The 288358-nt window shown below is 42.6% G+C and overlaps 1 protein-coding gene across 9 annotated transcripts; it reads right to left on the reverse strand.

Annotated features, from left to right (window-relative positions):
• Window positions 1-7177: 7177 nt before the first annotated feature.
• GLI2 (GLI family zinc finger 2) lies at window positions 7178-201976 on the reverse strand. 9 transcript variants are annotated; one of them, XM_065070602.1, is made up of 14 exons: window positions 201752-201976; window positions 152217-152379; window positions 76294-76399; window positions 48812-49014; window positions 46823-47017; window positions 36429-36630; window positions 33925-34138; window positions 32200-32313; window positions 28578-28709; window positions 24831-24980; window positions 21325-21489; window positions 16654-16935; window positions 13270-13606; window positions 7178-12235 (listed from the first exon to the last, which is right to left on the reverse strand). In XM_065070602.1, the coding sequence occupies exons 2-14, from the start codon at window positions 152347-152349 to the stop codon at window positions 9879-9881; spliced, it is 4590 nt and encodes a 1529-aa protein (XP_064926674.1). In that variant the 5' UTR covers window positions 152350-152379; window positions 201752-201976; the 3' UTR covers window positions 7178-9878. The 9 variants fall into 9 exon arrangements, with proteins under 9 accessions (XP_064926674.1, XP_064926675.1, XP_064926676.1 ...); XM_065070603.1 differs by lacking the exon at window positions 201752-201976 and adding an exon at window positions 201589-201705; XM_065070604.1 differs by lacking the exon at window positions 201752-201976 and adding an exon at window positions 199842-199942.
• Between the last annotated feature and the right edge of the window lie 86382 nt (window positions 201977-288358).

A 288358-nucleotide genomic window follows, 5' to 3' on the forward strand; every position in this document is an offset into this window, starting at 1 on the left:
AAGGGTGTCCACAACTTATTTAATTTGTAATAAATATAATTATAGAAATGAATGAGCTATCAAGATTTTTAAAGTATGATCCATCAATGTTGGCATGACTTGTAATCCTGGTCATTATAAATAAAATGGGTCTTTTGCAATATGGAATGCAATTTTCCCTGTAGTTTGTCTCATTATTTTCTGACATGTGGGTTAATATTAAATTACAATGCCTTAATTTTCAAATCAGGGCTCAATTTGTAAATAAGAGGTTAATAAATAACCTTTCCAGCTGGAGGCCTTATTGTGACTTCATTAAAATAAACTTTTAAATGAGGTATTTGCCTCTTGGTTGAAGAAATGGTGGTACCAGCATTGTCTCATCCTGTACATTGAAAAAAAAAAGCTTGCATGACTGCCAGAAAACACTATGCAAAGAGTCATTGTGCATTCAGTGTTTTCTTATGCTCTTTTAGATGTCCATCGCAACTGGGTTATATCCTGACTTGCTCCCTCTTCTGCTTCCTGAGACACGGAGCACATACCGAGCTGTCCTTCGCTGTGTGACATCTTGAACACACTGTGAAGGCTGCAGGTGGATGGAACTTGCTGTCACGTATTGTGTCGTATGTCTTAGTGGTCTTTCAGTTGTCTGTCCTACCCAGCTGATAAAGCATGACATTTCTGAGCCACTAAGCTCAGACCTACCCTTGCTTCTTTGTCTACTTTCTGCTATGCTTCATGCCATGCTCATGTTTGTTTCTCTCCCAAAATCTTTCAGTGAAAAAATAAAATACTTTTCTTAATAGTTGCCACACTGTTCACAGGAACTTCATGTTCTGAGCTGTAGAGCTGAATTTTCTCAGTTTGCACAGAGGTAAGGAAAGCTATAACTTCTCCACTGGAGGTACCTCTGGCTGGCCTTGGTTAGGCCCTGAACCTAAAAACTAAATTGGTCTGGCCTTTTCCCATTGCTGGTTGACTAGCTTGGACAAAGGCAATTTCCCTCATAGCTGATTTTGTGCAGTTATATATATATATATATATATATATATATATATATACGCACACATATATATATATATATAAACCTACCCTAAGGCAACAACCTCAAGATACAGTAGTAAAACTCAAAAAACCATCAACCTACTCCTCAGTGAAGCAGGAGGTTGCCCTATGAGATAAAAGTTGAACTAAGGCAGCTTGTAAAAGCAAATGGGTCATTTGAAACAGCAAGTTTTCATGTCTGAGCATTGAATAAACTATTTTCAAAGAGTCTGGCATGCTCTTGTTGCTTTGACCCACATCTTTTAGCACAACAAGCAGCCTCACTCCTGCCTTGCAGCTGAGAGTTGCAAATATCGACAGCAGCCTACCAGGACAGCAAAAGTGGCCCATGCCACTGGCAGTGGCAAGGTTCCTTTAAAAAGGAAGGCCCAGGAATGTGGGGGAATTTGGCTCAGCATCTCCATGCCATCCCACATCCTTGTACTCAACTTCCTCCTTCATAATTCTGTTAAAATATGGTCTTTCAACATTTCACCTGTTTTCCCAGTCTTCACATCGTCAAAGTGCTCTCCACGTGACAGGACAGCCCTGTGATCATGCAGCTGACGAAATAAATTACACTGCCTCACTTGCACTATCCATGCTAGAGGAGCATCTTCTTCAGGTTTTTTTTTACATGATACCCAGTTGGTTCATTTGAGGATTTTTTTTTCTAATTTGAGTAGTTTTCACTCAGTCCAATAGAGCACTGATGCATGTGCACAAGAGCAAGTTTGCAACTGCAGTGCCCTAATGGTTCTGCAGTTATTTTTATTCAAGAAACAGCAGTCTTTTTTAGTAGTACTGAAGGTGTTTGAGAGGTCTTAAAATAAATAAACCTCCTCCATTCCATCTACATGGTTTATTCTGAAAGGAAAAAAGACCCCCTTTGTTCACCCTAAGTTTCGGAGCTGTGCTCCCAAATGAACCATTTCTGAGCCCTGCTGAATCTGCTGGAACATCTGTGGACCAGCACTTTGCCTGAAGTACTGTGTGTTAGCACTGAAATGAGGGCTGGGAAAGATATTTTACCCTAGCTAATATAATTGTAACCCAGTACAATATTTTGTGTGTTAGTTGGGATAATTTTAAACAGAAACAATGTGGATTTTCCTGTTATAAGGAGGGACTATGGTAATGTAAAAGGTCCTCAGCCCCTGCCTTTATTTTACATATTCATCTTTTGTGAAATCTGCCTGATCTCAACTTCTCCCAAGTGGAAGAACTTCATAGGAAGAGTAGGGGTGGAAATCAGCTCCTTATGAACCCCTGGGGGATGTGACATTTTCTGGTACTGATTCAGCCATGATGAAACCAGCCTAGCTCTCTACATAGTATTTTTTTAAAATGTAAATGACAGCTAAAACATTAATGGAAAAATGTAGTGATAATATTTTAGCTGAAAATACTTTTGATGTCACATTTACAAGACTACTTGGGAAGTCATGTCTCAGCTCCATGCACTTCTAAATTCAGGGTTTGGAAGGTTTTTAGGCTAAGCTTGCTAATGCACTATTAATATGTGTTAAATTTTGGCAATGCTTTTTGAATGGGATCAGATTTTAAATTTCCCTTGTAATCTGGGCAATTACAGGCCCCTTTTTTTTTTAAGTGTTCAGCGGCTAAAAAGCTTGCTCTTGTCTCTAATAAAAGCCTTCTCAACTACTTTAGTGTCATTGGTGTTTTCAACACCTAGACCGCTGCTGTTCAAAATGCTCCCACTTACTTCCAGTTAGCAATGAAAATAGTGGAATCTATTTTTTTTTCCCCAATTAAATAGAAACCTTCACCTGGCTCAGCCCCAGTTTCTATTCCCTGAAAACATTTTTCATATTCACTGACAAATCTCCTGACATTGCTAAGACAAGCAATCATTTCCTGAGAGCTCCTCAAGCAAGGCGAGACCTGTTCAGTTCTTGGATGGCTGCTAATGAGGGAAATTCACTGGCCTGCAGGAAGTGATTAGGATCATCATTTGGAGCACCCTCCTCAGTCAGTACTGACGTTACATGGGTGCAGCCTTTTCGGCTGTAGAGCAAAACCCATTTTCTCACCCCTCCTTAAGATCTCCAAGATACAGTAACACCGCCCACTTTCAGTGTGCCTAGAGTGATGTTTAATCCTCCGTACATTTTATGTAGCACTATCGACTTCCACTTATTGTCATTATTGATGAGTGACACAGAGGTTAAATGATTCGCATCAAGACATTTTGCTCAAAAAAAAAAAAAAAAAAGAAATTAATACATCACTTTTCAGTCAGTTAAGACACTTTGCTCAGATGTCATTCAGATGGGTAAATGCAGCAGGCAGGTGCCTTCTCAGAGGGCTGCTTTGCCAGCTGGGAAATGAGGCCAACACAACCACCTGGAGATTACCAGGTTCTTGCTACAAGCTAAGAGTGAGCAGAAAAGAAGCAGCACGTTTTCTTCCTGCAGCTTGGCTGAGACCCAGAGGCTGGGAGCGCCTTTGCTCCAAGGTCCACAGCCAAGGGCAGGATGCTGGTGTTGCCAAGGGTGGGGCAGGCCACCTACAGACTCCTGGCCCGGGGCTGCTTCTCCTCGCCAAGCTTACTGCACATCAATCCCAGCTGTGTTCCTCGGTTGCTGTCACTGTCACAGTCATTTCCACCCAAACGGGTGGCTGAAGCCCTCCAAGCACTGTATGGTCACTGTGCCACCAGTCACACCACCCTTTCAGGTGATGACTGTTTGCACAGTTGGTGAACCAAGTAGCGGGTAAAAGAGGTAACCGAGCTAAAAATGAAATTTTTGTTTCCAAAAGCCCTTTATGTGAAGCTCTATAGATTTAAACTCTTCAAAAATAAACCTCTTGTACCTACATAAGCATCACTTCTTTGTTTTGCTTTTGTCATGGCCAGTAACTTCTCATAGCCCCTGAAATTTTGCGGGTGGTTGACATAAAGCCATGACGAAAATTAGCCCTGCTTTGACCAGAGTTTTCCTCCCTTCCTTCCCTGCTGCTCTCCTCATTTTATGTGATCTCTTTTAAACACCAGCATCGCACTGTAGCACGAACCTTGGTGCTCTGGCCAACTTCCAGCTGTGAAATGTGCGCTCTTCTTCTGCATGATTCCCTCTGCAGGTGTTAGGAAAGCTGTTCCTCATGTTCCTGAGTAAAAAAATGCAATCGTCTGTCAAACCCTGGCAGAGGGGATGTTGGTATGGGCAGAGCACTCTGGGATCCTTCCCAAACAGGAACAGAAAAGGCAGGGAATGAGGGGACACTTGTGAAGGTTATCTTTACCTGTAGACTTTCTGTATAGTTAATGGAGAGAGAAAGGGAAAAACAGAGTGAAAAGGAGAATAGAAAAAGACTCTTTTAGAAGATGTTCAGACCATCAGACTAAGCTTCTGCTTTGAGTACTTCCTTAAATGTCCTTTCTCTATGGAGGCTAGTCTGGGCTGTACTTAATAAGAGGTTAAGAGCAGCAAGAGCAACCTAGACATAAGATTTACATCATCCCATGACCTGTTTCATGGTGAAGAAGCTGACTTTTGGGGTGTGTTGCCATGCCTGCTGCTCCGTGCTGATACCACCCTACAAATGATGTTATGGGTGTGATGGCAAAATAGCAGCCACAGAGTTTACTTTTCGGTAAACCATTGATACTTACAGAGACATTTCCAGCAAGTGCACTGTAGTTGAGTGCAACAGCTCTTTCAAAGCTGACAGCAGGCAGGGCACTGTGCCCCCTACATATCTGCCTGACAGGTCAGTGTGGGGAAAATGGAAATAGGGGGGGAAGAAATCTGTGTGATAAATCAGAGGCGCTAGTGCAATTGAAGGATCTACAGTAGTCGCAAACCTTCACCATGTGTGAAAGCATCACTTGATTCTTTTTTTTTAATTTTATTTTTATTTTTACAGCAAACATATTTAATATAGCCATTTCAAGTTTTACATGAAGCATAAATCAAGGAGAAATCAGTATACTGGCCACAACATAGGTTGTTTTGTAGCTTCTACATTTCTTAAGTGTTAGGTCATTTTACTTACAAGTTAAATAGCTGTCTGCAAGAGGTTTTAGTTGGTCATAAATTGTCCTTCCAATAATATAAAACACACCATTTATTTACAACACATATGCTCTTCCAAGTAGATCCAACAGCTCGTAAAGAACAAGAGCTCCTATGTCATCCCTACTGAGACCACTGCAATAAAGAGCCCTTGGAATGGCTCTGTACTCAGTTAGTGCAATCAGATCCAGCAACAGTAGCTTTTATGGGCTTTTTCTCCCCTCCAGGAAAACCTGAAGATATTAGTGCAATATTAAAGAGCTGTGATGGTTTTACCCAGAGTAGGATCTTGCTCCTCCTATGCCCCCACTGGTTTTGGGAGTGGAGTGAGGTAACGCTCTCCAAAGAGGGTCGGAATAGGCTCTGTTAGGACAGTTCATTTTCATAAGGGATATGATTAATTAATAAGAAGGTTAATTGCACATTATGAATGTGTCATAGTAATATAAACTCTGCATTCTGCCTTATAAAAAACATTTGTTGCAGAAGGCTCATTACTTGCTTACAGTTGGAGCAATGGGCCTTTCGATCCCTGTTTATTCCAGGATGGCCGAGAAGTAAAAATGCACATTCTGGTACATGACCTTGGGCGGGCTTCTAGGAAGTGTTAGCCCAGCTTAAGCAATAAATGTGTTCTTACACAGGCAGAGGTGTGTCCTGATTGAACTCTAACGTGAAATAACAGCTAAAAGCAGCATTTGATCTAGATTTGAAACCTACTTTAAGTGTTCAAAGTAGAAAAGCAGGAGCTGATCAGAGTCTCCAAAGCCTTTTGTCAATAGAAAAGTTCTGAACAATTTCCTTTTGATAATATTATTGAATTTTTTTAATGTGATTTCTGTAGTTCTTGGACAGTGCAGAGAGGTGTGATATTTATCTAATGGATTTGCGGACTAACAGGATCATTAGCACATTAATCAATATCTTGTTCACTGGCACAACCTCAGAGTGTTGTGAGGGTGACCAAATTGGTGCAAGGGATTCACATGAAGACGGGATTCATTTTACCCTATTGGAGAAGGTATCTAATTTAAGATGGCTAAATGGTGTCTCTCTATAATCAATGAGGAGAGTGACAGCTGTCTTTCAGAGGGAAATCCACCCCATCCTATGTGTCTAGAACAGGAAAGATTAATTCTGTCTTGGAATATGCCAATTTCCTGCCACAGGCTACAAGGTAACACGGGTAATAGGGTGAGGACACGTCCCAGACTTACCTGATTCTACCAATAAAGTCAGCAGGGATCCTGCATGGAGGAAAATGAGACCATCCCCTTCAGTTGCTTCTAAGTGAAACTGCTGGCTCATTTGTACCAAGTGCCATGGCTGATTCACTGGCCAGCTGCTTTGATCAACAGCTGACTTCCAAACTCATTATTGTACCCATAAGGATCACCTGTGAACATCTTCCCCACCCTCTCTTAAAGCTCTAGCTCTGCCTACACCAATCCACCTCTATGAAATCAAGTTGAGAATCAGCCTCTTGAGTGGATGAGCTAACTCTTGCTGCAGTCAAGTGAAATCTTTCTTATCAATGGGCAGGACCAACTTCTAACTGGATCACTACTGATGTATCTGTTGCTCACCATATTGTTGTTTCCCATCACATACATAGTGGATGGATTCATTTTTCCTTCCTTCGAATGCAATATTCGGCTTGTCACTGTTTTGGTGCATCACAGCTCTGCCGATCTGTCCTATTTCTGTCTCCTTTTGGACACTGACAAAGATGGTCAACAAGCCATTTTACCGTGAATCTTCTGGTTCTCAAGTATGTCCAACGCTTCCTTTGAGGCCTTCTCCTGGGCTGTCGCTGCTGCACTGTCATCCTCCTTCAAATCACCTCTGCCAAGAGGCCAGGCCAATGAAAGCCACCTGGTCATCATGGCTGTGCTTGCAGCAGTACCCTGGTCTCGCTGTCTCTCCTGCTGTCACCGCTGTCCCATAGCTGACTGGAAGCTCTTCAAAGCAAGACCACTGCACATCCAGCAGTGACTGTCACATCCAGCTGTTCCTAAGCACCACCAGGGTAAGATTGTGTTGACATGGCAATGACAGACCAAGACCAGCCACCATTACCAAAAAAAAGCACTAGCAACAGGCACAAGGAATTATGAAAAAAATTACTTTTTAATGTACAAAAGGTTTATATACAGGTTCAGCGTGTTACGTCTGTTCTTATGATGTAGAAAACAGCTAAAAATGTTCTTGAGATATAAATTTGACAGAACAATTCACCTACAGTACTTTTAGTAATGATGTCTTCTATACATAATATATACAGTGCTGGAATGGTTATTATAATACTTTTTCAGTAAATGAAGGAAGACCACCACTGGAAAGTCTGAGAAATCTCAAGTCATTGGAGATTTGGTTTTGCTTTTTTATTTGATCCTTTCCTAATGAGATATCTCTGAAGAGGGACTCAATATCCATCATTGCCCTATGCAGCTGTTGAAAAAATCAGATTAGCAGTTGAAGGAGACACAAAAGCCTGATCCATCTCAGCACATAGAATGCCCAGTTGTATTCTAAGCGTCCAGGACGACATACAATGTCCTAAAGTATGTACTGCCCTCTTTTCATAAATACAAAGGCAAGGGCAAGGTCAGTAACTGCAGGAGAATATATACAGTGGACTAGAAAACAATCCCTTTAAACAAAACTTTCGTGAGAGACACAAATAAACAGCCAGGCACCTTGCTTGCTTTCCTGTCCTCATGCATCCTGGACATCAGAAGGAGTCATGGGGGCCTGGAGGGGTGAAAAGCGTCCTGTGCACACCCTGTGCATTTGGGATGAGGATGGGTGAGATGGCAGGAGGCTGAGCAGCACCTCCCTGCACCAGCTGTACCCAGGGCTACCTGGAAGCAGGGTCACCCCAACCCACCGCTGCCAAGCATGGCTGCTGGCAAATCTGATATCACAAAGCTGGCCTGAAGATAATGTGGCATTTTTATGCCAGCCCCTGGTCATGCCAGCAACCATAAGTCTGACACCAGTTTGTGTAAATGAAAGCAGGAAGATCAGAAAGCACCTTTATAGAGCTGTTCTGTCCTGCACAGGGGAGGGAGTTGGCCTCCAGTGAGAACATCATATTGATATGGGGGAGAGAGGAGAGATGGGAAAGAGAGAGTAAAGCTCTTGCAGACGCTTGTCCAGTCAAACTGTGCGAACCTGGAGGGATGTCACGCTTATCCCCTGCCCTCCAACGTACTGGGTACAAAGTATCTGATGCTATAAGAGCAGGATGAGGAAAGTTGTCCTTATCCAACATAGTCAGAAGTTAAACAAGGCCTCCGGCCCAAGCACATGCAACCCACCACTTCTACCCTTTTGTCTCATGACAGTAAAAATAAATAACGCAACTAAAACTGAGTTCAGTGCCAGGTGAGAGCGGCCTGGAAACAGCTGATCGTTGTTACTAGCAGTTATATTTTGGTGGAGGATTTGGCTTTAGGAGGCCCTGCTCCTCCTATCTCTTCCCCAAGGATGTTTCAAAGAGGTTCTCACTGACCAAGTGATTACTTTCACGCTGACCAAGACTGTGGGACGTGTTAATGCAACACTGGGTAGATGCCAACAAGCCTCCTTGAAGGACAGGCTGTATCAGCTCATGCTTGGCCTTGCACCTGTGCAACCACGTGCCTGTTGTGTGCACAGAGCCCAGGCAGAACCCTGCATGGAGTATATCACCCAGATGAACCCTTGACAGATAAACGAGCTCCCACCACACTGCCACAGTGCAGACTGGTCTGGAATGATCATCAGACTCTCTCCATCACCATCACTTTTGTGTGTGAGCACCCTAGCATGGAAAACCCAACAGAAAGTGAAATCGTTGCAAAGCCACACAGGGGTATGGTAATGTGTGCTTCAGAAACCTGACATCAAAGATGCACATGGGGCCACTGCAGAAAGTCGTTGCGCTCAGAGGGCGCAAAGTTATGCATGTGTGTCAGTCTGCACAGTGGAGCTGTCCTGCCATAGGGGATTATTTCCCAGTGATTGCTGTTCCCAGGCCTCTGCTCCACTCCGCACATGATATAAACCACATTGTAAACACATCTGATCAAAGAGTGCATTCACCTTTTATGTGTCTCATCACTATGTTTTTCCAATGTTTTCTCAGAAACACCACTATGTTTTTATAAATGTACATTTTATATACGCTTCTGGCAATACACTGTATTTGATTTTTAAAGGAAGAGAGGCCTTGGCTACTTAACACGAAAGCTTGGTAAGGCACTTTGCTGAGAAGCCATTTGGAATCAATGCTCTTTCAAGGTATAAAGGTATTTATGGTATAAAACAATACTGCTGGCAGAGGGCTTGTTTGGAGATGTAACTAAACCCTACTCTCATCAGAGCAGAATGCATAGTATGGCTTTTATTCTGATCAAAACCACATCCTCCCATTTCTTTCTGGAGTGGGTTGAAAATGGAATTATTTGTGAATGAAGCTAACGGAAAATGATGGGGAGTGCTATTTACAGGGCTGATGGGGAGGGAGGGTTTCGTGTCTAACCACGCTCATGCAGTCTTCTAGGATGGTGGTGATAGTTCAGTGCGCTGGGACACCAAGCCAAAAAATAACACTAGAGGTGCACCCTTGCAGTGCTGAACTGCCTGGATATAGTTTACATAATTCTGTACAAAGACTTTTTAAAATTTTCATTTTCAATCCCTTTAATGTATTTAATAGTTATAAAAAAATCTACTCTATTGAAACGGATTATTTTTGAAAAGCACATCCATAAAACTGCTTCACGCAGAGCCCCTTAGACAGCACTAAGGCTTTGTGCTTTACTGTTATGACATCATGTTTAGAAATTTACTTTCTTCCGCCAGCGTGGTTAGCATGGAGCTCATGTCGCCTATTGCCATATTGCTTATTCCCGCCGGTATGGTGGGCAGTGTCAGAGAGTTTCGTGGAGTCGTCAGGCGAGAGGAGTTCTGGGAGAGGTTCTGCAGGATGCTGGGGCTCAAGGTTCCCGACATCAGGCTCGAATGGTCCCCATCATCCATGATGGCATCAAAATCAATCTGGGGAGGCTCAAGACCTTGTGAGTCCACTGTGCTGGACACCTGGTTCACGCCTGGGGAGGGCAGAGCAGCTGGCTTGCTATTCAGCGCGCACTGCTGCTGTCTGACCTGGCAGTCCCCGTGATTATCAAAGCTGCTGTTCTGTTCGTACATGTGGATTTGACCATAATAGTACATCAAATTATTTTCCCTCGTGCCATCTGCACACTGCTGGGTTGGTGCTGGCAACATGTCACTGGTTCTTTTATGCATGGCCTCCACCGTCTCCTGGCCTGGGCTGACGGTGTTTGTGGGGTGGGGAGTTCTCATGTAGCCCAGCTGCTGGACGGTGCGGAGGCCCCGGGATCTGTTGGCTGGGCTTGGCTCGGGTGGAGGTCGAGGCTGGACCATGCCGGGTGGATATGCCTGTGTGGCTGAGGCCATCATGCTCTGTTGAGGATCAAAGCTGGGCTGGTTGGAGGTCATGATGGGCTGATGAAAGGCCTCCTGAGCCATGGGGTAATTCAGGTGGGTTGGCTGAGATGAATAATTCTGCTGACTCGGTTCGTGCATGACCTGGCCCGGCATTGTGCGCTCACTGTTGCTGCCAACCATTAAAGAAGGGTCGGTCGCCATGTCCATTTGCTGAGGGTGAAGGTGGGGTCCAGACTTTGCTGCCATGCTGCTGCAGGAAGGAGAGATCTGATTTGGGTTGCCACTGATTGCACTGGGGCTCAGCATCTGATGAGGTTGATTATACCCTGTGTGCAAGCCCAGATCGGAGTTCATACCAGGGCCTAGGCTCACCGGCTGCTGCCGCAGCTGCATACAGTTTAGCCTCTGCCCATCCATGCCCACGTTTCTTTGTGCAAAGCTCTGTTGTGTTATGTTCATATTGTTCTCTGGCAGCTGCATCTGCTGCTGGTTGTAGTTCTGGTACTGACCAAAGTTCTGCTTCTGCTGGACCACTGCTAAGTTCTCTTGTGAAAACTGCTGCTTTGATTGATTGGACATGATATCAACTGTACCCGAGCTGACCTCATTCCACTGGACAGGCATGTTATTTTTATTCATATCTGAGGAAGTGTCAAAGCTCATGGGACATTCTGCCATCATGGGTCCCAAGTGGCTCATGTTTGCCTCAGCCACTGCCATCCTGCGCTGGCTAGGTAAGGTTGGAGGCTGCAGCTTCCCGCTTCCCTGGAAGCTCTGCGTCTCGTTGCTGTACCCCATGGAAGTGCTCTCAGCTGCTGTCCCATTGCTCTGGGATTTGATGTACTGCACCACATCATCTGGCAGCATAATGTCATCATCTCCGATGGCCGCCTCTGTGTCCCCAGCCATGGCTTCCATGGCGATGTTTTCGCTGATGCTCAGTGGCCGGGGTGAGTAGGTATGCCGGGGGAGGCTTCCATCCGAGCGCCCATAGCCCTGGGGGCCAAAATTCCTCCTGTCTGTGGGGTGCAGAGGATGGAAGGGGTTCATGCTGTTGGTGCTGTTGAAACGGTGAACTCGTGGGAGGGCCTGGGGGTCTCCAGCAGGTCTTCTCACCGGGTCACTTGCCCGCCTTGTGCAGTTGCCTGGCACCTCGTGGGGAAACGCTGCAGCTGACGGGTAGCCATAGGTGTTACCATCGCTGCATCTCCTGGGGCCTGGTGGGAGACGAATGGAGGGCAAAGTGGGGTCTGGTCCATCCATTAGTGAGATCCTGTTCTTCAGGGTCATCCTCTCCATGTTGGGCAGGGGAGTCGGAGGAGGGCCCCCCGTGGCAGCAGCATACTTGGCTTTCAGCCTGTAGTGCTGAGCTGGTGTGAGGTTCAGCAGACCTGGCATCCCGCTGCACTGGCTTGCCTCGCTTGACCGACGGGAGGCATCTGTTGAAATTGGGTCGTAGGAGTCGGCAGAGCTCGTGTTATTGGGACGGTGCCCAAGCTGTGAAGCCTCGCTGGAACGGCGGCTGGAGAAGTATGGGGAGATCCCTGATGATCTGCGGCTGACGGTGTAGGCGGAGCTGATGGTGCTTGTTGTACTATCACGGCGCTCGTTGAGTTGGTTCAGCATCGTAACCTCATTGACAGACAGCTCCATTATTCTGGGATTAGGCAGCGTAACAGAAGAACCACCACTATTTTCTAGAATAGAGCCTGAAAGAAAGGTTGCAGGGAAGGAAAAGGTTTAGTTAGCTGAGAAATTTCACCTGGTAGAGTTCTTCATGCCAGAATACAGACGTGCAGACCCAGCCCCGAATATTTTACAGGAATGATAGTAAATTTCTTTTGCTACCAGTGAATTCCAAGCTTCATCTCCAGCTGTGTGTCCACGCACAAAGAGCAAGAAGGCTGAAGAGAGAAGACAAGTCCCTGCTGCAGAGTCTTTGCGATGTGTACTCTGCTGATGCTCAGCTGCTGAGGAAGTGCCTCCACATGGGCTTCTCTTAGTAGGAAAAAAGGAGGGCTGGTGTGAACAGTGCTATAGGGACAGCATGTAGCTACAACCGCAGCTGCTCACTGGGAGAGATGTACAGCAGTCAGGGATAGGAGACTGAGAGTCCAAAAGCTGACACTCAAAGGCTCCTCCCAGAGTAAACTAGGAAGCTCCAATACACCAAACCCTGAGGTTTAGTATAAGCCAGGCGCTAAGCCTTGCGACTTCTTGGTGAGGTTAGGGGAGCACCGAAGGGATCATAAAGATGCCTCCATCAGGAATCCCCAGCCGGTGGGAAGCTAGCATATGAAGTTGTAGGCAATAGTCAAGAGCCCTCAAAGCGACAAAAGGCCTGTCAGTGCAAGCTCAGCAATGGAGGGCTTGTCTGGATGGTTGCTGTGCTCCAGCAATCTCCCAGGAAGCACATTAGCCCTTAGGGAATTGTTACTGCTAGAACAAACCCAAGCAGTCTTGTGGATGCTACTGGGACAGTGAGGACAGCTCAGAAACAAGGACATCAACATCTCTGCCTTCCTTCATAGCTCTGGAGCACTGAGCATCTGGGTTTCTGTTGCACATCACCAGACATCTGTGTTTACACCCAAGCTTTCCATTTTACCTGGCATCCCTATCCAGCAAGGGCTGACTCAGAGGGAATAAGAAATGATCCTCCTCCAGGGCAGACTCTTGGTTTTGGAACCAGAGTCAAACCCTTTAGGGTTCCTACAGGACATGGCCCAGGCCCAGGGCTTACCTTTTCCTGAGATGGGAGGCAGCTTGGTGTTTCTGGCTTGTGGAGCTGGGTTCACCCATGAGCAGGAGTCCTTAACTGTCTTGAGTTTCTCTTTCTTGAGCTGTTCAAGTCGTTGCATTGTCGTCATGTGTTTCCTTAGCTGCAGGCTGACTGTTGAATTACCAGATGAGACTGTTGAGTCCACAACAGGAGTGTTGTCATCCAACGCTGTCAGATCTCCCAGACTTCCCCCGCTGTGCATGTTCATTTCTACTCCACTGTCATTGTTGTTGGTGCTGCCAAGGGGTGACGGCTCACTGCTGCATGACGACTGGCCACCAGGACTGGACTGACACATCTTGAGGAAGGAAAAAAAGAGGAGTTGGACCGATGGAAACATGGATGGAAAGAAACCAAGAACCCAACCTCCCCAGCAGGTTTCACCTATCCCAGGCCCTCTCCTCTCTTGTTATTCTTGCCTGCTGCAGGATCTCAGCTCTACCAGAGGGCAGGGGCACCTTCCCCAGGGAAGGAGTGCTGGGCAGCACCCCACATCTGGAAAAACTATGGTGAGTTTAACTGGAGGATGGAGAGAAACCAACTGCTCTTCCTCCGGATGCTTCTTGAAAAAAAGCAGCACATTACATCATTGTGCAAGGTATAAACTGCAGCAAGCACTGGCTTATCTAACATAGGATCAAGGCCTAAGTATTGCAGACACAAGGTTTTTCTGTCTTTAAAATACCCTCATGTATAATTAAGCTAGCTGACAAACTTCCCAGCCAGATAAAAACTTGGTTTACTGTTTGCAAACTCCCACTTGCAGTTAAGCACCGTAAATATTTATTTTATTTACATTAGGAATTGTATTTCTTGTTGAATAGTTTATTTGCAGCAGACACTAAAAAGTCTGAACTTGCTCTGAGGTGGCTGTGGCTGCTACCAGACAGGGTGCTTGGCTTCTCCGCTCAGCTCCAGCAAGAAATGGGAGGGTTGAAAAGGCAACAACGTACTTTGCCCCAGGCAAAGGTGGGAATGCAGGATGATTTGGTGTTTTCCTTTGTTTCTTAGTAGCCCTCATGGGCAGAACTGACTCGATCTGTTGGCCTCATAGCCTCTCAATTGGGTTGCAATCCCAGGATTTAATGGCAAATTGTGATGCTGGGAGAAAGGCATCAAGGGAATCCTTGGGCACTGAGTCCTCCCCCTTTCTGCACTGAATGAAATATCCCCAGTCCCTCCCCACCACTCCCCATGCCTCACCCCACAGAGGTTAGCTGGAGACAGGAGGTCTGCAGGAGACCATGCTTTATACAGGTATTTTAATACAAAGGATGTATTTGCTCACCTTAGTACCGACTGTCCTTAGGAAGGTAGAGTAAGGAAGGGTAAGTGGGAATAAAGAACAGGTTGTTAGAACAAAGACAGAATTAACAGAAAGGACCATGTTAGTAAAAGGAGTGAGAAGGGCGTGTAGAATACAACACATATTGCCAGCATCACCCCTCTCCTGTACCCCACCTTCCCCGCCATGCCTCTTCTGAGGCCCAGATAAAAACCCCTAGGAGAGACTTCCTGCTGGTGTCTGTGAGTTTTGGGTTTAGGCCCAAAGCTGGGTCAAAACAAGGGGCCTTGGAGTGATGGGAACAAGTGAAGATCTCACCTTTCCCACCACCCTGATCTAAACCAGAAAACAGGAGTTGGACGTAGGTCTGCCAGGTCAGATGCTGTGCATTAGATGTGCACAAGTCAAGTACACGCAGTGCTGGATGGGGAGAACAGAGAGGAACATCCAACCCATGGCTCTGACGCCAGCGAGACGGCTTGCTTGCAACCCTGGGAGCACAGAGCCCTAGCAAAACAAGCACACACCTTTGGGAGACATGGGGTGGAGCTGTGATCGTGTCCGTGTTTTCACAGAAAAAAACACCAACAACAAAACACACAGAGGAAGAGTATTGGAGAGAGGTCATTCTGTCCAGTGGTTCTCACACTCAGTTTTTGTAACTCAATACAGAGCCTCATTGCAGTAAAACTGTTCCTTTAGTCAATTAGAGACACTTTGGATGTGAAAATACTCAGTTCCTTCCTAACTGAAACATGCTGCTCATCAGTAATTTGTCCAGCAACACATCACTTAACCTTTTTTAGAAAATCTTTGTAGCTCCAGGGCACGTTATTTCATAGGAATAACAATCTTTTAGCCTGGATTCAAATCAAGAAAATATATACTTTGGAGCTCTAAGTCCTTTCAGCTCTAGTGAGAAGTTTGGGGACTATGGGAACACTCTCCTTTGCAGGTGAAGGTCTTCTGTGTGCAGCCCATGCCCTGCCCCACTCTGAGCTGGTACAGCAGATCAGAACTTTGGGTAAGAAGGAGAAGAGAAACATCAAAAGGTAAAAGTGACGCATGTGTTGCAATGCTCCATCTCCTCTACCAGCAGTGGTGTGCTGAGGAGCAGATGTGCTCCCTGGGTGAGGTGGAAGAGGCTTGAGTGAGTTTGGACTCATCATCATAAACACCTTGTTAGCATCATTGATCACACTACTGTCTACTGTAGAGCTGCTGTAATGGCCAGAAGGATGATAAATGGTCTTTGCTTCAGCTGGTGGCCACTCATGGGGGTGTAAAGCATGATCATGGTTGACTGCAAACATGTACTCTGTGGGCCATGGCATTGCTCCCATGTTTATTCCTGTGGCATCTGGGAGCTGTGTATTGAACTTCTGTACTCCTGATCAACCTGCTTTAGTCAGGCTTGCTTGAGGAGGGAGGTTGGACTAGACGATCTCAAGAAGTCCCTGCCAATCCCAACAAATCTGTGCTTCTGCATATTGTACACAGGACCAGGGAACTGAATCTGCTTTAAGATACCCAACAAAAATAAACCAGTTACTTTTATCCCCATTGGATTAATCAGACAGCACTCAGAGATGTGCCAGCAAAACTGCTGTGCAGGCCTGGAAAGAAAAACAGTGAAGAGTGCAGGGAGAAGAAGAAAAGGGACTGCTTAAGCCAGGACTTCTGCTTCAAGAAGCATTCATCAATCTATGCTCTGTGGTCATTGCTCTATTGTTTAAATTGAGGTGAGGTAGGTAAACTCATTTGACCACAACACTCAGGGTTTTACCCACTTTCGCAGCATGTAGAGGACAAGCTCAACACTGGACATCACGTGGCCCCCATGACTATGAGGGTGGGAATTTGTGATGCTGGGTAGGAAAGTGCAAAATGTACTGGCCTGTGCCCTGACCTGCAGTTTCATCTCTGGGCTTGAACTTTAGGGAGTTGCCAGGTGAAGGGCAACTGCCCGGAGAGGTAAATGGCATGCAAATGCTTCACACCCCCACTGTGTCAGAGAAATTAGGGACCACATAACTTCTACCAAGAGCAACTGCTCTTACCACAGAATTCTCCGTTTTTATTGTTTTGACTTGTAAGCAATCCTCCATGCTCCTCGTGGTGCTGTTGGCCTCGGGGCTCTCATCTGAAACCTTGCTGCTCTGCTTGGCGCTTGCCTCATTGTCCCCATTTTCCTTGAGTGGAGGTGGTCTGGGGTGAATATCGTTGCGCTGCTTCTTCGTGACGTGGGCATCAGGCCCGTGCACGGTCTTGACGTGTTTCCTGAGGGAACTGGGGTCTGTGTACCGCTTCGTGCAGCCAGGGATTTTACAGACATAGGGTTTCTGTCAATACAAGCAAATCTTGGGTTATATTTAGAACAAATCCAAATATTCCAGGTGCAGTGTATGAGCCAAGAAAATACAATGAGCATAGCATCTGGCAGCAGCAAAATGTGAAGCATCTGTTCCACAGGATTCTGTAAGACTGTGATCTCTAGGATGTGATATATGGGCTGCTGCTGATCCACATAGAGCTGGCCTATCATTTGATGTTGGCTAAACTCCTTGTTTTCAGTTTCTGGATTAAAAGACAGCTAAGAATTCATTAAATACTTTCCTAATACTACTTTCCCATGTATGTATTTGCTTGGGTGGCCACAGGAATGTTTCCTGATTACAGTTAGAGAGGGAGGTGATGTAGGGGACTGGCCATAACACATTTTCCCTGCTAAGGTGGAAGTCTACACTGAGGAAATGTCTGAGACCTTCTGGCTGATGGAATTCCAGTGAAACCAAGATGACTGGATTCACCCTACCCAATCTATCACACTACTCCAGCACCTGTCACCTTGAAATCTGTTATTGTGCAAAACAAACCACAGGCATGCAATGTTTTTTTCAGAAGATAGCACTCCAGTCCCGAATTCATGAATCATTGATTGCCACAGGAAAACAAGACTGAAGCCATGCTTCTGAAAACAGAAGTCAGCAAACAGATACTTTTCTTCTTTCAACTTTTTTTTTAATAGAGTTTCCAATTCCAAAGTGTGTTAGTGCTGCAGTTGTTTGAGCTGGTGCTGCTGTGTTGGAAGCTCTGAATTCATCACAAGTTCCGCTTTCAGTCTCACAGCTACTCTAAGTATTTTTCTGCCAATGCACTAGGATAGATCCATGAAAAAAAAACAGATAGATGTTGTTTGAACGCTACCCAAAATGACCATTCCTATTATTTTTTTTAACTGTTTTGTAATTTCGTCCAGAAGCTTAAGTGAAAAAATACAAAGGACTACATATTCTTTGCAGAAATCCAGCATCATCACAGGAAAAACACTGAAAGCCTGTTTTTCATTCAAAAGCATGCTTCCTGACTGATCTTGGCACATCACTTGAACAAACTAAATCCTCATAACACTCTCCTGAGGTAAATATTTAGTGTATTTTAAAGCTGGGTAAACCAAAATGCAAAATGTAAAATAGCTGGTTTATAAATCTCGTGCAACCTTTTGGACAAGGCATAATAGAAATATTATTGCTGCTGTTAAAAACTAAAGAACAGAACGCCCACCACACATGCTAAAACCCCTCCATTAAGCTGTTCAAAGATTTTTTTATAAAGATCCTTTAAGCCCAATAGGTCTGATTTTTCAGACTCTAGTAATTAGAATAACACAATTGCTGTTGCTTGGACAACAGACAGTCCACCTGACAGGGTACAACCATCTTGTTCATCAGGCCATACTCCTGCATCTGAACTGAGCACAGCTGCTGTTTTGTTGGCATAACTCATTCAACAATTTAGATATCTCAGATGCATCCCTCCTGCTCCCATGCACATACAGCATGATACTCCTTAGAGCAGGGAAACTGGAGAACTCTCCATGCACTCAGTAGAACTGATTTTCTGCAGTTTACCCTTGTATCACTTGAATTAGAGAAAATGTCTCTCTGAGCCTTTGGCTGGCCATGAATTCATGCCAGACTTTTGTGTATGCCCTGGAGAATGGTGACAGGATGAAAGCCCTTTTCTCAGGAGTAACTTTGAAGGTATTCCCTGAAAGGATTCAAATTGTCACTGAAAGTTTAAAATTAAATAGTGCATGTGACATTTCAACAATTAAAGAAAAGCCAGTGTGGCTTGAACTTTAGCATGTTTGGACCAAACACCCACGTCCTGTCACACAATGACAGAGACTAATACAGGGAACCTGGAATTTCCCCCTTAGAGGGGACGTGGGTGACTAACTCTGAAACTGTGGTGCATTCCAAGTAAACACTGCAAGCAGAGGAAAATATTTAGTAGGTAGCTAGGAACCACAATAGAGTTACCAAGGGGTAATGGGAAATATTCACAGCCACAAACTCCTGCTTTGCATCCATGTGGTTTTGTGAACCAAGGTCTCTGTGCAGTTTGTTCACTCACTGGTCGTGGCCACAGCTGGCTGCAGGACCCTCATCTGGGCTTGCTGCCCAATGCAATGAGCTTTGCCATGAGGGATGTCATCTGTTGCAAAGGATCATGTCATAGGTTCCTCAAAAAGAGGATGTCAAATATGTGGCCCATTATATGCAGCATGCGGATCTCCCACAGGTCTTAGGACTTGCCTGTGTTGCATCAAGGAGGGTTGAACATCAGTTCAGGAGTGAGCATGATCACAAAATGTAAGATCATACAGTGCCATGTAGTTCCCATGGTAAGGCACAGCTGGCCTAGTACAGATCTTCCACTAGTGGCTAGTCTGTTTCTGCACCAGAGAAGGCTTTGGCATCTTCCAGTAGAGGCAACAGCAGAGAATAAAATCCCTATCTGTTATCTTAGTCTTTATTTTGTGTTGTTTGGTACAGTTTGTGCCAAGTGTCAGCACATTAGATCAGGGTCCACCATAGAAAAGGAGGTAGATGCTACTCCCCAACAGCCCCACCTTCTTGCACGATGGGAACCCAAAGAAGCAGCCTTTCAAGTGTGTCCAAGTTCTGCTCAGATGATTTGAGGAGTCATCACAGATTCAGTGCAGGTCCTGATCTGAATCACTTGGGAAAATGAACCCGGCAAATAAATGACATTTAATAATATAGCCAAAGCTAAAATTCCACATGTGGGAACATGGGACACCAGCTGGCCCAACAGCAGGGAAGCTCTGGCATGCCTAGGAAGGATCCTGGAAAAGCTCTAGGGATCCAAGCTCAAGCGATGAATGGGCAAGAAGTAGCTCACATACTGCTTCAGTGTGCACAAACTGGGCAGAGTGAGTCTGTATCCAGCAATGAAAGTTATACAAGCAGCCTTGATCCAGCCACATCAGAATCCTTCAGGATAGAAGAAAAATGCAGAATTGATTTAAGGACAAGAAAATTGCTGCAGTAATGTGAATCTTCAGTGGCTTGACTGGCTTATTCAGCTTACAAGAAAAAAGATGGAGAGTGACAACACTGTAGTTTTATGAGGTGGAAATAACAACAATGAAAGGTAAATAGGATCCAGCACTGGAGGAAGGCACAGAAAGCATCCAGGGCTGGAAAACAAGAAATTTCTAACACCTGAAATGTGAGGTTAAACCATGACTGCCTGCCTTTCAGATGAAGAAGCCTTAGAAGAGAGCAAATGATGTTTTAGTCAAACACCAGTTACTGGGAATGCAGGTTGCTGAGCAGATGAGAGTTTGCATGTATTGTTGGTCCCTCCTAGCCTCAGGGTTGGTGTACCCTTAAACCACCCCCAAACTACCCAGTGCCATTGCAGATATGGATTAATTTTAACCTGTGTCCTCCTGGGGAAGTGCCTTGCTGGTGAAGGACAATCCTGATATTTGGATTTACACCCAAACCAATTCAAATAATACTGGGATCCAGGTCATTCATTGGGTCCATCTCAGTATCACACAGCACAGAAGGGCATCCTAGACTTTGAGTCCTTGTTTTTATTCCAACAGAATCTCTAAAACCTACAGAACTTTGGTTATCACTAACTGATATTATGCCAGAGATAGAAATACTCCCAACAAGCCCTTTGTAGACATAGCATCACTTTAAAAAGCTGTCATCTACAGCACTCGTGTTCCATTCTCAATAGTATATATTTAACTGTTGCAAATTAGGCTACAGGCTGAATTCTTCATGGCTGCAAACACTATTAGAACTTTGCAGTGTTGTTTTTCTTCCCTGTCAGCTAATTAGTGGTAATATAAATTTCAATCGTCGGCCGCGGTTGATTGCAACAGACCATCACATGCGTTACAATAAAGGCAATTTCCTCTGGTCCCCAACTACTAATAGTGGGTCTTAATTAGCCAAGGTTAACAAAGCATTGCATTGTGCTCTATCATTGTACATCAAACGATGGAGGGAGTATTATTTCCAGAGAGTCAGGAACCAGGGTAGCTGCTCTACTACTGCAAGTCTGTTCCACACTAATATTAAACACCACATGCACAACTGTACAATCCTATTTGTGCTATTAAAAATTATATATTTGGAAAATGCTTGCTTTAATTTCCAAAGCCGATTAAAAAGTTTGCATACTTTAACATCTGTTTATGATTTCAAACATGGCTTTCATAAATATAAAGCTAATGTGGTCTGGCTCTCCAGCAAAATAAATCCCATTAAAAAATAAGACAAACCTCTCATTACAGTAGGTTTCTTTTTACATGCATCCAGAGTGTAAAGTGTATGTTTATTGTCAGCAAAATTAAAAATAAAAAGCCCTCCATTGAACTGCGGTGAGCTCAGGTTTACCTCATTGGAATGCGTCCTGTTCTGGTGCTTGGCTCTGTCCGAGGCATTGGAAAATGCTTTATTGCAGCCTTCATGTTCACAGACATAGGGTTTTTCTCCAGTGTGGGACCTCAGGTGTGTCTTTAAGTTCTCCAGGCGGGAATAGGCTTTGGAGCAACCCTCAAACTAAAATAAAAATGCAAGAGGAGTGATTAATTAACCAGAAAAATTTGATTTCCCCCCTGCCTAAACTCTTCTCATCTGTTTCTCATTCTTTCTTTTTTTTTTTTTTTTCCTTCCCCTTAAAGGGCTTGTGTTTCAGGGAACAACATCCACTTTGTTGGGAGAATTCGCTTCCCTAGGCAGGCTGAGAGTTTCAACAGTGAATCATATTTAAGGTGCTGTTCCTTGTTGGGTACCCACCTGACATTTCAACAAGAGACTCTTTCTCCAGTGGGGCTGAACATCCTTCCAATCCTCCCAGGGCTCTCTTGGCCCCTCCTGCCATCCCTCTGCAGCTAACACACTCAGAAACGGAGGCCCTCTCCTTCCCACCCAGAGAACTGATGGCTTCTTGACAGTTTGACCAGCCTTGCAACTTCACTAGCATCAACACTGGAAAGACCAGACCGTTTCCCTAACACACAAGCAGTAATCTAGCAAGCTTTGAAGTTTCCCAAATTACAGCTTGGGTCTACTCTCAGAGGATGCTGTGGTCAGGCCGTCTGACATTAGCAGTTTAAAAAACAAGACTCTCAATCTTGAAGACAGATGGATTTTTGGATGACAAAACAGGCCAGGAACCTTCCTCCTGGAAGGAAACCAGCTGCCCACACAACGAGAGGGAGCAGCTCAGGAGACATAGTGAGGCTTTGGGTGATGTAAGTCCTGCCACCCTCCACTCTGGCTGGGCTGGAGGCTTCTCCATGCACCTGCCCTGTTTGCAGAATGGGAGGATTTCACCTCAAACCAAGGAGGGCATCTTAAAAGTTCTTTGACAGAACAAGTGGGAACTTACAAACACTGGAAGAGGTTTTAAGAAATGCAAGGCTGCCTTCCAAATTCTAGCTAAATGTTGCACTTGCTGTTCTGCTGGGAGTGTTGAAAAATATACACTGCACTTCCTATGCAAACACTTTGAAACATACTTTAAATTTCTAGAAGCTGTCCCTCTTGATGCAATGCATGCAAGCCATAAGGTCGTGCATTTTAGTCAGATCACTCAAACATGTCTACAAGTTTGATCCAGATGTGACAAGACTTCACACTGCTATATTCGAGTTTTGGCCAGTGAAGAAACTGGCATCAGAGCAAGACAGGTCATGCCACAGCTCAGTGTCTGATTTCCCTGTTGGCAGTTGAGTTGCCCTACATATCCAGAGGTCTGGCCCTTTTGAGCAGAGGCCAAAAGCAGCTACATGCAATAGCAATGGTCCCTGTCTCCTTGTGCTTCACAGGCACGGGACTTGCACTGCTAAGGAGTGAGGCAAACATGCAGTCCATGAAACTCATGAAGCACGTAGGCACAGGTTTACCCCTCATAACTTTGTTTTGCTGGAAAAGACTTCCAGGGTTACTGAAGCTTCCTTTTAAGGTCTAGGATGTGGATGGTGGACATAATGCAAACTTGCTCTGCCCTCTTGAGATACCCAGATTTCTTCAAGGACAGTAGGAGCATCCTGCAAGAGCTGATTCCTTCCACAGCTGGTTGGGGTGGGATTAATCCAGTTTCCCTTCCCCAGATGACTTTCATTAGTCCATTTGGCCCATAGAGGAAGGCGCAACTTTGAGGTAGCACAGTATATCCTTTTCTTCTCCTGTCCTGTGCAAATAGTCCTTTACAACTCAAGTCACTTATGGTTATTGAAATACATAATTCCATTTGCTGGAAAACAAAGGGAACTCAGCACGAGGCAACTCATGTGTCCATTCTGGTTTTGCTGGATACTGACACAAAAATGCAGTCATTAAGAGGCCACATTTTCAAATAAGAACTTCTCAGCAAAGCAGCCTGTGCATGTTCAAAGCAGTTGTTCCCTCTCTTACGCATGGATTTGATTATGTCAGTGGGAGTTCTGGCTGTCATCTGTTGAAATAATCCTTGATCAAATCCAAGGCTGAGATTAGGTTCATCTGTAGCTTTATGTACACCACAAACTTCTCATCTGAAACAAATGGCGCTTTGAAAAATCACTCAAAGGCTTGGACAAGAAATGCTCTGCCAAAGAAGGGCACTGCTTCCAGAGCTGCTGTGTATCCCGGGCAGTTGGAAACCAGTGATACCCCACTTCAGGGAGAGTTGCGGCAACATATCTCACATGGAGAGACTGCAGTTCTCCAGCGGGCAGAGGATGACTTGAGAGTTGAACTCGTGCAACCTTGCCATTGCTCCAGTATGACACAACCGAGGCTTGAAAGAGAGGCGCGTGCAGCAGTGCATTTTTCTTCTCCATTATAGCATTGAAGAGGATGCAATCCCTGCTTCTTTTTGTTTTCTGAGTACCTTTACCTGCAAGGGCAGGGCCTGCCTTTCCCTTGTTGCTTTCTTTGTAGCACACTGGTGATGAATATTCCTTGATACTTTTAAGGAAGATTAGTAAAGTGCTAGAACTGGGCAAAGTACTTTAGAAGATTTAAACAAAGGACGTGGCCCGATGCCCCAGGGAGCTTACGCTCTAAATTAAATGATTTCAGGGCTAGAAGATTGATAAAGCAGCTGTACAGCAAGCAAATCATACATATCCTAATATTTGTAAGCAGGAGCTGAGGCAGAGCCAGGGAGGAACAGGTCTGGACTAATGGAGCAGAAGAGGAGGAATATATGGGAGGAGGGAACAGACATCTGCCAAGCAGAAAAAAAAAACTCATCCCCAACACTCTGGGGAGAGGAAAGACATAATGCTGACAGTGGAGGAGGTATGAAAAACTGGCAGGAGGAGAAGTCAGGGAGCAGAAGGTATCAAAAGACGGGTGGACCTTGGGGAGGAAAAGGGGCTGAAGCCTGTGTGGAAATAGATGGCTTCTCAGGCTGGAAGGAGGCTTTTGTGCAGTCGGGTATGTGGGTGAGGGAAACTTGCAGCCCACAGCGGTGGTACTGGGTGATGCCAACTTAGATGCAACCAGGTTTAGGTGGTTCCCCACAGTATGGGGTTTCTGGATTTCCTTCTTGGATGTAAACAACTACAGTAGCTGTTTTTCCACCTCAAGTGACTTGTCCTGGGTCACCTTGGATCTTTGTGGTAGAGCTGAACTCAGTTTCAGTTATTCAAAATAACTGAACTCAGTTATTTTGCCCAATAACACCTCAAACATGCTCCTTGACCACTTGCCCTGTCCACAGGGTGTAACCTACAAGTAGCTCTAACTCGGACACAGGGAGCTGGACTGGTCCTGAACTGGGTGCTGGCAGGTACCCTGGGAGAGCCCTTCTTGAAACCATGACTGTGTATGCACACGTTTGTGTGACCACTGAAGTCCCGTGTCTCACTTGCCAAGCCGAGATGCACCGTGCAGCCCTGCCAGCTCACCGTGCACTTGTGTGGTTTCTCTCCGGTGTGCCTTCGCATATGCACCACCAGCATGTACTGAGCCTTGAACGGCTTCTGTTCCCGTGTGCAGTCCTGCCAGCGGCAGACAAACTCCTTCTTCTCCCCGTGGATGTGATCATTGTTGATGTGCTGGTAGGAGAGAAGGGAGAATTGGGTCACTCCTGGAAGAGCTGATACCAGCAAAGCATGCACGACGCTCTGAAAGCCATCTGTTCCCTCCCCAGTGCTTGTGGCCAGGCGTTGCACCTGGGTCCCAGGTGCACAGATAACACCAGGAACGTGCAGGGACACCGGAGCCAGCGCTGTGGTCTGGTGTGTCCTGCAGGAGAAGGTGCGCAACACCCAGCGCACTCGGTGCAAACAATTAGAAATGGGACATTTGCCCTATGTGCTGCAAAAACAATGGGGACCCACAGTGCCCGGGAGAGAGGACCCCTCTCAATGTCTCCCAGGCTGCCTGATGCCACTGTTGGAGAGGATGAAAGAGTAATTTTTATCTCTGCTGAACCCTCCTGTGCTACATTTTCACAGCCAGGACCCTTTCCTGGGACACCGCTGGAGGACGGGGAGAGGAGACAAGCCTGCCTGCACTCCAGCTAGCCAAGACATCCGACTGCTGTCCAGGGCTGGCAGCTGTGGGAGGTGACAGCATCTGCCAGCTATGCGCCAAGGAAGGCTCCTCGGCCTCAATTACTGCTAATCACTTAGGTCCCTGAAATCCTGCAGCAGGTTATTGAAAAGACAGATCAGAAAGGTGCCTTCTTCCACCATGGGAGGAAGACGAGGGTTGCTTTTTCCCAGACTGGGGCAGATGAAGCCCTGCCAAAAATAAACAGAGCTGTAGACCAGCCTGTCGGCAGCGCTGTTCCTGTGGTGGCCTTGTCTCTCTGAATGGGGTCTCACTGCCAAAAAGAATGCCTGTCCTTGCTCCTGTGTTTTCAGCAGACATTCACTGACAGGAAATCCTAAAATAAACCACTTTTGGTTTGGGTTTTGTTTTTTTACGCTGAGATTTTTTTCCAGCCCCTGCCTTTGTGCTCCCGGCCAAGGCCAGACAGACATGGTGCAGCTCAGGATAAGACTTTCTAGGGGCAATGGGGCACCACAAGGACACAAAACACATGTTAAAGCAGAGTTATCAGCCTTCATGGTCCCAGCTGAATCCAGTCCTGGCATTTTATGTGCTGCGCCCAATCATGGGGACAGAGACCTGCTACTTGGTGCACCAAGTCTACCCAGGGGCAAGAGGAGGTGCCTGGAGCTCAGCTGATGCCTCAGGAACCACTGTTAAAAACTGAGAGCCAAAGCTGCATGCCAGGAGGGTCTGGGAAGGCTGGCTTTGGGAGAGTATTTGGATGGGTTTGAAGCTCAGCTGCCTACAATTCTGGTTTTATGATATGGCATCGGTGGGAGATTTTAGCTTCAGATGGTTGAAATCTGGTGAACCCCCCAGGAGACCCATAGACGTGCTAAACCACATACTGACCAGACTGGAAAGATATGTTTCCTGGTTCTGTTTTGCATGGGAGTCTGACTTGCAGCCAAGATTATGCCTGGCAGTCCTAGGAGTAGGAGAGTGCACAGGGCCACCTGTTCAGTCCTGCTTGGGCCAGAGGAAGACATTTTTGGGATGGGACTGTAGCCACTCTTCAAGCTTATTAACTCCTTGTTTGGACAACATCTGCTGCCCATCACACAGTTGAGGAGCAGTTGCACAACTCACCACACTTCAGCTACAGCTCCACAGCCCCATCAAACCCTCACCTGGCCTGAGGCTTTGCTTGGGCTTCTCTCAAATTGTGAGCATGACCTTCAAGACTGGGAGCAACAGTGGTGCTTGCAAAAATAAGTCCTCACTCCACTGCTCCCCATTATCATCCACTCCTCTCACAAGTACGTTTTCCACTATGTGTGGGGAACAGACCCTGCATGCCCAGGTACTTTGCTCTGCACACAAACTAGAGTTTTTCCACACATGGTGGGATGCCACCTTCTCAGAAGTTGGCCCAAAACATCTGTATTTCATTTAAATGTGTATTTTGGGCATCTCAAATCCACAACTCCATGTTGTTAGTAATCATAGTACAGAGGCCTGTGTTTTTGTAAGGTTCCAAATTTAGGAAAATCTTGCACATTCCATCAAATATTTTTCTTTGGGTTTTTTCTGGAAATAAATCGTGCTGAGCTGCCTGGCTCTGCCTTGCACTTTGCTTTGGGCAGAGTTGAAGAGTTTTTCTTACATCTGAGAGGGAAACACACAAATACTGCCAGACAAATGTGAGCCCAGCCCATCCAGCAGCACTCCTGTGGTTTAACCCCAGAAAAGCAATGCCCTGTGGCATGCAACGTGCAATCCATTAAGCACCTTATTGCTCATTTGGCCGTGGAAACCATTTCCAAATCTGTCTGTACTCAAGGACTTGCTGCACTGAACCAGTGACTTCTGGCAGAGGCGAGCAGGTGCTAGTCTTGGATGGAAGAAGAGGACATACCCAAAATTATCATGTAGAGTGTGGTCCCTCTGGGCTAAGATAACGTTTGCATGCAGAGCCTGGGAAATGAAGACTGACGCCTACTTGGTGGCGTCTAAACATGACTAAAATGAAGATATATGAAAAGGGTGAGAGCAGACATGAGCCCTCAGGAAGAGGGTTACATGTGAGTTGCACATGGGTGGCCCCTGGCAGGCTTGAAGCCCAGCTGAGGTAGGCAGCAAAAGGCTGGAGGGAAAGGAGAAGACAGCGGGTACTGTTGCAAAATTTGCTCAATCCAACATTTTGCTGCAAGCAGCAGGGTTGCTGGTGCTGGTGAATTCCCAGCAGCTCTTGGCTGGCTTCAAACAAATAGAGCTTACACCACAGACCCAAAATGAGGACGGGGAGGATGCTGGGCTGGGGGCAGGATGGGACTCAGACACAGATCATGTCTGATTTCACAGGCACTCACCCTGAGTTTGAGGGATTTCTTGACCCCAGAAGCCAAAGGAAACCAAATGGTGGATTCCCAGGTGAAGCAAAGCACACAAAAAGATCTTGGACTCAATTACAACTGAAAATCTGATTAATGACTTGATTTGGGGATCCTTCAGAGAACAGTTTTGACACTGGTTTGGGGACATCACTGTGACTACAGAAACCCTGTTACACAATTTTTAAAAAATCAATCCACTTTTTATATTCCGGACCCTGAAGGAGACCCTGGAGCATGTCTCCAGACTCTGGAAGTGCTCTGTTAATGTGGGAGAGACGAGCTGAGACACTCAACAGCCTCTAAGTGATGCGGCCCCACAGCTCATGTCACAGCAGCATATAAGGCTTTCACGGCCTGGACAAGGACTAAGGACAGTACGGACAATCCCTGACCCATAGCTGGTGCAGGTGTGTGGGGAGACTCAGTGAATATGGCCAGAAAAGAGGGAAGGGCTCAGGCCCCTTCCCCATTTACTGGGCAGGTCCTCTATGCAGAGCCTTCTGTCAGTGCACAAGGGAGACCAAAACTGCAGCCTCAGCAGCTAAGAATCAAATAATCTATGAGAGGCTTGTTGCAGCTAAACTCCTTGGGGAGCAGCGACCTGCTTTGGCAGTGTTTACACACTGTGTCTCTGATTTGCACCTTTAGTAGCTCCCAGAGTGAGCTCTGGCTGTACAGCAGCTAGTGATAAAAAATGAGGACAAGTGCACAGAAACTCAAATTTATTGCTGGGGTTTCCTCCCAACCATTACTCACATGGACGAGCTGCTCTTGAGTGTCATATTCCTTTGTGCACCCTTCCCAGTGACAGTTCGTCTCATAAATAACCTCAGGCTCCTGTTTGCATTCATCCTTATCTAGGTCTTCTTTCAGGTCTGTCAGATGCTCCTGCAACACACAACGGTGCATTGTATAAGGTGAACTTCTTTCGTCTGAATTCCTCCATCACTCATAGATTACAAGGCAGGCATCAACTGATCCCAAAACTGTGCTCATTGTGGCAACATAACATCCTTGATTACTGTGAAATAATGAGTTACAGAGTTTTGGTAGAAATAGATCAGAGTTAATGACAAGATACGAAACACCCTGAAGCCACGATTGCAGTGGTGCCTGGCTCCAGCCAGGTTGTGGGCAGTCCCAGGAAAGGCTGGAGAAAGGAAAATGCTGGCTTTTGACGTTTGGTTTCATCCTTTGTTGGAGTAAAACTTCTGATGTGGGGGGAGTGGGGAAAAACGAGCATGAAGAAACCACAGAGCAGTCAGAGTCTAGTGGTTACCACACTCTCCTGACACGGACTGGGGAGCTGGGTTCCTGTTTTCTGCATCTTTCCATAAATGTGAAAATTATGCCTAACGCCTACCCAAAGATTTATGTCTGCTTGGTGCTCCACAGGGACAAAGTGGTGAGCCCCCAAAGCACCCCTCTGAGATCAGCAAATTTGTGAAGCTTGAGCAAAACCCTGTGATGAGTGGGTTGCAGAGCAGGGTTCCAGCAGCTCTGGACTCATAAATGAGTTAGTTTAATGCTGGGCACACTGTGAGCTTTCTCCTTAACTTCTCTGTCTAGCCAGCTCCTCAGTGCTAAATGAAGCACGGAAGATTTTTTAATGGCTGCTATGAGGATTAAAGCATTGACACCTACACAATACTGTAACATACAACATAATTAGTATGAACCGGAGGTAAGGACAACTTTCGGATCTGTGTGCATCAGACACTTGCACTACAGGCAAGGAAATCAGCAGCCAATACTGGCTTGGGAATTTGGCAATACAAAACCCTGCAGGTTTTGACCCCCTAGGGCCTCTTCCAACCAAAATGATTAAATGATTCTATGATTCTAATATTCTATGATTCCTTTTCCTCCCAGATACTACCACTGCCCAGAACAGAGCATCCCGCCTCCAGGGCAGCTTTAGACAGAAGTGTCTGGGGTGACTGACCACATCAGACACTCTTCCTCATGATCTGGTGCTCTAGTTGGCCCCATAAGTGTATAGACACAGCCAGACTCATCTCAGACTGCCTCTGACCTGCCCAGTTGGACCTATCTGTCTGTCATCTCCTTCCTCGACAACACCTTCCCAATGCCTACTGAGGGGCTGCAGTGACTTAATGCATTACATGGCTTGGAAAGTGAGATGTACTGTACAAAAGTTCAAAAATTTTCATCAACTAGCTCATGACATATGTGCTAATGGTGACTTTGCAATTCAAAAGTTTAGATATGGAGACAAAGAGATTTGTTTTAATTAGCTCTTAATTAAAAAAAAATATTGTCAGGTGGCTCTTTGGATGAGAAACTGTAGTAATTTACAGAAAGACTTCTGGAGATTCAAACTATATCAGAACCCAGAACAATAGTCTGAGAAAGTTCAAACAGCAGCTTCTTTTTCCTGTAATTCCTATTTGGTTGAGCTGTGAACATTATTTTTGTTGAAACATTTCTCTCCATGCAAAGTGCGGTCTCTGGAAAAGTGAAATTTTCTACTAAAAATTTTATTTTGCCAAACTGTTTATACTTTTTGCTGGAAAAATGGAATTGAAACTATTTTAATTTGTTTAAGCAGATTGACTTGTTTCACTTCTGGCTAATTCAACACTAATCTGAATCTGTACTGGAGCTATTATAGTATCATAAGAGCAAAGTAACTTAGGTCTCTCATGCCTGGCGCTCCACTGTGTCCCACAAATCTTGCTTGGATTGTGTTTTTTATAGCACAAGTGATCATGGGCGATACTGTCTGGCCAAGGATTTTAAACACCCAAACCACAACTCACATGAAGTGTTTCCAGTACATCATTTCCAAAACAAAACACACACATACATGCTTTTTTTTTGTGGGGCGATGAGCTTCATACTCTACAAAAAATGTATCAGTCAATAAGTAACTGACTGTAACTCAACATTTCAGCACAGTCTCCTGCAGAACAGTATCCCCAAATTTAACAAGTTGCTGTTGCTTAGACCAGCTGGTGAGGAGACAGCTACTATGTTCAGTTGTTTAACCTGTCTCTTACAAGGTACTTTCCAGTAATATCCCAATCAATACTGAAATCCTGCAAGGCGTGAAGCCTACATTTCCATTCGAGTATTACTTCACAGATCTTCTCATTAGGAACTATTAGATGACCAGCGTGCATTTTTCTTCCCTTAATTTACCAAACCTCCTTGCACCATTCTAAACTACTGCCCCACTTCTTTCAGTGCTTATTTCACATGAGATCCAATGGATGAAACCCTGGGGCAGGGCTGCAGGGGGGAGCCAGGCTGATGCTACCCAAGCCCTCTCTGCAGTTGCGCGCACACCTCTTCATGTCGGAGCAGAGAAAAGGAAGGATGACAGCCACCGAGAAAGGAGCTGTCGGTCACACAACTCCTCTGCTACAGATGCTTTGAGAAAGCAGGTGATAGCTGTGAAATATTTTTTCATTTGCTGCAAGAAATCAACACGTGGCCCTATTAGCCTGGGTGGCGACCAGATTGGTTTTTCAGGGCATGTGCTTTTGCAGAGGCGTGTATATGTACTTCTAAACTCAAAGCTCCAGAGAGGTGCCTCTTTGCCCTAATCGTGCTGACTACAGCATGTTTATCTTTCCCTGATATGCTATCTTCATCAATTTTACCAGCCCCCTGATGACTGCACATGTTGCTGTCCCCATGCATCATGCTGAGACCTGCTCCTGAACCAGGGCAGAAGGAGAAATTTGTCATCAACTCTTCCATTCGCTTGACAATAACGCGGCCTAATATTTCATGAAAATGAAGTGCCCACAGCACTCTTGATAGTTTACAGTTGTGATAAAGGACGGTCAGATGGATACTGTCAGCCATTAAACAGTTTGCAATCACAGAGCTCTGGAAAGAAAGCAAAGGCCTTCGGGCCCTTCCTGGTGTCAAATGTTGTGTTACCAGTGTAAAGGATGTTTCTAGGAGCAACTTCTTGTTGAATCAAGAAGTCATCCTTTTTTGCAAGCTTTCTACCTACATGCAAGATTCCCTCAAAATCTATGTTTGCTCTGAGACACTAATGCTACTTGCTTTGCAGCACAGAAAGCTCAGACATCATTTTTAAATTATCACGTTTGAAACATTCCCTTCCTCCCTCCTTTTTTTTTCCTTTTCTCTGTTTTCTATCCAAACACAACAACGGCAAGCTGAATCCCAAGCACCCAACGAATGCTTCACTCACCCACTGCAGTTTTGCCCTGTACTTTTGTACCTTGCTGGGCTTCATGCCCTAGGAAACACCCGCCTGCCTGGCAGACTCTGATGCCTTGCTGCAGAAAAGGTGCCAAGAGTAATGTTCTCAAAGACAGCGAGACCCAGCAGCTCACTACCTCAGCCCCACAACGTCTCCCACCAGGAAGGTTACCTGTGTGGTTGGGGAGGCTGGGGGCAAGCCCTCGACTTCAGTCTTGACTTTGCTGCGCTTGTTAATGACTGGATTGACTGTGCTGCTGACGGCCGACTCGCTGTTCTGCTTGCTCTAGGAAAGAAAACCAGGCAATACATGGCACCGGGATTTGGGATGAAACATAGACTGTAGCCCACCTCCTCATTACAAATTAACTTAAAAATCAGTCAAAGCTGAACTTCAGGAGTGGCCAGGGACAACAGAGTATTGGCCTGCTGGTCTGGGTTTCACATGAAAATGATTAGCCCATGTGGGTTTGTGCAAGGCAGAGAGATGGAAGAGACAAGGGCAGCATTAGCTTCTGCAGGCTTGGCCTCGCAGCTGCTGCTCCATTTCAGAGCAATCCGGTCCCTGTCAAAGCCATCAAAACCTTATGCAACCAACGCCCAAGCCACGATTTTATTTCTCAATGCGATGAAATGATTTGTTGAGAAAATGAATTCCTGGGAGGAGCGGGGTGCTCTGATTACGTGCAAGGGCTCTGGCATGCTGGGTTCATGAAAGGCTATGTGTATATTTTGCTAAGCTCTTAAAAAATGAGAACAACTTCAGGAGAAAAAAACATCCCATTGTATGTGCATAAAATTGGAACATTAACATTTTAAATACACTCTTGCTAATTGCTCAAGATTGGCCTGCAAGTTATTAAACAGGGGCATAACTCCTGCCGGTCACATTATTTTGGTAGCCAGTTTGTAAGAAGAAAACAAAACTAATCAATCAAATAACCTTCAATAACAAACAGAATATGCAGCACAGCAGCCATGAGAAACCCTAAAACAATAAACCAGTCTGAAAAGTTCAGTATGATACAACTAAAACAACAATTTGAAATTGATGTGAAATGAGGTAAAATAAGTCTTTCGGGAGAAAAGCGACTGCAATTTAAACTTCCAAAGCATGAAAATGGGAAGTAAAATTGATTAAAAATGTGCTAGACGTATTCACTAACTCTGTGCCTGTGGAGGGCTTATACATACATACATGTGTCTGTGTGAACTCACAGGTATTTGCGAGGATGCATTTGAGGTGTGGGATTTCATACACCTCATAGCATTCCTAGTTTTCAAAATCTGACCCGTGCTTTTGTGAACTTTAACAGTAAAACTCAACAGCAGGGATAGCCTGAGAAAGCAAGCTACTGGAAAAGAAGGAGCAATAAGTAAAATGGCTGGAGGTCCTAGGAAACATGCACTTATTTGGTAAAGAGGAAAGGAATAAGGTGTTTTAAGACCATCAGCATGGTTCATGTCAGTAAAAAAAGGAAGGAAGGATTGGTAAAGGAACTGATGAAGCTTGGTTCACAGTGCTTGGGTGCTTATCTGGCAAAACACTGCAGCATGTGCTGAATTCCCTTGATTTCAATAGCACATAACACATGTCCAAGGAGATTGGCTGCCTGAGATGACCCTACATATCATCTTCAATGCTTTGATGGATCAAGGCCTTTGGTTCCTGCATGGGTGTGTGTCAAGGAAGGGAGGTAGGTGCCAAATTTGGCTGTGACTAATTCAGAAATGCTTTGCCAGGAGGAAGAAAAAGCAACATAAAGGGAGTATGTGAGGAAAAGGAGAGTGGGTAAAACTCCCACAGCCATCGTAAGGGCAGCGTTCATCCCACAGAGAATGTGCCTCCATTTTCCAATGTGCCATGTATGGAGAGAGCCAGGATGGCCATCCCTACCTGGCTGGAGTCAGAGATGCAGTTGCTGTTGTTGCTGATCTGTGCTGGTGATGGGTTGACAGAGATGACTGCCATGTGCTGACGTGGAGGGAAAGTTGGGGATGGCTGGATCAGGGGAGGAGTGTGTCCAAAGGCTGAGCTCAGGCCCCTCTGTTGGGTCAGGATCTGCTGGTACGTCACGGGGTTAATGGGGTGAGGGAAGCTGAATGCTGGACTGCAGCAAAAGAAGGAGGAAAAATGAGGAGGAGTTATTTTAAACAATATTTATCACATTTGCCAGAGACCGATTCAAGTTTGGCTTCCTGCATGCTCCAGGGGACAGGCTGCGATGTCCCAACTAGATGCCTTCAAAGCCGTGATAATCCCGACAGCCTGCTTTACTTCAAAGACGGGATTTGTCTTGTGTATGCCTCAGCAAACTTATGAATCATTTTGACCCATGTATCAGACTGATTGTAATTTCTTTGTTTCCTATGCTTAAAGCAGCCAAAGCCCTTGGTAGGGAGTACAGAAGAGGATGGGACTGGAACACATCTGGTTTTGCAGCCCCTGAGGCTCCTGCGTTTTCCCAGGCAGACCTGTTCTGCAGACTCGCAACCTTGGGGTTATGCTACCCTGGATTTAAAAAACAAGCATCATCTGGCTTACCTGGCACAGATCACAGCGGGGATGAATAACTATCCATTTAACATAGTCCAAAACCATGCAATTTACTCTGCATTCAGGTGAGGGGAGTGCTGGCTCAGGGGACTGCTGAAGTGTGTCACCCTTCATATGTAGGTCACTGGTCCAGCTCTGATCTAGGTCGGCAGTGACCAGAAACTGCACCAGCTCCTGGCTGCTTGTGCCCTCACTGGGGACAGCAGGTCCAAGCCAGGATTCAGCAGCTGACAGCATTAAAAAGGAAGCTTTGCTTCTAACAAGAAGGGGTGAGTCCCCTTGGCAGAGGTGGAGAAGTATAGGAGATGCTCTGCTCCCTGTACTCTAGGCGAGTGGTGTACAAACCATGGACTCTCAGCCTAAAAATCAATTATTTGCCACCTTTAAGAGGTGGCCATCCTGAACCTTTACCCTCATGGTATTTTCTCTCACATCACTAAAACTGCCCATGGTATGAGTGCTCAGAGAACTGGGCCATAATTAGCATGCTTCATTTCAAATTTTGCTTTTAGAGAAAATACTTATTGCTGGTGAGCATACAATTAATATTTCTGTTCCAAACCAGTTAATGACAACTTGTTCAAAAGAATAAAGTGCAAAAATCACTACAGTGTAAAAGAGCTCTGGCAGTTAAATACACGCTGCAGCAAATGAGGTGTGATGGCAGGCTGCTGCACAGCTTTCTTATCTTACAGCAAAGTCCAAAAATGAATTTCTGAAGGGCTACTTGGATCTGGGTTTGAGCGGGTGAGAAAGGATTTCATTCCTGCCACTAAGACATTGTTAAAATAATAACAAAAAAGTATTTTCACCTCAAATTGCTGACAGATATCCTGTTATATATGTAACCCATTTTACAGTTCCTGGCATTCAAGATACACCTTTAAAACACTGAGAAAAGTTTTAAATTCTGTATTATTACTTGATTATTCCCTTGGAGGCCAACAACTGACCATTGGGTCAGATTCTGCACTCTATGGACTTGCTGAATATACCAGATGCTACCCTGAAAAGCTTAAAATCTGAGTATGAGATGCTATATGTGTGCCCAGTTAAAGACAATAGGTGACAAGACTGGAAACATATGATTATCGGACAAGAAGTTGCTATTTGTTTAAGTTATTATTATATTTGATTCTACAGTCAATTTCTAAATGGTGCTGCCAGATAAAGTAACTGATAAAATTAATGTTACATAGCAATGTCTCTGTTTTCCCCTACAAACTTTAGGAGTGCATGATCTTTACAAACCCTTGCTTTGCAAAATCAGTGTTAATTAGAGCTAACATTTTTAACAGTTAAGTAATAAAAAGAATAATAACATTGTGAAACTTGGGTGAAGCAATCACAGCAGGAATTGACAACAGTGAGCTATTTAATGTAAGTGCTTTTTAATTAAGGTTTGAGCAAAACTTTACTCAAGGGCTTAGATTTGTTTTAAATATGTTTTTAGAATTAGGCTCTTAAATCCAGCCAGGCAACATTTTTTTTAAGGATGTAGACTAATAATTTGTAGAATACTTTGGGGCAATCTCTTAAATCAGAGGGTTTCTTAATCAGTCCAACTGCTTACAACGAGCATTTTTTAGACTAATTTATTCTCTGTTTCTGCTTGCACAGAGGCATGATCATACTGTAATTACTGGAAATCTGGTAACCGATAATCCCTACCCAGTACCCTTACACATGCAAAACCAGATGGGGTCTTTGATTTAATACACTGCGCAGCCCCAATACACAAAAGCAGAACTTGTGAGAAAGGGAAGGTCTCCCTTGCTGGAGGGTCACCCCTCCTTTTGGGGGGATGGATACACAGCTGAGCAGAGCCTGTCGCAGAGCTTTACCTGATTGTCCCTGCAGATAAATGCCCATAGGAGCCACTCGCTGCTGAACTGCTTCTGGAGTTGTTGATATATGCCACGAGAGAGTTGGGGGAAGTCCTGATCATCGTCTGGAGATCAATGCTGGCATCCGACAGCGGGGAGATAGACAGGGCTCGTTTTCGGCTTAATCTTGGAGTCACCCGCGGGCTTGAGAACCGGGACACTGTAGGAAAGAGACTTTGTCAGACAAAACCAGTGGGCTGCTCCCTGCCCGCAGGGGGGCAAGGGGTGAAGAGAACAGCTGGGGATGTTCAGAAGCTGGGAACAGCACAGGGACCAGCTGCACTTTGATGGAAGGTTTCTTCTCTGCTGGGCACTGAGTGACAAGCGTCAGGCAGCACCACAAGCACCTGCTTGCTTTGCCCTCCTCGGGGAATAAACAGAAACCTGTCCATCATACCTTTTCATCGGCACTAAATTAACTTAAAAGGGAAAAGGCCAAGCGAGGTTTCTGTGATCCCAGCCATTGCTGCTGACTCGGTGGCAGGAGCCGCAGGCCAGAGGAACTGCACGTTGAAGCTGGGGCCACCGTTGGAAATGGTGCAGGCGCTTGTGTGTGCAGAGAGTGCGGAAACCAAGGGAGCGTGAGCACAATGCTGACCATCCAATTAACGACGGAGGCAAGACTCCAGGAGCCCCAAATGTAAATTAAGAGTTTTAAGAAAACGAATTTGGCAGCTCAGGCACAAAGTTCAAGCTCTCTCCGTCCAAGGGGATCTGCCAGTGCCTGGACCCTATTAGCAATTGTCAATCATTCGGGCATGAAGTCATTTCCAACCGTGCCAGTCCTGTTTGTGGATCTGCAATATATGGCAAGTTCCTAATATACGAATTTGGCCTTCCCCAGTGTTTCGGTACTGCTGACTGGAACGACTGACTTCATCCAGAGGAAACTCTGCCCAGGCCTGGCCCACCTGCAAATCTCCTGCATGGCATGGACAGGAGCTGGGGAGGGGAAATATCACAACATTCCCTGATACCAGGGTACCAGATCCAAAGCCTGCTCAAGCCCTAGCCCTGCCTGGAATGAATCATCCTTCCAAAGCAATGAGAGCAGCCTTTACATTGCCTATTAAAAAAGCAAAAACAAAAACAAAAACCAAAAACTAAAGAAGATTTCTAATGGGAAAATGTGCTACTTGGCCGTGGGGTCCGGCTGGTAGTCTCATTATCCACCCTGGGGGTGCAGGAGGGCTCAGCTTCTCCAGCTTCTTCCCTTGATGAGTGCAGCACTGTACTACTACCTGGAATTTCCAGTGGCACTATCCCCAGAAACCTTGCTGTGGGCATATCCTATTAAACACTGAGAATGAAACAGTAACTTGCCCAGACAGTCAATATGTGCTATTTCCCTCTCGCTGGTGTAGGGACTGATTTTGGCTGTATATCACCAAATACAAGCCCGGCACTTTGCAAGAGCGTAAACTTCCCCTTCTGATGACAGTGCTGGTATGTGAGAAGGTGAATGGGATGTACAAGGAGGTAAAATATATCTTGCCAGCATGACCATATTATTCCTTGATTTGTGTTGGCTTGCAGAAGTCTGTGTCAACATTTCCCTGAGACCAGCAGCTGGATTGCAGTCTCCCAGTTTTCACATGACTCATCCGTGTACTCAAGTGGCTCTGCCATTACCACACCTGGGTGCTGTGTAATCGATGGGTTTTAGTACCACCATCCCCTTATTACCCATATCATCCCTCATTGCACAAGGTAAATGACTTGTCCAAGATCCCACTGGAAGTCTAGGGTAAGTTGGTACTTGAAGTAACTGTTACTCTTGTGACTTTTGTCCTATACCCAAGAAGTCTCGAGAGTTGTTAGATGCAACACTGACATTATTGGGAATTTCTCCTAGAAATCAGGTTGTTGCACATCTGCTAAACGTGTTCTTCTTACAGTATTTTGTATAAATACATTTTGCAGCCCCATGGGGCATGGAGGATCTTGAAAATATGACTTAAGGATCAGGTAGCGAAGAGAAAGAACACACAGGTCTGTGCCCTGGCAGAGCCCTGAACTGAGCAACATGAGACCTAGACCATAATGGTCAAAACTGAACTCTTCTCCTTCTCTTCTTTTTTTCTTCTGACTATAAGGCATCTTGATTCAATGGGCCATGACCTGGGAAGACCTGGGTGCTGTTCCCAGTCCTCTCGAGGCATATCTCCTTAAGCAAGTTGCTGCTTCTTTCTGTGTCCCTATTTCGCAGTGTCGTCTATTTAGATGAGCACCTTTAGATAGGGTTTGTGTTTCATTCTGTATGTATTGCACCTAGTGCAATGGGGCTTCATCTCAGCTGAGTTGTCAGTGTTTCTGTCCTACAAATAATATGCATCCTTCCAGATATAGATATTGTCTCTACATTTGCATTCCCACAGTCCTCCTTCTCTAACAGAAGGAAGCAGGCCAGATTTGACAGTCATATTTATCTGTTACTCCCACACCTCAAGGGAGATCTGTTTATTAATGTGCCACTTCCCTTGATAAATTGCTAAATAAAAAGAAAAGCCTTGTACTCATTTCTTGCTGTTCCTTCCCATGATTTATGTTCACAGTGCTGGTTGAGCCATTGGTTGCCATTAATTTGCAGAGGGAAGAAGTTCTGATGTCCAACAGAAACCTGGGTTTTTGCAGCGCATCCAACATGGGCTCCCCTCCCTGCTGCACACAGGTCTGTCATTTTTTCCCTGTGTAAAATTCTGCTGGAAGCTGTCAGATTTGCAAGCTGACCTGGGACTTCTCCAGCCCCAAACCAGTAATATGCAATGTGTTACTATCTGCTCTAATTTAGAACTTGCGAGTACCTTGGGCTATATGGTATGTTTGACAACAGACCCAACAGGTTGGGCTGATGGTTTATGCAAAGGACTTTAAGGCCTTGTGGGTTTCCAGGAAAAGCTGTGACCTAAAATCCTGCTATGAATGAAAAATTCCCCTCAGTAAGAGCCTGACCAAGGCGCCTGGGAAGGGAAGCATCTGGGAAAAGTCTGGGAAAAGGAGTTTAACCACATGAAGAAGCACTCACTGGTGCATTTAGGCTGAGGGAATCTTTTCAAAATTATTGTTCAAAAGCAGATCAGTAGCACAGGGATCATTCTTAATAGTAAAATTGGCCTGACCTAATACCCTGCTCTGAGGACACTGAGCATGAATGTTAATTGATACCAGGCAGCAGCAAAGATAAGCATTAGTATGACTGTACACATAGGTAAGGTGTTCAATACGGGCTGACTGACAGACACATGAATACATAAGCAAAATCCTCTGTTGCCTGGGGTCCAGTGATATTGCAATGCAAAACCATATACAACTTCTTCAGCAACGACTGCGCCCAGAGAAGTAAATGAAGGCGGGATCCATATTTCAGATCCAGAGATGAAGAGCCTCAGGAGGATTTATCACTAGCACTCCCTCTCTCAGCTCCCCTTAAAAAATGCTGACTTATCAAAATGAACTGAGTTAATTTTAAGACTTTTTCTGATATTTGGCATATTTGTTAGGGGAACAGACTCCAGACTGTCAGAGTACCCCCTTCAACATTCGTGAAAGAGAAAAATCTGGTACTTTTATGTTGTTATTCTAAAAGATGTTCTGTTGAGAAACATCAAGTCATCATAGGTTAAAATGAAACTGAAAAGGTCACAAATTGAAATAAAAATAGGAAATTATTTTAAAATTAATTCCATTCACCTGCCAGAGTTTCAGTTTTTTCAAAATAATTTCTGTGTGCCTCTTACCTTCAGTTTCATTCCCTTGAATACTTCTGAGAGATGTGAAAAATCTTTCTCACCCAGATCCAGAAAGAAGTGATGGGCTAAAGCCCACAAGCAAAACAAGAAACAAGTTAACTCCATGTGGTACTCTGAATCGTTGTAGTGTTCAGTAATACTTCCAGCCAAGTATATTTACTGTTGGTCCAAGATGGGTGTTCTTTAACGGTGGCTCTTCCTGTAACGATTTGCTCTGCTACTTCTACCTCTCATCCTGAATAAACACCTTAAAGCCAGCAGATGCTTTGCATTGACTACCATGGACTTTGGAATATGGAATAAATATGAATTTAAAAGCTGACCTAGAGACACCCTTGTTTGAGCTACCTTATCTTTACTTTCAGACTAATTCTTTCCCACTTGGAAAACACCTATGTTTATGTGCTCATTTTTTGGGACATACGAACACCTTGGCTTTTATTTATTTGGCCTATATTAAAAGAATCAGCTCTGAATGGAAGAAACTCATTTTTGTTTTTGCTTTTACAAAAACTAAAGATACCTGCTAGAATTCAAAACTCAGATTTCAAGCAACAACAAAAATATCTTTTAGCTCAAAGTAAGACACAAGAAATTTTAAGCCAAAAGACTGTCCCTGTCTCCCTACACTCTCAGAGTTAGGAGGAGATTAAAACAGACATGTGAAGTGGTGAAGGGAAGGGTGCAGTAAAGGCTGAGCCCAAAGCTGTGGGCATTAGCAGTAGTGGATGGCAGTTCCACGAAGCTCAACAAAAAATTTACCGTAGGCCTTTGCCCCTGCTGCCTCTTCTTACAGAAAGTCAATTCCAGATACATTTTATAGTGTCTTAACCGGGGCACAGTGGCCCTTCTGTACCATTTCATAGACAGATCGAGATACACTGGCTTTCAGAGACTCAGCTCTACACACTAGAGAATAGAAATAACCCACATATTTTTAAAAACATTTAAAAACTGCCTGGAATAACTTTTCAATAGAAAAAGCTTGATTTGACAACAGCATTATCTTTGCAGGGTAAATGGAAATGCCACATCTCTCAAGTGAAAGCCATTTCTCTCCTGGAGAGGTTTAAATTTCCCATTTCTAAACTAGCAAGAACTCAAGGCTGAATTTTTAAGTGACATTCGCCATGTCTGCCAGATGACCCAGCCCAGTCCTCCAGCCAGCCCAGAGCTGGGAGGAAAGTCCAAATTTCTTTGTAAAAAGGTTTAACTTTACTTGGCAATTTCCTACAGGGTCCACAAATTATCACATTCATGGGTTGCTCAGAAACTGGGGTTTTCTTCCCCAATTTAGATTTATCCACAACAGACCATCAATGAGCCACATGGTCAGCCCCTCATTTTCACAAGTGTGTCGGTTCGTGGTCTGGCTCCCGCAGCTGCTTCCAGCCCTGTTGTCCTGGATCAGGATCGGATCCCACCGGGCTCATGTGGGAGGCGGGATGTTCCTACTCCGACCAATTGCTGTGGCTGTGGTCCATCAGAGGGACATTAGAATAGATTCTTTTACTGGAGGGAAATTTCAGACCTCTGTAGTGCATTAGAAATATGACAGCAAAGCCCTCCTGAAGGGAAACACCAGGTACTCAGTGGGGGCTCTGCCAGGGCAAGGAAATCTCAGGCATCTCTTTACAGACAAGCATGTTGCTGCGATCTCAATTGCAGAGGGACATTGGGGGAATCTGCTTCCAGACAGCCGAGCCCACGAGGCACGTGGGCTGCAGATGGCTCACCCCACTCCTCACTGAAACGTGGCCAGAGCCACCACTTACCCTGCATCCCCTGGCCAAGCCCCGGGATAAACCCAGCATTGTCAAAATGGTCCCTCTTCCTGGCTGCTCATCAAAAAAACTCCACCCAAAGCATAAAGAAATATCCCCCCCTCTCCACCCACCAGATTGAATGCAAGGGCAGCGTAAAAACACAGGATGATCCCTTAATCAATAAGCAGCAGCAAAAAACTACAAACACTCTTTGCATAACAAGTTCCTTATTCACCTCTCCCCTTCTGCAGCAGCAACACGTCTTACTTAGACTGCGGCAGATGCTGGACATTTGTTCTGGCACCAGATGCTGTCCTGAGACCCTTCTTTCTTCCCTCCCTGGGGCCTGATCAACTTTACAGTTCAAGGAATAGTAATGCTTCCATCAAATCCTTGCTGAAAGACAAGGCTACATTCTTCTACTCCCAATCCACAAGGTAACTGTTTAGACGACCCAACTTGCATATGTAAATTGAATTCTTTAGAAACCAGAGTGCAGCGGGATTCCAGACAGAACATTTATGGGATGCTCTGGGACGTTTTCTCTCTTCTGCACATATTTTCCCAGGGAAGAAAACAGCATTGCTGGCTAGAAATGGGTGGGAAATTGTTTCCCATTCTCTGAACCTTTTTTTGAGATTTCAGCAAGTTTCCATTCTGTGCTGGGACAAAGAAAACAACAACAAAAAAAAGATCTTTCATTTTTTAAGGAAGCGACCACAGGGCACGCGGTCTGCCCGGACTAGCCAACAGCTGTCCTGTTTGGGAAGTCATCTGCGATCCAGCACATCCAGCCTGCAAAACCCAAGCTGCTGGTCCCCCAAGTCACAGATGAAGCACTTATTTTTAGGATGCCATGAGGCTGGGCTCTCTCTCTCCATTCATCCTGGTGAAGCAATCGCTTTGGATAAACCTGCTGGAGTAGAGTCCTGAGATCACCTCTCACAGACACACGCCTGCCAACTGCAGTAACCACTGGGCTGCACTGCCAGCCCTGCTTCTTGCCCCGATGGTTATTAAATCATTTACTTGAAGTAGAAAGGCTCCAACAACACTGACTGAAAGAGGCCAGTGAAGCTGAGTCACTGTTTGCCTTGGGGAAATAAAATCCTACTTGGTGATTTGCCTGCATCCCAGGCAACTGCGCCATCCGCTAGCTGGTTGGTTCCCCTGGGCTGAACAAAACCTTTTCCCTGTTAAACTGCTGGTCATGATCAAGACATCCATGACTGTCATGCACCAGGCAGCAAGAAACAGAGCAGGGATCTCCCCTCTAGCTCCATAGCTGGATGAAATGCCATGACAGCACTGCAGGGTCATCCCTGCTGTTAGTAACTGTAAAGTTGCATAAAGACATGTCTGCAGTTCTCATGACCTGGGTGACCACCTCTCTGCAGCGCTGCTTGGACGTATGTAGAACTCCAGAGCTTTTTCCCCCATTCCTTAACTCAGTATGGACAACCCATGCATGCTTTTGGCACTGTGCAAACAGAAATGATGAGTTTAAAGATTATCTCTGCTTTTCACCCTGACAATGAGAATCCTTATTCTGAAGATTTGGGTCCTGTTACCAGAGCTGCCATCGCTCAGCTCATCGATCATTTAATTTCCTCCATTCTCCATTGATTATACAGCTTTACTTTGCACAGTACTTTGAGATCTTCTGATGTACAGGGCTATAACAGTAGAAGCATCAAGTCAGTCTGGATACGCTCTTCTTGAGGGCAAATGGCACCTCCTGAAGGGCTGAGGGTAATCACAGGAGCCCTTGTGCTTGTGGAAAAAAAAAAAAAGTGAGATGCACTAAACATGCTCAGAAAGCTGTAGCCATCTCCAGGTTCATCTGAGCTCCCCACTAGTCTTTACTGCCCCAGAGATGCTCTTGTGCAACCACTCTGTCACTTGGAACAATCCACCATGTGGCATCCACTTCCAGAATAGAAATGCAAAAGATTTTTTTGATCTGGGGAAAAGATCCCATAAATTATTCTCAAAACACCAACAATGTTGTGACATTGGAAAGCAGTTAGCTTTGCTTTGAAATTGTAGGCTTTCCAGAAAATGGATTTAAGCCTGGATTCCAACTCCACTCTTGGATTTAGAGTCCCTGTTTGAATGAAAGCATGAAACAGGACATTTAAGTGAAGGGTCTCCACTGGCACTGGCCTGAAGACCCCAGCAGTATGGTGCATAAAACTTAAACTGGGTCTGCTTTAGTGGTTTAACCACTTGTAGCTGCACAGTGAAAACCCTGCTAAAGAGAGTCAGCTCTGGGGCAGTCTAGCTCTGTCATCATTGAAACACTCAGCAGACCTGACACGTGGTTGGTACCAACAAGCTCTAGCCAGCACTGATGCTCTAGACCCTAGACACCTGATGGGATTAAAAAGCAGTGACAAACATGGAGGCATTGAGAAATTCTCCAAGAAATGCAATTACAGTGACAAGCAGAGCCCAGGTATGTGTCTACAGACAGGTGCCAGTGTTATCACAATGTGTGAATATGTTGTGTGTGGTTTGACAAGACCTACACACATTTTCAGCAAACTAATTATTGTAAAGTTTTTATTTTCTGGTAGTCTCTGGGAAGAAAAGGGCTCTCTGAATCAAAGATGCTGTGAGGTGGTGACTCACTGGGGTTTTATACATGCTACTGTTATTCTTGTCTCAGAAAAGCACCATAAGAGGATGCTTTATTACATTATCTCTTCAACTATTTACTTAGTCCCTGCTGATTTAAATTTTTTAAATAACTTTCTAAAAAGAGAGGGAGACTGTTTCCTCAGCCACTGCTTCAATGCCATCCATTTTAGCGTCCACCTTGATAATGCACAGCTCTCTCTTCTCTCCAGCTGACAGATAAACTGGAACACACAGACCAGAGACTGGCTGCTGCTCCTTTTCACATTTTTAAAAAGTAGCCTTCCAGTGTCTCATGTTGTATCCTCATGATGTTTGAAAGTTTTCATCTCACTCACAGCATGTGAAGGCCCAGAAAAGGCTTTGCAGTTACTCATCAACAAAACTTCACTGAAAGATCAAAATACATGCTTGGCGAGCCCCAGTTTTCCAGTGAGTAATAGTTATAAGTTTGACTGCATGAAACCAGGACCTTTGATATGTGATTTATTCTAGAGCTGTTTTCAGAAGGTAAGAAGGAAGAGGGTCTTCTGCCAAGGTGACTATCTCAGATAACTTCAGATTAAGATTGATCTTCAGCAAACCAGAGGATGGGCATCTTGGTGTGCTGAGAGTCAGTCTGCACTGACTTAAAAACAGTTGTGTTTGCTTCCCTCACTGACTGTTTATCTGGCACTTCAGGGAGGCACCGCTGGTCAGAGATGGACTAATAAGGAGGCAAGGAGGCAAGGAGGAAGGAGCCTTGTTCATGAGCCTGAGGAGAACTTGGCAGGGCTGGTTTGCGCCCATCTGCTATAACCACAAACTTTAACCCTTTGGAGGGAAGACAGAGCAGTCTTACTGACCAGTTGCTTTATAGCAGAGAAGCTCAGAATACATTTTGGGTGTTAGAGGCAGGATGGCACCACGCACGTGCTCTCCTTTTCAGAGTAGGATCCAGGTTCATGATCAGTCTAGGAACTGGCAGCAGAAAATGACTATACCGGTAAAACTTCCACAGCAGCTGCAGATAAGAAATTGTTCTTTGTTTGTTTGTTTGTTTTGTTTTGTCTTTTTTTGTGTGTTTTTGTTTGTTTGTTGTTTTTTTGTTTTGTTTTTAATTTTATTTTGTTAGAAACATCTGTAAGCCCCTATCACTGAACAACCAGAGCAGCTTTTATCATTCTAAACCAGTCACTTTATGAAGCAGCAAGACTGTAAAGTCTTTCAAAGTCTTTCATCTCAAAAGCTCAACAACAGAAACTTTGAAGCGGTAATAAAACAATGCAGATCTCCACTCCAAAAATTATAATGGTCCACAGGCAAATCTGAAGGCAGCCCAGGAAACAGAAGCCAGTATCTGAAAGTCGAGCCGAGACTTCTCTTTCTTACAGCAGAAATAATCCCCAAACTGCCTTCTGTAATATCTGCACAACTCCAGTTCTTACAAGACATGGCATTAAGTGAAAGGAAAGAAATTTCTAACATCTCTAAAAATCACTTGGACCTTGGATATGTTTCCACACAGATTTTGCCCATTTCACCAAGCCAACTGTCAGGCCACGGGGGTGACTCAGCACCACGGCGCCTAACTTGATTTTATTTCTTCTTCATTTAGCCAGGAGCCAGAACCTATGGGGCTTATAATGCCTGATACTAGCATAAATACCACATTCCTACATTTTTTTTCTCCTGTGAAGTACTAACATATCTTCTCAGCCGTGGATCCCTGTTAACATATTTTATCTCCTTGGGGACCTGAGAGGTCCCAACCATGATGATTAGTCCATTGTGCCGAGCACGGCTACACATTATAACAGCCAGCCTTTGCTCCAGACACCAACCAGGCTAAACTTGGGGGCAGGCAGGGTGGGATGGGGAGCTAGAGACTGAGCTTGCCCCAGGGATGGTGTGGTCACCCATGGCCAAGGAAGCAGGGTGACAGCAATGTCCTTTCTGCTGGACCAGCCCATCTCCTTCTCATGCAGCAGCCATGCCATCCTCCCAAAGACCCTACAATGTGTACATTTCAAATTATGTATACTTTATACATATGTATGGAGTAAAGCAACCTTTTAAACCAAAAATTATAGTGCAGCACTGGTAGGTTTCAGCAGGACAGAGAGACCACGTACAGCAACGTTCACCTGGAGGATAGCCCCATCCAGCCCCACCCAAAATTTCAGGCACATCTGGGAGGACCCAGACCACTACTCACCATCAACGGGGCTGAGGTAATCGTGGAGGTGGGCTGTGCTGGCCGCTCCTCCGCTCTGCATCAGAAGGTCCCCATAGGGGTTTGGGTGGCCGGCCATCAGCGTCATTTGGTGGTAGTACTCAGCAGGGTTGGCTCCTGGTGGCGGTGGGGGCAGCCCAAAGAGACCTCGTTCCTTCAGGTGTTCGTGAGCCACAGCTGGAACCGCGGGTGAGAAGAAAAACACGGGGAGAAGGTTCCCACCACAACGTTAGACTTCAGCACTGACGTTGGCGGCCTCGTCTCCCCCCCACGCCCCCCACCAGCCCTGGCCGCACGGCTCCGTGTAGGGCTCTCGTGACGTGGGCTTGGGCGTGCTTCTGCGGACAAAAGAAACTAAGCTGGGGCCTCTGCATTCCTCCATTTCCGCAAATTTATAAACAATCTCTCGTTCCCCCTTCTAATAATCCTCCTGTTCGGACTCAGCCGGCACCCTGGGGAGGGGGAGAAGGCCCAGCCTGCCGGCAGCAGTAACCCTGTCAGCGTTAACATCCCTGACTATTACGAAGGAAAGACAAATGCAGCCCAGTTCCCGATAGCAGCGCAAGGAAATTAAAGCCAAGGTCTAATGCATAGAGCTAGGTTTAGTGTCTGGCAGCATAAAACCATTTTGGCTGCCAAAGCCAATTATGCTCACTTTCTCCCAGCTGTAATTTTTCAAACCTGCCTCCCCACCCACTTGCCCCATTAACTTATTTACCACTGCCTTAAAAAGAAAGGAAAAAAGAAGAAAAGAGAAGAAAAAGAAAAGAAAAGAAAAGAAAAGAAAAGAAAAGAAAAGAAAAGAAAAGAAAAGAAAAGAAAAGAAAAGAAAAGAAAAGAAAAGAAAAGAAAAGAAAAGAAAAGAAAAGAAAAGAAAAGAAAAGAAAAGAAACCCAAACCACAATTACTCTTCTTTTTTATAGCAAATAATGACAAAACTGGCTTTGGAAGGGGAGAATGGGGCAGGACACATGCACGTCAGCTATCAGACCTCTCTGCAGTGAGTGGCTGGGAGTCCAGATGACATTTTGGGGGAGGGAAGAAGACACATACATCTCCCCATGACCCTAGCAATGTTTTTGTTAGCGATAGAAGATGAGTTCGTGTTGCCAGACGCTAAGCCGGGGGCCTTGTCACTCTCTGGTGCACTTTGCTTTGCAGCAGAGAAGGACCGCTTGCCCCTGTAGCAGCTCAGGAGCTGAAAGATGCTGGGGTTTGCCTGATGTGCAGAGACCTGGTCCCCAAACCCCGGCTGCTTCCTGAGCCAGCTGCCTGCAATCATGTAATGTAGCATTTCTGATGAATACATCACCTCCCAAAGTGAAAGCAGAGTTAGGCTCTTTCCCCTTTTCCTGCTTAGCTGTTTTTGTCCCCAGCTCCCCAATACAGGGTCTGCCAGGGCTCTAAGAGCATCACCACGTCTGCATGTACCAAACGCCAGCAGACCCTCACCTTCTCCCAAAAGTTGTTGCAGGACCGCTCAAGAGTAAGGAGGATGAAAGTACAGCCCCTTTCCTTCACCCAGGAACCATCCTGCCTGGAGATACAATGTCGACAGGGAACAACAGCCCAGCCAGAATTGCCTCATCCCTGCAACGTCAGTCCCAGCCAGGCCAGGCAGCCGGAGCAATTGTGACCCTCTTTGGGGGAAGCAGGGCTCCCGGTAGAGACATAGGAGCAGGGAAGCTCATAAGAGAGCTGAGAGCGCTGCAGAAAGGAACGTACTTTAAGCAAAATATTTATAATATGATCCAGCAGCAATAGCTATTCTCACGCTATGCTTTCTCAGGGCAACGATGCAAAACAAATGTGCAGTATAAGTGGGGGGAGGAGGGCTGAAAAAAAGGAGGCAGCTCTCTTACTTCAGAGAGCAGCTGCAAAGACTTTAGAGCTGTAAATCCCTGGGTTTTAGGGAATTTCAATGCTGGTGAGCTACAAAATCGCTGCCTTACCAGTAGCACAGTATCTTACCGTCGGCGGGGCTGAGGCCCCTGGCAGCAGAGATGACAGAGAGCGTGGGGCTGCCGTGGACAGAGCGGAGGTAGTGCTCCATGTGGGGTGCCACGTAGGGGTGTGGTGGGCTGAAGGGTGACTCGCTGGGCCCGGCGGGGTGCGGAGACAGGCGGATGAGGGAGATGTCAGAGATTACAGGGCTGCCGCTCAGGGAAGGAGGCCTGGGAAGGAAACAGAGACATGTCGTTATTCACAGCCTTCCTGGAGCAGCCATGGCCGCCAGCTGTTCTTGTCCCTCCCTCCCTCCCTACCACCTTTGTCCATGAGGAAGGAGACTGAGGACATGGTGAGAAAAAACGTCTCTGTTGGCATATGCAGGGCCTGAAGCCAGCAGAAACTTCACACAGATCCACACCTACATTGCACTCAACACATACTTGTGCAGCGTGGCTGCCTCAAAAACGGCCGTGAACTGCTTCGGGCAGGACTTGCACATGCAGACTGCATGGAGCACATCCCATGCTAGAGATCTCACCCCATCTCCTTGCATGCGGAGGCTGGCTACATGAAGACATTTGAGGCAAACCCAGGGTTTGCGAGCTCCCTGCTGGCCCTGGTTATCCAGATGTTTAGTGCTGCCATGTGTAGACAAAGCCCTGGACAGGGCTGCCTATGAAAGGATACAAAAAATGCAAGGAATACTTATACAATCTGGAGGTGATGTGCTTTACTCGGCCTAGCATGTGCAGCTCAGCCAGCGCTGGCGGAGCAGCTCTCCCTGCCTGTGTCCATCATGGCTTGCACAAACCTCCTTGACAGGTCGGTGGAATAGTTCAGAGGGCAAAAGTTCAGGAGAGGTTTTATTGCATGCTTTCTAGGGGCCACCTCTGTTAAATCCCTCAGATCTTCTTCAGGCCAAGTGTTACCTGAGAAAGCAGTCAGTAAATGCAGAAGGGATTCAGCAGATAACAAGAAAAAACAGAAGTCACAGCCATATTTTGGGACTCAAGCGGTTTTTCTCAGGGTGAGCAAAGATGGAATGGAAAGTATACAGACATCTCCCAGACATGGCTCCTATTGTACCCTCCAGCCCCTTAGACAAACCCTAGAAAGTGCAAGGAGGGGAGAAAAGTTACACACCCTGAGCTGATAAGCAGAAAATCTGAGTTAGATGCCAAAAAGAGGCAGAACTGTCATAAAGCAAAATGAAAGAGCAAAATCTGCTTTGCATTAGCTCTCTCTGTACTCACAGAGTGTTGGAAGCAGAGCTGGTGTGGAGATGCAGGTCACGGCACAGACAATATTCGTCCCTGGCTGGGTGATTTGGCAAAGCTGAGGGAGATGGGTGTGCACCTGTGGGACTGCACCCCAGGCATGGGAGACCACAGAAATTCAGGGTCTCAGAGGTCAGGGATCTGGGACGTGGGCTGAGCTAGGAGGCAGTATTACAAAGGTCCTTCCCTAAGAATATCCAAATATGCCATTAGTGACTGTATGTAAGATGAGTCTCTCCATGCACAGACAACCACAAACATGAGGGTCTGAGCAGTTTAGGCATGCCACCGGCACCTCAGGATCTCAGTCCCACCCTGCCTTATCAACAGTTCAGGTGCATTTTAATTTATCTGTAATACTTGCATATCAACAAAACCACACAGAAATGTAATATAAGCTTTGCAGACTTATTCAGCAGTTTACGAGCATGTTTGTCTTTGTTTGATCTTCCGCATGTTTCTCTGTCTTTCTGATAAATTAGTAAACCTTGTGGCTTTTTGAACACTTTCTGCTGAGGAGTGGTAAATTAAATGCTTTTAAAATATTTATAGTTCAAATTACTTTCCTGTAGCAATGCACTCTGTGGTTCAGTGGTGTGAAATAGAAGGCAGTGAAAACCTATCAGGTATAAAGGACTTGGGCACATGCACAGCCAGTGACACACACACACTTGTCAGACCCATACCAGGGTTTCGCTACAGGAACACCCACCAGCATCAAGCCTGTTTTCTTTTACAGCACTAAAAGACAAACTTATGATGGCATGGCTGTTCCAGACCTCATCACCTCCCCACCTGCGTCACCATGGCCTTTCATTACCAAAATTATGGGGCGACAGAAGACCCTCTCCGAGTCGCTCTCCGGTGCCTCTTGCTATGACATCAGCCATGGCGGCGGCGAGCTCAGGAAAGCTACAGCTGAGGCCACCAGGGCTGGTTTCTGCCGAGGCTGCTAATAAAGGCAGCTGAGCACGGAGCCGACCAATTTATTTCTACCGGGGAGGAGGGAGAAGTGAATCAAAGTCTCTGTTCCAGATTTAGTTTCAATTCATTTCTAATAATCTCCACCGCCTCATCTGGAAAAAATGAAACAGGATTAAAAAAAATGATGTCATTAAGAAAACATCTGACTAATTTTTCTTCTGACGAAGACTTAATATAAGTGAGGGGGGGAATGTAAATTAAAAGCAGCCCCAATCTTCCCTGGGCCACAGAGCCTGCCTTAATACATAAGCCATGAAAGAAGTTTTCTTACATATACAATAAGTTGCCTCTTTCATCAGTACTCACAGCTTCTCCCAAAAGGGTTGTGAACTTCTTTGATGCAGGCTTGAAACTATGTATTACCAGGTTTACGAGCCTTTGGAGCCTCCGCTGATCAAACTGCGAGGCCAACATCTAAAATGTGTATAACAATATGGAGAGTTTGCTGTTCATTTTCTCGGTGCTAAATTGAGCAGAAATGCTAGAGTCCCTCAGAACAGGAAAACTCCACCCTGCTCAAAGAGGTAACACTGGGAAAAAGATCAAGAATTCACCCAAAATGCATGCAGCTGGAGACCAGGGTGGTGTTTCAATACGAGGCTGGCCCTGTGCGTAAAGACTGGGTTGGAGAGCAGGCTTCTCTGTGAGGCTTTGCTTAAAGCCTCTCTTTGCCTCATCTCTCCGTCTGTGGACTAGGACAGACATACTGTCAGCAGGTCTGGCTCTGAAAGGTCTCTCAGGAAAGGCTCACCTCTCACCATTGCACACCTACAGTTTTACCAAATCACCATCCCATGGCACAGCACATACCAAAATAACATGGCTTTCAGTAGCTGCCTACCAGGAACGACTCACTCAGCCAGAGATATCCTCTGCTTCTAACTCCCACAAAGCCTGATTTTTTTCCCCTTTTTCCCCCTTTTCCCGCTGTCATTATTTCTTCTATAATCCCCAGATTGTGCCATTGCATCGGCATTCTGCAAATACAAAGCGAGAGGCAGGCAAAGCCTCACAGGTCTGCTCCTAGACTGGCAAAGGGACAACAGCTGCTGCTTTTTAGAGGCAGTGGCTCCAGTGGGGGAGACGTGGAGCGATGCTGGGGGAAGGTGGCTCTGCCCCCATGACCAGCTCATCTCCTGGGCAGTCGGGACGCCCCATCACCATCGCCTGAACCGCACAGTGGGACCATCTCCAGCTTGGTGAGGTGAACCAGTCCATACAATATCACCACAGCACCCTAGGTGGGTTTCTTCGTGTGTCCGTAGAGCTCCCTGCCCAGACCTCCAGTATCCATACATCACTCCCTGCCCCCTCCCTGAATCCTGTGGATGGCACAAGGAAGACACCCCAGTGCCTAGGGGAGAGCTCCCAGCTCTGCTGAAGCCAATGCTGTAAGAATCTCACTGTCTGCTGCAGGACAAGGCATTTCACCTGGCCACGTATGTTTCTGAAGAAACTGTGATTCTGGTTTTCAAATAAGCTAAGGGAATTGGGTGTCCAAATGCCATTAAAGTTAATGGGAGCAAGGGACCTGTTTTCCCTGCAGCTCCAGCAAGAAGCCCAGGCTCTAAAATTAATGCTCAGGACTTGTAGAGTAATTTGCATCTCTGATGAAGCACACAAGCCTGGATTCATTTCTTCCACCCAGGAGGGGCTCTCCCAGTCTCTAACAGAGGGAGATATTACCTGATGCTGCTACAGGGCCTTAGGGTGATGCTGGTGGTATGCATGCTGCTGAAGGCTTTACCAAGCAGGTCTTTAGCAGTGCTGTGGATAACCGTCCTCAGAGAGCAGAAATCCTTGCACTGTTTGCCTGTCTCCAGCTGCCTGCAGAGTGGGACCATAGCACATGGGGTACATGCAGCAGCAGAGCAGCATGACCAGCACAAGGAGAGCTACCAGCACCTGAGATGTGATACCTACTATGTGACACCTACTGTCGGTGGGACACCAGGAGATATTTGATGGTTTCCCAGGGGCTGGTCACTCCTTGGCTACCCTTCACGGCTGAAAGGAGATTTGCTGAACTTTCCTGCAACATGGGTTTTACTGAAAGGAGCTCCAGCTTGTCAGAAGCTCCAGTCTCATCCCCAAGGCTGGGGGAAGGAGTTGGCAGTTTTTCTTTGGAAAGCAAGGAAAAAAAATTCAGCCTGTGGTTCTCAGTAAGCTGGACCAGCCTGTCCCTGCGAGCCTTGCAGGCACTTTCCCCCAGTGCCTCTGCTCACTGGAGATTGTGTGTGTGTGTGTGTGTGCAACACTCAGCACATCGCAGCTGGACACAGCACTGAGAAGGGATCCTGGTGGTCCCATGGCAGAGGAGCAGCAGCATCTCTGAGGAGCTGCGCTGGGCTCCTGGAAAGGAAAACTGGCTCAGAACTGGCAAAACCAGTGCTGGCTGCTATGAACAGGGCCTTGGCGTGATGTATTCTCCCCCTGCTCTCCCCCTGTGGTCATGCACCAGCAATCCCAAAATCTTGCATGGTGGAGATGCAACATGCAGGTCTGGAGCCTCTGCAAGAGGTACCCAGCAATGCATGCAACGGTTAAAGAAGTTGCACATTTCTGACATAATCTCCATCAGTTAAATAAAACCCAGAAAAATAAGGACAATTAACCAGCACTAATGTCCCATGACTAGTCTAAATTAATACTTATGTGCCAAATATATTCATTCAGTAGAAAACAAAGGGCTGAATACTTTTCCATATGCTTAATGGAATATGGACCCTTGCAGGCAATTGTTCTGCTGCACAATAAGAAAAATGCATAGCTGCTACACAGAGATGGAAGCTAGGAACAGAGCTGCTCACGGGGAGGGGTATCATAGCCTGGTAGAGTTTTGCTGTAAGAAAAAAGCTTTTAAAGCCAACAATCCTCTCTAAACCCCACATAAAAGTTTAAAAGTTCTTGCTTTTGTTACGTTTTAAATAAAATATCCTGTTCTGCTTTTTGCAACTCTTGTGTACCCAGAACACCACCCAAAGTCTGCACGAGGTGGAGGAGAGCCATATGGATGCCTGAAAAAGGACTGCACTCGTGGCAGACACTCTACATAGAGGATGCCAAAGCTGTATTCAGCAGGAAACCTAAAATGCCCCAGGATTCATGCTAAACGATCCAGTCTAAACAGCTCTTACTAGCCCCTCAACTTTACCTCTGTTTATTTCTGATTTAAAGTCCCTTACAACAGGAAGGGCAAGAGGTCGTGACACTTGTGTGGTACCCTCAGAATTAAACCCCCATGAGGTCCCTCAAAACAAGGTACCTTTCAGAGGTCAAACCTGGGCCACAACTATTGAACTCACATGGCATTTGATCATTCATATAATCCCATTTTTTCATCTCAGAGAGTGAAGGATGTGCCAGGAGGAGCGGCATGGAACCACCTTGCAGTCACCTCTCCCCACCAGCCACTGCCAGGGAGTGCAGGGCAGCTGGTAATGAGGAGACAGGGACTCACTCACACTTCCCAGCTCCCCCAGCACTGCAACAGGGTGATAATTATCCAGTAAAGTGATCTGATTCTCAAATATAGAGCTATCAAGTCAAAGATCCGACTTACGTGTCTCACTAGGAAGAGATCAGGATGTGGACCCAAGAGACATCACTGTTAACTCCCAGCTCTCCGCTGCTGGGATGCTCAACACAATTCATTTTATTTCTTTTTCCTGTATTTTCTCCAATCTAAAATGGGGTTAATAATATCTTCTTTCTTTTTCCATACACTCAAAAATGAATATTATAGAAAATCAGAGTTACCTCTTTAATTCAGCAATTAATTAACTCAGTTATAAGGTGCTGTGAAGCTGGACAAAAGTTGTTAAAGCTTCTCTGCAGAAATTTAATGGGCACACTTTGAGCAGTTCCCATTTTCTCCTTTCCCCTAAAAATGGCTTTGAGGCATGGAAATGATGAACAATAAAAAAAATGTTTTAACGGAGAGGGCTAGTTGCCATTAGGTGGATTTACAGAGGGAAGTGGTAAATTCAACACCACTGCAGGCTTTATGGCAAAACTAGATGTTTTTCTGAAAGGTGGACTCCAAGTGTACTGCAATGTTTTGAGTTTTAATAATAGAAAGGAGTAATTTCTCCCACTGTAGAAATTAAAGGGGGGAATCATATGGCTGGTGTCACAGACGTCAGACCAGATAGCTGTGGCAATTCCTTTGGGCCTTAACAGACACAAATCTCTGAATATAAAATCCCTTATTTGTAGATTTGAGGTTTGGGCACTGCTTTGAGAAGGATTTAGGTAGACACCATGAAAAATCCCACCATGCATCCATTGGCAATGGTAGTTGTCTAAATACCTTTAAAAATCATGCCTTAAAGTCTAATCTTGTACCACTGAAGTAAAAGGAAACTCTGCCACTGATGGCAGAAGAAACAAGAACAGTCTCCAATTTGTCAATTCCTCTGTTTTCCATCTGCACCATGGAAACAGTATCGTAATCTAAGGTGGGTGGCATTTCTTAGCACATTTTCTTTCCATCCCTTAGAAAAATATGCTCAGGACTTAATGCAACTTCTAGTGTATGAGGTCAATTTAATATATTTGCTCCAGGTAAGAAAAAGGATTTTTTTGTTTCCAGATTAAAAAAAGCTAAACATAGAATCAGAGAACAGTTTGGGTTGGAAGGGACCTTCAAAGCTCATCTAGTCCAACACCCTGCAGTGGGCAGGGACATCTTCAACCAGATCAGGTTGCTCAGAGCTCCGTCCAGCCTGGCCTTGAACCTTTCCAGGGATGGGGCATCAACCACCTCTCTGGGCAACCTGGGCCAGTGTTTCACCACCCTCAGTGTAAAAGATTTCTTTCTCAAGTCTAGCTTGAATCTCTCCTTCTTTAGTTTAAAACCATTACCCTTTGTCCCGTCATAACATGCGCTTTTAAAAAGTCTATCCCCATCTTTCATTTTTCCTTTCAAAAGATCATTCCATTTTCATACACACCTGACTTCAATCCTAAATTCAAAATATCTAAAATCAAGAACAAATGAAACAGAAGAATTAATTTTGCCTGTATTATTATTTTTTATCAATGAAATCAAAAGCATTTTGGTTTAGACCTTGACACTTTTCTTTTTTTTCCATCTAGGGCCCACCAGAACTTAATAACATTAATAAGCTCACAGATTGTTGGCAGCATTATTTGGAGGGAGCAAATTTGTATGCCTAAGTACAGGAATAGGCACTTAAATTAGAAACTATCCTAACTACCCATGCTTTCTTATTGCATTTATGCTGCATTTACCACAACGTAGATCTAGTTTTGGCTGACACTTGTAGGCATAACCGCAACACAAAAACAACAACAATTTCAATATTTGCTTTTAAAATGGAAGAAAAATGCAAATTTTTAATAAGTAAGGTTGCCCTCCATTATACAACATGCAAAGAAGCAAGACATCAAAGGTAGAAATTAGAGTTGATACAGGACCTTCAAACCCAAATCAAATTAGTGTCTTGAGGAGAGATCTTTGATTTAAGCTTAATAGTGGTGATTTTTTCTTGGGCTGTTTTATACTTAATCAGTCGCACAGCCCACTGTGCAGACATATGTTCCCAAGGCACATCAAAGCGAGTAAACATTCTGTTTCAGATCCTAATATCCTTTTTTATCCAATTATCTTACTTACATGATCTTTTAATTTAAGTTCTGAAAGCCCACCTTTTCACACGGGCTTTCTTTAGCGATGGAGGCAGAAGGATGACCAGCTCAGTTCTTGTGAGATACCCGCCAAAAAAAACCCCACAACCAATAAATCAAAGCACAGCAGATGAGTCTCTAAGATAGTTTCTTGAGAGATTAATGATGAAAGCCTTCAGAGAAGAAGCATATTTTAAGAAGGGGAACTTCAAGGAAGGCAGCTGAGAGGGAGAGAGGGAAGGAGAGCGAAGAAAAGGCATGAAAGAAAGCATGGATAAAAGTGCAAGAGCCAGTGAAAGTAGTTCAGCGACAGACCGAAGGAGCAATGCAAACCTGAAGGCATGTGAACTTCAGACTGAAACCACCAGACACGAGAACTTGATTCCAGCAGTCACAAAATTCGAGAGCTGGGGTGTCGAAATGCTGTGGGCTCAGGGTGGAGAGGGGATGAGGGGAGGGCAGTGACATTGCAGATGGGGGAGGGATGCAAGCAAAGTGGGAAGCAGTGGGGAATGAGATGGGAAAGGTGTGGACACCAGATCCTGATGGCAGAGCAGACTAGGAAGCTGAGGGAGATCTGAGAGCATCCCGTGCTGGTGAGGGCGTGTGGGAAATGGGTGTTGGAAAGATGTGTCGCATGCGACACAGCTGGTTTCTCTGCAGCTAGATGATTTCCCTTAAGACACATGGGTATTAGCACTTTCAAGCGAATACTTTGCTTGTAACTGTGAAGACACTTGGCTTTGGAAAACAAATGGAAAGTGCATGCATGTGGGGAGGAAATCTGAATTTTTGATCCCTGCCCAGTGTCTTCTTGCCATGTTACATTTGGGTGGGGGCTTTTCTTCCTTAAAAGAAAATAACATTCAAGTGCTGCAGACGGGTTTAACATTTAAAAGATAATTACTATAGTACTTCTGAAAAGACCCTTTCCATGTTATGCCGGCACTAACCTGTCGTGGAGAGGGCAAATCAGTAGCAGTTACACCACAGCAGTGGAGCTAGTGGGAGAGTCAGTCAAAGCACAGAAAATGCTTATTCATTCATTACACTTTAAATCTGCCTTGGCTCTGTACCCGTCATATCCCAGAAAAGCAAAAAAGGACCATTCCTCTTCATCATGACTGTAATACAATCAACTGGCTGCAGCATTACTCTACCCAATGTTAACTAACAGAGTCTATGTCTGACATCTATAATTTCATGTTAACAAATTAGGTAGACTCCTGCATTTCCTGGTACCTTGAATGCCCAAGAAGCCCATAACTTTTCTTTATATGCAAAATGTCAGAGAAAGGGCAAACAATGTTATGCCAGAAGACCATAGCCAAATCACTTGGTTGGAATGTGCCGTAAATCACGGCGTGAATGGAAAATGTATCTTTGTTCCAGGACAGCGATTTCCAGTTTTAATGTTGCTGCTAATACACTCCTTTTCTATTAGGAATGTCCTCTTCCCATAATGCAAGGTCCTTAAATCTTATAACTAAGCAAGACACCAAGGAGGGAAAACGTACACTCAAATAGTTAAAAAAACCTGAAATGTCCTACTTCTCTTTTCTGAAGTACAGGGTGTTCTGGCTTTAGAAAGGTGTGCTTGCTCTAAGCAGCAGTAAGCAGTTGTAATCAACGGGAAGCAACCAGAAAACTATAGTTAACAAAGGAGAATAAAAAGAAATGGGAACAGGGACAGAACAGATCTCTATAAAGCCTTTCTAGACACAGCAGTCAGAGCAGATTTGTATGGAGACATGGCTGTGATAGCTGCACAGAAACAGCCTCACATGCACAGGTACACACACCCCGGACATGCTGCTGGAACTCAGCATGTGTACCTGCCTCTGGGGCATCACAGAACACAGAAGTAAAAGATGTACATTCCCATAATAGCAAAGCTTTTGGTCGGGCTTCCCTGGGTTTTCTGCAGGAATTAATTCTACTGGCATCTGACACATTTTAAACAGCAACAGCACTCATGGCAACCTCCAAAGGGAAATATTCCTGAACAATATATAATAAATACATTGATTTCTAATAATAACCATCTGCCCTAAATCTTGCTGACAGGTTTAGTTGGACCAAAGGCCCTTTTCACATCTACTTCATGACAGTTCCCATCACTACATAAAGACTTTGAAGTGCCCTAACGTGCAGTAAAATGCGAGATAACCTACTAAACTGTCAATATTTCTTCACTTCTAAAAGGAAATGCTAATGACACTCAAAGAGCTAAAGATGCAATGTAAGATCTGATCCAGCAGGCTGGCTGATCTAACCGTCCTTTCCTTTGCTATGAATGTGCTGAAAAGCAAGCAATTATATGGTGAAGAGCAGAACTAGGTAAAAGTTTTTCACTTATGTGACTGCAGGGAGAAAAACCTTTTTATTACAAACAAGCTTTTCTCTTGGAAACGTCTGAAGTTTTCTGTACAAGATAAGAGAATTAACAATAAGTTAACTCTTCCATTTTAATTTCATCTTTTTAACCTATCACTTTTTTTTTCTTTTTTTTTTCTTTTTTTCTTCTTCTTTTTCTTTTCTTTTTTTAAATCATTACGAAGAAAGTTAACCAGAGCGAAACATGGATTTTTAAAAAATCTGGACAACATTCAGCTGGGAGTTAATATACACAAATAATTCAGAGAAAGCTGAATGTCTCTACAATTGACTGTGATAAACAACTGGCAGTTCTCTACCAGCTCTAGCTTGCAGTGTAAGACTGAGAAAGGTTCTATAGTAGGAGAAAATAATAAATGCAATAAACAGAACCCCAGACCTGTGGTAAAACCTCAGCACTGCTTGTTGAACTGTACAACTACAACAGACTCCAAAGGAGTCAGGATGCTCCCCTCACCCTCAAAATCATCTGTTCATGGGTGAGACATTTTATATTCTGTGATATATTTACTGCCTGAGGAGTCTTCCTTCCAAAATCCTTTTGCTCCCAGATCTGCTGGTGTCATTCGCTACAGCTGCTCGCCTATTTTTCCAGTTTTTCAATGGTGCAGGAAAGTATAACATATTTATCAAGGAAGGAATAAGCATCTGATCTTCCCCAGTTGTTTACTGCTGAAAGTTTACACTAGTGCTTTTCAACCTATGGTTTGAAAAACCCTTGGGCATCACAAAATAATCCTTTAGGTGCTGTGAAAAATAGTGAAAAAAACCAGCAAGCCTCTTGTTATTCAGGCTAAATTCACTATATCATGTTTTATAAATCTGCCGGAAAATTTTTAGGGAGGCCATAGACTCTAATAGCTTTGAAACCCCTCATTGACCTTATGCTTCCCAAAATCAGTAAAAAATATATACAAAATGTTCTCAGAGTAATCACCAACCACCGCCCTGACCCATCCAACACCCACTGACATCAGCCAGCACTGGAGCACACACACGAGATTCAAGTATCTTTGTTGCGTCGGTGCAGGGGTAACCCCATCTTCCGTGTCAGCAGCACCGTATACCTACAGTGACACCTCCCTCCCACCACCACCATGCAAACGGAGACCTGCTGGCCTCATCTTTCATTCTCTTATCTCTCGCAGCTATTCCTTATGCAGACACATTTCTGTATACAAATCCCATTATACTTGACCCTCAGTTCACCCTGTTTCCATTACAACGCTGTAGACTCAACCAGACTTGCTCCAGTGCCAACTCTGTGCTGTCATTCCCTGCGCAGAGTGGTAATAAAGAAATCACTGTTTTCAGCTGACAAAGAACAGATTTCTTACTAAGTAAACACTGATGTTTTGGTAGGGAAATTAAGTTATAAAATTGTGTCTACAAAGGGAGACCATACAGATGGAGTTTGTTAAGAGACAGCAATACAGTCAACAGTGGTTAATTCAATTGCCTGCTACTTATCATTTTTTTTTTTTTAAAAAAGGCTTATCCAATGCAAATGAAGAAAAACATTTCAAAGAGTCATTGTGGTCTTAGCTGGAGAGTGATGCACACACGCACATGGCATTTCAAGGCCGAAGAGTCCACACTTGCGCATCCACCATGGTTGTGTTGGGGTCCAGTGGGTCTGGTGCTCCCAGCCTGACAGGAGAGGAGGTCTGAGCAAGGGACAGCCCGTTGCCATGCCACTACCCTCCAGGGACATCCAACCTCACAGCTCTGGTGTGGCCTCGCTCCTCACTACTCTCACCTGCCTGTCTGCCTGCATGGTGCCTCACAACACTTATAGATGCCCCAAATCTCCCTTAAGCTCAGGTAGAAACTGGGCACTAAGTTTAGCTGGGTAAAGGCAGGAAATTCAGTATCTCCAGTCCCCAGATGGGCCTTAAATGACCCCAAACTCAACCTTAAATATCTAATTCCCAAAAGTACCAGGTTGATGCCAAGTTGCTGAAGCTATTTCTCTCCTAAACACAGCAATGGCAGAGGCACAGCCCCTCATTACCCTCCTCTTTCCAGGGAATCACAGGTTTTGTGGGGTTTTTTTGTTTGTTAGTTTTGTTGTTTGTTTGTTTGTTTGTTTGTTTGTTTTTTGAGCACCGATGATGGCAAAGGCCCCTAGACATCGTCCTTATGATAACAGTTCTGGTGACGGTTCATACTACTGGACCCAGAGCAGAAATAGGAGGCTCCTCATGACTCTACAAACCTCAAAGAACACCCTTCTTGCATCTCACCCAACACCAGCTCATGCTCCTGTTATGGTATCTAAGTGAAGAGATGGATGAGATCTCCAGCCTCATTTCTATACACTCTGCCAAGCACTTGAACTATGCAGAGCCAAGGAAAAGACAGCTGCTGTCTTTGCATGGCCAGCTGCAGGTGCTCAGCTTGCACATTACAGCCATTGCGTTCCACAACCAAAGCCAAAGTCCACCTGAGATGATACTCCAGGTAGTCTGAATATAACCTCAAGGAAAGCAGGTGTGTTTTGGGGACAGTTAAATATTATCAGAGAGGGGTTTTTTGTTTGTTTGTTCTATTTGTTGTTGTTGTTTTGGTTTGCTTCGTTTGTTTGTTAAAACATTTTATCTGGATGGATAGAGAAAATGATTTATTTTTTTGCATAGGATAAAGCTCATTATGGGATTCAGTGTGTAGCATGATGTAAAGTCTCAGGTGAGCCAAAAGGTGTTAACATTGTGTGCCCTTTAAATGGTGCACTTAGTAAAACAAGATGTGCTTAGGTTGGAACTATGTAAATACACTCATTTTATTAATATAAGGTAAAAATCTAGAAAAGAGATATTACCAGGTAATTAACTCACAAAGTATTGTTTCTGTTTAAAATTTGAGAGAAGGGATATTAAACATGCTCAAATTTTAATGAAAACATTTGCAATGGTTTTAATAATTCAGCACAAAATTTTACTTAAACATTTCTCTCTGGTTTTGGAGAAGACAAACACAAGGCCATTGTATTGTGGTCTGGGAATGAGAAAACAGAACTGCTCAGGTGCAGCGGATTTATTTTACCTGTTTAGACAACACAGCAACATCCAAAACAACCCTGGAAAGCTATGCTGAAATCCCAGCAGCAAGATTTTCCATGTGGAAGCAGCTTTTCAAAGTCCCACCAGTCATCTTTTTGCACCTTCAAGTATCTTTTGCAGTCCAAGATAATTTCAGTGCCTTTTAGGCTCCTACGCACATTCATTGTAGAAACAAGCTGCTGATGGGATTTTGATGTCTAAATATTTCTGGCTTGGACTTTTCTTTGAAAATAGGACTTAAGGTCCTGCACTTTGCATGTTTTGGGATTTTTTTAGATCCAGCAGCTGCATGATTTGTTAAAATAAAAAGATGACGTAACAGGTGAAAATAAAGTGGATTTAAAAATATTTTATGGTTTAAATAATCTATAGTGTTACTAGTAACCAAGGAAATTCAACTATCCTAAACTGAACTTCTAATATTAACAATTTCCTTTATGTGCATCATATTACAGGGCAAAGCTGTTCATAATGTAATGGCAAAATAATTACTCCTATCCAGCACTGCAGTACATATTTGGTACTCACGAATGCCGTGAGAATTAATCCAACCCTTCACGCCTGCTACAAAAGAGCTTGTAGCCAATAAAAGAAGTACGAGAATGCCCAGGCCATTTTCTAAGCTCAGTTACAGAGTATCTGGGAGACAGAAGAAGTGGTAGAAGAGTTGTAAAGACCTATGGGCAGGAGATAAATTTTAATTACCCAAGTCCTGCTGGAAAGCTCTCATTCTGCTGTTCAATGAAGCAGGAAAAAAGTTGAACGAGCCAAAAATGAACAACAAATGTAGCTCATGTTCTTGTACTCGTGGATTTTTACTGGCATATTTGTCAAGCTCTTGTGACACTCCCAACGATGCCAGATTCCCTGGCTGCACCATCTCTATGTTCTACTACCAGCCTTCAAGAACAGCTTCTAAAAGTTTCCGGTTTCATTTTAATAAACAATTTGCTCCTGGACTCCAGAGGCTTTTTCATTTGAAACTCAAATGCAATGAGGGGGAGCACAGACCATGATGCGCTGTAGGCAAGGACATTATCTTCAGCCTAGCTTTCACCCACTTAGGGTGGTAACAGAGAGAGGAGATTGGGTTGAGACCTTGCACTGCTAAGTTAGGGAGACTACACACACACAAACACATGTACACACAGATCCTTGTTGCACTGGAAGTTTATAGATCACAGCAGTTTTTCTGGTGAATGTGTGAACCACAAAATTGCCCTGCCTGAGAGAAAAGCCACCAATGAACATGAAGCCAGGAGGGTTGGGGTTAGGTTTACAAAAAGCAAAGCAGTGAAATCAATTACAGCAACTAGAGCCTGGATGAAGGACAGTTTGACAATGTAGTCAAAAAAACAAATGAAAGGATAGGAAACCACTGCATCTAATGCAAGATTTTGGGAGGTAGCATGACCTGCTCTTCAGCGCAAGGCACCTCAAGGAATTTTCTGTCCCTCAGCTTGTGCCATTTACTCACTGAGCCACCCTGGGAAAGGTCACTCACCTATGACATCCATGCACAAGCCAAGACGAAGTCTCTGCTCACCATCCCTACTTATCAGCAACTGTCACATAATTCACCAGAAATGCAAAGCCTGCTCTGCAGAGACCAAGCATGGAGAAACCAGGCTGATAGGATCCTTGAGGTCCATCAGCACATCAGGACCTCAAGGGAAAGAAGCTACAACTCACAGCGTTTCTACCATCTTCACATTTGGCAGAAGCCGGCTCTTAAGAAAACAAACAAACAAACAAACAAACAATTCTTTGAGGAGTTTTTTATTCTTGCGGTAACACTCGTCTCAGCACCTACAGGATTCAAACCAGACGCATTCGAGGGAAGTCTGGAGTCAGACCAGGTGTAGACCTCACATGCCAAGAGAGGTCAAGACCTAGCCAAGACTTGAATAGATGACTCGCAAATAAAATCCCAGGACATGGAGGAAGTGGTGTTGGTGGGGGAGAGCCTTTCCCTCCGACTCATTACGCAACACCACCTGATGATGCTCTGGTGTGGAATACGGAACAGCCATCCTTCTTATCTGCTAAAGCCCAAAAGTCCAGTGCATTTGTCCTCGGTAGAGATCCTGTGGGACTCTTAAAAAAGACCTGGGTTGTAAAATATCTAACCTGGCTCAATTTCATTTTAGTCTCTTACATTCTGGTCATCTCATAGCTGTCTGCCCCAAAGGAGGGTTTGAACTTTCCTGACCTAACATGAAAATTGGTTTTGTTATGTGCACAAGTATGATTTATTTTCCAAAGATGGCTGAAAATCTATTTGGAGTTTGGAAGTCTTCTCTTTTTTCAAGCAAATAAAGTGTTTGGGGGTCTGCTGACACTCATTTCACTATGATAATTTCTCTGTTTAGAAGCTTCTACTGGAATATAAAAACAGGTAATAACTATTAATTGTTGAAACATACTGGATAAAACTTCACAGATACCTCACTTTTCATCAGTTCCTGGCATTACTTCTTACAGAGAAACAGTTGGGCTGGAGACTAGGAAAAACAGGAAAAAGCTAGAAATCGCTTTTATACAATTCCTTCCCCAGGAACCAACTACAAAATCATTCCCACTGGTCTACAGGTTATGGAGTTACCCTCACCTGGTCTCTACCATATATGAATTCCCATGCTGTATCCTGACCCCAACAAGATGCCATCACAAAATGGGTACCCCATGATCAGGGTAAAAACATCAACAAAAATCTCATTTCAATTCCTTCCAGAGGACTGAAAACATCGTTGGCTCCTTGAAGGTCTTGTCAAACAAGCAGGATCATCACACTGTCTGACCTGAGCAGTGATCAGTTACCCGAAGTAGCACCTCAAACATCATTAATTCCTTGAAAACTTGCCCCTCCTAGGAAGCAAAAACCAGGACGTTTTGTCCACATGGTACCATTGCAGAAGGGACCTCCAGGTTGGCCTGTTTGGCACCAGTTCTGGGATCTCTGTGATGATGCTGAACTCACAGCATCATTACGTGGAAGTAACCACAGAGCTCTAGTCCCTCTTCATTAGGCCCTGACTTCTACTTTGCCAAAATTATCTAAAGAAACATAATTGAAGTGAAGCCCTTAATGAGAATATGAACAAATTACTGTAACAGGTCTGAAGACAACTGCCAAATCCATATTGACACAAGAAAAATCTCTAATACAAACTATTTTTACAGCAGGAAAGCACAAGTGGGATTTAGTAAACGTTTATATTTTATGGCATTTTCAAAAGAACACCTCTCTCCAGGACACTATGTGAACATAACATGCATATAGTTCCTCTGAAGTCAACAGACCTAAGCAGTTATTTCTAATTAAGCATGTACTTAGATGTTTTCCTGAACAGAGACTTAAAAACAACTCTGTAGTCTAGATCACATTATGTCCCTCTGCCTCATCAGCTCATCGTTTATTTTCAAATATCTTACACAAATATCTCTTCTCCTTCTCTGGTAATCCCCATTAGTTTGATCTTCCTTTCATTCACGGACTTGATGATTGAATCTTAGCTTTCTACAACCTGCTTTTTGTCACCTGCAATGCAGTTTTCTCTTGTAAAATACCATACTGTACTTGAGTTGGGATGAAAGAGAACATTTAAAATCAAGTGTTTCATCTCACAGTGAAGACAAATAGTCTCAAACAAGAATATGCATGTAAGAACATTGCCCTACTGCAGCCATAAGCTTGAAACTTTCCTATTTTTAATGTATTAACCACACTCTGGTAGCCTTTCCTCTACCAGTGGTAATTTTGAATGTGTGGTTACTCTGTGGGATCTTAAGAAGCTTTCAGATGAAGTGTTCAATTAGTAGGTACCATGTCCAGTAGTTGGTTTGCAAATCAAAAGTAATTTAAGCAGTTGCAGAACCAAGCTAGGGAAGTCTCTCATGAAGGGGCAAGAGGAAGATAAGACAAATTCTTCTCCAGGATGCGTTTACAGGATTGAAAGGAAAATATTTCAAAGGCCCTTACAGGATTTAGGAACACATTTATTTCTCAGAGAGACTTAAATTCAAAAGCTGAATGTGATTGCATTTCACACAGCTTTAACATATTTATTTGTACATACCTGACTGCACCCAGGTGTTGTTCTATGTGAATTGGGTACATATGTGCGGGGTAGGGGGAGGTGTAAGAAAGAGAAAAAAGTGAGTTGTGGCAAGAAGAAATACCTCTAGGGTGAGGAGGCCCCTCCTGTGTGAAAGAAACACTGACATACCACTGCACTTGTAGGAAGGGCAGGAGGTGGTGGTGCCGCCTAACTCTCACATTTAATCTAACAGGAGACACTCAGCAGCAGGGAGACCATGTTACAGGTCTTTCTGCTGCCCAGGGGGTGGAAAAGAACAGCTCCTACCCCTCAGGTTCCTGCCTTGCTGTAAGATAGTCCTCCCCACAAGTTTCCACTTAAAAAAATCATCCAAAGACTCACAATCTTCCGGTTTCACTATCAGCTACCATGATCAGTTCTATCAAAACCTAAACCTATACACGCCAATAAAGTGAGAGCAGAGAATGCAGGAAACTTGCCCTTGAAGTTGAGTCTGGCCACCTGAAAACAACTAAACCTTGAATATAGTTTTTCCATCATGCATCCTCCCATGGGATTTACCACATGCATGTTCCTACTACAGAGAGGACACAGGGCAGAAAACATACCCATCGGTCCTACAGGAGCTGTATGACCTGGATGGAAATGCTTGGCTCCAAGCATGCACAAAGTGCCTCATTAATGTGTTTGTGTTTCTAAGCTCCATTCCAGCCATTTTATTAATTTTTAGGTACTTAACTCCTTTACTATGGCTGGCTTTGAGATCCTGAGTTTCAACCAAGTTTGGGAGAGTTATACATAACTGGGATCCAGCATGCTCGAAAAAACCCACTGTGTCTTTGCATTACCAGTCCTTGACAAGTCAGCCCTAAGGGTCAACACTACTATGAAACCCACCACACCTACTTTCAAAATAATGTTGTTAACCAGACCCAATAAAGTGGGATTTGTGATCTGAAATCCTACAAGCACTTTTAACATCTGACTCTTGAGTAATGCACTAGATCAGGGGTGTCAAACTCATTTTCACCGGGGGCCCCAGCAGCATCAGGGTTGCCTTCAAAGGGCGGAATGTAATTTTAGGACTGTATACATGTAACTAGTCCTACTACTCCTAAAATTACATTCAGCCCTTTGAAGGCAACCGTGACGCTGATGTGGCCTCCGGTGGAAATGAGTTTAACACCCTTGTTCTAAGTTTTAGCTCTGTTATATGTCTATTTAATATCAATGGTGAGACATAAAAGAACAGGCATGAAAAACCTTCAAGACAGAAAATTGTGTAAAATCACAAATTCTCAAAATGGTGTGGAACATGGAAGAAAAACATGCATACGTGGTTTAGTGTCAAAGCCAGGGACCTAGAAAGTTCACTAAAATGCATACGTTCCCACCAGAGCGCTCTGCAGATCTGGGATTTGCCAGAGTAGCAGGACCCAGTTCTGCCCTTTGGTTTGTGCAGATGTGTGTGTGCTGCGTTAGCTGCAGGCAGGGTATCTAGAGCCACAGTTCTGCCAAATAGGGTCTTTTATTTTTTTGTTATTAATATTATTTTTTTTTTCCTTTTCCCTAGCCATCTGGGTGGTCTGAGAATCAGACTCGAAATACCTAGGATCCCTCGAACCACATGTTCTAATCCCAGCAGAGTTGACTCAGTCCTTCATCCTTCCAGGGTAAATTGACTTCTCTGCTTTTTATTGCGTGGGGGGAACTTTTGGATGAGATTTTAAAATTTCCGCTCTGTATGAACATTAAAAATCCTACATCTTTCTTCCAGTATCACAAGCCAGTGTTCCTGCCATTAGTTTTTATCTCTCAGCATCTTGTGTTATTTGCTTCCCATGGCCACTGGTAGCTGGGAACCCAGATTAACCAGCACCTGAATAGTGATGTGCTGCAGGCTTCATTTCACAAGCCAATGGGAAGGATGGGTTTTGTCCATTTATCTCCACACACACTGGAAGGATTTCAGAGAAACACAGTGCAAATGAGCAGGCTGAGCAGATTGATATTTGAGTATATGCTGCAGGCTGCAGCCTGGCCAGTTCATTAGTGCGGGGAGGAAGGATATGACAGCATGCAGCAAGTATCTGGAGGGACGCGTTACACAAGGAGGTGGGCTAGGAGCAGAAGGGTGAGATTCAGGGAGAGAAAAGGGCTAGGACTAGGACTAGGACTAGGAAGGTGAACTGCATGGAGAGATTTTTATACTAAGAAAGGATTTGATACAGCATAAAGTAAAAGTTTAACCAGGAGACACAGAACTAGAAAGGGGGAACCTGCACACCCCTGTGCTGCACAGGAGAAAGTGCTACACAGGAGCGAAACACTGTAACAGGTCCCATTGTCTCTTGTCCTCATGACTGTAAGAAGTTGGTGAGAGGTGAAACACCATCTAGAGAGGGGATTTATTTAGGATTAAGAAAAAGAAGAGGCCAGGAGGGGCAATGCTCCACATTTAGTCAAAAGAAACCTTGAGAAATGAATTCCTAACACTGGAGTTTAAAAGGGCAGGAGATTGGCACTGAACATTTATCCATTTTCACAGGATGCTGAAAGCAATGGAGAATGGGCAATACCATTGAGATAGCTTCTGAGAGAACTGAACTCTCTGTTTAGAAACTCTTTAGAAAGCAGCAGGAGAATAGAGTTCAAATAAATTTTTCCTAAAGCTCAAGCTTAACAGTGGATAAGGTGGAAGCATGAAGTCACTTTTAATCTACTATAAAGTGAGGTAAGCAAAGGGATTATCACTTAAGACTTGCTGACATGAAGCTCTGAGAATGACATTTAAAAGCAATGGTGGATTACAGAGTGACATCATATTAAACGAACACATGCCAGAGGTTTACATAAAAGACCTCAGAGATCAGGCTCTTGTTCGCAATACTAAATAAAACCTCTTAGCCTTTTTTACACTTCTGGCTAAATTAGAGATGCAGTTTTTCATTCAGTGAAGTTGTGGTGTCACAGCACCAGCAACTCGGTGGCCCAGATCTTCACAAAATGCTAATGGTCATGACTCCATCTGAGCTCACCAAGGCCCCTCTCTCCAGTGTGATACCATTGGCATTCGGCAACTGAAGATGCCATCCAAATGTTTCTAAGTCAAATCTGTGCCTTACTGCAATTTAGTGACTCTAAACCATACACCCTCAGGTCCCTCTGGACTTCAGATTTGAGTTTTGCAAAGAATTCTGAAGGCTATTTAACCAAACATACATTATGAAACTATCCTCAATTTAAGGAAGACCATAGATGTACAAATCTCGCTGTGGAAAATGCCTGGAAATTGTTAACAAAATTCAAGAGAAAGCTGTGTGGTTTTGTATTTGGTTGCTTGAGTTTTGTGGTGTTTTTTTGTTTCTTTGTTTGTGGTTTTTTTTTTTTTTTTTTTCATAGAATAGTTTATCAGACTGGAAAAACCTACAAAAACATTCTTGCCCTGATGATTGTTTTGGATTATATCTGCCCCATTTTCAGAAGACCTGATCAACCTGTCCTCCCACTGAGGTCAGAAGATGTTAAGCATGTACCTTTTCAGTTTCTGCACAGGTAGGGAGCGCTGCGCACTTCTTTCCCGATACTGAAAACATGTCACAAGCCCCTTCTGGGTAGCTGAGCAAGTCACAGACCATCTGACTTTTCTTAGCTCTCAAAACATCAGGAGGTTATTACAGCAATGGCATTTTGGAGGTGGGAAAACTAAAGTACAGATGGCATTGAAGTCATTTTTCCAGCTCCCAAATCAGGACAGCAGCAACCCAGTATTTAATCTGTGGTCTCCTGGAGATGGATCAAGTGACCATCAAGTACTAATCCCGGTAGTTTTATAGTGAAATTGGTATTGAAAGTTACCCAAATCACCTCCTGTAGGTTACCAAAGAGCGACCTAAAAGCAACACACTCCTGCTAATTACAGACCAGGGAAAAGTTTGAACCAGCATTCTAGAGGGGACCAACCTCTGCAAACCATTGCGTACTCACACATTCTTATTTTCTTAAATAAATAGAAGAAGCATGTGGGAAAGGAGGGGACAGAATAAATTGGATGTGGGAGCCCCCAAACCTGTTTCCCAAATGAGCAATGTATCTATTTGGTGAAAGTCGTAAAACTTCACAAAACACATAAGAAGGTCTCTCTGAGCAGCTGTTTGCTTTGACTCCGGAGGGAGCTCGCTCTATCTCCAAAGCAGCACAGTACCATCAATCACGGCCTGCCAAAGATTTTCTACTCCGGTAGCAAAGTAAATATGAAAACACACAGGTTTTATTGGCGCGTATGTTCTGTGGCTCAACCAAGCAGGCTCCTTGCTGCAGGATTGAATGTTACCTGGGGTCCCATGCATGGGATCAAAGCTGCAGCCTCGTGGGAGCCATGTCCCGCGGAGGTTAACCAAAGGCACTTTACACGCGCCCAATATGCACAAAGACAGCTCCACAAGACTGCGACGTAACCGGCTGCGCTTGACCATCAGCTGTGGTCATGAATCCCCTGGCAGAAAATGGGGAGCCCCGGCAGGGAAGCTCTGGCAGGGAATCTCTGGCAGGGCTCGGCAAGAGGGTGGTCAGGGCCACGGGCATGTGTGGAACATTTTGCTGCAAAACTCTGACACCCCTTCACTGAGTGCGTTGGAAGTGAGATTTTTTTCAAAGGATTTCTATCTGGCAAAATTGAGGGGTTTTTTGGTGTGTTTTTCTTAAAATAGGAGCAGCAAAAGGCACATCTGTGACAATAGCAAATTTCCACGTTAAAGCAAGAGACACTGGTCTTTCTCAAGGAACAGCTGTAAAATGATAACGATTATTTTTTGTATGTCTAAAAAACTTATTTTCCCTTAACCCCACTTGGCCTCCCTTGGCTGAATGTCATAAAAGCAACAAAGGAAAGAGAAAACCATCCTGAAACAGATATCCAACGCAGAAAATCTTGGGTTCGACATGAAATCTGGCAAATTTGTAAACACTTGAGACATAGGCCTTTTATGATGAAAAGTTTAACAGTCACCTTGCCCACCTGTGAATTACTTCGCCTAAACAGCTCCAGAACATTGGAACTGGTCCTGAAAATGTATTCTGTAATTTTTAACACAGTCAAAAGAAAACAAACTTCAACAAGGAGGGGTAACAGGATCAGATAAAGAAAAAACGTGTAGGCTGAATATCAGGGAAAATCTGTAATATATTAAGATCTCAGGGAAATGGAGAACGATCCATGATTAAACCAGATAAAATCCCTACCAGAGGGAAATTAAGGGCAACTCCACATTATAATGGAGATGGAGTCTTCTCTATGTTTAAGTCTTTGAGATAATTCAGTCTTCATGAAAGCCATGGAATTTTTAACTATCAGCTCAGGGTTTGTTTGGGTTTTTCTTTTTACTATTTTTATGTGCACACAGAAGAGCAACAACAATATTTTGTTTATAAATAATGTCAGAACTGCATCCTGCAACACCACCAGGATGTCGGTAGAAAAACAAGGCTGCTTTTGTTTGTTACACTGCGTAATGCCTGATGGGTTTTAACCACAGTTTAGGAGCTACTGTTAAAAAAGATTCTTGCTGAGTCAAGCCTAGGCATGCTGTTTACAAGGGCTAGCCCTGAAGGCTCTTGCATTGGCAGGAACTTTTAGGCTGAGCTAAGGAGTTTTTAGTTATTTTTGTTGTGTTTTTAAAATAAAAAGTTGAGAGTAGCTAAGCACACCTGAAAGTGAGGAGTGGAAGGGAACTATCCGTAATCACCTGCATATCTGGAGCAGCTCTCCTGTGAGTCAAGGGCTTGATCTTGCAAAGCTGACACTAAGAGTTCCCTTTTAAACTGCATGGAGTTATTGCAGACACCGGGCCCCAGTGGAGCAGGCTTCTGTGAAGAAGCTCGCTAAAATACGAATCACCCTCGTTGTTAGAAAATGACCTGTTCTAATCTCTGAAGTGAGTTTGATTGGTTCAACTTCGAACCTGCTCTAACACCCTAGCTGATGACTTTTGCTCCAGTAGCGCTGATCTATGTTCTGCCTAGAACCAACGGTGCAGAGTGAAATTCTGAGAAATGAATAAAAGCTGCATGCAGAAAACACATGTAACACCTGCCACTGCTCTTCCGCAGAGCCTGGGCCATCCTGTGCTGTGGAAGAGGCAGGGATCTCAGGGAAAACGGTATGTGGCTCTCTAATTTAATGCATCATCGCAGTGGTGTACAAAATGAGTCAAAATCTCCAAATTTATTTTTATGTAATTTCTTAGCTTTTCAGTGTTGTAGCTTGCAACCTTAATATTAAACAAATGTTGCTTTGTGGAAATGATGCCTCAAAAAATTTGTATGTACCGATATAATTTCATTTATTCATTCAGCTCCAATTCTACTCTCCTGGAACAGATTTCATCCCATATTCAGTTTTACTCCATTCTACATTACATCTTTTCATAGTGTTCACTGAGGTCCAGTCCTGCCTCTCCCACCATCCTCCATATGACCACAAGCTCACAAGCATCAGAATCCAGAACAATGCCTTGAATTCACAAGATTCCTGTTGGTTTGCACTGCAGAGAGATCAAGGACCATCTCAATGGGGTACTTCATTTTCTTAGACAGGCCAAGCGAGCACCATGATTCTGCCAAATTGTCGTCAATGTCAAAAAAAAAAACTAAACGAACCAAGTTTGAAAAATGTATCACCAAATAAATAAAAACAGAGTTTGTACTGAAAAGTGAGTTGTCCTAATGATTGGAGAAACAATAAAACACCCTGAAAAAAAACTCTAGAAGTACACTTCAAGGAAATTCCAACATGATCTGCTTCTGTTTCTATACATTAAATGCCGACTGATTTGGAAGAAGACTCAAGTCCTGGAAATTGTGTGCCATTTTGCTTCACAAGGAAATCACTGAGACATAAAGGCTGATAACAATGAGCAGAAATGCAGCAAATCTTTCAGGCCCCCATCTTGGCACGTGGGTCTTTTACTAACAATTTTCCATATTCCTATCCATACTCTCAAGAAAAGAGTCCCAGAGGTGGTCCTGCTCAAGACAGCCTTGCAGATGAGTTCATTCCAGTTAGGATAAAATAACGGATGTTCTCAAATGCAAGCAGCGATGAAGGGGAATGCACTTCTGTGTCACATCAAGCAATCAAGAAACAAACCTTTGACATAAGGCAGCAGGCAGATAATAAGACCGCATAGTTAGCAACAAATGAGACTACACTTAATTTGCTGTGCAATGTTAATGTAATTAGATAAATTTGGTACCAGCAAGACAGCAGACAGCTAGAATGTGGGCTTGATGAATTGGGGCCTCTCTGTCAAGCACCAATCACATTAATCATAAAGCCAAAACTCAGTCACACAATTTTCCTTCCAAATATTTGGAATAATTTTCTACAGTGAAAATATGCACTTGCCTTTTTTTTTTTTTGAGTTGTTTACTTTAAACAGAAGGATGTATTTCTGCACCATCTGGATGGAGTACAAATTTCTAGGGGTTCAGCTGTGCACACAGAGTCCACCCAGCCTATCGAACAAGAATCAAGCAACCACTAAGTACGTGCTAGCTCAGGTCCACCACTATATTCTAGATGATTTCACACTGGTCATCCTCTAGTGAGAAGGGTGACCACTATGTTATGACCTCCAGAGCAGAGACTGGAGGAGGGAAGAGGAAGACAAAAGACAGGTAGAACAAAAACTAGAGGAGGAAGGGGCAGGAGATGAGGTTAAGATGTTAGCAAATAAAACTGAAAGAGAAAAAATGGTTGAGAGACTACCTCTACAGCTAGTGAGAATTTTCCTAGTGTGGTTGTGCTGTAGGCCAGGGCACCTGGAGGAGAGTCAAAGAAGTGGTATTCCCTTGACCCTAGAAGACCCTCACAGCCAAGAAGCAGTTGGCTGCTTGGCTTTGGTACTTCACCAGCCCCACAGGCACCCTTCAGAGCAATGCCCAGGTAGTTTCAAAGAAGACTGTGTTTCCTCTTTTAAGACCAGTAACCAAGTTTTCTATCCAGTACCTCATAAATAGTTTTTGTGAGAGGTGCTGCTGGGAAGTGGAAGGGTCCCAAAGAGGGTCAATAGGAATGTGCCAACAACTCTACCCAAATACTAAGCAGGACACTCTTGGTCTGCTGACAGACAAATGGGGTCACTGCTAAGACAGTGGAGTGCCAGTATTGGCACAGTTGAACCGAAACAATCTATCAGCACTGTACACTTGGTCAGGGTTGATCAGCTGGACAACCCCAATATGATAAAATACTGGCTCCCGTCACTGGGGGATATAATTCACAGGTACATAACACCAGCTGGCGAGCCCTCGGTTGCATTTTGGAGAAGAACCTGCTTCATGATCCCACAGAAGAAATTGCTATGAGCCCCAGGGCAGATGAAGCTCACCCAGTCCTTCTCACAAGGAGTGAAGTGAAGCACTTTGCAGGACGCACAGATAACCTGTGCCAAACATCTCGGCATCTGCCACCCTCTCTTCTAACCACTGTTTTCAATATTGCCCCCTTCAGAATTCAGTATGTGCTTTATTAACCAGGGCTCTGCCTTTTTAACTATCTCCCAATATGTTCTTTTATTAATCTGTCTTTCCTTTTCCTACAATTTTTGCATGTCCTTGCATGCAAGACCAGAATTATTTCATTCTGCCTTCTTTAGCCCCCCCCAGTTCCCATGTTAGCAACATGCTCTGTCTTTTCCACTTTGCACACAGCTGCTCTGCCCCTTTAAACATCCAGTTAAACTGACTGTTAGCCAAAAAGACGACGACTTTCCTTCTGGTAGGATGAGGGGAATGCCCTATCATTGTTTTCCCACAGCATTTTGGAAGCGGAATAAAGCCCTGGTAGCTGTGGGACTCCACAGATCTCCCGGCTGCCGCCGTCTGTGTTACTTGCCTCCCGGGGACCGTTCCCCCACTCACACCTACCCACAAAAAGCACAGCTCTACGAACGGCTCCTGCAAAGCGACCTCAGTCGGACAGCAAAGCTGCAATGGGGCTCTGGGGGGTGAAATGAGAGGTTTTGCTCTTCTTGCAAAATATTTGCAGCCCTTCTGTGTTCCCCTGCACCAAGTGCTCAAGTGCCCTGGGACCAGTCTCTTGGCTGATGGCTGAGCACTGTGTTACAACCACGGGTTGAGGGATTCCAGGGTGGTCGTGGGACCATCAACCCCATCAGGCTGCTCCTCAATTCCCGTGGAGATCGTGCATTTCAGAGACAAGGAGAAACCCTCTCAGCCACCTGTTCACTCCAGCCTCTGTTCACATCCTCGCTGTCTCCTTTTTCCCTGCCCCTATCAAAGCTTACAGGAGGTGAGCCCAGATCACTCTATAAACATGTCCTCCAAGGCATCAAGGATTATTGAGCTGTCATGTCCTGGATGAGGATATTAACCATGATCCCCCCTCTCAGGGTACAAACCCCGAGCAGCGCCTGTGATTGCTGCCCATCCGCTGCCCCAGGAAAGCAAGGGCTCATGTGAGGAGGTCACCAACAAAACCCAGGGTCCTCCATAGCAGACATGGACACCCACGTGAGGACCTGCCTCTTTACCACATTTTAGAAAACAACACCCAGCCTGTCCGGATGGTCATCCAGTGTAAATGAACTGAATTACAGCATTCCCAGCAGCTTTTTGCTGACATCCCCCAACCAGCATGCAGGGAAGCACGGTACGCGAAGTCTCCAAGTGGAGGGAGCAGTGCTGGGTCTTTGCCTAAATGGTGCCAGAAATGACCCAGGCACTGCATGATGTGAAAAACACCGTGGGGGCAAAAACGCAAGTCAAGCCTGTCCCTGGGACCGCAGCGGGATAACAATATAGAAGCCCTGTACTCCCACCCCGCTGTTATATGGCACTTCTGTAGGTTTAATGGAGCTGTAGAGCAGCAGTGGGACCTTCCAGGCAGGTCTGTATTGCCACTGGATGGGAACAGCGGGGTGGGGGGCGGCCAGCAGGGTCAGCCTGCCAAGAAGGCAGCAGTTCCCTGGGACCTCAGCAGTGGGATTCAGCATACCGCGGGCAGCTGAAGTTTTAGCAAGGCGCAGGAGTGGAGATGCAAGACTTACCCGTGGATAGCGTGGATAGAGTGAGGTTCGTAATGGTATCGTCCTTCCTGGTGGCGCATGTCAATTGGCAAAGGAGCGTGGAAGGCCGGAAAAATGTGCTGCGGCACTGTTGAGGGGAATAGAAGAAGAAGAAAAAAAAAAGGGACTTCAAAAACTTTTCCTTTCCTTTTAAAACAATTTCAAAGGCACTAAATCTCCATGAATTTCAGAGCAAGAGCAGTGCAAGACAAGGGGTCTTCATGATATCAGTGCTATCATACACCAGAGAAGTGGAATGAATAAATAATCAAAGTCATGCGGAGAAATCCTACATCTTCGACATAAAAGATCTCCAACAGGGTTTTTGACAAAGACAAGCAGCTAAGCGCTCTTTGAACTTGAGGAGATTATAGGAAGCACCAAGGAAAACTAGACTCGCAACGCAAATCAGACTCAACAGAGCCTGGCGGGATCCAGACCCGCATCGTCCCTCATGCTTGGAGTGGCAGCAAACACCTTTCCTGAAGGTCTGTACGCACGGGTTGGAAATATTTACCTAAAAATGTAACAGCAAGAGCAGCGCTAATGCGGACCATCTAGGCAGTCAGAAGAGACTCAAAAGTGCCTACTGCCAGGTTCTGAGAAAGGAGCCCAAATTGCTCTCACTTGTAATCACTTGAGGCCCTATTTTTTATTCATTTGAGAAGCTTGTTTCATCTTTGATGGAAAGATAAAGTGGTCTCAAAAGACAGAGAACACCTACATTGACTTATTAAATCTACGGATTTTAATATTTATTATTGACCCCAAATGTTAACGGCGAGAATATTTGAGTGAGTTGAGTTGATGGAAAATTCATCAGGTTATTTCTCCACGCCACCCCCCGACAATGCTGCCTGGCCACCTGGGCCTTTCCTGCTAACATTGCAGAAGCTAAAGAAACACAATTAGCAGAGCCTCTATAACGATTCCACACAATTGCCCTCTGATAGGGCTCATTGCATCTGTAATGATGCTGCTTTCTAGATTTGTACCAGCAATTGGCTTAAAGATAAAAGGCTGGTCTTGCTCTGCCTTTACAAACAGTCAGAAGTTCTTAATAAATATTACTTGATACTGTTGCAGGTCTTCTCATTCCCTCTCTGGCTTCTTGGCCTTTCTGTCTAACTGGAGACTAAAAGCAAAACAAAACCAACCTCCTAAGTGAGCATTTCAAAACCCAGTCTGCACTCAATATTTCACTGTGACTTGCCTCCACAACAGGTAGCATCTCTCTGTAGAGCGGGGAAGCACCATCCAAAACCAAAGTGTCAAGGCTTGGGCCAAGTCTCTCGTTGATGCTCAGCAAACTCCAGTAAACGCCAAACTTTTTTCCTACAGAAAACTTAAAATTCAGCCTTTCGCATCTGTGACTCCAGCTGCAACATAGCTATGCCGACTCCATCTGGTGAGGCTGTGCTCCTTTTGGGTTCGTCGTGCAAAGCCTGCGTGAAATCCCCATATACGTCTTTCTCAGCATATCAGCAAGAGGATCTGAGGCTCCTACTCCCATTGCAACGTACAATCCCCAAGCACAGCGTGGCACAGGCGCGTCAGCCAGGCTGCCGGGAAAGGTGAGAGACTACACAAAAACAACCTTCCTGCCAACTCTGCTGAAAGGCGTTAAGCTAAGGTAGTCAGGGTGGAAAGTATTTAAGGCTCCGCAGCAGACTCGCTCTCCGTGCTCCAGCGAAGGGCTGGCACTGTACACTACCTGATACACTGGGAGCATTTTTGCAGCTTGCCTGATGTCAGGACACAGTAGAGTAACTGTTAACTGCCCTCCCCGCTTCTGCTCCCCTCCCCTTCTCTCCCAAAAGCAGCTCAGGGGGAGAATAAACTTGCATCCTTTAGGATTTGCTTTGGCAGAAGGAAGATTCACCCTTTAACCGTCCTGGGTAGGGACAATCTGTTACATAAGGACACTTGTAAGGATTCTTCATTTTCAGAGGCAGGCAGTGTTTTTCCAGGTCAGATATGCTGCAGAGTTCAGCCGTCACATGCCATCCCCTGCTCGCGCAGCACCATACCGCCTCTGGTCTCCCCAGGGCTGGCGGACACCTAAAGCTGCTATCCTCCTCCCCGGGGACATTGCTATCCCCTGGCCACAGCTATGGTCACAACACACAGCTGCTCTGAGGACCAGAGGCAGCAGGGCAGGCAGGTTTTACAACATCATACACCAAGCATGGTCACAAAATCAACTGTCACTGTGCAGACACAAGACAACACAAATATCTCTTCCAGCCTGAGCCCCTGGGCTGTGCTTCCTGCAGTTCTCACCGTGTATTAAGGCCAAAAAAATAAACCCAAAGGAGCAGGGACTCTTCTGCGGTCCTGGAGCCAACCCACACCACCCAGCTGGTGACACCCCTTATAGATGAAGTTTTGCAGCTTCCCAAAACAGGGTGGCCACTCTGCCTGTAATGGGCCGGTCCAGGGCTGGGTTAACCCCCAAACTGCAGGAAAGTGTGAGCTGATATGGGCTGAAACTGTGTTCGCCATGGTGCTTTAATAATATGGAGAGTCATATCCTAAATCCTTGGGCCCATTCCCTGGACCAGTTTAAACCACGAATAATGATGAAAACGTTAATAAAACCAGGGAAAACTGAATCTCTTAAAAGCCAGGCCAGTTACGTTTTATTTTGTAACTGCCTTTCTAAATGACTGATTGCTGAGGTAATATTGGAAACTTTTGTGCTACAAGAGTCTTTCCCTGTTACTCAGCAGAACTCAGAAAAAGAAATCATGGGGTGTTTGCTGCCTGGCCCCCTTTCCTAGCTATCTGTTGGTGTGACATCTGAAGAAAATTTCTCTCTCCTCACACCTCTGATTATTAATAGGAGAAAAATTTCCGTGAACTTCTCCCTCCCCCTAGCACCGTTGATTTGGTTTTGGCATTTCAACCTATTTGGATGGCAGGAGGGTCAGCAATGTCCCTGCCTTGGGCACCTGTTTCACTCTCCCACTCTCATTTCCAGCCCCTCCACGTGCTCTGTGATCTGTCACCAAGGGCAAGGGGAAGGCTTGTTTTTAGTGACATCCTTTTTCAATGTCCCGTTACAGGGCTTCCCCTCTGCTCTGCCTGGGAGCACCATCCAAGCCTATGGGCTCTGGTGGCTAATGCTGTTCTTTTTTATTCTCTTCCAGGTGCTTGGTCAGAAATAATGAATGATTTTATAGGCAATCAACTACCAATTCATAAATGTCAGCCCGGCTCTGCTTCTTCTTCCCACCCCTCCCAAAGAGGACAAGCTGCAAGCTGGCAGCAGGACAGGAACACACATCGTTAACAAAGATGGATGTTTTACACGTACGAGTTAAAAAGACAATTATATTCAATTACTTCAAGTAAGTCATGGTGATGTATTCCTGAATAGCCACGGGAAGGGCAATATGATGATTAGGGTAATGAATTTGCCAACTTTAATCTAATCAAGGAAATCTTTTGTTTAGCATTATCTGCTTTGCAGTGCCAGAGGATTTACCAAACCCAAGCAATCTTCACAGATTTAACCCCAAATCTGTCCAATTACTGCTAATGATGATTGTTTTACACAGAGGGAGCAGGAGGCCTGGGGAAAGCTTTCCCCCACGAAAAAGTTGGGCCATACCAAGCCATGCGGTACGATACATTGGGGCGTGAAGACATGACATGGCACCTCCTAAAGTCCCCTAACACTGGAACAACAGATAAACATTGTCCCCGGCGGAAGGAAGAGAAAACCAAAGAACAAATCAAAACAGCACCCAAGGGGCAGGGGTGATGGGGAAAACAGGGTGTTTTGTACAGCATTAACCCAGCTCTTCACCCAGCCCGTAGAGGGCAGGTCCTGGGGTGAAGCCCGGCGGCGGAGCAGGAGGCGAGTGGGAGCCCCACCTCCCCAGCCCCTGCTCCGGCAGGAATGCGTCTGCTCCGCCGCGCCGGCTGATAAGGGGAAAGACGCTGCTACCTGTCCCCGCTTGTTGGAGCTGATTTTCTGGCCAAGGTTTATGAGCAAGACACAGACCTCCCACTGCTATATTCTCATCCTTGTCTATTCAAAGGCAAGCCAGCCCTCTGGCTTCAAAAAGAAAAGATATGAAGCAGAAACACAGGTTTAAAGGGGACATCCATTTGCTGAAAATCCCAGGAATTGGGGAGGGAGGCACCAGAAACAGGCATTTTTCGAGGATGATGCAGGCTTTTGATTATCTCCGCAGATATACCAGTGCTTCAAGAGAAATACAAGCTGTATGTATGGTTTTGTATAGCAAGTAAAGAAGCTGTTTCGACATCACTCACAGTAACACCTCTTTTTGAGCCCAAAAAGGAGAATTAGGAAGGGTCAAAAAAGTTTTTCCTATTCCAAATACTTTGGCCTACACATGTGATCACTTGAGAAAAAAAAAAACAACACAGCAGAAGAAAAGAAATCAGACCCCACACTGCTGAATTTGGTTTCAAATGCAGTTCACTTTGACAAAAATAATTCAGAAAGCCCTTCCTCCTCCAAGAGGCTCAGACAGATGGGAAGAACTGGAAATGGGCAGTGGCCCCCATCAGCAGGAATTGACACAGATGGAAAAAGCCCAAACTACTGTGGTTTGCAGTTCCCAAACGAGCACGCACACAAAGGACATCTGTTCCCACTTCCAAAGGGGGTGCTACAGTAAGACCAGCTAGGAAGACACCCCGAGAAGCCCCCCACATCCTCTGTATCATTTGATACACACAGGGGTCCCCTTGCTTTTTCTGAAGCGTGTGTGTGCTGCACAGGCTAGCAGGTGGGCTAAAAAAATGTGTGTTTCCTATGGATGTCCAACAGTCTTCTGCAGGAGCAAGCAGTCCTGGCTGTGAGCAGGCTCCTTTGCCATCAGAAGTAGAGCACGAACCATTGCAATCAACAGCAAAAGTCATTTGTTGAGGAAAAAAAGTAAAAGATTGCTGTCTCAATAATGCAGTATTTGTAGTGCTGCTTTTTTTTTCAACAAATTAGCAAAAAAAATCCGTAAAAAATTAGCGTTTTATAAAAGAGAAAAAACAAACCCTGACTTCTTGACATCTCTTTTGGCTTAATTTCTTATGGTTTTAACAACACATGGGACACAGTTTTCACAAAAGGATCATGAGTTATCTTGCAAAGACTAACAAAGCTTCACCTTTCCTTAGGAAGAGAAGCAAACGTGCATTTGAAACACAACTATTTTACTCAAAGAGGGCTGAAATAGGACAACGTAAAATAACTTGCCCAAGTCTAAGGCAGTCAAACAAGAGCAGCTTCCCCAGTGAATCTCAGCCACAGCAGGCAGAAACTCCAGCTTTGTCTCGAAAAGGCTTCAGAGCCCCAGGGTATTGGATTAGTGGGAGAAAAACTTCTTCAGACAACAGCTCACGCACTCCTGTCACTGCGGTGTCATTAGCAGCTGTGCACAAACAACTGACACAAGAACAGACGAAAAAAAAAAAAAAGAAAAGAAAAAAGGGAAGGGGATGTCCCAGAAGGTGCTGGTGATTGTCCACCAGTGCTTTCACAGCAGCAGTGTTGAGCTGTCATTGGTCACATCCTATTACTGGGGTGGTGGGATGCTGTTCAGTGTGACACGGCAGCTTGCAAGAGCTTCTGTTTGTTTTTTTTTTTTTTTTTTTTTTTTTTTTTGTTTGTTTGTTTTTTTTTTTTTTTTTCTTTTTTTCCTAGGTCCAGCTTCTTTGAAAAGGATAATAGGAAAATTAATGCTGTCTTTATCAGACACTACATGGAAAACTCTAAGACATGAGAGGAGACACACAATAGTTTTTCCCATCTCCAGAACGCAGGCCCTTCTCACCGCCCACATTTTCTCCTGGATGTCCAAATCTCACTCTCTTCTCAAGGGCAAGGTTAAAGATACAACAAACATGAGGTGTCATTCACTCTGTCATCACCCAGAGAAGCCCACAGCATTGAGTGAGAATTAAACCATAGGTGGCATTCATTGCTTATTAGGCTTTTTAAAGTGGCAAATTTACTTATTCACAGTGTACGCTTTAAAGGGACATGTCCTGACATCCAACAGCCATGATTGCAAACATCAGATATGTTTTGAAACAGCAAACTTTGGCTCATGCTTTGCTCTCCAGCATCCTTGCAGTGATTTTCCTTATGTTAGAGATCCTCCAGGCTCGGTGGCCTCCAGAGCATCCCCAGACAGCCAGGCGTGATTGGAGTGTGAGCAGGGGAGCCAAACTAGCCCCGGGCAACTGAGTGTGTGTGTGGCTACTTGACTCCCTTTGATAGTCCCTCCTGGGCGTTTCAGTGTTGTATTTGGATGGCTGCCCCTCCAGCAAAGTGTTTCGGGGCGGTAGGTGTCGGCAAGGGAGATGTGTTTGTGTTTGTGTGACGTCCCCAGAATAATGATCTCACTGTTTAAGTGAGTTGAGCGAATGAATGAGCACAAGAGAAACATCTTCCCTGAAAGCACAGCCAAAGTTAATGCACCATTAATAATGGCCCGGGTGAATTATTGGAAGAGATAATAGGCCTGGGGTCAGCGAAGGTCTGAGACAAAGAATGGGGAAAATTGGGTCACAGAAACATGACAGAGCAGATCACGCTGGTGTGCCTGTGGGATTCTCCTCAGATGAAGTCATGTACCACCATGCAGAATATTAAGGGCTTTACAGGGAAAGGCATTCCCAGAACCACTGCTCGGATCAATACATGGAAGAGAGGGAGCAACCACACAAGTCCACTGCATCTGCCTCTTAGACCCCGGCAAGCCCCTGTTTGAGAGCTTCAGTGTAATGTTCTTTAGGTACTTTGCAAAATACACCAACTGTGCGCCTACCTCAAAAAGTGGTAATTATGCGGTTGCTAATTACAACAAACCTGCACATTTTCTAAGCAGAGAGAGACATCTGGGGGAGTATCTGCCCTCCCTGGGTGCATTTCACAAAAAGCATTTTAGGTGCTTCAGCAGCTCTGCTTTTCTGTCTCCAAAATCATGGTGGATCAGCCGTGGAGCTGCAATCTCATCTGCTGCCCTGCCAGCTGCCTGGCTTCACGACACTAAATTACCAACTAACCTCATTTTGTCAGAATTTCCCCTCTTTAAAATGGAGATAATAATACCTTCCTACACCAGAGGTTTGTTTAATGTTTATACACCACTTTAAAAATGATGTGGTAATTAAGTGCTCAGTATTACTATATCAACGTGTGTAATGATTTCAGCAGACAGCACTATAAACAGGGCTGCACCATGCGTGCTTTGCTTTTGTTTGGCTAGTTAGCATTTGGTTTGGTTTTCATTCAGCATACTCCAATGATTATTGGTTAATTATTACGTTGTTTTATTACCTACTCAGTGGCTTTGACAAAAATAAAAGAGGAACTACACAGATAAAATAACAGTAAATATTAATTCTGGCTCACTATGGACATGACAACAGCGATAAATGGGAGGCAGGCTCCCAGCAGCTCACCTACAGAAGACCCCTCTCCCACCCTGAGTATTTCAGGCCACTTTCAAACACATCCAGGCAGTTGTTTCCATCCAGAGGGACACAGAACCAGCTTTTTCTTATTCTAACATACTTAGTGAAGAAAGATGGTGATAGTCTGATTTACAAAACTGTTTTTTTCAGACAATACATGTCAGGATGCTGGAGAAGGCAACGAGCTTAGTTTAACTGTGGGGTAGGTGCGGCAAAATAAGCTTCTCATTTGGGTAAGTGATGAAGAGCACACAACTAACTTCTGTTGGACAAATGCCTCAGGTAATAGTAAATACCCTACAGGAGTGTTGGAAGGAGAAGCGACCTTGCTGGGATACAGACAATAGAATAAAATATTTAAAAATATGTTATCCTTCAGATATAAAATCACCAAAAAAAGACTTGGAACAAGGATTATTGTACTGACACCTCAAAGCATATGCAGGACAGAGTCAGCGCAACTTTACGTTTGGAGAAACTGAGGTGCAATGAGGACCAGAGGACAACACCAAGAAGGCTTGCCCCTTTTGCATGCATCCCACCACTATGGAAAGACCCAAGAGCAGTTTGTCTCCCTTGCAGACAGCAGTGAGACCATGTGGTGGTTCCTCAGCTCCCTGGGGGACACAGACTTTGCATGTGGTACTCACTTCTGCAGAATAAAGTTAATTCCTGGGTTTGTCTGCATAATAAAAGCCATTATAAAAACCATGAGATGCAGCAAACCTTTCCATCAGGCACTCAAAACGCAAAGCTGCCTCTCTCCAGCATTCCAGAGGAAACCTTCTTGGGAGCCATTACAACAACCATCCATTCTCCTGGGCAGGGGTCCAAGAAGTTTATCCTCTTACAAAGTTTATTCTACTGCTTCAGCTCAGGTAGAAGAACAAGGGAAAAGTCTTTTGAAGATGCTGAGGGCTGCCATTACATAGCTTCCATCTAGGACACAGACACTGCCAGCACGTGGCAGGCAGGAAGGTGGGAATGCCTTTCAGCCTGGCCATCGTTCTGCCTTCAGGCACGGCTGCTGAGCCACAGGCTGTGTCCAAACACGGGGCAAGCAGGCAGGTGGCTGCGGAGCGAGCTGGCTCTTGCAGCTGGGATGGGGCGAGATGAGATCAGCGAGCTCCCCCGGCGGCCCCGTGGCCAACTCGAGGCAACACCAAAGGAATTAGCCCATAAATTTCCTCCCCACCCCAAGAAAGAGGCGATGCGCGTAAATGAACTCAGGTCCAAATGGAAGTGGGATATTCTTGGTCATCCTGAAGCTCCTGGCATCTCTCTTCAGCTCACTCCTGTGCACTGCCTGGTCTTTGTTACAGGCATTAAACCTCTCAGTCTTTTCCTGGGAAAAATAGCTGAAACAATTATAGTGAAGCTAAAAATGGCCTTTCCCTCTACACAGAAAATTTAGATTAAAAATGTTAGAGTTCATTGACATTTTCTATAAAACTATAGAATTGTCTTTAAGAAATCAAACCCTGAAATTTTCTGAAGCCTGCGGACAACTCACATTAAAAGTTCTAGCCTTGCTCATGTAAAATGGGTTGTACCCAAATCTTTCAAAAACTTCAAAATGGTGTTGGGAAGGTTAATATATTCATGTCTATAGAAGTGTTTTCAGGCATTCAGGTGGGCATCTCTGAATACAGGGGTTGCTTTGTTTATTATTCTACAAGAATTCCTGGGGTCTTCAGGTTACTGATACATGGTAGCCCTAGGGGGACAAATCATTATTTTTTTTACCTCTGGGAAGGGTAAATAACATGAAAGCAGAGCTCGCCTGCAGCCAGAGGGAACCCCACAAGCATAAGGAAGTCCTGCAGCAGGGTGCCCAAACACCAAAGCTCTGATTGCTTTCCAAGGAGCAATAATTAGAAAAGTCTCTTGTTCAGCCTTGCTGCCACAAGCCATCATCTTCAGTCCTAAATAGTCTGAGCTGGGGGAAGGTTTAAGGCAGAACAGTTTTCCGTCAGAAAACATTTTACGGGAACCTGCAGCTGCTGTCAAAAGTGGCACGGAAGAGATCAAGATGGTTTATGATCTATTATACTTTAGACTACAAGAAGAACATGGAAGTGATGAACTTGAAATGCCTTGGCTTTATTACAAAAATATCTGCCAAAATGAGAAGCTTCTGAAAGAGATTGCTGAGAATTTTTGCTTCCTGGGAAATTAAAAAGAAAACAAAATTGCCTTTTTCTGTTAAGTAAGCATCGAATTCTTCTTTGGGACACAACAAAATCTGAAACATCAGCAGCAGAATGGCACATGGCAACCTGCTCCACTCACGTGCCATTGCTGGAGAAGTCACCAGGTTTTGGCCTCTGAGCTGCATCACACAGGGTTGGTGTTGAGAACCCTCTGCTCCAATGGCCAGAAGCACCCCAGGGACACGTGCTCATCGTGAGCCCCTGCATGGGCATGGCCAGCCTGCTGAAAGGTAAACTGCAGAGGCTGGGATGGAACTATCTCCATCAGGATGTGAATCTCACCTGGGACATGCCAGTCCACCTGATCAGTGGTTCCCACCTCTGTGTTGAGGGTTTCCAGAGCAAGACTTTCCCACCAGCGCTGTTTTTTTATCAGATTAATGAGGAGCTGTGACTACCAAACGGCAGAAAACAAAACCCAAAGGCCTAGTGCAGCTTATTAATTCCACAGGTCTTGAGCTGCAAATGTTCAGAGTCTTGAAAATCACTTAATTACCAGGCTGTCAGGCCAAGATGTATTTTGAGGACGCTGCCAATCTGACAGTTATTAACAAACAAAGAGGCCACAAGCCCCAATTGCACCAAGATCCTTGTTACTTCTACTCATGTGCCGCCTCCCAACAGGAAGTACTTAATAAGAATAATAATATCCCGAAAGGCCAACCTACGGCAGTGCAATTAAAAAGCTTTTCTGTCTCACTTTGAGGAGGGGGGAGGGGAATAAAAAGAGGGGGAAATTAAAATCAGACAGGAAATTCCACTAGAACAAGCTGGCTTATGTCCTAATAACACAGTTTTGTGCCAACTCCTCCAGAAAGCAGAAGAGGGAAGGGGGTGGGGGGGGGGAAGTAAAAGAAAAAAAAAAAAGAAAAGAAAAAGAGAAAAGCAGCTCTCTGGACTGACTCAGATCTGAGGCTACATTGTGGTTCGGCCGTGGCTGTAATTCTAAAGGGAGAAAGGCAGCACAAGTGAATAAAAGGCAGTTTGCTTTTCGAGCAAGTTGCTGTTATATAATGTAACTCTTGTATGAAAGCGCAGCCACTGCCGCTTTATAAAGAAAAGACACAACCCGGTAAGCTCGAAGGGCCAGATGGATCTTGGGGCTTGTTCTCCCAACAGCTGCTGCCAGAGAATGGAAAGAAGAAAAAGAACAACAACAACAAAAAATCCCAACCAGTGAGGAAGAAATCCCGGCATGCAAGAGGCAGGCAGGGAGGTGGGGGCAGACCAGATGGTGGTTCAGCTTGTGCCTGCCTGGATGGCCAGTAGGAGAAAAATCAGTATGTCAAAAACATCTATGCAAACTATGCAAATCCCTCAAGAAAGACATGTTCAAGGAAGAGGAAATGCCTACAGGTTTAAAGGGAGAAGTTTTCTCCAAATTGTTATCATCCTGCTTACTGAGAAGCCAGTAGCACTCTGGACTCAGCAACCGTCTGCACGTCCAGCTGATGCGGCAATTTCCAAAAAAAACAGGCCAAGGGGATTTGCCATTGACTGCTTTGGGACCAGGCCAACAAATGGCAACCTCTTTCATTCCCCTGTGTATTTCATGTTAAAGCTCATTTCACAGTGGGAGCCACATCCCTTGAAATGGCAGGTGGAAGGGATAGTGTGAATACTCTGTGCAGAGCGCCCAAAGTATTCCCCAATTTCCCCTGCCTTTCTTCTGTCGTCCCCAGTACCCAAGATGTTTCTTTTTCTGAGTACCCCATGGAGAGAGAAATGTATTTGCTGCACGTGCAGATGAGGTTCTGACAGAGGTCCTGCATCCTATGGCAGCGGCTCTGGGGAGCAGAGGACCAGAGCATGAGTTCATAGGCAGCTGAACATGCTACTTTATATGGCTCAGCTTCTCCTGGAGCTTGATTTTACATTTGAGCAAACTTTTCCTCGGCTATCAAAAATGTAACTGCTTCAGATCCTCTATAACAGAATGATAAATTGCAATTTTCTGTTAGATGGAGGCATTATGGGACAAAGCACTAATTGGAATTAGTGAGCAGGAGGAGCAGTGGAGGACACTGATGCCCTCAGTTGCATCCAACATGGCCAAGCCCAAGATTTCTGTTGGTGAGATGTGAAAGGATAGGGAAGTTCAACAGTCACAGACTGGAGACAAAGAGACTGCTTAAGCACCAAAGGGCAAAACTAGTGAACGAATAAGGAGATAGAGCACATCAGCTATCATGCAGTGCTGTCTGCATGACACTTGTCATTGGGCAGTGAGTCCAGCAGGGCTCTGACCAAGAGTCTTCCAGGTGTGCACTTAAAAGCTTATAGAGGAACTTTAACTCAAGCTGCATCCCTAGAAGCAGGTCTACAGATGAGGCTGTCTTTTAACACTCAAATCGACCCTGCCTCATGCCCCCAGCCACACATTCACACCCGTCTGCGGAGGTGTCACTGGCACTCATGCAATCACACACTGAGCCAGCTCAGGGAGTTCATCCAGTTGAAACCTAATCAGCTAAAATTTTATTGCATGGGGTTTTGGCTGGATTAACTCCTTGAACCAGTTTACCATGAGAACGCTGGTACATGAATGAGCAAAGAAGGCCCTTAGGCTGCGGTTCACCAATTGCTTCCAGCCCGGTCTGCCACTGGAAGCAGAAGTCCGGATCTCCCTTGGCCACTCATCCTGATGTTGTATGACTCTCCATAATGGTGGCCAGGCTGTTTTTTCCATCCTGCTGAAAGATAACTTTCCCCTTCCCAAGGTGTGGTTCTTAGCTGGGTGAGCTCCATGCTTACAGCCCAGCTTCCCAGGTGCTGGTCTTGGGAAGCGTGGCTGCTTCTAGTGCTGGCCAGACTACATGTATGGAGAAGCTGGGCTGACTGGCCTTTGCAAACTAAATACATTTCCCCAAATCCATCCCGTAACACACCATGAACTGTCTGCTCAAGGAGCCAGCACAACTTGCAGGAGCTGGAAAACTGCCTTGCATAAAAAAACCTCCCAATCAGACGCCTAAATCCCATGAAAGCTCAGGTGCCAGCCCCAACACGAAAGGGCACGCCAGCCCGCCGGGAGCACAGACCTACCTGAACGACACCCCTCACTCCCCCCGCCCCGTCTCAGGGCTGCCTAGTGCCATCGCGGGGACACCCAGACCTCCTCGCGCTACAGAGACTTTCTCAATCTTTCAGGACAAAGCTGTGCTTCAAATGAAGCGCTGGCATTTCTGACGTCTCCAATCCAAACCACAGGACTGAGTTTACTTTCTTTATGCATATGAATCTCCAGGCACTAAAACAAACTGAAATCAAACTGTTCCTATAGGCAATGGTTTGAAAGATTTCCTCCCCATATGAAAAGTCTGTTTATATTATTTGTAAAATTGAACAAATCGAGTCTGGAAAAACCCTGTGCAGGGTCTGTTGTGCATTCTGACCAAACTTCTTTCTGGAAACGTAAGCAAAGATGTCTGCTTTCTACTAGTCATGGTAAAATTACGTGGCTATGTACTTTTTTCTTGCAGTTATACCCAGCTGATAAGCACCTCAATAGCCTTCAGAGAAGAGTTTTGGGAGCTTTCATGCTTCAGGACATCAGTCCCCAAAGCACTCCTAGTCCATGAAGACTGAGAGGATACTGCAGGAGCTGGCTTTTAACCAAGCATAAGGCAGCCTGCTGCTCTTCACTGAGCAGAAGGCCTGACGAGGAGAGGGGTGAGGAAGTTATCTGTTTTACCCAGCTGTGGTTTTGCTGCAGGCTAATAACTCCCATGTATCATCCTGCCTTGGTATGAAAATTTTCTGACTGGTGTTAAAAATGGTCCCAGTGCAGTTTGCCATGGATTGTCTGGGCAGCTCATGCAAAGTGCTGCTTGTTAGCATGCTGCTTGTGTAATGAGGGTGCTTAAGACTGTGAGGGGTCTCTGGAAGGTCCTGAAGAGTGATTGCAGTTCAGGAGACTCACCCACCTGGCAACATGCTGATTTATGGCCTGCTCAGTTAATAGCCCTGCTTAACACAGGAGTTTGTCGAGATTAAGTAATTGCCTGAAACAAAAAGTTTATTATCTTTAAGTCTCTGCTGATGAATGATCGGGTGTTGGAAGAATCATGTGAAAGATCATCTGTGATTCCCTCCCACTTTAAAGGGGGAAAAAATAAAGAAAAATAATAAGGTTTTAAAAGCCAAGCTTTTCCAAAAGGAGTTTGAAAGCTCACAGTGTACATTGAAATGTGGTTGCAGAGAGCTACAAACAGGAGGTTTTACATCTTGAGTGCCATGTAATAAGTATCTCAAGTAATAACACAGTTCTGTGATTAATTTTTCCCCAAGAACTGCAAATATTCTGTAACCATTAATTAATACCACCCCTTGAAAGATAACTGATCCTGTCACACAATAACAAGATTAGAAATAAATCAAGATGCAAAGCCTGTTTTGTTTCCATAAATCACATAGTGGCCTTTCCCATCCTAGAAAAAGCTGGAAATTTTCATCTAGAAAACACTGCAGATAACTGTAAAGTTAAAAGCTGCCACATGCTAAATTCTTCTACAATTATTACTCATCTCTATTTCCAGATGCTCCAGCAAGGTTAATCAGCTTGATGCAGGTCACACACTTAATGCTGCCTCATGAAACCAAGGTCCAAAGTGCACCAGAGCACAAGGCTTTGCAACTCACCCTGGTCCACCCACACCGCGAGAAAAGACACCCGCACAACATCCCTTGCAACGGAGCTTGTGCCAGGAGATCACACAATGCAAACCTCTCCTCCTTCATTCCCTGCTTCCTTTCCACCCTGAAATTTGCTCAGAGTTGGCAGATGAGCACAAGAGTGTGGACACGAGGGAAACAGGTCTGACAAGAAACCCCCGTCTCTATTGCAGCTGCTCAGTAAGGTTCCCACAGCCCCAGATGTCAGACACGCTCTCCCTCCTCACATCACTTACAGGCCTCCCTGCAATAAAATGGGACTTGGCTCCAGCTTTTCCTAGCACTACTCATATTACCTTTTAATCCAAATACATATGGTTCAGGGAATACTGAGAGACTTGCATGAAAGGATGTACACCAAAAGAATGCAAACCCTGGAAAAAAAAAAAAAAAGAGATATCTGCAAGACTCCCTTGGCCCCAAACATGTGCCCCCTGAACTCCCCAGCATATTAATCAAAAGTCTGATGAGATTCCTTTTGAAATCCCCCAAAAGATTTCCATAGACTTCAGTGGTGTTTGGATCAGGCTACAAACTCAGAATAAATCATAAACTGGCTACATCTGCCAAGTTTATTTCTTTCTTTTCCAGATTTCAGAACAAATCCATTTTAGTGTTGGGAAAAAGCAGAATGAAATAACAACAGGAGTTCCTGTATCCTGTATCACTCCCCGTATTAATTTGGCCAATCAATCTGCCCCATAACTTCAGGAAGTAAAGCAGATCACTTTGGCTAGATCAAACCACAAAAACTGCTGTTTCATTTACGTGCATTCTATTATTTAAGACGACCTATGCAAACCTCTGTCATTTGGGTTACAAGTAGCAATTTTGGGGGACTAAAGTTAAGCAGTCTTAAGCTAAGCTATAATAAACCAAATGACATCTGCACTGAAACAATCTAATGATCAACATCCACCTCCTCTCTGCACCCTCAACCATTTTGGAGAGGGTCTCATAAAAAAATCTAATCTTAAAGGATCCACAAAAAGAAAGGACTTCAAAATGTGACACAATCAAAAGAGTTTTGCGACAACAGGAGTATTTTTAATCGCAGAATCAGAATTATTTTGGTTGTGAGAGACCCTCAGGAACATCAAGTCCAACCATAACCTAACCTAACTCTGGTACTAAACCATGTCCCTAAGAACCTTGTCTAAACACCTTTTAAATGCCTACAGGGATGGTGACTCCACCACTTCCCTGGTCAGACTGTTCCAATGCCTGACAACCCTTTCCCTGAAGAATTTTTTCTTAATATCCAATCCAAACCTCCCCTGGTGCAACTTGAGGCCATTTCCTCTTGCCCTATCGCTTGCTACTTGGGAGAAAACACCAACACCCTCTATGCTACAACCTCCTTTCAGGTAGTTGTAGACAGCAATAAGGTCTCCCCTCAGCCTCCTTTTCTCCAGGCTAAACAGCCCCAGTTCCCTCAGCTGCTCCTCATCAGACTTGTGCTACAGGCATAAGGGACTCTGTCACAAGGGACTCTGAACCAGGTCTCTGCAACCTCATATTTTACATAAATTGAGGTAGTTTTATTAATTTGTGGCTAATGCATTGCTTTTAATAAACAAACAAGAAAAACCTCTACCACTAGCTGTAAATTCCCCACCTGTAAAAGACCATGTTTAACACACAAGTTGGGCAATTCTGCAGCAAGTCCCTCTATTAGCATCAGTCCTCTATGAGCAGAAAAATGAGCTCACCTCAATTCAGAGCCTGGCTGATGTGTGATAGCTTCAAGCTAACTTGGGAGATTTGCAAGATGAGGAACTTTCTATGGCAAGAAGCTTCAGATATCATTAAGGGGATTATTTATTCATTCATAATCTACTAAAAACAATGTTAGCACTGGCTTTGAGTTGGAAAGCCACTGCACAACAGATATAGCATCGTATTGGACTTTGCTCTCGTATTCAGTGTTGGTCTGACATAAAATCAACAACTGCAATGTAGCAACACCTGCAGAGCAGCATAGGAGAGGAAAAACAACCAGATGTGCTGGCAGGAGAGGCTTGGGGAAGACCCTTGGATATGCTTTGACCCACTGCTTGAGGCTTATGATGCCATTTCAGGGTAGGATCTACACAACCACCTGTGTACTGGGGCCCTGAACTAGGGCAGCAGCAGAGACGGGCATATTAAGTTCTTCAGAAATGCAGTCCTGGCAGATCAAAACATCTGTGAGCACTGTGTTTTACTGACAACACACTTCTAACTTTGAAAAGGGTACTGCTATCAGGCTATTAGTAGAAGTGCTTTTCTTTGAAGTATGTACTGTATTTCTTGCAATTTTACTTCTGGCTCTGGTATTCGTTTGGTTCTGGTTACCTCTATAATTTATCTTCCCACTGCGAACTTAGGTCTGAAATATGCCCATCCAGAGCGATATGGGTATATGCACCCTCTTTGTGTGCTCTGCTTTTACCATGAATTATATTTTCAATAAGAAACTTAAAAAAAAAAATATACTTTCAATCACAGTGATGTTAGATCTCAGTTTTTCCCACGAGAAAAATCACTTAGCACTTCTCTGACTTGAGGTGACTCACTGCTGTTACCCTGCTGAGGCTCCTGCACTCCCCTTGTGGTGTTTAACCCAGGCATGTAGCTCGCCCTGGTGCAGTAGGCGTGTTGGCATTTGCTAACAGGCTTTCTGGGCTGTCACCTGGATGTGATATGTGAGGCAAAAGATTATGTGATGATTTCTGTTTACAGAGCAGTTATGATAAGCTGACATTTGCCTCTAGCTGTTGGGTTTGGTAACTCAAATATGGCCTACATGAGCGCTTGTCTTCTGAGTTGGTGACACTGTCATTGAGAGTTGTTTTAGAGGAACTTTTCCACACATCCTCCTGCAAATTACCAGTGAATTTGTCATGTGTGTGGATGAGGCCGTATTGACAGCTGAGGAAGCCGCAGTGCTTTAATCTCTGTACTCACGTCATCTCATGTCACATCACCTGCGTCACCTCGCTGGTCGGTGCTCTCACAAACACTTACTTTCCCAGCCCCCATTCCGAGGATGATTTCCTTCACCCAGACCCACAAGGGCAGGTATCACTATAAACTGGACATGTCCTTAGGATGGGGCACCCACTGCTGGGGAATGCCATCAGTATCCTCAGCTGAGCAGCAAAGCTGCAGCAGCAAATACCTTTGAACATGTGAATGAACTTTTTCCCATTACCAACCCTGATTTCACAACTCTTCTCTCATAGGCAAACACACCTACATGTGTTTAAGAGGAGAAAGGATCTGGGTCAGGGACCAGGCAGACAAAGAATCCACATTGCAAGAAGGGTGACTTTGTTCCTCAGGGACCAAGAGCACCAGGGAGGCACCAGCACCTTGAAACATCACTGGGGATGCTGAGGAAGAGGAAGGAAAGAAAAGGCCGAGATGAACCCATGCCAGCACCATGCTGGTTGTCAAAGCCACAACCCATCGAGGTGATGGGATATCTAACCATGTGGGTGGGTTCACAGGACACTACCACTTTTCTCCAGGAATCAGCTGGTACCACAGATCCTGCCATGTTCACTTACTAAAAGATGAGAGAGAAGAAGAGCATGAAGAAAAAGAGTGGGGGAAGCTGTGATGTGCAAACAGGAGGAGACAGTCTATTGCATATATCTAAATTATTGATTGAACTACAATGGCCACAAATGGCTATAACTTTGTTTAATTATTCACTTCCCCGTGAGATTTTCAGTTATTTGGTTGGCCAGCAAATGAGTTTATAGGTGCAATTTTCTAGATTACTGGGTTTTTTCCATTTCTCAGAGTGTGTTTTTGTGTTCTCTTGACTTTGTCTTACCTGGTATCAATGCAAGCCACATCCATAGCCCAAAAGAGTTGCCAAACACAGCTTTGCCAGTACATAAGTGATAATTATTATCAGTAAACTGTTGAGAACACGGCTCCCAGCCAAGAAGGGATCTCTGGAGTACAATCCAATTCACAGGCACCCCTGTCACCTCTCCTGGCAAACAGCATGGGGTTGACATATGACTGGGAAATGCAGGCAGACTGGTTAATACAGTTTCCTTTGACTCAAATGACTATGGGATCATACGAAAAAAATCTGTTAATAGTTGGGCAAATAAGGTGCATTCATTGCTCAGTTATCAAATAATGCTTTGTTGTCAAATATGCACTCGTCTTCAACTACATGTTTCTTTTTTTTTTTTTTTTTTTGTCAGCATCTGGTCCCAAGAAGCCCTTAATTTATTAATTGTAAGTCCAGTTTTACTACACTTACTTATGTCTGGTGATACCATAGTTTGCAAGCAATTCCAGTGAATTAACAGAGCTCCATCTGGAGCTCGATGGCAGATCTGGCCTTTGGAAAACAGCTCTCAATTCAGGAAACTGATGATGCACATCCTTGTGTCCATCACAGTGCATTTATCCCTCTCTTTTCATAGCCTGAACTCTCTCAAGTGATGCAATGCAAGTGTCTCAGCCCAGTCACACACAGGCAGTGAGAAAGGCAGGGCCAGGTCTCCATCCACCACGTCAGGCACGTCACCTACACTCCAGCCAGGGTCAGGAGGAAAGGGAAACTTGCTGCTCACATTGAGATACCTGAGACTGAACCCGTCATGGCTGGGAGTATATTTGGGCTGCCAAGGAGGGAGAAGAGCAGGGGAGTGATCTGCACTGGGAAATGTCAGGACTGCTCCCTCAGCATCCTAAGTAAAAATTCTGCAACTTTGGCTCCCAGTGGAAACAAAAAGCCAATTTTTATCACCTCACCTCCTCCTGTGTCTATAGAGAAGTGAAAGGCAAACACAGAAACTGCTAATATCTTTAGCCACATTTACTGAAACCTTTTGACACCAAGGCTATTTTTATTAGCTAAGTGCACTATGCCTATATCAGAATGCAAGTTTTATTGCTTATAGTTCAGCCTTGCAAAAAGCCTTTTCCAATCACTGTCTGTAGCAATGATAAGCCTTAATGGCACAGGGAGAGTTTACAGTACCTCCTAGCACAGCCTGGCACTCAGAGCAGCTACAGACATCCCACGCATTGCAAACCTCCCTCAGCCTCCATACCCCTGCAGGGCTGCCCGTGCATCAGGGCTGCATTTGCAAACACCCAGCTTGGGCAGTCAGCTGGACATGCTGAAAGCGTACACACAAAAGAGGAATGAAACACAGGTCTGCAGTTTTGTTTCGAGTTCCAAAACAGCGCAGTAAGATGATTTTATTACTCAGAAGTCGATGGTATGTTTTGCCGCCTTCTCCCCACCTTCTGACCAGCAGTAGCAATACTCAACAATACCCAAGAAACTCCAAGGTCAGACAATGCTCGTGATGTCCCATCTCTAGCAGTTCCAACTCCCAGAGGAGACTCCAAGACCAGAGGGCGCACACCACGATAGTCCAGAGTCCTCCCTCCAGGCAATTTCTCACCTCAGGTCCCGAGTCAGGGACATGCCTTTGTATTTAATAACCTCTGAGTGGTTTCCCTTCCAAGATGCCCCTTAGTTTCCCCAGCAGCAAAGCGGAAAAAAAACATTGCCCTTAGTTTTACAAAAACCTTTTAGCAACTATACCAGTGCTCACACATGGCTTCAAAAAAGCTTGAACAGAAATCAACACATGTGTATGTAAGCCCCTTAATTTTCAAATTTTCTTTTATTTAAATCAGATTCCCTCCCTGTCTATTCATCTCCTGGAACTGCTGTCTCTTTCAAACCAGCAAACTGCGTTCCAAGTGAGTAACAGTAGTTTGGAGTGATACAATCTCAGTGCCTAACACCCTTGGAGCATTGCACGCAACACCAATATTGAGAAACCAGGAACTTGAACAGATGCAGTCAGACCGCTCGCGGTGGGAGTTCAGAGACAAATAATTCAACCTTTCATCACTCTCTAATCCCAGGGAAGATATCAAGGTTAAACTACTGAGAAAAATATAGTGAGTGTTAAGCAACATGGATTTCACTTTGGAAAGGCATAATTAGCCTGCTAGCCATGGTCACCCAGCTCAAGAATTTGAATCTACACCAGTTTCTTTACAAGATGCATGATCCAAGTAGGTGCATTCGCCATGTGCAGCCACAGCATGGGTTTGGTGTCAGCTGCTAGCTCTATAATTGGCTCTTTATTGTGAGTTACCACGAAAGGCTCCAGGCGGTCCCCACAGACCTTGCCCTTGATCTGGGTTAAGATACTCTGACCCATGATCCTTTATAATAAATGATATCCCCCCGTTAAAGAATGCTGTCTTCAACAATATGGGCCTGCCCTCAGGAAATAGGAAAGGAATTTTCCTGTAAAGGCAGATTAAGGAAATTCCACGCAAATTTCATGCATTTTGAGTGATCTTTTGAACCGTGACGAACCAGCTTCCCCTCGCAGGGATCCTGCTCCAAATCGTTGTAGTTTGAAGACTAATTTAGCTGTCGCTTTCTTGGCAGCAAAGCACACTGTTTTTGTTGGACTTGGCATGTTGGGCTGAGTGTGGTGCTTGGTGCATCTTGTCCCTCAGGCTTGCCTGTCCATTAGACAGAAAGCAGCACTCTGGGACCAGTACACTCAGCTGCAAGAGTGGTTATATTTTAAGGTTTGCCCACAGCCCAATATTGCCTGTTGAGCTGGGATGAGTTCCTGTGCAGGGATCAAAGAGGATTTTTCCATGTGCTGATACTCCCAATCAGCCCAGCAGGTAACAAAGAGGCAATGAAACCTTCCCTCCTGGTACTGACTTTCTTCCTCTGGTTTTGATATCATAGAATGTCCTGAGTTGGAAGGGACCCACAAGGATCATTGAGTCCAACTCCTGTCCCTGCATGTGACAACCCCACAGCTCACACCATGTGTCTGAGGGTGTTGTCCAGTCTCTTCTTGAACATCATCAGGCTTGGGGCCGTGACACCTCCCTGGGGAGCCTGTTCCAGCGCTCCAGCACCCTCTGGGTGAAGAACTTTTTCCTAATGTCCAACCTAAACCTTCCCTGGCACATCTTCCTACCATTCCCTCGGGTTCCGTCATTGGTCACTAAAGAGAAGAGATCAGCACCTGCCCCTCCTCCTCTCCTTGTGAGGAAGCTGTAGGCAGCGACAAGGTCTCTCCTCAATCTCCTCCATGCTGAACAAACCAAGTGACTAGCTGCTCCTCATACGGCTTCCCCTCCAATACCTTCACCAACTTTGTAGCCGTCTTCTGGACACTCTCCAGTAGCTTTATATCCTTTTTATACTGTGGTGCCCAAAAGTGCACACAGTGGTCCAGGTGAGGCTGCACCAGTGCAGAGCAGAGCGTGATGCTCTGGTTTTGGGATGGGATCATGTTCAGCAGCTGCCTGACCCTCACTGGTGGTGCCTGGAGGGGAGAAAACCATTCACCCGATGTCCTCTCCCAGGCATCCTCCTCTGGGAAGGTCTGAATGTCCTTGCCTCCATATTCTCTTTTTGCTCAATTTCTGGCCTCTCTACCTCCCTAAACACAATGACAATGGGTCCCATTTTTCCACCTTCAGGCCTGTCTCCATCTCCTTCCATAGGGGATCCCCAGATCTGAGGGTATCAGCACTTGCCAGCCAGTTCCACCATCTAATCCCTCCTCCACCACTCAGGCACATCACACTGTTCTTGAACATGTCTCCACCACCCTCAGGCACCCCAAAACATTCTCCCTCCCGGATGCGTACCATCCCTCCCCAACACCTTTCCCTCGTGGGTCAATGCTGCACCACCCCCAGCACTTCTGAGACTCACCCCCTGGGTTTTGAACCTTCAGCCAAATCCCTCACCAAGGCATGGTCACACCGCATGCTCCTGCTGACCACAGTCAAACCAGGAAGCAGCAAAGAAATATCACTAACTTTTAAAATTTTAGTTTCCTGAAGAAAATAGTCCATTAAAATGGATGTGGTTGTGTTAGCTGGGTACAAGCATTTTTTTTCCCAGAGTAGCATGTGGTGATTGAAATTCTTATGATCTCATGGAATTGTCTAAGTATTACATGTTTTTTTAAATAGATATGTAATGCAAATAATAAAAATTTGCACTGTTCCTCCATCAATTTATATAAAAATGTTTTCCCGAGATTCATGAAAATATCAGATGAGGAAACTTTTAATTTAAAAACAAAAAAAAAGTCCTAGGAGTCTTTTACATGCAGCAATGTTAATGAGACTGTAGCCACAAGGAGTGAAAGCACAGGAGAACAGTGTTGTAGTGTGTATGTCAACCTTCCTCTATATTTTCAGCTGAGGAAGCAAATAAAATATTTTGCCAGGGTCCTGATACAGTATGATGTCAGGGCCAATTCCTGCACAGCTTTACTTACTGGAAAATAAAAAAAAAATGCAAGCAATTATCAATTGTCATTGCTAAAGCTAAACTAGGTGATGTTCGAAAGTGATGCTATTTTCCCAGAAATCAACAACACAATAGAAGATAGAGAGACAGTTATTCCAAAAAAGGATGACACTTCCTCGCTCTGAGTAAATAATTCATGATATTGAGATCTTCCCTTAAATGAAAAAGTTTTAAAAAGTGTATCACAGTTAACGGCAAAGCAACCAACAGCAGGCTGGCAATCTGATGTAAAGTCTATTGAAATCAATGTGAGTCTTTCCACCGACTTCATTGGGGTTTGGATCAAATCCTTCAGGAGAATAAGCTATTCTGCAATATCCATTATTACAGACCGCTTTGTCCTGGTAATTAGATGCCGGGAGAGAGCAGAGTGATTGTTTAAGGCACTGATCATTCACCCATGGAGACCCACGTTCAGAGCCCGGGTGGGTCAAACTCAAAGAGGGGCTGCAGGTTCCCACTGGCGCCTGCCTGCATTCCCAGCCCCGCCGCCGCCAGGTAGACAGAACAGGCAAAGGCGAGAGAAGGCAGAGGTTGGGGCTGAGCTGGTAGAGATGAGCTGGGTGCCTGCTCAAATATCCCTGGCTTCTGCCCTTCCTCTAGCTCCTCTGTTTTTCCCATGCACCATCACACACACAAAATATTTTCAGGGAAAAACCGGAGAGCCAGCAGGTCGCGGGTCTACACAAAGCACCTCTGTACAGCCCCGGGCACTTTGCACAGTGCACTGAGCGTCATCGTTGTTACAAACTACACAAGGAACACAACTCTCTGTTTGCATCTTGTTTCTAAGGGAAAACATACTGCTCCTTGGAGGATACATCTGAGACAGGGACTGCAACTCCCCTGCAACCGAAATACAAACAGACAGGGCAAGACAGGCAAAAAGGACTCTCACCATGAAGCTATATATCTGGCTGACTATGAATACAGGACTACATACCATTAGCAGCCTACAGAAAAGAGAGTATAGCCTGAATTCTCAGAGGATACCAGCAATCGCCAGTATGTAACCAGAGAAGCCTCTTTTTGAAGATGTGCACTGTATCCATTCCTTGGGAATAAAAAAAAAATAAATCCAAAAGCAGAAAATATCAAAACAAAGAAACAACCCCAAAAAGCCAAGCAGCACCCTATCTTAGCTGGTAGGAACCCACGAAAAGCCAAGCAGCACCCAGTCACTCACTCCTTTTCAAAGTCACAGATAGAAACCGTTTATCTCACAGGGTGACAATCATACCACCTGAACACCATAGGTCTCTACATAAAAGTTTTTCCCTATAAAGACAATGCAGAAAGAAAGGAAAGATGAGGGGAACAGACTTGGTGGCCCAGCTCTCCTGCTGGGAAGAGGATTTTTCTCTCCTTTGGCTATTCAGGAGGCCTGGAGAGAAACATTTCCTACTTGAGGCACTTAAAAGTGAGGAGCCTTGGGTCAGGCAGACTGAGCTCTGCTCCTGGGACAAAGCTGAATGCAGAGAGTGAGCAGATCTATGCTCACTAGTTTGCAAAAGAACAACTGAAAGATGTTCAGCAAGTTGTGGCTGGGATGAAGACAGTGCTATAGGTTGCTAGTTCACATTCTCTTCCCATGCAAGACCTGCAAGCCACCAAAGAACACTGAGGGGACACAGGCTAAGGTGATCAAAGATGTTCCCATGTGCAGTGCAATGCTAAGCTGTGGCACTCCTCACTGTTGGATGGTGCTTGCACGAGGAAGATATGGCATTTCAGAAAATGACTGCAAATTCATGGAAGAAAAATCCAATGATGCCACCTGCAATTCAGAAAGTCCTTGAACTGGAAGATTTGCAAGGCTATGAGAATTCTGCTGGGAAGCGGTGTGGCGTGCTGGCTCCCTTCTTGCACACCTGCCCTGCAACTGGGCACTTACCCTTGTTTGAAGCTGGAGCCAGGGGTAGACAGACCTTGACCTAAGTTGATGCTTCTGCTCCTGCACTGACGTTTTGTGGAGCTCCACTCCATAGCACGGCGGTGCGTGGATGCTGCTGGGAGGTTGGGGAGCAGTCAGATGGGCTGAGGCGATGCCTGCTCCAGTTAGGTCTTTCTTACCTCCAGCATCTTTTGTTCAGCTAAACATAAGAGGTACCCCATGGTTGCCTTTCTTTCCTTCAGTGGGGGACAAAAACAGGAGAGAAATATTCCCGAATGCCTGCAGCGGCCGGGGCTCCTTCTTTGCTGTTTTTCTTGCTGAAGGGTAACTCCTTGCTCTCTCAGCATGTTGCAAACTGCCAACTCTCAGCCCAAACCAGCTCTTGGTCTGGGAGCTGACTCCTTTGCACCAGCAGCGAGAGGCTCTGTCTCAACCCTGGCAAAGCCGACAACCTCAGAAACACCCCCAGCTCAGACGTAAAGCATTCAGTGTGTACCATGCTCCAGCCATGATGCCTGGTTATCTCTCTGCTGCTGCTGGGCTTCCAAAGCCCGGTATGCAAAGTCTCATCTCCACCAGTCCCCATTTGAGACGTCACAAGATTTAGGAAAAGAGGGTGGGAGCAGCCTACAAGAATAATTAAATCAACTGAATTAACTGCATGTGTTTGGATGAGCTTTGGTCTGAACAGCATGAAAATCCCCCTGTTGGCAGCAGACTAGCACAGATCTGATGTGGGGGGAAACGCAGAGGCTGGTGAGCCCCATGCAGCCAAAAATGCGGCCTCCCGCTCTACACTGCTCCGACATCTTAGAAATCTGCAAAAGCTATTTGCAGTGAGAGGTTTTCTTGTAAAACAGAAATGAATACCAGCTGCCCCAACAGACTCCGAGCGCAGGCTCCCTCCTTGGATGGGCTGCAATCCCCAGAGAAGCTGTCTGGGCTGGCAGGACGTGCCTTGTCTGTCTGTCTGTCCAGGGGAGACATGGAGAGTTACACAGTAAAAAGGCAGCAGTGTTTTCTTCCTGAGGTGTCAGTCTATAAGGAGACTAAGTGTTTTTTGCCCTCAGAGAGGAAAAATAAAAGTCACTTTTTATCATCTCTCCTTTGAAAAAATACACCTCTTTTTAACCTGAAAACAAATCCCATTTTATTTTACTCAAAAAAGGACAACTAAGTCTTCATTACTGGCCCAGGCGCCCACCTCAGATGTGTTCGTCCATCGCTTTCCTTCAAGCACAAGTGCATTCTTGCCCTGACGCCGGGCTCTGGCAGGGTCTGTCTCTTCTCCTGGCTTGCTGCACTCATTTCTTTTTTTTAAATTTACCTTGGAAATAATATTTCCTGGCAACATATTAATGCCCTTTTCAGTGTTCAAAAGAAAATCCAAACAGCAGCCCAGACCAGAAGCCAACTGCCTGAGCAATGAGAGTGGTACCTGCTTTGTACCTAAATATTTATAACTTGCTAATACTGTCATTAATACTTAGTTTTATTTTATGTATGTGTTTTATCTGTTCAAATACTTACTTGGCCTCCACAACTATAAAATGCCAGGGACTTTGGCCAGTGTTTTACTTCTCTCACACGGACAAAACAGACCTGACTTTGATTTGTGTTTATTTTTCACTGCGTATGGACAAGCACAAACACACAAGAGAAAACACTGTTTGCTGCTACTGCTGCTCTTCAGGACTTTCACAGTGACAGTATGGAGGGACAACAGGCTTTCCCAGCTTTCCACCAGGGCTGAGCAAAGTCTGTTCATGCCAAGGACAGCATCCCAGACCCCAGGGGCTCTAAGGTGACACAGCCATGCATCGTGGTGACCGTAAAAGGGCGATGCTGAGGTGCTGGTTTTAAGAATTTGCCTGCTGTGAGTTTTAACCACCAAAATTATTTGCAGGTGCAAACGGCAGCATGCAGCCCTCTACCACCCATGTTGTGAGAGAGCTGAATCCTGACGGCACCTGAAGGTTTATGCATGAGTAGAAAGCCGGTCAGGAACAAGACGGCTTTGAACGGTTGGCTGGAATCGCCAGCCACAAGCTAACCCAAGCGAGTGTTGTTCTGAGCTGAGCAGGGCAGAGTTTGGAGCCGAGCATGATCCCGAGGTGCAGCTGATGGCAGAGCTGGTGGCCCCAGGGGAGGCAGGAGGCAAACGCAGGGCTGGGAGCTGCTGCTGTCCCCTCATAGCAGAGACCTCTGCAACTCATCTCACTTGTGCCCTAAACCGTGGTGAACTTGAGGTATCAGGAATGCTAATCGCTGCTCAGCTGAACGTTTCCCTGTAATAACCTTTAATGACTCTGTAATTACTCTTTAAACCATTGACTTTGCAATCATTTTTTAATTCCCCTTTGCCACATCTCTCCCTGTGCTACCAAGCTGGAAGGCTGAACTGTAAGTGAATATTAGCCCACGAAAGCGAGGGTTGTACCATTACAGCCACGCTTAATGCAGGGGCTTTGAAAGAGCTGGGAGGGCAGGGGGAGGGGACGAAGGAACAAAAAGCACAGCAAGATTTTTCCCCAAATTGGTTTCCCTCAAAACAAAGCCCTACCACTTTGCTAAGCTGCTTTAGGGAACATTTGGAAAAAGCAGGAATCCCTCAGCGACTTGCTCCGCTAACTCTGCAAATAGAGACTCCCGTGCTGTGAGCACTGACTTTCAGCTGAAACAAATATTAGAAACTATATAGCAATAATCTGGGGAGAAGGCAAGTCCCTTGGTGAATGAACCCAGCTGAATCTGCCCACTGGAAACCAGTATTTCATAGGGAGGGAGGGCAGGGGATACAGAAGCAGTTAAAGAAACTTGAGTGTCCAAGACTCAGCGTGAAGCCAGCACAAAGCAGGCAGGGACGGGCAGTTTCTTTTCAAGCCTTCACCCCTAGGAACAATGGCCCTATTGCAACCACCCTTTGCTTTTCTTCCCGTGATTAACATGCAGCCCATGAGGGAAGAATGGGAATTTATTCTGCAGTTGAGATTCCAGAGGTGCTATCGGGTCAGGTGGCTAATCGTTAAATCAAACTGCTGTCATCTTCATTCAGGTCCTGTCACCCGGGGCCACGTTATTACTTGGGTTTATGCAAAATAAACAGCTTTGCTAAACATTCCTCTAAAAGAGGGTCAAATAAAGAAGGGAAGGAGGAGATACACCACTGGCATCAAGCAGATCCCGCGTTCCCTCCTACCCCCACTCCCACTCTGTCCTGGACTGATTAGATGGGGATGGGGGAAGGAAGGGTTTCTTCGAGTTTTTAGGCTTTTGTTTTTATCAGCAGGACATTTTTCCCTTTTCTAATTCCACTCAAGGCTCCTTAGTGAGTACTGTTAACTTATTCTTGTCTGGGTCTGGCTAATTCAGTTTCTTTCTTGAACTACATAGACTAACAATTCTGTATTTTCTATAGGTGAACTCAGCCATAAGAAATCTCTTATAACTCCTCCATAAAAGACAATCTCTCAGAAGCTTCCTTCAAGACACATATAGAGATACTTAATGCAAGGCACTCAGAAGGAATGTTAATTGTGGTACAGCACACACACATCTTTGGATCAATGGGTTATTTGGAAATCCTGGGCTTGTTGTACTGGCAGGTAGCTAAGGATGTCTGCTCAAGTATTCCCAGCCGCTAACAGGACAATTCTTTGTGGAGCGGTGGATGCACTGACTAGTACATTGTGTCAGAAGGAGCACAGGGTGGGATCTTGCAGCAAGAAGAGAAACGGCATCTCCTGCCTTCCTTGCATCACTCCCAGTGTGGTTTCAAAGAGCGCATTTCCAAAGATATCCAACTGCATGAATCCAAATACTGGCTCCTCCCAGTCCCTCCCACCACAGGCTACCACAATCAGGGACCCTTCGCAGAAACTGTCTCAGCACCACGCTTGTGTGATGCGAAGAGCCATTGATCCTGCATGGCAGCCTGAAGTCCCGAAAACAGCCAAACAAAACGTATGAAGGTGGTTACCTAAGAGCAGAAATGCTGCCTAGGTACAGGAGCAGAACGATACCCAACCAAAGCAAGGCTGACTGCTGTTGCAGTTTCTCCAGACCGGCCGCAGTCAAAAAAAGAAAAAAAAAAAAAAAGAAGTCCCACCCTCATGATTAACATTCATCTGCTTTGAAAGAAACTTTTTAAAATATGTTTTTGTTCTCTGTGGCTTGTCGATCCCAGGCAAAAAGTCAAAACTGGGATTAAAACCGAAGGGCTGTAGCCAGGAGACTGTCACTTCTGGTTTCTCTTCCCTCAAGGATTAAAAAGTTACTTTTAATTAATGTTGTTTCAAGATGTCAAGCCTGGCGCAGCTGCCCCAAGCAGTTTCCAAAAGCTGGTGAGTAAGGCGAGCACACTTGGGCTCTTCCCGCACCGTACACCAGTCATCCCTGGGGCACGGTGCTGCCTGCGCAGCTGGGACAGCAATGCCTCCGTGCACCCACAGTGGGTCTGTCTTGGGTGGGCAAACTCAGGCAAACTCCAGCGTTGAAATGCACTCGTTCAGCCCGAGACACCCGTGCACAGGTTGAGCTCCGGCATCTATTGCAAAAATATTTTCATTGCCCAAGCTCCCCCGGAGGGAGGTATTGATCCTTCCCGAGCTCTGAAAGCCTGTTTCATGTGTGAAGAAATCCCCTCCTAGCCCAAACATCAAAACATCTAAGCGTGAGTCCGGCTCTGCTGAATTATGCTGGGTTATTCCTGGACTGTACACAAATTGGATGCTAAACACACACCGGGGTGTATGACTAACACATGTCGCTTCCTTCCTGCATGCTCTGGCAGCGAGTTCAATTGAAACAGGACTGTCTGAAAAATTCTGCCCTGAAAGGTCAGACACAGAGTGTCTCGGTCCTTCTGGAGTTTCACAGAGAATCTGGTATGAGGGAAAATTACAGCAGACAAAAACTGAAGCAGAAATTTGACCACAGCCCTGACCTCTGATTGAAAATGCCCCATTGCTAGTTCAACCACAGGCAGACAGACATGATTTAATCCAACTTTTTCACTCCTCTCATTGCATGGAGCAAGCTAGCTCTTTTGGTGCTCCTTGGGGCTATAAAACATTTTTTATCCACCCACGATAGCCAAGGTACATATGCCACAACCACCAACTATGAATTTATTCAAGGTGTGCTTAGAATTTGACAGGGTTAATAAAATGCAAAACAGCTTAAGATGCCCTGGAATGTTTTTAAATTACATGTCCAAGGAATCATGTATCCGTTCAGTCATTTACGGAAGAGGATAACGCAAATGTGCTGGGGAGCTCCCTAAACAAAGACTTGTGTGAAGTGGGAAGATCAGGACAAAATTTCCCACTCCCAGAAGGATGGTGAAAACCAAATTTTGAATTGCATTTTCCACTTCTAAGACAAAACTTGGTGCATAGGTTATGGAGAGGTCCTGCTGCCTGCTCTGCCAGCAGCCGTGGAGGGAGCCGAGAGCTCTGTCCTGCCGAGCTGGGCCAGCACCTCCTTAACACTGAGGCCATGGGGCCACAAAAACTGTGCACATCTAAGCCCAGGCTGCCTCCATCCCTCCTGTCAGTGACACGAAGAGCACCGCTAGTGCTTCACAGATCAAAATGGGAATAAGTTGGTCACCTGTCACCTTTGCATAACCTCCCAGCTGAGGGATTGACAGTGAGAGCTGCCAGAGGACCCAATTTCCCATCCTCTGCCAGAGGGAAGCAAAAGGGTTGAATCTCACCAAGCACTCAGGAGGAGCAGCAATGAAAGCCAGCCAAGGAGCAGGAAGGCTGAGAGGCACCAGTGTGAGACGCCCGTGGCCCAAGAACAGAAGAGATTTGAGTGCTCCGTGAGTAAAGGCCAGTGCAAAGATTTCACCATTAAAAGGTTGCACAATGTTACATTTTTTACTCTATTTTGCAGGGCTTGTGCATCACAGGAAATAAGCTGTATAAACTGTCTCCCATATAGGCCTGTCCATTTGCAAACAACTGACAGTAAGCAGTCAGAAAGTAACTGATTACAATTAAAGCAAGCAAACCCCTTCACTGCTGTGAGGCAGGTGGCACGAGAGAACTTACCTCTGTGCATAGTATGGAAAGAAATGTTCACCAGCTTGGGATCATCTCATTATACTGAACAGGAGGATTGCAGCCATGTGAATACGTTAAAAAGAGGGGATAGAGAGAAGGGGGAAGAAAAACTAAAATGCAAACAAGAGAGAGAGTGATCCCATTCATCTATAGATTGTTGAGGGTCGACATAATGAGTTCTGCAAACTGGACCAAGCAGCTCTGCAAGGCATTATTGCTAGTAAATAAATCACTTAGCAGGAGAAGAAAATGCATGTATAAATCTTCTGCACTGGTAGAAGACATGTTTCACTAGCAGCTACCTCCTGAATAACATGCCAAGAAAGGCAATAGAGGGAGTTTGTGAATGCATGTCCAAAGCTTCTTAGCAAACTGTCATATTGATCTAGCACAGCCTAAGGAAGCCTAAGAAGACTCAAGGAGTTTGGGCAAATGCTTGTATTAGTGTTCCCTTCCTCTTAAGAGTTTGCTGAGACAGCACTTCAGTGTTTCCCGAGTAGTGCACCTCCGACCCTGGCAATCCATCAAGTGAATGCAAATTGCGGACCAGACAAAACCAGGCAAACAGCAATGCTGCTTAATAATAATGTACTCCCAAAGAGAAGGACTTCCTCTACAATGATTGCTGTGTACACATTTAAACTAAACACCCAAACTTCTTATTAGCCTCATCATGATTTGTGTTTTTGTTCCCTTTGAAATGCTCCAAAGTAAATGGTACAAGTTTACTCAAGGCTAACCTCAAACAGTAGGCTTTCTGAACTGTGCAAACGAACAAAAGTTGAGCTATATATAGATGGCCCACGTTTATTATAAGTGCCTTTTGAAAACCAACACCCAGCAAAGTAGAGCTAAGCAGTATGTTTAAAAAGAAAATAATCTCGGTAATCACCACTCTCTTCGCATTCGGCCTGACTGGCCCTAATTTGGTGGGGATTGTCCAGGACAATGCCATGGGGCAGCTTCCCTAAAGGTCCATCTCCAGCTATGTAATTAGTGGGAGTCAGCTCAAGTCAGAGGAGAGGTTTTCCTTCAGATCTGCACAAGGTGTTCCTGCTGCCAATATTGTTTCTCAGAGCCTTTCACACTCAGGGGAAGAAAATGAAAAAAAGAAGGAAAAAAAAGAAAAAGACAGAGTGCTTATTTATTCATTGCGAGTTAAACACTGAAAGTGGTCCCAAGAGCGCAGGGTAGCCCAAAATATCGCAGATCCAGGGCTCACCTTCTGCAAAAGTACTTTTGATGCAGCTCTTAAGAAATGCAGTTATCACATAGTGTTTGTTTTAAATTCTTGTTAATGGATGGGGCAGACCTACATTGAGAAACCCACTAAATTACATTTAACCTTGTTAATTTAGCTTGAGAATTAATGACTATATTCTAATGAGCTTTCCAATCACTGCTTTTCGTTTGGATTTGCAAAATCCCTTCTGTGCCATGGAAGTTTCCCTATCTGTTATAACAGGAACATTCCCAAAGTATCCAAGTGCTTAGGTTTGGCTTGCCTTGGACCATCACTACTGCATTTTTTAGCTTAGAAAAGAAAAACACTGCCACACACATGCTCAGATCTGTCATGGGTTCACAGGAAACGTGCATACGCAGACGGAGAACAGAGTGTGTGCTGGCTGACACAGACTAGCAGTCATGCCCCTTGTTGGAAGGGATCAAAATTAATTTTCCACGGAGTCAGGCCAAACCCACCTATGAATCATTGCCTTCAAAGACCCAATTGCAACATGTGTGTAGAAGTCCTCAAAGGCTACTGAGGCTGGAATTGCATTGTAAAAAAACCCACACATACCCACAAAATACATTAAAAATCAATCAGTAGATCAATTAACAAGCAAATTAGCAGAATATGGTTTCACTCCCCGTATTCCCAGCCATTTGGATCTTATTCTGGAGCACTTTGGAAATCTTCAGTGGTAAGCACAGTCCATTCACAGTTGCCTGTAAAGTGGTGCCTGTTGGCATCTGCACACATGAAGGCACAAAAATACCAGCTCTGATACAGAGCAAGGCTGATACACTGCAGCCACAGAATTGTCACACTGTGGTGTCAGACAAAACTATGGCAATGTACTTCACTGATGCCTGTGTTTAAGGACAATCTAGGTATGATTGCTCCCATCCTGATCACTTGGTCATGCAAACTCACTATAAGTATCACTGGAGCCAGACATCAAACATCACTGCAGGAACACTGCCAGAGCCAAGAAAAAACAAACAAACAAACCAGATATTTGGCTTCATAAGATGATTAGAGCTGATTCTGAAGTAGCTGGGCCAAAAGCATCAGGGCTAATTATGAAATAACAGGGCTTTGCCCAAGCATATCCTGATGGTGGGTTTCAACATAATTTCTGCTCGTCTTTCCATCATGAACAGTGAAACTGGCAACCCATTGGAGACTCTGAGGAACAAACATTATGCCAGGAATAAACTATGACCAAAATGGCCATCATACCCCAAGCACACAACAGAGCAGAAGAATGAACAGCAATGGCCTTGAAATTGGCCTGTACTTCAGTCAAACCCAACGTTATGGAGCTTCCTTGGGCTGCAGCCACCAGTCTGGACTGCTCTGGAAACCACCCCAGCACATGAGCTGGACCTGCAGTAGTGAGCAAGTCAGTGGGAATGAGCCAACATTTTTCTGGCCTTGACTTAATGGGTGTAAACGTGTTTACGCGTCTTTGCTGCTGGTGCTGCTAATGTGTCTGAATACCACAGTTCCCAAGCAGGAAGCCATTGATGACTGTGTGTGTGTAAAACATCAAATAGCCTGTCTATGGCACACCATTCAGTATTACTAGGAACACAGCATCCAAATTGTCTGGGAGAGTGCCTTTGAGGCAAGCCACACTCCAAATCTGTACCTTCGTCATAGAACCGTAGGATCATTTTGGTTGGAAAACACCTTTAAGTTCATCAAGTCCAAAAGTTAACCTAACAATATCAAGTCCACCTCTAAACTATGTCCCAGAGCAGGTTGAAAAGGATGGAGCAGAGCCTCACCACACTCATGGAAGTATTTCAAGAGCATTTTAAGAGATTTTTAAAGTCAAATTTGAGATGCTGTCTGTGCTGTTTTCCAACAACTTGTGCCTCATGCTGTTGAAACTCTCAGCATACCTGCTTCAAGCCAGACAATCTATAGTCGCAGAATCATAGACTGGTTTGTGTTAGAGGGGACCTTCAAAAATCATCTAATCCAACACCCTTGCTGTAGGCAGGGACATCTTTCACTAGACGAGGTTGTTCAAAGCCCCATCCAACCTGACTTTGAACACTTGCAATGATGGGGCATCCACAACTTCTCTGGGCAACATGTTCCAATGTCTCACCACCCTAATTGTGAAAATTTTCATTCTAACGTCCAGTCTAAATCTACTTTCTAACCGTTTAAAAGTGCTGCACTTTTCCTTTGTAAAAAGTCTCTCTCCATCTTTCTTATAAGCCCCCTTCTATGTCATTGCCCACCATCTATTTCACTGAAGAAGATATTAAATAATACCGGTCCCAGTAGAGACCCTCGAGGTACACCACTCAGGGGTAATAATATGAACATATTACAATGAACAGTTCTGTTCATTTTGTCAATGTTTCTCACTGAAAAGCCTCTATTGCAGAACTGTCACAGGCATCCCTCCATGCCCCATCCTGACACAACCATTTTGGACTGGGAGGTGTCCAATAAACTGGTACTTCATTTTCATATATCTTTTTGACTGAAGTGGTCACAGAACCATCAAAGTAGCTCAAAGACGAATCTCTAACATGGCTGTTGGACAAACTCATTTCTTCCTTTTCATTCTAGGATCCAATGGTAATGCTGGCTCACTGGTTGTACTTTGTTTTCTTCACTTCATTAAAAGCCATTTAGAACTGGAATAGACAGGGATACCTGTAGCTGATGCATACTGAGGTCTCCTTCAGAAGTCACAGCTGACGTTGCTCATGGACCACGCAGGACCTACCACAGTTCTTTCTTTGGTAGCTCACATAGCAGAGGTGGAAAGTGCAAGTTTGATCAAAACAGGCACAGAGGCCAAGGATGTGATTTGCATTTGACAGTTTGACCCTGTTTGCATGGGGGCCCCCTTGGAAAAGCTCTCTCAGAAAAATTAAACTTTCTGGGCTTGAAGAGACTTCACAGGTCTTCAGTGCAGGAGATTAAAATGTTTGCACAAATTACAAATTGAATAAAGCTTTTCCAACATCTCAAAGTTTTAATTTTTGCAGACACTCTAACGCATGGCTGCACTTAAGACTTGCACAAATTAGATCTACAATACAAATTACAGTGCATTCTTTAAGAATTAGTCTCTTTTTCAATACAAACAATCTGTTCTGTAACTAGGAGACAATTTCCTCCTTTTTCTCTCTCCCTCTTGTTTTGTTTTAGGCTGCTGCCTAGAAGTAATGTCTGTGCAGAGCTACGACAAAATTTTCCTATACAGCAGAGAAACAAAAGTCATAAACTGAATTCAAAACAAGGAAATAAACAAAGAAAAAAGAACCACCAAAGGCAAATGAAACAACATTAATGTTATTATTTTAAATTTGGGTTTCAGAAGAGTTTGTGACGGAGAGGACCTTAGTGTGGCATACTGAGCTTGGTAAAAGAAGGTGGGACAGGAGAGCTAAGACCGTACAAGAAGACCAGAACAACCAAGGGAAGAGTAACAAGTCCTTATGCTGAGTGATTCCTCTCTCCATCTGGGCACTTCCACACCAGCACCAACCTGCAACACCCTCTGGGTCTGAGCCACTGCCTGACCTGGCTTGGGCGCATACAAACATAAGCAAAACCCTAGCCAAATTAATAACCTCACCGCTACCAAAGTGATCATATTTTTAAGGTGTTCCTTCAGTCTACCCCAAAGGAATCACCACAGCACTCGATGCTTTACCATTTCTGCAGCAGGTCCGCCTGAGCAGAGCTGGACTGGACAGCCCATTTTGGGATCCTTTTTGGGGCTTTGGGTGCTGCAGGTACCCAGCCACAGACAGGGGCTCTGCTATGAATGGCAAAAGCCACCTGGCTTCCTGGGCTTCCCAGAGTGATGCCCAGGAGTGTGAACAATGGCATGGTGACTTAACAAGCAAAAGAGACCTAGGCAACAGCTCCAAGGGACTCCCTTGAAATTCTGCATCCTGATCCTAGAGCAAGAGGTGACAAGTAAAACTGTGGTGCTGAGCACTAGAGATTTGCCCCTACTGAAACCCATAGTGGTGCAAGAAACGGGATGGTCTTTGAAAACTCAACTAATACAAAATTCCCATTTGTATTGTGAATCAGGTGTTATGTTATTGTGAATCAGGAGTATGGATTTCTGAGTTTGACCCAGAACCCACCTCACTTCACATATGCAAATAGCAGCTTACACAAGCACGTAACTCTCATTGTACCTTTCAACACACACGCTGTGTATTTCTGCCAGCACCTGATGCTGTGTTAAAGTGCATTCAATTTCTAACTATCACTCTCTGGACCCCTACTACACAGCATGAATAGACAAAGCATGTAGTTAGAGTCAAATTTCTATCTGATGACTACTGAAAATATTTTGCTTGTTTTGGAAAGGGGTACAGGGGGGGAGAATTTAGTTCAAAAACAATGTTTATTTTGAGCAGCCTGGGCAGAACTGCAAAGCATTTCAAAAGTAAAGAATATTTCTTTGTCAAAATCTTTAAGCAAGCCTCATAGCAGTGAACTGATGATAGGGTAACATTCCTCACTGCTAATTATAAGCAATGTATTAAATTTCATTCAATAATAAAGTAGCATAGAAACACAATGAAAAAGCTACTGCGCAGCTAGAATACTCCAAGTTGTTAATGAAAATTAGCTGAAATAACATACTGGTTTGGTCAAATCAGTGGACATAAAAGATCCATTTATATCAGAACTGTGCACAGAAAAAAAAGATGACGACAATACTATTTCTGTGGAATACTAAATGATTAAAGGCAAAAAATATTTCTGTATAGCTGGGCGAAACTTCTTATGGCCTCAGCGCCTACAAAGCATACTGCATGAGCTCTGATAAAGAGTCTCTATACAAGGGAAAAAAAGTCCCTGACAGCAAAGATTCTCCTAAGAACATATACACACAAACTCTTCTGATTCAGAAAGCCCCTAAATATACATCACTAGTTCAGTTAAATGGAACAACTGGCTCAATCTCTAGGCTAAAAGTTACCTTTATTGTCATGTAAAAAGAACAGCAATTTGTAATGAGAAAATACTGATCTCCAAGAGGTGAATGTAAACAAAGATTAAGAGTCAGCCTCGGCCTCTGGAAACCTGGGGGCTCAGAGGGATATTCAGGGGATAAGTATTTCAGAGCAAAGTACAAAGACACCGCGGCTCGTCTCACCCACAAATCGGTCTCTGAATAAACGTCGCTGGATTGTGTCGGATGCATGCTGATTTCTGGCTACTGTTTAACGGGACTACTTGTTACTACTCAACAGGAATACTTATAACGGTTTTGCCCCTTGAGACTTGAACTATCCAAGTTTAGATGTCTTCCAAGATGTAGTTTTTCATGTTCTTTGTCCTTAGTATGCCACTCCAGATTGGTACCCATAATCCACAGATACAGAAGGCAGTAACATGCAAAAAAAATAATTTCTGCCAAACTGAGACAGCTTTCTGGATGATTGCATATTAATAATAAAAAATTGCATTCGTGTGCAGCGATAGGACTGTACTCCACAATTGCTTAAACCTCACAGATTCTCAGTAAGAAAATCCTTTTTCTTCTCCTTGTTTGACAGAGAAATAGCAATAATGTTTTTTCCTCCCCAAATTTGTCTGAAAGACTTGCCTTGGTAACTGGAAGCACAATCCAAATGGTTCCAAATGCTCGTGTAGGTCTAATATCATGTTTAAAATGGGTCCTAGTCCAACGTTTACTGAAGTCAACAGCTATAAACCCATACACTAACAGTTTTCCAAGGCACTGCTAAAGTATATAAGCACAAAGCTGTAACCTGTGGCCAAACAAGGAGCTAAATTTAGGACTCCCAGCACTTCCCAATCATTCTGTTGTCACTACCAAGCAACTCCAGATCTTATATAGGAAAACAGTAAAAAGCAACCCTTTTTGCAGTAAGGAAGGGCAATGATGCCACTGCAGCAGATCAGGAATGTCGGGAACAGTGAGCAACTGGCATGCGGGGAGCTGCTGCAGTGAAGTGCCAGGGTGGACACTGCCCAGCACCAGCTTCTCCTGTCCACCAGGAGAGCATGGGTGAAACTGGGGTTTCCACAGAGCAGACTGCTTGCATGGGCTGTCCTACACAGACCAAAGGCTAGTGTGATTCTCCCATGCTGGAGGTCACAACCTGGTCCAGCTCCAGCAGTAGTCCAGGCAGCAGCTTCTCACGCCTTCAGCATCCCTGGTTCTTCTCACCAAACATACCCATGCTGACTCTTCAACACAAACCACTTTGAGCATGAAACCCTGGGGTAATTTACCAGCACTGCCATACCTTCTCAGGCTGTTGGCTACACCAGCTGCAGCCCACTCCCAGCAAAGAGGGAACAGAAGTGTGGATATAGCCACCATCAGAAGTGGATGTGCAATAATTGTAAAGTGATAGCGACTTCACTGGAACTTGGATTAAGGAGGTTACAACATGACTAATTACTCAGAGAGTTCCAGTACTTGTAAATGTGGCTCCTGAAAGTTTAACACCAGATTTTTTGTAGTCTTTTGTATGAATTTGGGATGTTGATTTTTTTTTCTCTGCAGCTGCCAAAATGCTAGCGGTTGACAAACTAGTTGAAGCGCTACCAAAGCATCTATCATGAGCTGACTGCGTACATCTGAACAGATACATACTTCATTAATGTGCCATATTTCAAGCTAGAGAAAACAATCCATGTCGAGAGACTATAAACCAGAAGTACAAATGATCCAGGTCACCTATGATGAATATAACCAGTGTTACATGAAACATGACACATGGGCTCTCTCTTCTTGGGGTGGGGGGAAAAAAAGGGCTCCTTCTTCTTATCTATTCCTCTCCTCTGAAAGCTGATGGAGCCAGGGAGAATTATCAGATTTTTTTTTCCTTACTGTTTTGTACATAGGATGTTTTCCCCTCCCACTAGACACCACCTGTCCTGCACAAACATCAAAAGAAACAGAGTTTGAATCCAGATTAGTCTGTAAATCCAGGATTAGGCTGTTGGGTAAACTAAAGAAAAGGGCTCCATTTGAGAAGCAGAGGATCTAAGCAAGAGTCTCTCATCTAGTTGTCCATTTCTAGCGAGATGAAATAATGTGAAAGGACATTTTTCTGGCGAAAGTCTGATTTACCCCAAACCAGAAACTCAGAAGCTTGGCCTGGGGCAGAACTCCCTCTTCTCCCTCCCCAACACAGCGACCCCAGTTTTGGTGAGCTGCTGAAACCAAAACATTTGACTAATTCTGATGACTTAAGGTTCAGCAGTTAATTTAAGCCCTCTGTTGAAGCAGAGGTCGGGTAGGACTTGGTTCTATGTGGTTTGCTTGATTCCATACATTTTTCTGAATAAAGGAGCAATTTATAATTTCAATAAGTTTTCAGCCTACAAGTACATCCAGAAAGGTTCAAGTGAAAAAAAAAAAAACAGCCCAGTTCATAAATTACTATTATAGAAGGAATACACGACAAGCAATGCTCTCTGTATATTCATTAGCCCATGCCTACTTTGGAAACTAAATCTTGAGAGATTTTATAATTCATGCCTTCATGCTCATCAAAACCTTTTTTATAGCAATCACGTTTTTGACAGATTCCCTCCTCCCTTCATTTGAAGTAAGCAGAGTTATGGAACAGTCACACTACAAAAATACCTGCAAAGTAGCAGCTGCCCAGGAAAAGGCCTAGATATAATATGACTGCTGATTTTTGAACTGCTATGCATGCTGTGTATGCCTGGAAACATAACAAATGTGCACGGCTTGGCTTGTAGCACCTAATTTGCAATAATATTGAAGTCCCCCACAATAACTCATTTACTCTTATAATAAATATATAAAAAAAGACAAATTGCTACATTGAACATGCATTTTCTTCACTGCAAGTAGCTGCTACCCCAGGGAGAAAGCCCTGTGCTGCTAACTAATAGTAAATCCTTTGGAAAATCATGTGTCATAATGATGGACAACCAGGGAAAGGGTATTAAATAGATTTAGAGGTTAGATACTCTAACAAGAACAAAAGAGGCCTTTTGCAAGCTAGTACCAATCAGAGCTGGCTCATTGGTATGATTAGCACCAAGTCCACAGAAAGTTTCCATTACAAGACAAGACAAGAGGGAGAATTGCACCCAAAACCTTTCTAGGAAGATCAGTTAGGGACTGGCCAAGTCCCCAAAAGATCAGGTAACTTCCTTATTCTCAGGAGTCTTTAGGAGACATCACGGTCTCTTCAAACTACATTTAGGCAGGGGTGATTTTGTTCCATCTTTTCTTTTAGCTATTGGCATATCGTTAGCCAAAGCACATCTGAGACAGGATGTATCATGATTATATGATCCCCACAAAAAAAAATATGGACAGTCTGGAAACACATCTGCTGGACAGCAAAAGGGTGCATTATCTAGAAGGTGAGGCAATGTAAAATAGCACTAGTACTTTGATTCACCTTTAGAAAACTACTCATACATAAATTTATCCACAAGGGTAATTTTTTGGCAGTAGTGAGATCTAAATACCAGTCTTCTGCAGTTTTGTACAAAATGGCATGATCAAGTCCAGATCTAAATTTCAGATCCAGCCAGGATCTTGACTTGAATGGATTTCTACCAGCACTTTCTAATTAGATTTGATACACTGGGGGTGTGGAAACTTCAATTCATCATAAATGTCTCAAGTTTATTTCATACAGAAGCAAGGAACAGCCCAATTTTGGCAGAAACAAAAGGAGAGAGTCTTTTAATTTTTATTTTTGTGGACTCCCTGGTATCTTTCATATCTGCAGAACGTCCAGCTGTTCCCTGACTGGCTCCAAGTTTCTTCCTCCAGAACATTTTCTATTGTTTCTGATACATCAGCCCGTAGTGATTTATTGCTATTTTCTGATCATTATCAGTTTACTATTTTAACCAATACACCATAAATCAAGAAGAAGAATGTTAGGTGGGACTTCATAGTGTAGCTTTCATTCATTACCTGCAAAGATTATAGCCATTTCATAAAAACCAATATAAGAGAAAGAACCTTATTGGCAAGGACCAGTGAAATTCATTTCATGCTTCAAAAGTTTGTGATTGGTCTGGTAAGAAAAAACCCTCAATTGTTGGAAATCGTTTTTTCTTTTAAACCAGCAAATGCCCAAGACTGAGCTATGTCAATTGTATGCTGCACTTTCTACTCAAATGCAATGAAGACTATTCCATATCTGTCCTTGTAAAACCCACTGTGCTTACTATTCATGAACTGCTGGAGACAGAGATACATAAAATGCAGGTCTCCCATACATTATGCTCGATGCTCCAGAGAGCTGTGGTACTCTGCAACCAGGCTCTGGGAAAGTGAGCTGAGTGCTTGGTGTGATGTGTCACACTTGCGTGGGGACAGTCATAATGGGTTTGCCCTAAGAGCGGACTGTTTGGAAGTTGACACAAGATCAAAACCAAAAACCTCCCCCACGTGATTTTGTGGAGAAAGGTGAATTAACTGGGCCAAATTCCCTTAATTAGTATTTGTCATTCCTGGATATCTGCTGTCCTGCTGAGTTCTGAGCTCCTCTCTAAGCTGCTGAGAAACTTCTCAGGCTAGTCCAAGACTACTTTTAGATACCTGCTCTTTCCACTCAACTTGTCACTGGATCTCAGAACTTGAGTGTTGTAAATCATCGTCCAGTGTCCTTGCATCCTGGCCTGGTAGCAATGTCCACTCTCCAACTGAGTCAAACCTTGTGCCTGCTTTGTTTGTCCCAATCAGAAGATTCTTTTCTAGATTTTTGTAATCTTGCATGAGTCTTACTGCTTAGACAAATCTATCTTTAGTAATCACAGGGTCTCAAAATCTAGCAGTTACCCTCTCAGTTGTCTCCATTGGAGAAGTATCAGCAGGGCTGTGAGTCCCACCATGTGGAACTCACTATGGGGGTGTTCTTTTTAATTGATGTTAGGCACAGCTGGGAGGAGAGCACTGACCCAGGGCTGTTCCCCATACATGGCACAAACAAGACCACCTTGCTTTGGGGAGGAAGGCAGTGTAGCTGTGTGGATGTGAGCAGTGCTGTTCAACTAGCCCACAGAGCCAGACAATATGTCCTGTCCTGATTTCTTCAGCTGTATAAATGCAACCAGAGAGAGTAAAGATTGTGTTCATCTCTACTACGTGTAAGTTTTTGTTAGTTCCCCTTCTGACTGTGGAATGACTCTTCCAAAAACTATTTTTCCAATCATTTTACAATCCATTATCCAGATCAGATGAAGAACCATCTTGGATGTGCATCTCTAATTATGCTGGTGGCTTAACTAATTTAGCATAGACCATGTATCATGCTCAGGTCAAGTTAACATTTCTAACATGTCATATCAAGTGACATAACTAACTGACAGATGACTACCCCAGCAGGACAGACTGAAGAACCATCAGGGACTAAGCCTTGGCCTTCCAAAATCCAGAGCTGTCCACCCACCTGGGACAGCCTTTTCTCCCAGAAGAAGGGGCCTAGGTCCACAGTTGCACATGGGTGTGGAAGGGTCTGGAGGAGTTCTGTCTCTTGGTGGACATTTATCAGTGCGAGTAGAAGGTCTGGTAGCAGGAGACCTGCTGTCCAGCACGATACTAAATGCCATCTGACTGTCAGTCTCTCTGCAAGGGGATCTCCCTCACTCCCTTGCAATACAGATGTACTGGGAGGTTTCACTAGTTGCATGTTGAGGAAGTGCTTGGAGAACTGACACACACAACTTTTCAAGTTCCCTTCCTATTTTCTTCTTTTCCGAAGAGAATAAACTCAGTCACGTCTCCACATCCAGACTCTCAGGAGCATGCATCAAACTTGGGTTGCACAGAAAGCACAAACAAACACTGCTAATTTACACTTTAAGAGGCAGAAGAGAACCCTTTCCCTTCGACTTACCATTTATTACTCAAATGCCTTTCACCCTGTCATAGTTACTGGGAAAAAGCTGCTGAACTGGAGCTGTAGAGCTCCTGCACAAGGCTTCTTGAAGTCGTGTATGGACTGAACATCAAGTGGACGGCTGTGCACAAAGGTGTGGTTGCCATGAATCATTTATTACCCTAGCTAAAGCTTTAGGAACAACATTCACTAATGTAAAAGATAACTTGACTCTGGGAATACCGCTGTCACACCGGCTGCATATTTTACAAGGGGAAAAGATTCCTTTAGCACTGCTTGTTGCATTAACCCTTCCAAGTCTGCATTTTCACTGCAAGGACAGTTTGATCTTTTCTTTTCCTTGCAAGCAGAGAAAAACAAACATCATCCTCAGTTTTTATTTAAGTTTCTACATAGTACATCCAACCATTTGAAAAGACTGGTGGCCTGAAAAAAGTGCTGGAAAAGAAAGCTCTCACCAGAGGCAGGAGAACCTGTCTTTATTTCTATGTGCATGCATTTGTGCAGCTACCTTTGAAACATTTAAACCACACTACATGATTATAAATAACAATATTGGAAAACAGCGTGTTCTATCCTCTGCAGATCATCAGAACATAACCTCAGACAGAATTTATCTAAGGGCAAGTGTAAATTCAAAGCAGGAAGAATTTCCCTTATTCAACAAGAGCTATTAAATCAACGACTCTCTATGATGCTCAAGAATATTTCCTTAATTGCTTCCAGTTGGCCATTTGATGTCAAGAAGAAACTTGTGCACTGGTCAGTGTGGCAGTATGGCACATGGGTACACACCACACCTTTTCAGTGGGAGACCACTGCCAGAAACACAGAATTTACCCTTTTCTGTACAATTAGCAGCCAGTTAACTTCAATCTGAATGACCTTCACTTTCGATGAAGATCACGAAAGACAACTCCAATTGCATGTCACTTTCTGACAGTCTGCACTGACATTAATACTAAATGGTTACCTATCTCTGTAAAGAGCACAGAGTTTACAAATTTAAACACATAATATGTACAATACAGCAGGTGAGCTAAATGATGCCCATTCTGCTACTACCTGCAACTTGCTGGCTCTCCAAAAAGCCAGATTATTGTCACAGATACTTCCAAAAGCTGGGATATTTACTTGTACTTCTTTGGCCCATAGAACTAGCACAAAAAGAAAGTGTGAGAGAGAAGCCCCTCTCACAGTTTTTCAAGGCTCTTTGCAGATATAGACAGAAACACAGAAGCACCAAAACCAGAATTCTTTAAGTTTGTGCAAGAAAACCTGGGCTGGGTTTTTTAGGCTGGCTTAAATTCTCTTTAAACTGGGCTCTTAAGTATTGAATCCTGTTTTCTAACACTCACCAGCTCTTACTACCGAAATCCCACCTCCCCCTGAGGAAAGGTCTGGCAGAGGCACATGTGGTCAGTGAGGAAGGGGCACTAGTCATGGGCACAGCCAGAAGCTGCTGGCGAAGGGGCAGCAGCCATGGTGGATAACGCTGCCTCTGCCCGCACCCACCAAGAGGGCGTTGATGTGGTGGCATAGCTGGGGCTTCCTCAGAGCATCAGCATCCACTTTTAATCCAGGACGTTTGGATTCACCAAGGGCAAGAGGGTTGCCTGCCCCACACACCTCCTTCTGAATGCAAATGTTGCTTTTCTGACCATACGGCTTTCTATAAGGACATAGAGTTATTTTTTACTTTTATGTACATGTACATATATGTGTATATCTATATATGCACATATCACACATATGTATGACCATGCCACCAGCATGTAAGGAAGAACTGAAAGGCACACAGCTTTTTGCTTCTCTTGGCAAGGACATGATTTTCTACACCATACCAACCTACTCCCTGAAACAGGAACTCTGGAAACCTTTTCCTCAGCCACCAACCTGCCAGCCAGCCAGACCTTAGGGGACAGTCCCTTAGAAACCTCTTTGTAATGTCTAATTGTTGAGCATTGCTAAATACTCATTTCTCCCCTGGGGCTACTTGTCATACACTGAAACGTGCAGGCTTGAGCAGCGGCAAACTGGAGCTGTGTGTTATCTCAGCCGTCCTCTAGCCTACTGACAAGCAACACTGGTAAGCCAATTTGCTTAAGACTAAGGAGGAGAAGACCCACAGTGGAAGTAACTCTTCATTGATAGAGTCCTTCCCCTCCCCCTGCAGCCATACCGAGCTCATTCCAGACATCTATAATGAATCAGGCTCCAACTCATTAATAAAAAATGACAAGCCATCGTCTCATTGAACCTTCCACGCTGGAATGGCATGTGGATAAAACCCCCAACTCTCTTTCCTCAATTCCTCTGTGGCCCAGCAGCTAATGAGACTACGAGATGGACAAGTGAGCTGCAATTGCATAGAACTTAACTTTCAAGAGAAGAAGAAATAACCTTTTCATTACAGTCATGAGACTTTAATTTTAATGTATTTTATTTTTTTCTTTTTTTTTTTTTTTCCCCTCTATACTAACAAAAATTATGATCAGAGGCCTTGGTGGAGACACCACCCAGGTTACTGAGTTGTAGGAGTGTTACGAGACACAAAGGAGTTGATTTTTGCCATAATAATGAGCTGTTCAGTGCTTCAGATCCCAAGCCAACACAATTCAGAAGTGCAAGATTTCTAAGTGTTATCAAATACTAGGAAGGTAAGACAAAATAAACAACCTAATGAGATTTGCAGACACCAAGCTCTCCCTGGGAGTTTGCTGGTCACTTTGAGTCACAGACACTCAAATCAAGCCTCCTGGCCTCCTCTCCATCTCCCACTCTGACCCACTGCTACGATTCTCACAAAGCCACGAATCAAACATTCTGTGCTTCCAGGTGAGAGAAGTAATAAAGAAGGATCAACAAACAGAAAGGGTACGAATGAATTGCATTGTCTACTTGATGTTAATAACTGCATCCAGTCACATCCTTATTTAATAATCTTGAGTTATACAGTGGAGGAAATATAAACTGTGGATCACAATTTCACATACACAGCACCAACTTTATTCTGCATAGCATACTTCATGGAAACTGCAGTCCAAAACATTTTACACAATTAGAGGGATAAATAACAGCAGAGAGGGAGAGAGGAGAGAGTCTGTCCCACAGCATTGGGAAGGGAAGCTTCCCAGCTGAGATGTGGAAGGGGACAGGCGACAAAAAGGGAAGGTCAATGGTCTGATCAGCAACAGTGGGATGCAAGAGGTGACCCCTGGAGACAGCACAATCAGCTTGGGATTGCCATGGAGGGGATGTGTTCCTGCATCAGTCCCCCACTTCTAACGTCAAGCCCTGAGCTGCTGCTTTCCCCTTCTAACTTTGTTTTTAATTCCTTTAATTCACACACTATGGAGATCTCTTTTACAGTGCTGTAGGTCTGTGGTTCAAACCCCATGGGTGGTTGCAAAAGAAATAGAAACATCATTTTTGGGCATAGTGGAACTAGGGTTTTCTGTTAAGAAAACAACAAAAATTCACTCTGGAAGATGAGGAAAAAAATGTTTTATCTTACTAGACAAATGAGAAGATCGATCCGAGAGCTCCAAAAGAAACGCAAAATTTTGGGCTGCTCAGACTCTCTTGCATATATTAATATAGGCTTTAATTACAAAATCACACACTATTTTTGTCCACAGAGCCTTTATCTTAACCTTAAGGGAGTTGCTTCAGACTAGGGCAGATATCTAAGAAGGTAAATACGGGAAGACAGTCATTACAGTGGTACAGGCAGGAGGTACACTGCTGAAAAAGCCATCGGAACTAAAATATAGCTAAGTACTGGTGGAAGGTTAAGATTTTTAGCTCTAGGGTGATATAAAAGATTAGATCATAGTTATCTGTAACATGATAGTGCTATCTAAAGCTCCACTAAAAATCATCTCTGCCCAACTCTTTGCACGCAGTGCGAGGAGATGACCCCAGTCCAAGAAGTCTGTACTCTCAGCAGATGACAAAATAAAACCGAAGGATGGGGTGGAGTAAGATCATGATAAATGCTGAGATAATAAGAACTAGTGCCAAAAAGCTATGGTTAAAACATGTCAGCTGTTCCCTTGTTTCAGAGACCCTGGATCCCAACTTAGCCACACTACTGCTTGTTCAGTCCAGGCCAAATATATGGATGATTCAACAGGAAGGCCAGAAACTGTCAGCATCCCAAATATCTTCGGCCAGCCCACCCCTACAGAGGGAATAATTAAGTCAGTTTTACAAACAAAAGTTGTGCATCTGCCAGTTCTGATTGCAGATTGCACATTCCTGCACCACAACCAGACAACGGGGTAAAAAAATAAAAGAGAGCATCCTTTTGTCCTGGGATCAAGTAGTTTTTTCTCTCTTTCCCTTGTGTACTGCAGACAGAGTGAAATTATGTTTGCTTTCTGGAAAATATTTATTTGTTTGAGTAAATAATTTTTTTAAAAAGCCCAGACCCTTCACATTTAAATAAAAAAAATTGCTAAGAATTAAGATCATCTCTTAAGGGGATTTTTTTTTTTATTTGACCGTGAAGACTTATGTTTCTCAAGTGTGTAAAAATGCTGAGTTGACAGTGTGAACTGCCCGCAAAACTCCCTGTGGACTTCTCCCCCCCCAATAACAAAAAGAAACAATTTAAGGAGTATGAGCTTTCCCACAAAGCAGAAGGATGCTTTCAAAACTGAGAGGTTAGGTGCTTGAAATGCAGGATGAATAACAATCCCATTTTAATTTCACACACACACACACCAGCATGTCCTTGCACAGTCATTTCAAAACCAGGGGCTATAAACCAATATTCTTTTTCCTTTTTTTTTTTTTTTTTAATCTGCAATTACTATTTGCAGCCAAAAGTGGTGTCAGTAAATAAAGGTCCCCTGAATTATACCTTACTGAATGAATACCCATAGGCAAATGGCTGTGGATGAGTTCCTCACCTCAGAGCACAGGATCAGCACCTGTCTCCCCAAACCCAGGGGACGAACTAAGGTTTAGCATCAAATAGGTGGGGCACAGGGACATTGGTGTCCCTGACCCAAACTGCACATGCTGTCTAGGTTACAAGCAAGTGCCATTAAAAATATTTTTTGTCTGCTCTTTTGTATATAAACATATACTGACAGTTTACTGAAATAAGTTCTTCAAGTCCACAGATAGCAAAGTCGCCCCAGCTACAAGTGGTCTAAGTTTCAGAGCTGCGGGCAATGTGAGGAAACATCATTCCCATTGCACAGGACAAAAATAGGAACACAAAAAGAGGGGAGTTCTGAAGCACTTGGTGCTAATTTAACTTGCACTTTGCTTCTTTCTCCTCTCCCCTTGATGCTATTCAGGACTTTTACCATCTCTTTTTTTCCAACAGCAAAGGAGTTGAGCCGTTGCTGTTTGCTTTAAGAAACTCCCAGCCCTAATGACTTATTCAAAACCACTGGATCAGTCTGTGAGAGACCATACCTCTCGAGTCCTAGTCCAGCACCCAAATAAAAATATAAATAAATTGACAACTTTTGTCTAGGCCTGGCTGGTTTGTGCCATTCCTGCAGCTCAGTGGGGCAGTGTGGGAGAACAGAGAAACTGAATCAGCCGGGGAAGACTTAGTCTGAGATCGCTCGTCTCCACCAAGCTCTGCTTCCCAGTGCTGACAGGGGTAGGAATGATGTCCAGGGAGCACCACAGACCTGGGCAGCACCCACACCACCAAATGCAGTTTCAGGGTTTCTGGGGAGCACTGAAATCAGGGTCAGTGCTCACAAAAGCACAGCAGAGGCTTTAAGTAGTCGAAATACTGTCCGTCCAATGGCCCCGGCTTACTGACTTAGAGTTGTTTGGTACTTTTGCTTTGACAATCATGAATGACAGCATGTATCGAAGAAGTGCCAAAAGTTGCAGGAGGATTGGGGAGGCACAGAAACAACCTGTCTGAGCGTGGGGTGGCAGTCCTGCAGTGTGGGAGAGACGTGCAGCGGAGGAAAGAGAGAACCTGTGTTTGCAGCCAGCTAAGATTTGCAGGCAAGTTCCGCCCCCCATATCAAATCTCCCACTAGTGACACAAGAAGAAAGAAAAAAAAAGAAAGAAAAAAACAGAGCTGCATTTTGTACACAGACTTCCTGGGTTTCAGCCTCTCGGACTTGCTTATTTTGCAAAATCAAGTTATCTGAATCTTAACGTGTTGTATGGCAGGAATTCAAAGCCCTTTCTTTACCCACTAAACTTGATCTGAGGCTCAACTTGACAATGTCGATAAATATGTTGCACTGCATTATTCATGTCCCTTCCCTCGCCTTCCTCCTGCCTCTGCCTGGCAAGCGGCAGCCGCCGCTGGTGCAAAGTTGTGAGCAGGGAGCAGAGAAACTTGCCCTGAATAAATACCTGCAATAAATAAAAGATAAACAAGATATGTTGCACGGTGACATCTGCCACTTCTCCTCCGCGTGCTGGGCTCTCAGCACAGCAGCTGCTCAAGGGGGGGTCTGAGGTGGGGGCTTGCAGGCTCTGCAGCTGGAAGCCACCATGCTAGGGTTTTGGCTGCAGCTGTATTAAATAAACCACTTGGATAAGGCTAGAAAACACCCCAGTGCTAAAAACATCTGAGACCTGAAACTGTGCTGATGAGCGTCAAGAGATCAGTGGTTTACAATGTGAGCAACATTCCTTCAGCTACTCATCATCATCGTAATCATCGTTATAAATCTTGGCAACCAGCAGAAAACAGCCATTGTTTCTATCCCTCATTTCTTCCCCCTCCAGATCTGTAGACTTAGTGACGAGGATATTTTGTTGTGGTTTAATCCTCAGTGGTTTATCCAGGCTATGTAGGGGACCACCTCTGATGAAGACACTTTGCTGTAGCAGTACAATACAGGCAGTCGTGCTTAGTGCCAAATAGGGAGAACCAGCAACTTCAGTTTATTCTCTTCCACACTGTCAAACAGGCTGAAACTCAAGAGTTGACTGATTCTTCCTCTGATGCCATAACCTCAACCTCTCTGAGCTTCAGTTTGCTCATTTACACACCACCACCAGTGTGCCCCAAACAGGGCAGTTTCAGTAAAGCTTCTGTGCTCAGCTGCACAGGGATATTATCTCAAATAAAGGCTTTCTGCTACAACATACATCTTCTTCCAACAGGCAAATCCACTAAGTCTCAAAGAAAATTAGAACTGAGTCACATGTATGCTTTCCCTGTATCTAGTCAGGACCCACAGAGATTTCAGGCTACTTAAAGAATAAACCAAGAAAATGTATGTATTCATGCACACATTCAGAGCTCCTAAAGGCAGAAACATTAATAATGGTGAGCATTACTGTCCTGCCACAACTGAGTCATCACAACATCTGACCCTTCAGTCTGTGAAGCTGACATGATGCCACATTACTGTTAAATGAGGCAACATCCCAAGAACCACACAAAAACTAAGTGCTGTGCTGTCAGGTTGCAACACTCAGGATGTATTCGGACTTGCAGAGCAGTTATGGAAAAGGCCTACAAAAGCAAAGGTATCTCTAAAAGACACAGCAAAGATTAAGCCTTAGTGCAATCTGGGAAGCAGTGAAAGCCTCAGGAGCAACATTGTCCCAACGAAAGGACTTTCAGATGTTCACCTGCCCAGATGATACATTTCCGCTGCACAACTCTGTGGAAGAAGCCAAAGAAAATGGACACCAGGAGTGACAGAACAACCCTGTAGTCACTTTTAATAGCTTAAAGATTCTCTCTATCATGTCTATTATGTTCTTGTAACTAGTACTCCATGCAGTTGTCAATTTGATCCTTATTAAAACGAACTGTGTGTGTTCATTTCTCTTAGGAACACTAGTGTCTGAATTCTGGGAACCAACTGAGATTTGGGAGGCTCTGTGGCTTGGGGAAAAGAGCTTTTTTTTTTTTTTAAAGAGCTTTGCCAAGTCAGGGCTTTGAATGGTTTTCCCCACTTATAGCCTCCAGACCTTTATTATGCTTGGGCTGCAACATACAACCAGCTCCACCTCCTCCAGACCGAAGTTGCTACTTTACCTCTGAGTCATAGCAGGCAGAACTGCGTATCTTCTGACCTGTACCTGGCCTGGGATAAACTTTACTTCAGTTCAGAGGCTAGTGACAGGCAAAGGATGAGATAAGAGACTTCTGAAGCTGGGTAGAGGAGATGGCCTGCTTGCTCCGTCTACGCTGTGATCCCAGAGCACTGTAAACTGTGAAACCAGAAATGTCCCAGGTTAGCAGCCCCCTCTCTATGCCCCTGATTGCTGTTTGCTCTCCAGCCCCTGTGTGTAAATCCTCTGCTTTCAGCTTTTGCTCAGAGGGGTCGCATGTCTGCACTGATACCTGCGAGGCGGCTGGGGCGAGCTGCCCTTGGTTCGGGTAGGAAGATAAAGTGCAGTAGTTTCGCCTCAGGACAGGCTAATTCTGTGCAGGTCTGAGGAGGGTTTTGCAATCTGAGCTACTGAGGTTCAATTGCAGCTGCTATCTGAACAACAGTTTTAAAAGCTAAACTCGGGGAACTGTATTAACTGGTGATTGCTGAGTAATCAGATTTTTCCTTTCAAGCTCATGTTCTCCTGGCCCAATTTTTGCCTGAAGCTCCACTTTCTCTAGTCAGAAAGTATAGTTGGAGCTGTTGTATCTGTCACCACAGTGGGTGCCAGAGCCCTCGCCGGGACAGAGCAGGCAGAAGGGATGTGTCTGCACTGCAGAGCCCTGACCGAGACCTGCTTCATTCCCAAATCCAGCCATGCTGTGATCTCTGGGTGCTTGGTTGCAGGCCATCCCATTACTAAATACAATTACAAACTGCTGCTTTTACCACCAGACAAAGTTTTTACTTGTTACATCAGGAAAAACATAAACATATTGGTATACATTTCTCCTGATCTGACATGTACGAACATTATCTAGGCACCCAAACACAGGCGCTCATACATATTTTAGCCTACAATATATACTGCTTTCTCCAACGTTCAGACCCTGAAACCTGAGGATTTCTTCCTCAAGTCACATTTTATTTGGTCTAATAAACTGTGGAGATAATCAGCTGCAATAAATGCATCCTGCAGAGCCTGGAGAAGAGGAGGTGCCATATTGAAGTATAAGGTATTTGTCAATAAACTCCTCAGAGCTGGCTAGGAAACCAGCACCATGTGTCATCCCCAAGGCTCTTTTGGCCAGACTTGCATGCCCTTCTCCCTGCAAGACATCATCCCGTACTGGAAACACTCCTGCTAAATCAATACTGGCGTTCAGAGAATAATTAGTCAGGATCCGAGTGTCCTTCTTTATAAACACTAGCTAATTAATTTTCACATTGTCCCTATGGAGACAGGCAAATGTGATGACCATTGTCTAAAATATATGACAAGAACATTACTATTATTAAACCCAGAGCCTGAAAAAGAATAGGAAAAGCCCCACCAAGGAGATATACATCAACATTAGAATGCCTCTACAGTTTAAATATTGAGTTAACAAAACTCACAGATGAACATTTACTTTACCAGTGCCAAAAATAACCTTAAACTCTGCACCAAAAATTCTCACAGTCTGTTAATATACATGAATTTTCTTTGCAGTCCTTGGCATCTCCCTGTCCTCCCCCATTCCCCTCGAGCACTTCTTGTGGAAGAGGACTGGTAGTATACTGGAACAACCCTTGAAGTACTATGAAAGCCTGTTGCAGTGCTTACTGGGCTCCCTTTATGCTATGTAAAAGCCACATAAAACAGAGCAGCAGTACCTCTGTGGCAAGGCTTGGCATATCTTTGTGTACTGAATCAATATAATTATTTAGAATACATCTTTCCCCATGTAGTTTCTTTATCCTGCTATTGTGTTGCAAAGAATGAAAACCATGGAGAACTCATCATCCACACACCCTCCCTCTTGAGTTGTTTTTTTGAAGTTAAAAAATTCCCGGTTGTGACAGAGGCAATTTGAAAATTGGAAACTGTGAGTCTCGGAAAAAGCACAGTCAGAAGCAAAGGCAACTGTTCAAATGCAACACTGCATGAAGTCTACACTAGAAATCAAGATGGTCAGGTGTAACAGACCACTCACTACCTCTTGCAATTGTAAGGGATTTTGACACATGACCCCTCATGGGAACCCTTTGCCATAAGAAATTAGAGTGGACAAGAAGTCAGGAAAAAACGTAAAACACTTGAGCGTCTGTATGGATAACAACATTGACAATCAATAAATAACCAAGTTAAAGGGAAAGGGAGACGTTTAAATACTCCACTGCCTCTGAGGCAAGGTCTCGTGCATCTTTTTTCTTAGGGAGATAGCTCAATATACCAGGTTAAACTGCTGAACCATACTTTCCTAAGCTTCAGAAGAACCAAGAAAATGAGAAAATTATATCCTGTGAGAAGTAAGGAGTTTTATCTTGGGGAGAAGGCTAAGAGGAAATCACTGTTCAAAACAGATAAATAAATAAATATGGAAAGCAGAGATCTCAGACTGGCAACAGCAAAAGCTTCTTTGCAGCCTTCCACTTCCAATCATTCTCTCATAATCAGTGCGCAGAGGACTGACTCTTACCAAACAAATCTGTTATTCATCCAGAAACATACCTGAATAGAATAATTGGCAAATTGCATGATCATAATTACAATTAAAATCTCTGGGGCAAACCAACTGGATTTTTCACTGTAAAAATATTAACTGTACAAATGTGTCAACCATCTAGGTATGTTCTGCATATGAAGAGCTGTGTACATAAATGGCAAACTCTTTGTAAGACAAGTTTCTATGCAGCCACTAAACGCAAACAGTTACTACACAATCACCCATTGATACAAATAAGTATCCACCATTGATACAAATAAGTATCTTGAAAATAGTTTCACATGTGCATAATGCAGCATACAGGTGCTCCTTATACAACATGAAAAACTGTTACAGCATAACTCATCTGCAATGATAATCACTTCTTTCTTAAGGTTTGGAATCCCGAGTAGAAGTGCACATGTAATTGCACACCTGCTTTTGCATATGTAACTGCTGTCGCTGCAAGCATAAATTAAATATGTATATAGCTACGTAAAAACCTAGTCATTTACAGATGTGAATTTCTCTCAAACTCTTTCCAACTTCTCCTTGACTATCTGACTGGACTTCTGGCTTGGTGCTAACTGAGCCTCCTTTTACACCCCGCATTTATTTACTGCATTCCCAGTGTGAAAGAAGAAGGAAACACCCATACTTAACTGAAGCAGCTGTAAAAAAATTGCAAAGAGAAAGAGCAAAATCAGCCAGAACCTTATAACACTTATATTTTACATTGACATCACCATTCATCCCAACTCCTCTATTCAGATTCAACTTTGAGGACATGCTTAAATATCACTAAACTCAGCAGGGACAACAGCAAAGTGCACATGGAAGCAGAGCGCTGATGCTTAGGGGATAGGGATGCAATTCAGTGGAGAAGGCACTTGGAGCCCTGTAGATGAGGAGCAAGGGGAAGCATGAGCACCTGCAGGCAGCAAAACACAACCCCTGAAACAGATCAGCAAGAGGTTTTTTTCCACCATCTCTGCCCTGCCTGGATTGTGCTGGCTTTGCACCCGCTGGGGCTGCTTATCCCTGCTGGGCACCAGGAACAAGGCTGCGATCATCTCTTCAAGCCAGATTGCGATCCAGAAAGTTCCAGTTTCAACTCAAATGTGCGGTGTCAAACTGTCTGGGCAGGCTCCAAGGGGTGAAATGGAGCAATCTTCAGAGAAAATGAGACTGGCAAAGAGGAAAACACAGCCAGCCTTGAGGAACCCTACTAATGGCAGAAACATTTGCCCATGACAAACTGACAAAACTTTCTGCCGCCATTTTAAGGCTGAAACAGATTTTCAGACTGGTTATTCTGCTGGCTTGGTAGTTCCGCCTGTTCCTAGCAGGAGACATCAACTATGCCTGCAGCATGGAGCAGGACTGGTGCCCAGGGCACACGTGTACACATGCACACACAGCTTTAGCAAAATATTGATGGTCCCCTCCCAAAAAAGCAGAATCCATCCCTCTACCTGTGACATACTGCAAAAGATGTGCACAATTTGCGTATTTAATTGCACTTCTAAAAATCACCTATTGGATGTGCTATCTAAAAATGGAAGGGAGAAGAACAAAGCTGCCCATGACTTTCAAGTAATGGAATGCTGAGGAATGGTGTTAAACAAAATTTGCTGATACATCCTTGCCAAAACTGCAATAATGATAAATCTACTGTAAAGAATAAAAGGTTTATTTGCAGCGGAGAAATGCAGGAGTCTGTGCTCTGAATTCCACTGGAAAATTTCAAAATCTCACCCTTTAATAGCACAGTCATGTGCCAAAGTTCACAAATCTGCTAGCAACCACTTGCAAAACTACCCGAGAATCAAACCAGCAACAAGTTTTGCTAACCATGGGTGTTGATTGTAATCAAATGCAATTAATATAAATAAGAAAAACAAGAATAACAAAGATCACACGGATGTTCAGTTATTCTTTTCTAAGGGAAAAGAATAACCTCCCTTGACCAGTGTCACAGGAGTATAAAGACCTCAAAACCTTATAATGTCCATTTTTGGGAAGCCTCTGCAAGGTCAGGATGCCCTTCCAGCAATCACCAGGTCTGAAATCTCATGGAAGCAGGTTCCCTTGAGGAAATTTTTCCAACAACTATATTGGTAGATGGACTTGTGAGTCCTTAGTTTTCTTCACGGATTTGCCAAAGCAAGCTTTAATAAAGAGCAGCTTTTCTGCTTCCACCTTTTATTTATGTGCAGAACATAAATATTTCTCTACCTCAAAGGACTTGATTTTCTAAATCACTTTGAAATCCTCAAAAGCTACTATAAAACCAGTTATCTTCACTAAGATCAGGACAGGAAAAAGGGTATAGAAGGAACCCAGCCGCGTGAGTTTGATCGGACCATGTGTGTGACCTCCACAGTACTGCATGGGATTTAGTGTCTCAGGGCATCAGTCTCAAAGAAGTCAGCATGGCTGCCTGTCAGCACCACTAAATTGTTTGGTTTTGATTTTTTTTTAAAGGAACAATAGAAAGTGAAAAAAAATCAATCACAGCAAAGCAATCAGATGAAAAATCATTTGTAACTACAGAAATAATATTTTAACAGCCAGAGAATAAAGGGAAACCCACTTTTTAGCTTAACCGGATCACTTCCATCTGCTATTTTAAAAGGGTGAAGCCTGAACCGAGAAAGCTGTGTCACACAGAGGCCGGCAGGTTTGTGAACTCTATCGGGAGCTGCTTAACAGTTGGTCTTAATCGTTTTCCAAGGCACAAAGCCGAGATCAAGATGAATCTGTTTCCCACATTGTTTCCTCCCAACAGGGTTGGATTTCAGATTTGCCTGGATTAGAGTAAAGCCACCGGAATTCCCCACCTGGACATTAAGAAGGTTGGAGGCCTTGATTTCAAAGGCAAGTGGTATGCAGTAATTCCAGCCTGGCCCCACAGGACTACAACTTTCATTTCTAATCAGTGAATTGTCTTTGCTTTGTGAAAAATATTTTTTTTTTTTTTTTTAAGAGGAGGAGGGAGATTTTATTACATCTTCCCCTTTACTCTATCATTTTCTTTCTGAGCCAACATATTTTTAGCCTAAATACTAATGAATTAAAAGCAGAATCATTAGTTCACCTCTTCCAGAGAAATTAATAACAGAGCTGAGATTTTTAAATCCCATACTGTTCTTCTGCCTCCCCCTGAATTTGCTTGTGTTACTTTTTCACATAATCAGCTTGGACTCAGTGTCTGTGCTGTGGTCTCACTGCATGTTAAAACAGCAGTGACCATGACCTGAACCATCTGCACCTTTATCCTCCAAGTGCATTTACCCAAAAGTACAGACCTATTTCAGCTCAAGACTCAGGGAGAAAGAAGGTTTGAGCTTCTCAAAAGCTCCCTTGGGTAGAGGGAAGAATGGGGTCCCTTTTCTTGCAAAGCCAAAAATGTTGTGGTATGCAGAAATCTCTGTGCAGAAGCCTCTGCATGTTTGTCTTCTCTAGATGATGAGTTCAGTCTGGACTGGCCACCCAATCCAATTTGCAAAACACTGTGGATTTCCTCAACTCCCTCTCAGTGGATGGGTCTTTGTACCATTCCCCTCACACCTGTTCTACCCTCCTGAGTTCAGAAGCACAGACAGAGGCACAGGAAAACATACTTTTTCCTGTGCAGTCTCTACTGGTTTGGGGAATGGGTTTTAGCTGCAGGAGGAGCTCTTCTGCTGGTATAAACTTTCATCTCCACTGGAGTAGTTTGTTGACACAGATGATGCTGCAGAGGCCTTTCTGAGACAATGCAAATGCCAGGCTGCAATTAACAGGGGATTTTCTTTCAGCAGTCCTGCAGGAGGGAGTGGGGCCACTGTCTTCTGACACCACCCACAGGACACTCTGATGTGACCACATCCCCTGGGAAGCAAGGACATAGTCTGGAAAAGTCCAAGTGTTTGTCTTGGCAAACTCCAGCCCATCCCAATGCTTTATCTGTTGAGTCTCAGCTTCCATTAACTCCCCAAGAGGGTTTACCCTGCCAAATATTTTCCTGTTGCCCGTTCGAGGCAGTCAGGTTCAACTCATTTTAAGAGACTTCATAGGAAGAGCTTTGATTTTGACCCCTGTGGAGAAATACTTCTGATGAGAGAAGCAGAAACACAGGTAACAACAGTATTTGCATCACCTGCATGGCTGGGAGGAGCATTCAAACATCATCAACTTGAATCCAGAGGACTGAGGTGGTTATACAAGTCATCTCATCTCAGCCTGGACAGCCTAGATAAAAGCTTTTAATTCCCTTCTGCTGAAAGCCAGGTGCTGCTGGCTCACTGAGAGGCAAAGGCAGCTCGGCATGGGATGGCCAATGGAGTTACCACTTCCAGAGCTGCCCCTGCTTTGCCTTGAGTCAAGTTATCCGTTATCAACCCACTCCTGGGGCTCGACAATTTACAACAGGCATTTAAGCCGCTACCCAGCTCCTTTTGCCTTAACCATCACTCTCTCACTCTCTCAAGTGTAGCAATTGAGGATGCTGATGACAGATGGTCTGCTCTGACAGCTGCACAGCAGTGCAAAGTCACCAACCAGCCTTGATCTGCTCATCAGCTTCCCCAAGCCACCCCACCAGAGCCTTCATTTTCCTTAAGCATCGGGAAGGGCATAGAGAGAAAAAGTTCAAAAATGTGGGCAATTCCTCCACATCTTCTCTCCACTTACAATGTTACAATGCAAGGCTGGCCATTTGCAGGGCAAGAAGCAATTCCTGAAGTTACTCTGAGAAAGCAGCCATTTCCCTGGCTTGGCTGTGATATAGCAGTCCTGTTTCACATCAGCCAGGGCCGAGAGACTCAAACAAAATGCAGGGCTGGATATTGTTACATACCAGTGGAATATTACAATTTGGAGAAAATCTCACATTCACAGAAAAAAATAAGAACCGCATCCCTGGATTTAGAACAATAACCGAAAACAAAAGCCACCATCCGCTCTTCCAGACAAGTCAGGGGTTCATCTCCTCAGACCCAACTCTATGCGAAGTATCACACAACAGGGTAGTGAATCAAAGTGCTAAATACACAATCAAAATAATTTCACAATCAATAAGAAAAAATAAATCAAAAAAAAATCTTTCAACCTCCATGTGATGATGTTTGAATCTTTTGTAAGAACACATTTTTATCTATCTGACAGCATGTGTTTTCAATATAGACATATTTGGGCCTGCACATTGCTATTTTAGTGCTAACATTTACAGCTTATTTGCTGAAGGCAATTTTTAAAGACATTTTTCAGCAGCCAAGTCCAGCTCCCATTGAAATTAACTGGAAGAATCCTACTGACCTCAATAGGAAACAGCTCAGACGGTCAGGGCTGGATTCAGAGCTGCTAAAACTCACTGAAATGCCACAAGTTGAGGACACGGCTCTTGGAGAAAAATGGGTGAGCCTAGGAAAAGAATACCACCATAAGAAATAACAGGAGGATATCCATTAATAAATATATTAGGATGTGGTGCCAGGTAATTTCTTCCTTGGCTGTGCCAACATAACAGATTTTTGACCTGTGTCAAAGGTTACCACCAACTTTTGCCAAAGCTATGATTTGTGAGGCTTTGCACTACTGCTTCTGTTCACTGAACCTAAATGTGAAAAAGAAAAAAGTAAAATAAAAATACTGCAGAGAAGGAAGGATGTTTTCAGCAATCCAGAGTGATCTTGCTGAAATTACAAGAATTATTCAGAGTCCTAAACTCAACCATAGACAAAAGCACCTGGAGAGTTCCAGCTTTAGTCTCTTCTTTCAGATAACTATTTTCCTCTAGTTCATCACAACTAAGAAAACTTTGTTTAATAGCTTCTAATGATGCTACCATGACTATAACTGTACTTTCTTCATTTGATTGGAAAAAGAGCTTGAAAAAATTCCTTCCAGACAGCTTTTTTTCCTCTTTTTCTTGTTATAAAGTCTACACATGCTACAAGGGCACAAGGGATGGAAAAAGTATTTAATTAGTATTTCCAGAAATATCCTCGCCTAACCCATAATGAGGTCATGCCAGATCATAATCCTCCTCAAATACAAGAGACAAAGTGATTTCCTTTCATACAACATCCTTTTTTTGGGTGCAGCATCGACAGCTTTTCTGTGGTTTCAAAGGAAAAATAAAATCGAGTCAGTCTAAGGGGGGGAAGTCCAGAAACGCCTAATACATCTTCCTGTGAGATGAATTCGGCAAGCCATACCTCAGTGAAGACATGGGTGAGATTTAATACAACCAGGAAGCATTCTTTTAAAGAAAATAGACAGAAAAAAACAAAACCAAACCAAAACCACAGCTCCAATCTCCATGTGCCCAGCTGAACCCCTTTGAACTGCCTGCTCATATTATATCTCTTAAATCATGTAGGGGTGTGTTTGGGCTACCTGTGTCTATTTGCCATTCCTCCCGCTTGCAGGAACTGAACTCGACTCCTGGTTGGACCCTGGAAAATGTGGAGCGCTGTGGATACCAGCAGCCCAACGGCCCAGCAGTCAGCCAGATCAGCCCTGGTGTTCCCAGGGCTCAGCTTGCACCAAAGAGGTGCTGGCAGTAGATACAAAGGTCCTGAGACCAACCTTCTCATTGCGAGGTCACTTCTCCCTCCCTGCTTCCAGCGGCCAGAGCACTGCTGGGTTTCAAAGAGTTTCCAAATAAAAACCATCCCTCGTGTGGTGCCCGCTGGGTACGGGACAGGGAGGAGCAGAAGCTCTGGAGCTCAGGAAACACTGAGGCCACGTAGCCTGTTCTCCTCACAGCACATTTCACAGGCCTTCATTAATTTCTCGCCACACTAAGCCCAATAGCTTGTACATGACAAAAATACTGACTTGGAGAAAAGCTTCCAATCTCTTTGTGAAGACAGCAAGAGCTTGAAACCCCATCAGTTCCCATAGTGCCTTACCCCAATAATTATTCAACTCTACTGTTCCAGGCAGGGAGCAAAGCTGGAGTGTTCACCCAGGTTTAGCTTGCAGCTGGCAATGGTTCATCAGCTTTTCCCCGCTGGCTTAATGGGTCAGAGTGTACAAAGCATTTTTCCTCCTTTAATACTTCAGAATTAAAATCAATCAGAAAGAAGACATTATCTGCTGTATTTTCCCTCTTCTGCAAACACAACCATGTGTTATTTCACTACAGAAATCACCAGGCAAAGCTGATTTACTGACCAGTCTCAAGAAGCTAAAGGTTCTTCACTCCTTTCTCCCATCCCCCAAAGATTATTGTTGAGTTCTTGGAACATCAAGTACTGAGTGTGAAATAATTTAATAGTGGGGGGATTTTTCACCCTCCTTCCCTATTCCAATATGACTAAATTTATTGATTTTGGATTGCTGTAAATTATAATGTAATTATCCTGCTGCACAAGCAGCTTCCCATTCCAGAAATTAAAAAGCAATTCAGGTAAATGATCTTTAGCTATCATGGTGCATTCCTGCAGAACTCATTAACTTGGGGGATTAGACAGCACACCAAAACTCTTACAGAGCAGGTGACATTGAGAACTATTGTGCCTGAAAACACAGGACTTCCTTGGGAAGATAACAGGGGCAAAGATGCTGGTGTGGCATTTTTTATTTCTTTCCCAACAACTTTGAAATTCTATCAACACGTATATCTCCCAGGATTCCTAATGGTTGCTTATTGGCCCTTTTTAAAAATAAGCACCCTTCCTTTGAGACAAGAATGACATTCAGTGGGAAATTTTAAGAAATAGACATCTAACTGCCATCCACAGAACCTCATTATTTGATCCCATTGGATCTTGGGTGGAAAAGCAGCTCATGTGAGTCAGAGTCAGCAAGTACTTTCTGAGATGGGAGACTGCCAAGTGGCACTGAGGAAAGCTCATACCAGATTTCCAGCCAGCTAAGGTTAATTTTCCAGCTTTCCCTAAAAAAAAGCTCTACTTGGTGAGATCTCTATAAGATTAATAACTGGTTGATTGTAGTCATGGAAGATATTGTCATACATGCCCTTTGCCAGCACAACTGTGCTCAATCTCTCTGTCTTGCCCAAAGGTTTTGTCTCCCTAAAGTTGCCTGCTCCCAATTCAGTTAAGGCGTTTTCCACTTGCTGTCCTATATTGTTGTGGTGCTGCAAAGGAACCATCATCAGGTGTCACACCGAAGGTGGCTACAGTCACTGGCAGATGAAAGGATATGTGCATGTGTAGTTTGCACATCATCAAGTTCATAAAATGCTTTGAGGAGGAAATTTACTGTATAAAAATAGAAGGTTATTCAATTTCTTGGTGTCGTTTCCTTCATTTAAGTCTGCAGTGGTCTTTGATGGATTGTGCCTAAACCTGCTACTACTTTCAGCTTCCTGGCTTTATTTTTTCACCCCTCTTTCCCAGGAGATTTGATGTTCCCCCCTTACTCTCAGCCAATGAGTTGCAGCATCGGGCTGGACCCACACGGCTGCTGGACAGATGTGGGGAGTCCCTCTGGCTCCAGGGCTGCACGCGTGCAGCCTCCCCCCTCATTTCCTCCGAAAACAGCAGCTGCCAGACTTGAAAGACCCTTCTTGCTCCCACCGCTCTTGCTAATACAGCCCTTAATTAATACTGAAGGCAGCTACCATTTCCGAGTAGGACAGTGCAGACCCTCAGGATATTAGCCAAACACCACAGAGATTTATAAACTTGTCAGCATGGCCAAGGTACTCAGAAAAGAAGCCAAAACCTTCAGTTTAAAAATCTCGTACACCATCATAAATTTCAACTTTATCTGCAAGTCCTTCTCTACTGTGAAAGTTTACTAGTTCTGTTATTTCACTTCTAGTAAGTGCCATGTCCTAATTTGGATATTTTTTCAGCATTCAGCTGAATTCTGAAGATATACGACATACCCTGGTAGTCTTTTCTCCCACTAAAAACAATCTATTAACTCAGAGTCCTGTGAAAGCCCAAATCATAGTATCTGGTCTCTGTTTTTAAGACAGAGGGCTCAACAATCTACCTCGTCAACACACGGTGCCACGATTACACAACGCTCTGCGGCAGGAGCATGGGACGTCACTGCAAATCTCCGTTCTTTTTTGGGATGCATGCATACTTTTCAAATTTCCTAAAAGGACAGATTATTTGGTTTTGGCCAAGCATCTGAAACCACTCGCAGGCCACACACAAGTTACCGAGTAAGCACACGACATCCTCTTCTCAAACCCTTATGGACACAAACAGATTTTGAAAACATGTACTTCAACCACCTCAGCAAATTGTTTCCCCAGTGCGTAGGTGTCAGGAGGCCAGTACCTGCCCTCCCTCCTCCTCCTCCTCACCCCACATTCACTGCTTAAGCAACGAGAACATTAGTGCCGGACTGAACCAGCTCCAGTTCTTTTATATAGATTTAGACCATATAATTTGATCGTGACCACAGGCAGTTTTATTGCTCTGATTTATATGGAGCCTTGCAGGGTTGTGTTTTGTTGTTTTTGGGTTTTTTTTCCTTCCCCTTTTTTGGTAAGAAAGGGAGATTCATAGAAGTCCTTTCCCTGCTCCAGGCTGAGGACAAGCTGTGTGATCTCCAGGGCTTCCCACAAGGAAGGCTTGGATGCTACCTCCTCCCCCCTTGCCGTGCTCTTGGAAGTGGATGCACACTCCACAGGGGCTGGCTGAAGTGCTGCCTGAGAGGATGGTCCAAGTGACATCTGGGGCAACTGATATTGCTGCTTCTCTTCCCACTGGTGTAATACCCTGATGTCAATCTCAGCATCTCTCCCTCTCTTGCCCACTAACCCTCCAGAAAATCTCCTGGGAAAGTCAGCAAAAGGCAGCTTTGACCAAGCAATTGCTTTTGTAATCTGAATGGCAGGGGATGAAAATCCAGGCAGCTCTGTCATGGAGCTAAGGGAGATGTGGTTGTTGGGCCAGACATGTTACTACCAACCATCTGCATTCCCAGGGCATGCTAAACCTGGGATCTGTATTAGTATTCTCCGGCAGGTGTCTGGCAGATATTAAATACCAGCCTCCCTAGAGAACTTGTTAACTCCTCATGCTTGACTGGGTGCATATAAGCAAGAGCTGTGCTTGTGTCTGCTACCTGAAGAGCCTAGATGAAGCCTATCCGAAACTTGTCAAGACCCCATATCTGTCATTACCATATCAATTTCCTGAATGAAAATTCTGCCTGTCTTTCGTTTAATCTGTCCTCTGTCTCATTACCTGATCAGAACATGCTGTACTAACTAGCCAGACAGGTCAGTATGTGACTCAAAACTTAATTTCTGTTCTTTACCTAAAGGATTATTGCCTGGATGAGCATCACATTTTGGAATAACAGTAACAAAGTCCACCGATATTCCCACCCTGTCACTGGCATGTGCAGAGCTAATGGGCAAAGAAAAATGGTTCATCAGAAATCTAGCCTCTCAGCTTGGTAATTTCATCTTCACAACAAATATGGACTTTTTTTCTAGATTGTCTCCCTTTTGTGTTTTTCTGCAACCAGCTTCTATGCTTCTATGAGCGTGTAACTCTTCATGACTTTTCCTGTTGCTACCCAGTCCTCCTCTTGAAGATCCCACAAAACGGCGTCTTTTGGCTCAACCCTGCTGTTACAGCCTTACCCCTCACACCTGCGGACAACAGCTGGCCAAAGGCCTTCCAGTCCCTCTAACACATCTCAGCCTTCCTCGTGCACCTGTGGTCCAGGCTACTTCCTGCCCTGAAAATCATTTTATTCAAATAAAGGCTTTTGACCATAATCCACTATGGTTTCCTTAAAGGAGTCTAAACTTCTCTCTACCACTCTGAAACTGCCAGCACATTGTGTCTTACCCCATTTAGCAATAATTTTGCAAAACTTTGAAGCAGAAATCACATCCTCCCTAGTTGCGGGTTCACACAGCACTGATCGAATCAATGCTGCTTACACCACCTTTTGCCTCCCTTGGGAGCGTAACAATTGTTTAGAAAAAAGTGTTTCAAAATTACCTGCAGAACCATTACCAGAAAACTCAGAAGCTACATGAGCCACCACCACTTCATGTGCACCCAGAGGCAGATCAGCAATGCTGCTGGGTTTGTGTATCTGCACCCTTTGTGAGCATCTAGCGAAACATCATCCCTTCTTTGTGGTATCTACAACCATGGCATTCAAGGGCCAATGACTTCTTCTGTTCTCATGCCTCAGTTGGCTGACATAGCCTTCAAATTCTCACTGTGTCTATGCATGGTGTGGGCCTCCAGCCCCATACCTCACAAAACACAAGGTTAAGTGAACTGAATTCAGGAGGATATTTCTATTCTGTCCTTGGGACTTAACTACTGGAAAGTTCTGAAGTTAGAAAAGAGTCGTTTTTCATTTGAGTCCCAGAATGGAAGAATAAACTAAAACTGTCTTTCCAAGAGACATTGCAGATACAGGCAATGAGGAAAGACCCTTTGGGCTGATACTTAGAGAAGCTCATTTCTGTTCTCACTCAAGTGCTACAGAGGTTAAAGACCTGCTACAACCTGCCATAAAAGGCAAAATACACATTAATAGGAAATGTGTTCCCCTCCCCCATTCCAAATGTATTTTTTATGAGTAAACATTTCTGTATTAAGACTTAGTGTCTTCAAAGATCCCTTTTATGTCCCAAAGGTAACCATTTAAGTGATCTTATAACAGTCGTTAGTTATCTTTACAATGGGCAATGCACATGAACTCAGTGTCTGGGACTTTCATTTTGCTATATATTTTTTAGTAACTACATATAAATCCAGCCTGTTCCAAGTGTCAGTGACTCTAAGTGGCCAAAAAAATAACCTTGGATCTTATTTCACATTCTAAGACGTTGGTTGCAGTGGAATTAAAAGGAGCATAAAATTTCGTAAAGCTCTTTTTTCATCCCAATCTTTTTAGCTTGCTTACGGAAGTGAAGCAGCACACAGAGAGCTCAAAAAGAGAGATGCAAAGGTTTTTCACACATTTAGCCATCTCATGTCTATGCTACAGCATTTGAAATACAGGACCCTGCAGTAAAGACGTTTTAAGGACATCTTTGTAACAGCAGATGAAGGTTCCTCTGGAGTTTTTCCAAAGGGAAAAATTACACCAAACAGTAGTATGGCAAACAGAAACTGGAGTGTGCACATGCACAGAAGGCTAATGGGAAGGAAAGCTGAAACTAAGATTATCTCTGAAGCTGTCATCCCATGTCAGTGATTTTCTTCTCCTTCTACCACCTAGTCCCCAAAACAACACCATTTCTAAGAATCTAACTACAAAAGACTTTGCTAAAGCCACTGACTATTGCTTCAGTCAGGGTGAAACCCTGAAGCTCTGAGCTGGTTTCTGTAAATTCATCCAGGTCTGTCCAAAACTCTGTCCAGGTATTTGAACTCCAGTAAATTGTTTGATGAACCTTACCCATAGATTATATATATAGGAAACTCTCTTAAATTGGGAAAATCAATTTTCTCTTGTTTCACTACGAGAGCTATTAACAACATGATGTTCCTCATCTGAGTTTGACAGGTAAGATCACCCAAAAAATTTCCTTCCTCCAGTGCACAGCATGACCTCTTGGAACACAGTCAACTCTATGAACCCCCAAAAGGAGTTTCCGCTATAGATATCGGAAACACCTTTGCTATGAGAACTTAACCTTACCTTCCCCAACCCTGCAAATTTGTTTTACTGGGCCCCTCTGACAGCAGCAGGTGGACACCTCAGACATATACAAGGTCACCTTCGTAACACAGCACCCCGGGCCAGCAGCATCCTCTTGCAGGCAGCAGGGAGGAGGGATCAGCAACTTCTATGCTGTCTGACCCATTAAGTGCTTCTAGGGTGACCGATGCCATAAACATGCTAACCAGATGCTGATGGATGGCCCTCGAGGCCCAAAGAACAACATAAGTTCATTATATAAACAGAGGACCGAAGGGAAGTAAAACAACTTTGCCAAAATCATGAGGGAAGTTTGATGCTGGATCAGGAACTGCAACTAATTTTCCCCAGGCTCAGTTCTGTGCCCTCACCATAGGAAACCGCCAAAAAATTGGGTACTTTCACACGGCAGCCTCGGAGACTCAGGTCAGCTTCCCACAACACATAATAATTCTTCTCGTTAAAAGGTAATATGCAAACCAATGCCTTAAGTCCTCACCTTTATGTTTCCCTGTTTTTACTTTAAAGTGTGGCTGTAAATGCCTCAGGAAGAACATCACCAGCCCTACCTGTCAGTTGATATGAACAAGATTTAGCTTAATCTCGAGCCTTATGAAGAAGGCACTTCCATGCATTCATGCAGGACACCAGTGTTCACAACAGCCAGCACGCAGAAGTGGCAGCTGCTCAGTTCCTCTGTCACTGTTGTCCCCACTCCACAAAGAGCAGCCATAAAACAAGGTGAGCCTCAAACAGAAAAACAGTAGGGAAAGATATTTTTTTCCCTCACAAATAGAGCAAAAATTTCACTTGGAGAAAGTCTAAACATTTCCCAATACTTTGGACCCAGGGTCAGGAGTGCTGAATGCTTACCACTCTCTTTAGGCTCAGAGCATCTTGTTAGGTGCAGAAGTATCTTTATTTTGTTTAAATGACTAAAGTTGTTGGAGCAGCAAACACAGGGCCAGGAGCTTACAGAAAGATACGTCCTTTATCAGATGGTTTCCAGGAATGTTCAGACACTGATCTTTTATATCAATACAACTGAGGTAATCAAAACATCTACTTTAACTGTTTACTTAAGGATGCATCTGTTGCAAGCTGTGGGGTTTTTGGTTTGTTTTTTTTTTTTTTTAGAATCTGTCAGAGTCAGGAGCTGATCCATGTAAGAGAACAGTGTTCTGGCCAAAACAGCACCATTCAACCCCTACAAATGCTACTGTATAATAAAAATCATATATTAGTGGCAGTAAATATAAATATTTTGCTTGCAATGTTCCTGTTAGTATTTACAATTTATTTACAATTTATTTACAATTGAAAGCATTTTCAATGGAATACAGTCTTAAAAATATCTGAGATTCCAGAAAGAAAGAGGTATAAAAAAGGATAAAAAAGAAAAGGATAAAAAAGAAAATTATAAAAACCCCATAGAGTTCTCTGACAGACTATGGAAAATACAGAATTTATTTCAGACAAGTTTGTGTGAAATATTTTTCATTTGTGTTCACACCGCATCACACTCAGTGATTTTTTTAATTTATTTTTGTTTTGGACTCAACCTATGTGCCCAAACTTTTGTTCAGTTCTTTACACCAAGGTTTACCTGATTTCAACTCAACACCACCATGGGAATTGCAGAATACCCTGTCCAGGTCACTTCCAAACACAAGTAAGCTCACAAGTTTAATATAATTCTAAACCAATTAGCATGAAGAGGTTATATCCACTTCATTCCTCCATGGTAAGAGCTAAATTTAGCATCTTGGCTGAGGTTTATTCTCTGTTGTTACCATTAAGGTCAGAGAATTCATCCTGCCCAACTTAGAACCTGTACAGAAGTCATGGGATACTGATTTAAAAATGTAAGGTTTCTGCAAGTTATGTCCCACTTGGTTTTGGAAAATATTTTAGCCCCCTAATTAAGAGCCCACTGTGCTTGGTACTGGACAAAGGCACTACCGAAAATGAGTTTAGATTCACTAAAATCCAGCTAGTTATTGAACATTTTCATACTCTTATGCACCCAAAAGGAATTATACTGGCTTCTGCGGCATGGTGTTCTCGAAGGCACTAAATGATGCATAGACAACTGGTGTTCACCTCTCCTGAAGGGAAAGAAACAGTTCCACCATCTGGCAAACAGACATGAAAATTCATGTCACTTGAACACAGTTACATGGCATATCAGTGAGAGAGGAAGGACTTGCTAGTGGATACAGTGACCCAAGGGACCTGGGCTAAGTCCTCTCTACCACCATGGATGCTCCAGGTGTGCCACCTACAAACTTCCTAAGTTGCAGGAATATCCAGTTCTTGACAACTCTCTGAAACAGCTAAACCCATCACAGCCACTTTGGCCTTGGAAAATCCTCTCTGCTCCCTATCTGCAGAATGGGAGCAATGATATCTCCCTGTTTTACCAGGATGCTCATGTGTGGAGAGAAGCACAAGAGGCTGAAGTATGCAGGCACTACTGAGGCTAGCCATCATAAGAGAACCCCCCACAGGATCTGGGGTCCCAGAAGCCACCAGACAGCACAGTTCATGTTTTTTTATTAAAAAAATGGTGCAGAGGAATAGGCTGTGTCCTTACAGACCTCTGTGCCTTGCTCATCACCACATGAAACCTTGAAAACAGACCACCTGGTTTCACCGGAGGGCAGTTTAAGGAAGAGACAATGCTAAGTCTTCCTTTTGCTCCGAGGCTCGTGGCTGGCTTCTGAAGACCATGCAGAAGATTTTTAGGAAGCACCAGGAATACAAGCCCCATTTTCTTGGTACTGGTACTGGATGCACAGCATTTCCAAGAACATTTTTCTCTGCCACTCATCTGACCCTGGGAGCAGTCCCACTGCTCCGCACAGGCAGCCGTGGAATGCTCTGCCAAACCCTATCAATTATTTAGCGTCAAAAGGAAGACTTAATCTGTATGATAAAAGAATGGATTTTATCTAAGGCTTGTTCCCCTTAAAGTGATTTACACAACTGGCCTCTCTAGTTGCTTCCCTTAATGTAATTATTTAGTTTTGCATTAGTAGCCTTCCTCCGCTTGAGTTATTTTTGGGAGTCTTTCGTAGCCTTTAGAATTAACTAGGTTTTTTTCCTTGTCTTTTTTAGTGGGGATTTTAAATTGCCCATCTCTCTGAAGGGGCTGTTAAAACACCAGTTTTGCCAATGTTGGTGTAAAGCTGGAGCAGCTCTGGGAAGCACCTCCTATGGCTCTGCTGACACTTGTGTGTTGAGTTTCCTTCTGATTTGAGAAGCCTCAAGGTGAGATTTCAGTTCAGAGCTGACAACCAGGGCTCTCAGACTGTTCATTAGGCAAAATGTGAATGAAGGGCCTTAAAGGCTTTAAAGCATTAACCTAGTCCCACCTTGGTTCCTTGCTTTAACCCCACTCTGCAATTTTGGCCATGTCAGAAAGACTGGGATTTGTCCACCTAACACAGCCACCTCAAATCAGGCATGAAACCCTCAAGGAAAGAAACAAGGCATCTTCATTTCAGACAAAACAAGTCCCATTCCTGGTCCCCCATGACCATGACAGGTTCAAATGCTACAGTTAACGGATGAATTAACCTACAAAAGCTGTGCAAATTCTCAGATAATTGGGCAAAAAGCTACTGAAGAGACTACAGATTCAAACTACGGGGACATGCTGGCAGCACAGATGAGACAGTCCAGGAAAGCATCATAATAAATATAATCCATTATCACCCTTGGATTTTCTTACTTGACTATAAATGACCAACCCACAAATAAGTAAGTTTAGCATCAGTTAAAAAGGTTATAGATAGGTACCTTCTGAAAGGCACTTTACTGAAATCTAAACTGGATCCACAGAAAAGAAGATGTATCAATATTTGCCAGTACAAGCTTTTGGAGCTTATAAAATAAGAGAAATATTGAAGCTATTATTATTACAACTATTATTAATGATAATAATACGTTCACAAAGGTCTTTCAGGGGGTACTTAGTTGTTGGGATTGCTGGTGCTGGAACCAGCCTGTGAAGAATACCTTTTTTCATTTTAAACTCATAAAGTCTTTTCAAGTTGGTGTACAATCCTGCCATGTGGTTAGGAATACAATTAAATTGCTCTGTCTTCAAACTACCTCAGCATCTGTAATGGGCTGAAATTGTAGGAACTTTTGGTCTGGCAGTTTGGGAGAGCTATATACAATCAGTGAATGCTGGCTGATGTTATGAAATTGCCACATCATCAAATGATTTGGTCATATGGACTCTAGCATCATCTGTAAGAACTACGCAATGTGAAAAAAGTCTGTAAACATTAATGGTTATCTACTCTGAGGTTACACCTTTACCCACAGTGCTGGCTACCACACAGAAAAGCCCAGTATAGACTCGGGAAGGGACTTTCACCTATGAGGGGAAAACAAACAAACAAAGAAAAAAAGTGGCCAGGGAGCAAGACTCCAATCACTTGATTAGGCATAGGAATGGGTTACTGTACAAAGATGCATTGCTGACTGTTTCAGAGAAGAGAACAGAGAGACTCAGCGTTGCAAGCCATAGATAGCGGAAAGAGGGCAGACAGAAGAAAATTTGTACTTTTTGTGGCACAGTTTGTTGCAATTTTAGCTACTGAAATTCTGTCCCATGTAGCTGAAGAAGTAAACCTGCTTCTCCCAGGGTGCTCTCTGCCACGCCCACACACCAGATACTGCTGATGGAACATAATGGTGCAGCGTGGCTTTAACTTCATCTATCTCTACATGGATTCTTCTAAACTATCCCAAAGAGCATGTATCAAGCAACCAAAGCTGTCAGCTAGTCACAGGTCTTGCTATCCCACAACCAAGGAACAGCCTCAGCATTGGACCAGTTTGAGCATATGAAACCTCTGGCTTCCCAAAGGGACACAAGTGGGTACACAAGAGAGACCTGTAGGCAATCTGCCAAGAAGAGCTATGATGGCAAAGAAACCTACTTTAAGATCCAACAGAATTATTTTTCTGCCAGACTGATGGAAATGTTCAAGGAAGAAATACAACCCTTAATTGCTCTCGGTCTTACAGCAGTGTTGCACTGAAACCCTGCCCAAGGTGGGGGGCACTGAGCTATGTTCAGTAGACACACCGTGGCTGTCAAAAGAATTTAGCAGTCTAGATTCTGGGGGTTTCGCATCATTCTCTTGCCCCCCTCCCTCCTGCAGCCAACCTAGACTTTTCTGTTAACTGCATATCTCAAAGTTGTACAGAGCAATGCAACACAGGACAGGGAATGTCCTTGTACTGGATATATTCATTTTCCTGGAAAATGTGAAAAACTGAATGAAAAACATTCTTTGGAGAAGATTCCTGCCCTTCCAGGCTGAACAGAGGAGATGACTTCATAGGGGCTGTTCTCCTTCTAATTTGTCTGAGTCTCAGGCCACACAAACTATATATTTTTTCAATGCGCTGAGGTCTGCTGGGATGCTGGCATTTCCTCCTCCTAATTTACATGGTCTTCCCATAATCCAGCACTGACACAAGCTGAACTGCACAAGGACTCCCTGCCAACGCCACTCAGGGCTTGCTTATAGAAGACCTCTGGAGAGCAATGGGAGGTGCTCCCTGCCCTTCTCCTCTGCCTATGAAAGGGCTGAGTGTGCTACTTCTGCAGCATTAAGCATTCCCGCCAGCCCATAAATCAAGTCACCAAACTCCATCCCCGTCTCTGATCCGCTACAGAAAAGCCCCACGCTCTGCCCTTACAGCACACGTGGGGCAAAGAGCTGTATTTCATCAACTGAAGCCTTAATATCAGAGACTCATTACCTCCTGGAAAAGAAGTGTAGCCAGAGTCTTACTGGTTCTGCAGCTTGGTTTCCCCATGTTTACACCAAATGACTTGTTGAACTTCATTATATACAAAGTATTTCCATAGATCAGAGGCAGGGAGACCTGTGCAGCTAACATAAAATAAATTACCACCCCGTGATAAATGGTTCTATTAGCAATCCAGATTGTTAAACTCAGATACAACAGGATGAAGGGAGCACTGCCCCATTCATTCTCCCTGCGGCAGATACTGAGTTGTAAATAGGTTATTTTGTGTGTAAATAACACATTAAAACTCAGCATTAGCCGTGTCTTTTGATAGAGAGGAAATTGTTCCAAATAAATAATCTCAGACAGGAATGTAAAATAAGCCAGATTTAATAGTGCATGCCTGCTGCAGCCGTGTTAAACATGACTAAAATGATAAACCCCAGAATATACTAATAGTAAACTATGCTCTGACATCAAAGTAATGAGGCTGTATTTTTACCCAGCTTTAGAAACGCTAAAATTAGTCTTGACAGAGCCAGACATCAGAAAAATGTTTCAAACATAAACACCATCAATTTGGGAACTTGGTGTTTGTGTCATGCTGAGGGTGGGGTGGAGAGGGAAAGGTGCATTCTGGGCCTTGTTAAAGTCAGGCAGTTAGCATTTAGGAGAATTCGTATTTAATTTTTATTACAAGATGAGAAACTCGTCTTCCTAAATATCTCTGCCTTTGAAAGAGTGGCTCATTTAAATTTCTCCTTCAGCCAGGCACTTGGGCTTCCTGGTGGGGCCCTGCTCCAAATCTCTTACCTTACACAGCAACATGCATTTTTGCACTCAGCAAAAGGGTTTTCTAAACATGAAGTGTCATAAGTTGCCCTTCCAGAAGAGGAGACACTGAAAGTGGGAGTCTTTTCTGCAGATCTGACTGTCTGTAGCTCCTACATACTGTCATTAAAACCAGCTTCCATCTCTGTCACTCAAAAATATGTGCACCTACTAAAAGAGAAGAGAGGAGCTTTGACTCCTTGGCTGGCATGATTTATGGAAAAATAGACAATCAGGAGAGACTTCCTTGATGTCATTTCTGTGAAGCCAATTTCTGAGCATCTGATCAATGAGTTACTATAAAAAAAAGTCACAGAAGATCTCTAAAATGGCAGCTTCAGTAGACTAAAAATATGAGACAGATTGTTAGTATGAAAAGACTTTTCTCCATTTACAGCATCAACAATACCAATCTCTCTTTTCCCACAGCCATAAATTAATCTGTTCAAGGCTGCAAATATTTAGGACAAATATCCAAAGCAATGGAACTATAAATGGAGATGTGACATGTTACTACCTTATAATAATGTAGTCAAATAATAATATAATAAAATAAATATTCTTCAATTATTTAACTTCATTGCTTCAATTACCCTAATTATAAATAAAATCTTATGAATCTATTCATTTCTACAAGGGAAAGAGAAAACCTTATGATCTGAGAAACATGCTATGTTGGCACTCCGTCTGTGTGATTCAGTAGAATAAAGGGGAAGAAATGTGTTGCAAATTACATTCGTTTGGTTCTGCTGAGCAGCTTGGTGATCTGCAGCACTAGCTGAGCCTTGCTGCCACTTTCTCACATGCTAGTACAAAGAGCAAAACCTCTACAATAAATAAAATCAAGAGTTTGTCTTGGGTGAGAATAAAGACTTGTTCGTGTGGCCCCAAAGCAGGGTGCAGGGTTTGGAGGCCCTCTCTTTAAAGCTGTTTCTCTCCTCAAGCTGAATAACGTAATTAATCTCCATGCCTCATTTGCTTTCTTCTGTAAGAATATGAGCATAAATATGTATATTTCTGGTCTCTTATGAGTAATTACACTAGTTTAGTGAAGCAAATATTTTATATTAGCATGAATACTGTGAAAGTACAGTTTCCTTGCTACTCAGCCTTTTTGTTATCATCTGCTAAATCACACCTTGCAATTAACTGATGTTATAAAATGAGTTTAAATTAATTTTTCTACTTAAAAGCACACACACCGTGCTTGTCCCTTTCAAGAGGATGCATTACATCTCACCAGAATTCAAAAGAAAGCCCTCCAAACCACGAGAGCACATGCATCACCTGCAGAGTCTCAGGGCCAGCATCCGATCACACGCTGCTTCCCTGTTAGCCATTTTAGGTCACTTATGAACACTTCTCTGCACAGCATGACATAGATTTCACTCTTTACATCTCATTACACAATGCTTTCATCATGATTCTCCTGACATCTTCATACAATCCTCCACTTACTTCTCTACTTCCTCTTAATAAAAGGAGAAATATTGAGCCCATAAATCATTATTTCTGAAGGCAAGAGCACAGTGCTAACAGGACATATAATGCTGGATGCTTAAACACCCATCAAGTCTCTGGGGGTGCCAAATGGGCCGATAGATGTTCTACCTCAGGGGCATCCTCATTGCCACCACATCTCTGGAAATTTGGTGACTGCTTCCTCAGTGGAGGCACACCCAAAGCAAATGCCAAGTAGGGAGAGAAGCTGTTTATTCACAACAACACGTCTGTGGGTTTTCAATTTTAGCCTATGCTTGCACTTTTTTGGTGCCAATCAGCCCTTTGGATCTGCCAGTCACTGAGAGGATGACTCATGGTTCCTACAGCCTATGCTTCTTCAATGGGGATCAAAATCTGCTGGAGGATGGCAAACTTTTGCATGTTGCCATCTCTGCCTTTTCTCTATTTCTGCCACCCAGAGAGCCTTCCTTTCTGCCACTTTGCATAGTGCTCATGCAGAAGGCAGCTCAAACACATTCAGCAGCTCTGTGTAAGAGATTTTCTAGTTCTTTTTAAGAAAAACAAAGACTAACAAAATTTACCAAACACATGAACTAATACGATAGATTATAATCTAGCAGCTGCTGCCTTACTCTGTACATCTGAATCTCCCAGGTCAACATGAAAATGAAAGCTGGGTAACAAATGTGTTGAAAAGAAAGGACAGATGAAACAGATTTAAGCAATCTGGCCTGAGAGCTGTCTTCAAAACTCCGCTAACAGAAAACACAAACTCTCCAGCTGAGCTGTGTAAGAAACAGAGGAGCCCGCAGAGGAGTCATGCTGCTCTCCTGGGGTGATGAGAAACCACCCTGCAGTGAAGGAAGGGGAGGGGAAGGGATCATTTTGAGTTAGACTCTGGCTAGCAATAAGGTATATTTTAAAGAGGAAAAAAAAAAACCTGCTTGCAAAGTTTATACAGCTGGGATGTCTCGTCACATCCAAACTGGTGCAGCCCCTTCTAAGTTTGTCTCCTTACGCCCTGTCCAGAAAGGACACCCTGTCCCCAGTAAGGGCAGTGTGGTGCCTCCTGGGTGGGCATAGCCTTGCCCACAGCTGAAGCCACCCTGAAGGGACCCAGCATCAATTTGGAGATCCACCAGCACATGTGTGCCAGTGAGAAATGTGTTTTCTGGGGCTGTGTTTTGTCTGCCATAGCAGGCGAGAGGAGGCAGGAGCAATGCGCCTGCGCAGCCCCCTGCACACGGGTGTTACGCCCACCAAAAAACAGCACATGCCCCTGGGTGTCCACAAGAGCTTCCCAATTTACTTCAACACCAACAGGACCAAATCTTGCCAAAAACATTGACAGAAAAAGAAATTAGGATCTGAGCTATTTCTGACTTTAACAGGAATGGAACAAATGGGGGTGTTTCTTCTTGCGCTAGGGCTGGACAATCCTAAACTCTTGCCTAATGATGAAATCCTAGCAACAATGGCTGAAGACGGTGCAGTTTGTTTAGCTCATTAGCAGGATCACAGCTGGCAGGTGACAGCCCTCCCCATCCACAATAACAGGTCACTCCCCAACTCCAGCCATCCTTTAGTTTCTCCATGGAGGAACAGCAGGCATTGTGCTGTCTACACCATGCAGCCCTGGGTGGATGGTGGCAAGAGGTAACAGGATGCCTCAACTCTCCAACAGCCACCTCTCAACACTCATCCTCTCCCTCAACCCAGTCCACTTCTCTAGGAGCAGCGCTGACTTGTCTCGGTGCAGTGACGTTTGGATGCCAGGCAGTGACACAGCTTCCCACTCCTGTGACCTCCGACAGCCAAGAACCCCAATAAACTCAGCATGTTCACAGAAGGACAGATGCCACCGTACTTATTAAATTCTTACAGTCTAATGAAAAACACCCCTGCTGCTTTCAAAGTGTTGAAAAAGTAAAGTACCTCCTTGTGCCACTGTTGCTCCTGCAGCTGCTAAAGGAGTGGGTTTCTTCCCCGTCTCTGTAAAGCCATTCCCCTCCAGAAATGCACCTTTCCCTTCTTTTTTCCCAGCAGCAGTTGAAGCAGAAGTTTCCATCTTAGACAGGCATCTTCCAGCTCAGCAACCCTACAGGACATAAAATAAAACCAGATTCTGGTCACTGTTCACAAAACAGGCAAAAATCAGCTCCACAAGGAAGCAGCTTATGGTTCAGCAGAGCTCAAAGGCAAATGGGGAGCAGCAAAGATTTCCTGAGTTTCTAAATCTAGCAGCTCAGCCAGTACAGGCAAAAAGGGCACAGCCCTGCAAAGGGATGGGTATTCTCACATCCCACTGGCTTCAGGCAGTTAAGACCCTAAAAGGATCAGGACCAAAATATGTTTTCTCCCCACTTAAACTTGGGCTGTATAATAGAACTGACAGGCCCAAAGGGTTTTCCAGGGTTAAAGGACAAGTGAGACACAAAAGTTTAACATATATAAAACTAATCTTTCCATCCCATACATGACCTACCTCATCGTAGCAACAAACTGAGTCAGCTAAAAAACTTTCAACAAAAATAGAGATAAAAACACAATTAAGGTGCTGTGTGTTGCAGGGGATTTTTTGGTTTGTTTCCCCATCCCAGTTGGTGCTTATCCTATGCACTGGTTCTGAGCCAGTGCCCTGATCAGAACATCTTCATCAGTGTTTACAGATAAGCCATGGCAGCTCCGTCTGAGCCCTTCCAGCTCTCACTGGTAAGAACCAGTATCCACCAATTCCTCTCCCTACCAAGCAAGTTCTTCTATTATGACTGGTTCCATCCCAAAATCAGCTACAGCTTTATCCCCATTACAAATGGTGAATTAAGTGCCTATGAAAGCTCCACAAAACAAGAAGTTATCAAAGGACAAATAATGTGTTTCTTTTAAATTGGATTGCATGAAAAATAACAGCTCCTGAACCTTTTGTTAGCTTGATTGTTTGTTCTACATGACTCAAACTTTTCTCATCTCCCAAAACCAAACATAGGTGGATCCTAAATTTAACACAAAGATGGGACTTCTTTTAAATGAGGAGGCATGCTTCATTTCTGACCACAAATACTTTTGTTCACCCTATTTTAACTTGTTTTATTTCAAATGTCTCCACCTGACTCCCGTTTTCAGAGAACCCACAGTTAGCTGGCACTACTGGCCTCAGGCTGGGCTTGGGAAAACCCACTACTAATTCCTCCTTTCCTTTCTAATTTTAATGCAGATCTGCAATATTTCACATGCAAATTTTCAGATGCAAGTTTTTTCAGCTCCTGAGATATTCTGGAGCACACTGGCTGTTTGCCTTACTGGAATTAATGGGATCAGCCAAAAAAATGTCTGGGACACCAGAATTATTTTTTTTCTGTGTGGGCAGTTTTACTGCCATGGTGCCAGCTCAAACTTCCCTCCCTTTACTCTGAAGGATTAATTGACTTCTGAACATCTTGGATTAAAAAGTTAACTCTCCTGAAAACTTGAAAGCACAAATATTTCAGGAACTCCCGTATCTGATTTGTAGCTTTTACCCTTTAGTTGTTTGTGAATCTGGCATACACATTTAATTTTGTGATTGCTGGAGTTTTTTGTTTGTTTGGGGGTTTGTTTGTTTGTTTTCCTCTTGCTATTTTGCTGGTTTTCAAGCAGGTTTTGTGCTGTAACTTCAATGTGGATGAGCAGGAAAGTGAAGCCCTTTTTCCCCTCTGCATGATGAGCTCTGTGGCTCAGCACAGGCAGCGCATGGCCCCGTGCTCCCAGCTCCCTCGCACCCACCTTTAGAGACCCTCCATGTTGTATGGCTGTTGAAGACAGGCTGTCCTAAACCACTTCCTCCTCTGAGATTCTTTAAAACTTTCCTATAAATATAAAGCCATCCTTGCTGACACCCCAGAGGAACCTGGCACATGGTGGACATGGTCCTCCAACATTGCCACCACCACCTGGGCTCCAGCAGGATGGTGGCCCACCGAGCACCTGTGTGCTGTAGCCCAGGCAGCTTATCCCAGGAGCCTTCAGGCACAGTTTGCATTAATGGGACAACTAAGTGGTGGATCTGTGCTCACCATTTTCAGCTGTTAAACAGAAAAGCTTGCATTGGAAATGACAGGGCCCACAATTACAGGCTTTAGTGATGACACAAGGCTCCAGTGAATACCAAGGTGGCCCCTTGAGGTCTTGCCCTGGCCTGTGCTGGGTTTGATGGCAAGCACGGGATGGGTTCCTGGGGGCCAGGACTTTACAGCTGTTTAATCCAGAAATCAGGTTGGGTTACAGACCACGTATGAAATAAATACACTCAAACTGGAGGAGTATTTGACCTAGGTCTGACAGCCTAGGCTTCTGTTCATTAAGCAAATAAACTTCAGAGGCTATATTACTAGCCCCCCACCTGTTTCTTCTTAGTCCCTCCTTTCAAGGCTTTGCACTTTTGTTTGAAACCAAACCCTTGCCCCCGCACTCCTCCCAGCCTCCCCCCTCCCCGGTTACCCTGACCCTCAGGGCAGCCTCATGCCTGGGGGAGGTTCCCTGGGGGCTGTGGAGCACAGCAGCCAGGGAGGGGAAGGAAAAAATGAGTAAGAGAAACTGTCCTCCTGTAAAACATGCTTATTTCCAGAGAGGTGCCTGAAATGAGACCTCTAAATCCCTGCCACAGACACCTCAGTAAGAACCCAGTTTTTCAGATGTGTCATTTATCCAACTGGAATTTGACAAGAGATCAGACCTGTATTTGAAAATCTGGGCTTTCTATCTGTATGCTCTGTTTTCACATAAACTATGAATTAAAAAAAAATCAAGTGTTTTTAATAAACAGTTGTATTAAACAGGTAAATCCTTCTCAAATACTGGATTAGGAGGAAAAGAAAAAAAACCAACTACTCTAATCTTACAGGATTTAGGGTAATAAGTCTACAATTATTTTTGCTTCATAAAGGTGCTTGGGGCAGAGCAGGCTGGATACAAGGCTCTGAGCTTTCCCCCAAGTCAGTAGCAACAAAAAGTTGTTCTTCTTCCACAGGAATCCACAGCCAGAGCTGACCGCCGCAGCCCAAAAGGACACAAGCACTCTCCCTGGCCAGATCCTGCCCTTCTTAGCACCTCCAACCACCAACACTGACTTCACATCCCACCTCCTGAGGTTTCATGGACAATGGCTGGGAGTCAGTGACCAGCAGACTCCCACACTGTGTTCTGGTGCAGAGGATGACCGGGATGCAGCACTGGTTCTCTGGAGATTTAGGTTCCTATCTTGGCTCTGCTGCAGTCTCCTCTGTGTCCTTAGGCAAAAAGCTTAACCTCTCTCACAGACGGTTTCCACAGCCATCAAATAGGAAATACTGTTTTGCCCTATTTGCAAAGTGCTTTGAGATCCTCAGAGGCACAAGGCTATGGAAGTCTCTTTATTACCGTTATAAGAAGATATATTGATAGAGGCAGTCAATCCACACTATCCAGGAGCACGACATTCATTTTTTAAGCAATACATAGTTTGCTTTCTGTTCTATGCTAAACTTTTTCCGCTGCTCTGTGCCACACAGAATTTATAAATTCAATGACAGATTAATCTTAACAGTGAGCCATTTGGCATGAAAAAGAGTTTCACAGGGAGCCTGCTTTTTCCTGTAAAGAGCATGCATTTAGGAGAGGCTATACGGAAAAAGACCCTGTGCACTTATTCAAGCACAAGTCTCTGCCCTCCATCATTACTCAGAATTAGAAACCCAGAATGGATTACTCAGATTGTTCCTAAGGTTTGTAGCTTTCTCTGCAGGAGGAAGGTTGGGTAATTGATTTTGACACTAATACCAGCACTGTTCATATGCCCTGTAATATAATTCTGCAGCAACACTAAAAAGGCAGCCATCTGAGGTCTGAACAAGGAAAGTGCTATATGATTTGCCCTAGACAACCCCAGCTATTTTAACAGCTGCATTGTATATTAAAAGGGAGAAATCCCAACAGAATTAAAAACAACAAAGTCACATTTGCCATCGAGGGAAAACAAGAAACCATAAACTTTCCTAATAAAACAATCCCCCCTGCTAAGTCCTTGAGGAATAGTTGAAAGTGCTGTCCCAAAATGCCTGTCTCTTTTGGAGGGCATTAGCCTGAGTGGGACTGCCAGCAAACTTGGGAATAAACAGATACTCATTAGCCATACGCCCTGCACACTCTTTTCTCAAAACGGCATTATTTCCTTCTTCAAGATTTTCCTTTTACCAGAAAACTCCCCTTTTCCACCCCAGAGGAGAACACAGATTTCTGCCCCCTCAAGTTTTTCTGTGAAACATGAATAACTAATTTTAGCCATCTCTCCTCAAAGACTAAGTAGCAGCATGGGATCAAACCTCTCTGACAGGAGGGCAGGCGCCGCCAGTGATGTTGTGACATGGTTCCAGTCCTCCAGAAGCCACCACAGTTGCCAAATGCCACCTTCATGCCTGGCAGCCCCATGCGGGGGCAAGACGGGCTTTCCAGGAGAGGCTTCCAGAAGCCAGTTTTTGTGAACATTGTGGGCTTTTTCAGACCGATGTCTATCTTCTCCTTCATTTTAAATCCATCTCTAGCTGACCTCCTCATGCATAGCCCCAGCAGCACCAGTGAGGTGCCACCACCCGCAAGGGGACATGCTGGAGGTGTGTTGACTGCTGACTCAGACACCACCTCCACCGCAGCGCGGCCAGGATGAAGCCCCACTGCTGCCAGCTACTGGCATAACCGTAGGAGCTGGGGTACCCAAGGGCAGCCATGGCACAGCTCTCACCAGGTTTGTCCTCATGCACCCACAGGGAGATACTTCATCTGTTCTGCCACATCACCCTCATGTAGGTACAATATCACATTTGATAGTTTCTCTGGTGTGTTGTTTTAGTTAAGATAAGCAAAGAGATACTCCCACCATCTCTTCTTTTGCAATGGACTGTGTCATACAGCTAAAGCCTTCTGGATACATGATCTACTTATGAAATTAAGTGTGAGCCAACTATTTTGAACATTGGCTTAATACAGTGGCTGCTGTGATCCTTTTCAGTCTCCCAGGGTCTGAGCCAAATTACATTCTCAATTACACCGAAGTAGCAGCAGTTAACCCGGTGAAGTCATAGGCTCTATACCACAGCAAAACTTGACCCCTCTATTTTCTTTTATATCAGCAACAGCTTCAAATTACTCAAGAAAGTTTTTTCTGTACACATGTCTCTACTAAATGTTGGGACTATCCAAACATGCTGTCTGTTGCTGATGGATCTACAAGTGTTTACAGAATATCAATCTCAGTAAAAGCAGAATAAATATTAATTCAGAACTAATAACTAACTTTTGGCTCCTCCTGTCACAAGATTTCCCATCTTGACATTTCTTAGGAATGGTCTGCTTGGGCCAATCCTACAGGGTTGATTACACATGGAAACCAGAGCTGTATGCTGGGGCATAGCATGTGTAGAGCAGTAGCTGTCTGTCTGCCCCTTCCAAGCATGAGAAAGCTTCTGCGGTGGGTCCCTACCAGCTTCTGGGAGATGTTATGGGGAGTGAAGAAAGGAAGTAGAGACAACCCCATGCTGACAGAAGTGGCGGTAGGAGGGCCGAGGACTCCTTCCATTTTTCTACCTCCTTTCCCAGCTCCTGCTTAGAGAAGAGCAATACTGGGCTGCCAAAGAGAGGGAGGAGGGGCTTGTACTAGCTTTCAGCAAAAGGACAGAAAGACAGAAAGTTCTGCCCACCCACCCCCAAATGTAGGGCTAAAATTGCTAAGGAAGCCGCGTGTTCACAAGGCTTCTCCAAACAGTTCCAGCCTGTGGCAAAAGTTGCATCACTCAAATAAATGAAGGGGAGGAGGGAAGGAAAAAGAAAAAAAGAAGAGAAAAAAAAAAAAAAAGAGACGGAGCTGGCAACACTGCAATAGTTATACAGGTTCTGGAATGTACAAAGTCTGAAATCAGAGACTTAGCATCTCTTTTGAACTTCAAAAACAACAAGTCTCTTCAAATCACTCTGTTAATTGGCTTTAAATTAGAGTTCTAAGTTTAATGAACAAATCTTTCACATACAGCATGAAACGGATATGCTTCTAGATTAACTTCCTGATCAACACCATCTGCCATTTCCATATGGCAACGGCAAACCAAAAGCACGAGGAAGAAGTCACTCTTGCCTTACTGTGAGGGGTCAAAGTGCACCCAGGACTGCCTGGTGCTTGGCAGCATTTCTGTAATGTGATAATTCAGAATGTCTCCTCCAACCAGCTCCAGAAGATCTAGGGATATTGCAGGCACCAATGGGCACAACTCTGCTCAGGGTGGTAAAGAAAGGAGGCAAAGTATCGAAAAACGTACGATTGGAAGGTGGCATGAGGGAAGGAGAGATGTTTGCATGGATGGTTGGTTGCATGTGGAAAGAGCAGAGGGTTCCTGAAGGTGGACATGACCTGGAACACAGAGAAGAAATAAAGGGAAAGAAGGATGGCCATACAGACTAGGGTAGGCACGACCTTATGGAAGAGTATGAATGAATGGAAGTACAGGCACAAGACAGGCAATGGCAAATCCTGTGGAGAAAGAGAGAGGCTTCAGACAGAGCTGGTACCATGGGAGATGGAGATACACGTCTGGGGCAGGGCAAGACATGACATGACACCTAGCATGGCAGAGACAGGGCAGGGAGGCATGGCACAGAGGGAAGAGAGAGAGAAAACATTCAGGAAATTTGCAGGGAAGCAAAATGGAAAGATACAAGGGTCTCAGGTGGAAGAAGTATGCCCTACAAACAGCTCCGAGGAATGCAGTGCTCCAGCACATTCTGTCACTCTTAGAAGCTGGAGTACCTAGACACAAGAATACATTCCACTGCTTCACATCATGCCAGGCACATGAAGGAAAATAATGTCACACACACCTCAGAAAGAGTCACAAGTACTGTTCCTCCTTGCACTGACCACAGTGGCCTTCCACTTATATCAAACAAGGCCAGTGGAGTTAGTGGTGGTGATCAGAAATTATCACCATATGGAAGGTCTTTAAGCATTCAGCTAACTGCTCCAGAACTAGCATCCACCAGCTGGATGCTCCTTGTAGACCTTTCAGCAGGGACCAGACACTAACAGGCCCTGGACAGCATGGGTGCAACACCAAGATCTGCACAGAGGACGCCTGGTCTTGGGCAGGGCTGACAGATGTGGCACAGGACCTACGGGAGATAAGCATTCTTCAGGAGCATCAACCAGAAGCCAGGTTATCCTAGAACAACCCATGGCACCAGATGACAACACTGAGGCCACTGTTTGAAATGTAAATGGGTTTTCCCTTTCTAAAGCCATTTACTTTCTGGGGTCTGGTTATTGGAAAGGAGATGATATTGAATAAAGGAACTCACATTTCACTCATTCTTTGGGTTGAGCCTGCTGTTCATATTTTTCACGAACACTAACATCACTTTAGTATTCCTACTTCTTTACAAATAAGAACAATTTATAAAATATCAGATAAATTTTAGTTGTTTCCCCATTTCAAGTACATTTTCAAGTTGCCAACCTTAGAGCCTTGAACAGAAATTATCATTGAGATGCTGGGTTATAAACAATTACAATACATCATCAAAACATACAAGCAGACATAAAAGCTCAAAGCCAGACACAGATTCGGCATTGGTCCATGCTGAGACATGCAGGCTGGGGTACATGACTTTAGCTCCCCTCTCTCAGAAGTTATCTTTGTTTCTTACTTTGGAAGAACTGAGAAGATGTAAGAGTGAGAGCTGGAGGGAAGAGCCTTTTGTGGTGGAACAGGAAAACAAAGTCATGCTTGTACTTTTACAAAACCAATCCTACGTGTCTTATCATGACAAAATTTATACTATGCGAATTCCAACATGTGAAAAACCATCAGAGAAGATAAGCAAGACACTCCTGCATTCAGACTCTGTGTTAACATGCTGTAAAAATATGGGAGGATGCAACCAGGTAAACAAAAATTGCTAATAAGTGATGCATCACCATTATAACTGGTCCATGGATCTTCACTTAGTTTTTGTTTATTTGTTTGGTTTTGTTGTAAGGGTGAGAGAACTTTGCAAAAGAGTTGTCTAAGTTTGTTTTTTTGATGTAAATCCAAAGAAGTTTTTAATTTCCTGTTATAGAATTTTCTGGGCTTTTTCCAAAAATTCATTTAAAAAAAAGATAAATATTACCTATATTTGTATACACATATCTAATGAAAAATATCATTTTCATTTCAGGAAACCTTTGCACACCAAAATAGGAAAAGAAAGAAAAAACAAGAACAAGAAAGAAACAACTAAATGGAGAACCACCAAAAAAAAAAAAAAAAAAGAAAAACCCTTCATCAAGTGTTCGTGCTCCAACAAGAACAGAAACTGCTAATAACTAACACGTCAGATAAAACATCTGTGGTGCTTGGCAGTTATACCAGGGTGGGTAACAGCTAAACACAGACTGTATTAAGACCAGGGTGGAGGATCAGTAATTAAACTGTTTACAACAAAATTAGACTCCAATTACAAATCAGTAATAATTAACCTATTGACTTTTCAGCAGGTTTATGACTAAAATATACTAAGAAAGTAAATTGCACATACTACAAGTCGAACAGAAACTCTGATTCTGAATAGGGATGTTCGTGCAGTTTCCACAGGGTGGATGAGGGCCAATACTGGACATTTGGCTAAAATAAAAAAAAGCTGCCTTGAAATCAGATTTGAGGGAGCTTTTGAGAAGATGGAAGTGAATGTTTTGTTGGCTGGTGGTGACTGAAGGAGAATCCTCTCAGGGTTTTCACTTCCGTGCTTTAGCAGTTTGGGCACTTTCAACTTTCATGAATGAAACCCCAAATACAAACCACATGCAATGAAGTTTAATGGATTTGCTTTATGTAGGGGTGGGATGAGTAATATTGTCTTGTAGAGACTAGTCCATCCAGATGACACTGAGCAGGCTCCAAATCTTGGATAAGAAAACCCTCTATTTGGCTCAAGGAAGGAAAACCTTTATTTTGAGCAATGAAAGATGAAGGTTGCAAAAATCCCTATAGCAACAGTGTTCTTTCAGAACATGTTTCATTACAAAATTTTGGTTTATTTTTAAGCATTCCAGCTCACTTCAACAGGCTATTGAATCCTCCCTCCAGAGGCACACGTGTAAGTATGTAGAAGAGAGAAGCCTGGGAAGCAAAAAAGAATGTAATTAAAAACAAAAAAGCAACACTTGAATTGGCTCGTTTTCCTCTGCTGAACACATACACCACACAAGCTGCTATTCCACACTGGGAAGAAACACATATTGTCTTTATAAGACTACAGTTGCCAGCTGAAGGCAGGATGCAGACCACATTAAATGGTTGGCAGTTCATAAACGAGAGAATGGAGAAAAATTCATCCAGATGGGAATTGGAGAAGCGTTTCTGAGAGGATCATAGAGTATTTGGGGTTTGAAGAGACCTATGGAGGTCATCAAGTCCAGCCTGCTCCTCACAGGGAACAGAGTATTTGCAAACGCCAAAACTATCAAAATATCTGACAGTCGATGTAGTAGGAGAGGACAGAGCTATGTAGGATGTACCCATGAGCCACAACTCAGCCCAGTCTGCAAGGACACAAGCACACCAGTGCAGAAAAATCCAAGAACAACCCAGAGTCCTTGCAAGGAACTTTATATGAGGAAGAATGAAATTAATACTCCTAACAGTGCTCATTTCTGCGAGCTGTGACTCAAGTTATAGGGCTATATACAATTCCAAAAATAAATGGTTAAGCAAGGGGTGAAAGGCAGAGCCCCTCCGTTTCCAGCAGTGCAGGTCCATCTTCTATGGAGAAAAGAGACTGTACAACATGGCTGGCTGTCATTTCAGTAGAAGGGAATAAGTCTTTCAGGAGACAGGCTAAAGTATTCAGGAGGGTATTAGACTAATGACAAAAGACAAGGGTGAAAATGAGCACTCATTTAGCCAGAAATCAAGATGTCAAGATTAAAATTAATCAAGGTACCAAGGGACTCAAAGAGAAGAGATTCCTTAATTGTGTAGACTCTAACACTGCGAATCTGAGTAATAAACAAGAAGTGGAATAGCTCATTTAATACACAAATCAGTCGTAACCGGTATTGCTGAATCGGGTGGAAACATTCATATGACTGGAGAGCTACAATCATTTTGTGTATCCATGACTGGAAACAGATACAGCCATGAAGTTTGTCAGTGACAAATGACTGTAAACATGGTAAATAAAGATGGTTGCTTTGTACCAGTGACCTACTCTTTATCCCTAGATGGGCTTCATAGAAAGATTATGTATTTTAAGGCAACCATGTACAAAGCCACACATCTGGAAAACAATTGATTAAAATGACAACTGTGTTTTGAGGAACACTGACTGGAGACACTTTGAAGTTTATGGTGGGCAAACAGTGGCTGACAAGTTCTATGGAGGTTGCTGGTACCCAAACAACTAAAGCAAAACATGTTTGTCTACACAGAACTTGGGAGGTTATAATGCCTCTGTCTAACCCGAAATTGACTGTTAATGGAACACCACACCCAGCTCTGCTGCCCAAAATTCAAGCAGAAAAACGAAAACTGCAAAGGCTCCATTGCCATCCATGAGAAAAATGAAATCAAAAGAGAGGCACTTGCAGGATAACTTGATTAGTGATATTAGTACATATATAGTCAACAAAAAATTGGTAAACAGATGCTTTTTGATCCAAAGGTAAGGGACATTACAAGAATCTATGGCTAAACCAATCCCAGTTACCTATAACAATTACAAAGACTAAGAGCTAGAAATTAAACTAGAGATGTTCAGATTCTCTTTCAACAGCGAAGAGCACTGGATTCAGGCTGGTGACACAGTCTCTTGCACTGCAGAGCTGACATTTTGTTCAGATATTTTTCCAGGAGGTCTGCTGTAGTCCAAGACTCATCACTGGACGTGGAGGGGTTGGAGTCTCTGATGAAGTCATGGAGAAAGACTAGTTCAGCACCTTGATTGTCTCTGATCTTATGCATCTATATGCCATGGTGATATAAATGGTTGATTTGCCATACATCCACAAATCAAAACATCTGCATTTATAATTATTGAGTCTTACCATGCCTGTTTCTGCTGATAAGCAAAACTAACTTCTACCTTCCAGCTTCTCTATTTTTTGTTTTGTGATAAGGACTTATTAAGACTCATGTAATAAACATCTCCCAGAACACTGATAAACTGTAATGTGTTTATGTCCTGCCAATGGCAATGTTGCTGAGGATACATTCCTTTACTATGCAGTTTTGTCTACTGTGCTACAAGTATTTTGATGACTGAGACAGATATAAAACCATCCACCAACAGAATATCATGCAATTTTTACTTGGTAGCCTACAAGAAATGATTTGGTTTCTTGGTCTGGCAAGTAGCTGCCAGCATCAAATAAGGAAAGAAATAACATTATAATTTATTTCATCCTCTTGTTATAAAACCTAAGGGGAAAACCTCCCTTCTCTGCCCCAGCAGTGTTGTCTCCACAGCCTACAGAAGACTGGAAACGTGAGGTCTGATCCTTTGCTGCACTGCAGCACCTGTTTCACACACAAAACAAGCTAGGCTGACATGCCAGCACATCTCATGTCCACAAAACGTACTGGAACAAAACCCAGGCAAGCAGTAAACTTTTGATAGATGTCAGCGGGTTGCTATGGTTCAGAGGAATGGTTTAGGAACCACATTGTGTGTACACAACTGGGCAGCTGAAGCAAAAGAACCATGTGTGGTGGTAACCAGGCCAGGCGCCGAGCACTGGAAACTGCATTCACTCTTGCTGGGTCCCCGCAACTACTCAGAGGCTGTACCAGACATTGGGGCACAGCAGTGACTGCTGTGGCCACCAGACAACATATGGAAAGATTTCATATTTTTTTTTTAATTTTTTTTTTTTTTTTTTTTTTTTTTGCTATTTCATTACATAAGATTCAAATCATTGAGGCTAGCCTGAGAAGACCCTGTACATACTTCCTCCTTATTTGCTTTTCTTACTTGACACTACCTAATTTAAGACCAAATGCAAAGGATTAGTATAAATTCTTCAGGACAGAGCCTTTTATAGGAGTATACACACATATATATAGCTTTTTAGTACTGCTAGTAATAGTTATTATTTATCTTGTACTTACTGTACATTTTCTCTGTAGTATATTAATGCACATGATAATTATATTCTATGTCTGCTTTTTTTTTCTGCTTACAAGTTTGTTTGGTTCTTTCTAGAGAAAACAGTTTAAACAGCATAAGTCTTTTACTTCGCAGCTACAACTTCCTCCCTGCTCCTAAAGTTTCATCTGCTCTTTTCCTCTAACCACCTTACTCCTCCAAAAGCATCTTCTAATCCACATCACAGCCACGTTTCTTGCTCTCTTTGCCCTTTTTCTTTCTTCTGTTCTTTTTCCTCACAAACCCAGTTTGTCTCTCCCTAAAAACAAATCCCACTTGTGCCTGTAACTCTCATTCCATCTTCTTCCTCATTCACAGCTAAGATGTATCTAATCTTCTGTACACAGTTGCCTCTGGGATTTCTCTATGCTAAGACTTTCCTACGTTTTACTCATAGATTGACCTGATTCAGACCTGATTCCCTCCAACCACATAGAAAACTCAGTCTGTCTCTCAAATACCTTAGAAGGTGGCAAAGGATGCCAAATGCTGTAAAGGTGGGTAGCATCTTGTTTGTTACTCCAGTGTGAAACCTGGGGTGGTCCCTTGGTTCCTCCAGCCTCGCTGTAAGATTTTGCCTGGCGGCCACCTCTGACTCCTGCTTCTTCCTTCTGCACAATGTCTCAGAGTTTGGCGCTTCCCTGAGCTTCCTGCCACTCACCTACACAGCTCAACTCAAAACACCAGCCTCTAAGCCATTCATTTTCATTTACAGCAAGTTCCTTTACATCAGCTCTAATGAGTACAAAGCTGATTTCACAGCCATTCAGAATGTGGGAGCAAAGAGCATTTTCCTAGCTTGTCACTTTGTTCCTGTCACTTTGCTTTACATCCTTTGATGGCATGCTCTTTTGTTTTGCCAAAACCATTGTCTCCTCTTTCAAAGCCCTTCAAAGCCTACCACACTACGCTTTCAGTCTCATTGGCTTCTGGGAGACTTCAGCAAACGCATATGCACGTTCTTCCATCAGGGTCTAAATGTGTGGCTTTTGGGTTGGTTGGGTTATATGCACCAGAGATATCTGTCCACTCCCAGTCTCATTCATAAGCAGTTTTCACCAATGAAAATATGGAGTGCCTTTGGTTCTATCACAGGACTCCAAGATTAGAATCAGATCCCCTTGGAGAATCAGGAAACAGCGAACATATCTGTTAGGACCCATTGTTCTGATTTTAGGAGAAATGTTACTGTGCTTTGGTTAACTGTCTTTGCACTGTATTTTTCCTCAAGTAAGTGAATAATCATTTGTGTAACTCATTTATCATAGCTCATTTGTCCCTCACTAAAGGAAGGAGCATACTTCTTATATCCCCTTACTCTCTGCATAACACATAGTGTCAGGACACCTCAATATTCAAAATTTACACTAGAAATACTGAAACACCTCTTCAAGTATTCATCCTAAAAGCTGTCACAACACAACACTTGACTGAAAAGCAAGTTAGGCTTTTCTCTCCTGAAGAAATTAAACATAAATCTCTACAGTCATCCATTTGAGCCCGCACAATTTCTTGTCTTTAAAAGATGTCCACAGCCATCCAACCTTTGGTACCACTTTGTCCCCTTGGGCTTTTCCCAGCCTTTCATGTGAGTGAGACAGCTCAGCACACTTTCTATTTTGGAGCCAGTATCTCCACTGCAAACTCAGATTTTCACAGATTTATTGTTAGCTTATAAACTGTCTATTCGAAAAACAGTTAGAGAAAATGTATCTTTTGAAAACAAAAATTGTTGGCCACCCCCAAATAATTAGTGACATACTGATAAAATGTTAAATGTCTTCCCTTAGCACCCTTGTAACCAAAGATCAGTCTTTGTTTATGTGAATATATCCAGGCAAATGCCTTCAGATAAATGAACCTGAAGCATGCACAGGGTTGTCTTTTCATCACTGCACCCCGCTGAGATTTTTAGAGCAGAGGACTGGTAGCTGTGAACAGTCATTAATGTTTAACCCTTCCCTTTTGCAGGCCAGTGCAATGATACAAAACAGACCCAAAGCCACGTGGCTCCTGCCCTGTCTTTTGGCTGGGTCCTGAACATGACCACTCATACGGCGTGTCTTGCAGAAAACTCTTCCAGATTTTACCAGACCTGTGGTCTTTTAGGTTACAGCCCCTAGAGCTACACAACTGCACCAGCAGCTAAAGGTGCATTTCAGGACTGCGAAAATCAGCAATCAAAGGAACAAACTGCCAGTAACTCCAGCACCATACACAAATTACAGTGCGTGCAAGACCTCAAAGCAAACAACATTATGTGTAAATAACTTCAGGGAAAACATGCAGAGGAAGAGGTCTATTTGTTAGAGGAATAAATGATTCCTGTCTCCTCAGGTGCAATGGAGCAGGCCTCAGCTCCCAGGACAGGCCCACTGGGGAAGAAGGGGGTTGCACGCACCCTGGTCCCACCCCACTGTGTCTTTGCCAAGAATTGTGACTGCATTACCAATACGCATAAAAATCTGTATATAATGAAGTGCAGTACCTGCTTAGGAGGAGAGTAGAATAAGCCATGACCTACCAAGGAAAGCAATAAAATAAAGTCTCAAAATGTTTACAGTACTTCTAAAAGACAAGTTGCAGTGCAACAGTGCACAAGAAACCAAATAGACGCCAAAATGGAATTATTGCCCAGTCTATTTTACTGTTGTCAAAGCTGAGGGGAAAACAAATTGAAGTAACAGTGTAAAGGGGTATTTTTAATGCAATTTTGCTTATATAATAGTACATGAGGACAGACATATGACCAGTTAGATAGCCTTTCATTTGAACCCAGCTTAACAGAGAGCAAAATGTTCCTATAAAGGAACAAAAATTACTAGCTTCAAGAACACACTGAAATTTATGTGAGGTGAATAGTATATGATAATCTAATGTATCCAACAGAGTTTCACTATACATCCATTTAACATATTTAATTGAATTTCCTTTGGCTGAGACCCTCCAATTGCCTTCTTAATCATCCCTCTAGATCTATAGTATCTTGACCTTCTCGGACAACAACAACACACAGAACAATTGCTTTTCATGCCATCCTTGAAAAATTTCTCTGTTGTGCCTTCTTGGAAATTGGTTGCACCATTCAACTAATTCTGCTGTGACGTATCAGTACTAACCCCCAACATACTTAATAAATGCACACACTTTTCGAGAGCTCTGTTTCCAGAACAGCTTAACTTCATACTGATACATGGTAGTGACAACCAGAAAGGTGCTGAGATTTCTAAAGAGTTACTCTATGCTAGCGGAGGAAACATGCACAACCAAGCACCTGCAGTCACTATTCTCATCTAGTTTTGACTTCTATTGGTCTTGAGTCCTCAGAGGGATCAAGAAGTCTTACCTGTCCCTCCCTCACAGATTTATTTCTCTGACCCACAAAATCCCTCCACTGTAGCTTCCAGCTTTAACTCTCACCTTTAGACAGAACCCTCACTGAGAAAAAAAATGTGCCCTCCAATTCTCCAGTCCTGCGTAAAGCTTCCAGAGCTGCCAATAAATTCCCAATGCTGATGCATCTCACCTTCGACAGCTGTCTCCTTTGTTCTGCAGAGGGAGCATCACCCTTGTACACTCTCACGGGAGAAGCTGAGAAAATTCTGCTTGCAGCTGTCCCAAGAAGTTTCTGCCTGTTTGGTGAACATTTGAAGTTCAGAGGTTGATGACGAGCCTCTTGGCAAACACCAGGTCATGCCATGACGCAGTAATTGTGTATTCTCATACAGATCTCCCCAGATTGTCACAGTGCTGCCTAAGAACTGTCACACTGCAACAGACAAATGGTCCCGCTCATCCAATACCCTGTCTGACAGAAACCAGTGATGGATTCTTCGGACTAAAATATGAAAAGGTCATTTTCATTGCCTGGTATTAGAGTAAGGTAGCAGAGGGCAAGGAATTTTGCAAGCTGGGGCAGCAGATGATCTCTTTGTGCTATGCAAGGTGAAGTGAGGGCTTCTCTGGATTTGTATACTGTAACCAGAAACACTATTACCTTTTCATAGAAATAGCTCAATCTTCCTTGCAACTTGAAGAGCTACATGCTATTTTACTAAATGTACCATAAACATACTTTCACTTCTCAAGTTAATCACAATTGCCTTATAGGAGATTAACACCATAAAGCACTTTCACAGCTGACTTGTCTTTAAAAAAATTCCCAGAGTTAAAACTGTATAAATAATATAAGTGACATGGAATATAATTATTAAATGTTGTCATTTTGGAAGAAAATTAATTAGCAATAGCTGTAGCTGTCTTGTGTCTATTTAAGCAGTGTGCATCTCAATTAAAATTTAATTGCAACAGATTCAGTCACAGCAGGGAAAAGTGATGGAAATGAAAAGCAGTCTGATCCTATATTGCCGTCTACAAGAGAAAGCGTAATAGAAACTGGGGAAAAGGGGAGCAGAGGGGCAGGAAGGTAAGAAAGCAAATTCACAGAGCCGCGCTGCTGTACAGTCAGGGTGCTCAGCACCAGTGGGTGCTGTTTGTTCACAAAGCAGCTGACTGGCATCAGACACCAGCACGAACAGGAGTAAAACCAGCTGTTTGAAGAGCTGTTGCTTCATATCACAGTCAATGTGTTCACAAAAACCCCTGTGGTGTGATGGACAGCAACGTTTTCCATGTTACTATGCCCTCTGCTTTAACCACCTCCTTGAAATCAACCTGGAGAACTCCTAAAACCCTTCCTTAAGCAAAAACCAGGAAGATCTTGAAGATAAAGTCCTTCTGATGCTCTAAGTCACTAGAGGTACAATGATATGTTTTGAAGAATAACAACCCCCTCCAGGTGAATTTGAGAAGCAACTGTTGTCCTATATAGTTTTGGATGCCTTCTTTAACAGAGGCAAGAGGTGACTCAGGTATCACCATCATTCACACATGGAAGATTTTGGATGTTCATGTCAAGACGTTTTAAAGAAATTATACAGCCAAGAGGAGTCAGGTACTCAGCACATATTTGTACATAGAAGGTGTTCCAGAGTGTTTCTAAGAAATCCAGCAGTCAATTCTCCACACTCTTTTGAAAATACTGACCTATGTCTTAACCACAGTATTGAAAACAGAGTTTTTCCTCTATCATTCGTATCTCAAGATTCAAGTTATCTACAACCTGTTTACTTGAATATGTAATTCACATCTCAGACAAAAGCGAAAAAAAATAGTGTTTCTGCAGGTTTGTAGGGTGCAAATTGTATTAAAAAAACAAAAAACAAAAAAAACACAAAAAAAACAAACAAAAAAACCAAAAACAAAAAAAACACAAAAAAACAAAAACAAAAACAAACAAAATAAAAAAACCACAAAAAAAAACAAAAACAAAACAAAAACAAACAAAAAGGTGCAGAATCTTGAGTTCATTTGGGACAAGCAAATAAAACAGGAACAAGAAATGAGTTGTTCTGGCCTTAAAACGTAGGCTAATTTAAAAATTCCTGCTGAATGTAACATCATTGAACTACATATGTATTCTTGAAATACTTCTATTAGGACTTATTCAGCTTCCAAATGAGACGAATATATTCCCTTCAAATTCCCAGAGCACATTCTCTGCCAACCTGAAAATCAAGTTGTAGTGTTTCTGACTGACATCATAATTATAATGTAAATTTACAGTACTTGATCATTTTGTTGATGATGTTGAAGTCATAAGAGAATCCAACTCATTCCTACCAGTATATAACTCTGCCCAACCATAAAAAAATAATGTTACTTTCTGCTGTCAAAAATAGGGGTAGCAATCTGAAATAGTATGTTCATATTAAGTATAGTGACAGTGATGATAACAATAGTAGTCATAATAACATTACTGTCACAGTCTTACAAAGCTTCTAAGGTACAGGTATGATATAGCCACAGTGAGATCAAGATTTCATAAAAATTTTATATACTTGATCCTGGTTTAGCTTAAATACAGACAATCTATATGTTGTTTTGTTATCAAAAGCTTAGAATAAAAAATTGAAAATAAGCATGCACACACGATATATTCAGTTATAAGTCAAATAGAGCCAAACCCTTCCTGGTAACGGCAGATGATATAATACAGCTTGGGAAGTACAATCTGGACATTCAGAAAACCTTTTTCTTTAGGAGGGTCATGCAGTGCTGGAACAGGCCACCCCAAGAGGCTGTGACACCTCCATCCTTGAAGGTTCCCAAGACTGTGTTAGACCATGGCCAACTTGGCCTGGTGTTTATGACAGTCCCCACTGGCTGGAGGCCAAACAAGAGCCCCCACAAGTCTCCACCCCTCAAAATTTCTAGGATTCTGTGATATGACACAAATTGAGAAATCTCCATGCTCTGGAAGATCACCCGGTTAGCTAAGGACTCACTGCTGCCTAAAATCTTCAGTGTCAACCAGTTTCAGAGTGTCGATTTCAAAGGCCACTGTCACCAAACTACAGGGAAATTGCGAGGTTTACTATTGTATCTTTTTGATAAAAACAATCTCAGCTACACATGAAGTAATGTGAGAGAACCTGCAAAGGTACAACTGATGATGAACAAGATGAAACATGAATTCAAAATATTATTTTCTTCTTTAAAAACAAAACAAATTAAGACCCAAAACATTTCACTAGAGAAATATTTAACTTTCAAACAAGATGATCAGCAACTTCTTTCCTTCTGTGAAACAATTACCCCCCCCCCCAAAACAAACAAACAACCAGAAAGAAACAAAACCAAAATGACAACTGCCACCAAAAAAGCCTAGTTCACAAAAGTCAGCTATTTTTTTTTTTTATAGAAGGTTATCAGATTATTTCTATCTTGGCTAAAGCCCAAAGAAGAGACACTCTTCACTGGAACATACCCTCAGTCTCACAGATCTGACACATAGAGCACATGTTTCTCTGTATATGGCACTCATATACAATTTATATGTAAGCTTCCTGAATGTTTTCAAATACACTGAATAATGGGGTATAATTTTTTAAAATCTCTATTCAGATTTCTGTATATTAATATATAATTACATGCAGGTTTTCCTGTTTACTTTTGTCTGCTACTAATTGGTATTTGAGGCAATTCTTGTTTCAAACACTTTTCAGCTCACCGTAGAGCTAAATGTATATAAACTTCAGATCCTGCATCAGACTGCTGAGTGTACCTTTCATCACATAGCATTATTTGGTCTTCATTTAGCTGTCACAAAACCATTTCCTTTCGTCTGCAGATTAATTACAGCCTGGTGAGATTTCAGCACAAATACCTTTGCCTGTTGGAGCCTCTGCGAAGACACTGTGATTCATGCAGGATCTATGCCTCTGGACAGGAAAATAAAGCTGCGGCAGGACATGCAAGCTGTGAGTGGATCCGATATCAAAAGAGCTGGAGCCTTCAGTGAACACCCGGCCATACCAACACAAAGAAGTTTCTGCACGACTTGTTGAAGAGCCACAGCTAAACATGAGCCACCGCTTTAGTTCGTCGCTAAGCTGATTTAGCTGCACTATTCATTCATCTAGGACTAAAGATGACAAGGCAGGAAGCGTCACTCGGTAATGAATTATATGTGACACAAAAAAGCCACAGGTGTGGGTTTGAGAGACTATGTGTGCAGCCGCTGCAGCCCTGGATTCCTGTTAATTGCTCTAAGTAACTATGGAAAATGGACAGTGGGAAACTCCGTAGAAATGTGGAGAGCAAAGCAGTCCAAGAACACACTCCCACTTGTTCAAAGCAGTGAGATGCACCATTTAAACATGTGTCAACTGTATCTGATGACGACCATGTCAGTATGTTAGGTCTGGATGTTTAAATACAAAGGGCTTGATTCTTCGTGGTGCCAGAGCCGTGCTGTCAGCAAGCTGGCTGCCGCTGCCTGCCTCGCAGCTGCCTGCCCTGCCTGCCCACCGCAGGCAGAGTTCACTCCCTGCCGCTCACGCACCAACGCAGCCCAGCACAGCCCCTACCTTCCCCCGCTCCATGGGGACACAAGCTGGAAGGGGTTGCCCTGAAAGGATGACCAACCCTCTGCTTTACGCCCCTTTCTTATTCGGAACATGGTGGGAGGTTCCTCTCCTTTTAAAGCAACAGGGATTGGAGAAATGGAAACAAATATAAGGATTTTTATACACTAAAAGCCCAGGCACATGTGCTACATAAGCCAAAGCTTCTAACACCCAAAATGCGAGAGAGCAGGACCCAGCTTTTGATCAGGACCAGACTCTACTCTTCTGTGGCCTTGACAAAGTCCACCTCTCAGCTACGAACTCCTGGCAAAACCACCCTGACAGTCCTCTCCTGCCAACTTCTTCCCATAGAGCAAGCAGAGGAGTTTTACCAGCGGCAATGGGTGTGTACAAGGCCACCTGTGTGGCCTGTTTGGGAAATAAGGACTAAGGCAAGAAAGAGATCACAGATCCAGTTGAACTCATCCTTACAATCACTGACAGCTATATATATCAGTGAGGTTGATATTTGCTCACCTTTTCACTTTAAGAGCAAAATATCCTTGCTCTGATGGCAAGTCTGCTCAGGCTCCATTCCTACCACATGGGAAACCCCTCGAAGTGCTGACTTCAGGACAACAACTCATCTCTGAGAACCCTCAAAATGAACACATCCTTACCCACACTCTGACACGTCTGCCTGTTCCCTAAAAGACAGTATATTAGATCCCCTGACAAACCTTGTATGCATCTGATCAGACATGCAGAGCACAGAGATCTCAGGGATAGTGTTTGCTGCTTCCTCAGTGATACTCAGTGTACTTTTTTTCCCACCCTTCAGTGGAGAAGAGCTTTGTTCTTTGGTCTCAACCTGTTCCTGCCCCCCAGGAGAGGTCCATTTCCTGCACAGGGACCCCATGGCTCCCGGGCAGGTGCCCAGTGAGCTCCACCCAGCCATCAGAGACATTCCCAGCAGCATTCTGGCCTCAAAACCACACAGAACAGCTAGTCCTTTCCAGTGTGATGTCCTTGCCAACAATAATCAACTGGTGTTTTGGAGAAATCACCAAAAGAGAGTGTTGTTGTTTTTTTTTTGTCTGGATTTAAATGGTATTAAATATTTGCAGCCCTCTTCAGTAACAAAGGACACAAAGGGAAAAAAAAAAAAAGCCCCGCTTCTTCAGCTGTTTTTGCTGAATTTGGAAAGGTTCCTGGATCAAAGCTCAGTAAGCTGCAAGCTTATGGAAGGCACATTAGCAATGCTTAGGAGGAGAAATTAGTGAACCATGTAAGAAAGACAACTGACCCAATCCAGAGGATGTAATCAATGGACAGACTTCAGGAAGAACAATTCACCAGGAGGAAGTATGCCAAGAGCCTGCAGACAATGCAACGGGAGCCACCCCCAACTCAAACCCAAGGCAGGTCACAGTATGCAAAAGCACCAACAAAAGAAGATATATTTTAATTCATTAAATTGTATTTTACAAGAAATGGAGCCTCTAGGGAAGCCATTAGTCTCATATAGATGTACTCCTGTGAAACAGAAGAAAAAATACCTAGACTCCCTGATGCGAGAGGTCAAACAATTACAATTTCCTTAATTTCATATCCAGTTGGGAAATTAAACAACAGAACTATGAAAGCTTTACACTTCATTTTGAGGAAAGTGGCAATTTAAATTAATTTTTTTAATGTTATAAGAATTGATGAGTGAGTAGAGGAGGGGGCTTTTCCCCAGTGACCTTCCCCAGCACCCTTTTTAAACAATCTTGCTCATTCAGTAGAAAAATAAATAAATAAATCAGGGGAACATGAAGTCTTTCATGAAAGACTGATTCCTTCACAGAGAAAGCACTAAATGTTGCTTCACATGAAGCTGTTTTATTTCATTAATAGTCTTCTCTGCACAACTCAACGATCTTTGTCCACAAAGACAGAGTTGGGAGTTTTATTCTTTGGAAAGAAGCAGCATCCTCTCTTGATGCTGCAACATATACGAACAACTTATAGGAATGACATAGGAAACAGGACACCTGTGGTTCATCTAGCTTTGGGCTACATCTCTTCCAGAGCAGCTCTCATTAATCTCAGTGGAAAAAAACTGTCTCCTCCACAATCCCATAAGCTGAATCATGGTCATACTTCTCTGGTTCCTACAACATCAGAAAATTGTTCAAGGGTTTTATTTATAAAGAACTTGCTCAAGGTGCTGCCCGTTTACATGGTTCCTTCTAAGTTCAGAGCAAAGTAGGTTCCCGTAACACAGGATGGACATGGAAGAGAGCAATCTAGAGGGTACAAAGAGAAGTCTACATGGTTTCTGCACTGGCTGCAGTCCTGTAGAGCACTCTTATCAGAAAGGAGTTGTAGTTTGGAGTCACATCCTCCTCTCTCAGTGCTACCTAGCACCTGAGATATATCTTGGTGGCAGCATCCAAGCAGCAAAAGCTACAGTCAGGAACAACATGTGATTAATAGAAATCAAGCTGATACTTGACACAGAGCAAACAGGCTCAAGATGCTGGACTGTAGGACAAAACAAAAATAATAAATACAGTTTTTAAATACATTTTTTAAAAGCACACTAGCACTTGCAAAGAGGCAGTGGAAACAAAATAGAGTCTGCACATACAGCTGGCCATAGAGGATAAAGATGAGAAAATGAATAGAAAACTTTTTTTAGTGTTTTGCTGGGGAAAAATAGGAATAAGAGGGGGGATTTTGGCCAGAATTAACCCATGGAACATCTGCTAGCAGGGTTCAATAGGTACTGTTATCCTGAGGCTTGAGAGATTATTTTTTAAAACTTTATGCCTAAAAACAGCAAGGCAACATAACTTACATTACAGAGTTGCAAATTCTGGCACCCACATGTGACTTTGCAGACATTAAAGCTTTTCTAATTAAAGATGAGACCATTTGCAAGACAGATGACTGCAGTTTACTGGCAAGCCTGTTGCAAGACATGACTGAACCACAGCTAAAGCATGTGGGGAGCAGCTCGGAAGCAGGCTGGACCAGGACAGTCAGCCTGTGTCCCTGGACACTAGTGCAAATGGTAGGAGAAAAATCACCCAGCTGTAAACACTGAAAACCAAAATAGTTTGTGTCCTGATGCTGTAGGAGACTGAAGAAAGGGCAGCTGCACCTACAGTTACAGGAACATAGAAACATCCAGTCAGAAGAGGAAAAAACATCAGCTTGACATTTGCAGGCTGTGAAACTCTTGGTGTACATCTGCTCAGACCAGTCCTTGGGGACCAGTCCTTCTTCTGGAGCTGCTCCATGAGATATTCAGCTCCAGCTGCAGCATAATCCTAGGCCCTGATAAGCAGCAGGATCACACTACAGAAGCAAGACTAAGTGTAGATGACACAGAGTGAAACCACTGCAAGGCCAACTGATTAAAAAAATAAAATAAAAGTCTGAGAGACGGTATTATTTAGAGTGTTTAGTAGCTGACATATAGGATTACCTCCAGTGCCCTAGGAGGTCAATCAATGGATTTTTTTTCTGCAATTTCCTGCACATATTATCCTCAAATTTATGCCCCACTGGCCATCACAAATGCAGCCTGTCCCAGCAACCAAAAAGGCAGCTTACACCAAACTGAGACTGGGATGCTGTGATCCCATCATCCCTCCTGTTTCCATCTTCCATCCCATTTTCTTGCACTCACATTAATGCAATTACAGTGTCAATCAGTTTACGGAACGAACCAAAAATCTGATATTTGTATTGTGCGACCACATGAGTGCCAGAGAGCTAAAGATGGGAACAGGACTGTAAGAGCTTGGTCAGCTTAAGTTGCCTTTGACCAACACCTTGCAGAGGAAAAAATCTAAATATGTCCTCTTACACGAGCAGCAGAGAATGGAGAATCCCAGTACAAGTGGAGAGGCCAGAAAAGCCCACAAATGTGCCTCCACAAGGCACCTGGGACAATTTTTCAACTTCTCAAAGGTTTGCACTGGAGGACTCAGTTTCCAGACAAGGCATGTGGGCTCTGAGTCCCCTACTGACAGTGTCCTTGAGAAACTGCCATTGACCAAGAACATCCCCAAGTGCAGCGAGTCTGAAAGTCCTCTGACGAGAGGCCACCAGGCAGCAGCTGGAGGACAGCAGTCAGCAAGAGACATGCAAAGCTCTAACTACTCTGCATTAACTTCTCCTCATGAGCTTTACTATAACTGTTTTTAAACCACTGACCACTGGTTTTAACAGAAACTGCAAACTGGGTAGTGGTAGTTCTACAGAGAGCTGCACTCAGGGAATTTACAGGGCCAGTAAGGTGCTCTTCCTCCATACCTGCTGCTTCGGGACCTTCCCCTCAGTCCAACAGCCCACATGCTGCATTTCAGGCTGTAGTGATGGAAGTTCCCAAGGTGACTTCTGGTCTTCAAGCATCGCTCAAATTTTTGTTTAAAATGTAAAGTTCTGTAATCCAAAAGATTAAAGCTTCTGGCAGCGGCAGTTGAGGTTCTGGATTGTTTTTACACTCCAATGCCAGAAATCCATGTCACCTAAATGTATCTCCTAAATGTGTCATGTCACACAAGAAGCGAAGTCTAATGACCAAACTACTAAATCTCTCTCTTTCCTTAGTCCTTTTAAACTACCATCTCCCTCCAGCTACCATGACACATGGACATCATGGTCCTGCAGGCTCAGCATCCCCATTTTTATCCCTTACCAGACCCTGTACCGATGAATAAATTTTACAGAGCTTTGTTTCTTGACCTGTGACTGAAGAAATCTGTACTTACCCATGTTTGCTACTACTCTTTTGTTTGTGTTTTGTAAATGGTCTTGAAGAACATTTATCCCACTAAGGAGCTCTGTGCAAAGTATTTTAAAAGTTCCTGAAAAGTACACTGTGTAGGATCCATAAAACAACACTGATTTTATCTCTTTCTCTACACTGTCCTCTATCTCTCATGTTAGCATAACAAAGATGATGATGTTTAGGGCATCAAAACAGATTTTTGGTAGGTAAAAGAACAACAGCCAGTGGCTAAATGTATATGGAAGCAGAGTAATCAATGTGGAGGAAAAAAGATCGGTGATGTCTCAAGCAAATCTCAGTTTTCCAAATGAAACAATCTTGAAAACTGATATTCTCATCCTCCTAAATCATTACTCATGGCTGGAAATCCTGCTTCCAGAAAAACATTTGGCGTCCATTTTTATGCAGGGAGGTAGGTAAGGAATAAAAAATCCTGCAGCCCGGAGCTTTTATTGTGGTTTCTTAAAAGCTGCACTGCTGGAAAAACTAAATGGAAAGTGCAGTTTTCTGTGGATAGTAAAGAATTTCTTTTTTCCACGCACACACACAGAGGTGCACGGGGGCTGTGGAGGAGCAGCTTTCCCCCCGGACAACGGGAATGCGGAGTCCGTCCCTCACCCACGCGCCGCTTGATTTCCTGGATTTAGTGAGTGGTCTTTGTTGGAGCTGAAAGGCTGCAGCTGGGGTGGAGGATACAAGTTCACCAGGGGTTATTCAGCTCCAGACAGGCTTCATAAAAGCACGAGTAAGTCAGAGCAAACTTTCTTAATATTTTTTTTTTCCTCCCCCAAGCAATGAACTTCTGAACTCTGTTATTGTGAGTCAAGATATGACAGGACAGTAGAGGACTGCTAATTTGCACTTCACCGATCTGCACAGCCCATAATTCACACAAACACACACTGAGCAAACCAGTTTCTCCATACTTCTCAGCAAAGATTTAATAGTGGAGCATATGGCCGAGGTTTCCTATTACTTAGACAGTTAGCTTTTCCAAAACATACAACAGTACGTCTACTATATCTGGAAACAACTAATACTTTAAAGTGCCCTGTAGGTATCAAGCCCAGCAAGAAAATACACCAGGTGATGTATTATCCTTTCTTTTTTATTATGTACCTTTACTTCATCACTAATGAGTGGAACTAAATCGTTCTTACAGCTGTGAGTAAATTCACACAGGAGTGAGTTTCATAAAGGAGAAAGCTCTAAAATACTGAGGTCACAAAGCAGAAAGAGAATAACTTGGACTTTTCTGGTTTATTGACTACCTGCTGACAACTGCCTTGGCACCTCCTTTTAGCTCCTATCCAAAACAGTGACCTTCCAAACAGCTTCCCCAGCTGAGCTCTGCTCCAGCAAGACTCCAAATCTTAATGGCTTTACACAACCTTATGAGCAACATGCTACACATTGCATGTGCACCAACATGCGTGTAACAGAGGTCATGAATCTCCTGTCACAAGAGGCTTCCAATGGCGAGCATCAGGTTATCTACACTGGGAACTTCTCTGGCTGTGCATCAGTTTGAGCCAACATGGGTCAGAAAACTGCCTCATTTCTCACCAGCTGTCCAGGCAGACAGTCGAAGTGCCCAGCTTCTGCTGTTCCCAGGCAGCCCCACCTCACAGGCTGCCTTCTGCAGCTGGGAGCCAGGACACCCATCCCAGGGTGCTGGCAGGAGCAGAAAGCTCTTGAGCTCCGTGAGTCCAAGCTCTACATGAAGCTTATGGAGGCTTTAAGCCCCCTGCTCTGGGAGTCATGGCAGACAGCTGCTCTCTTTCATTTTGGAATAATCAGCTAAAACCAGTTCTTTTTTTGGCTTCCAGAGCAGAAAAATGTATGGAATTTCCTTTCTGTGAGACATTTTTAAGTGCTTTTTTGGGAAACAGAGTGAATTTTCCCAAAATATTTCCCCCAAAAGCAGAAATATGAGTTAGTACCAGCTCCAATTATGAGACAATTCCTTTCTTGTCAGACAACCAAATTTGAGATCTGTCTTTTCCTTCAGCAAGTCCCTTTACAATCTTTTTTTGCTCCCCTTAGCCAAACACAAGCTTCCAAAGACTAAAGAATCCTGCATGTGAACTGCCTGGAGGGAAGGTGGTGATTCATAACACAAGGGAAATGTGTGATAAAGCAGAGTAGCTTATCCCAGCTGTTGAAAGGGATGTGTAGAAATCCATGCAAGACTAAGATGCCAGGTTTCCATTTTCTTCGGATATTCAAAGGGAGAGATGAAATCTTTGCATCCTGCCAAATTGTAGCCCAACTGGAATGTGTGCTGTTGTTTTGACAAACTGCAGCTTACTAGAGAAAACTTAATTTTCACATCATAAAGTTTCCTTAAGCTGGCTTCAGGCTTCATACTTGCAAAACCTCAGCTAGAAAAATGTTATTCAAAACCAGGAAAGTTTAGGGATACCAGCACAATTCTGTGTCTGAACCACATCTCCAAAATCTAAAGCCTGGTTCAGCAGCTCTCAATCATCCCAAGCAGCACTTATACACATGGTCTACCCAAGTCCCATGCTGCTTTTCACTGTGTGTTAAATATATATGATTAAGTCCTTCTGGCTCAACACAAACCAGAGTTTAAGATCTAGTCTGATCAATACCAGCAGTTCTGTTCTCTCTCCTCACTCACATACATACACACACAACCCTACAACAGCTATCAGGATTTATAGGTGTAAACTATAACAAAGGAAGATCAATTCAGGGCACCAGCACCTGTTGATTGCTAATTATTTCACCTCCATTTATACATTTCCAAGAGAGCTTTAGCCTAGTGAAAACCACCAGCCTGGCAGATCTGGACATAATTTACAGACATGTCTGTGCTGTGAACAGACCATGTTAGACACCTCCAGGCTGGGGCTGTCCACTCCAAGGCAGCCCAGTACTAGGCTGCATGATCTTGCCAGTGAGCTGCCAAGACATCACTAAAGCTGCCTTATCACTCGTTTATCTGATGCTGGCTTAGAAGTGCTGGAGCTCTAGTAGCTGCACTTGAGCACGTGGCACAGACCCACAGAGCCCAGCTCCAGAGCAGTCCTTTCCTCCTGGTCCTTTTGAGAGATACCAAGGACACAGCTCTGAGTCACAGTCGCTCCCTTTCCCATCTTGTCAGAGAAAAGTGACAAGAAATAATTCATCCAGGGTGGCCATACTGCAAAGACAGCTGATTTTTTCTGGACATCCCAATAAATCCTAGGATATTTGTTCCGCATTAGAATACAGTACCATGCAATGCTGGCAGATGGCCAAGACCTTGAGCGATATGTACCTCCAGCTTCTACAGGACATGGTGGGACACAGGTGGGGATCATCACTCACCAAGAATCTGACCTCAAAGGAAACAAAAGGCACACAGTGCCATGAAGCAGTGGTGCAATTACCAGGAAAGGAAACCAAAGGTACCTGTTCCCAGACACTATTATCAGGTGTTCTGATACCCCCAACTATCCATCTGTGATTCAGCTTCTAAACACATGCATCTGGCATAGAATGCTCAGGCCTTTTTTTAAAAGCAATTAGAAAGGTATGGATGGAAAGTACTTGTGTGGATATTGATGGGCAGAGCAAACAGCCCTTAGTTATCACAACCTTCATTCACTACTGGTCTGAATTTGCTAGGAAATGAGAATGCAACAAGGGAAAAAAACTTCCATCACCTGTGGCTGGTGCTACTTCTTCATTTTTTTTAAATAAATGTGCAAAGTAAATGAATTAATTATGTACCTCAAAGGATGAGCTGGTTGATCTATAGCCTATGGCAGCTAACAATAAATAAAATAATAACTTTTGCCAAGGAAAATAACTGTAAAAGAAGTTGATATAATTTTTTCCCAAGAAAACAGAACGCAGAAGTGACTGAGAGGCATGTTAGCACCCAATGAAACAGAAAACAATAACAAACTGTAACAAGTCAGAGCACTTCCTACTCCAACAGGTAAACAAAATAAATTTCTGTTGACACCATGCAGCTTATGACAGAATAACTCTTCCGTTGCTTGTTTATTCCTTTTTAAACCCCAAGCTTGGCCTCTGACAGATCTTGCGGAGAGATGTCTTATTTATACATAAACAAAAATAGGTGCTGCTAGCATATGCTGCGAGTACAGAAGGCCTAAATCCACTCTTATGGAGCGCTTAAACTCAAAATCATAGGTAGCATACAGTTTTTACCTGGAGTTATTATAATATAAGGCCACTAACTATAGCACATCATCAACACTGGAATCCTGAAGACATTAGTTAAATCCAGGGAATTTCTCTTATTGAAAGTTTACATCTGCGTAGACCAAACTAAAGAGCTTTCTTTTAAAAATGGAAGAGATTTCACCAAAAGCTAAATGAACATTATAAACATTTACTCTCAGAGGCCCTCAGTGCTGGGCTGAGGAGCAGGATTTGCAGGAGGTAATGTCAGGGAAATTGTGTGGGAGAAATGGGGGATAAAAGTGAAAGAAAAGACACAAGGCAGCAGAGAATCAGTGCAACCCTCTAGTACAATTAGCTAAAACCTCCCCAGTCTTTAAACACTGATAAGAAAACAAATCGTGTGTTTCAAGTCAAAATAATCTGATTCCATAGTGCGGCTTTCATGCACACAAATTTATGTGTTTTCCCATGTGGTAGAAGAAAAAGAAAGGTGTGTTCCTTGCACTTGGGCTGACTCCCTCAACTTGAGTTTCTCTTCAAGTCCTGCCAGAAGGTGGGTTTGGATGCTGGTCTATCCTTTTAAGGGGCAGTCAGTGAAACATCTGTTCCACGGTAGAAGGAGAGCGGGAAATGTACATCTGAAACACTTTTGCAGTTGCTGTGGGGAAATGTAAGAATATAAACTACTGCTTTATTAACCAAACATCCACACAGGTCCAATGCCGTTAGCAAATTAATCCTTTCACTGCACAAGCTGGCTCAAGATTTTTCATTGCCCTCAGCAGATGAGGAGAAAGAGCAAGTTTTTCTCCTTCTTGTACTGATAAAAGTGTACTTACTGTGCCTCACAGTCTGCCACATTGCATGGGTTGTCTCTTACAAGCCAGGCCTCTAGGAGCTGAATTTCTGCAGCTCCTCCTGAGACTTCATGGCTCCCACCCATCTCCCTGGCCCTTCAGCTGCAGGTTATCTAACCCACACCAAGTTGGAAATACTCCAGATTTTCAAAGTAATAACCCAGGCCTACTGTGAGGGATTAACTCTAAAATACCAACCTGGGAACTGGGTGGTACAGACACACCTGCAAGGGGTTAGAGAAGGACAGGAGGCTGCAGGCACACATGGACATTTTGCAAGGATGCTCCAAGACCTCCATCACCAAAGAAAGTGGCCTAGACTGTAACGGTGGCCCCAAAAGTTGCTGCACTTTATTCTCAAGTTACCTTTCCCACAGGCCCCCTTGTTCTCGACCCCAAAACACTTCTCTTGGTGTGCTCCAGGACATGGCTTTACAAAGACATGCTTCACTAATAGGGTTTAGGGGAGTTTGCAGCAGCAGTTGAGAAAGGTCTCACCATGTTTGCCCTGTCTGCTTTGTGAGGAGTGCATGGCTGAAAAGTCTGCCTTGTAAATAGGTAGGGCCCAAGTCTACTAATAGAGGTGCAAAAGTATCATGAAGCAAGCTCTAGGAGAAAAAAAGAACCATGCATCCTACAAATGCTACGAGTGACTCCTAGCTGCACAATTAAGATTACTTTTTAAGGTGGTCTCAGAAATAAGGTAGGGAGAATAATTGATACTCCTGCATAGTAGTGAAACCAAACTATTTTTTTAAAAATAATTCTGGAGTCATACTGAAATAAATGATTTATTTCTGCTGAATGGAAACCACTTAGATTAAGGTAGCAAACTTAAGGGAGTTTAGTGGTTATGCTGCTCTCCTGGGACAGGGGGGCCTTGATGCAGACATGAAAAGGGGTTCAAAGCAAAGCTCTCCTATCCAGAAGTGTGTTCTCACCACAGCCCTCAGTAATGGGAAGGGCTGCAACGAAGTCACAATTATTTTGACTTTTCCCCACATTCAAAATTCCCTATGAAAAGCATTCACTAAGTAGATCCAGTTCTGAGGAGACCAAAACTCCATTTTTCAGCAAAGAAAATATTCATCTGCATCCAGAGGAGAATGAAACCCTTCAGTGGTTCTTTCTTCCCACAGACTGAGGGAGGATATCATTCAGAAATTTCCCTGAAGCATACAGACACATACCTCTTAAGGGACAATATGAGCAATACAAAACACATTTAAAAACAATTATAAAAGACACTTTCAGCTCCTGTCTCGTTTACGCTCCGAGCATGCTAATGCTTTAAAGTTTTCTGTCCTCCCTCTCTTCAACAGAATAGCTGAGTTGCCAGAGTATACTAAGTGCTACAGCTGCATTTTTTTGTCTAATTACATGAATCTGCCATTTTCCCCATGCGAAGATAAACTACCATTTTACTTGAGATGCTCTAACTTGATTTACGCAGCTAGTTTGCCTAATTTTCTAATTTAGCCCTTCAAGATAAGGAAAAGCAAAATGAATTCAAGAGAGCCACTCTTAAGCATAAAGAATAGAGAAATGAACCTTTCCTCGGTTACTGTGGAAGACATTTTAAAATGACAGACAATGTAGTGTGTTCTGCCAGTAGGAAAGTGATCCTTTGACCTTAGTTTGCATTTCAAGTGAAGTGAAAAGCAGGAGAAGAAATGAGAGTTTCTAAAGAAAAAGCTAAGGTACAGTATTGTAGATCTATAAAAGACTGCAGATCATGTGCGTAAATGGGATCTTGTTTGTCCTGATTTCTTTGAGGCGAAGTGGGAGATTTCTTGGTTTTTATGTGGAGCTGCAGTGTAACTTTGATTTCTGTTCCAGAGACCATAACTGAACTAAGCCCGAAACGGCAATACTACAACGCATGGATGGGTAGAATTGTGGGAGGTAAAAGGAGGTCCCGATCAAGAGCAGACATGACTGACCTGGCAGAAATTTCCATGCCAGTGGGTCCATCTGGGTTGGGATGCAGCTCAAGGAGCTGCTTGGACCTGTGTCCTCTCCTTCAACATTATGATGACAAGAGCCGCTATGTCACACCCAACACTGTGCATGTGTTGAGGAGCACGGCAGATTTGGTGTACCATTTGCATGTCTCCGCATCAAATACATAAAACACTAAAGGCATGATTTAAAACTGTTCTTAATAATAAAGACTCTGGAAAACTCTGGCTTCTTAATAAACAGGGTTGTGCCCTAAGAAGTGAGCAATAGGACTACTGCTGGAAGAGTATCCCATGGCCTAATACATCACACTGTCAAAAAGCTTCTCCCATTATTCAGCTGAAATTTGCCTTCTCTTAAATTTCATCCCATTACTTCTAGTTACACCCCATTGTACCACTCTAAATAATTCTTCATAGCCTTGGTGTTTACACCCTTCAGATATTTGTAGATTTATATCTCAACCACCCCATTTGTCATCCTTTAGCCAAGTTATCCATATTCAGCTCTTTCAGTCTTCTCTCATAAGTCAATCCCTCAAGCTCTCTTGTTACTTCTTTTTTTTTTTCTCCTGAACTCTCTCCAATTTGTCAATCTCTGTTGTAATGGAGTGAAGCAGACCTGAATGCATTAAGTTTCCTGCTGTTACCAGTGCTACATCCTCAGTCACAGCTGCCTCTTCACTGTAGGACAAGCACCCAAACCCCCTTTGGGTCTTTTTAGATTGCTAAAAGTAGCAAATTTGCAGCCTCTTCATACTCAGCCGTTGTTTTCTGAGGATCCTAAATGTCTACTCCTCTGTTTTTTTTTTCCTCAGATAGTTTAGGTGGTTTTTTTTACTTAAATTCCATTTTAAAGTGCTGTGTTGCTGCTTAGGTGCTCTCCACAAGTCACCTGGTAAATTGATCAAATGCTGAGTCCACCTGCCACACAGCTCCCAGCCTCAAGGGTTTATCCCTCCATCCAGGAGGTCATGCTGGAGCACTGCCTCACCATTGTTTCCACTTGCCTACCAGGTGCCATCACAAAGCATCTCTATGCACGGCTTCTCCCACCGGAGACTTTCAACCAACCAGGAAAAGGGACACCACACCACTGCCTTATCACCTGTGCACTGACTTAGGTTACATACCTCTGTGCTATGCCAAATATCAATACTTGGCTTTTAAAGCCAGCCTGGATGGTCACAAAAAACACAGGGCCCTGCACCACACCAGTCCAAAACAAAGCATAAACAGATGGAGATTCCTCCAACACCTGTGTATTCATAAAGCCAACGCTGTTCTTTTTCATCCCATGAACACATCCTGCTGCACAGTTCCTCCAACAAAATTGGAAAATAGCTCGTGGGGGGTAAAACCACAACTGAAATGGCTCTTGACTGTGCAAGCACAAGCCTCACAGCAGGACAATGGCCCTAGAGAATAACCCCGGGCAGCAGAGCACTGCACCAGGACAGGCTCCCTCCAGTGACAATGACAGACCCTTTGAAGGGAGGTGAGCAAAGGCACAGATGACTTCAAACAGAAGAGCTGCCCTCCAGCTTTTCCAGACAGCACACACTCCTGGCTGCTGCTGGTCTGCCTGGAAGGAGGCTGTGGCCACTGAGCGCTTTTCCAGACTGAGGTCTGATCTATCTGCACATCCTCAGCTGGAGAAGATATCCTATAAATCTTCAGTTTGGACTTACAGCAGATGGGCACTTACTTATCTTCAACACATTCACTCTGTCTCATATTAACACCATGTCTTCACCACATGACTTTTGAAGAGAAAAGATATTTTGCATACCTATTAAAAATAGCCATTTTTCCCCCTAATTTTAACTTCCATTCAGTGTCTGAAATCATCAAGTCACAGTGCTGCAGACTTAGAACTTAGGCACACTCTATCATGGGCATGAATGATTCATTCTGCTATTAAGATAAAGACTACATATACACTCACATTATTATAAGCCCAGCTTTGCACAGACAACAACAAAGCAAAAGTCTTCAAAAACCATGACAGACATGCAGGTGCTGAAGCCATGTCAGAGACACATTCAGAGCCAGGTGGGACCAATCAGCTCCAACTCAAGGCCTCTCTCCCTGCAGCAGAAAGGATGGTGGAGAACGACAAAAGCTGACCCCTCAGGGAACAGCTAAAGAAAGCATCCAAAAAACACAGAGCAAGCTCTAGCAAGAAGTTTGCATTTGCCACCACTTAAATTAAGAGCAAAGGAATCCCCAGGAGGGAGGAAATTTGGACTCTGTCCAACATGCAAGTGTGCTGAGTGAGGAGCTGTAAGGGGGAAAAGAGCCACACACAAGCACAGTGGTTTTGGAGGAAGCCAGCACACAGACCTCCAGCAACCTCCAGCAACAAAGGGCAGGAGCTTGGCTGGACACAACTGTGTCGATGAGTATCAGGAAAGAAGTTTATTGTAGGTGTCTTCAAACAGAATTGCCACTGTCATCCATCAGTTTGCCATGAGCTATCTTCAGAAAACAAGAGCTTTTATATGTTAAAAAAAAAAAAAAAAAAAAGTTATCTTAGTGTCTTAAGAGTTTATGAAAACTGAAATAAACTAAAATATCACAGTTGGCAATAGAACTAACATAATATTGGGAATAGTTCCTTTGCTATCTTACATACTGCAGTTGTTATCAATTCCTACACAGTGTGCGGGTCACGCTGACTTCCAGAAAACTTAAATGCCCAGTCAGCATCTGTTTAGCTTACTACAGAAAGAATAGCTGCTCTACTCTTCCATAATGGCCTGAAGAGTTATGATGTATTCTGAATTAAGTCTATCTAAAACACCTAAACAGATGTTTTTTTCCTCACAAAACTCATTACTAAGTTAAGAAGTAATTCAGCCATGTAAATTTAACTTAAGCTAGTAAATCTAATAACATCTTTCTAAAAGCAATAAAATGTTCAGACCTTAATCCTTTTAATTCACTGTTTATTCCCTTGGCACCTAGACTGTTTTTATTCTAGTCACTTTTGCCGTAATAAAAAGTTAATAAAAGAAGGCGAGTTGTCCAACGGGTTGCAGAACTTATGACGACTGGTTTCCTACAGGTTTGGTGTCTTATATCCGTTCTTTCCCCAACATTATTTACCCCAGCTGGCAGCAGTTTGTCTGGGACTGTGTCTCTTTTGGACTCATTCATGTCCCCTAACTACACATGGGCCAAGAGGCAGCACACGCCATGGCTGGCTGTGAGCTAAATGTGGCTTTGCACTGGTCCGCGGGTCTAGCAGAGCAGACACCTGATGATTTCACATTCCAGCCTTCTCCTCTATATGGCATCGGCTCTTCCACTGAAGATCAATGAACTTAAGGCAAATACCTCCATTAAAAAATAGATTGTAAAAGTTCTATGAACTCCCAACAAAATAATGCAATAGTTCTTCCACCTAAAATAATCCACACAGGCATCGCTACCAGCCAGAGCCATAACACGTGTCCCACAAATGCCCTGAAAGATATGGTGGTCTTTGTAGACCACAGTAAAGCCTCTCTCAGATAAGGAAGAGTCAGAGAAAGCCTCGCTTTCTGAGAAGCCCCATGGGAAACAACCCAACTTACAATGATCTCTTTCATAAATCAAGGTGATCTGGTTCAGGTAGATTATCATGTGCCACCATGGAAACTTTACAGAGGAAAGGTCTGTCACAGCAAAGCTCTTCTGAAGGACGCAGGCTGCATTTGGATGGCAGCAGACAGGAATCTTCTTGAGATCACTTCGAATTACTCATAAAGGCAACCAGTGCCACCTGACCGCACATGTGGAAAGCTGTACCCTGACAGAGGCTAAAACACTTCTTTAGACACATCTTTTATCCACGAGGACAAAAACTAGCTTAGCTCCAAATATGGCCCAAATTCCCTCCTGCCTTGTCTCAATGAGCAGCGCTAGCCTAAGATCAAGCAATTTTAGAGCCTTGCTACAATCAACACAACTTAGACCTGAACTGGGAAAAAACAAACAAACAAACAAACAAAACAAAACAAAAGCAACCAAAAAAACCTTAAAAACTAACAACTTTTTATTTGTGTGCAGAGGTATCATTCCTCCTGCTTTCTCATCGTTTTCCATTGCCTTTTTACCCTGATACCACGTGGACCCATCACCCCACTGAAGCCCAGTCTGCTCCCTGTTCTCCAGCAGTCTCCCTTGGGATATCCCTGATGGGAGATGGAGATGATCTTCTTCCTCCCCATAAACACAAGCTACATATTTCAGCTGGGCAGGACGTGGCACTTGCTCTCCACTAGGCTGGTGAGCCCAGCACAGGCATTTGCCGTGTCCCAGCAGTATTTATGACACTATGACACAGCCGGTTGCTGAGCCCAGTTTGAACACTACAGTTCCCCAGTAAATATGAGGAACTGGTGAGGAGGGAGGCCCCAGTCACAGCGAGTCCTGTCAGGCTGTCAGAGACACAGCCTGGTGGAAACCCTGCACTCACATGGGATGGTGCCAGCTTTTTTTCTGAAGGCTGTGCACCTCATCATTCAAGCATCACACTCATAATTACACCTAAATGTGAAACACAAACTTTCTATTATTTTCTGGTTTTCACAGAAAGCCAATAAATCATTCGTTTCTTCTGGAAAGAGAACTCCAAGCCTGATACCCAAGACACAGGCTGGGATCCAGCCTTTCACTGTGGATTCAAATCTAAGCTTTTGAGTAGAATTAGTATACAGACCCTTTCAGTCCTCAGTATGGTTGCAAACTGGGACATCGATTGGCACACCCAGCACTCAAGGTCCCAAGCTGGTAAGACACCACCTACAATTACAAGGTATGGCTGGATGCAAGCACTTGCATAAATCCCACTTGTGGCAATGTTTAAAAGAGAGAAAAAAAAAAAAAAAAAAAAGCAGAAGGAATACAAATTAAATATGATAAATTTTTGAATTTTCAGCAGAGGTCTAGAACGTACAGTAGTACAGGTAGGTATGCACGTATGATCCCTTGTACTAGCTGCTCTGATCTTCCCAGCCCTCACCATCTATCCTTTATTTTAACATAACACCTCAACAGTTTCTCGCTTATCTGAGATGTGATCCTACCACCAGACCAACTTGAATGCGCTTTTCTGCAGAAACCCAAGCATCAGGATTTCCCAAGCCTTAATGGAGATATCAAGGGATGGTGCTGGCTCCCTCCTGCCCTGCTGCAATCGGGAGCAGAGCTCCTACAGAATAATCCCCAGGGAGAGGCTCTAATGCAAAGCAGCCTGGGCTGCCATTGCCACATATTCTGCTGCCACATTCATCCTGGCCCTGCAGATCAGGAAGAGAAGCAGCAGCCCTGGCTACGCTGCCAGAGTGACAGCCCAATATCTGATGGGCAGGTGGGCTCTGACCTCCCCTCTCTATGCAATTTGGACATCAGGGGTAAAGCTCTGCATCACTGTGAGTTGAGGGGACAAGCAAGGGAAAGGTTCAAATAATATTTTAGAGGCAAATCCCCTGAGAGCTGCTCTCACCATGGGAAGGACCCAAGAGATCTGGATTAATTTGCCTGTTTGCTTTCAGTTTACTTCTTGAGACCTCGCAGTAAACCGCTTAACCTTGTAGGCAATAAAATGAGATGCCAGCATTTTCAGCTCATACTATTCACACTATGCTCTAATCTAGTTTGCATGTCCGGTCCTGTCATTAGCTGGAGGAAACATTAATCCAAGACAGTAGAAAAGAAGAAGTTAAAAATTGTTTCTGGAAATGCAATGATTCTAATGGCAAACATTCATTATCTAGACCCACAGCTGAGTTAAACTGAAACATATTATAATCCATGAAAAAAAGTTTTAACCATATGTTTTGTCATTTGTGAGCTCTTGATGCTAACACACAACATAAGCTGCAATATCAGTGTCAAAATTGCCTGATTTAAAGCATGAGAGGCAGAGTTACATGAAGTCAAGTTAAAATAATTTCTGCAAGTTTGTGGGCAGAGACCTTCATGTGGAGTGGCAGGTATGGGGGAACACATCTCTGGGTCTGCACGGGAAGAGAGGAAGAGGAAAGTTTATTTCATTAAAAGTTTTTCTGTGAGATTGGCTAGAGGGAAGATAATATAGCTTGGGGGAGGGCTGAGACAGCTAAAGAATAACACATGGTGTGCTTTCAAAACATACAGCAACATGTGACATTCGTCTGCAAGTCTGGCGCTGAGGAGCCTGTGGTCTGGCAGCAGTGAGAATTTCTGCTTTTTATTTCTTATATCATAGCAGGCATTTGAACTAAACCCCCTCACTTAATAGTCTGAAGGGAAGAACATAAAATCAGATTTTACGTACCGTACTCTCAGTCAGCCATTGTTCTCAGCGGATTTTTATCCTCCAACTCAATTCCCACATCATTAAAATGATGCTGTCTCTTTAAAACACAACGCGGTGCCGTGCCAAAGCCTGCAATAAGAATCACTGGCACCAAAACAGTCAAAACACAGAGCTTAATTCTCTACTTAATAAGACAATTAAAGAAGAGTATTTGGATACAGCAGTCTGCAAGTACCAACACAGAGCACGGATGTCTCCAAAGGCATGTTGATCTGAAGGGTTTATCAGAAAACATCTGTCACAACCAGATGTCATCAACACCTGAGAAAAGTGGGAAATAAAGTGGGTTCATGTGGCTGTGATACACACAAAGGTTTGTTCTGCCCAAGTCCCTATTTATGAGCATTTCAGAGGATGAATGAGGAAGTGTCCTGATGCAAAAATGCATATACACTAAAATAAACTCTATGCACACAGCTGCTTTTGTTTTTTCAAACAAACAAACAAAAAAAACACACACACACAAAAAACCCAAACCAAACCAAACCAAAGCAACAAAAAACAACTTGTGGAAATAACCCAAATTACAATGGAATTAAAAGTGCTGTACATTTAGTATCTTCACTACCATAATAATAGGAAAGCTTATAGAAAGGTTGTTTTAAAACACTGTGCTTTGACAGATGTCTTAATATACTTGGATGAATTGAGGTACCCAGACAAACACAGGCATCAGTGTTTGTTCATATGGAGTCTCTTGACCATACGTGCCTCTAAGTTTCCAGGCAAATAATTCTCAGATGTTGTCTCCTAGTAGGCATCATCCTGCAGAGCTGAACCAAAGCTAGAGAAAAAGATAACGGCAGCAATATAAGAACTATTTAGTCATTTGATTAGCTAGCAAGAAGACAGGGTGCTGCAGTTCTGTGACCTAAAAATGCCACTAATGACCTTAAAACTCCATCTCAAGGGTGTCTGGAAGTCTGTAACCTCCAGGGAGAGCAGGAGAAACAGGTGATGCCTAAACTCCATTAGCTCATGAGATGTTGAAACAGCACAGATGTAAAGTTAGGTAAAGGTGTGACATTTGAAGCAATCAGCCAGCAAAAGAGCACCTGCAGCACTGCACTTTGTGTGAATCACTGCTCCCAGTCCAGCCTGCAGAGGAGGTTCTTGGGGACACATGATTTACAGCCAGAAGGTATGTCATTCGGTGCACAAGAAGCACAGACCTCATCCTAGCAACTGTTAACACATAGCAAGAGGGGAAACTAAATAACAAAAACCCAGCTGCTCCCCCTTCATTAGAGAAGGGTTAATATCCAGCCAGCCCCAGCATGGCAGCCCCTCAGCCACACTGTGCCAGGAGAAGACAGCAGCTGAAGGAAGGAGGAAAAAGCCACTTTGAAGAGGACATCCTGAGTGGTTGCCACCTTCACCTCCATTGGAGGGTTCCATGCTGCACTGAGAACATCTGTTGCTGGTAAACTCCATGAATGTGCTGGTTATTCCACATGCAGCAACAGGAGGGGGACTGGGGAGAAGCCAGAAGGTCCCCTTAGGCTGCAAAGCTGCATCTTCAACAGCAAAAGAGAAACACACAAAAATGACCAGGGCTAAGGACACCCGAGTTATTTTGTGCACCCTTCCTTCAGCCTGACAGCTGGAGCACATTGTCATCTGACTGTCCCTCACACACTAAAAATGTCCAGCTTAATCTGAGGCAGTGCCTCCCCAGCAAACCATGAGACAGTATGAAGGGTACCCAAGGTAACTTGAAAAGGGCCAACCCAGAATGGGCAGCAAAGAGTGACGCCAGCTCACCATCAGTGAGTTCCGCCAACCAAGAATGCCCTGCTCATCTCCCACTTTCAAGAGCTTGGATGCCGTCCGGCTCTTGAGTATCTCTATCTTGAGAAGAGATTAAAGGAAACGAATGCCTTGGCGAAGATCTCCCTGCCATCTGCACCACTGGAAATGCCCTCTGGAAAGCAAAGGAGGAGGATCCCTCACCTTGCATGCTCCTGGGAGAATGGTGCAACCTCCAGTGGCTGCCGGCGCTGCCCCGTTTCATCCCCATCCCCGTCACACAGATCCAGACCTGCCTCTCACAGCCCACCTCCCCCCGTGCGCTTTGTCCCACCTCCAGCACCAGTGAATTTCTCAGAATAAGTCCAACGTGTAGTTTAAATTTCAGCAAACCCTGCCAGAGGCCTTGGAGTAAAATGCAAAAGTAGGAACATTTTCTCAAATAGAAAATAGAGGTTAATAGCACTGCAGCAGGCTCAGTCACTGGGTGTAGGATCTGTTGAGACAATACAACCTCAATATATGCAATGTTTCCCCCTTCATTCTCTTCTCTTTAAAGAACATTGGGGAAAAAGACACCAACAACACACACAATAAATCAAAGGCAAAAAAGTTAGCCGTGGACACGGTTCAGTAATACATAGACTACACTCAGCTCTGTATTACAGTTCAGAGAATGGGAGAGCAAAGTTAAAAATAAAGTTACTGCAGTTTACAAAGAAATGTAAGATTTCCAATTCTGACAAATGCCTGAAATAATTAAATTCTCCACAAAAGGGATTTTAAAGCAATCAGTTGGAGCCTACTGGAAAATCAATTGTATTGCTACTGTATTTCCTACAATGGAATTATATTTTAAAATTCTAAATAGAAACTTATTTCAACACAGTACCTGCATTTAATTGTAAAAAAAAAAAAAAAAAAAAAATAAAAAAAATTAGTCTTTAACAGGCAGAATAATCTCTTGTCTCTTTTTTCCCTGCCACTTTTTGACAAAACAGACCTGGTTTTGAAAGAGGTTTTAAAGTTGATGACGCCAGATATTGGAATATGACTCCATCAAGGAGGCCTATTCAGGAAATACCAAAGCTGTGGTTACCAAAGCAACATAATTAAGTTGATCACGGTATATACACTGTGCACCACTTTCCAAATGGCCCTTTAGCACCCAACTAAATCCTTGGCTTGTATGGCACACCAGGATTAATTTCTCCTCCAAGTTCTTCAAGAACACACACAGCAAAAGAAGTTGTTGTCAAAACTACTAAAAGCCAAGTACCACTCTGCTCCCTGACCAATGGTCCCCTGGGCTTGAAGAGGTCAAGGACCAATTCTTGAGCCTACTCCCAAAACTAATGGCTGGAGCAATCATGGAAACACACAGACCTGTTAATGTGTAGCAAAGACATTTTGCAAAGCTTCACTTCTAATTCATCTGTGTTACAAAATTAAAGAGGTTTGGTTCTTTTGTGATGTAATCAGTAAAATTGTTACAACCTGGGCAGGGTGGCCCAGACATGGATGTTAACCTTGACCATAGAGCTACAAACTTCAAAACCTGAATATGCTGTCACTAACTCAACATGCACAATGTATCACAAATAAACTCCTGTCTGTTCATTTTGGGCAGAAAAAAAAAAAAAAAAGAAAGAAAGAAAAAGAAAAAAATTGAGTGATGGGCTTTCAGCCTGTCATCAGACCACAGTGACCTCAATTTTTTGAGAAATAAAGTCAAAATCTATTGTTATCTGTAGAGATTCAAGATATATTTATGTGTCAAACTTTCTCCTCCTTGTCCTTAGCCTTTGGGAAGCACACCAAAAATGATATCAAAGCCTGAAAACCCTGAGATCACATTTGTGTTCACCTTTGACCCAGGATGCCTATAGCTCTCACCAGCTCCCCAGCTCATCCTCACCGTGTGGCGAAGGCACCAGGCCTGGGAGCAGCTCCCAGCGAGCTCTTTGGAATGAAATAAAGGCCAATTTACATAGCAAAACTGTGCCACTCTGCTCAGTTTTTAAAGGGCAAAAAACTTTCCTTTGGCAGTTTGCTGCTTCTTTAGATCCCTGAAGGATGTTATACCAGCATCTTCCTCTCCTTGCATGCAAATATTTGATTATTCTCTTTGAAATGTCTCTGTAACATCTACAGCAATAAGCTGCTGAATGCAAACACTGATTGATTCTTTCTTAGCTATCAAATGTGCTTACACAGCAACTACACACAGCAAATGCACACAAATCTCACATTTCACATTTAAAAATATGAACATGCTGTGTTTGTTTTTTTTTTTACTCAAACATAATGAATGAGCTTAAATATTAGAACTTGAAATTATTAAGTAAATCATGGCACCTGTAAAGTTTCTATTTGCATAACATTAATTCATGATGGCATGTAAAACAAATTCATCACTCTCACTATATTGTAGTCTGATTTATGTTGGAATTGGAAAAAATAAAAATCATGAGCACAAAATTATGTTGACAAGATGTATGTGCTTCTCGAAGCCCAAGATTTTTTTTTCTGAAGCATCAAAACAACTAAATTATGGCAAAGAGGGCTGGGAGAAAGCATCTTTAAAAATGAATAACACACTAGCGTCACACACACACGCTCTCCAGTTATTAATGTCAAGCATGGTGAAGATACTCTAGAAAATCATTACCATTCATAGCTACTAACAGCCATTAAATTTCAATCAATTCAACTTAACACAAGTGTACTTCAGCAGCCCTTACAGTTCCTTATAGAGGTGGCTCAGAAAGTCCTGTCTGACTTATTGCATTGTCCAGTGCACAAAGAGGCACTGCTGAGGATTGCTCTGAAAAGGAGCTATCTTGGTGTTGGGAACTGATGCTCTTTTAACACTGTCACAATCAACAGACCTTGCTTTTAAGGAAGGCGTGATAAAAGGGGCTCTAATAGGACCCTACAGGTCAGAGTAGAGGGGAGAAATATACTGATTTTAGCTAGGGGTGCCACTTTCCAAGCTGAAAAAAAATTGGTGGGATGTTTTCAAAGGTTTTTCAATGAATTTTACTAACTGAATCAAGCTGCTTAACACAGTGTGAGACAATTTCCAGGTGATCCACTTGTTCCAAGAGAATATAATCACTAAATACATAGAACATTTAAAGAAAAAAAAAGGATATATAAAGCTCCCAGTGATTAATACAAACCACAGAGCTGTAATATCACTGCATCTCGTACTTATCTGAATTGCACTTGTAACACTGGAAGTTTTTCTGCTTTTACTGCAGGAATTAAGTTGGGCAGCTGACCATCCCTTGCAGATGCTAGGGAGGACCAGGAGGTTCCCCCACCAGGGGTTCTTGGCTCCTCGTGGCAGGGATGAGGGACTGTGACCATAGGGTGCTCATCACCAAGACGCTGGACGCACACTGGATTCTGCTGTGCGGCAGAGCATCCTCAAGAAGGCATGTTCCTCTGGAGAGTTCTCATTAGTTTTCTTTGAATGAATTATCTACAGTAAAATCCCACATTTCACAGGGTTTCACAGGGGATAGTAGACTTTTTTATTACTTTTTTTTTTTTTTTTTTTTTTAAAAAAAACAGGAGGCGAGATTTTCCCAGCAGGGTTCATTCCGCTGGGCACAAAGCCCTTTCTCTAGATTTAGAGGCAGTTTAAGACTGCAGGTGTGTATTCCTACAGAACTGAGAGTCACTCAACGCACAGAAAAACAGATGCAGTCACAGATGTGCCACGACTGTAGCTGAAATTACAAGCTCAAGTACAGATGCCCTTTCTTGGCTTTTAGCTCATCCCTTTGAAGTATCAGCATGGATGGTACTACGAGAGTATTTAGGACTATTCTACAGAACTCTATGGCTCTCCTTTCCCTGGGATTTACACTTTAGCATTTAACACAGTGCAGCAGTGAAGTTCTTTGGAATTAAAAAACACCCAAGAAATCTTTCAGGTAGATGTATGTTCCATTTTAACTCACTTCCCTACACTTACAAGCTGCTCTAAGTGAAATGAAATGAATGTTAAAAAGACCCTTTATTGAAAAACCTTGCAGTGACAGGATCAGAAAGTGCCAGAGTTCAAGTAAATTGTTCCATGGAAAATGTTAGCAAAGCTTAATAATACTGGAAGCCACATTTAATTACAGATTTTTAAGTCCATCTGGGAAAAAAAAAAAAAAAAAGAAAAAAAGAGACTTAAGTATGTCACCTGAGATGATCTAGATACTGAAACTATTTGTAAGTTAACAAAAGCATTTGCATCACAAAGCGCTCTGGGGCAGCACCAAGGCAAAGCAGATGTGTAATGAACAAGTATCACAGCACCAAAACAATCAGGATTGTAAATAACTACTACTAATCTGCAATCCTTTAAATTTGGGTTTAATTGCTAGGCAGCAAATACATTTCAATCTTGAAGGGCTAAAACGTTCTGCGGAATACACACTTTAAGGTATTTAGGCAGAAGCACCACAGTCAAGAATCTGAATGTCAGGAGGGCAGAGAAGAAAAGACAAGCAGCAGGGCTGGATCTGCCATGAGATCGCAACATTAAACAAACTTTTCCCTGGAACAGAATTAATAATGCAGCCGTCCCCACTGTATGTACTGTAAGTGCTGCAGGAGTGACACAATGACACACATGGGAGGCAAGAGGGTAGTGACTATAGAACAAAATTCAATCTAGCACTAATGAATAAAAAGTTCCTTTTATTTCTCTGTTGTTTTTGGTTCATTAAATTTTCCACAGATTTGCGGAGAAGAAAATGTGATCAATAAACCTTGACAAAAGTGAACATGTGAAAAAGGCGAGAGAAAGGCACAGGAAGATAAAAGTGATATCCCGATCACAGATTTCAGAGGCAGATGACCAGAGCTTTGGGCTGCTGAATAATCTGAATAGACCATCATTTCTTTACAGCCTTTTACTTTCTTTTCCCTGACTGTTGGAACTCTTCATTCAATACAATAGTAGATGCACTAAAACTTTTTTTCTTATGCTAATGGTAGAAATGGGGCGCTGGCAGTTAAAACATACTTCCCACCAACTTGTTTTCTTTAAAAAAAAAAAAAAAAAATTAACCTATTCAAGTTAAACTAAAATGTCAAAGGCAGCTTAAGGCTTACTCTCACTATTCCTCAAAATTAATGGTTTTGTCCCCAGCAGATACAAAAAGAAAAGACTTGAATGAGGATAAAGCTGCTAAATTCTTTTCATATGAAAAAGAACACTTAGAAAGTAAAAAGAAATACATCCACTACAAAAATCCTGGTACCTACAGTTCTAATTTGCATTGTTTCCTCTTGGATTATTTATAATTGCAGAAAGATGACAGCCAATCACAAATAATTGTGAAAGGATGAGAAAATATTCACCAGTGACTCATGTCACCCATGAGCCATGCCCATGAGAGCACCAGAAATGCTTCCACTCATTACAATAGGGGCCTGAAGGAAGCAATTTTAAAATATTTTCTAATTTGGGTGACCACTTCCAGGCACCAAGGCCTCTTTTTCAGTGATACTGCATATTCACAAATCCCAAATAACTTTTATAGCTTTGAACTTTTGAATTAGAGGACAAGTTTCCTGTTCCCTTCAGTGCAGCATATTTCAGCTTTTGTGTATTTGGTCTTGTCCACAAGAAGTTAAAGGGTATGGGGTACAGTTTTACAGTAGATGAGCATGAATGAGGAAAAGCTCTGTGGCCTCTCCTGGACCATACATGTCTAACATGTTCACTTTCACCTGGAACTATCCCACAGAAAATTAGACCATGTTACCCACTATTTCCATTCCAGTCACTTATTCACAAGGAAACCTGCAATTTTGCCACTTCAGCTACCAAGAGTACTGTGCAAGATCCACTTCTTGTTATCTGCACACCAAATACCAGTGAATTCTAGAAGAAGCACATATATGGGATCTGCTGTATACATGGGTCAAGAATCGTACATATGACACACATAGACAAATATTTGCGTGTGTATATATACAGAGAGATGCATAGGCACACGTGCATTATTTAAATCCTAACACAATGCCTTCTCTCTGTCATTCATACTAGGATTCATTCTTTGCTACTATTTTATTTAGTGTTGTTTTAATTATTTCCCAAATACCTCCTGTTGTTTTGGTTTTCTTTAAAAGGGCCCTGGGAAGAGAGCTGAAGCAAACCCTAAATACCACTTAATGCTTTGTGGCAAGTTGTCCAAATGCGCAACTGTTTAAAATATTTACCCAGGTATATAAGGGGGTTGCGCAGCTCTCAAACAATGCCCTGGAATCTTTCCCATCAGCAAAAAAGCAGACAAAAAGCAGAGACTGCTTAACCTCAATGCCTCAGCAGCAAGTGAGAAGTGCAAATATCGCATTTCTATAAAGCCCTGGAAGCTTCATAGAAATGGAGTGGCAACTAATTAGTTTGATGCTATAGTCACATCTAATGTTCCTAAGTAGCTTCTTTGAAAAAACTCGCTGCCTTGAAATCCTTGGCAGGATTATTAAGTGGAGGCTTTGTGATGGAGCAATAGATAGGTGTTTGCTGCACAAATACATACAGATTTTGGTGACTGCTTACTGAATCCACTGCCTTCGCTAATCTGCACTGGAAACTTCACTATGAACAGAGCACTTCTCAGAGTACAAAAGCATGAAGTATCTGTGTACCTTTCAGACTACAGGGCAAACAACTGGCTTACAGTAGCCCACCAAAAACAGGGGGAGACAGTTAACCGAGTGTTCTCCATGCTTACAAGCAAAGAATGAGGATAATGCTATGGATATCTTAGGTCAGATGCTCTACCATATCCTCAAACAAAAAAGATGGGGCAGAGGACTGGAAAACTCATTAGTAAAAGTCAAACTCTCTCAATAAAAGTATCAGTGTCACAAAAAGTGTATTTTGACTTATGCAGTGCTGTAGTGATCACACAACCTTTCCAGTATACAGCTGATGACACAGCCCCAGAGCCTGGACAGCTTCTATGCAAATGTGTCATTGAAAAGGAAGTTGGGGCATAAACCTTTAAGGTCATTAGAATCACAGCAACCACAGTCAAAAATGGTTCTTTGCCACAAAAGTATAAACTGGTGTTCAAAACAATGCCAAAAATTTTGGTCATTATACATGCATGCCACAAAAAGACTGTCTTTTTTAAATGAAACTTCAATATTCAGTGTGACATTAGGGAATGCAGGCTGCTGTGTACTGGATATCTGAGGTCAAGTCCTGGAGGTTTTTTTATACATGTATAAACAGGAGTAGCTTCAATGAAATTATGCTAGATTTATGCTGGCATACGCATCTAGTTCAAAATCTTCCATGGCTCTAATTTTTCTCTAAATAACCTAACACGAACAGTATTTGTCCATCTGTATACACCCCCTTTGACACACTGAAAAAAAAAAACACTGGAAGGAAGTTGGAAACAATCCTCAAGATCTGTTTTTTCTTTGAATAACAGCAGTTGCATTTCTGGGCACTTCAAAGTCACGTACTTTAAGCAATAACAACATTCAAGATCAAGTAAATCTTACCTCACCTTGCTTTAAAGATTAGTTCTTTCACAAACATATACCAGAGGCTTGCATATACACATACCCGTAGATGAGTAGTTCATCTTCAGTGGATCAGGCACTTCTCAGTGCTACAGACAGGTCATGTTTTCAATCAAATGACAAATTTCCAGGAGTTGTTTACAGTGGAAAAGCCATAATGAATTTTCTTCTGTTCTTAAAAGTTGTCAGTTTTGCAATAACATTCAATATGACATTTTTTATTGCAACTCAAAGTTTGACAGGTGTCAACATTTCCTGAAGTTCCAGCCAAAATACAAATTACCATATCCACCCATCAGAAAAGTTGAACCAAACCAATTCACACCAAATGTAGTTGCTATATGCAGCAATTACCCTGCATTTCAAACATCCAAGGAGAATAAACAATTGTTTAGCAGGATTCTCTTTTCCAGGTGAATGTAGTTTCTTTTCTAGTGAAGTGAACTAGGTTTAGGACAAAAAAATCCCAAACCTTTTTTTTTTTTTTTTTTTTTTTTTTTTTTTTAAGCAAGGTAGCTAGAACAAACAGATCAAATCAGCAAGTCTTATAACAAATCAGTCTATTCCGCTTCTGTATATTTTGAATTTCATGGCTTATTTGCTTTACTTTTTTGGCACCAACCCCACAGTGCATGCCAATACAATATTTGTTTAAATGCTGTTTTATGCAGCATGCTAGTCAAACGTTTACTTTCAAATTCTTGTACATCCCTAGAGCCTTAGCTGAAAAAGAAAAAAAAAAATGTAGGCGATTGGCAGGGGTGGACAAAGTTTTACAACTAGTCCCTTTATCTGTGGCTGTAAAAATATAAACACGATACACCAATAAAATGCTAATTGCTATACGCACAAAGGTGGGCATACAGGTTTCCAGCACCTGGAGCTGTACGCAACATGAGGGCTTCTATAGGAAGGCACAAGTTTGGCCGGCTCAGCCCGCGGTGAGCCCCACGCCTGGACACTGGCTCCCGCGCCCCCATGTACCAGGGTGTCAAGCCGGGCCCCGACACCGACCCTGCACCCCCGGCAGCGCCCGGCCCGGCCCCGCAGAGGGGCCACGGCTTTGCACGCACCGCGCCCGCGGAGGAGTCGCAGCCCCGTCTCTGGAAGTTTTGAAGCCCAGGCTCCAGGTTAACAAAATAAAAATAAATATATTAAAAAAAAATAAATATCCCGTAACCGTCGGAAAAGCCGGCAGCAGGGCCAGTGGCAGGACCGCTGATAAACCATCCTAAGCCCCTGCTCTGGAAAAGTCAGGTTTCCCAGGAAATGATGGCAATCACTTGAGGCAGAAAAGGCATCTAGATGAGCCCATCTCCCTCCCCGCCTCCCTGATTGTTTTAAAGCCACCGAGTCCGAGGGAAAAACTCTCAACTCCCTAAGTCCTTAATAGGATTGGAGTCCGGGTCTCTCCAAGCCGCTCCTCATCACACAGGGATCAAGTTGCAGCAGGGAATTTTTTAAATTCCTCAGCAAATATACTTGTCGAAAGATTGCCCCTCCCGGAGAGAGGGTCGGTAACGAGGGGTGGGGGGGCAACTTAATATTTTTTTATAAAAAGGCAAACTCACTTCTGGCTTTGGGCAGCCCGGCTGTCCGCCGGGACCCGGGGCAAGGCGGTCCCGGCGGCCGCCCGGGGCTGGCACTGTCACCGTAGCCCCCGGGAAACACAATGGCCGTGGAGGCACGGCCTGAAGCTCGGTCCCGGGGGGATCTGGCCCAGGGTGGGGGGGAGGACACACACATCAGGCGCGCACACACACACACGCGGCCGCATCCGTCCTGCTCACCTGCGGGGGGGGACAAGGGACGGGATCCCCTGGACATCCGCAAAATTTCTACTCCCCCTCACCGCACCCCGGCGCAAGGCACCTCCGACAAAAGCGAGAGAAGAGAAAGGAAAAAAAAAAATAAAAAAGCACAGTGAAAAGACACAATAAGCATCAACTTTACCCAAAAAGCGGAGCAGCAAGTTTTCAGCAGGCGAGTGGTTGCTGCGGAGCAGAGCTGCTCCTCCGGACCCCCATCATAAACTTGGGGGAGGGGGGCGTGGGAGGGACTTTCCCTCCGTCCTTCCCTTTTGTGCCGCTCCCCCCCGCTCCGCTCCTCGCCAAAAGCTGCCGCGAATCCCGGCGGCGGCGCGACGTTCCCCCGGCTGCTGCCGCGGAGCAGCTCCGCGGAGGCGGGCGGGGATGGAGGGAGGGAGGGCAGGATAGAGAGAGGAAGGGAGGGCCAGGGGCAGTTTGGAGAGGTGCGGGGTACCGCGGCTGCTGAGCGACTCCTGATGCCCATCAGTCCGGGCCGGCGGCGGGACACGGCGTGCGCACACATATACGTACTTTTACATATACACACACATACATACACACAGGCTAAAGTTGGGCAGCCTGCAGGGGAGACTCTGGAGAGCTTTCAAGCCCTGACACAAGAGAAAAACTGGCTGTAGGGTCTGTTTCCTCTTTCCTCCCCACCCCGTCTCTCCCCCTTTTTAAAAAAAAGGGGGAAACAAAATCTTCCCACCCCTTCGGCGAGGGAGCAGCGGACCGCTCCGGCTCCTCTCTTCTCCTCCCATCTTTTCGTCCTGGATCATCCCCTCTCCGCGGCGAACCGCACCATTTTGAGTGCGGGGCTTTCTTGCAGCCGGGGTAGGGATCCGCTCCCCCAGCCCCCCCCACCCCGCTCAGCTGGAGGGCATCCGCAACAAAACCACAAAAATCCTCGTTCTTCAGGGAAAGTAGCCCCCCTCCTCCCCCAAACAACAAAAGTTTGGCCTTGTACAGATTCACTCGCGCTGAGGCGGGGATGGAGCTGGGGTCTGTGGGGGGTGGTTTTCCTCCAACTTTGGTGTGTGTGTTTTTTCTTCTTTTTTTTTTTTTAATTTTATTTTTACACAGGAGTTTGTGCCCCTTTGCAAGCCCCCGCCTCGCCGGGGCTGGAGACAGCGAAACCCCGCGGAGCATCTCCGCACCGCGGCCAGCCCGGCCCGGGCTGCGGCCGCACACCGGCGGGGAGCCGGATGCGGGCGGCTTCAGCCTTTGGGAACATCTCCGGCAGAGAAGCGTTCATTAAAGATCGTTCCCTAAGCGCGGTAACCAGCCCAGCCCGAGCATGAGAATCTATTTTCATGCTCGTGTTTTGGGACCGAGGTTGCGAGAAGCAGAAAAAGAATCTCCAAAAAGTGCCCCGCTCCCAGTCCGAATATTTTCACTTTTTGCACTGATCTGGTGCATTAACAGTAATACCAATGAGGAATGCAGCAGTTCTAACTTGGACTTTGTGCAGACTGGGCTTGTTACTTGATTTGTTTTGATTTCTTTGGCTATGGAATTTGTCAAAAGTTTAAAGCACAACCAGATGCTGCTGGGGAGGGTCACTGCTCGGTACCCTAGAGCAAGCTGAAACTCATTGTATCATCAGGGTATCTGACTCCCCAGGATTATGGCCAGTACTATGGCAACCACATGCCACATCAGCCCCCAGCTTCACTTTAAGTCCCTTGGGCAGTGTTAACACTTGCCAGTGAATTTGCCCTACACGAAGCCCAGGCCTGGACAAGTGGAAAATGAGCTTTATGTCATTCAGAAACCTTCCTCTTCTAGCCTTTGCAAAGCAACCTGGCTGGACCCCAGGCTCAATACTGCAATTTTAATTCTAAAAACTTGCAGCCAATTTGGGTACCTTCTGTCTAAAAGTTTGAAGGCACTTTTTTATTTTTGGATGGCGTTAGAAGGCTGATACTTGAGGGTGACAACTGACTCTCCATGCACCCCCAAGTCCCATTTATTCCATTCAGATAGCTTGGGGAGGACTATGAGACAACAGGGTTTTTTTTGCCAACCACCAACATTGCAACATTTATTTTGGTCAAAGACTAGCACTAGCACGCACCTACTATCTCATCCAAAGAAATTCCCTTCTCTCCCCACGGTACACATGCAGTCTGTGCTGGCACAGCAGAACAACCTTACCCCATGCAGGTGGATAAGTTTGTGCTGAGAGGAGTTTCATTGCACCTACTATCAAAGAGCAAAGGAGAGGGGGGCTTTGGTTTCCAAAAGTAGGAACAAACCAAGTCTTTCATCTCCAGAAAAGAAAGCCCACTTGTATTCCCAGGTTACTTTACTGAGAAAAGATGACCTGGCAGCTTGGGAGGGGGGTTAGAATACGAGATTTTTGGATGGACCAAAATAAAAAAAAAATAACATTAGATATGTTCTAGATTCTTGCTGCATAGTTACAAACACATGTACATCCAGACAGTTGGCTGACAACATTTTTAAAATCAAAAGAAGGATGAACTAAAGAATTATCTCAGGTCAGCTATATAATTAAGAAGGAAAAATTTCCTTTCTAGAACTAATAGAAATCAATCCTTTATAAGATTGTGATTTTTAACCCTGAATGGAATCTCCTCCTTTTTGTCAGAAGGATGATGGTGGGTGACCGCTGGAGTTTTTTGAGAACTTTGAGTTGGCTTTTACATTATCTGACTGCTGTAGCTCATCCATCCTTCCCTCTCTTGCTCTGCTCATTGAACTGCCCTCTCTTAATCTTCCATAGGTGTCCAAGATTAAACAGATGAAAGAATGACTGACATTTGGTATACATAAAAGAACCAAAATATGAACAAGGGGTCAAAGTGCAGCTCTTCCCTCTGGTCTTCCCTTCTGCTCTTGTACAACTTGATGGGGATGAAACCACGTAGGGATATAAAGATGTATGACAATGTACACTTACTATACCTTGCTGTAGTATAAGTGTGTGGATATAGAGGATATATTCAGAAACATTCTGAACTAAGGGAAGAGGTTTCTTTAATTACAATTTAAAAAAAAAAAAAAAAAGTCTCTCAGAAGGATGAAAGATTGACATACCACCAGGTCCAGGATTGCTAATCTGGGATCTGTCCCACTTCTGTTAGGTCAATGGAATGAATCTGATTAACCACAGAGGAAGTTAGGCTAGCCTCTAAAGGTACAAATGTGGCTTTCAAAATGTTTGATATAGTTCTGAAAGAAGACTCTATTTTTTTAATTTAAGAAGATATTTAATGAAAACTGTTGAAAAACCAATGGGAATGCTCCATTCTGTTCTGTTCATGTCTATAGGATTTATTCCTATAAATCTTCATAGGTTCTCATGATAAATTAACAGGCCCATCTGAGTATTCCAAAGGATACTCACAGGCAGAAGCTACCAGAAAAAAAAAATCGCATTTAAATATTCTTCTCTTTTAGAATGAAAAAAATAATTACATGTGGGATGATCACTAGGAAATAGAGGCCTAAAAACATGTTTTGCATGACTCCTATCTTCATGATATCTGGTTTAAGTCCAAGTGGGAAGCAGTACATGATCAGTTCTGCCCTGATTTAAACAGCTGTACAAGCTCTGGGGTCAATGAAGTTGCATCAAGTCTGAATGCACCTCATATCTATAGAAAATAATTAATCACAGTGATATTTAATAAATTAACAATGTTGTGTGCAATGCTGGCTCAGAATTTGCTGGGAGAATGGGGAAGATCTTTTGGCACAATATATTCCCTTCTTTTTTAAAGTAGCCCTGTTACCTGGGGGAAATCGTAACCGTGGGTAGACTAGAAGATAATACTCATTGGGATGATATGCAGCTCTGATTCCTATCTGCCTCCATGTGTTGTCTCTTGTTTAAAGCTTCAGTGCTAAGTTCTTTGAGGCAGATGCCATCTTCCTGCATTTTACATTTCGGTTAAGCCTTATTTTATTTTTCTTCTTTCCAAAGTATATCCAAACTGTAACTGCAATGCTAATTTCCTGATAGCTGCATTTTGCCTTTTTCTCTCCCCCTGCCCCCTCTCACGTGCACTGGAAAGATCCATTCTTGCCAGGTTTAATCTATATTAGATCATGAATACTGAGCTAATGGCATAAACTCTTCTAAGGTTTTGCCATGGTTACAAAAGGATTCTTCCATGCTACATCTGCAAAGGAGGTGATACTTTATTTACTGCAAAACTGCCTCGGAAGCCTGCCATTCATTTCAGAGAGCATGCAAGATCTTATTCAACTTCAAACAGAAATTGAAATGTCCTGCTAAAAGAGGACCTTGTTCACATGACTACATATACTGAAATTACTGCTGGTAAAATGATAAGCAAACCATTTAAATGTACATTCACCATGAAATAGGAATACAGATGCCATCCATTACCTGTCTTAGCAGAAGGGCAGAAGCTTCTCCAAAATCCACAGAGCCTGTCATGTCTGCATAGTTTTCAAGAAGCATCACACTTGTGGCTGCTCTTGCCAGACCTGGCCTGTTCTTTAATGGTGAAAGGTCCCTTCTCACTTTAATATCTGGAACAGAAAGCGCATTTCACTCTAAGAGTAGGAACGCCAAGCACTCGAACTATGGAAAGTTTAACATGAAAAGCTGGGTTTGGGTCTTTGCCTCTCATGGTATTTCCAGCTGCAGAAAAAAAGCAATTCAACAAGCTTATGTGGGAAAAGGAAAATAAGTGGCACTGCAGGATCACTGCTGTTCGGCACGGGTATGAAAACAAAAAGTACAGCTTCTGAGGAGCGGTCTTTTCTCATGATCTTTTGCAGTTTCTCATTCTTTATTCCTTTCTTCCCTGTCCCTCCAACTGCAGCCCCCGCTGCCAGCTCAGGGATGGGCTACAGGGTTCTGCCTGCCTAAGGGTTGAGAAAGGAAAAGGGCAGCACACCAGCCCCACAGGGCTCCTTCTGGACTACTTCTGTCTCCAGTAAAAGGCTTGGTTTGGTGAGAAGCCAGATAGCAATTTTCTTACCCAAGGTTGACTGGATTACTTGAAGTGTGTTCTCTCCTTCGAGGGAGGAAAGCAGGGACTGGGATGCACCAAATAGCAGCTGGAGTACCTCTACATGGCACTGTGTGAAGAACTGCAACATAACTGCTGTTACCACTGTACAGAAAGAAAAACTCAGTCATCAGTATGAAGTTAATGAGATTTGTTTGAAGCTATATTTATATTTCATGAAGGAAAATTAAGGAGAAGTCTTCTCATTGACTTCAGGAAAAGAAAACTGATTTGCCCTGATACTATACTTCTGAAACACTATCTACAGTGGCCAGTGATTCTAATAAAAGTTCGTCCTTTCCCCAGCCAAAAAATCTTTATCCATTTAACCTTTATAGTTCCATAAGTATCAATCAAGATATCTAATGCTTATCTCATCAAGCTGAGATAAAGAATCCCTGATAAAGCTGGAAACAAACTCCCAATTCCTAGACCCAAATTCAGGCTACTAGATAGTGCTGTCTCAAGAAGAAATCCTTTGTCAGAACTCAGTCTTCTTTCTGCTACCCTGACTTTCAGGATAAAATGTTTGAAAACATCTCACCTTATTTGCTTTTGTAAGTCACTTCTTCTGAGTCTTTCAGAGGAATTATTAATATTCTAGATGACATTTCATCAAAAGCATGGACTGTTGCACTAGTCCTAGTGTTAGGAGGCTGTAAACGAATACAAAAATTAGAAACAAGAATATGACCATATCATCTACATCTCAGACTTCTTGTGAAATGAGGGCTCCTTTCTCAAGGAAACATCTGCAAGGGTTGCGGAAAGACAGCCGAAGTCGCATAAATGCTAAGAGTTTTGGAAAGGGCTCTTAATATTCATTACTCAAATTTTCAGAGGTAACCCGACTTCTTTGAAAATCAGGTGTCTGCAAGTTATCTCAAGCCAGGCATTCAAAATATTCATCCTTTACTCTGAATCTTTACCAACATCTTATGACGATGAGTGAAAAATGTGGACATGGGTGTATGAAACTGCTGGCTGCACAGTATGAGGTGTCTGAAAACTGTATCAAGCCCAAGTGAATTTCCATTACATTTGTTCAATAAATGAGTGATGTCTACATCTCGAATCAGGACCCCATATCCTTAAATAATACTGCCCACAGAGGTCCAGCCTGGTTTTGCTGAAGAGACAAGTAATGTTTGCAATCATACCTAATATATTTCAAATTGGCTATATTGTTTATAGATTACTTATGTCAAAACTGGTGAATTCTCCAGTGTGCTTTAGGATTTATGCACTCTAGTTCTTTGCAAGGTTTGTTCTTATTTGTTGCTACCTGTAAAAATATATCTCTTGGCCCCAATTCACAGTGGAACAATGTTAGGTCATTATTCCTTGAATTGTTAGGCTGTAAAGAAGCAATTTCTCACTAACCTGTGACACAGGAAATTGTGATTCTGATGTCAGGTCATTTCTGGAATTCCTTTTACAACAATCTGTTTTTCTGTCAACAAATGACATTTATGTATTATTTCCAGAAAGTGTAGGCTTTGGTATTTTTGTGTGTATATGTTCAATATTTCTCTTCTGCCTTTTATTCTGCGTAGCCTGGAGTTTTAATATATGATTCAACTGATAAATAAATATATTTTGATTGATAGTACAAATACCTCGTAGATGAAACTAGTGCTACTTTAAAGTGCTTCTCAGAATAGTTGAGTTTCCTGTTTCTGTTCTCACTGAGTTTTCTTTTGTGAAGCATTGTAATGAATGATTAATGCTGGGATACCCCTTTTCTCTAGATTCTCTACTGAACTTACTGTGTTGCTCAGTGCTCCTCATGAAGGCAACACAACCCAGACTGCCACTGCAGCAAGATTTTATACCCTATTTAATTGGGTTTGGCTTTACGAACCACAATCGCTAGTGAGGTTCAGAACCTCCTCTTAGGATAAGAAAATAGATATGTTTTAGCAATATACTGCATCTTAATGCAGTTATTTTATTCTACTGATTTAAAATTGAGTGACATGTAAAACATTTGACAGATGACAGTGTTCATATGTTTTACCAATAAATATGCATATTGACTACACAAGAAGTGGCTTACTGGCAGAATACATTTTACGTATACTTAGGGAATCGATGCTATAAAGTTACACATCCACAGAGACAAAAGTTGTTTCCATTGAAATGCACAACATCAAACCTTTCCACGGAATTCAACCGCTTCTCTCACTCATTTATTTGTTATTGGGTTTTAGGATAACATGTAGAGCTAGGTAGATCCATAACATTACTATAATTCCCTTTATTTCCAGAAATATCCCAAATATTTCCAAAATAGAGCCCAAGTCCTGCTGGCTTTACACACAGAAGATGATCTGTGCGTGTCTCATGGGCTAATCAGATGGGATATATGTAGTGCTCAGTGTTAGATAATATACTAGATCATGTAGCCATACACAAGATAAATGATAAATACATTAAAATCACATTGAGCGCCACTACAGTAAGTGCCTTTGGCTTAAGTGCAGTAGCTATTTAATAATCCAAGACAATTTAGGTCTGTTAATATATTTATAGAACAATAGCATCAGCAGAAAGTGACAGGCAAGGACCACATAAACTTTCACCAAAAGTTTGAAATGCATTTCTACCACCTTCTAACTACATACTCATTTAAAACCATTGTTTCATATGCATGGACTCAAATTGAGTTTTCCAAAACAGAATGAAAATTACAACAGCCATACTAATAAACAAATCAAGACCAAATAAATTCCATCCCTAGAAACTTCCAAAATTTGACATGGACAAATCCTATAAAATATACTGTAGTAATGATCTTATGCACAAGGAGAAGAGAAATTATGTTACTAGTATGTAGTTTATCAAATCCTTTATTTCCTCAGAATCAGCAATGAAGTTTTTTAGCATAAAACATGAAAAAAACCCCATGATATTATGTTGATATAAAAATGTGGGATACATCTGGTTTGTGGTAATATGACCTAATAGTAGACCAATTAATCTTCTGGTATCACTGCAAAATTCTCAAATCCAGCTGGCAGAGCCAATATGACATAACCTAAATACTAACGGTAACATGATGAGAATGACAGAAAATGTGGGCACCGTGCTGAGCACCTGATCTAGGAGGGCATTGCTCCAGGTTTCCTATGCGTCAATGCAGAATGAGATACTTGTGCACAAGGTGTATCAGAGCACATTTAGCCAGGCTGTTGACATGAGTTGCTCTTTGGAGAAGCTGTGCTTTTCCCCAGCCTCCCAGGCAGCCTCACGGGCAGCTGGGCTTCCCCAAGCCAGGTGCTTACCGTGTGAACACCTCCGTACTGACCATGCAGATTGTAATCAGTGCAAAGAACAACATTCCTCTCTACAAAGATCATCTTGAGATGCTGACAAACACTGAATACAGCCCAGCAGTCCTGATTTATTAATAAATTTAAAATATCAGAAAAAATACTGTTTAAAGCCCTTCTGTCGTTTGATCACAGCACCACAAAGCAGTAGAGTCCCCTCATAACAGGGCAGGTAGCTCACAGGATCCTGGAGCAACCCAACAGTTCACCCTGCCCTGGACTTCTCTCAGCACATCTACCACAGCTCGTCTAGAAAATGTGCAATATTCTGATATGAACATATTTAGCCCAGCAAACATATACTGCTAAATCACATTTTCTCCTTTGGAGCACAAAAGAATAAATTGTGGTAAAAGTAACCAGGTATACCCCGAAGGACTGTGCCTGCCCAGCCTTTTCCTTGGCTTTCAGGGAACATCACAGTTACTGTCGGAAGTGTGCACCACCTTTGAAAACCACCACAAGAAAAGAGTGAGTCTACAGCACTTCCCATCAGTCCTTGTTGGGTCCCTGATGTTCCTGGGGATGTTACACACAGTCCACGCCTGTGTTTCTTTCTAAATGTTCTCTAGCAAATGCCAATTTCATACAGCTTTTCTAAAGAGTTAACCACCCAGATGAGTTCAGAGAAAAACCCAAAGGAAACATGGAAAAAGAAAAAGGGTAGAGCTGATGTATACATGAGATGGTGTGTATCTATATCTGGTAGCCAAAGGGTAGAAAGTACAAACTGTATTGTAGGAGAATAACTCAATCGAGGAGTGACACAGGCAGAACCACGAGAAAGCACAAAACAAACAAAACCTGCAGTTCAGAAGACCACGGTGAGCCCTGGGTTTTGTGTGGTTACAGCCCCTGAGGAAACGGGCCATCCCAACTACACTTTCCTGGGAGTAAAGAGCTCCAGCTCCAGCTGTGGTTCAGGGCATTGCAAAGTTTGCAGCTGAGCTGTAGTCTCCTTCCCACCACGACCTTTGAAGAAAGTTGTTGTGAGGTGCAAAACACTCAACCTTCCATGAAGTGGCTTGAGATAGCTGAGCAGAAGGTGCTACAGAGGCTCAGAGCACTGATGTTTAATTTGCTCCAGCAATTGTCACTGGAATTACTGAACAGTAGGAGAGGGGGTCACATGCTTCTAGGGCAGTGTCAACAATACAGCCACAGAAATTAAAGTCAAAGAGCAGCTTTGAACAATTCTAACTCTGGTAACAGTTCAACAAGGGGAACTCAGCCTCTTGAAGTGCAGCCCGCAAAGTGGAGCAGTTTAGTGACACTCAGGAGTTCTGCGTGATGCTGTGGGGATTTGTACAGCAGAACATCTGGAAGAGGAGGTGCGAATGAATTACATATTTTTTAAAAATACATTTCCTTAGATTTGAATTAGTAATCATATTTCTTTCACCACTTCAGTCTCCAGAAAGGATTCTCTAATTTTTGTTTCTACAAAAAAAAGTAAGATCTTTTGGAAACAAAATAGTCAGGGTCCTTTCCTTGCGCTTCATCTGAAGGATGTCCAAGCAAACATTGCCTTCTCACATCATGCTGGGGCATCATCTCAGTGCTGAACCAGCGGGAGGACTGCCATTAGCTGAGTCACCAGGACTGCTTCCAGCAGCTCCTCTGCAGTCCTTGAGGTATCCAGCCCCAGAGTAGCATTGACCTTGTCTGACCTCGGAGGACTTTTGAGAGCCCAGTACAAAGAGATTTGAGTGTGGGCTATTGTCTGAGGGGCTCCTTCATGCATGCTAAGCGGGATGGCTTCACTGCCATGAGTATAAAGTTCATGAAGAAAATGAAGCACGGTAGGTAACTCCCTGGTATGGAAATCACCCATGTGAAGATGATTTTACAGCATCCAGCACAGACAGGCTTAAGCAACAACCCAGTTGTGGTGCAGTGCATGGGAAGAGTACAAAACCCACAAGAGGCAGATCTGATGGAGTGAGCTATGGGGATTCTCTCAGACAAGCAGCAAGAAAATCCTCTGAAGCTTTCCATCCTGTGTTCTCTGTATGTACCACATCTGCTCCAGAACGATGAAAGACTATTTTAGGCACATTTTATGGAGTTTTAAAAAATGTTATTGGGACTATATTTTGTATCCCTTTGCCAGTAAAGCCAGATGACTGCACCATGGGCTAGATCTCCAGATGGTTTAAATCATTGGTCTTGCTCTAATTTGCTCTAGCAAAGGATCTGGCCCCGTGAGTCTAACTACATGAGGTAGATGGAGCTATAAAGAATGCGCCAAATGAGCTAAAATAGCTTTTCTAAAAATAAATGCCACAACAGGACTTCCAGTGCTACACATACGTATTAGGTCCGTCAAAACAGTGTTGCCAATCCAAAGCATTCAAACTCATGAGCTGGGCATGAGGTTGGCTTTTATAAAACCCACAAGATTAAAAAGAAACAAGCAAATGGTAATATCTATGTACCTCTTCTGATTTTCATTCTTGCATTTTTTAAGTCTTCAGGACAAACCCTAGTAATGTTTTAAAGCTTTTTCTATATTTTTTCCACTTCCCACTGCTTTGAAGCAGCAGGGTTAGAAACGTGCTGCTAAGAAAAAAATGGTAAAAAAAAAAAGAAAAAGAGAAAGAAAGATTCTCATGTAATTGCCTGACTCCAGAAACTAAGCTTTTAAGAAGAATATCATGAGACTCATGATAAAATCATGAGAGTTGGTAACACTATTAGCGAGCTGGAAATGATATAAAGCTCCCACTTCTGCAGTGCATGAAACATTGGACTTTCAATCACAAGTTTTTCATGCACAGAAAGCCTGTCACTGCCATATAACTGGTCTTTTCATTGCTGTTGGTCTTCAGATTTCCATTAGATCAATTCAAATAGTTTCTAGGGATCTTCTGTTTGTGTGTAGCCAAAACAATATTTGGCAACAAAAGACTTTTGCAGCAAATTACAGATGGACACAAACAGGAATGTGCTTGAAGCAGGCTGGAAGCCTGAAGGAAAGGCTACATCTGATGAAAATGAGTATTTCCACATGGTTGCATTTGCTGGACTTGTACAGCTGTCTGAAAAGCCAAACCCTTCCTGAGAGATGGATCTGCAAATCTACCTTTTACATTAATAAACTAGTGGGGTCCTGGGGCAGGGAAAGAACAAACAAACCCAGAGAATTGCTTTGGCAGCTTGACACCTACAAATGTGCACAGAAGAGATTACCATGTAACAGGGGTTAAGGAAGCTTCCAGCAGCACAGGGCAGCGGGATTGTCCTGATTATTTTGTCCAATCAGTGCTAATCCACCACAACAGAAGTCATTCATATTAGATGCGTGAAGAAGCGAGATCACTAACTTCCAGGACCTGGCCAGCTCTGGGCATCATTTACAAAAAAAAAAAAAAAGAGGTTGAGTGACCTTTGTTTGTCTGACACTATCACAGTCTAAGGAATCAGTCCAGCTGTAGCAGGCTCCAATTAACACTGCAAGACACCAAGGTCCTTACCTAGGTCACAGGAGAGTGGGACATCACTCTGTGCCTTTGAAAACCTATTAGGAAGCACTGATCCTCTCAAATTAAGGTTTGAAAGACTTACACTAGCCTTAGGAAAGCAGACTCAGATAGGTGTCAGTACATCACACCTCTCTGGGGCTGTTAAAAGGCCCCCATTGCTGAGGCAACAGCACATGACAAAGCTGACACTTCCAGAAGTGTAATTTGTTATTTGCCTTTGTATGCAAAACTCACACATGTTCCTTCAGAAGTGAAATTTCAGGTGCCAGTGGCTGCTGCATGACTAATTGAGCTGGAATTCCCCTCACTGTTGGAGCTGGGCATGTGAAATCTTCTGTGCTGTGGTTTTAGATGGGGAGACCTTGACACTTAGCAGCTGATCTCCTTCCTTAGCACAGAGTTAGGAGAGCAAACTTAGCTATTGGTAGCAGAGAAATCCACAGAGCTGACTCTGATTTCTCTTACACTCAGGTAAAGAAGGAAAAATTCCATTAAACTCAGTGAATGATGCTAGCACAAGCCACTTCCAGAAGAATTTCTTAAGGTTATAAATAACAAATTCCAGAGGAGAAAACCTGGATCCAGCTGAACAGTCCTGTGACTCAAGGCTTTCAAGGGGTCTGTAACAATTTAAAGGTTTGAGTGGAACGGGAAAAATCTGGTAGCTATAGTGGAGTTTGCTTTGAATTTTAAACCTAGAACTGAAATGTGGAGAGCCTCACACAAGCATTGGAGCATCACAACTGCAGAATTTATTACTGGGACTTTATGAAGACCTGTACCTGCTGTCATGAAGGAAACTCACCACTTGCAAGGGGCACAGCACTAGAAAACTCTGCATTACACAGCCAGGAGAGAAATCAGCTTCTAGTAAGTAGTTTCAACTCCTTTAGGATTCAGAGAGGAAAAATAATTTGGTTTGTGCCACAGTGCTGGACTATTTGAGATGTCCCATGTCCAGAAAGCCACAGCACATGTCCTAGATCTGTACAGGAGCAATTTGGACAACCCACTCCTCTTGGCAGAGACCTGAAGTAGCTGTGCAGGTACTATGAAGCTGCACAACACACTAGCCGGGTGCTCTCAGGAACCCCTCATCCTGCTGCATTTGTACTGAAATGTCAGACTGATGTAAAGTAAGTTTTATAAATAAGCAAACGAACCCATTGCATTTTAAACAAATTGATGAAGAGCGCATCACCATACCTATTCTGGTTCTAATGTTTCCTTTGTACATGCAACAGTTCATCTACAAAGCTGGCAACTAGACGATGCTCATTAACAGACCAGAACGGGGATTTTAGCTATGACAATCTGCCATCTAGTGGAAAATCGCACCTAAATCAGACACTGAAAATGCTACAAATTTTTTTTTCTGAAACCTGGAAAGAGTGGAATGAGCTATTTTAGAAAGGTGGGAGATGCACAAGCAAGACTGTCCGTGGATAAATAACCCTAGGTTAGCATTTTAATCTCCAAAGGGCAGTGTATTTGGCCAGAAACTTATAGTATGTATGCATAACATACTTATATCATATACCATGCTTATAACACTACTTGTGCATGTGTGCACTTGTATGTTTAAAATACAACTAGCCAGAACTTTATTAAAAGTCACCATATCCAATCCCATTGATATAATAACTGAGCATGGCCTAAGTTATCTTCTAGCTGCTCAACAACAAATTTTCACACAGCTGAGGGAGAATGCACATGGTTTCACAGCAGTCCTAAGGTGTACAGATAGTCAGATTTCCCCATAGCAGTCTGTATTATTCTGCTGTCAGCAGCCAAGCAATACTGACCTGTGCTTCCAGAGACCCAGGCACATGTTGCTAACCTATTCCCAAACAGTGGAAGTAACTCCATCGTTCCTCACACCCTCTCCCTGCCTTGTTTCAGCATGCAGAAATGACAGGGACCTGCTGTACAACATGCTGGTGATTAGCATCCTGGGGATCATACGACAATTTTGAAGCACGGGAAACCTGATTCTCAGGATAATCCTCAAGACAACGGCATTACTGGGTGGGTGACAATACAGTAGCTGTGGGGAGATATTTTTGAAGGGAGCAGCTTAGCAGGAACAACCTGTAAGCATCAACGCTTTCTAAGAAGTGTGTAACTTTCTCTTTGCAGTAAATGTATACACTGAAGTTTAATAGGAATACTGTGTGTTAGTAGTGGGCATTGTAAGCATTTCTGGCACCTTTGGATATCAGCTTGCAGCTGCTGCTGGCTGGCTTTGTCTGTCTGACCCTGGAAAATACAGAGGTACCACCAAATCAGTTCTCTGTTCCCTTAAACCTCATGATTCAGGTAATTCCCTCCACTGTGTTCAGGGGAATTCAGAATGGAGCCCACATTTCTGTGTCTGGCTTTAGGTCTAGACAGAGCTGGTTAGTTTGTTTGCTACTGTTGGTTTTGTTTTATACAGATGTGCAATTCCATGCCATGGGAAGATGCTCCTTGAATGACTGGCTCTCGTTCGTTGTTCTCTACAGGACACAAAGACATTTTTATAGTATTAAGTTTCACTGTCCTTAGTTTACACAAAAATGTAGTTGTTCTAAGTCAAACTCTGCCATCTCGCGGTAGGTTTTAAAAGGTACCGTTGAACCTTCAATAATCCTGGCGATAACTCTGTATACTGGCTATAAAAGATTTTTGCTATAGACCCATAAGCTAAAATATTTGTGGTAAAGGCACCCTTCTACACTGCTAGGAATAGCTCCATCCTTCAGTGAGATAAGTTAAAAAGTGTATTACCTCTGTAGCTTTCTGCTTTACATTTTGTCTCAGATAAGGAAGGGCTGACATTTGTTTCACATTTGTGAGGAGGTAACTTGTAGTCAGGTTCACTTCCCAGTTCTCACACAATAGCTCCAATGCTGCAGTGTTTGGATTACAAACAGGGGAGCATTTAAACTCACGCAACTGCTTTTCCTCCTCACTGAGGTCTAGGTAGGAGCCAAGTTTTGAACAAAGCAGTTCAGTCAATTATATGCAAAAATCATTATAAAGCGAAGAGCCATTTAAACTTTTTGGAAAACAGATATTTGTACAGTGCCAAGTACACTCCCACACTGGGACCAGATACTTCAGAGGAAGGAGTGAGAAACCTTGCTTTCAAAGAGTGACTCATCTTGGACTTTGCTTCCCTCCCTGTACAGCCAGTGGTTGGCAAGCCATGGGAAAAACAAAACAAAACAATTTTGTTTTCAATGTGGCAATGTAGTTGTATTGAGCATAGCAACATGAGCTTTCCTTCACTCTGTCTCATCATTCAGATCTCAAGTGACCACCTCTTGAAACAAAATCTTGGCTTATTCAGTAACTGAAAAACCTCAGCCTGGTCTCACTTGCACCTGAAAAAGGATTGAAGTGCTGGTGCTCTGTGCATCAAACAAAACCTTTGTACACCAACAGGGAACTGAGTTGCAGACACAGATCTGAATGTTACCAGGCCATGCTGAGCTCAGGTGGGTCTCCAGTCACCAGGTCCCCAATATCCAGGGTGGTTCAAGAGACCACCAAATCATCAACCTTCATTTTCGTCCTCACTGTCCAATGTTCAGATATGACTAATACATGATTGCCTGCCTCATCTCACTTCTTTCTGCTGACACCTTCAACATTGGTGTGCACACCATTTTCAGATGTAACAAGGCACTTGGATTTGGAGTTTTGGTTTGAAGTCACCTCAAATTATCCCAACCTTTTGAATGTGCAAACATGGATAAAAAGTTTTAGTGCAAGCCTTCCCATTCTTTTCTTTCACCCTTCCCTTTCTTTACTACCTTAATTTATGCATCTAGAACTACAAAGTCATGTGCAAAGCAGAAGAAAATAAAAGGAGTCACAACGGGCTTCCAAATTAGTGCCTTACACCTGGCCAACCTTATTTCATAGCCCCTGATCACATCAAATTGTGATCTTTGTCCTCCTAGTTTCCTACCTGCTGCAGCAGCTTGTCTCCTGTCACACCTTAGAGGAGGCCGAGCCTGGCAGCTGAAGAAGCCAGATGTCAGGGTCTATAAAGAAAGTTTTCACTAGTGGCAGCTGCTTGTCATATCAAGTTCCCCCACAGGCTTACATTTGGCTCTAACAGTGTATCTGTTGGTGGCCGTGGCTGGTCTTCCTGAAAGTCATATGCGAGATCAGGTCCCAATGGGAAACTCAAGTTTCTTCTCCTAAAAGGCAGTGTCCACTGATTTGCAGCTCTGGAAAAATGTTATCTCACTTTATTCTCAGAAATATAGTCAGCATAAAACTGAATTATCAAGAAAGGCTATTTTCCATAACTTCGGAATAATTTCCCTCTTAAAAGAAGAATGAAGACCCTTTTATTTGTGCTCTATTTAATGGTAATTTTCATAATATCAAAAATATACGTTCTTATACAGAGAAGTTCTTATCCACAGGTAGGAATGTGCTTTAGGATATTTATGATGAATGTTGACCTTCATTTGAAGGAGAGGAAACTGAGTAGAGAAATTAAGGCAGATCCTTTTGAACCTAGACACTTCATAAGCACTTAAAAGAGTATTTGGTTATGAGATTAGCTTGTAAACATAACTATCAGGAGAGGCTTCAGAATAACATGTTAGACAAGTCAGCATTTACCCACAGATTGAAAAGATTTGAGACAATATCTGTCACGAAGTAAACATGGAGACCTGTGTCATGAAATGAGACTTCACCTGGAACTGTGAGTTGGGCAACCACTGTGTATATCTTCAAGTACTCTTCCTGCTTTTTCTCTGGGCAAGTCTGTTGGAAGATGGCATTTGCTACTATTGCTGCTGGCACCACTCTTATCACTTGTATACTGGCTTGGTGGCTGGTCACAAACCCAGGATTCGGGATTTTGGCTGCTATTGCCTGTAAAAGGAGGGTAGCACACTCTCAAAGAGGACACAGCATACTGACCGTGATTAAATCCTTCACCACAGCGGTGCTAAAGACCTTGTAAATACCCAGTTTGACAGCTCTTAAGAACAACAAATGCTATGGATTAAGAGGAACATTAACCCTATTCCTGTTCTCTGAGGCAAGGACACCAGGTCCCTCTCCTGATCCTTGCAACTGTTCCACCTGAAGGGAGCACCACTGACAGCACCAGACAGTTCTCAGGAGCTGGGTGCCACGGCACACTCCTGAGTGTCCAAAGTCATTTGACCTTCAGTCATACCCTCTCCCTCTCAGCCGCTTCTTTGGACAGTGAACTACACTGACAATATGCCATGTAAAGGCATTCCTTTTCAGATATAGAATTTACTCTCTTTTAATTTTATCAGGTGTTTCTCTCTGAGGGCACAAGGCACAAAGCAGATCCTGCTGAATTTCCGTTTGCTTAGGTCAGACCTTTCTTCTCCTGGGAAGTTTTAACTTTTGTTTGTGCTTCTCTCAGTCATATTTTTGGGATTTTTTGTGAGATGCCACCGCTCACTGAAAACACGGCTGCTGCTGAATGCAAGGCAGCATACAGACTCATAATAAGAATTCTATAGGTCAACTCAACATACATACAGATGTTAATTAACTTTAATCTGAATAATTGTGTTAGATTAAAAGACATTTCACAATTTTTATGGCTATTTAACAAGCCAACATCTGACATGCAAAAGGAGCTGCCTAGGTGTTATTCAGCCCCCTCATAGCTTAACTCTATGTACAACCAGAAACACATTATTACTCACATTTAAACATCCTTCTCCTGCTTTCCCTGCACACAAAGTTTACTGAAGCAGCCTCAGTCAAGTTAACTGTGACGATGTGAACTGTGCTGCACAGCTCAGGCCAGCTGATCCAGACATCCCTTACAGGTATGAATTTTACAGCAGCTATGAACAGCAGCTTCACGGAGCTCCATGAAAGCTTTACAAGTGGTTATGCAACATTATTAAAAGAGAGACACAAACTACTGAGAAGTCCTGAGAAGAGGGTTTTCAGAGGTGCCTGCTCAGGATAGCAATCCCAACAGATGTGGGGTGTGAGCACCCTTCAGTGCCAGGCTTCTGGCATGGATTCCACAGGAACCTCTGCTTTTAGTACCGGGAAACAGCCATATACCATCAACATTGCAAAACCTGCAGGACTTTCCTCCTCTGTCTCTCAGGGGTACTGTCTTACTGCTGTTGGTATTTGCTATGGGATCAGATGAGACATTGTGCCATAACACTTTGAGATATTTAAGGAATCTAGTTGATTCCTCTAGGCCAAAGAAATGGTCATCCATGGTTTCTGTCCTGCCTCCAAAGTCAGTGATCTGAATTGTTGATTAACGTGCCTGTTGCTTTAGATCAGTACTGCTGTCATCATGACAGATAGTTACTTATTTTCTTTATATGTCAGGGCATCAAGGGAGAATTGTAGAGTTCTTCCTACCCAAACTGCATTTTTGCTACCTGTAGCTCTGGTGATGCTAACAGAAGCCCAAGCAGCGACAGCTACAGGGCAGGCAGTAGATGGCACCAATGTACAGCAGTTACAGTGTATGCAAAAACAGTCACAAGGCAAAAAAAGTATTTCACAGCACTGTCGCTGCTTCCAGCACTTCTGTTTGACCTTATCAGAGCTCAAAAACCTCTTTGCTAATGATAATTTTGCCATGGTAAAACCCAGATCCCTGCATGCTAAGGTGTAACCACAAGCACAGCTCTCTGTAATAAAAGTTTTTCCTCTTTTCTTCTTGAATTTAGGAGTGTAAAAAATCAGCAGAAGGGATAGGAACTGAGATCTCCTCGCCTCTCCACTTTGTGCCTGAAGCACATCAGTACCATCCCATAGCCCTGCCTTCTCAACTGCTAAATCTGGTGCATGGTCAGGGTACCCATGCACACACCCAATTTCAAGGTGACAACCAGATTTGGATGTGGAAGGAACTTCTCTGGGAGGTGCTCTTGGGTTCCCTCCCCCATCTCTGTACCCTGGACAATAATCTGCTTTCCAAGAGCCATTGGTGTGTTTTCTCTAACAAAGTTTTCTACCGGTTTATCACAGGGTACTTGGATATCAGCAGAAATGTCTCTTTCTTGCTTTTATCCTGCAATATATTACAGTTTGTTTCACACTTTTTACTACTGCTCTTAACTTTCTTACAATATTTTATGGCCTGTGGTGTGAATTTCTATACAGAGGAAAGAAGCACATATAGACCCTTAAAACCTTGATATACGTCACACAGTTGCCTACAACTGTTGAGGTCTGTCATGATCCAATTGCTCGTTCAGTCCTAATTTCTTGATGCACCAGATATTGACTTGCACTTTGCTTACCTGTACTCATAACTTGACTTTGGATCTCCAGGAGGATGAGGAATTTATTTTCATGGTTTTGTTTACAAAGAGGTGCACAAGGCAATAGAGTCACATTCTGTGGCATTCTCTTAAATACCTTCTGAATGACTATGACAGTGCCATTCACTGCCTTTACTTCCCCTTGGATAACCTCCCAAGGTTCAGATCCAGGTTGCCACAGCTAGCTGGGCATCTTCCAACTCTGTAACCTCCATGTTAAACAGACTGTTTGTATTTTTTAATAAATAATCGTACAAAACCTGCAGATTCACAGTTTCTCCAGAGACAGAAAGAGCAACACCTCTGGAGTTGCAAGAGGCTTTTCTGGCTACCATATATTTTAAAGTATGTCAAAGCATTATATCTGTAGAACAGATCATTTTTGTGGAACTTTAAATAGTGTTAAAAATCCCCAAGAGAACCCAGTAAATCTGTCACAGTCCTCCTACAGCTTTTAGCCAGCTCTTCTTTTTGATAAACTTGTTATTTGCCCTATATAGTTCTGATATTCCCAGCAATTTTTCGGTTTGGTCTGCCCCCTTCTCTCCTACTCTCCTTCCGCTCACAAATGAGGTGTTCTTTTAAGGAACTGTAAGTTTTAAGAGCAAGTTTTAGTTACAGTGTTGTGTCCACTTCAGTTCATTTAAAGGTGAACTCCTTTTGCTTAACTGAGGCATAATAACCTTACACTGAATAACATTAGAGATAACTGGGAGGAATCTTGTTTGCTCAGGAAGATAGATTATAAAAGACTGCAAGTCCTGATGGCCCCTCCAATAGTTCTGAAAATCCCTCTCCATGTGGATTATGAATGGTCCAGTAGACACTACTGAGAAATTTAGGAGACAGACATTCTGTAGAAGCACTGATGTCTTTTCTGTCCTTGTCAGAATTGCTTAAATCTCTGCACTCTATTTTCTTCTTCTTCCCTTTCTTTCCTCACCAGGGTGCAGTTATGAGATCAGAAGTAAACAGTCATATGTTTGCTTTGTATGAATAAAATCACATAAAGGTTCCTTCATCCCATGTTCTAAGAATAATAAAGTAAAACATTTGTGAAGAATTAAAATCCACTTTGTTCTGAAACAACCTTAAAACACAAAGAAGAATTTCACATCAGCATGTAGTTTTACACCAACAGGCACATTTAGAACATTATGACTCATATAAGTATTTCTGGGTCAGAGGAAACAGGGTTATTTACCTTTTGCTGAAGAACCACAGTCCTTCAAGAGAGAGGAAAAACAGAATTGGAACAGTCTAGTTGGGTCATCAGGACGAGGTCTTTGCAGTCCCTACTATCATATAGTTAGTAAAGTTAGTAAGGAAAGAAATGTATATTCTCTTTTTATTTTCCCCCCAATCCTAGACATCTCTAATCACAAAACCTCTCCCAACACCCATTTTAAACTTTCAGCATCCAAGATCAAAAGCTTCGGAAACTGGACCATGCAAGAGGACAAGAACAGGATAGATTAACGACACAGCCAGTTGTGGGGGGGGCACTGTGACTCATGGGCATTTGTGGGTGAAACTGTGTGGGTGACCTTAGATAAGTGATGTTGATAACTTATTTGCCCAGTTAATATAAGTGGATACAGTAGATAAAATTTGAGACATACAGTCCTTGGGAAATGGACCATGGTCCATGCTGCAGAGGCAGGGAAGCAGAGAGAGACCTTACCTGTTGTGGGAATACTCTTCCCTCAGCCGAAATCTGGTGACTAATTTAAACCTGGCTCTGTGAGGAAAATGTACCAAATAGGTACATTATTCACAGCACCACAGTACCCGTGGAAGGTGCACTCACATCCTTTGGTGCTGTGTATCCTCAGGAAATCTCTCCATCTCCAAGTCATGCAGGTCCCAAACCAAAAACTTGCCTTTTTGCCGTGCTGAGCAGAATCCATCACTGCCAGGGTGTAAGGCTCATCAGGACTTTGTGTCATTAGGACTTTCTGTACACCAAGGAGCTGTGCTGCAGATCAGCAGAGAGCCAGAAACGCTAGCACATTTAAAAAGACAGCAGACTCTTCTTCAGATGACACTGATGAAGTTACACTTCTTTTTAGATGTACAGCTTAGTGTGTCATAAGAATGCTGATCTATGGGTGTCTGAGGTTAGAAAGGCACATATGTGAAGATGTCTAAAGGATATGTATCTTGGTAATACATTATATCCTTTGAGTCACGTATGTGCAACAGTCTACCCACCTGGGATAATTCCTCTCCATCATCCCCATGCAGAAGGTTTGAATCGGCTAAAATTTCTCTTTCAGAGAGAAGTTGTTTGAATAAAGGATGCTAAAGGCCTGAAAGATCACATTGGGCGGGGAACATCAGCTAGTTTAGCTTTGTCAGAGGAGGTGGATGAAATAAAGGCAGGCAACTGCTATTCTGGCTCCTGCATATGCTCAGTAGCTAGACCTAGTTAGAAAAATCTATTCTGATGTTCAAGGCAATACAGTCTATTTGTCAGCTGATAGGTTTGATGAGGACAGTCAAATCTGACAGCGATAGATACAGCAGAGTGAGGAATATCCTCCATATCCCAGGATTGCCATTGTAGTTCATAGAGAACATGGGACTTGTGGTATTCACAGAATCACAGAATGTTAGGGATTGGAAGGGACCTTGAAAGCTCATCCAGTCCAATCTCCTTGCTGGAGCAGGAACACTTAGATGAGGTTACACAGGAAGGCGTCCAGGTAGGTTCTGAATGTCGCCAGAGTAGGAAACTCCACAACCTCCCTGGGCAGCCTGTTCCAGTGTTCTGTTACCCTTACTGAGAAGAAGTTCCTTCTCAAATTTAAGTGGAACCTCTTGTGTTCCAGTTTGAACCCATTACCCCTTGTCCTATCATTGGTTGTCACCAAGAAGAGCCTGGTTCCATCCTCGTGACACTCACCCTTTATATATCTGCAAACATTAATAAGGTCACCCCTCAGTTTCCTCTTCTCCAAGTTAAAGAGCCCCAGCTCCCTCAGCCTTTCCTCATAAGGGAGATGCTCCACTCCCTTAATCATCTTTGTTGCCCTGTGCTAGACTCTCTCCAGCAGTTCCCTCTCCTTCTTGAACTGAGGGGCAACATGGAAAAGATACCCAAATTAGAATCTGTAATTGTGATAATTCTATGTCACTAAGGCATCCTGGGGATGGTGAGAGATAGACGAACCTCTAAAGAGGTGCCTTCCATAAGATTAAAAGAATAAAGCAGAGGACTATAGAACTTCCTGTAGGAAGACTAGTGGCACTGGGAAGCTTAGCATGCTTGCTCTGTGCCATGCAGTAAGTTTTCCTAAAGATGACATGACATTCATGTCCTAAAGATGATACATCATCAACATCCACATTTGTAGGAAGGCATCTAGGGAATACTGAATCAAATTTGTTTGTGTGACCAGTACTAAAGTGTCTGCTGTAATTGATACTGAAGTTAGAAATTGAGCCTTCCTAATGAAGTAGTAGAGTACCTTGTCCCCACTAGCTTTGTGTCTCTAACCAAAAAAAAAAAAAGGTAGGTGAAGTCTCTTTAAAAAAGGAGTTGGTGTGGAAACAACATATTTAGGAGACATGAAGTCAGACCTGCCATCCACTCAGAGTCCTGGATCAAGCACATGGTGCATTGACTAAGCAAGAACATAAGAACGGTTAATAAAATCAGGGTTAAATCAGAGGTCCAAACCAAATCCCTGTAGAAGTCCACTGTCAGACTTGCTGTTTACTCTTCTATTTTACACATTTTAATCTATTTTAATTCATGCAATAGCCTTTCATTTTCTCCAACCATTACTCAGTTCCCACAAAAGCATTATAAACGCTTTCTAGATATCTAGGTAGTCTATATGCATTTGCTTTCCCTTATTCACATGCTTGCTGATTCCTTCAAAGAGCCCCAATAAATTGTGATACATGAGCAAAAAAAAAAAAAAGTTCATTTAGGTTCTCTGCCATACAATTGTTTGTGTATCAGACACTGACCAGGTGCCTCACCCTGACATGTCTGTAGCAAGATCTGCTTTTATTCTTGATGCCCCTTTGACAATGGTTCTTAGGGTGTTGAATTCAAGCACACTGTAGCCACTATTACAGAGCAACTCTTTGACTACTCCATGATCTATCCCTGCAGCCATACGTCCAAGATATTTAAGTTACCAATAAATTTGCAGATGGTACTTTTTTCACTTCCTTTTCTGAGGCAAATAAGATACTCAAACTCATCAGTTGTGGGCAGACAACTTGACATAAAAGGCAGGGTTCAAAGCCTGAAACTTTCTGCATTCTAATTGCAAAATTGCAACAAAAATAAAAGATCTTATCTGAGATAAATTGCTGTTACATAATTAACACTACTTACATGAAAATATGTTATGTTCTAAAAATGCTAGAGGGTAAAAAAACCACAACAACAATGATGAGATGAAGGAAAAAAACCAGTATACTCCAATTTTCAAGCACGAGTGGGAAGGAACTGCAGAATGCTGGGACAAAGATGTGTAGGACAAATATATCGCCTGCATGTGTACTGTTACCAAAATACTCACTGAAACACATGGGGCATAAACAACCTTATTTAGAATACAAGATTGCACACATAGTTAAAAAGCTGGGAAAATAACTCGAAAACCTAATGAGCGTCAAATGGATACTGTGGAGGAAAATGCCAGAGAAATGGCAGGTGTGAAGGCTACGTAAGATCATCCTTGATGAACAAGTCAAGAGGGCTATGAGTACTTAAGATTTGTATCACTTCTTCAGATTATAGATGATAGCTCTTAACAGGAGGACGCTACTGACGAATTACATTGTCAAAATATTGTTGTTATATAGGCATGAAGGGTAAAATATGTTTAAACACACAGTTTGGGATACAGTGAGATATCTGTTCAGCTCAAATGAAAAGATGCAGATATTGCTTAAAAAGTAGGATCCTTTCTGCAATCAGAAATGTGCATGCTGGGATGAAACCATTCATGTGAGCTGTGGGCATGAGATTCAGGATGGACATAAGGAAAGAATTTTTTAAAATGAGGGTGGCAAAACACTGGCACAGGTTGCCCAGAGAGGTGGCAGATGTCCCTTTCCTGGAGACATTCAAGTGCAGGCTGGACAGGGCTCTGAGCAACTTGGTCTACTTGAAGATGTCTCTGCTCATTGCAGGGAGGTTGGACTAGATGACCTTTGAAGGTCTTTTCCAACCCAAACTATCTTTAAGAAAGATACAGGTCTACAGAGAAGAAGCATGAAAAGTCATGGATTATAGACCTCTTAATGGTCTGCAAACGTGCAGAAGATGGCTTAACTGGAGCACAGTCAAAATTTGGATTTAACTGCTTTAAAACTGTGTCAAATATCAGATTGATATCAGATAAATCTTACTAACTGTAGGAGTAGGGAGACTGTAAGATCACCTAAGATGACTGGGGAACCCTCACAACAGCAACTTCTTTACAAACATGTTAAACAAATACCTGTTGGGGGAAATTCAGGTCTAGCCGATCCTGTTCTGTACCAGTGGACCTCTCTAGGTCCCTCCAGACCCATCAATGATGTATGTATTTCTATGAAATTATGTACAAGGTTAGATGTTTTTGAAAAGATGATGATGACTTAACCATAATTTTTTTTAAAAAGCAAATCTGTATCTCATAAAGACTGATTAAAAAAAGTGTTAAAACTTTAAAAACAGATTTTCCCTGAAAACTGTTTTTTTAATTAAATCCCCAAACCTTTATCAAAATATTTCAACTGAAAACAAATGTTCTGATTGAAATAAAAGATTCTCCAATCCAGGAGTGTTTCCCTGGTAACCAGGGACACTGTCATTCTGTGGTCTTGTTCTTCACGTTCTCCCCTGTGTGCCAGGCTTTCAGCTTGCCCAGCACTCCTGTGGCTGGGACTCCTGACTGGAGCTGCTACCCCTTCTCCCAAAGGCTGGACCATGAAACATCATGGTACGTGCAGCCCAAAGCAGATACACAGATAGTCTAGAACAGGATTAAGAGGAACCCACAACATAGTTTCAGTGAAGCCACATGGCAAAGTACATAAAGATAAATAGGTTTAGTACAAGTTAATTATTAGGGTTTTTTTTAAATGAACCAATTTGGGCTTTTTTTAGGAAACCGATAAATGTCAATTGTCTCCCATAGATAGCTTGAGGACCAAAAAGCAATTTCTTGGAAGCTCCAGACAGCAGCCCTCTTATCTCTAATGCATCACAGGGAATTACCTGATTCTGGTTTTTTTTGACTACTTTGGTCTCCCTCAGGTGAAGGGATTGCTTTTGCCAGCATTCACTGCAGCCATTGGAAGTGTCAATATTGCAAGCTTTCCCTAAAGCAAGATTCAGCCTCAGCCAGACTGTGTTCAGGGGCTCAGCACAGGGCTCAAAAAATAAGAAAACAAAACATCAATAAAATAAACATACCTTTGTCCCAATTCAATGGGAAGTCTATCACTCTTTATTAATAATGTCTCTTGCAGATGAATGATCCAGCGGGACAGTCATTTCACTGTCCTTTCAGAAGAAGGCTCTAAAATGAGCAGCTGGTCGACTTCATGGAGTAGGCCAGCAACTCCAGGAGAACCCAGAAGGGTATTTTGGGTGATATACTTCAAGAACAACTACACGTAGTGCTCAGGTGAACGGCAGTGCCCCACCTAAATATTTGACCTGAAGCTGCCACTGAGCAGGTTCTCCAAGCTGACTTCTTTGATGGATCAATTTGGAAAGTGTTAATGGCATTACTCAGCACAATAAATAAAGTGCGACTCACCTTAACGTTTCTTGGAAGTAGTCATGGAGTTTATGACACCCAGTGGGAACAGCAAGAGAGGGTCATCTGGAAGGAACAGGGAAACATGTTGAGCACTCACAGGGGAAATTTCAAGAAACAGATGGAGAAAATATCAGAATTCTCAGTAGCCTCCAAGAAACAGATGAAGAACTTTTAGGTCAACAAGCCAGAGAGCGAAAGGCTCAGACACCAGGTTTGTGGTCAGATTATCTCTAACGATCCACCAGAACCTTCAGTCTTCATGGGTGCAAAGCTCTGAAAACTTCAGAGGCGAAGCAGCAGGAAAGATATTTCTCATGATATTTATAGGAAATAAAAAATTATTTGATAAGTGGAAATGAAGATTTTTCTGTCCTCTGAAGAACCTCAGAAGGAATCAGACATTTCTCTTTTTGATTATAAAATCAGTAGGACAAAAAGAATTTTCTAACCTGATTGTCAGATCTGTTACTGAAGACTCAATTGGTGCAGAAACACAACACAATAACAATTTTAGATGGAAGTGCCATTTGTAGCTGTTAAATTACCCAGAGGATCTTTCACATGAATACTCCAGACTGAATAGCATGTGCATACACATTCCAGTCATGGGTCCAAAACAAATTAGGAAGCTAATATATACCCTCCACTGGGATTGAATTGACCATTAGTTTCCTAGGTTCTGAAAAATCATGTCATTATATCTAACTTATTTCTACATTGCTTTTTACCCCCATAGGATCTTAGTGTTATATACATTTAAAAAAAATGCATCCGCCACCACAAAAATGCTATTGCCTTCTGAGGGTGAAAGCTTCTGCCCAGCAACACTCCACAACTGGTGTGGACATTTTTACTGAGGAATTGAAAAATACCATATCTAGCTACATTTACACAGAAGAATGTAGGTCAGACAAACATAATTACCAATTATAGAGTTTAGGTGAAGATGTGGCAGTAACAAGCTGACTGCTGGGAAACTATAGCTAGTTCTTAATAATAAATTTCCTTTAGACATCAGCCTCTCCCTAAAGATTCACACCAATAAAATGTAGCAGAAATATAACAAAATCCCTTCAAACATCTAAAGGGAGTTTATCTTTTGGGAAGAAAAAAAAAAAAGATAAATATTTGAAAGTAATTTTAATTTCAGGGCTAACTGTAGCCATTCCAGAACAACATCTTTCATGAACAAGTTTTTGGGATTTCAGCAGTGCAGCCAGTTCCACAACAGGCAGCTCAGCTCCATATTTGAGATGAATGAAAACTGCCCGGGAGTACGATACGCCTAATAATGCCAAACTGGTGGCTCAGTTCAGTGTTGACTTGGAAAGTGCTAGCACCGGAATCAAGTATATAGCTTCTTCAGAAATAAGCCAAAATATTCTTGGCAGATCATCTCTACTTGTGTACTCTTTGGTTTCTTTAGCTGGTTAGCCACGCTGTGGGGTAAGACCGAATTTGAAGATGACAAGTCTAAGGAAGAGCTGAGCTTTGTGGTTGGTTTGTGAGCTGTGAACCTCCCCATATGTGGGGCTCTGTTCAGAGCACAGGCCAGCAACATATTACTTGTCTGGTTTCCTTTGAGCATTCAGTTCACCACCTTCTGTATTCTGATCAGTGGTGAGCCAGCCCTATACACCTGTTAGCTGGAAAGCATACTCTTTACGTGGTGAAACCCTTGATTTTATGGTTTCTTGTATTCCTCATGAAACAGTTAATCATGTGACTCTCCAAGCCTGAAGATTTTGCAACTGCAACAAGGCTGCACCAGACAGGTACCTCGGTCAGGTATTTGGACTTTCTTTAAACTCCATAAAAAATAACAAACAAGAGGGTTGACCTCGTACTGTACGTGCATGAACACAGGATTTAAGCAGATGCAGAAAAGATCAAGAATTTCAAATAGGCCCAGGAGAATGCCATTCTGCAGGATTATATTATGGTTCAGTGTAAAATCTCACCACAGAGAAAGAAATTAAATGACATTTTTTAAAAAAGTGTAAAACTCAGGAGTACTAGTAAGAGGTTGAACACTGTATCCTAGTTCCTGCTCTCTGGCACTAATCACAGCTACAAAAAGACACATCTCTTTCACAGAGAACATGACAATGCCATCCTAATTCCAGCAGCTATAGCTTCATCCTCATTTGAAAGATATTATATAAAAGTATAAGACAGCAATCAAAGTGATAGAGTCAACACACCCCTGCACATGTGTCTAAGAAGGACATCACCATAGGTAATTGGATTATTTTGGTTTTCATCACACATCTTTCATTAACCATCTGTGACTCTCAGTGGCTTTCAGATCCCACATTCATGTCTAGAACAATATCCACTTGAAAGAAACTAAGGGTGGAATTTTAAGTAGGGAGAAGGCAAGTATTGAAATACAGTTAGGAGTATGTCGATGTTGCACACTTATAAACAACCATAGGTACTGTGATATCTATGCATCACCAAGATACTAGATTTTATTCTAAATAAAGAGAAATGTGCAGGTGACAGAGGGTTTACATGTCCACGAGATGCATTTCTAAAAATGATGTGCTGTGTTTCAGGTATGAGTTATGGGGCCAGATGCTGGAATCCGGATGAAGAATTATAGGCTGCATTTATAGGAGGTCAGGTCGGGTAACCACAACAGCCTGAAAAATTTATTAATCTCATTTGAAAGATGGAATGCAATCTTTAAGTTAATATAAATACACCATCTGCAACAGTGAGTCCTGAGGAAGGTATCAGAATATGGAGCAATTTAGGCAGAGAGGAATGCACTGAATGTGAGATAAGGCCAGAATGAAAAGCAAAGTCTGATGTCTGGAGGAACTGAGGCTCAGGCCTGAGTGCAGTGCAGAGATTCCCAGATCTCACTTGTGTTTCTGGAGAAATCTTTGAACAATCTCATTAATTTTGGGTGCAATGCAGTTCATCCAAATGAGAGTGAGGAAATGATCTGACGACAAGACTTACGCATTTACATAAGGAAAAGATACTGCATCCAACATGAGCTACTTATTTCACAACTCATTCTGATTAACAAAAATATATTAGTCATACAGCTGGAGAGTGATATTCTCCTAAGAGCTCGTAATTAAAAGTGGACAAAATGACTGTAGCTGGTGCTTCCCAATGGCTAACATCCTCCAGCTGAGGAAAATTATGAAAAAACAGTGAGTGGGAGGAAGAAATGAGAGAGGAAAACATGAATGAAAATCAGAAGCTCTTTCAGAAAAGAGTCAGTCCATCAGCACTAGCTAAGGCCCAGCTACTTCGGTGGTAAACCAAAAGTATTTTAAAGATTCAACAAATTGGAAAAATACAGAAAACGTCTAAGTCCAGAATTATGATTTAGAAGAAACTGATACAGGAAAATAAAGAGATTGTGAAAAATCGGTCCGTAGGAAAATTTTCTGTAGAGTGTTTGAATTGCATAGAGCAAAATTGTGAACAACACAAAAAGCGAGACTTGTTAAATAAATGTTTCTGTTTGGTATTTTGGAAAGTAATAGCACGATGGTGTTTATACGAGACCAAAGTTGAATAAGTACTTTCTAGCCCATTAGGAAATAAGCAGGATGTTAAACATCCTCTAGTAGAGATAAACATTTTTAAATCAGCAGGCCTGGATAAATCACACCCAGGGGTCCTAAAAAATTTGACTGAGGAAAAGTCTGGCTTGCTAATGTTAATTTTTAATAAATTTTAATATCAGAGGGAATCCAGGTGACTGGAAGCAGGGTAGTAGCCTGGAAAAAAGAGAAAGTGAGAGAGGGAGAGAGATAAAGAGAGGCAGGGGGAGAGAGGGAGAACAGGAAATCAAGTGCAATTACAGGGGAGTTATTGAGCAGTTAACCTCACATCAATCCCAGGTAAAAGAGTGGAAAAGCTGAGACAGGACTGAACTGCCGAAACATGAAAGGACAAGATTTTAATTACTGCCAGCCAACATGGGCTTATGGAAAATAACTCCTCTCAAATAAAACTGGTTTCATGTTCTGCCTGCAAAAAAAGCTAACTGCACAGATGCAGCAGGCTTTCTCAAGGCTTTAGACTTAGTGCATGAAATACATACTAGATAAACACTATATAACATCAAGGAAACTTATGTTAAATGGCTAAAACTTGGCTATTTAGCATAACTCAAAACCCAGCTGCGTAAATCAGACCAAATGAGGATGCTTTACTGGCTTTCTGCAGGGCTTTGAATTATACCCAGTGCTATTCAGTGTTTTCATTGATGCTCTGCAAGGAAATATAAAGCCATAACTGGCAGACAGATGGCTGACACAAATATTAGCAACCTGGTAAGTAATGATGAGGATAAAATACTCATGCAGAGGGTATTTTGGGTCACTCGTAAAGGGGAGCCCATTTGAACCAGATGCAGTCAATGCAAAGGTGATCTATAAGGCAGAGAGCAAAATAAATGCGATGGGACCATGGATTCTGGAGAGTGATTTGGAGATCACAGTGGGCAAGTAAGGCAGCATGAAATTACTAATTCCAGAAAGACTGAAAAAAAGGCAAGTTTTTCCCATTATTCGTACACCTACAAACAAGGGAGCAGTGACCAGTAATGTTATTTTACCTCCACACTGTAAAACATCCCACAGAAGCCTGGAGTCTAGTTTTTACCAGCGTCTACTAACAACTTAAATGGCAACAGAGATCAAGTGCTAGACTGACCTGACAAATGAAGACAACACCTGACCACAAGAGATTTAGAGACCCATCTACTGAGAAAAGAAAAGGAAAAAAAAAAAGAGTCATGTTTGATTACACTGCGCAGTTACTTCCAGACAAGAATGTACTGGATACTAAAGGGTTCTTACATCTGGCAGAGAAAAGCATAATGAGAACCGGTGACTGGAAGTTGAAATCAGAAATTCAAAATGGTCACGATTTTTCAAGCAGTGACGGCGATTAACCACTGTGACAAACTTCTAAAGGAAATGATTGATTATCCATTTCCTGATGTATTCATATCAAAATTAGATGCTTTTCCTGAAAACATATTTTAGCCAAAATAAAAGCTGTGCTTAATTCAAATGCAAAGTATTGGGTAACAGCATGAAATATAAAAGTCTATGGCATACAGGAGAAAAAATGTGATGACTGTATGGTTCCTTCTGAGTACAGAAGCTTTGGATGTCTGCAAGAAAGATACCTCTAATCTGATATAGCAATGCAATCCAGGGAAAAAATTTCAAAACCAAACTTGAAAATGAGCTAAAAATATTAAGGTGATGCTAATTAACCACTGGACATGTTGACAGTGATACAACTCCAACAACTGTACATGTAGTCTGGATTTCTTAAATAAACAAACAAAACAACCCACAAACACCAAACAAACAAAAAAGGTCAGAAGGCGAGACAGAGAAGTAATCTTTTCTAGCTATATGCATCACAAATTAACTATCTAGGGAAGCTGAAAGTCACCATCACTAGAGTTTTTAAAACTTGTTTACACAAGTCTCTGTGAGGAACATTTTCAGTGTCACTCATTCTGCTTAGGGCAGGGATAGGACTAGATCACGTCCTAAAGTCCCATCTACTGCCATCATTTATTTGATATGATTCCAGTAAAAGTCACAGGCACAGTGTTAAAACTAGTGGGGAGGGTTAGGCCCTCTGTTATGCAGAAGGTCTAGTTGAATGAAAATTTGAACATAACATTATATGATATTACGAAGCTTCTATATCTGAATTAGTCTATTTAGAAGGTAAGCCTGCCAGCCTTCTTCTTCTTCTTCTTTTGATATGCTAGTGTCTGGGAAAGATCAGAAATAGAAGTTCTGGTTATCTAATACCTATCTCGGTACTTATTTGCCCTGAAGCTCTGTAGCAGTTCAAGTGCTTTTTGAGAAATCATGTTTTTCAGGCCATCTGAGGCCAAACTGGATCATGGTGAACTTGAAAAGCAGAAAATCAAAAGCACGATACAAAGGTGGCAGGGGCTAACGTGTCCTCCCCAGCAGGGACACATCTGAGTCAACATGATTCACAACCAGACCTGTTCAAATAGCTAATTTTTCAGTTTGCCAGGTGAACTTGAAGGGACAGAAAACATTCGCACTGCCCTGAAGTGAAGTTCATGTCTGTTTCTTGATGGAAAGAACTATGAAAAAAAAAAGTTACTTTCATAAGTCTGACTATACTCTTTCATTTGATTTGAAATTGTTTTGTCTTTGTGGTCTGTTGCATATAAACGTAAATTTATGGGATATTTTCTTATAAAGTCAACCCATAACGGATTTTTTGAGTGGTGAACAAATGATTCACCCCCGAAAATTTTTGTGGTTTTGTTTAGCCCTTTCTTTGCATTTCTGCTTTAACAGCTACAGTGCTGGATGCAGATAGTATCGAAATGCAGAGACTCACTGCCTTTTGAGAACTGACCAGATACACCCTGCAATGGAAAAGCCCAGAGAAACTCGGTGAAAGGAAATCACCGCTGTAAATTTTCCCCAAAAACATCAGTCAGGTGGAGAAAGCTTTGTGCAGCCAGACCTTCTCCTCAAAACCTCTGGACATGACTGAAAGAAAATGAAAAGTCCTGCCTTCCTCCCCGCCTGCCCCGCTTTCTGATACTGTTTATTTAGTAGGAATTACTTTGGTTTCTGTCTCCCCTGCAACATCACAGCTACACAGCCACAAGGATCACGAAACCTGTCACCCACCTTTCTCCAGCTACTGGACAGAAAGCCCGGTACCAGAGGTAGCTGAGTTGCAAGACCTAGTATGGAAATTTCTCAGTCAAAACACATTTTAAAAAGATGTTATTTTTCGTAGAGAGGAATCTATATGATTAGGCTTGTCCATATAGTGCTGCAAGACACGTTTTTCAAACACCCTAGTAAGGACTTCCCCCCAGCTTGGGATGTATCTGTGCAGAAGGAACAGTCCCACCAGTTTGGACAGCCACGTGGGGCTTGACGGAAAGTGCAACACCTTCCCATGAAATACACACAGCCTCTCAAAATGTAGCACAATCATAGCTGGCTGAAAATTGAAAAAAAAAGTTACAAAACTGTAACAAAACAGAGAAGACAACCTCTGCAATAGGCACATCTCAGGCATAATAAGGGAAGAGATATTTAACAAAATGATCAGAAACTAGTCATCAGTTCTTTTTGCTGTGATTAGAAAACTCCATATTTGTGAAAATAAGTGGGATTTTTTTGAGAAATGTTTTGGTGTCAAGGGAGCTTGTCACAAGAGCAGAGTGGAATTTTTAATCCAGAGACAAGAAGATTTAGCCTTATGTCAAACAGATACTGTAACCAAAAGGCTTGAAACTCCTTGTACTATCTTCTTCTGTTCTGATGAATGAAAATAATTTTTAAAATTTGAATAACTTAATGCAGAGATGAAGAGAGACTGATAGCTCTAAATCCAACGCCCACACTTAGGGAGCTCCATTTTAGTTTGTGTTCAATTGCATTTGACCCATGTCTAACCCAATTTGCTAAAGGGTTTGAGTATGGAACAACCCTGTACAGTAGCTATCTTGTCTTCTTGATTTTTGACTTACTGTTTCTGCGGGCAAACACTATACAACTTAACACTGCACTGGTCTGTCCACCCCACTATGTGGAAACAGCCCCAGTGGTGCTGCAGACACAGCAGCCCCGTGCTGCCCCGCAGCCCTGTCTTTCCAAGTAGCACAGTTCTTAGGGCTGTCTTTTGTTCAAATGCACCATGGGAACATTTAAAAAACTGCCAAGTTTTATTCTTGAGATTAAATTTTGTTTTTCCAGCTACCCCCTAGGATGGAGTCCCTACATTGGGTAGAGGGCTATATGTTCTTATCTACATTCTTTAAGTGATTTGCATTACATTATTCTTCAGTTGGGTAAGTATCAGGCCAGCTTAAAAGGAAATGAAAAAATAAAAACTTCCTAAGACAATACATTCCCATGATGAAGTGCATTAGATCATACTTTTGAAAGACTCTGCAGCTAAATTTTACTACCCATTCAACTGCAAGTGCATTAACCAGACCCAGCTTCAGTTTGCTTCCACAGAGCTCAACTAGATTTACAATCCCAAAAAGAAGAAAAAAAAAATAGCACCTCCTTTTCGTGCCATGAAAACAGACCAACTTTGCCATACACTCCAGGTGCGCTGAAAAATGAAGGTGCCATTATTTCAGCCTCTCCCCTGCCTGTCGTGCTTTCAGAGTCACGGTGTGAGGGTGCACCAGGAGGGGGCAGGAGAAAGCCATCCGTGCCTTCCCACCCAGGGAAACCCTGGCAAAACGGAGAGAAAACTTCCCCAAGCTCCAAGTTAGCTTCTGTGCTCCTGGCACGATCCCTTTTTTACACACATCAAATGATATGTGCAGAGCGCTCCTAGTATGGGATTATTTGCAGGCAGAGATCCTGCAAATCCGGGTTTGTAACACATCCCACTGTGCAAAGGCCTGGCTTTCTGAAAGCCACCAGGGTTGGTCCAACTTTGCTTCCTCCCCAGTTAGTAGGAATTTTGACATTGAGATAAATGAGTCTTGGCTAATTTTGTCTCACAGCCCTTTGACATAAAGACCGTCTCAGCATTGGCATTTGAGCAGAACCTCAAAAGAACCTCACCATGCTCTATGCAACAATCAACAACAATAATTGTGCAGTGAATGAGATTGAATGCGGTCTTGTATACCCCAAGGCAGGGTAGATAAGTGCTGATAAAGCACCTAGTGGTTATCTGAATGGAGCAGCCCCGATACACCTAAGAGTTGCTTGCACATCTTGTTCTACGTGGCTGGGCAGATCTCAAAAGGTGCAGAGGACAGACCACATTTAGGTGAATTTCAGTCTTCTGAGAAAACAACTCCAGACACCTATCTTTGCAGGGGGAAATTGAAAACTAGGGATGGTGGAGAAGACTCTTGTGTGTTTCAAAACTTCCATCTTCTGGGAGGGTCATAAAAAAAAAATAAAATAAAGAGGTAGAAAACCCCAGTCTTCTCTTGTGGTATTTTGGCATTTCTGCTTTCAGTCATAGCCAGAAACCAGAAATGTGAAGCATTATGAGAATTAAATATGTAAGGAAAATAATATCAACCAGCCTTTGCTGCACAACAAAGATGACTTGGCTCATGTTGGTTTCCAACTATGGGTGAAGGTTCAAGTCACCTACTTCAAAAATACATTACTCATGAATGAGCTTTATTAAGAAACTTTGTGCTCCTATAACACTTTCCATGTGAGGTTTTCAAGTACTTTATGGAATTAAGCAAAACAACCCTGGGAGGTAGATTAGTTCTAGCATCCCCACATTACAGATGGGAAAACTGAACACTAAGCGCATCTGTAGGAGAGCCAGAAATATTACCTAACTCTCATGACTGATTTTCAGCAGTAGATCTTGCATCTTTAGGATGGAGGAGCCATTATCCTTATTTTATAAAGAGGCAAAGTGACTTGCTTAGGCTGGCCAATACTGAGCCAAGCAGAGCAAGAGAAGCCAGTTCTTCCCAGGCCTGGTAGTCCCAAGACCTGATTTTACTAATTAAATGACCAAACCACATGCTATTTCTTTAATATTAAACAGTTATGCAAACACACAGAAAATTAAACATTAAGAAAATACATTTTTGGGAAGCATAAAATCTGTTTTCTAATACTGAGGAATTTCTTGATGGACTGTATCTCATATCTCACTGATGCACTGCATCTTTGCCTTGCTATTGAACATGGGAAAATAAGAAAAGGTCAAACCTTTTCACATTAATCAAGTGGTATTACCTGACCACAGACAGCATCAGCAGAAAAATTTAACATCAAAGAAGTCTGTTCTATGGTTCTTTTGATGTTGCAAACCTGAACACAGAGAAGATAGTTTGAATTTTCACAGAAGTAATGACACAAGAACACAGAAGGGGTCACAATGTTGCTATTTAAAAAACAAAACCAAAACCAAAATAAATCCAGCAACCTCTCCCCCTAAATAAAACTTTCATTTCCTTTTGATAACTTCTTCCCTTCTTACAGGAAGGACAAACTCTTGAGCTCTTCTACTGTAAAGCTGTCATCCATGCACCCATTTGCCTTTTGGCAAGATCTCTTGTTGCAGAGCAGCCCCGGCAGTGAGCTGGGTACTCAACAGACAAATCAAGAAGCTGGTCCTGTCCCTAGAGGTGTCTCCATCCAGGTGCTTCAAAGACACTGCTCCACCCTAAGAAATCCCCTTTGCTTCCTCTGTGCAATCCCATTGTCTCAAGCCCAGAACTAACAATCTAAGAACAAGAACAGCATAGAGGCTTTTAAACTAGCAACTAAAACAAGAAGAGGTCATACACATTTCTGAGAGGAAATATTGTGACTGAGAAATACATAAAGGTGAGCTGGAGTTGGTGCTGAGCTAGAAGAGTGGCATGTTAGAGTATGCTACCTCAGCCCAGCTGTAATTCTGTACATTGGGAAGCACAGTGACGTTTGTCTGCAGCAAAATTAATCTAGAGCAACCACATTAATATATTTTAATTATATAAATTATAAAGATTAAGATCATTCCTTCTAATTATAAATATCACTATATAAAGAGGCTTCATGAGTCCCCAGAATGGGCTGAACTTCAAATCTTTAAAATGGTTGTGGTAGAGTTGCCTGTGGACAGAGCTTCCTTCTCTAAATCAGCCAAACATGCTTCTCAAAGGCCAGGGCACGTTAGAGCTGATATTACACTAGAGTGAAAGATCATCTGCACATGACTTGAAAAGAAATTCAAAGGGCAACAGAAACAAATCTCCATCTCACTTATTCACTTTTGTAAGATTAGCTGTTAGCACAGGCAGGCAAGAAAGTCAACTTCTTTTGCTCTTTGCTGTGCCCCAGCTCTCCCATGTTTAACTAATGAGTCACTACTTGCTTGTGACACATATTTGCCACCTGCAAAATAGTCACACTTCTCTGGGACCCAAAGACTCGAGGCGGGTGGTGAGGTTTTTGAGTTTTTTGTTGTTGTTTTTTTGTTGTTGTTTTTTTCCCCACCAAAGAATCCTTTGAGATCACTGGATGGAAATTCTGTAAATCTATGTCACTACTCCTCTGAATTTTAGCCAAGAGATCCAATATGAGTGATGCAGTCATTATTACTGTCACTATTTGTCTACAGAAACCAAACTTTTACTGTGGTGAAAAGAGCCAGACACTGCAGACAATGAGGATCACACAGTGTGTCTCCTTCACCCTGCTATGGAGTTTGACAAACCCAGATGACTTTGTGTGTGACTTCTAAATGCATGAGAAGACAGAAAACAATTATTCCTTTTTCGCTTGCATTAATTTAAGAAAAGGCAATTTTGACTAGCTAAGAGAGTTGCTGTAATAACAATATTTAACTTCTTTAACCAATCCTGAGCCTTAACAAATTTATATCTTAATATCAGCACCAACCATCCACTCAAGAACCTGCATAGGACAGACACATCCCTTTCGTTCAAACAGCCCTATTCTGTAGGGTGCAGAGAAGCACGCTCATGGGTTAGCTATCTCCAACATGCGAAGTTGTGCCTAGTTTGGCTATAAAACACCTTGTACTGGTAATAAGCAGTAACTATACACAAGTTGGAATGTGCTGCAGCTCCCAATAGTGTTAGGATCTCCCAGAGCTTGACTGATGTACTTGTTCATACTCTCAGGATTAACCCAACTTTTACATGGGATTCAGGTGGAAAAACCTAAAAAAAAAAAAAAAGCAGGGGACAGGGGAATTTGCCTTTCTCTGTACAGTAGGCTATGGCTGACTGCTGGGATCATCAAGGAGTTTTATCCAATACTTTCTGCTCTTGTGACAGTCTGGAGTGTTGCTAGAACTCTTAAATGCTCTTGGTTTTTTTCCTTCGATTTTTCTTTCTTTTTAGCTGAGCTTTTTGAGTTGTTGCTGTGAGGATGTAATGATGCAATCAAGCCTGGGGAAGCATAGTCTGAAGCCCATGAACTGGAAGGGGCTGGAAGACCCAGAAACTGGGTGCTATGACCCAGATGGTCTTTTCCAGCCTTATGTTCTTGGGCTTACAATCACTGATGGCTGCAGGACAGTCTCAAAACGAAAACATGGTTCTTTTTTATACTGATCGAAATACAATCACAAAAGAAATCTCTCTTGTCTAGTCATCTGGACAGCTGCTGGAGAAAAAAATGAACAAGAGGTTTCCTTTAAGTCCACTAAGCAGAATCCTTGCAATATTCACATCCCTGAAGGTGATATGCTCTCGTCTAACTAGAGCATCTGCTCATTTATTGTCCCCAGGAGTCATCACCTGGAATTGGGAACATCAGGTTTTTGCTTGAGTGTTCAGCATTAAGTTGTTGGCAAATCTTCACCGTAACATTTTTTCTTATCTAATGATAATTTGATGTATGAGAAACCTGTCGAGTGAAAGCATGACTATTATGTGAGCAAACAATACAGCAGTATGTCCAGTATTATCTGTGAAATGTATTTCAATACCTGTGTGATTAATAATGGATTTGGAAGCACAGTGAAATATAAATAATCCAAAGCAATATGCAAACTTCTGTGAAGGGAAGGGATTAATACTAGAATCAAATGAGGCCCTGGAAAATGCAGCACTCAAAATAAATTGGCCAAAATGCAGGATCATCCCTCAATGTAATTAAATAATAACATAAAATTTATAGATCAACAACCCAGTGGTTTTCTTCAGTAAATATAAAACAAAGAAAATAAGCAGCAGTTGAGTTACTTCTTAATTATACCAACCACTTCAATAGGAAAACCCTATAAGGGTTAGGAAAAAATTGCTGTTAAGGCAGGGCAGGCATGCTCTGTTGCATAGCATTCCAGGGAGGGAGTTTGGAAACAGAGGGAGCAACTCTCCTACATTTTTTGGCCCTTTTAGCACACATTAAGGAAAATAACAGTCTTTAAAGGAGGACATCGTAGTTCTGCAGCCTTCTAAAAAGGACTTGAAAAAATTTGACCTAAGCACTTACTAGCATAAAGCATTTACATAAGCTTTGCTCTGTTGCACACTTCAGCTCCTCAGAAACCCTGTGATCTTTCTAGTCCAAAAGTCAGTCCCAAACACCTGTGCTAAGCCAAGTCCTCCTTGGCTGATAGATGTTGTCTGCTTTGCAGGGTGAAGAAGGTTGATCTGTTCTGCTTCCGTCTACAAGGCTGTGTGACACATTCGCTAAACAGTTATTGAACATGTCATCTCTGAACACATCTTAAATACCATGAATTACCCAAGTGCACGGAACAGCAGGCTGCTTGGAAATACAACTGGGACTGAGAAAATGGTGCCGGAGATCAGAGAGGATGCCGGTCCCTTCCCTGATTGGCAGCCAGTAAGATCTAGTGATTATTATTAGCTATTGTTTTAATTACCTGGGGTGATGTGAATTTGCTGGCTTTGCACGTTTCTCTTTTCCTTGATTTGACTTTTTTAACACACACACACTGAAATACATGTATAAATTAAGTAGTTACAATTTAAAGTGTAAAAAAACGGTGTGACAAAACAGCATGCTCACAAAATAATTTTTTTTTTTTTTTAAATCCAAGAATTGCCTCAAGACAACTCTTCTTTCACTCAGTTAAATGTTATTCACTAAAAGAAAAAATACATAGTACTAGAGTAAGTCCTTGAAAATAAAACAGCCTCCTAAACCCACAAACCCAAGCAAATCAAAAGACAACTTGTTCACAGAGATAAAGGGAAAAACCAGAGAGGAGCATTTTTAACAACGACTTTTTTCATTCTCTCTTTTTAATCTAGTATCAGTATCAAGAGCTGAATGGGGAGGGCCTTTGAACAGCACCTGCATGGGCCAGCAGTGAAGGTCACATACCAACCTCCAAATCTCACCCCCCTGGCACTGGAGAGACAGTGTTACATTCCTCCCTTTGTACTGACATGAAGTGGCTTCAAGTCCATGTCCAAGTCTAAATAGTCATGAGCTGTAACCCAATCATAACTGGTGACTTCTGTACACCAGCTGGCAGGAGAAATCGGAGACTGTAGATCCCTAGCCCTGAGCGCCTGTCCTCCTTCAACTTGGCTTTTTCCCTTCCCTGCCAGCAATGTCAGCTCCAATTCTCTCAGGCTGGCACCAGTTTGTTGGGAGACCTGTGCAATTAAGTGTTCAGAAAAAAAACGCAACAACTTCCAGCAACTTTATTAAGGAGGACTGTGGGCTAGAGTAGGGGAGTAGGTTCCTTTCACTAGGTTCAATTACATGAGAGCCTTGGAAAACTTTCTGGCAGTTTGATGCAAGGTTATTGAAGCAATTGCTGCATGCTTCAGTCCCTTCTCTCTCTTTTTTTAAGCAAAAGCTTAATGAAGGCAAGCGAGAGAAAGAACTTTCTGTCACCCTCACTGATCTGTTTTGACTTTTTTAAAAGGAAAGTGATAGTGCAGTTGAAGGGTATTTTAACCATTGCTGCTGAGCTGCTCAGCAAAAAGCTATATATTTCTTCTAGAGCTTTAAATCACAGGCAATGACATCCCCAGCAACATAGAGAGGAGCTGCTCAGCACTTGTTCTACCACAGTTATTCTGCAGTAATACACAAAATGTCTTTTTTTTTTTTTTTTTTTTTCTTTCTCACCATGCTGAGACTCACCACAGTAACACCCTTTGTTAAGTCTTGTTGGAAATACCTCAGGAGAAAAATATATACTGTAGTACTCTATCTAGATCTCTTAATTAGTGAACTATGTAATCTGGGGTAACAGACTGTAGTAAGTTTAAAAACAAATATCAAAGATGAAGGGATTACTCCATATTAATATTTTGGAGGATTTTACAACCAAACAGAAATACACACACAAAGGGAACAGAATGCTAATTGGCTCCAGTATGCTTGCAGTCCATGCTGCCTTTCTCTGCTCGGGGTCCTTTCACAGGGGACTGCACAGAAGATGCATGCCCTGGGAAAGGAAGGGGACCTGGATGAAACCCTGAAGAAGCTGTGAAAGCTGTTGTGCAGGAGTGAGGATGTGGATTTATCCTACATGTGTGAAAAACAAGAAGCCATCTTCAGAGAGGCCTGGCTGAGTTACAAATGCTGTGGACAGTCTGTGCCTAGCAAGATACCATTGTGGACCCGAAAATTGACCTTTAAGTGCTTGCCAGTACCTGGGAGATATAACAATACTTATTCTTCTGACAGCCATTGCACTGAAAACTTTTTACCTCCAGCAGACATTGTGCTCACACAATGAATCTCCTCACCAAAACACTGTTGCAATGACGTTTATTATGGGGTTGACGGTCACATTATAGAAACATGGCCAGAGCTGCCAGTCTTTAAATGAAAGCTGTTCTATGCACTGTATGCATGTGACAGGCGCTAATTTCAGCCCTCAGGGGGCAACATGGTTAAAAACAGGTGCACCAGTGACTTCCATAGGTGCTTTTGGTTCTCCAGAGACAAGACCATTCAGTTTGAGTAGGATCCTTGGAGTTTCACAAAACACCCACTCTTTCCAAGCAGCTGACTTGTGCTTGGAGCTCTACCGTTAAGTGGTGACATGCAGGAAGTCTAGAACATGTCAGTTTAATCAGCTGTGCACAGCTCACTAATCTCCGTTATATATTCAAACCTACATATTGAGTATTAAAAAGACTGCGATCCAAATAGCAGAGCCTCCTTGAACAGCAGAAGGTGTTTAAGACCACTACAGACCACTTAAAGCTAAGACATTTTTTTTTTGGAAATGTTTAGGTAGTCATAGCACAGGAAACCATGGAGAAACCAAGGATCAGCAGAAAAGTTTAAAGGCATAATTGTACTTCCAGGCAAATGACCCACTTCCCAAACGTCTTGGAGGTGCAAGGCATTTGCTGTGCGAAGTTCTCCATACACCACTGACAGAATTAAACATGTGGCCACACATAATGATAGAGCACCAAAAAACCAAGCACTTGGGTTCTTCACTGCATAAACTCCCAGTCAGCTAATGAGGAGCTCACAAAATAGGCCACAGTCACTATTTTCAGATCTAGATGTTGTGTTTTACTTGGAAGGGTTTAATATATCAATAGGAAATGACAGATTCTTTTCCTTATGATGTTCTTCATCCCAATAAGCTACATATGAATATTCTACATGCCAAGACTTCTTCAGGCAAATTCTGGCTCATCAAGATCCCCAATCCTATCATTCAATTAATATTACCCAAATTAGCCATTATGCAGTGGGTGAGGTGGCAAAGTACCTAACGTCATCATGACATAATATTGTCAAGCAGTGTTGTGACAGCTTTTGCATTTTAGAGAAAAAAAAAAGAGTTTAGCCAAACTTACACTGATTGGATTGACAGCAGCTAATTATTGGGTAGTCAGATAAAATTCGAGTGTAACCAGATGAAATTGAAGTAGGAACGGCAGCTATTAAAAATAGTTTTAAAGACAGCATCCACTTTCCAAGTTGTTAAATAAGAAATAACAGTTATCTTCTAGATGTTATTGACAGCTACCTTTATAATATCAACAACCATATCACATCATTAGAGTGTAATGTTTTTCAATATTTCAGAATATATAAATTAGCCTTTCAAGAAAGGTTCATGACCCTAATTTCATTTTCTCCAAATATATCCAATGCAATGTCCTCGGAGAAGATAATGAAGATCTACAGCTCACCTGAGGAATCATTTAAAAGCCCATTAATCATATTTAAAATACATTGTGGTGACATATGTTACCAGATTGTCCTTCTAAAGAACTGTATGTAAGATATTCCTGGCATGCAGTAGATTACACAATACTGCCATCAAACTTGCTCTGTCTTTACTGAAAGATGTGGAAACTAAAACATCAGACTCAAGGGGAAAAATCAGTGACTTGCAGTGTCCCGGGATAACAGTCAGGAGAAGCCAAATATACAAAGAGAACTGAATAGTTGAGATAAGGGTGACTTAAGAAACAAGACATACAACATACACATACAGTCCTGATGGGAGAAGAAATATTTGTTGTGAAGTAACATGTGCGAAGGCACATTTTAAAAATCATTACCTTTCAGTCAATCTCTACCTGTGCAAAGTGCAAAGCAGCTCTTAGCTGCTTGAAAACTCCTGTCCATTGGGGCTAAAAAGGGTCCTCATCAAAAACATTTAGCAATTGCATAGTCAAAGAAAACATTAAACATGGAACAGAAGCTGATTTACTTAATTTCATCCAAACTGGACAAAATTAATCACACTATAAAGCAAGTTTCTAAAGAGTAACAAATCACATATTTGAAATAATTCTAATGTCAGTTAAAAATATCTTGAAATTAATTCCTGTGTAACATCAGTCATCTGTAAATTATCTGTTTCAACACTTAGGTTTATAATTATATACAAAATCATTAGCGATAGTCTCATTTTGTACTGAAGTTGTTTCAGTACAAAACAGCACCAAAATTGTGTCCACTTACAGCACAATTTGCTGCTAGTCCTTACATTTAAAAAATATTAGTAGCTGTTACTAAATGCCAGATGCTGTCAGAAGTGATGAAGACGTTAATTTTTAGCCTTCACCACTCCAGATATTATCTGATATTCAGTTTCTCTGACAAATACAGATATTTATGAACTGACTACAGCGATCTTCCAGAACTGGAAATTGGTCTGCACTACATGATGATGACTAACAAGTTGATCATGATTAAAAGCAGAGTCCTGTAACTAAAGTTAGCCTAGAGCTTAACTACAGGGCTGTGGCTGTTATAACTTTCAGTAAGTCATTCTAACTGCCAGTAAGATGAGAATTATAAAATCAATTACTTCCAAGGTGAGGTATTAATCAAATTCTTTTACTGTATTTGGATGATCAAATTCATCTGTCCTTATCTGCTTTTTTATAGACATCTCTTATCTCTCTGGAACTTCTGGAATTTTCTGTCCAAATTCAGCATTTTCTGGTGAACACAATCCCAGGTAATCAGTCAAATCTGATAGACTTTCGTCAATTAAACATCATTCCCTGGTGGTATTCACACATTCATGCTATGTATACAATTGATACTAGGTGTCTGAAAGAAATGCAAGTGTGGATAGCAAGATATTGAACATAGGCTCACCAGCTGAAGAGATTGATAAAAGGAATGAACCTTAGAAGTGGAAGGAAAGAAAACAAAACAAAACAAAACAAACAAACAAAAAACACACACAAAAAAAAAAACCACCAAAAAAAACATGAAAAGGAAGGAATAATCTATTGATATCAAAATTGACCAAGGAGGATAAGAAAATAACCAGACTTTCAGTTTTGGCCTAGAAGAGGTGATCAGAGACTATGGGAGGAAATGCCTTGTGGGGTTAGGGACAAAGTCATGAAGACTGAAATAGTACACAGGCTTTGTGCTTCGTTGAATCATGGTTTGGTTTGGTTTGATGAAGGTTAAATCTAGGGCTGTACACTCAAAACCTGAACATAAGTAAACTACAGAATTATGATTTTGACATTGCCTTAACTTCAACAATTGTTTTCAGCAGACCTGAATTAAGCCTCATTTTCACAGGTCCTGTTGACCTCCAGGCAGGAGTTGCACTTTCCTTCAGATAAAATATTATAAAACTATAGGAGCCTAAGGTATATACTTAAAGTAGGAAAAAAAAAATCATGTAGAAAGAAAACCACATACAGAGATCAAGTAGGACTGCTATAAGACATGTTTGTAACTATCTCAACAGTGTCACTTGCAGCTGTATAGAAAGTAAATTCTCTGTTTGATGAAATGCACTGGGGGTCCTGCCTGAACGAAGGGTGCCAGAACACAGAACCTCAGGAGGGAAAAAACCTGATCTCCATCAAGGTTACATTACTTTCTTATAGATGACTTTGTGCTCCAAAAGCGTAATTTAAATATTGCTTAATAAATGACACACAGTAACTGCTCATCACTGAAAACTGAATGGTAAAATTTTGCACTAGTCATGACAGATTCCCATAAAGATTTTGTGGTTTATCTAGGTATCAGTATGGTAATAATACAGAGGTATACAGAAGTAATGTCTCAAAAGCAGAGGCCATGTCTGAAAACTGGATATGCAATATCATAATTCTGATTTCCTGCTGTAATGAGCATATATGGCTCAAGCTGAGGCTGTTTGATTTTTTCTTCAAAAGAACACAAATTAGGAAAAGCCAGATTTCTAAAGATGGAAGAAAATAATAATCAATTACTGTATGTCAATTTGATGATCCAGAGCTTACGCTGAAAAGAAATGTTACTGAACAAGTGAAGCATATGCTTTTATGTGAAGAGGATGACCAACTCTCCTTAGAGCCTTTGTTTGTAGATAGAGGTTTGCTACAATTTTTCTAAGTAGCCAAAAAGAGTAAAGACAACATGACAAGTCCAGTTATTCAATATGATAATGGAAATCCTGGCTTTTTGAAGCAAAGAGAAAACTGCATAAGAAATATATGATTTGGAGAGAGAAAGGCACAGACTTGCTGGGAGGTGAAATGAGATCTAGGGTTGGTGACAGACCGGCTCAAGAAACCTAAATTTCCCCTTCATGCTCTGCACAGTCAACTGAAGCAAGAACCAAACATCCTCCTATAATATCGATGTCAACTTTAAGCAGCTTAACTTGCTTTATTCGGATATTTGGGTCTAGGTCAGGCATCAATCAGTGCATTTCCCAGTTTCATTTTGATTATCAGTTAGTCAAAAATCAATATTATGGCCTTGCACTTTTACTGCTGGATAAGGCCTCAATGCACTATTGTGCAAGGAGCAGTTTGGGTCACAGGTCTGTGCCTCACTACAGCCATACCATATAATCCACTTTAAAAACTGTGCATTTCCAGCTCACAATTAGTCAGGTTCTAATACAAATGGGGAGTGAGAAGCTAAAAGACTGTCATTACAGTAATAGAATCACCTTCTTATTTTCAGCCTTCATTTGTCTATGCCCACTTTTTGATTCATTCACTCTTAGCCAGTATTTTCCTTTAGCTTCAGTTGTTTCTTCTGTCTCAGATACGTACTCAAGATACACTTACGGAAATAAATGTTAAGCTAAGAGGGGCTTCTTTTCTCTCACCATTCTGCATTAAGACATTTTTGTACCAGTAGTGTCAGGAGAACTGTAGTGTGGTACATGTGAGGAACAGGGGGATTGTGGCTGGCTGGGGGAAGGATATTCACCTTCACGTACTACTTTCCCTAAGCCCCTCTTGTTTCCTTAGTCTTTTCATTTCTACGGCTGAAAAGTTTTTGCTGTTGTATTCCATTTGCACGTCAAACTCAGCTGACTTCTAGACGCTCTCAATTTATTTCTACATCTTCTGAACTACAAGACATAGATTTCTTTCAATAAAATTACTCTCAGGCTTTCCATTTATCAATATAATTTCAGAATTTATTATATTTCTGGAAGGATTTGGAGCCCATGTCTATATTTTACTTTTTCCTCTGCTGGAAACAGAAGTTCCAGATAGACCTTACATCACTGACAAGTAACTTTTGCATGTCCTCTGTATTCAAATTTCTGGTCGTTCTAGTTAACTGGACTTTACTAACTATTTGTGTTCACTCTTTTAGCTGATTTTAACTGGAGCAAGTCAGGATTTCCTAAACCAGTAACAATTTCTTAACATACTTACTTTCAAAAGTAGTGCTTTGTTCACTGAAACCAAGGCTGCAACAGCATTGACTCTGGCTGGTTCATCGACCTTTGCAGAAGAAGCGTGTCCACTCTCCCATGCTGGAATACCTGGGAATACCACTGTAAATATTTACATTTACATTTACATTTCCACCAAATGCCAGGAAATTCTGTTTCTCTCTAATAACATAATTCTTAGGATAGGGAGAGCTATTGCTAAGAACAGCAGAACAACACAGAACACTATAACTCATTTGAAGAAGTTTCCAACTGCTTGGTGACTCTCAGCATCATTTTACCACCATCCATGTGTTGACAGCAGTGTCCTTCTTCCCAAAACTACTTGACATAACCTACTCCTGCACACAGTGTCTTCAAGCCCTTACTGGCTACTCCAATGGAGGCGGAGGGCTAGTGGAGACCCCTGTCCCTTTTGCTCTTAACCCACACCACGATGATCACCTGCAGCAGGCAAGTCTCTTGAGGGTGTATTTCTATGTATGACCTTTGTTTGCCAGATCATTCAGCTGGTAATATATTCTGGGTCATAACCTAACAATATATAAACTGAAATCATCATCCTACTCCCATTACCAGGTATCTTTCAACTTGCACTAATTTGAGTCCTTATCTTGAAGGTTAATTGGAGCTGGCAGCTGCCTCACGGTAATGGACCTGTATGAGCAGTCGTGTCATCTGTGCCACCGCACACCAAGAGGTGCATCATGGTCACGTCTACAAGTAAGGCACTGAGGGGAAAGAAGAACAGAGGAAGCAGACAGGCTTTGGGGAAAGAGCTATGAAAGAAATTAATTATTATTGCAGGGATGTTTTAATCAAGAGATTTAGGGGTTTTTTTTTAACAAAGTAAAGCTAAAGTTTTTCTTTACTGCACTCTGCTCCAAGTACATCTGTTCTGTTGAGGTAGGGAAATTGTGGCAGATATCAGTTCAGCTCCTTATAACACCAGTTTGAGAGTGAAAAGTAAACAAAAGAGGCTCTAGAGAAAAATATGACTATTCCATAAAATGTTCTCAGCTCAAAGCAAGTAGGTTAAAGAGATAGCACATCTAAAACTCAGAATAGCAGAGTAGTCTCTTTGCTGGTTAATTCTCAGCTTTCTTTGGCTTCAGTCCCCCCCTTGGAAAAGGAGGAGAAGGAAGGTGACCTACAGGCAGCTTTGACTTTCCCAGTGTGAGCCTGCACGTGCACAGTCACACAAACACTGTGTGACTCTCACCAAAGTGAGAGGTTTCCTGAGCCAGGGTTGGGAGAGCATGGGGTGCGATGTGGGGAGCAGCCCCTGCTCTGCCCTTGCAAAGGGGACAGGGACCACCTGCACCCGCAGCTGCCCCATGGGCCGGCTGAGCTGGGACCTCTGTACGTTTGTGAGACGCTTAAAGAGTCATGCATGGCAGAGAGCCTGTAAATTTAATGCAGCAAAGACCTAAATAAAATCCTGAGTGAACACAGAAGTCAGCTGGTGAAGTATAGATACATGTAGATATAAATACATTTGTATTCATATACTGCATTCTTGTCTGAGGGGGTCTCTGTGGGAGCTGTATCACATATACTAGAAATTATGTGCAAGCCTAAGGATGTCAAATAATCCAAATATCTCTTATTTTTCGCCGCAAAATTCATACAGCCTCTAAATAAACCCACAAATCTAAACAGCAAAAAGAAGAATGTATATTACTTAAAATTTATACATAACATCATCAAATAAGGTATGAGAGATTCACGTAGTAAATCATGTAACAAAATGAGAACAAACATCAGAAATCACTCTTCCTTAAAAGCAGCCTCAGTGCCAACATTTTTCAATATCATATTTAATCAATGTATTAGTTTTCCAACTCTTAGGGACCAGGATCATCTCTTTTTAAGTGTTTAAAGGAGCCTTAGTTCAGTGGCATCCCAATCTTGGACAGTTTTCATTTGTTGTTATAATGCAAATGTATAATAGTAGTGGTTAAAAATAATACCTTTTAGCAATGGCTTCAAGTCTGTAACTCAGCTGAGGATGAATCACTATTGGATTTTGTATTCTTACTGGTTACAGAATTCACTGGCTGGCTCGGATTATAAAACAAATAAGAATTTTTATGAGGAAGTACAGAAGGAAAGGAGTTCAGCTTCTGAAGGAGTATCTCCCAAACTAGGAAATTAAACTGTAACAACAAAAGCTGAAAGGACCCTAAGGGAATGAGGTGTCCAGGTGTCACCAATTTTCTGAATTCCCTTTGCTCAGGCTACAAAAGAAGTACACATGAAGTCTCCATTTTTTTTTCCTGGGCTTTTGGAAACATCCCCCAACATTATAACCACAGTACATTAGCATTCAAAATATATAGGTTAGTATTAAGAAATGCTAATAGATAGCTGTTTTTTTATGGCAGAATTTTAACAAATCTTCAGATATAGTTAGGAAAAACAAGAGACTCAATGTTCGCACAACTGGGAACCTCAAGATGAAATTAAGTTAAACAGTCAGGAAAACTGCACTAGGATGAAGACCTTTAAAATGAAAAACCCTTTAAGATTAGTAGCAATCTTTTTATTTAGTGGCATGTTGGTCTGTCTTCTTGGAATTCTTGGGCTGCTAAGAGGCCTACAGTATTCCTCTAAATTTTATCTGCATTTATTTCAGCACAGATTTCCGGCCAAGCATGTAAGCTACCTTGATGTTACTTGTCTTTCAACTTCAGCAGGCCCTTGTATGATCACATAGAAACAGAAAGATGGGTTAAAGCTGCTTCCCATTCCTGATCAAAGGTGCCCCACACAGCAACTCAGCCACCTCTGCTTCCTTGAGCTTGGGGGGACAGCGCTGGGCTCTCATCTACACAGGACCGCAGGTGGGTCAGGTAGAGCAATGGAGCAATTTGTTTTATGGCTGGAAGAATCTGAACGACTTATGTTTGCACGAGCACAAGAAATTGCATCTAAATACAAGTCTTATTGATGACTCAACCTACTACTAACTAAAATTAGCTAATCTGAATAGACATCTTGGGCTCCATTCCCTCCAAAGGTCAGCAAACAAAACAAATGCCAATCAAAACATTTCAAGATTTCAGCTTCTCTGAGAAAGCAAAATCTCTTTGCAGAAAGCAAAATCAGTATCATCTGTGAAGCATTATTTTTTGAGACTGAAAAAGGTAGACAAATGGAAAATTTGATAGTTAAATAATAATACCTACTGGACCAATAAAGCTACTTACTGGTCAAGATCTGTACTATCAGTCATAATTCAATGAAGCCAAATGCTATCAAATATTCAATACCACTTAGCGTTTGTACAGTACTTTTAATCAGTGCTGTTCATCAGCACCTAGCAGTTTATTATTAAAAAAAAAAAAAAAAAAAGTGTTTCATTATCACATTTTAACAGGTAAAATGATAGCTGAGACAAAAGAGAGAAAGTGACTTGCTGAAGGTCATTCAACAGGCACAAGGCAGAGCTGGGAATAGACAGCAAGTCTCATGAATCCCTGTCTAATGTTCCTGCCATCAGATAGCACGGTCCTTCACAGTAACTCACTGTTCATCTGGTCTTTCAGCAACCTATCGCAAATTGCATTCTTCACTCTAGGTAACTGTGTCCTTATACGTTTGAGGAGATAAATACTTGTAGTTTGTGGAAAACATAGAAGGTTTCGTCTACAATGAAAGTAGCTAAGAAATAATAGTCAAGCTACCAGCAGGTAAGATAAATGTCTTTCCCTCCCTCATTTATTAGAGGCTGAATAAGACCACAGAATAAGTTACCACAAATTTCTTTGATTTCTGTCTTTTTATCTCAAGGTCTGGATTGAAAATCAGCACTCTGGCAGAGCAAGCAATCTTGTGGACTGCCATACATTTCCAGGTATTCAAAGCAACAAAATATTAGGCCACAATATTAGGCCATGATTTTTTTTATTTTTTTTTTTCCAGTCAGACACATGTGGAAGGCACATGTGGAAGTTAACTTTTGGACATCTCCATGGGCATTCTTTAGCAGGTGTTGAAATAAAAGTTACCATTTCCTGCTCCTTAAGGGTTCTTAGAATTAGGCTTCCAGCCATAGGCTTATCTAAAATCCGTGGAATCCAATTAAAACTATACTGAAGTCTAGACTGAATTATCTTTTCCTGAACTATTGGTAGCATGAATTAGAAGCTTGCATTGAGCTTCTGTTGAAAGCATCCTTTGCTGGTGAAGTGAGACAAATTCCATTTTCTGAAGTAACATCTGACAAACATGAGCACTATACAACTGTTTACCTATTTTTTACCTATTATTTACCTATCAGCTGTCAATTGGGAACTAGTCCTGCACTTGATTTCCTTTCCTTAGTGTCTGGATACCTATATTCATCATGGCTCTTCTGTTACGGATACTGTGAACATCTCAGTTCTGTCAGCCAACTTTGAGGTTATTTGCTGAAGAACTAAAGGGAGATAAGAACTGTTCTCTTGCATTGTTGCAGTCCATACAGATATCTAATCTACATAACTGGGACACATTCTCCAAAATCTAGGCATTTTCTTGCATTCTTGGTATTCTACTCTAGTTCCTCATCCCCCTAGATGAAGGCTTGAAATAAAAAGGAGGTGAGGTTCATCCTACTGAACTGTCTTCAAGAATTGTCAATTTGTTTTCTCCATCATGTGCTATTATGAGCAACTGTTTCTATCATTGCACATGTTCCAGTATTCCCAAATGAAGTCCCTAATGCAACAGGTTGTTGACCATCAGCAACAGGTTAGGTGCTAGAGGAAGTTCTGCTTGCGTGATTCAACAGCTGAATGACCCTTGAGAAGGGACAATGCACTGCCAGATTTCAACATACAATGGAAAAATTATATCATTGTCTGCTTGAAGTCATTGAAGAGTCTACAGTTTTTATTGCAAAAGTCTAGTTACACCCCAGCAGAAAAAGTTCCTCACTTTAATTCCCCTGAATGCATCAGTGGAGCAATTATTTTTCACTTTGCTAAAAAGCAGTCAGTTCTGTCTGGTACAATTCTTGTATCCCTAGGTCTAAGATACAGCTTCTAAAATAACCAAAGTAGTACACAGACCAGTTTGTCAATGAAATAAATATATTGGTTTGTAAGAGACATGGTCAGCAAAAAAAGCTGGTTTTCATGGGCTTTTCATCCATAAGTCCCAAGATAGTTCAATCTTATGAGTTCTTCTGGAGACTGGAAGTGTCATAATCATTTTACATATTTTGGAAGCTAGTTGTGAGAAGTTTTTCTCACTAAAAGTTTCACAAGCACCATCAGTGTTGGAAACAGAGTACAAGAGAGCTGCCTCTTCTGGCCTTATTACAGAATTACTCCTAACATAGCAGCGTCTGTAGCCACATTTCAATGTTACTTTTATTTAAAAATGGGTTCATTCTTATTTCCAGACTCCTACCTCTGTTTAATCTCTATAACATATTGCTATGTCTATCATTGCTGATTTAAAAGTAAAAATAAAAATCAGGGCTGATGGAGATATAGAGCTGAATGTCAAAGAGCAAAAGCAACACGATAATAATAAAATTATTAGAATAAAATGTGGTAATAGCCAACATCGAGGACTTTTCAAAGGTACTTCATATTCAGAATCAGAGTTTCTCCAACAGCCTTTTCCTTCAGCCATATCAAATCAATTTGATTACTTCCGACTGAGTTATATAAAATATAATATATTACAACTTAAAGCATCTCTCATCAGGCAGGGAGACCCAGCAGAAATAATACAAAGACAAGCTATTTCTACTCCTAAAGCTTTCCATGTACTAAACAACTGCCTGTGTCTAATTCTGCAGGGAGGAGGAATTGATTTTAATAATAATATTTTCCAAACTACTACAATTACTTAAAAATAAAATCTGTCATTTCTGAATTATGAGCACATAGGATGTTTCTCAGTCAAGTCCTAGAAATAGTCCAACTTTTAGACTACAACATTTAGAATTCCAAGCTTAAACATAAACAAATATCGTCATAAGATCTCTCACTATTATTTTTCACAGATGAAAATCGTTCACCTGTTTTCCAAGCCAACACATTACAGGTAAGGAAAAGTACATGCCTCACTGCTGCCTGAATTGACATAGTATCTGAAGCAGTAACTCTGGAAAAAGCATTTCAGAACACAGAAATGAAGCTGATGATCACAAGAGTATGAAAAATACACTTATTCACTTGACTGAAATTTGTGAAATTTGTAACACCACTTAGTGTTCCACCAGCATCCCACATGTAGACATTTGCACATGGATGCAGCAGAGAACAGTACATACCCACCTGCTGTGTTCTCTCTTTATCTCACTAAACAAACAGTTCAAATTCAAAACTATCAAAAGATAGTGAATAGCATCAGCATGAAACCCTGAGATATAATTTTAATCAATTTGAATGGTATCTTATTATAAATCAGCATACAGTGAGATTGCAATTAAAAGATGTATCTAGAACAGAAAATAAAGTCATTAGCTGAAAAAGGATGCATCAAGATATCTACCTGTTCTAAAAGTACTGAGCAATATCCGACTTCTTTTTATATTTATACAGTATCACTTCTTCATAGACAATCCAGTACTCAGCAAGGACAGATTTTGGCTTTTGCACTTTGTGGGAGAGTTTGGGTTTTTCTCTGTGTTTAGAGGAGAGCAGGTGAGGGCCCTTGAAGATGGAGGAGTGTGTATTTTCTTCATTGGAATTGTTTTTGTTTTGCTGCTTGTGTTATAATGGGAGTTTATCAGGGAGTAGTAGAATGCATATGCTTTGGATTTGGATGGGTAACTATAGGAAGTGACATGTCACTTACCTGTCTGTTAGTTTTATTTTCTTTTCTAATTTTATCCTAGAAGCCACTGTTGCTAACAGACACACACAGTGTGTGTACATGCTTAATTCTGTACCCCACTTGTGATTATGAATCTACTCTGGTTCAATATAACTCTGGTTCAATATAACATCTTACAGGAAGAGGTATTGAAAACAAGCAGGTGGAAAATCAGCTATAGAAGGAAAAAGCAGTAATCCGCCTCTTAATGGTCTAATCTCTGATAAAATCTTTAGAAAGAGCTTATTTAGAAAGATATCTGGCAGAGATTTATAATATTACATTAGTGTCATTTTCATATTTCATTGGAAAATAAAACATTCCACAAATAAAAGAGAAAGATGAATGATGGGATTTTGTTACAGAAGGAACCACTGATTCTAATTAGCAACCTAAGGATTATGCTTAGGGCAGATGAATCCCCTAAAGTGTGAGCAGTATTTTTACCTCCTTCTATCAGGAAAGGAAAAGTTTAGGTCATCTAAGGGAAATCAAAGAAGCAGAGAAGAAGACAACCATGCCTCCTTTCCTCCTCCTCAAAGACATCCTGAATGTTCCCCAGCTGCGTGTTGGTCTCAGCACAGGCCAGGAGGTGTGTGAGCCCGTGCACTGCGCAACGCCGCAAGGACAGTGAACGCCCCTCTCCTCCAACAGTTACCCTCAATATTTGATATACAGCCAGAGCTCTTCTGTGAAGAAAATGAGTGAGCAACCTATGGAAAAATAAACTGCTTTTCAAGAATATCCATGGCTGGAAGGGGTTGATTTTCTTGTCCTCAGACAACCCTGTTCCTAAGGCTCCTGGGCTGTCTCTGAACATGGACAAAGCAATATTGGGGGTTCTCTATATGGTGTGATCTGTTTTGTCAGACTCATTCACTCATTCATTTCTCTCTACTCCACCAACACAGGGTGCCTAACACTGAAACCAAGGAACAGCTAAACTGACCCATATTGCTGTTGTGACACTAGTAAACTACACATATTAATACCACAGCATCTAGCATGGCACTAATAGTTGTATTATTAGAGGCTGAACAAGCAGGCTTAGGCAGCCTTTATTAGGCTAATGAACAGATTTTTCCAACCAATGTCTCTAATCACCGTGCCTGCCTGCAGTAAAACTGCATGAATAACTGTTAAACCAGATACAATTAAGGTCCTCACTGGGATTAGAGCTACGGAGCGGCTGTTCCCAGGCACCTAGATCCCTGTTTCCTAATTCTAGTTAATAGGAGACCTTCTGCCTGCTTTCTGCCTTAAGCCAGTAAAGGAGAAGGCAGGGGGAGGGAGGGGGGGAGAAACCCTTTGCAGAATATCAGATCCTCTCTCCTAACCTTTCCTGGATGAATAGAGACGGATTGTGAATCGTGCAAACCTACATCTTGTAGAACAATGAGGCCCTTCAGCGATAACAATAGTACTAATCATAATAGTAGGCAGCTCCAGCCCCTTTCTATCATGTGCAAACAGTTGGGGCAGAATATGAAATTGCTTTAGAAATAGATACTGACTTCCCCCCCCCCTTTCACTTGCCTACTAAGAATAGCCTAATTTATTCATGCTTTTATTTGGCAACAGAAACTAGGCTGACCTGCCTCCCTTTTTATTCACACAGATAAAAGGGCTTTGGCAAAAAGGCAGAGGACACTCTCTGCATTTAAAGGTGTCTAGTGTTGCTCTCCAAAGGAATGACAGAATGGTTACTGCTGCTTTCATTGGTCCTCCTCTGCTCTCTGGCCTTCATCTCTTTTCTTTCCGACTTTCTTTGGGGCTGTTCATGCCATAAAACTAGGTTAAATCTGGGGCGGAGGGGAGGGGAGAGAGTAAAAGAAACTCAAGTGCCTTCAGCATCTCGTTCAGAATAGTGTGGCACTGTGCAGCTACAGAGGTCCTATGTGTAACTCGCAGTCTTGGAGTCCGGGAAGAGAGCATGATTTAGAGATTTTGTTGAGAGTGTGTGTGTTTGGCATAGGGGAAAGGGGGGAGCTGAAAAAGGTCTTGTTTTAACCCTTCTTTTGTCTCTGTATAACAAGAGCTGCTACTCAGAAAGCAGGAGTCATTCACGAAACACCTTGCATACCCAAACCAATCCATATGAAACAGCCTTGCTGTATACATCCCGCTTATGTGCTCAGCTGTGTACTCAAGGCAGAGCCCTCCCGAGGAGCACTCTCAGCAGAGCTGTTACACTGAAGGCAGATAACAGGAAAGTAATTGCTACGTACAAACACAGGGATCTTTCAAGCTGGACAAAACCCCTGTGTATCTAAACACAGCTTCATTGCCTGCCTGTGCATTCAGTTGGGTGAGCAAAGAGCAGGGTTATCTGTCACTGGATAGGGGTAAGAGGGCTTCTGTCTGGGTGAGTAAAGTTCAGCTGCTCCCTGCTTGATTAGTAAAACCTTAGTCTAAATAATTGTTTTTTTAAAACCTCAGAGGTGGCCAGTTGTGTGTTTTAGCATTACTGCTAGTGATGCAGAAAAGCAGCAGCACTGCCTGACTGTCGTGCCAGGGTACAAGTCTGTACAAGATAGCCACGACCATGGTCACCCACAAAATCAGGTCTTATCCAGGCTACTAGAGTCCCACCTTCCCCATACATTTCTTTCCATGGTGATTTAGAAATGTTTCACAGGGTTTTGTCCATAATTGCTGATACAACCAAGGTTCCCTTTCCTCTGGAATGCAATGTATTTGTATAAAAGTTGATCTAGAAAGGCACACAAAGAGGAGACAAACTAATAGTGTCTGAAAAACAAACAAACACTGATGCTGTTGATGTGTAAGACCAGATTTGGATTTTAACAATATCTCCTGCACTTTCAAAGTCAGCCACACCCAGCATAGATTGATACTTGCCCTGCTCAACATACAACTCCTGGCTTAGAGTTATAATTTATCACCCAAGTGACTAATTTTGTTCCTTATGCACTTTTTGGGCTACCTCATTTTCTTAGCTGTGCTTAAATAAATATGAATTCAGCAGATATATTGTGGCTTACTATGCTGTAACTGAGAGCAGAATGTGACTTGTCTTCTTCTCAGATGCATTATTAAGGAACCTAGTGAGAGTACAGATTTTCCTGCTATGTTATCACATGATAAAGTCAATTTGATCTGCAAAGTGAAACCTTTCAGAATTTTATTTGGCAGTTTGCTTTAAAACATCAAGTGGTAAATGGTTTCTGCTCTATTTCAGTTCTCATGAACACAGTTCTTTTATGACTGAACCCTTCAACAGGTTAGCAAACATTGTCTCTCTGCCAAGACATGCCATTTCTTTTTTGTAGAATACTTCTTTTCTTCATTCCTCTGCCAGCCCTTTTCTCTTCTCCACACACTGCTTTCAGATTGCCAAGACATGATCATGTGCTTTAAAGCTGATTTCGGAATTACTTGGCATATCTTCTTAGCTTTCATCTATTATTCTATCTGGAAACACAATAGAAAGCTTTGACTTTTGAGATATTTTTTTTTTAAGCACCTCTTTTGAGAAGTTATCAAAGTGCTAGCTACCACTGATTTTGTGTAAGAAATAGACCATGAAGATTAATATTATTAATATAATGAGAAAGGTTGAAAATTCAAAGGTAGAATCCAGATTCAACCTCCTTGAAAAGCTCAGGTATTGGCACTTTCTTATCAAACTGAAAAACCAGAGGTAAGAAGAAAGTTTTATGCGAGATTACATACCTCAGTCCATTCCAGTACTGTCCAAGAAGGATTTCCTAGTGCATAGGCACAAGCTAACCATATCAGACCCACCAGATTTGGCATCCAAAGAGTTGTGTGCTTAAGAAACGTACTGGTAGGGTCAAAGCCACAGATCGTAGCTGTGGTCATCTAATCTGTCATTTTGTTGCACAGATAGCCAAACATCTCTCTTACTAATCAAAAGTTCTTTCTGAGTCCTCAAGTCATTTTGGTAGCTCTGTTCTAAATGCTGTTTCTATTTTTTCCACACACACTGTGTTGAGCCTCAGTAACCCAGGAGTTGTCTCCCTATCTCCCTGCTCCTTTCACAGCTAATAATCATATTTGCCATTTTAAGACTCAGCATCTATTTGAAAGCCCAGAATCACCTGGGTTTCTGTCATTACCACAATCCACTTTTCATGTCACTGCATCCATGGAAATGGTCTCCACCTTTCAAGTGTGACTGACATTCTCTTCTCATAGATGTAGAATCTTGCATTTGTCTGCATTATTTCAGAGTGCTTATTTCTACTACCAGTTTTGTGTGTCCCTTAACTCTTCAGAATGAAAACTTTTTGGACAGTCATCCTACCTCGCTACATGTTGGTGTGGTGTCTAACACAGCAGGCCTTCAATCCTTGCAGAAGTTCTTGAATGAACTTCACCGGCCTTCTCTTATCCACATACCATTCACACAGACATCTTTATGTTGGGCTGCTTCTTCAATGTCTTTTAATGTTCAGATGCAAAATTATCACATGTGCCACCACATGTCTACTGCCTCCCTGCTATTGCCTTGAGTTCAACACAAAAATATGCTCATTTACATAACCTGTTGTCAGACATGCATACTTAGAGACTAATCTGACCACACAGCACAAAATCATGAGTATGCTTACCAAGACTTCCCACTCCTACCCTTCATAATAGGTTTCAGAAGCATTTACAGAAGTCAGAAATATCTTTTCTGATAACAGAGCACAGGATGGCCAAGCTCAGGACTGTCTTAGAGCTGCATACATGCCATGTACTTATAGACCAAAGATCAAAAAATATTTCAGATGTACCTATATTTATGTAGCTGGGATTTATAAGAGACAGTACAAAATAGAGGTATTCTCTTCAACCAGTTCTTGCCATAAACACAACCAACCTATCCTATGGAGAAATGATCCTCAAACAAGGTTTTGTGTGGTGTCAGATGCAATGTATCAGCCAGAACAGTTTAGGCTTCCCTGTGCAGATGACAATTCCAGGATTTCAGAATGGCAGTGTTTGTTTTAATGCTCTTTTGACTCCCTTCCCATGGGCTGTTGTTACAGGTTTGGTGGGATCAGTGAAGGGTCCAATGCATGACCACAGAACAGTAAAAGATCTGCAGGTTCAGCAACAATTCCTAGCAGTAGGGAGCCTATTCTTTCCCAAAAATAGTCCAAAAAAATCACCTGCAGAGTACAATATGGAGAGAACTAACCTACTCAAAAAATTTAAAAAAAAAAAAAAAAAAGTAAAATGTGACTCCTTATTTTTCCCAGAAGAAACATATAAATCACTTGCTACTGCCTGTTGTCTTCTACCATTTGAAGGACAATAGTTTTTAAATTCCTTCCTGCAAGTTTTTCAAAATTCCTTAGTATTTCATCCCTCAAACATTTAATTGCTTCTGATTGCCTTCAGGCGTTGCACTGGAGAAAAGCCGTTGTGCAAGACAGCTGGGAGATCTCAAGCAGTTCCAACTTTTCCCAGTTAATTCTATAGCCTGAAAGCAAGCCAAGATCTTGGATTAACACTAGAAGGGCAAGGATTGTGGCTTCAGAGTTTGTTACAAACAAAAGCACATTGTCAGTGTATAGCATCAAATGGTACTTCAATGAACCAACCTTGATACCCTGAATACTTGAGTGAAAGCATACCGTGATTGCCATTTATTTCAGGGCATCAGCAAACTCTGATGTTGTTGCAAGCCCACAGGGAGCCAGGGCATTCGTAGCCGAGCAAAACAACAAATGCACTCCACCCCTCTCCCCCCAAAAAAACCCAAACAAATTCTCCACACTGCCAATAATACCAAACAAAAAGTTTAACTTGCATGGGTTAGCTTTCAGGACCTTGCATACTGTACTCGTGGAGATTTTAGTCAAATGAAGGAATTGTGTTTTATAAGCTTGATGTGTATCTCATTGTATATTATGTTTATTTCAGACTGCAATAATCATTCCCCCAGCTGCTTTTTGCTTAAGATGGCAAGTTAGCAGTCTACCTACTTTTTCCCTGACTCCCAGAAGTCTTAACAATGTGTAAATTCAATGCGGGCCATATGCAGTTTATTTAACCTCTCCAGGTGTTCTGGGAAAGAACTTTTAGCCTGTTGCTGATCTAATTTCATCTTCTGTCTTCACCTTTTCCTTAAAACCACAGCAAAACTAATAACTTAGCTTCAAAGCAGCTTGTCAATTTCCCTTGAAGAAAAATTGAAGAGATCAACTTCTTTCTCCCCCCCCACTCCACTTTGTATAAACAACCTGAAATGAGGATCCAAAATGAGCATATTATATTTCTGTTTTATTTCATGCTCAAAGTGCGTGGAATAAGTGTTATGGTAAAGAATGCATGGTTGGAGATTAGGAGTACATCAATTGAGGAGTTGAACACAGCTCCCATGAGGACAGGAAAAAAAAATATAGAATAATCAACCTATGAATACAGCCCTTATTATGATACTACTGTTCTAGACTACCTAATTTGTGGCTTGAATTGAAATATTAATGTACTATTAGTTGCAGATTTCATTAGACTTGTGTACAGTTATGAAAAGGAAGTGTACTGCATAGTGAATTCCCCTGGTCACAGACCACATGTCTGACATGACAGCTTCTCAGGCAGACCACGTTCTTCTCCTGGTTTGTACTTAGAAAGCAAACTCAGCAGGTAAAGCTATTTTTTTTGCTCTGTATAAACCCCAGCACAGTGGGATTCCTATAAATTGGGATTTTAGAGTGTTAGGATAATGCAGATAATAAAATCAAAACAACACTATGAAACAATGCAGGAAACCAAATTCAGCGCTGTACAACATATCCAGCTTGCGAGAAACCTGACCCAACTAAAATCTGCCCTTTGCTCTACAACTTCCCCTGTAAAGTCTTGAAAACACATTATTTCGAAGATGGGACTGTGTCAAAAAAACACTTTTTTTTCAGTCTACATTATGTAGGATGGTTTCTTTACTTGAGAATATAGAGAATTTTACTGTCTACCTTCAAGAGCTGGCCTTGAGGCCAAGAACCCATGACCCTCAACATCCCATGTGAGGTCCTCAGATCAAATATTTCTGGGGTGAGTACCAGAAGAATTCCTTGTCACACACCTTAGAGTTCCCCACAATTCTGAGGCTGTTTCTATGTGATCTGCTCTCTAGATCAGACCATTTACGTTTAATTAACTTTACATTCCTGGAGGTTTCCCAAATCTGGGCAGTCATGCCATACATTCAATCCTCTTCTGAAGACATATAACCCGACTGCATCAGACACTGACACAAGTATCAGGGAGGCGACAGAGCAGATACTGTTGTGCCTGCATAGATGAGTGGTTTTAGCTGCTGTTGTTTTCAACTGAGAGGGAAGGAACATAGCCTACAGGAGGAAGGAGTTTGGAGGAGTCAGCTTGCTTCTGGCATGACCAGTATTTAGATAAATAACTGTATACACGAGATGTAACTAGTAATCAGGTCGTGAATCTCTGCATATAGTTATTTTTATAAGAAGCCAAACACATTTGGCAAGCCTGGCATCTCCTTATGTTGTTAGCTGGCAAATAGTGTAAATAGTCTTTCAGCCCAGCAAGACCAACAGCAAAGAGGAGATCGCAGCTGACAGGAGGACAATAAAAACATCACTGAGCACAGAACAAAAAAGGAATGTGGGACAACAGGAGAGCTAAATTTCAAGCTCTGTAGAAGCATGGAAGCAAGAATTCAGTCCATGATCATGGGTATTAAAAATATGAAAGTTAAGAAAATTGTTTTAAAGTTAACACTTTGATGGCCTGCTAACTTGAAACAAACAAACAAACAAACAAACCCATTTATCTAAAATAATTGGTGAATAAAGAGATAAATACATTCCAGATATACTGATTGCTATTGGAGAATAACATTTCAGCTCCTGGAATCAGCAAAGGAAATCCATGCTCGTAGTGTGTTGCTGAGAGCCATGGTGTCCGTATCTACCTTTAGAGACATGAAAGATTCACTAAACACGGATGAGATGATTCATAGGATTAATAATTCAAATGATCCAACACAAAGGACTGACCACTGAGAGAAACAGCTCAAACCCAACTACAAGTGCTTCTGAACAGAAAACACATATGAAAACTAAAAAAAACTAATAACAAAGAACAAGTAGACCAGAAGCTAGAGCAAGAGGAATCCAGAGGGCAAGACAGACATAAACTTGTCAAAAACAGACACCATGCCATGGAGAGCAAGGTGAAAGAGTTGAGCACGTGCCCACGCACTTCAAATAAGTACTTTAGAAACTCTATTAAAATACTTTAGCCTGGTACTGTAGCAACAGACAATACAGAAAAGCCATTGCAGGACGCCAGGGTAGGCAGCCACTTCTCTGTAGCAGAGAAGACAAGGACACCAGCCTCATGTAGGAAACTCCATCTCAGTCCAGCTCTCAAAGTTACCCAGCGTGACCCCAAACATCAGAGTTGATGGCTGAGAAGGGGCAGAGGTGAGGACAGGGCTGGAGAGAAGTGGAAGATAGGGGTCACACGGCAGCGAGAGCAAGAGCAGGGTCTCGACTGCCAGGGGCCACCAGCCTCGCAAGGAGCCATCCTTCCCGCCCTTGGGCACGCTGCATGTGGACCTCTCAGGCTCCTCAGCCAATTCCCAAACTCCGAGGTGGGAGGGCACAGGGCATGTCCCATGAGGCACTGAGGAAAAACCCTGGATTTATACACAGAGCACTGGCTAACATTTCAGATAGGTTTATTTACATCAGATCTGTCACGGAACAGGCAGCTGAGTTTTACAAGCACTTTTATCCAGCACAAAATGAAAGAGTGAGCAGGGACTTTGGCAATAGCCAGGCTTTGAACAACCAGTCACCCTCCTTACTTTCCCCTTCCTGAGGAGCAATTTTCTTTATCTATGTATGTGAACTGGATCATGCCATTACACTGGGTCCCACCAAAGTTTGCTTTGTTGTGATGGAAAATAAGCAACAGATCCATGGCCCCCCAAGGGCCACCCTTGTGCCAGTCACTCAACCTACAGTGGTGTATAAAACAGTAACTTTCTACTTTATAAAACAGTAACTTTCTACTTTGCTGACATGCAGACGTCTGAACCATAAACAATTCATATAAAGCATTTTAAGATACCGAGAAAAGAGCAAAAAGCAATGATGAAAAACAACAGCATACTGTTAACTTTGGGGTTGTTTAACACAACTGCCAGTAATTTGTCTTTGTGTGTCAAGTTTAAAAGTGAAAAAGAAAAAAAAAATCATCATATCTCCTTGTATACATCCCAGCAAACCGTACCAGGACACTTCAAGTTTGTCTCTGTTGGTTTCTGTTATGTTGGCTTCTGCTACAGGACGAGTGAACACACTGAGGAATAGAGCCATAATTCTGCTCCAAAATCTAATGCCAGCTGAAAACATTGAAATTATGATATTGGACGTGTCAGTGGGGATGTCAACAGCAGTGGCACGTAAGGTTTTACGAAATCCTTTTTTTGCAGTCCACCAGATACTGTAAAAGTGCTCAGAGGTTGCCTGTTAGGGTCTGATCTAAATCTCTTTCAATTACTAAAAATCTAATAATGGGCCTTAATGATCTCTGGATCAGAATCTTTAACAATAAACATGTCTTGAATAGCCATTTTTGCATCCCTTAAAAGTAAATATTTTGGTTTAAACTGATCTTCTTGACAAACAAGCCAGGAAACAGGCTGCAACTAGCCTGTCTCTTGGATAGATTCCTTCTGATTTTCTTTGTGCATTACAAGCAAATAATACAACCAGTAATCTGTAACCATGATTGAGCTAAAATCTAGGGTAAAATGACATCATTCATATTGGCCATTATTTGAGGAAGAAACTGCTTACAGATTGGCATACAGTTTGAACAAGGGTATTTCATACTGTTGGTTTGTAGCAACAATATTTAAGAGCCTGCCAAGGAATTAGTAAAAGTAACGATGTTTACTAAGAGTAATGCTAACTAAACAGTTCCAGACAAAGCCTCCTATGCTTTACAAACCTTTGCACTCTGCCAGAAGAATGTGGGAAAAGAGTTAATCTATAAAAGACAAAATAGAGGCATTACCTCATCATGATGAAAACTCCCATAGCCTAAACACTGATCCAAAAGGAGAAAACTGAACTAGTGACTCCTGCGATAGGAGTAAACCTTTGGTAACATCAAATGTTCCATTCTAGTTAGAGAAACATTTGGCTCCCAGTAAAGTAGAAATCTCTGGTTTTATCCCACAAAATGAAGACAGAGATAAAAAGTGAACACAAAAATGAATTGTTTTTAAAATAAAGTGTGATATCATTAGGCCACACTATGCCTTACAAAATATTTGTATGTAGCTGATTACAGAGAAGCATCTGTCATAATTCTGTCCTCTATGAGCTACTGTGTGCTAAAGCAGCAGTAATACAGCCCAGTACTAAACAGCTAGCAAGTCACATAACAGCATGTCGCTGTATAAAATAAGAAATTATTTTAAGAAATAAATAAAGAAATTTACTTTAAAACTACGTGCTCTTCCTGGAATGAGGTTCTTTGTCTGAATCACTCCCTGGTCTAGAAAGCTCAGCACACACAAGGGGGACTTCTCATAGGTTTCTCGGTTCCTCTTAACACAGTCCAGACACTTGTCAGCTGTACAGATAGCAAGGCACAGACACTGTCATTTGAAGATCAGATCAGTTTCCAGGAAGATCACACATGGTATTTTGTTCCCAACAGCCATGCCTACTTTGCACAGCACTGTCAAGCTTTGGTCCTTCCTACCACCAAAAGTGTCAGGAGAAATAAAAATAGTCAACGAAAGCTTTGGGCAGGTAGAAGCCACTGCACGTAAGTTCTCACTTTTTAACTACAACTGAACTTCTCAAACTTTTCATACACTCAGCACAAATTAGGGTTACATTCAGACTTTAGGCAAATGCAAACAACAACCGCAGACCGGACAACCATAAGCACAAAGCTCATCCACTTACAGCAGCTTGATCATTTGAGTGTGCTACAGCTCGCCTGTCGCTTGCTTCACGCTGCTTTTGGAGCTGTTTTTTCCATTTGTTTGTGTTGAAGGCTGCATTTGTTTTCTTTCCTTGTACTGAAAAAACTGGAGTACTGTTGACAGTAAAATTATTAGGCCCTTTACCCTAAAGTTGTCAACCAGTCTTGGCTGTTAACAGATCTAACAATTAGGTAATTAAAAGTATGATTGACAGGCAAACAGCGAAAGAAACCAAACCTTTTATTGCACCCCTTCAGAGCAACAAATAAACCCTCTGTACGTTTTCAGTATTCACTGGCTTCAACAGGCCTAATTATCCCTGGTTGATGAGTATGTGCATAGCATTCAGAAAGTGTAAGGTTTTCATGTCACTTTTTTTACCTTTTTTTTTTTTTTTTTTTGGTGCTAGAAACCTTTTTCTGCTACGTGTGTGCATTTTGAATATAACGCTAAAATGCTGGATGTCACCTCAACTGCTGGAAACAAGCCAACATGTAATAATATCCTATCAGGAATGCTTAGGAAAAATAAATCACTCCAGATCCTTGGAGTCAGGGATGCAACTGTTATTCCCCTGTCAGAAGCAGGCAAGCGCATATGTTTAGTGCTGCACTTTAAGGTATGCAGTCAGGGCTGCTCTCCCGTATGGGGACAGCCTATATGACTGACAGTAACAGAGCTGTCACCACGCATTTCCCATTTTCTGTATCCTGTGGTTCTGCACCCTGCTGCGTACCTCCTTGGTGGCCGCTCATTTGATATGACATATTCCGAGAGACAAAACACCTGATGATGTATTTAGAATAAAACCAAAAACTTGCTGCTCTTTTCCAATTTAGATATCTAGGGAGAAGTCTGCACTGTATGGGACCCTTTAATTTTTTATTCTCTCCTTTTCAGATCACATTCTCTGCCTTTCTCACACAGAGACCAGGCAATAAATCTGTGTGTTTCGTTTTTGGTGGGCATCATTCAAAGGCTGATTTGTTAGGTGTAATTACATTCACAGCAGTTTGAAAGAATTGAGCTAAGCCGCCTGCCCTTCAGCTGCAAGCCTGGGTTTACAGTGCACCCTATTAATATGCAACTGGGCAGACAGATGAAATGCCCTCAACAGGTCTTAGATGTCTTTAGCATCTTAGTCCACTAACTTTGTAAACATTGGTTAGCTCTGGGAGCAGGGACTGCTGCGCTGCACAAGCAATGCTGCTCTGGGGGAAGGGGAACTGAGGCTCAGGATCCATCTGAGAGTCCAAAAGCCACCTGAATGGCTCCAGGGACTTGTCAGATATTTACACTTTCACGTGGCTAATGATCTGAACTTGCAACTGTCTCTTCTGGTCAAGGAGAATTTGTCACATACAGACAGGCTGAGAGAGGAAGGGAGAAAAAAAACTCTGAAAAACTACCCCAGCAACCCTGCTCAGCAAGGCCAGGACCTCTATGTCTTCAGACTAAATGGCATCAGAGCAGGTGACTACGCATGAGGGTTTTTTTTGGAACAATAATAAAGACAGATGACAATACATCTCCGCTGCTGTCTCTCTCCTCCCACTGTATTTCCTCCTCTTCCTACACACTATCGTATCTCTTTCATGTCCTATTCAAAGCAGCATTTCAAACCAAGAGCAGGAGTTAGAAATGGTTTGTTGGAGAGGGGCTGTTCTCTCAAGCAGAATACATAAATGAAGATAGCGAGACCTGCCATACAGGAGATTTTTTTTACACATGTATTTTATGAAAACTCAGCCAACCCTGTCACTAGGGATAAGACACAAAACCACTATTAATGTGATATCTGCACCCTCTTGAGCTTTGCTGCTTCCTTAATAACAACAAAAAAAATCAACTTCACAGGCCGTCCAGAGCTGTGACAACCTCCAAACTGAGACTGACACACAGACCAAGAAAATGAGGTTTCCCCAGAGCAGCAGAATTGCCCATCCCCGCTTTCTGATGGATTTGATCTGTAAGTACCAGGACCTATTTCCACACTCAATCCTGCCTCCCCTCCTGCATGTCCCTGCACCCCAACCTTGTTGCAAAACACCTCTGCATCCCACCACCAACCTGAAATACCATGTCACCTCCTGTGGGAGCTGGACAAGGGGAAAACCACACCACAGCAAACACGGAGCCATGTGCAGGTGGTCTGCCAGCAGACACCTCATGGCTTTGAGACTTGAGACACTCCTTTTGTCTTGTGTCAAACATGGCAGAAAATGGTTCATAAGTTACTAAGGGTAAGGCAAGGCTGAGTGTGCAGTCACGGCCCTGTCCTTTCCTCATGCATCAAAGCTTAATTTTTTTTTTTTTTTTAGATAAATACTTTACTTGAAGTTTGCGGAGAAAAGAGTTGGTTTTAAGTGACAAAGCTACAAATACATAAAAAATGTCAGAGGTTAATTACAGGGAATTAGTGGGCCAAAAGCTGTGTGGAAGCAGATTTATATCTGTACAGCAGAGGAAACAGCTTCGTTATCAGGGCAGGGCTTGACCTAAGGGGAGTTAATACAACAAAACCCTAAAGATCAAGTCTCTGGCTCTCTGTAAGATTTAAGGATTAGAAAATTTCCTAAGTAACAAGCTATTTTTATACCATCTATTTTAAACCTCTCTATTCGTGACATGATTCTTCTTTTATTCATGCTCCTTCAAACTATTATACAGACCACACTTGCCGAGCTACTACATTTTAAGACCACGTAAACTGTAAATATTGGTTTGTATTAAAGACAGGTCTGAATCACAAGGTTTCGCATTTGCATCCAGGCTCAAATTTTTCAAGGTTCATAAGTGCTTTTATTCAGGCCCACTCAAAGGCCTCAATTCTGCAAGATGCAAAAGGCTTTCAGCTCCCACCAAAGCCCAAGGCAGTTGAAAGCCCTCTGTACTTTGAAGGGTTGGGCACATAATTTTAAAATCTCTGTTTAAAAAAAAAAAGAAAAGGCACAACAACAACACTCTCATCAATGATCCATTATTTAAGGGGCATGAATTTAATTACTTAGTGTAACTAAGCTCAAGAAAGTTAGTCTTCTCACTTGGAAGGATACCAAATTTCCACGTCTGCATATACACACAATCACATACAGTGTGACCTTAACAAGATTTATAGCGTGGTTTATTAATTCTCTAAATTGGTTCCATAAATCTACACTAGCCCTGGCTGTTTAGCTGAGTAAATGGTCTTTGATCTCTGCAGAAAGAAGAAATACACAAATCAGATTTCTTTCATAAAGGTACTAGGCCAAACTCTGCCCTCAGAGGTACGCTCGGCAGCTCCTCATCTGTCTCTCTGCAGCAGGAATGCACAGTAGAATTTGGGCTGCCGCATGCAAAACACACCCTTGTTTAAAACGGTTTGGATCGCTAGGCAATGGGCATCATAGCTGTGAAATGCTGCCTCTTATTTTGCAGTAATTAATAATTCCTGGGGAATCTGGAAGATTTCTTCACATGAGGAAAAAAAAATAATAATAATTTTGCCTCCTTTTGTTTACAGAAAGTTGTTACAAGATAATGCTGTCTACAAATATTTCAGTTATATTAGAATAACATCGTTGTTTTAACAAAGATAATTTTAGTCAACATCTAGTGGCTAGGATTAAGCAACGGACTGGTGGCTCATGCTCCACAGTAAAACCAGATCAGCTCTCTGGACTTGAACAGCTCTGTGCTGTGATGCTCTACAAACTGTCTCAGAGGGAGTTTTCACACAGCAGTTTTTCCTCTCACCTATAGAAATCCATACCGGGACTAGATTTGTCTTCATTCTGGCAAATTGCTGAAACAGCCAACAATGCAGCCACCTTTTAACGAAGGATAAATCTCAAGTGGCTCTAGTAAGATTCTAGAAAATTTCAGCAACAACAAACGTCATTCTTTTCGAACACACTGGACACACTGAACTCAGGAAACATGCATCACTCTAAGATATTTCAAGTTTGTTTCATATTGGTGAGGAAAAGGATAAAAAATTAAGAATGTATATTACTTTCATCTGCATTTTGAAATTTTACATCAACAGTCAAATTAAACCATGATGTGTTATTAAATAACAACATTTGCACACTCATAAAACCCAAAAATCATTCCACTGAGTTAAAATCAGAATTTGATATGACACAACTTTTGCATTTACACCACACTGGGCTTAGAAAGCAGTATCATGTTTACTATCATGTCTGGGGGAAACTGAACAAATGCTGTTGCTCTTCAGTTCAGCCTTCTCCTTTTTCATGTTTTCAACCTCCTCATAAAATTCAAATTTGAGGTTTGGTTCGTATCATTTTTGGTCTCAGTCCAAAAGCATTTTCAAATAGAAACTGAATTACCCCATACGCTTATGCGTATATTAACGTAATTCTTTTCTGTACCTTTTAGTTTAGCTGGGAGATGCAACCGCTCAGCCTTTTGTGTTGAGAACATAAAGCACAAAGAAATCAACCTGGTCTGCCTCTTTTTTAGATATCAAGGGGGCAAGTGGATTCTTGCCAAACTGGATGTGAACAGCTAATTTTGACAGCCGTATTATTCTTTTATCATTTTTTCTTAAAAAATACACAAAAAATTATTTAACTTCTACAGTCTAATCCAGTGCACATGATGCATTGTTTGCCTCCTGGAGCATGTACCTCATGCAGGTGGAAGTTTTTGCAGACACCATCTGGAGCTAGAAGATCGAGGAGAACAAAAGACTAGGGAGAAGTTTTGTTCAAGCCTCTGTCAAGTGTGCTGAGAATGGGGGAGATGAACATCCAATGAATAGATTTAGAAAATATCTAAAAGTATCAATTACACCGCAAGAACACTTCTCTCTGGGAGGCTGATCACACATATACTGCTTCTGATGACTCCTGAGCAAAAAGTCAAACTTTACATGAACTCTTAAAGTTCACTGAAAAAAATGAAGACTACAACACCTCTCTGTCATGGTGGGAGACAGATCTGAAGAATTTACCAGGCTAACAAAGGTTAAGTGAGGGCGCAAAATATACTGCAGGTAATGCTTTATCAGCTTCTGGGGCTGGGACACATTGTACTGAATCTGCAGAAGCTACTTGAGTGCTGGAAGAAAAAAGGTTTTGGTAGCTAGATCCATGCAAGCTGGTGTCTAACAAGCTGTACTGCAGCCAAAGGCCCAGGATCTGTTGTTTAAGTGGATACTGATTCACTCTTTTTTCCTATTCATTAAAAAAAAAAAAAAAAAAAAAATCCAAAACACAAACACAACTCTAGAAGAATTCTTGATACCATGATAACACATTCTTTTCTTTGTTTGATCAGCATCTTATCTAGAGCTGAAATCATCCTTGTTTTTCTCCTCTGGACTCACTCCAATGAAACCACTTCTTTCTTCAAAGGCAGTGCCCCAGCCTGAACACAGTATGCAGCTGAGGCTGTGTTAACACAAAATGCAGTAAAAAATGTCCCTCATGTGTTTGTTATATACTGGGTAAAATCAATTTTTTTCACTGTTAAAACAAGAACCAGCACATATTTCTTTCAAGACTTCTCCACATACCACAATTTCTAAAATCTCTGAATCAGAGACAGTTCCTTTAACTGCAGGTGCTCCAAATCCAAAACACAGCTTTACTCTCTATGAATGAAACTTGCCATATCTGTTAAAATTTTATTCCTGTGTACATTATAGTTGTTTTCCCACCTACATTTTCCTTTCCATCTATTGACAGTAAATTTCATCTGCCACTCCAGGTTGTTGTCACTCACTCCTATGAGATTCTACTACCACTCTTTATGCCTAAGTTTTGATTTTCTTACCCAGAATAATTTTATATTACCAAATACTCTCATTATTCAATTTAATATACAAGTTCATTTTTTAATATATTGAACAGCATAGATACCAGCTGGATACTATTAAGTTGCATTTAGCTGACCGTTTATTCCCATTTGTTTTTCCCCAATCTTTTAATGTATTATTAACCCCTAAAAAGGATTATCACTCTTGTTTTATGATAGCTGTTTCTTTAAAAACCATCAAGCAGAAGTTGTTTGGAAAACTTTCTGGAATTTCAAAATACCCTCTATCAGCTCCAACACAGAGATTTTCATTTGTGTGTATTTAATTCCTTTAAAAAAACTCCAACAAATCAGCGAGGTAAAATCCCTCTATACAGGCCATCCTGGCTTTTCAAAATAAATCATGTTTATCCATACTTCTGCTTAGTCTTTAGCATGGGTTCTGCTGAGCACAGAGGTCACACTCACTCCTGCCTGGACATTCAAAATTTGCCTTTTTTTTTTTTTTTTAAATTTTCTCTTGGGGGGATACTTTAGTGCCCCATTATTGACTCATATTCCATTTTTGATTCATATGTACAACATTTTCCTGTAAAACTGCTGTGTTCTCCATCCTGCGATTTTGGTTGATGGTTGTTACACCTCTGTCTGAGGCTGTTGGTTGGTTTCTCACTGTTTGGGATCTGACGAGACAAGAAGCAACTTTATCTGAAAAAAATCATTCCAAAGGGGACCCTCTCACCCACCTGGTCCCTTCCCAGCCCGTCACTGGTGACACCTGATAATGCAAGTAGGAACATGTCCTTATTATCAGTCCCCTCCGGCAATTAGTAGGGTCTGATCTCTTTCTGGTACGCTGTGTAGGAACAGGCTGTATATTTGTGTTGCATAAAGATAGTTTAGGCATATCGATGTTTTTGCATTGATGGGACATGGGGAAGGTGATGAGCGTCTGCTTGTGTATCTGAGCAGGGTGTGGGTTTTTGCTGGGTGATTAAAACCCGAAGTATGTTATGCTGAGATAGATTATTTGAAGAATGTTCAGCAATGAAAACCACAAGATGGAAGAAGGTAAAAAAATTACTTGATTCTAATACTCAGCAGTATGTGAAAGGTTAGGGAAGAAGTCAGTCAAAATGTAATTTCAGAGCTTGATTCAAATCCCACTGAAGTCAATGAAAAATTCCCTTTGGCTTCAATGGGCTCTGAACTAGATCATTAATAACTGTCATTCTGACATTGCACTTAAAGATCAATGTGTTTTAAATTTAACCAAAAAAATTGGACAAGTAAGGCAGTGCGTGAATTGTAGAATTTGATTAATAAATGGAAAAATCAATTTATTTGGTCCAATCCCACTTCCTTTGGAGTCAGTGAGAGCTTTGCCATTGATTTCAGCTGTATAAAAATCCCCCCACTTCCTAGAGAGAGATTTCCCTGTGAATCTCTGACAAGGAAATGCTTATTCACGAGCCTCACGATGTAATCCATGGCAGCTTTAGCAGAACACAAGGACATCTCTAGAGTGTAGGATGAAGTCAGATCAGAGCTTTAAGATGAACCAAGGGCATGTAAAGCCTTGCTTAAGTCAACATAAGGATATTAAAGCTGAGATTTCACCAAAACCTTTCCATTGCAGTGAGAATGTGATGCAAAGAGGGTTGAGAGTTGAAACAAGGAGACCCCATGATTCAGGGTTAGATAATAATCCAGTCTGCTAATCACAAAAGCATAGATAAGCATTTCAGCCTACACAGACAAGCACCTAATCTTGGAGATGCTTTCTGGCAGGGTGTTCTTTCCCTGGTTTTGTTTGGTTTTGTTTTTTGTTTTGTTTTTAAGCCTTTCATACAGCCTAAGGTGAGGGGAAGTAGCATCCTCTGCAGATAAACCTTAGCCATCAGGATAATGATTGCAAATGATCATCAGTTTTCAGGCATGACCTGAGCATCACTGAGAGCCAGAAGGGCGTTTTTCATCTGCACATTCCTTCCCTCCCACCCTGGACTGTCACTGCAGAAGTACAGGGTGGCAGGTAAGCAGAGATTGTGTTTCTTAGACAAGACACAAGATAAAATGGGCAGGTCAATTCTATTGGGTCAAAACCAAAGGAAAAGGAGAAAATAATCCCTGAGAAAAGGATTAAGCAGGAATCCCCCAAATCCCTGCCTTGATTCACTTGTTCCTAGAAACAAAAAGAAGTCAACTGAGCTTACAACTGCCTCTCCCAGCTGGGAGATAAGGACTTTCCAAATTCTTCATCTGTCATCAGCCAGGGATGGAAAACCCTTGTCATGATCCCAAGGAAAAGAACATTTGCCAGGGAGATGCTCTGTATCTCATTTGTTAAGTACTTGAATTGCAAACAATTATAGGTCAGGCCCTGCTATAAATTATTTGTTGTCCCATTATAAAGTTACTATAAGGTAATACTTCAAAGATTTTGTTTACAGGCAAACCGTAACTAGGCTACATAAACTCCCAAATGAAGGGTCAGCATATTTATTTAATAAACTTTGGTGATACGTATCTTTTATTCCTAAAGGACAGCAGTGAGGAAAATTCGAAAGGCTTGAGAGTACATTGAATGCTAAATGAAAATTTGTAAGGCAGTTTAAATATATGGTTACATAAACATTTATCTGTTCATTTTCAGAAACTGCAGTAATCAAGCGTATCACATATATCTGTCCCATGAGGGCACTGGCACTTCAAAGTTTTAGGATAGTTGGGCTCCAACAAGATTGTTGCCTATATCCATAATATGGGTGCTGCTCAAAAGGAGTTTAATATGCTATTGAGGAAAGAAATTAATCCATCTGTGGGAGATGAGAAGGCAACCAGCCCAGCAGGATAAAAGAAATGCAGTGTACAATTGGAGAAGCATAGATGTCAAAATCTCTCTGACCCAACTGAGTGATGTCAAGTACGTTTCAAGAAGAAAGACGAAAGGGAGGATGGGGCACACTTGCTTTGCAGCAGGGTTATAGCAAATACCCAGGGGACAATAAGGGAACATGTCAGGCCCCTGAACACAACATTGAGCCTCTCCTAAGGGCTGGGGGATATTAGAGAGCTTGGCAGGGAGTAGACTTCAATGCCATGGGGCTTCCACAGACTGGTATCTCCTGGGAGAAGCAACAGGGTGAAGAAAGGACAGACTGGTGCTGGACACTGAGATCCAGGCACCTTCACCACTCCTGAATCCATAGATGAATTCACAGAAAAGCAATTTACCCTGCTCATATATAACTGAAGCCTATGGGAAAACAGAAGCCTCACTAGGCATCTCATCTGTAATGTTCTCTTGGTCTTGCAAGAGAGATTAAATAGCTGCAAAGTAGGACAGCAGATTGAATACATCTTTCCCTTATCAAACAGCTTTGCATTGGATATGTTCTTCAGAACCATGGAGAAGAAAAGGAGATTGCCTCATGTTTGAGGCTTTGTTTATTCTCCAGAAAACTGAATGACAGAGGGGTATTAATAAATAAATAACACCAAACAAAAAAGCCCCAAACTGAACATGCCCTTTTCACAACAATAAGATTCTCCCAGAGGTCAAAGGAAGACCAGATCTTAGGCATTTTGGATGTATTGACAAGCTTTTGTCAGACTGCATATGCGTTTATTAAATCACACTTGGATTCTTCAGTGCACAATTTACTTTAGCAAGTAGTACTTTCAAAATACATGGACCACTGAAATTATTGTACAAGACTCTTCCAGAGAGGGGCTAAAACACTACATCTAAAAATACAAAATGACAGCATAGTAATCCAAGGCACAGTTGCCAGAGGTATCAGAAATACCTGCAAAGGGAAGATTTCAAGTGTGAAATATTATTAAATCCATTTATCTACTTAAATGACTGCAAAAAGACTACATGATATATGGTAATTTACTGTAAGCTGTCCAGCACCCTCATGTCTGAACACCTCTTGATCTCTCATGTACTAACCTTCAAAATTTGCCTGAGGTGAGGTCATATTCTTGTTTCTTCTCTAGCAATGATCAGTGTTGAACAGATGAAAACCCAGGAACAAGAAAAAACCCTGGATTCAGAAAGGCAACTAATTTCCTGACTGCCATTGTGTCACCTCCATTCCGGTTGAATTCTCTTATACATCTTGCCCTCAGTGTCTTGCTCCAGTTCACCTTCAGATCAACTTTTCCTTTCATGTAAAATTGAATATGTCAATATGAGAGAATAAAAGGATGTGGAGAGGACTGAAAAGAATAAAGCAAAGTACTCTTAGGGAAACACTAAATACAACCCGTAGTTAAGGAACAGTTTTCAGAAAGCTGTAAATAAAACTAATAGATTATTGGGGGGGGGGGGGTACTGTGCTTTCCAAACAATAAGGTTGTTCATAAAGTTTATGTAACCAAATAGATGTCTGAGAATTCTCACTTTATCACAAAATTCAGTCAAGTAGTGCAAGAACACTCAGGAAGACACACATATATTTCCTGTAAAAATGCAGCTAAAAGTCAGCAGCACCTCCAGTGAAGTTGTTTATTATAAGGGCAAAATCTGTCTTTGAAAAACTCACTATCTTGATGTGATTTCGAAGTCTGGTGTCACCAGTGAAGCCATCTGTCTTTTGGGTCTTGCTGTTTCTTATATGAATACATCCCTCTGTCCCTAAGTAAGAAAAAATCAAAGCACAGCTCCTACACACACAATACCAAGGAGCTTTCTGCTTCCCACTGTCTAGAGATCGCACAGCAGTAAAGTGACACAGGACAAAGTGACATCTCTCAATGCTGCTTCTCAACAATAAATAAATTGCACTCAGTGATCCATTGCAAGCAGATCCTAATTAAGTGCAATATAGTTGCACTTATTGATCTGTAGACATATCTGATCTGTACAGACATGGTTTTGATCTACACAGATTAAATTCTTATTGATCGCTAGACATTACCTTTTTACAAGGGGCTCACTCTAAATTAAATCGGTTACCACATCAGATGCTTAGAACTTCTCATTCAGATCGGTGTGTGCTGTCCTGGCTTCAGAAATGTACTGCTAAAAAGGTGCAGCTACCAAAGTTGTCCAAATTTATAAATAATGTGGCTGGAGCAACTGTTCTGCTAATGACTGTGTGCTAAGCAGACTCACAAAGACAAAGCCTGACACAGCGAGAAAAGGGTCCTTCAGGTCCCACAGGCTGCAAGAGAAGGATTTTGGAAAGTCCTGAGGTTTCACTACAGCCTAAAAATACCTCATCCTACAGTTACACAGCTGGTGTCGGCCACACATATCAAGTGCAGAAACATCAACCATCCCACGGCAGTAATATGTATAATAACTGAGGCTGAACAAGTTCACAGAGGTTGTCCAGAGTTCCTTTCAAATAGCTCCAAAGTCAATGTTGTCATTAAGCAGAGAACTAATTGCTAGAGGTAGTTTCTCTGCCTTAACTTTCACAGAAATAAAAGGAGGAAAAATAAATTTGTTGTGGGAATTTTAGAAATCATGAGATTGAATCATATTAAGAAGATCATAGCAGATCTATGAAGATTTACCCATCCAAAAAGTCAAGTTTCCATTTTCTATTCCTGTTGGAAATCTTTATTTTACAGTGTTTTGTGAGCAAACACATATCTAAGAAACCTAAGAACAGAGTTAGAAATAGTTTGCTGGTAGTACAAGAACTACTCATAGTTTCTAGATTTTTTTTTTTTAATTTTAATTTAAGTGTCGTTAAAATTTTCATATCTCAGGAAACTTCATTTCAAAGTGGCATGTTTCACTATGTTCAAGAGATTTTGCAAACATGAAAAAAATCCAAATGTATTGAAATTTTATTAAATCTTATATTCAATGAGAATATTTTATGATATGAAATATTTCTAACCAAGAAGTTCAACATAAAATAGGGAAGTTTTTGTTCATTGCATTAAACTGGGAGATTTATTTCCCTTAAAGGGTTTAATTACTTCCTGTTCACTGATCTGTTCCAGTGTATTTGCAGAAGCTGATGACACTTGGACCTTTATAGAAATTTACTTTTCAGCTTAGTGAGGTTACTCATTATAAATAGTTTAAAGTAAATTCTTAGTAAGCTATTTGTCACCACTACTAAAATCAAGAGTTAAGAAAAGAAGAAAGCAAGAAGGATACTAAGCAAAAACAACAGCAAAAAAAATCCCGCCACATTTCTGGGTTTCTTTCCAAATACCTCTACACCAGCACAATTCAAATATTTAAATTACGTCAGCAATTAGGCCTATTGTACTTAATATATTTCAGATAGTCCTAGAACTGTGAATAATTTCCAGTGGGAAACACTTTCTTTGTTGTATTTAATGCATTTTTACTTCAGTAGGCAAGAGGGATGGTTTAAGAGATGCTTACTCTGCCCCAGTACTAGGGAACTAAAGAGCCCACATTTCTCTCTGATTTTTATGACCTCTGCAGTATCTCTCATTCACATTTTTTTCCCAAAAAACGTACTCAGAGAAGCTAAAACTGAACATCCACTATATATGCTGATAACTTTACCAGCACATTAAAGGCAGTAAAATCACAAAAGCTGAAAAAGCTCGGCGTGCTACCATTTTCTTATTTGTGGCTCTGTACCTGCCCTCCCAGATGCACATAGCCCGTGTCCCTGGGGCCTCAGGCAGGTGAGCAGCTCCACACCAGCCCCCTGTGTGCAGGTCTGCAGCACCTTCTTTTAGAGGAATTCCACAGCCCTTCTATGCTGATGAGCCAATTTGTTTAACCTGAATGCACAACACTAGCGATCACTGTAGCACCATGCACTACTCTTTGCTTATGTTAATGGCTAGTGAAGGTGTCAAGGTAATAAACAGCTACTATATGTCTATTGTTAAGCTCCTACTTTAATTAACGTTATTCTTTCTGGTACTCTGTCCCATTGGGCAGAAATTCTGGACTTGCATTTTCCACAAAAGACAGGTTCATTTTAAAATACCTTAAAAGAGAAGAAAATGCCAATGATCTGACCCAGAAACAACACTCAACATTTTGTTATGTACTATATAACACACTATGAAAGCCTTCTGCAAACGTCTGCCAAAATCTCATCATGAGATTAGGATTCATTGCTTTATAAAATGAAGTAATGGTAGATAAGGCACATTCATAACTTTTTATTTGCTCTCCCTGATGAATGCCATAGAAAAATCCCAAAGAAACAGATACATATTTTCCACAGTGAAGTACAGCTGAAGCTTGCCTGTATTATCCATACCAGTTGTGAAGAAATCCAACAAACTTGAGTGACATCGGTCAGAAAATTCTCTTACATTTTGTAAAATTAAATGAAGTCACTAGAGCAGTGCCATTAAAAGCAACCAAGACATGGAGTCATTTAAATGGTTTCCCCTAGATGGCTAGGTTAAGCTCTGTTAAAATTAATCCTTTTTCATGCTGGCAGGTGTAACAAAGAAAACCTTTTTGTATGGAGTGCAAAAAGGGTATTTTACCCTCTCAAAGGAAAGCTGCTTGATATTTCCATGGAGAAAACAGCACAAGCGATTAACAATTTAGATTTCCCATTCCTAAGCTCTGCTTATATAAATATATGGGGGATCATTTCTGAATCTCTAAGAGGATTTTCTACGGTCCAATGTAAAGAACTTGAAACTCCCTTAAATGAGATGTTAAAATAAAATAAACAGATTGCCTTGATAAATGCCAGTTATTGCAGACTGAACTCCACTGTAATAACACACTAAGTAGCTGACATTTAAAGAGAACCTGACTAGAGTGCAAGCTCCCTAGGTAGTTTTTTTAATTCTCTAAAATAAGCTCAAGTCTGTGTATGGTGCCCACAAGAGAAGATGTATGTACTGATGCTCAGCCCTTCCCAACTCACAGTTGTGACCTACTTCAGGATGGACTTTTACTCTCACACACACAACTGGCAAATGAGCTTCTTCTTAAGCAAGGTCCAATGATGGGCATGTCATCGTTGGGACAGAAGGGACTCCAGAGTTCAGGCCTTTTACATGCACATGGAGAGCAATGTTAGCATCACTTTCCTCCACTTCTCTGCTGACTTTCATCCCTCTCCTGAGCAGGATTAACCCTTCCTTGGAAGTTTTTTCCATCTAATAAGTTTCCTTTCCCCTACAGTTGTTTCCATGAAGGATGGACTCCCACCCTGACCCCCCCAGCTTCTTTAAAGAAAAATAGATTTTATTTTTTTTTCTCCCAAATGTACAAACAACTGAAAATCACAAGTAAAAACAGTTTCCATTCTCATGCTTCTTTCCTGTTCCCTGGGCCTTTCCCCTCAGCACAAAAGAGAGGATCGATATGCTTCTTCCTCCAGCTCTCCCCTCACAGGAGCCGCTGCATTGACCTGCTTCTCTCCTGCTCCTGACAAGTCTCAGTGATGGCTCTCCAGCCACTTTCGAAGTTCAGGCCCCCAGTCCCTGGCTATCGAAAGGACTGCCCCCATTTATGAAGGTATCAGCTTTCATTCTGCTTGCTTGGTTGGCTGCCACTTTATTGCATTGCCAAAAGGTACCTGCAGTGGCAAACACATCTGTCAGCTGTGAAGCTCAGGAAAAGCAAAGAGATTTTTTTTTTCCCCGTCTGAATGAACAAATCCCTCCACTCCCACAACCTCCCTTACTCACTGGTTAGCGAACTTTGAACTGCTTCAACCACTCCTGCTAAGAACTGAATGTATAATGCATGTTAGTACATAATTTACACAAATGATCTCTCTCTCCCAGTTTCTGGCAGAGATGCTTAAAACATATTTCTTACTTGATGATAAGTATACTTGTTAATATAATTTCTGGATGGCCCAAAGAAGGCAGGTCAAAAAAAGGTCAATAAAGCATTTAAAGAACAGAAATGATAACCACAGTCAGAGGCCCCCGAAAGTACCAGCTCTCAGCTCACAAAAAACACCAACATGTGCTATAGGATAACTATGCATTGACACTCTACCCTTGCCACACTGAAAGTCACGTCTGGAAGCACAAGGCAAGATGTGCCTACAAAGCCAACCTTTACTCCCATGTCCTCACCATGACACGCTTGCAGCGGACATGCAAGGTGTGTAGGATGATGGCTTCATGCTACAAACAGAAACAGATCAGCTTCTGACTTCTACTGACTGATGATTTTCCAGATACTGACCTGCCTGACTGCAGAGGGGCTTGCGCTGTGCATGGACATAACTTCTGCAAACTGCAATGAAAGAAAATGCAGACTCACTCTGCACAGACCCTGGGACTCGTCACTGCACCTGAGAGAGCCAGAACCATCGGTAAATTTAGATATTTAGTATCCCTCTCTTATGTTCATATCTATTGAATTCAGAACTAACAAGTATAAAACTTTGAATTAAACGACTAGACCTTGGAAAGTTTACCCTTTATACAGAGATGAAGAACTAATAAATCTGGAAGGAAACAATACATTTTTAAAGCTGACTGAGACTCAACATCGAGTTAGGACTTTTCAAAATGTGCTCACTCCCACATCATTTTGACAGTACAGCAGTGTCTCAGCAGGTTGTAATGCAAGTCCTTGGTATTTCTAAGTGCACTGGGCCTCTAGGATCACTCTCTGGGAAGAGACGTCAGGGTTGTTATTATAAAGTTGTTTACATTTAATTAAAATGGTCAACTTAATCTGAGTTTCCATAAGGTGGATGAACCCAGCAAATTTCTAGAGGAATTATAATTAGAGCATGTATGTTTTAGTAACTTTCCCCTGTTTCTGCAAGATTTCTATAAAATATTTAAGCTCATCAAATATTGAAGATGTACACTTAATGATCTAAATGTTTATTTTAGAATCAGTTTCTTGAGTTTCAGAACTTTATCTGTAAATATTTAAATTCAAAAGAAGTTTTAGCATAGGTACACTTTAGCCAGAGAAGCTTGTAAAAATCTGATGACTCTTCATTCAGCCTGGCTAGTTTATAGAAAGGCTTTGCAGTCTTTACAGGCTTAAGCTCTACAACAGTTTCAGATTTTTGAATCCTGCACTTCTGCTACCTAGAGGTGTACTTGTTTGTGATCCTGCACAACTTCTAGACAATTTATCACCAGTGACAACACCAGTAACACCATGGTGTTACGCTCGTGGGACATCTCCTCCACTGTAGTCAGGGTGGGATCCCATGACTCTGTGCCTACCATGACCCATAAGGGTGCTCTTCTGAAGTGCTACCTAGACTGGTAGAACTAAGCACACCCTCCAGGTGCAACCTTCTCCCTTGCTCAAGGTGAGACATGGAGATGTCCTGATCCTTCAGCTGAGAGCTGCTGCGAGAAGGACACACAGGCAAACAAGCTAGAGCAGGGCTGGGACTAGCTAGGTGCCAAGTGGATCAGGTCCCCAGGGAACGGCAGAGAGTACACTGCTTTCTTGGCCCCGAGACAACCTGTGCTATTTTCCACCAAGCAGCACTTGCTGATGATATCGGCAAGGCAAGGCCCACAGCCAGATAATGCATTATGTTGCTGATGTTACAGAATCAAATTTTACAGGAGAAGGCAGCTGGAAGAGGCCTCAAGAGAAATCCAGCTCACTTTTCTGTTCAAACACAAGATCAGCAGTGCTTGCGTCATTTTGATGGATGCTCACCCAACTTGTTTGTAAAACCTTCCAATGTTGAAGGGTTCCTAATGTGCCCAGCAAGTCTTGACTATTCTTACCATTACAAAGTTTTTGTTTTCCCTAATGACCCAACCCCTCTTTGTAATTTGAATGTATTATTTCTTGCCTTATGAGAAGTAAAAGGATTATTTTCTCCCTTTTATGTATTTAAAGACCACTTTGTCTTCCCTCATTCTTTTCTTCCACAGACAAACCATTCATATTCATTCAATCTTCCCTTCCATGTAATGGTTTCAGGATCTGTGACCATTCTGCCCAGCCTCCTCTGGTCCCTCCTTCCTGTAGCCTACAATTAAGTTTTCCAGTCAGAATGACACCCCGTTCACAGTGGTTTCATCAGAAATAAGCTTCTGTAGTTTGTTTATGAGAAAGTACTGTGAAACAACAGCAAAACCTCAAGTCAACAGACACGATGAATATCATTGTCTTCCTGTTTAAAAGGTATATTGTTGTGATACAGAAGGAAGTTAGACATATTTTATATGATTTCATGTTGATAAGTCTATGGTCTTTATTTGCTTGCACATGCATACGGATCATCTCATTTTTTTGTTTCAGTATTTTCTGAAGAAATGAAGTTAAGCTGCACTATCTCTATTATCCTTTTCCTTCTTTAAATAAATGCACTAGGTTTCCTTTTTCTAGTAGTCTTGTACTTTTCCCACCATCTGTAAATTGTCAGAAGTATCCATAAGCAGCCCCTATTTAATTATTCTGCAGATTTTTTACTTATTGGAAGATGAGGTCTTGCCCTTGTGTCACTGGGATTACTTATGGTGACACTGACCAAGTTGGCACTTCTAGTGAAGAAGTGGCTTACTGCCAGAAAGCAGTAAGCACTGTAATCTTTGCAACTTCATCTGTTAATAACTTGCCTCTGTTGTGTAACAGGGCAGCCGATCCTGGCCATCTTCTTACTGCCCCGGTCATCTGAGGTCCATCAGGTCATCGTTACTATTTATCACAAGAAGCCTTTCATTTTTTTAGTCTTTACTTATTACAGCTTTATTCTTTTCTCATGTTTAAAAATTACCTCCTGTATTTGCATTACACTTGCTGTCTGAGCCCACTACCTCAGATCTAGAAATTGTTCAAAATTCCCACATGCCTCCTTACCAATCAAAAACCCTTACTAAGTCAACTGATATTTGTCCTATTTTTCTTTTGAACTTCTTCATAATCATGGAATTTGTGTTGAAAAATATGGGACTAGATTTTATCTGTTACTTTGGTTGTCTTGACTCACACGTGAAAACCAGAATCTTCCTAAACAGAAACAGTATTTCTGCTCCTGCTCAGCAAGGGCAAAATATCAGATAAACTGAGGGTTCAATACACATATATCAACTGCATATTACTTATTCACATGTGTTTCATTGCTGACCAGTTTTTAGGATATACAGAAGTCTAACAAAACAAGAAACAGCATGTCCTATTACCTTTCCTGTGTGCCACAGCCCTACAGAGCCTGCCCATTTCTGCAGCAATCCTTGTAGGACCACACTCTGGAGGCATGGACCCTACTACTGCATGGTCTGCACATCAGATCCAGTGAAGTGACTGTGGGGCACAGAGATCTGTCATCTGGAATGCCCTTTCCCCAGCATTTTGATGCATCAGAAAAGCTCTGTGACACTCCTCAAAAGTATCTCTTGCATAAGTCTCAAAAGTCCATGAAATTTCATCTTTACATTCCCTATTTCAATTCGTTAAGTAGATGCTAAGGGCATTTTTTTCCCCCTCCTTAGTTTTGTTTTCAGGCCACGCTGAGGGATAAACCTATCATGTTTCTGACCCACTAGTAAAGCTGCTTTAGTGTCACAGGAAATGTAATCTGTATGGCCGACATGAAAGTGTTATAAGATGTGAGCTGCAGAGATTTCGGAAGGTTGTGTCTGAGCCACAACATCCATTCATCATTGCTAGGCTTTGCAAGCTAATATCCTCTTAGCCTAATTTAAAATCATTAATTAAAACTGAGTCAAAACTGATGTGTAATGTAATAAGGACAAGAGGTCTTGCACCAAAAAGAAGAAGATTTAAGAGATTTCCATATATTCAAATTTGCTCTGCTTTTCACAAGATGACACTAATTTAGTAGAGTCCTCAGATTTGTGCAGCTTAAACACACATTTTGACTGAAAACCAATGATTACTATGAAGAAATGAGGAACCATGAGGCAGCTAGAAGGGTTTTTTTCTAAGCAAATTATAAACAATTTCTGTATGCCTCGGTCCTCCAGTGCACTGGGTATATCACATCAACACGGTAAGGAAAATCTGTTGAAATCAGTTGGAAATCCTGACTAGCACAATATGAGCTGTTGCTGCAATGTAAGAAGTTCTTCATCTCAGCAAGTGATACACTACAACAGGTTTTGTGAAGCTAATTCATTTTCTCTCCCATGCATGCTGGGATGGAGGTGGGGAGGAGGATGGGGAAGAGGGAATAGAAAAGATGGTAGAAGAGAAAAGTAAAGAAGTTAACTCTTTTTATTATTATTATTAAATCTTTGCTAGTTTTTAGCTGGTGTAAAAAATAGTTAAATTCCCTAATTAAATTATAATTCCAATCTTAAACAATAAAAAGAAATCCTGTAATAATCTATGTGCAGTGCCTGACAGCTGGGCCGTCTGATCCTTGCAGTCTGCTTACAAATTGGTATTAGTGGCACTAATAAAGCTGATTAATGTTGTGACTAGAGACCCACTAACCTGACACTGCCAGCTGGGCGCACAAAGGCTGTCAATCTACATGGCAGCTGTTAAACTACGAGCGCCGTAGCCTTTAATTTACATTTCAGCAACCTCCACACTGTAATGCATTTTAATGGGCACAAATAAAAACCTCTGGTGACGTGCAGGAATTTCACAGGATATTGGTGCATACACGTTATATTAGTAAAATACCAGTTATCAAAAGACCAGAGATAAAGCCAATTCTTTCCTCTGTTACTTTCCTTGAAACCTGCAGCAACTTTGTCATAACCAACGCAGTTTTTGCAGATTGCCACAGGTATGGTGAAGGCACATTTTCAGCCAGTCTACCCATCCTTAAGAGTTATGATAGCTTATTAATTTCCATTGATGCAAATAACTATGAAGATGCTATCTGCATCTCAATAGCATTTTCCCACGACTGCTTTGCTTACAAGTACTTTGGAGGGTCCCAGAACAGGTCCTGTCCATCATTCAGAAGCCCTTAACAAGTCACCCTTCTGACACTTTTTGGAGAGCCCACAACAGGACCAGGAGCCCAAGCAACCCGATCCTTTAACCACAGTATTTTCTGATGACAGGATTGCTGCATTGCTGGTGCTCTAACTGTACTATGTGTAAACTATATGTAAACAGAGGTTTATAGGCTTTTAAGACTGTCAGTCCAGGACCTTCTAGAAATATGCAGTCCAACTTCATGTTTAGTAAACTATATTGCATATGCAGAAATTGTGGCCACTACTTCCTTAGGACAGATTTTTTGGTAGATTTTATTATTAATTCTTTTATTATTGACTCTTTTGTCCCAAAATGCTAGAGAACATTACTGGAAAGACCTTTCATTTTTCTGTTGTGACAACTCAGCAGCTTTCAAAATCTTGGAAATTTATTTTAGGGGGAGTGGAGGGAGGCAGATAGGAAATAAGTGGCAGATGAAAAGATGATGTGAAAAAGAAAAGAATACAGCCTCAGAGTTTTTCATTACCTATTCTAAAAGCATCATTCAAATAAAAGGACAACACAAATACTCAAACAAATATTACATCCTTAGAAGGCTATTGCTATAAACATGTCTGAGGAATTTGATCTCCTGTTGCCAATTCTTTGATATGAAGAATAGATTTCCTTCCTTCTCAGGACCCAGAGAGCAGGTGAGCATGTACCTATTTCTGAAAGAAACAAGAATTAAGCAACTTCTAAAAAAAAAAAATCTTGAGCTAGAACTCGGTGGGTAGGTTAAGATTTAAGCCCAAGTCTATTAACTCTTATTCCTATTTTTCATCACTTGACAAATTTCTCAAATAGTGAAGCAAAGCTGGGGTATTTTTTTAAGTTTTTTTGCACTGGTTTTGCTGAGAGGGACAAAAGAGCAGAGAAGTACAAACATGGTGGGAGCTGGGTTAGCGTATGTCTGCATAGCCAGGTCATGGTTTGCTGGGCATGGCTGTTACTTTTGACTCACACAGTGTCAAGTTTAAAGACAAGTAAAGCAGCCATGAAAGGAACAGTGTCTGTACACTGTTTTGAGTACAAAAATGAAGGTACCCTCTTTTCACATCACCAGTCAGCTCTTGTGCATTCTGTCTTTGCTTTTGCCGTTTCTGAGAAAATGCTGTGGAGTGGGAGGAAAAAGTTCACAGTAACTGTACTGTATTGTCAGCAGAATAAGCCAAATTTTACCTATCAGGCTGAGGTTCATTAATTCATAAGTTACAAGGTCTTGTATCTTCAGTTTTCTGTCAACTCAGTAATCTACTGCACCTTGTGCTCTCAAGCATGTGCAGTCATTTATATAATACTTATTCCTAACACAACTTTTCTCTCAGTGATTTTGTCCAAAATGTGGCAATACTGAGCTGCCTGCAGCTGCCTCCCAACAGGGCAAACACACCTCCCTTCCCAGGCAAGAGTCCTTTCCTCTCGAGACTCTCATTTAAACCGTAGGTCTGGACCGGCATAACGTGTGATGCTTTTTAATATACTGCTTCATTGTCGCTGCTCAGTATCGTGAGATCGTTTCAACCCTTGGAATGATCAAACCCTTCTATCAGTCCAGCTGATTCCCCAAAGAGTATTATGTGGAAATGCAGGGCTGGCATATATATCCAAAACTTCCCTTTCCCCAGAACTTTTGCAAACTAAAACAGAAGGAGCAAGATGACAAATAACATACATTATAACTATTGCAGTGTCATTAAGTCCCACCATTTTTTTACATCAGCTGGGGAGGGGGAAGGGAGGACATACGCAATAAAAATCTGTTAACACTGCTAAAATGTGAGGCTGAATGAAGGAGGAAAATCCAAGACTAACATCTCAAACAGGATCTATTAGAAGTGGAGAGAACCATGAAATCACCCGCTTATTTTTCTAACTTCCATCAGATAACAGGATTCAAAGGATTGTATAAATGCCAAGATAGATTAGATACAATAGATGGAATCAATTGTTTGTTCAGACCTTGCTGCAAATATGCCAGTCAAATGCATATGTAGTCCAATATGGACTACACACAGAGAGATGTTAATGCTTAACATGAATAGATTCAGGCTGATGACATCCTTAGCCTGCAATCTTTACATGACATTTCCTTTCCTTTTTCCCTATTTCATAACATTGCATTAGTTAGAATTAGTAAGAAAATTCCTCTCTGGATTTTGTTAGTATAGCAAGAACAAAACTAAAGTTGTACATTTTATTACTAAACAAAATGTAGCTACTTTAGATCATCTCTAACAATTAATAGAGGCACTAACTACTAAAATGAATAACTAGTGATTTGGTCTAGAAAGCTTCTTTAACAAGTACCTTCTTCAGGGGAAAAGAAACTTTTAACATGACACCGACACTTGCATTAGAAGTTAAAAGAGTGAGCTTTACCTTATCAAATCGAACTGCTCTGCTATTAGCAAAAGCATCTTGTCTTCACATGCCCACTTAAAGATTTCACAAGGAAAAGAGCTTGCATACAATATTTCTCCTTTCCCAGTTTAATTTTCATGAGTTCCTACTGATAGGGGTCAAGTGAAATAATATTTCATAAGCAGAAGTTTATGACTAGGTTTTCTTGCCAGAACAGAATGGCATCTGTTCCTATGCATGTTTAATTTAAATATTTTTCATGAATGTGGGATGATGGTATAAATATTTGAAATCATCAATATAGTAGACTGCACTATAGCATGGAAAGGCTGCTGCACAGCTGCTGTTAAATTATAGATTTCTTATGCAATGAATACATTTGACTTGTCTTTTGAAGAATTAAAAAATTATGTCTTCTGTCTACAATATTTTGTCAGAACCTTAAGAGATGTTCTTCTTG

The sequence above is a fragment of the Columba livia genome, chromosome 7 (assembly GCF_036013475.1).
Source record: "Columba livia isolate bColLiv1 breed racing homer chromosome 7, bColLiv1.pat.W.v2, whole genome shotgun sequence".
In the NCBI taxonomy this organism is placed as follows: Eukaryota; Metazoa; Chordata; class Aves; order Columbiformes; family Columbidae; genus Columba; species Columba livia.

Coding starts and splice junctions, on each gene's coding strand:
- GLI2 (XM_065070602.1), bottom strand. CDS start 152,349: ATGGAAACTTCTGCTTCAACTGCTGCTGGGAAAAAAGAAGGGAAAGGT. Junction 16,936..21,324: donor ACAGGACGCATTCCAATGAG/GTAAACCTGAGC, acceptor TTGTATTGACAG/AAACCCTATGTCTGTAAAAT. Junction 13,607..16,653: donor TAAAAACGGAGAATTCTGTG/GTAAGAGCAGTT, acceptor TCCTTCCTCAAG/ATGTGTCAGTCCAGTCCTGG.